At 39.7% G+C, this 263293-nt stretch overlaps 12 protein-coding genes and 1 pseudogene across 25 annotated transcripts; 4 read left to right on the forward strand and 9 right to left on the reverse strand.

Annotated features, from left to right (window-relative positions):
- Window positions 1-7531: 7531 nt before the first annotated feature.
- Window positions 7532-14535, reverse strand: ube2nb (ubiquitin-conjugating enzyme E2Nb). Its single transcript, XM_085137323.1, has 4 exons — window positions 14343-14535; window positions 12368-12614; window positions 10703-10843; window positions 7532-9565 (listed from the first exon to the last, which is right to left on the reverse strand). Exons 1-4 carry the CDS (start codon window positions 14370-14372, stop codon window positions 9522-9524), a joined length of 462 nt encoding a protein of 153 aa, XP_084993449.1. The 5' UTR covers window positions 14373-14535; the 3' UTR covers window positions 7532-9521.
- Window positions 14536-16306: 1771 nt separating this feature from the next.
- Window positions 16307-19475, reverse strand: mrpl42 (mitochondrial ribosomal protein L42). The gene is made up of 5 exons (XM_085137325.1): window positions 19339-19475; window positions 18830-18893; window positions 17453-17537; window positions 17090-17250; window positions 16307-16417 (listed from the first exon to the last, which is right to left on the reverse strand). The coding sequence occupies exons 1-5, from the start codon at window positions 19415-19417 to the stop codon at window positions 16372-16374; spliced, it is 435 nt and encodes a 144-aa protein (XP_084993451.1). The 5' UTR covers window positions 19418-19475; the 3' UTR covers window positions 16307-16371.
- Window positions 19476-20121: 646 nt separating this feature from the next.
- Window positions 20122-25440, reverse strand: pwp1 (PWP1 homolog, endonuclein). Its single transcript, XM_085137321.1, has 15 exons — window positions 25166-25440; window positions 24968-25026; window positions 24722-24879; window positions 24550-24635; window positions 24321-24417; window positions 24083-24193; window positions 23845-23975; window positions 23437-23507; window positions 22827-22923; window positions 22660-22721; window positions 22458-22569; window positions 21542-21632; window positions 21066-21187; window positions 20868-20973; window positions 20122-20728 (listed from the first exon to the last, which is right to left on the reverse strand). Exons 1-15 carry the CDS (start codon window positions 25229-25231, stop codon window positions 20634-20636), a joined length of 1464 nt encoding a protein of 487 aa, XP_084993447.1. The 5' UTR covers window positions 25232-25440; the 3' UTR covers window positions 20122-20633.
- Window positions 25441-26244: 804 nt separating this feature from the next.
- Window positions 26245-50010, reverse strand: ano6 (anoctamin 6). 2 transcript variants are annotated; one of them, XM_085137315.1, is made up of 20 exons: window positions 49747-50010; window positions 40648-40718; window positions 40209-40337; window positions 37453-37518; window positions 37084-37371; window positions 35083-35196; window positions 34865-34980; window positions 34634-34768; window positions 34435-34537; window positions 34177-34237; window positions 33873-34018; window positions 33655-33732; window positions 31405-31633; window positions 31151-31320; window positions 30969-31066; window positions 30395-30525; window positions 30041-30246; window positions 29589-29788; window positions 27986-28091; window positions 26245-27863 (listed from the first exon to the last, which is right to left on the reverse strand). In XM_085137315.1, the coding sequence occupies exons 1-20, from the start codon at window positions 49829-49831 to the stop codon at window positions 27696-27698; spliced, it is 2700 nt and encodes an 899-aa protein (XP_084993441.1). In that variant the 5' UTR covers window positions 49832-50010; the 3' UTR covers window positions 26245-27695. The 2 variants fall into 2 exon arrangements, with proteins under 2 accessions (XP_084993441.1, XP_084993442.1); XM_085137316.1 differs by lacking the exon at window positions 49747-50010 and adding an exon at window positions 48340-49667.
- A 2050-nt stretch (window positions 50011-52060) lies between these two features.
- Window positions 52061-64685, forward strand: ints13 (integrator complex subunit 13). 2 transcript variants are annotated; one of them, XM_085137318.1, is made up of 18 exons: window positions 52061-52527; window positions 53489-53722; window positions 53848-53922; window positions 54049-54251; window positions 55056-55136; window positions 55244-55334; window positions 55478-55606; window positions 55967-55990; window positions 56814-56898; window positions 57183-57275; window positions 58139-58228; window positions 58333-58511; window positions 58601-58765; window positions 58898-59052; window positions 59145-59375; window positions 59547-59677; window positions 59839-59974; window positions 60089-64685. In XM_085137318.1, the coding sequence occupies exons 1-18, from the start codon at window positions 52480-52482 to the stop codon at window positions 60123-60125; spliced, it is 2187 nt and encodes a 728-aa protein (XP_084993444.1). In that variant the 5' UTR covers window positions 52061-52479; the 3' UTR covers window positions 60126-64685. The 2 variants fall into 2 exon arrangements, with proteins under 2 accessions (XP_084993444.1, XP_084993446.1); XM_085137320.1 differs by lacking the exon at window positions 55967-55990 and having other exon boundaries at window positions 52062-52527.
- A 4391-nt stretch (window positions 64686-69076) lies between these two features.
- Window positions 69077-79723, reverse strand: LOC146499604 (uncharacterized). Of its 2 annotated transcripts, none has more exons than XM_085137270.1 (12): window positions 78618-79723; window positions 77827-78024; window positions 77368-77745; window positions 76791-77141; window positions 76325-76696; window positions 75590-75792; window positions 75379-75480; window positions 74319-74411; window positions 73797-73907; window positions 73509-73632; window positions 73069-73299; window positions 69077-72981 (listed from the first exon to the last, which is right to left on the reverse strand). In XM_085137270.1, exons 1-12 carry the CDS (start codon window positions 78982-78984, stop codon window positions 72134-72136), a joined length of 3378 nt encoding a protein of 1125 aa, XP_084993396.1. In that variant the 5' UTR covers window positions 78985-79723; the 3' UTR covers window positions 69077-72133. The 2 variants fall into 2 exon arrangements, with proteins under 2 accessions (XP_084993396.1, XP_084993395.1); XM_085137269.1 differs by having other exon boundaries at window positions 76325-76699; window positions 78618-79722.
- A 2498-nt stretch (window positions 79724-82221) lies between these two features.
- LOC146499605 (uncharacterized) lies at window positions 82222-87428 on the reverse strand. Of its 3 annotated transcripts, none has more exons than XM_085137272.1 (7): window positions 86973-87428; window positions 86096-86295; window positions 85802-85894; window positions 85611-85700; window positions 85360-85470; window positions 84598-84721; window positions 82222-84448 (listed from the first exon to the last, which is right to left on the reverse strand). In XM_085137272.1, the coding sequence occupies exons 1-7, from the start codon at window positions 86995-86997 to the stop codon at window positions 82758-82760; spliced, it is 2334 nt and encodes a 777-aa protein (XP_084993398.1). In that variant the 5' UTR covers window positions 86998-87428; the 3' UTR covers window positions 82222-82757. The 3 variants fall into 3 exon arrangements, with proteins under 3 accessions (XP_084993398.1, XP_084993397.1, XP_084993399.1); XM_085137271.1 differs by having other exon boundaries at window positions 85611-85703; window positions 86973-87427; XM_085137273.1 differs by having other exon boundaries at window positions 85611-85703; window positions 86877-86975.
- Window positions 87429-88004: 576 nt separating this feature from the next.
- On the reverse strand, window positions 88005-98901 carry LOC146499606 (uncharacterized). Of its 4 annotated transcripts, none has more exons than XM_085137285.1 (12): window positions 98742-98901; window positions 98091-98177; window positions 97793-97849; window positions 97470-97690; window positions 97262-97350; window positions 94488-95939; window positions 93369-93476; window positions 93152-93208; window positions 92905-93063; window positions 92363-92522; window positions 91909-92009; window positions 88005-91642 (listed from the first exon to the last, which is right to left on the reverse strand). In XM_085137285.1, the coding sequence occupies exons 6-12, from the start codon at window positions 94497-94499 to the stop codon at window positions 91478-91480; spliced, it is 762 nt and encodes a 253-aa protein (XP_084993411.1). In that variant the 5' UTR covers window positions 94500-95939; window positions 97262-97350; window positions 97470-97690; window positions 97793-97849; window positions 98091-98177; window positions 98742-98901; the 3' UTR covers window positions 88005-91477. The 4 variants fall into 4 exon arrangements, with proteins under 4 accessions (XP_084993411.1, XP_084993410.1, XP_084993412.1 ...); XM_085137284.1 differs by having other exon boundaries at window positions 94488-95944; window positions 98742-98896; XM_085137283.1 differs by lacking the exon at window positions 94488-95939 and having other exon boundaries at window positions 88014-91642; window positions 98742-98863.
- Window positions 98902-99662: 761 nt separating this feature from the next.
- Window positions 99663-108282, forward strand: asb15b (ankyrin repeat and SOCS box containing 15b). 4 transcript variants are annotated; one of them, XM_085137278.1, is made up of 14 exons: window positions 99673-99943; window positions 100217-100325; window positions 100972-101024; window positions 101171-101302; window positions 101432-101596; window positions 101686-101792; window positions 101911-102049; window positions 102133-102304; window positions 102649-102845; window positions 104187-104331; window positions 105148-105303; window positions 105406-105508; window positions 105593-105746; window positions 105876-108282. In XM_085137278.1, exons 2-14 carry the CDS (start codon window positions 100219-100221, stop codon window positions 106043-106045), a joined length of 1800 nt encoding a protein of 599 aa, XP_084993404.1. In that variant the 5' UTR covers window positions 99673-99943; window positions 100217-100218; the 3' UTR covers window positions 106046-108282. The 4 variants fall into 4 exon arrangements, with proteins under 4 accessions (XP_084993401.1, XP_084993402.1, XP_084993404.1 ...); XM_085137279.1 differs by having other exon boundaries at window positions 99678-99943; window positions 102649-102809; XM_085137275.1 differs by having other exon boundaries at window positions 99663-99943; window positions 105406-105746.
- Window positions 108283-109526: 1244 nt separating this feature from the next.
- Window positions 109527-120936, forward strand: lmod2b (leiomodin 2 (cardiac) b). Of its 2 annotated transcripts, none has more exons than XM_085137280.1 (6): window positions 109527-110403; window positions 110899-111366; window positions 112351-112611; window positions 112699-112914; window positions 113640-114095; window positions 115663-120936. In XM_085137280.1, the coding sequence occupies exons 1-6, from the start codon at window positions 110128-110130 to the stop codon at window positions 115687-115689; spliced, it is 1704 nt and encodes a 567-aa protein (XP_084993406.1). In that variant the 5' UTR covers window positions 109527-110127; the 3' UTR covers window positions 115690-120936. The 2 variants fall into 2 exon arrangements, with proteins under 2 accessions (XP_084993406.1, XP_084993407.1); XM_085137281.1 differs by having other exon boundaries at window positions 109529-110403; window positions 113643-114095.
- A 1566-nt stretch (window positions 120937-122502) lies between these two features.
- On the reverse strand, window positions 122503-145457 carry LOC146499609 (actin nucleation-promoting factor WASL-like; annotated as a pseudogene). The gene is made up of 12 exons (XR_014870102.1): window positions 144922-145457; window positions 136953-137087; window positions 136718-136804; window positions 135696-135792; window positions 134001-134024; window positions 128556-128742; window positions 127593-127635; window positions 126283-126436; window positions 126079-126096; window positions 124765-125307; window positions 124565-124673; window positions 122503-123536 (listed from the first exon to the last, which is right to left on the reverse strand). The product of XR_014870102.1 is annotated as an actin nucleation-promoting factor WASL-like (transcript).
- A 21329-nt stretch (window positions 145458-166786) lies between these two features.
- LOC146499610 (hyaluronidase PH-20-like) lies at window positions 166787-178170 on the forward strand. The gene is made up of 7 exons (XM_085137274.1): window positions 166787-169901; window positions 170035-170201; window positions 170289-170457; window positions 170570-170788; window positions 170867-171025; window positions 172025-172114; window positions 173675-178170. The coding sequence occupies exons 1-7, from the start codon at window positions 168930-168932 to the stop codon at window positions 174119-174121; spliced, it is 2223 nt and encodes a 740-aa protein (XP_084993400.1). The 5' UTR covers window positions 166787-168929; the 3' UTR covers window positions 174122-178170.
- Window positions 178171-179510: 1340 nt separating this feature from the next.
- On the reverse strand, window positions 179511-181449 carry tmem229a (transmembrane protein 229A). Its single transcript, XM_085137282.1, has one exon. It carries the CDS (start codon window positions 181026-181028, stop codon window positions 179766-179768), a length of 1263 nt encoding a protein of 420 aa, XP_084993408.1. The 5' UTR covers window positions 181029-181449; the 3' UTR covers window positions 179511-179765.
- Between the last annotated feature and the right edge of the window lie 81844 nt (window positions 181450-263293).

The raw sequence follows: 263293 nt of genomic DNA on the forward strand, positions 1-263293 counted from the left end.
TCTAAAAGTGACAAACACATTTTAATATCAGAGCTGAAATATTAACTTAAAAGGTGATTAGTTGAGAAAATGACAGAAAACATGTTTGATTATCAAATAGTTCTGCAATTTTCTTATTAGTGAAAACACCGCAGATTCTCACATTGAATATCTGGATTTTTTCTTCTATTTGGTTTTGATTTTTGTTTTTAGATATTTATTTCTGTTGAACCATTTATTGGATGGACTGAAATAGAATGCCATAAAGGCCAAGTACCTGTGGTTACCAATGTTATGCTAAAGTTATAAACATGGCAAACAATATAGCTGCTAAATTATTTGCATGTGTCTGTGCCTCACAGACACTAGCACTGCTGTAGACCATAGACTGATAATAAAACATAGATACGGCCACCAAGACATCACCCAGTGGTTTGTGGACTACTTATCAGAAACATCGAGTTGGCACTGAAACACTAGAGCAGTACAACTGCATGGTCATATGATAATAATTAGCCAGACATGAATCATACTGCATTTTTGTTGATTTTAATAAACATGGGGTCATAAATTAGAAAATTAAAATCATGTAAGGTTAAAGAATATTAGAAATTGAAGATCATGAACTCATTACCTTCACCAAAGAGGTTATGTGACCGATTCTGTTAGTCTGCCTGTTAACCAGATTACATAAAATGTTATGCAGCGAGCATGTTCCCAGACCATGGGACCGGCTCATTTTAAGAAGGGATCCAGGCTCAGGAATTTTTGAAACATAACTTCACAAATACATACTGAATTAAAATATGTAAAACTGGGAGACGTGCTCTTCTCAAGAAAATATCTAACGCATTCAGATCAAGCTACAATTCTGTATCCAGGCACTTGTTTCATTTTTTTGGCCAAGAGTTATGCATTCTTGGACTCGGAAGAATAACTCAGACGAATAAACCAGACGAGTGACAACTGGTAATTGATATTGAAGCAACAAGCCAGAACACAGGGGAATCCCTCAATGAGGGTCAGCAGCAGCTCCCAGACGATGACTAACAAAGAAAAGGGACCGGGAGCGTGGGGCATCGAAACAATATCAAATGGGTGTGTGCACCGATAGACGTATAATAGGAAGAAGAATGTTTGACATGTGGTTCAGCTCCTGATATTCACATATATTATTATATATTATTTGCAGTAGGACTTCTTCGTCTCAGATGTTGCATATTGAAGATACTTCAGCTTTATGGTTACTTTTACATCCATCTTTTATATACAGTCTATGCCGCAGTATCCCTTTTTAGTTCTTTGGTTAACATTTTACAGCTCAATCTGGAAGAAAAATCTGGATTAATCTGTACAGTAAAAATAGATTTTTAGGTTAGAAATTTAGAATATCACTCCTCTCTTCCTACAAGATGGTCAAAGGTCATAGGTCAGAATCTCGGGTATGCAGGAGCATACAGATAACTGATAAAATGCAGGCAGGTTGAACGTTTCGTCCACTGCCTGAGATTTGAGCAGTACAATGGGGACACGGAGGAGGATCAGTCTTATTGATCCTGAAAGGGTGAAACATGGAAAACCACTACAGCTCAATTTGTCAAAACAAACGTTGTGACTGCTAAAACCTCACTGTCAGCACTGTCTGGCAGGTTATCGATCAGCACTGTCACCACAAGGATGACTCCCTCTGATACAGTAACACATTATCTTTTAGCACACAGTTGTAGGTTTGTTTACCAGTCTGGGTGGAGGTTACCTTGCCCAGGCCCCATGAAGAAATTCAGTGAATGGAAGCTATTAATTATTTACATTTAGCACTGTTGAGTTGGACTACCAAGCCCCATTTGATTCTATCTATAGTCTATGAGTGGGTGTGCCTGTTTATTATCTGATGAGACAAAATTAAATGAACTGGCACAATTTCAGGGTTGAACTGTTTTGTTCCATTAACCTCAGCTCCAGCCGCAGGGATCTGTGTGTGTTGGAAATGATGAGAAGTTAAACAAGTTCAGGCTCATTTCTGAGCCATGCTCTCCTGTGCCAGTGTCCATGCTATCATAAAGGCTGGGATAAATGCTTTTACTATTAGTTAAAGTATAATGGTGTTACAGGTCACACAATATTTCACAGCCACTACTGCTAAGTCAAAGTGGCATCAATGCACTGGTATATTGGTTAAATTCAGCGCAAGGCTGTCTTACATTTTGGAGCCTCAGCAATCATTTCAAGACACACACACACACACTTCACTCTTTCTCTGCAGTAGCTGTTACAAATAGATATGTGGAAGGATGGCCTGCAACAGCCTTGTGAGTTATGGATGAAAAACCCACAGGAATAGAAAAGCAATCCGTGCCACTACCTCACACAAACACTCAAACACTCATTGCTGCAGATATGAGAACATGCACAAGCTCTTTTTTACTTGAGTCAGCCATTGAGATGATCTGTTTTATGGTGCGCTCTTTGCACCAGTACAGCTAAATGATGATACGAATGCATTTGGGTTAACAATTTCTTGAATGATGTGACAGAAAATGTGATGTACACTGTGACAAATGGTGGTTTAAAGGTAAAATTTGTTTTTATGATGCGTTGTCATAATTTAAGGAGGTCGATCTAGATTCAGAGTACATGAGCTCAGACATGAAGATGCAGCATGAGGACTGATGCTTAGGTATAAGTCTATAGTTCCTTAATACATTTTATTTTAATAAACTATTGGGACTGGAATGTACTGTAAAATTTATATTCATTGCATACAGTGGATACTGTAATATATTTTACTGTAACTGTTTAGATTACAGTGCGTAGACTTCCCAGCTGCAAGGACTTTGCCATAATTTATCCATAAAATAAATTACAGTAGCTGTTCATGTACTTTGTTAGGTACAGCCGTGCAACAGCTGATTACCACAAATGTCTAATCAACCAATCAAATGAGAGCAACTCGATGTTTTTAGGCATGCAGACATGGGCCATATGATGTGCGGAAATTCAAAGTGATCATCATCATGAAAATGAAAGGTGATTTAAGTGACTTTGAAGGTATAGAGGTTGTTGGTTCTAGACTAGTTGGATCGAATATTTCAGAAACTGCTGATCTTCTGAGATTTTCCCCCATAACCATCTCTAAGGTTTACAGAGAATAGCCTGAAAATAAGATAATATCCAGTGAGCAGCACTTCTTTGGCTGAAGATGCCTTGTTGATGCCAGTCAACAGTCAGAGGAGAATGGCCAGACTGCTTCGGCCTGAGGAAGGAAGGCAACTGTAACTCAAATAAACAACTCTCAATACATTGAAGCAAATGGGCTACAGCACATGACCATAGTGAGTACCACTACCATCAGCTAAGAATAGGAAACTTAGCTGCAATTTCCAATGAATCACCAACATTTTGATGGCAAAAGATTGGAAAAGACATCCTGGTCTGATGAGTCGTGATTTCTGTTGCAATATTTCAGTGGTAGAGCCAAAATTTTGTGTAAACAACATTGCCTTGTTTGAATGCTTCATGCTGGTGGTGGCAGTGTAATGGCATGGGGAAATCTGGGCACACCTTGGGTCTCTTAGTAACAACTGAGTGTTGTTTAAATGTCACAATGTACCCGAGTATTGTAGCTGACCATGTCCATGCCTTTAGGACCACAGGGAATCCATCATGTGATGGCTGCTTCCAGCAGGATAACACACTATGTCACAAAGCTCAAATTATCTGAAACTGGTTTATTAAACATGACGATGAGTTGACTTTACTCAAATGGCCTCCACAGTCGGATCTGGGATTTGGGAAGTGGTGGATCAGGGTATCCTAATTATGGCTGTGCAGCTGACAAATATGCAATCACGTCAATATGGATCAAAGTCAATGAGGAATGTTTCCACCACCTTTTTGAATCGATGCCATTAAGAATTCCGCCAATTCTGAAAGCAAAAGGTTTAACCAAAACAGTGTAGATATACAAGTCTACTAACTGTGGGAGAGATAATACTGACTTTTAAAGAACATATGCATTTCTAACTTGGTGGTCTCGTGTTTGTAAATGTCTAATCTGCATATCTTGTTCATGTGTGATATAAAGTAGCATTGTGTCATGTCATTACTTTGGACCCACTTATGCTAAATTATTCAGAGCAGCCCATCCTGTCCTGAAAATGAAAACCTGCTAACATGCCCAGCTGAAACGTGGGTTGATGTAAAAATGAAAAGAACCCACGAAGCTACTTCAGGTTCAAAAGGTTAAGGATTTATAAAATCCAATTATTCAAAAGTGTTTTTTAAAAAAAATGCCAAGTCCTAATTTGTATTCACAACAAGCTCCTCTAATCACTGCGTTCATTAATATTCCACTGCAGCTGTCTTGTATAACATCTCCTTTACCTAAAGCTCCTGGTTGGTTTTTGGGTACCTGCAGTGGCCGAAAGGAGGGATTCCCTTTTGGGTAGCTGACGTTTGTTTTTCACGCATGGAGGGTAACAAGAACAGTTATATAACTTCAGGAGGGTTCATGTTAGATGACTCTGACTGCAGTCTCCCTATACTTCATTTGCAGTGGGATAGAGAGGAGGCGTGGGGAATTGGGAAACAGAGGAGGGAAGATGTAGGATGAAATGGGGAAAAAAGGAAAAGGGAAGGAAGAGGAGGGGAAAAGATAGGGGCGGTGAAGAGGATAGGGAGAATTAAAGTGGAGAATGAGAGAAAGTTGGAGAAGAAGAAGAAGAAAAGTATAAAGGAGACAACATAAAGGGAAAGAAGGGAAAACTCGAGGACATGAAAGGGCAAAGAAAAAACAGGAAGGCATGCAGAAGGAGGATGAAATGCAAGTATTTACACAGTGTAGAAATATGAGGAAGAAATGGAAAAGTAAACAGAAAAAGTAAAAGAGTGGATGATTTCAAAGAAGACCAGCAAACTCACCACTTAGAAAACTGAACCATATCCTCTGAGTACTGACCGACACGGGGTTTGCGTTTCAAGTTAGCGGTGATTCCGATTACAAGCAACAGTCAAAACAGGATGTCTGCCATCACCTGTTGGTTCAACATCACCAGCATGTGACCGGAATGTTTTCACCTGCAGTCAGCAATCCCCGTGAGACATGATCCGGTGTGTCACAGGAGCAGAGCTATGTTTAGGATTTTGGCTCCATGTCCTCTAAAGCTGCAATCACTGTAGATGTAACTCAGTATTGTCACGTGCTTATATCTGTACACAGTACTTAGTGCCAGAATAATGGCCTTTTGTAGTATAGTTGTACAAACGATTGTAGCTCCAAAGTGCAAAACAACAAAACCAAAAACCAAACAAAAAACAGAAAACATGACATTTTGCACAACACAATATTAAAATACCCAACAAACATGTTTGCTGGGCTAATTTTCCCTCCCATAACAACAATTATTTGCGGCTTGGTTGGTCTTGGACTAAAAACACCATTATCTAAAGCCAAGAGCCCGCTGAAGTTTATGCTGCACTGATTTTTTAAATATTTTATCCATACATTATACTCACTACTAATTATGAGGTATCTGTGTGATGCACCTCCAGAATTTACAGATGCATCTTGCTAAGCAGACATGCTAGCATTGGCAGCTAACATAGCTTTCCATTGACAGCCCCAAAATGGCTTTGTTCGTCTTTAATAAACTCACCAGCCACTTCATTAGGTACACACATTTACCTATTCATCAACTCAAATATTTAATGAGCCAGTCACATTGTAGAAACTCCATGGCGTGTAGACATGGTCAAGACAGCCTGCTGAAGATCAAACTGAGGACTAGAATGTGGAAAAAGTAACTTTGAATGCTGTAAGGCTGCCGCTGCCAGACTGGCTTGAATGAATTTCATATTTTACTGCAAATCTTCCCGGGTTTTATCCACAAGATCATCTCTCTGGTTTACAGAAAAGGATTTAAAAAGAGAAAGGATCCGTGAGTCAAATAATCACTCCAAATCACACCAATATATTTAAAAATCTCATAAGTAGTAAAGTCTTTCAATATGCCCTATAAAGCTAGCTACAACAAACCATAAAATGTGGTTCAAGTAATACAAGGTCATATGTGAGGTGATGATTAACCATGTCTCAGAGCAGTAAACCGGAGAAAGACCCAGATTCTTAAAATCATAATCAACCAAAATTATATATATATTTATAAGAACACGTATGCTTTTGATGCCGGCATGTTTGAACTCATATGTAAATGTGAGGCATGTGACAAGTTATAATGATTAAGACTCTGAATCTGACCGCTGCAACAACAAACCCTTCCCTTTCCAGAGACAAATGCCTCTGTAACTGGTTAATGTTTTGCAGAAGCTACAGATAGCAAGAGGGGATCGTTTACTGCACATTCATTCAGAGAATGGCTACATACCCGCCTGAATGACTCACAGTTGTCATATAAACTAAGCCATGGAGTCATAAAACATTGTGAAACATTTTTCACAGGTGATGAAACATGAGGCCTTCAAGACAGGTGACTCCTGCAGGTAGTTAAGAAAACACACAAATCTTGAGGAAGAAGTCTCAGGCTCCAGGTACCTTTGCTTGTAGCGCCATCTGGTGACAATGGTGATAATATATGGCTGGCTAATACAGCCACAATAAATGATAATAATAAATTTAAAAGATTTTCTAGGCTTTATAAGATGCAATAACCTTTGGATTATGTATACAAACTCTATGCCCACCTATTTATCACAAATCAACCAATCACATGGCAGAAATTCAGTTAATTTAGACATGTAGACATAACTGCTAAAAATGCACATCAGAATGAGGAAGGTCATGTGTCCTGGTGTGAGAATTTCAGAAACCTGTTGTCTTAAACTTGGACGTTGCTCACAGGGTTTCTGACTCAGTATTTCTGGGTGTGGCCACAGCGAAAAGGTTTTGTGGATGTGCATACTCCCCCGCCCCGAGTTATGAGTAAGAGTAAAGAGTTCACTTTGTGTCACTCAGCATGGTTAAATCTGTGGTTGTCTCCCTCCGCTGGACATGAATGGCCCTACTGCTTGCAAAAAATACGAAATGTCTTAAGGATGGAGTATTTAATACGCTGTTCAAAAATTAGCACTCGGTCATCAGAGTATACCTCAAACTTAAAGGGCGTTCAGTTATGAAGCAAAAACCAGTGTGAATCAGTTTCACCTACTGTGGTCCAAAGGAAAGTGACAACATGTACAGTGGAGAGGCAAGAAAAGCCAGCTACCAGAAAGGGGATTGTTTTACAGGTGTTGGCCACAGATCATTGCTTTCCCTTAATCCTAATGAATTTTTTTCTAGTTTTGTTTTTTCTCAGTGTGCTTGTCACGTCAGATGCCATCCATGTGTGTTGTCACAAGGTTTGCTGTGTCTCCCGGCCGAAGGGCTGGTAACAAAGTTCCCACACGTGGGACTAATAAAGGTTATATTATTTTAACATGAAAGAAACTCATAAGCCGTGAGCTTGTTTTGTTTTTTTAAGAGTGTAGAATAAATCTTAGCTGTAAGCTTTCAGCTCTGGAAACATCCATCCATCCACACATTAAACAAAGACTCCTCTTACTTACTCAACTCAGTTTATTACCAGAGTGTTTGAAGAGCCATGTATGCAAATGCACTGAAATTACTGACAGAACTCTTTTTTTTTTTTTTTTAATTCATCACATGGGGAGTTGATTATTTTGTTTGAGCTCAGTATGTTGATCAATATATTTCAAAAATCCAGTGACTGTTTTTTTTTCCTTTAGATTACCATCAAGTCCCTCAGGGAAACAATAAATTAACCAGGTTTTAAGCCGTGCTCCATCTTCCAGGCTTCAGCAAATATAGCAGTTAGAGTTAATATTTCTGGACACCATCAAATCTAAGCAAAGCCTGTGATAATCCAAGAAAAAAAAAAAGAAAAGTTACAAACAGGTTTCGGTCAGTCCTCTCTCAGATGAGCCACAATGAAGCAACATGAAGGGTACAGGCAATTTAGCAGTGAGCCTTTAACGTTATTTGATCCCTTTTAAAAGGAAAGTTTCTATATTTTCTGAAGTGTTCATCAAATTGAATCACACCCTGTGGGATTATCGTACAGTGTGCGTGACATCCATTCTCTTTAGCCAATCAAAAATCCTTTTGAAGTTGAACACGTTTTATTTGTAACACCGCTCTTCCTGCTTCCACAGTGACCAAATTTACCCACGGGAACTGATTAAATGTAAAAGCAGAAAACTCTGAAAACAACCTTGTAATCAATGGCAAGAACTGCAACTTCCCCTTTAAAGAAACCACCCCCCTTCACCTCTGGCTTCTAGTTTGAACCGTCCTGTTATCAGCTTGGTTATGATACATGAAGTAACACTGAAAATAAAATCGAAAACAGGCAACAGATACAGCATGGACAGATAGTTAAAAATGAACATAAAACCAACAAGTTAACTTCCTACACTCTTAAAAAGCTGACGTCATTTTCAACACACGCTACTCTGCTATGATATTTACAGTTTCTTTCAACACTGACCATCATCTGCCTCCCTTAATGTGTTGGGAATGACTTTTTAAGGCTGTGGAAGTACTCCGCCCACCCTCCCCAAACTACACAGGTTCTGAAAACTGAGATGGGAAAAAATGAATAAAAGAAAGATTGAATCAAGTTTCTGAGACTTGTTGAAGCTTTCGGACAACAGGCTTACAACCAACCAGCAGCACTTTGATTACTGCAGGAATCCCCATTCAATGGATTCTAATCAGAACATTTCTATCATCTTGTCTACACATCTGACTCCAATGGTAAGGTGTGAATGAATACACAAACCCTGCAGGATACTAGGCACTGACTAAATTCTTTAAAACATGAGTTGTGGCTGTGAAGGAATATGTATTCCCCATTAGCAAACCCGGCACTTACATTAGGGGCAGCTTGTATAAAAGTTTGAGGAAGCATTTCCTGTGTGAAATCATTCAGATTCACCCCTGCTGTGCATTTAAACTGCTGTTTTTGCTTTTCCCCCCTTCCAATTGTTTTGGGCCCCCAAATCAAAGTTTTGGGAACCTACATTATTAATAGTTTATGTGTCATTTACTATTTCTACCGGTGCAGTGCTGAATTAACACATAAAGACATACAGATGTGTTGACAAATAATGCATGTGTTAAAAGAACGACAGCTTTAATGCATGTACACTTTGCAAACGTACCAGTATGTGCCTGGTTAAAGACAACACGTTGTATTGTGAGTTTTAAGACTGTAATGGGGAGGGTCTCATTCTCTGTCCATGCATTTAAATAGCAACACAGGGGAAAGAAAACAAACAATCAAAAAAAAAAAAAAAAAAAAAAAAAAAAAAAAGAAAAGAAAGAAAGAAAGAAAAAAGAAAAAAAGGCTAACACACATTTAACGCGTCTTAACATATGTCACCCAGAGGTCTGCTGCTCATGTCATTTCTTTCAGATAGATTTGGACTTATAATATTTTTTTTCTCTTTTTTGTGTCCGTTAAATTCAAATGACAGAATAGGAGTATATTTTGTGGATCACATTCAGACGCCTCGATTCTCTTCTTCTATACTTCACTGTTGCCTGCGTAGAGCCTGGTCCATGTTCGGGCTGGGGAGGAAACAAAACAAGAGGGTTTTGTTTGGTATGAGGGCCATCAGCTGAGTAAATAACAGTAAATAAGTAAAGTGCTGCGAGGTATACACACGAAGCGCTAATCCCAGAACAGGCAGCAAAAGCACCTGAGAGGTCACAGGACTTCCAAATACAAAATTTTAATATTTAGGCTTTTCATTTCTGTGTTGCTTGTTTTTGATGCTTTACATACTTTAAACTTTATTATGTTCAGAGTTTGGATTGTAGATAGAGGAAAACAAGATCATGTTGAGCCACGCGAAGCTGATTTCACACAAATAACTATTGATATCCTAAAACAAAACCAAAAAAAGGCTTCTGATCTCATTATGCTTTTACAGTCAAACCACAAGCAGAATATTTAAATGATGTATTGGTTTGGTTAGTCACAAAGATTTCCATGGAAACTGGCAGAGAAACCCTGTTTTTACAGCTCATTTCAGATTGCCTTTAACAACAAGTAAGAATTTGTTTCATGATTGACTGCTGCGCATACACGTATGCATTTTATTACCTCTCTTATTTAGCGGGTTTCAACTGATACCATCAAGTGAGTCACGATCGAGGAATTTCATTGTCATTGTACACTCAGAAGTGGCATATCAGCCGAGACAAACCAAACAAGTTCTTTTACTAGACTCTCCAACAAGATCATTAGGTGCAGACCTCCATAAGCATTAACTTATTTTCTTAAGCTGATAAAATATATGCTTCACAAAATGTTGGGAGAATAACAAATATATGCAGCTCTCACGTGCATCATCTGCCAAGCAAACTTGAGAACTGTTACTATCACCTGGCTTTATTTACAGTAGGTCAGCAAGCTGACCCCTCCCACAAAGTCACCAACAGGTTTGTTGTTTTGTTTTCTGGTTGCTATTCTTCTCCCCCCAGGAAATGAACCATAAAGAAAACCATCATCTCAGCGTTGGCTAATTTGCAGCTATTTGTAAAGTGGCTGGCAGTTAAGGTCAAGACCTGAGCTGTTGTTTGTTACCATCTGTCACAGCACTTCTCACACTGAAACCTGTGACCACCTGTGGCAGCAGAAATACAGTTTAACAAAACCCATCCCGAGTGATCTAATAGAAAAAAAATAAATCTTCTCCTCACCTGTCTCAATGGCTTGGCTTTCATTTTTCTTCCACTGCTCTGCAACATCATTTGCCAGTGGATCATCTGGATTGGGAGCACTTAATAATGCCTGGATAGATAGCAACACTGTACGGATCTGCAGGGCTGGAGACCACTTGTCTGTGGGAAGATCAGGAAAAAGAGGAACAGGCTGGTGGGTTTAATGGGAAAAGAAACAAATCTGATGGCAAACCTAGTGTCAACAACTTGCTAGTGGCAGAAAAGGAAAGCAGTCAATATCAGGGCTCAGCTGATCAGAAAGGCAAGGTAAAGAAAAAAAAAACATGAGGGAGTAGCAGTCCCTTAGTGCTGATCAGTTTGCTAAACAATCTCTTCTATTTTCCACATTCTCTTCTAAACATATATGCAAACACAGCTGCATGCTTTCCTGATACATTTTATATACCAATTTGCTTTCCATTACCACATAATATCAAGATAATAAAAATTAAATCCATGATTCTATCATTGTATAATAATGCTTATGTGCTCAAATAAATTATAAAAACATTTGTTTGCTCAACAGAAAATGCAGAGACTTTGGGATTGTCATCACCTACACTGCATATGATCATTAAAATAATTGAAAGAAATCAGTGAACACAAGGCACGAGAGAACTGAAACAGACTCGATTCTGCAGCAGAAATCAGTGCACGGCCTCAGGAACAACCACTGAACAAAGTTTGTCTCTGCACTCATAAAATAAAAAAGAGAAAACTCAGCTGCTTAAAGAAAAAGAATTTAGAAGCAAGCTGTCGAATGGCAGCTTGCTTCCTGTGGACCTGAATTGTGAAGTTTTATTTCATTTTTTTTTTAATCAAATACACCTCTAAAGAAGAAACACCTCGCTTGTCATCATAAAAGCTGATCCAAAACAAAGGCTTTGTCTCCAATTATTTAAAATGTGTTGCAGATATAAAACTTAAAATGAGCCTTAAAAAAGTCTGATATATTGTCTTTGCAACAATTTCACTTAAATAAAATAGTTTAATCATAATGAAATCATCACATAAAATATGGCTGTACAGTGTTCCAATCTAATGTTATCTATCCCATCCCCCCAAATCTTGATCTAGAACACATGTCATGAATTAATCTTCCTTTTTCTTACAAATACAATTTAAAAACACATATTTTGACGTTAACAATAAATCAGTTCAGTATAACATGAAAATGGTTCGTATTATTTCCACGGCCTACTGAAAGTAATCACCTAACTTCCTTCTTCTTTCAGACGATGAGTTCTTTATATAAAACTGAAGGCATACTTTTCTCTACAACAGGCTTTAACATGTCGGACGTTCACTGCCTGCTCATTGCAAAAACAGAACAATGCCAATGCAAGTAAGTGTTTTCCTAAAGCATTATTATTATCTCTCTTATTCAGTGGGTTTCCACACATTTGTACTTGGAATTGCAAGTAAATGAACCTGTGACTGCTATAAAGGCATAAAAGCCATAAGCTTTAACTGTTTGATGCTCCTCACTTTTACAAAGCAATAAGAAAAAAGCTGAAATCAAGTCCTGCAGAATGCTGTCAGAGTTGTTTCACACCAACATCAACCAGAAAAAGAAAACAGGATGTAAATATTTAAAAAAAAAAAACAATCATGTAGATTATTTTTATCTCACGGTTTTCTTACCTTTCAAAATGTCTAAACATATTCTTCCCAGTTTGTCAACATTGGGGTGATAGATTTTGGTCATGAATCGCACTTTGGGAGCTGCCATGGGATACTCTTCTGGAAGAAATAGTTCAAGTTTAAATGTGCCTCCTTCAAAGGGAGAATCTTGAGGCCCTGCAATGAACACATGGAAGTAGCGTGCATTCCCTTCATCAGGCGTAGCAGTGATCCCTGGAACAGGCTCTGCCATCAACCGCTGCGTTTCCTGAGCAAGGTCATAGTGAGAAACACAGTTGTTGACATTTTGAATTTAAAAAGGAAAAAAAAGTGTTGCATGAAGAACTGTAGGAGGGTGTCAACAACAGACTTTTAAGTGCATAATGGTTCATAATACACAATTTCACCCCGCTTAGTCACACAAATACTTTCCACTTTACCCTATATATAGACAAGAAAACATTTCCACAAGTTATTTAAAATGGAAACTAAAGGCAGTCAAGTGTTCGTGCAGTGCCTCGCACTGACAAATAATTCAGTGGCTCCAGTTTATTTTTAATCTAAAATTATTTTTGAAATTCAACCAATCATTTCCCAATACCTAAAACAAGCCTTCTCTCTCCATTGCCTCCTTAATTTCTTGTAGTCTTTTTTTCCTTCCTCACATTGTACTTCTGTTTGTGCTTTTGAGAAGTGGTTCTTATCTTTAATATGGAAATATTTTTGTGCTGAGTACAAACATTTTTAAGCAAAAAAATACAGTTGCAATAAAGAGTATATGAGCCAAAAACTGTGGTTTCAGACTGCTCTAAACAAAACTGCAGTTCAAACCTTCCATTTATGAGGGGCAGCCAATCAGAATCACATTAGCTTAAAGGGAGCTCTTCAAATAGCTTTTCTTGCCCAAACTCTGAGACATTAACAAACAAACAAATTAGCCAATAAATAATCGCTGTTTAAAGAAGCAACCAGTTATCAGATTGACTGCAGATTTTTTTTTTTTTGCTTGTCTGTCTGAATAAATTTGTCCAGATTACTTTTAGAAACTGTTTCAGTGCAATGATTGTTCCACTTTACTGGGTGTATTAACAGTGTATCTGCTAGAGTTTTACCGCAATGAACACTGTGCGAAAATGAACAAGGAGGAAGTAGAAATCTATTTAAGATTTCTGCATTCGCTTGAGCAGGTGCACCAAAACGTCTGCAATAAACAGGAAGGAAACTGATTCACTCTTAGAATAAGAAAAAACAAAAACGTTTCTTTGTTGTGAATGTAAAGCAAAATGCCATAGGTTTATAAACAGAAGCTGATTCCGGTTTTCCCACTTTGCCCACGGTCGTGTTACTGGTTGTGAAAACCTGTTAAACCTGAGGAAGAGCTGCTAGACGTAGCGGAAAAGGCTGATCGCGCCCAGGCCCGGCCCAACGAAGCTGCGGTGAGGCTAAGGGAGGAGACCGCAGCCCTGAAGGCCTTGCATTTCTGTTTTAGTTCCATATATTTGAATACTAAAACTAAACAAAAGATGACATGTTGACATGCTCGCGTAGTTGGGCTCGTACATATGTTTTGTGAGCACAAGGGCAGCGCTTCACATCAGCATCAGACATGTGTACGAATCGGCAACGCTAAAACTGCTAGCCTAGCTCACTTAGCAAATCCATTCATAGGGCGACTGGGACAAATTTCTACAATCACTCGATTCATACTGAAAATGTAAGAAAGCACTAACTTTAACATTGCAAATTAAGCGAGTTAAGAATTCCTCACGTATAAAAAATTCATCCACCGTCACAGCAGAATTCACTAAACGGAAGTGGCAAACAAAACACAGACAAGCGAGCTAGCTCGACAGGAGCTAAATGTGCTAGCCTTGCTAACGCCAGGCTACACGCGAGATGACTGCACGTCTATGTCCATATTGGCACTGAATAACCGCTATAAAATACACTCAACGGCTCATTATGATATATACATATTGTCCGATGACAGGAGTACCTTTACAATCCTACGAGGCAGACCGGCCATCTTGTGTTAGCTATTATATTTTTAGCCGTTGACTCGCCTTCTCTTCAGGTTGGATTGACTGAGCTGCTGGGGCGGGGACAGATAACTCACGCTTCCGGTGGCTTCAGATGACGTAGACAAGTATGCTGATGTCTAAAGACTTCCATGTAAAATATAAATGCTGCAATACTAAATAAATGAACAAATAAAACATATTATGAATCTGAAATTTTAGTTAAATGTTTTCAAAGGGTTCTGAATATATATATATCTTTTTAATGCTGTTATTATTATTTTAAGAAGACAAAATAAAAGGGCCATTCTACAATTGCAGGAAAATTTCTGTCACACCCCAGAATTTGAAAACAGTCTATGCACAAAATACTAAAACTTTAATTTGTTGTGTAAATCACAGCTGCTCTTGTTAAATAAGTGGTTCACACATATGGTTTAAAATACATAACAGCCTTGGAGAATTCCCCAAATCCCAATTTGTCCCATATCTTAACAGCCAAACTGGTTGTCAAGTATAAGATTTTTTTAAAAGTTATGAATCAGCTTTCTTTATTTTATGAACGACATAACAAAGAAAAAGTGACATATCAAGTCACATGCACACATCACGGGTAGACCAAAGGGCAGTCCACTTTATTATCTTTTCTGACTGGATTGCGTGTATTACCTTAACTAATGCAACCCTATTGCCATATTACCAAAGGAAGCTAAATGAATTTCAAAGATTTCTTCCTTTATTTGTATAACGACATTCATCTTTGACTTTCACAGTCCATTTCACTCCACAGCTTACATCTTTTTATGAGAAAACATTAATGCTAGCACAGATTTGCAACCTTGTTACTTATACTTGTTTCCACGCAAACTGCCATAGAGTTCATCTACCAACTGGAAGATAGATGGTTTGATTCTCAGCTCCTCTAGTCTGCGTGTCAAAGAATTTTAGGCACTAAATCCTGAGTTGCCTTGATGCATCTTTTGGAATCTAAGTGTGTGGACAGCAGGCTAAAAAAAAGGTGGAAAATTCAGCTCTGTGGAGTGGGCTTCTTCTATGTTACACTCAACAAGATTGCAAAACCAAGATGTTGTTAAAAAGCCTTAAAAATCAATAGAGACATTTTTCACCCTGGACACTATCTGTTTGACCTGTTGCCCAACAGACTGAAGAACGTTTTTTATCCAAGTGACACATCATAGCCACAGATCTACCAAATGTGGGTCAGATGTGAGGTGCATTATGACATTTGCGTTAAAACTGACAAACTCATCACTTGCCACAACCCGCTTCAAGCGGGTGACATTCAGGCCACAGTTCACCCACAAAATACATCCAAAAGAGAATGACCTTTTCCCCTCTTCTTCTGCTGCTGTGTTGTACAGGTAGTTAGCTGTGCTTTGAAAGTGATTCACTTTCCCCACACACGTTGTCCTTTATGCTAACAGTTAGGTAGCAGAAGTCGTGTCTCTTTAACGGGTTCCTATATTTTTCAGCATAGCTGTTCAGCATACCTCTTTAATGAGAACTAAATGTCTGCTGAGCACAAATATAGTCAATTTAATTTTCATTCATTATGTTTACATTGCTACAATACTGTTTGGTTGCTAGGCAACATGTTGACGTCATAAATCGTTATTCATAATTAAAGTTTCAGGGATATGAACTAGATGCTACCATCATGAAATGAAAATGATACAACACCTTTATAAAAGGTGTTTACATGTGCATAAAGGAGGTTGGTAGGTGGCTGCTAGCCAACATAATGACATCACAATATCTGATATGGATCTGTACACCTGCACACCTGGAAACTCTGAAGACACACGTGTGTGACTTGCCAGGCTACTTGAGAACCCCTGCTTTATATCATCAGTCTAAAGAAAATTCTACTGCAACTGTGAAGTCCGGTGTAGTGGCTGCATCAAAAAATGTAACTACTAACTTATTATTTAACAGTTTATTTAACATTATAGTGACAACAGAAGGATATCATTTGCTGTTTGGTAGCTATCTGTCCTTTGGTGGGTCCTTATTTATGCGTCGCCTTCGATACCTGTGAACAACAAAACAGAGGACGATCAATACAGAACAACAAGTACAGACGCATTTTTAAAGAGAGAGCACATTTTCTTTCAGCTCTTTTACACAGTTTCACAATCATCCAATGAATAAAAACAACAGAAGGAGCGACAGAGTCTCCTCATCGAAGTTGGCAACTCATCTAAATCTGCTGTGCTAACACTGTTAAATCAGCAAACCAGACGAAACAAGGTTGAGTAACCCACTTTCAAGGGAAATTTCTTCAGTATGTTATTTCTGACCTCCAGCTTGCCAGTAAATATGGTGATGAAAAGCTTAAGACCACTTGAAAAATTACAAACAAATATTTTTTGAGCATGCAAAAAAACAAAAGACCTGTAACCACCCCAAAACAGAAAACCCAAACTCAGTAATAAGTAGCTCCACCGTTATTGCTGATCACGTCAAACATTTTTCAAGTGGTCTTAAGCTTTGATCGGGACTGTGCAATACCAATAATACCTGTAACATCCAGATAAACAATTTTCTACACATAATTCATCTTGTTGATCCAAATGTAAACTTTGGAGGAATAAATCAACAATAAATTACTAAAGGGAGATCAGATGAAGAACATCTGGGCAAATCTCCCACCAACCTTTTCATCACAGACCTTTGCCTATGTGTGTGTTACTTGTGTACTTACTGTCCAATTGGATAAAAACGATGTTTTGTAGTGAAGAACATCTTGCTCAGCTCTTCTATTGTGGGGCCGTTGTCCTTGAGCACCTCCTTGCTGAGGTGGGCCTTTAAAACCTGGTCGTGCGTCTCGTCCTGATTGGCCATTGGGTCTGGTCTTTCTATAGGCTGCAAAGATTAATTTCCCATTTTGTAAATACACAGTGTTTTATTGCAATCCTGAAGCTTTTTCACTTGTTGTGCACAGAACAGTTACATCTTTTCTAATGGCTGTAAGTCTGATACTTCAAGTTTATTTGTTATAAAATAATAACAGGTCTAAAACTATATCCAGAATACTTTTGAAAAAACCTACACAGTAGTGCCTTACCTGGGTAAGCTCATAGGGAATGTCCACAGTGGGATGGTAGCACACTATGGTTTGTCCATCTGAGGTCACACCAATTTCCACATTACTAAAGCCAAAAAATTGAAAGATTAGTATCTATGTCAAACTTAAGTACTTAAGTAGTTGTTACATTTTTTTTAAACTTCATTAATTATTCCAACAACACAACTACCAAATGTTAAATATTTCTGCAGCTACAGTGCTTTGCAAAAGTCTTGAAGTAACAAATTCTTTATATTTTGCTAGTTAAATGGGAAATATGTACACCAGTTTTAGGTTTGTACAATTCTAATGAGCTTGAAAGTCATTATTTTGTATGAACATCTTTATTCTTCAACACAGCCTGAACTTAGGCAGCTTTCTTGTAATTTCTTTAAATATTCTTCAGGAATAGTTCTCCAGGCTTCTTGAAGGAAATTCAAAGCTCTTCTTTCGATATTGGCTGCTTTTCTTTCACTAGCTGTTAAAATGATCCCACACTGCTTCAATAATGTTGAGGTCTGGGCTCTGGGGAGGCCAATCCATGACTGATGGTGTTCCATTGTGTGTTTTGCCATACTTTTTCTGCATTGGCAGTGTTTGGGATCATTGTCATGCTGAAAAGTCAAGCCGTTGTCTATCAGACTCCTTCCTGATGGTATTATGTGGTAAGCCAAAACATTATGATGCTTTTCTGAGTTTGTTTGTTCTATTTTGAGAAGATCCCCAACACCCCCAAACAACGACAGACCCTCCACAGTGGCTGTTGTACCTCTCTCCTGACCTCCTCTGCACATATTGATGATGATTTGAACCAAAGATTTAAAATTTGAATTAATCATTCCATAAAACCTGATGCCACAAATCTTCAGTCCAGTTTTTTTGTAATTTGGCATACCTCAGCCTTTTCTCTTCCTTAAGAATGAACTGAACTTCCACTGAAATCAATTCTGATGAGGCACTGGTGAACAGTAGATGGATCGACCGAGGCATGCTGTGTCAAGTCTTTGCTGGATTTTTTCTCCACTTGTTCAGTTTCCTTCAATCTTTTAAGGATACACTTCATCCCTTGAGTTGGTTGTCTTTATAAGGAATTTATGTTTCCTTATGTCAAGCACAAGGAAGGGAGTGAATTTACTGTGAAAAAGGCGCCAATGACCAAAGAAAAACTTTCAAAGTCCTTCAGACAGAAGGAGAACTACCAATTGAGGCCTCTTTAAAAATTACAACAAAGTCTGGCTGCTTGGAGTCAAAATTTAAAGTAATGAATTGTTGCTCAAGACTTTTGGACAATACAACACGCAGTGCTAATTCTAATCCACAAGGTAAGCTAACTACTTTCGTATTTGTTCATCTCATCTTAATTGGACAAATACAAACCATTCAGGTCCATCAAGAAAAGTAGTACCAACACTGGACTTCTGGCGAGCTGGGACCAAACAAGCTGCAGCAGGAAAACAAACACAACCAACACAGATGTAACACAAGTCCAGACAACTAATGACACAAATGGACACGGTTCAACTTCTTAGCTATAAATTAAACTCTGAAAGCTTAGAGACCATAACACAAGGATGGAGGCAGCAGCAGGAACTATTAAACACAGATACTAGACATGATGCTGCTACTGTGCCCAAAATGTGTTACGTTTACAATCACTAGGAAACGTGTAGACTTGTAATATATTAAATTATTCGTAGCGAGTTTTTGTTTGTTTGTTTGTTTGTACAGACACACTGTGCTTTGGACAGTGAAGTCAGACTCGCCACCTAAACTGTCAAGGTTAGCCCGTTAGCTTTCACCGCTGCCATCGCTGTTAACCAATAAATCTGTAAACTCGCGTACACTCACATGACCGCCAACAATGACAAATAAAGCATAAAACTTACTTTGTACGCACGATAACCGAGTGCGACCGGAGAGTCGCGTTAGGAGACTGTTTAGTCTGCACAAACGACCCGACGCCATGCTTAATTATTTTGTATGTGCAACACTGTAATATTTCCGTCTCTGCTTTCTGACTCGGCTTCAACAGTTCCGCTGCTGCACCCATCTCCTTCAATATTTCTACTCTGGCTTTATTTGTAACTCCTGCATTTCACTTCAAATTTCTTTGACATCTAACATGTTTGGATTATTTCAAAATCTCCAAAATGAACTAAACTTCATGCTGTTACATAAAATATTTTTAAATATCTTAGAAATGTTTTGTTTAAAATACAATTGAACCCTGGGATCCCTACAAATACTCACAGTTCAAATTCCCAGTGCGCACATGCATCATGTAGTACTTGTGATATCTTTATTTTCTATGTTTTTCTTTAATATGATTTAAAAACATTGATTGCTCAGTCTGTTACTACTCAGCCCTGCTGGTGACTAACAGTAAACTGAAACATTTATGAATTCTTACGTTTCATACTTTACATTATAGGTGGTTATTTTTCCATATATTCTTAGTATTAGGTCCAGTTTTTAAATGCACTACATTTTAGCACAAAACCCAAAAGAAAGTCTTTTACTTTTTCTTTTTTTTTTTTTAAGATTATAGGCTAATAATGTAGAGTACAACCACATAAATATTTAAACAACGCACATCCATACACATCCTTAATACATCCATCTAGTGGTTCATAAGTGGTTTGAAAACCAAAGAACAAAATCAACATAAATCTAATGAACTGTGTTTATTTCTTGAATATATGAAAGTTGGATGAGTCCATTAATTATTTATTTTTACACTTGAGCCAAATCAAATAACTGTACAGACTTCCCCCCAAATTTTTTTTATCTATTAGCAGAAAAGGGTATAAAACCACTGTTCAGATCAGTGTGCATGGCTTTCTTGAGAAAGTAATCTAAGCAGCATATTACATTGGTAATGTACATAGAAAAAACTGCATTGATTTTAAATTTCACCCAGTCATTCAAAAATCCAAAGAAGTCCACTTATATTAATATAAAAGCAACTGTTCCTCGACTTTCCTGAACAAGTCTTTAAATGTTCTTGTCAGCGGCCTCATATGTGGAAAGAGAGAAGCTGAACTGAGCTCTTTGGTTCCTTTGGGCCTGGTTTTCAAAGGCTGGCCAGCTTCTCAGTGGAGCTTCCACAAAGAAACCTCAAGCATGGCAGCTTGATGTGTTCCCACATTAGCTCAGTTTATCCATTTTAACCAGACTGTCACTAGGAGACCTCCATGTCAGATGTGGCTGCAGCGCTGGATGCCTGTGATCCCGTACTTGCCACCAAGCGTTCTCGACTGCCAAAGACCTCGGCCACTAAAAGCAGTCACAACAACATTATAGCATCATTAACAGCATCAAAAATAAATGTTTGCCACTTTAGATAACCACAGAACAAGTCGTGCAGTTGCTTTTGGAACTAACTTCACATGATTTACAAATGATTTAACTTTACCTGCTGCAACATCACTTATATCCCAAACTCGCAGACCTTCCTTCTGTCCCCCAAAGGCATAGATGAAGGGCAGGTCGGGGCAACATGACGCGCAAAACAGCACACCCTGATCACAGGTTACAAAGTCAGGTTAAACATCTTTTAACAACCACTTTTTATACACATGGAAAAATAATCCACAACACACCACAAGCTTACCATTTTCATATCCCGCGAGTGCACCAGGTTGGGTTTGTTGCCCAAAATGTCCCAAATCTTAACATGTTTGTCAGCTGAAGAGGTGACCATGCATCCTTTAATCTGGCTGCTGAGGGTCAACCCTGCAGGAATTCAAAGGGGGTTAGGCATGGTTTCTATAGCACAGCCATTACTGTATCTTTTCAAGAACACAAGGAAAGGAAGGCTCCACTTGGTTGGGCTAAATCACAGAGCCTCAGTGTTACCCAACTGTCTTCATGACTTCCTCCAGAAAGGAAGTGGTTTTGAGATGATGATGAAAAAAAGCCAACCACAAGTTTTCCCACATTTCTCTGGTATGTATGAATAATGTCAAGGAATGCTTTCATATTTTCCCAAATGACTCATTTCCAAGAAAAAAAAAGCCACTTCCTCTTACAAAAGAAAAGCTTATCTAGAGTTTAAACTGAAAAAAGGGACTGAACACACACACACACCTGACACTTCTTCATCGTGTGCCCTCAGTGTGAACACCGGTTTATCTGAGCGTGCATCGAGGCAGTAGACAAAACCATCCTCTGTACTCGCCTGAAAAATAAGAAAAAAAAACCCACACGTAAAGCACACAGCTTATGAAGAACTGACAAAATCAACAGAATGAGATACGCAAAGTCATTTGCACAATGACCACACACCAGCTGGAGTCACAGCTGCTCAGCCGGGTTTTAAAAGGAATGTGATTTAATGCGGTTAAGCTTTGGTGCTTTTGTATGATTTTTTTTCATCCTCTGATGAAAAATCAAAAAACTGAGCAGAAAAAAAATCTTTAATTTATTGTCTGGTGAAAACAATGCGACTGAAACAAAAGTCGCATAAACCACATCTCCACATGTGATTATGTTGGTCGAGCTCTGAAAATGACCTGGACGTCAGCCAAAAACATCAATGTGAAGCACCAGTGCTGGGAGAAGGCGTAACAGATGGGTCATTCTGTGTCAGTTGAACAAATGCTTCCCCAATTTATCTCTCTACTGTTATGTTATGTTATGTTATGTTATAGCATAGCATAGCATAGCATAGCATAGCAATATTCCAAGTCAGCACCTTTTCAGGCTCAGGCAAAAGCTTCACCTTTGATGTGAGAGTCATTGTTACAGTTAAAAACAATTTGTATGTAAAGAAAATTTAAATAAACTGTCTTACAAACAGTGGCGATGACACTTTGCATATTCAGACATGCCCCCGAAAAATTTAAAAAATGACATTTAATATGAGCACCGGCACTTTTATGGGAGCTGAGAATAGCACTTGTTTCTTAGAAAACTTGGGATGCTCTGTAAATTGAAATGCATTTTACTGTGTTCTGCACAGCTTGTCTACTAAAAAATTCTGGAGGATGTTTTAAGGACTCACCAGGAAATTGCAGGGTGAAAAGTGGTTCCAGACCAAACGTTCCACTTGGCCACTGAACCTCCACGTCCGATAGCTGCTGTCTGGACTCCGACAATCATAAAGTACAGCTGTCCTGTAAAGAGAACATGTTAAGCCTCCAAACTTTTGTCAATCCAAAATTTTCCTATAAAATCTGGTGGTGAGGAGAACAAATGACACGAACTTGTCGTAAGATCCCGATAGCAAAGTCTGGGCTTCAAACGGGTGGAATGTTAACGTCTGGACCTGAAAGACAAACATGTTTGTTACCCAGCAGCTCAATGCTGTAATTTCTGGGAATGCAACACTCAATATAAACTGTGAATTGTATTTTTATTTCTCATTGAATACCTTATCAGTGTGTCTGTGCAGGGTTGTGGCTGGCTTGCCTTGAGACATATCCCACAAGATAACAGTTTCATCTGCAGAACCGCTAGCCAACACGTTCCTAAGAAAGAGGGGACTGTGTTTCAGGAAAGACCCACTGATGTACAGATACGTACAGTTATACCACATGCATCTAATATAAACAAAGTATATGCACATCTCTCAGCCTAAAGTAAACGAATTCAAGTATCTCTGGGACTTGTTTACAAGTGGAAGGAAGAGTGGATCGTGTGATTGAAAGATGAACTGATGCAGCATGTTTACGGTAAGTCTGTTGTGGTGAAGAGAGACCAAAGTGGGAAGGCAAAGCTGTCAGCTTACTGGTTGACTTGCTTTCCTACCCTCACCTATGATAAGAAGCAAGAGGTAGAGACTGAAATAATAAAAGCTCAGATACAAGCTGAGGAAATGAGCTTCATTTACAGGAAATCTGGGCTCTCCATTAGAGATGGGTCAATTTTCCGAGAGTAAAAGGAGGCCTGTTCATCTCTGTTTAGACTCCTGGCACCGCAACCCACACGAGAATAGGTGGTAGAAAATGGATGAATGCATATTAATGCAATCTGATACCGACCTGGCCAGCTGGTTCCAGGATAAATCCAGCACTGCATCTGTGTGCCCCTCAACAGGTTCTGCTGCTGCCCCCTGTTATTTTAAAAAGAACAGACAGAAAGCGTTAATTACTAACTCAGTCTCAGCCGATATTAAACCCATCAGACATCAGTCGGGTGAACGTCGGGATCCGCACTCTGTGTTTACATCTTTTTACCTGCTGTCATTTCCTTATTTAGTTGTTTGGCAGTTGTTGAAATAGTTTTGTGAGTTTTAACCTGAGATTCTGATATTTCTGGTAAAATACATTTATATTTAAAAATCAATTCAGGATTTAATGAAAGCAATAGAAATTCACACACTCTCACTGTGATGGGCATCTGAGGGTTCAATTTCTTGCTGAGAATAAAACCACTAATTAGGTTTTTACCTTTTTGCTCTTCTTTTTCTTCTTGGGGGCTTTTTTGCTCCCCAGAGAGAAGGCTGGCTCTAAACAGTCCACCACATCCAGATCCCACACGTCTATCTGAGGGGTCATGTTGCCCACAGCTGCATAGTTAGCTGCAGGGTAACACACACACAAACAGGAGACAGTGTTTGCTAAAAAGTCCTATACAACGAAACAAGAGACTTTATCTACATTGCATTTATCATTGATGTTTTCTTACATGTTCCTTCTGCAGGATTTGGGTCAAAATTTAGCCACTCCACACACAGTGGATAGGCTGGCAGCAGAATATCGTGATGAACATAAAGGGAGTCCTCCTCTGAGTTGTAAACTGCAAAGTAATACATTTCGCTTATTTTAAGCCACAGCAGCAGTATCTGATGAACAAAATTTCCTTCTATTTGCTGAAGAAAATCCTCTGTTATCTGTCCATTGGGTCAGTAAATGAAGGCATTTACCAAAGATTTCCAAATTGCAGCAATCCTTCTCTGCTTTGCCTGCCAGGATCAGGTTGTCAGTGGGTTTGATTTGAAAGTCCTCACGCTCATACTGGTCCTAGGAAGAAAGTTATCCAAAACAATTAACACAAATTTCTTGCACTGGAAAACAAATGGGGGTTTTTAAAGTTTATAGCAGCTCCTCAGGCACAACACCGAATGCATGCACTTATTTTTGGAGGCCACTCACTGTGTCTTTAATGGTGATGTAAGGATCCTCCTCATTAGAGCTGAACACTGTGAGTCCAGCCAGGCTGTCACCGAGATTAGCGGTCACTAAAACAGAGGCAGAGCACCAGAAGATATGGGATGAAGCGGCAAATCTACTCAAATAACCAAAGAGCACCTTGCCCCTTCCTCACCTGCGTCTTCTTCATCATATTTATCCAGGCCATACTCTGCTAGCTCATCCTCCTCCTCCTTTCCTTCTTCACTCTCATCCTGTGGCACTTCAGCAGTATCACGCTCTTCAACAGGTACACCCTCAGCATCTTCTTCTTCGTCCTCAGCTGCCAGCTCCCTGGGGGCATTCAAAGAAGTAAACAAAAAGTACATGACAGCAGGCACAGTGTGATGGGATACACGGGAGCAGTGAGCCTTTAACATACCCCAATTCTTCTTTCGCTTCAGTGATGATTCGCTGGAGCTCCTCCTGGCTCAACTCAACCTAGAGTTAAATTTTAAAAGTGGCTTTATTATTTTAAAATATATATGCCATTTGCTCGAGGTTCAATACGTGTAAAAGTTTGGGCACTGCCATGTTGACAGATTAGCCGCCGGTCGGCTAACATGCTAATGTTACTTACTTTATCCGGGGTTTCCTTGGCAACGCCTTGTTTTACCCACCCGATACAAGTAATCTGGGAGCTCATTGCGGACAATCTGTACGGTTTATGTACTCAAAACTTTATAAACTACACACTAAAAGACTATTTAACCTCAGGCACGCACACTGGGGGCGTACACGTGAGTTTCACTGGGTCCTGCGACGCGTCTTGATGGCGTTTGAGGAGCGTTGAAAAATCTGCCTGATCAAAAATGTAGCAGAGAAACTTGACACACAAAGACTTCTGAATTGAGATTCTAAAGAGGAATCCCTCAAAAGCAGAATGTTAAAGTAAGCCCACTTTGAAGAAGTTTAATTATACATGTAACGCCTGAGATTTATATAACAAAAATAGTGTAATTTCAACAGTATGTTTCAGTTTTACTATTTGTTGAAGAAATTCTGCTGTAGTACACGAAAGAAATCTGTCAGCACGACTTAAATAGCAAGAAATAAATAAGCTCTAGTAGCTTTTTTTTTTTAATTCACAAAAAGAGTTCTCTTAAAAAACCCCACAAAAACTCTGGACCCATTGCTAACACAATTTCCATAGCAGGTAGTGAAAATGGGAACTTTTCTGTCATTTGTTTATCAGTTACTTACTTTGGTGTAATACGAATCGCCACGTGGGAGCTATTTATCAGTAGGGAAAACTGTAAAACTTAAATAAAAAAGTAGTAAAAATTCTTAACATTTTCCAAAGCCGTCTAGTAGGCTGCATTGTCTTTGCAGGCCAGGTCAAGCCCCCCCGGCCTTATGTTTGACATCCCTGCTGGTTATAGAGTTTATTTGGTCAGGTGACCATTAAAATTAAGGATAATTTAGATTATCCTTAATTTTATTATTATTTTTTTTTAATTTAAGGTAGCTGCTTCTGCTAAGTATCACTGAGAAGTTTTTGCTGAGTCTTTGATTTGCCTTTCTGTTGTGATTTAAAGGTGCACCCCCCTCATCTCAGTATAATGGCCGTGTTTAATTTTACTAATGTGAGCACTACACTTGTATCCGTATCAGAGTTGAGGGCTAAATGAAATGTATGACGTAAGACACGAAATATGCTTTTTATAGATATATATAAAAAAAACCATTTAATGACCGTATAAAACAACAAGACAATAAAGATATTGATATATGATACTGTTACAGGTGATTATACTTACGTTCAGGACAAAGTGGATTAAAAGAGGTACTTTCACGACTGACACGGGATAACATAAAAAGGCCTGAACCATCATTTCAGAATAAAAAATGAAGTGCAGTGGTCATACACAAGACTTATATTCACCAAAGTTTTTTCATAGGATATATTATGTTTTCCCCACTTCAACATATTTTTTTCTATACAAAACATGTTGATTATTCTCCTTACTAGAACCCCCACCTCACAAAATAAACACATTTAAAGTTTAAAGGGGATAATCTCCTGCACATTTATGCCGTGCAACATTGTGAGTTCTTTGATAGACCTCTTTAACAGAGGTGACAAAAGCATTATACCAACACTGCATTCAAAAGTGGGGCAAATCTGCATTTTGCAATATTGGTGAGTATTAAATGTGTGTGAAAGCTGTGCACACCCATGTGGAGGAAGGTGGACAGAGTGAGATACTAAAGTGAGAACTGCTCTAGACTGATATACCCAAAACAAGCAAAGAGAATACCATAACTAATGCATAAAAATGCTTAAAATTAATGTATCCTTTGGTATGACTTGAAAGGTCATCTCTGTAACAGCCAAGAAAAATATGTGAAAGAGCTGAAAGAAGGGAAAAAAAACAAACGATTCACAGTTGAAAGCACTGATTTGACGTCCTAACCTGCCTTTCCCCCCTTTTGAATAAATCTGGTTGCAAAAGTCAATGCATAAAACATACAGCATGTCATTTAATTTAAAATTTACCAAAAAAAAAATTACCAATGTGCTAAATGTTACTTTTTTCTTAATTTTAGTATTGTGTTTTGGTCTTTAACATCAAGACAGATTTGTGGTTTTTTGTAATTAAAAAAAAGAAGATTACAATTCACATTTCTTGAGCCAAAAGTTCATATTCGGCATTCTGCTGCAGCCTTTTCCACCTGTGCTGTTATCTTTATATTTGAAGGGACAGCTAAATTTATTTCACTAGAAAAACAAGACTCTTAAAGTGCGTTTTCACCAGCAAACAGTGAAAGTCTACAGGGCAAGTCCAGGGCAAGAAAATAGTGGTTAGGGAAGACTACACATCAGTGTTTTTTCTGGTTTTTCCGTTCGCCGTCCTGCAGTTCCTCAAGGCTGGTGTTTCCTGTCAGGCAGTTCATGCTTTATTAACTTGGTAATTATAATATTATTGTAGGGTCTACATTACAATATAAAGCCCCTTGAGGTGACTGTTGTTGTGATTTGGTGCTGTATAAATAAAACTGAATTGAATACAGAGAAAAAGAACACTCTTCTTGTGACACACTTAAACAGTTCTGCTTTCGTGTCCCATCCGTTTTCATCCACCTCCAAGTCCTTCTTTTGTAAATGCTCAGCTTTCAGTTTCAGTTGCCTTTGCCCTTTTGGACACCAGCTTCAGGTTGGTCTCGTGGAGGATCACCTGGGTCAGGTATTTTTCCCGTTTGATTTGCTCTTTAACAGCATACGGGACGTCGGGGATTATGTAGGCCAGGATGAACTTGGTAAAATAAACGATGTGCTGCGAACACACACACACACACACACACACACACACAAAAAGAAGTGAACACCTCCATTGGCATGTTCTTAAATGATCCTTTTCTGACGTGATTGGTTTCTGTTTATTTAGTTTCTACTCACCTCCACAACAATTATAAAAGCCATTTTGGCAGCGATCACATGCCAGTAGAACATGTTGTGTTCGTACTGTTTGCGGTGCCCGGGGGGAAACCGATAATCTCGATACCTGTAAGAGAAAAGTTTTCAGTAGTTTTCTTCAAACCCGCACTGATTTGCCACACATTTGTTTCTGTATTTCTCAGCTTTAATTTTTTTTTATGACTGCAGAACATAATTTGTCTGTGCTTGATTATAGGAGTATAAGTCAGGCCACAGCTGCTCTTCATCCTTCTCCACTCTTTGGTTCGAGCTCAACAGTTTTTCAGTCGTTTCTGGAATGTTTTGAAGCTCATTTGTGTTCCCACGCTACTAAAGCCCGTCTCGTCAACCTCCAGCATTACTCGGTCCATTCCTCGGCTCTGATCTGGACTCTGTCTTTGCCCTGCTGAAACCAAGCCCTGCCCCCATGCCTAATACCAAAATAGCTTTGGTCTGCATTCCTCTCTTGTCCTTAGTCTTTACTCCCTCCCTCAGCTTAGTCATTCTCCTTGCATTTTTCAAGGCTACAGATAAAACTTATTTTCAGTGAATGTCATAACTGTGATTAAATCAGGTTGTCTTGCACATACTTGCAGGGACTGTTTGCTATTTACTTGCACTTAAACAAACACATATGCGTGTATAGGTTTCTGCATGTTTATGCATATATGATCTAACGAAGGTTAAATAAAAACTCACTTAATTGGAACCTTTTTTTCCCCAAGTTACATACATTCAAATACGCTCACTGGCCACTTCATTAAGTACATATTTTTCAGCTCCTAATTAAGGTAAATATCTGATCAGCCAATAACCTGGCAGTAACTTACTGTATTTAGGCATATACACAATATCAAAACGCCCTGCTGAAGTTCAAAGTGAACATCAGGATGGAGAAGAAAGGTAATTTAAGTGGCTTTGAGTGTAATAAAGTTTTTGGTGCCCAATGGGATCAGAAACTGCTGATCTACTGGGATTTTCCCACACAACCATCTCTAGCTAGTTTAGAAGATGGTGGGAAGAAAATAAAATATCCAGTGAGCTGGAGGTCTCTGGGGAAAAAGACACCTTTGATGTCAGAGGTGACCAGTCAGACTGCTTTAGAAACTCACGATACTGGAAAAACATTTCCTGGTCTGATGAGTCTCCATTTGGAGGGTACGATTAGAACTGAGCGTAAACAACATGAAGGTATTGCTCCATCCTGCCTTTAGATCAGTTTAGGGTGCTGGTGATGTCATGATGTCTTCTTGGGACACTGAGCGTCATTTAAATGTTACATCTTACCCAAATATTGTTGCTGTGGTCTTTTCTCATCATAACTAAAAATGTCACAAAGCTCAAGCAATCTCAAGCCTAAAAATGACAATAAATTCACTGTACTCAAATGGCCTCCACAGTTACCAGATCTAAATCCTATAATGCACCTTCATAGTGGAGTCGATCAAATCTGCTGTGTGATGTTCTTATGTCAAAATGGACTAACAAACAAAAAGTTTAAGCCCTTGCCCTTCCAGTCCACCTCGCACTGTCTAGAAAGTGTGGAAGCTATTTTTAAATGAAAATGATGATTCAGTCTTTGTACCTGCAAGTGGTTAGGTTGGGAGGCGTGTAGATATATTCATCATCAACTGGGTGAAAATCGTTGGTACTGAATATGGACAGCGAGCTGTTGATGTAGCCCTTCATGGTGTTTTCAGTATTAGTTCCGTAGGGGTACACTGAGAAAGACCAGTAGTAGACCAGCCGTGGGATCATGTCCGACGTGAAAGCAATGATCATGGCCTGTTGAAACAGACAAACATCAGGGCACAAAGTTAATGCAGAAAAAGCAGAAAACTGGTTGTAAAAGTTAAAATGTGAGACTTTTCTTTTTGCACAACATTTTTCTTGTTGTTTTGACAAACATATAGTCATTTTGGGCTGCAGATAATAACTGTGGTACAGTTATAGTAGTTAACTAAACTGAAGGGCTGAGATTGTAATTGCCTATAAAATAAGTTAAAAACTAGCGTCTGGGTGTAATTATCAGCTTACATTTGTTACCACAGCCAGGATAGTGATGCCTTGAAGAATGGGCTGCCAGGCTCCTATGTGCTGTGCCTTCTCTGGCACATCACGGCGAAACTGGGTGGTGATTTTCCAAGCATCAACCCGAATTTCTATTACATTGTTGAGCAGCGCCAGGGCCGGAGCCAGAGGGAAGGAGGCCACAAACAGGGTCACAAAGCCAAATTGGATGGCTGTAAGGAACAAGAGGTTTCCCAGTGCACCAGGTATTAATAAAATAATCAATTATTCTGTATATTCAGGTTCTGTTATCAACAACAGCATCTTACTTGCAGCTGCAAATATAACAGACAAAGTGCCAATAATGTATTGCCATCTCACCCATCTCAAGGTATTCATAGAACAGTCCTAGTTTTGAGCTGGGTTGGAGCTGGTAGTCCTGCTCCCAGCGAGGAATCGCTTTCTCCGATGTCACATGGACGCAGTGGCGATAAATTAAATTCTTCAACCACCTTGAAAGGATGAAAGAGATGGCGTAAAGTAACAGTAAGTAAGTATCGTTGCCTATTTATCTAGTCGATTTGAACACTGTTGTAAGCGACATATCGTGTTTACTGAGCTAAATCTTTCTGTGAAGTCACAACCTTTGAAAAGACATCCCTTTGTCTAAATTGAAAGAGATGCTCATGCCAATTAGCATTTTTCTGTTCATTAGAGGTTTGGCAGCTGTCCAAATGGTTGACTTTTTAGTTCAAGCTTAAAATACGTAACAGATAAAAATGTAGTTGACATATAGACCACATCAGCTCAAATGGACTGGATTTAATTGAAAAGTTCGAGGGTCCATTCACTTTTCAAGCAAATGTATACAGTAAAAGGACATCTTTTTAAAAGATGGCTAGTTAGCGTTCAACCTCATCTCAACAAAAACAGGTCCTAGATTCCGAGTCCTTACGGTATCAAGACCTCCTGGATGTTGTTCCAGATGGCTTTTCCACCCATGATGATTGCCAGCTGAGTCGTCAGCTCAATCAAACAACCACCCGGATCACACTGCAAATCGAAGACACACATTGAGAGCCATGGATATCTTAGCTATTTACTTGGCTATGTAAAAACTTTATGGACTAATAGTACCTCCTCATTTCTGTATTTCCCCAAAAGATAAACAGGCTTTCCTGGATAGCCAACTGCTTTCCCCTTTGCAAAGGCGATGTAGAAACATGAGGAGTAATAGTTGACGAATTGAAAGAGGAACATCTTCAGAGTCAAGCTGTTCTCATAGTCCGTCTTGGTTCGTGGAAGCTCTGTTATTGTGTTGGATATGAAAAGACTGTGGATTAGGTTATTTTCCAATGAGGAAAGAGAGTACAGTTGGATGTTTAACTCACCGAAGTCTGTGATCCAGATGGCGACCCGCTCATATAGAATATTGAGGATCATGATTACAACAAAGCTAATCAGTGATGCTGTGACAGAAGTGGCCATCTGAGGTGTCACATACTCCTTTATTGGCTCAGCAATTGTCAAGTTTGTATTCCTCAGTTCACGAGAAAAAGTAAAGAAGACAGCCAGGCGGTATACAGTGATGGCCACAACAGATGCCAGGATCAACATTATCTAAAGGACAAAATCAGTAAAAAATAAAATAAAATAAACAAAACAAAATTATTACAAATTATTTCTGACAGTCAAGAGATGTGGAGGAAGACAGCTGGAATAACAGGATGCTTGAAAACATGTGGAGTCAAAGAGGAAACTGTTCCATGTACCCTAACTACTTTTATAGATCAATACTTCCTGCTGAATATTACATGGGCATTTTATTTTAAAGCAAAATTTGGGGTTTTTTTGTGAACTGAAACCACATTATATAAATAATACTATATAATTATTGTAAAAAGGAAGTAGTAAGTGAAATAGTTCCGTACATATCTTGCTGCAGCAAGAGTCCTGACAGGGACTAGAAAGAGAGAGCATATTTCTCCTGTTTTGGCTTCCCTTCATTGGCTTCCTGTTAAATCCAGAATTGAATTCAAAATCCTGCTCCTCACATACAAGGTCTTAAATAATCAGGCCCCATCTTATCTTAATGACCTTGTAGTGCCATATCACCCTATTAGAGCACTTCGCTCTCGCACTGCAGGCCTACTTGTTGTTCCTAGAGTATTTAAAAGTAGAATGGGAGGGAGAGCCTTCAGTTTTCAGGCCCCTCTTCTGTGGAACCAGCTTCCAGTTTGGATTTGGGAGACAGACACTATCTCTACTTTTAAGATTAGGCTTAAAACTTTCCTTTTTGCTAAAGCATATAGTTAGGGCTGGACCAGGTGACCCTGCATCCTCCCTTAGTTATGCTGCAATAGATGTAGGCTGCCGGGGGATTCCCATGATGCATTGAGTTTTTCCTTTCCAGTCACCTTTCTCACTCACTATGTGTTAATAGACCTCTCTGCATTGAATCATATCTGTTATTAATCTCTGTCTCTCTTCCACAGCATGTCTTTCATCCTGTCTTCCTTCTCTCACCCCAACCGGTCGCAGCAGATGGCCGCCCCTCCCTGAGCCTGGTTCTGCCGGAGGTTTCTTCCTGTTAAAAGGGAGTTTTTCCTTCCCACTGTCACCAAAGTGCTTGCTCATAGGGGGTCATATGATTGTTGGGTTTTCTCTGAATCTAGTATTGTACGATCTACTGTAAAATATAAAGCGCCTTAAGGCGACTGTTGTTGTGATTTGGCGCTATATAAATAAAATTGAAATTGGCTTGTAGAACAAACTTTCACTACAATAATTGTTTTTTTTCTTTGTGACTTTATTAGTGTCTCACAGCACTGTGGAAGAATTTTGGCCTGCTCTTCTTTACAACATTGCTTGATTTCATTGAGTTATGAGGACATTTGCTTGTTCACAGTTCTGTTCAACTCCCACCACCGCATTTCAATGAGGTCTGGGACATTGTGACACCTTGATTCTTTGATCCTGTGGTTGCAAAACAAGCCCACATCATCACCCATCCACCGCCATGCTTCACAGTTGGTATGGGGTGTTTGTGTTGAGATGCTGTGTTTGGTTTTCTCCAAACAAGTACCTTGTGGATAATAGCCAAACATCTCCACTGTAGTCTCATCTTTACAAAAGGGATCGTTACAGAAATCATGTGGTTTGTTCAGATACAACTTTGCAAACCTAAGCTGTGCTGCCATGTTCTTCTTAGGAAGAAGATACTTTCTCCAGGCAACCTTTCCAAACAAGCCATACTCCTTTGGCTTTTCTTTGGCTTTTACTTTTATAGTAGCGCTGTCACTTGCTAATGAGCAGTTAATAGTGCATTTGACTAGCAGCACCTGGCTATATATTTAACCTCTTAATTCTTATAGAAACAATACGGTTGTACATAGTTTTTCAAATACTGTTTCTTTGTTTGGCTTACTTTCTGTTAAATAAATAATAATCATTTTAAGGCCTTCTAAGGATTAGACGTTTTTCTTTCCATGCTGTTATGTAAAATAATAAAATTAAAGGGTATACCTTAAAAGGAGTTTATATATTGTTCTTACTATTCCTGTTGTGTATTTCTTCTTCTTTGTAAAAAAAAAAAGTGTTTCCAAAATAGACACAAAAAAGACATTTAATTCGTGACTCACCCAGAAAAGGACTGTTGTCATTCCTATCGACACACGGACACATCGTCCACAGGCTGTGTATGGCACCTTTTCCTTCACCTAAATAGCAGACATAAATAAAATGAAATTATGAACCTCAGCAACAATATTTGAAGAGGTGAAACTCACTGATGCAATGTAAATGGAGAAAATCAAAACTCAAGCTGAGATTAGCTGGAGAAAAAGTATGTGGGATTTACCCCTGTAATGGGGTTTTTCCTCTCATAGATACATTTGGCTTCATATTCTGGGCGAGGTGGCTCTTCCTGTTCCAAGAACTCCACAGTGTCCCACTCGTACTCCAGCTCTGCCTGGTAGCGCTTCCAGAACTCTAGGAACAAAGTCACTGCACAAAGCGAAACAAACACAGGAAACAACAAGCCAGGGGTTATAAGAGAAGGAAGCGCAATATAAATAGGGTGTTCTATTAATAATACCAAAGATGATGCTAAAGCAAAGATAATAACAGAAGCTAAAATCTGGTAGAAACTGTATCAAACTTACCCCAGACTGACATGAAAACTGCAAACACTAACGTTCCAAAGTTATCAAATATGCAAAGATTCTAAAAAAAGAGAGAAAGAGATTAAATTTCAATGGCAGCTGCAGCTGTGTCTCAAAGTAAAACAGCAGCCACACATTTCACTATGCAAATCTGGCAACAGTACTACCTACTGTGAGGTGAGCGCTGTGCTGCAAAGTATACTGAGCAACATTAGAGACAGGTAAAGATGCATTCAAATACAATAAAACAGAACTCACTTTCGAAGTGTTACAGGTGCTGTTTAATGTCCAGTATTGGCACGTGTCACACTGTGGACACATGACTATTTTTCCCCCAATATCAGGGTCGCACACTTCTTTGCTGCAGCATTTCAAAGACACAAGACAGACCATTAAAGAGCTTTTTTTTAAAAAAAATATTTAAAATAATTAAACAGGAATAAATTGTTTGTAGTACCTCCAGGTGCTCGTGTCCCGGGTATAGTACCCGTAGATGAAACAGCCGATCCCAACAACAGCAGCCCAAGTGAGCATTCTCGTGTAGAAACCCAACCAGGCAAAGTAGATGCCAATCTTCTCCCCGTAGTAGTTCCTGTCGATAAAAATAATTAGAGTTATTAATAATTACTACTAATTTTTCTTGAACAAACAGCGAAGACAATTTTTTATGCACAGAAAAAAGATTTACCGTATGAGGTCCAGCGGTTGGATCTTGTAGAAGCTTTTGGGATGACCCCATTCTTCATAGAGCAGGTATCTTTCATTGGGACACTCTGGTTCTTGGGACTTGACATTGAACCGACACTGACATGACGAGCAGTGAAGCCATTAACTTAACATAGTACAGCTTGGCTAAACAAGACAATGCGCAGTATGCAAAATAAAGCAGAAAATATTATGGCTTACATCGTGGATGGGATAGGCCGCTTTGTAAACTCCACTGTCCAGCAGTTTGGTGATGCCAAACTTCTTTATGTTTCCTCGTATGTCATAGGGGGCTCGGCTCAGGATGTAATACGCCTAAGAAAAGAAAAAGAGTCAAAAAGTTATCATTCTACTATTTTATAATACATTCAGTTTGTCAATGATTTTTTTCTTCCATCTCTGTCAATCTAAAAGGAGTTATTGACTTTTTCAAATCAAATAAAAAACTATAAGATAATTATATAATTTCTAACAACGGAAACATCTAACATCGCCCAGCTAAGATTGCCATGACATGGCGTCCACGCACTGGCAAGCGAAAGCAAGGCCAACCAAAGACCACATGGCATCGAACATTCAAGGACGATCGGAGAACTGTCGACATTGCCTGGGATGAAGCTGAAGCAGTCGCTGCTGACCGACATTGATGGAGATCACTAGCTGCCCGATGCGCCGCCCGGCGTAGGAGGAACTAAGTGCTAACTGTAAGTGCTAACAACGGATATTTGTTATTTTATTTAAATGAGTGTCTCAAGTGTTCTAGGTTTGGAATCATCACTTTGGAAAAATAAACTAATGAGGAAATTGTCCAATTGCATGCAGTTCTTTCCGTACTGCAGTTGGGAAAAAAACTGGATTCGACAGAGCACCCTGCGTCTCTGACCTCTTTGCATTTAATCATTAGTTATTGCATATCTCTGGCTCTCATCCACAGTGTGTGTCTTTTGTCTTTTCTCCCTTCTCTAACCACCAACCAGCAGATGACTCCTCCTCCTTGAGCCTGGAGGTTTCTTCTTGTTAAAAGGGAGTTTTTCATTCCCACTGTCGTCAAGTGCTTGCTCAAAGGAGGTCATCTGATTGTTGGGGTTTCTCTGTATTATTGTAGGGTCTTTACCTTACAATATAAAGTGCCCTGAGGCAACTGCTGTTGTGATTTGGTGGAATATAAATTCAGTTTAATTGAATTAAAGTTCCTTTCACTGGTCACCAGAGCAGATCACCTTCCTCCACCTCTACTCCAACATCCTCCTCTGTCACACAAACCCTTCTTCTCTATGGTCTTGCTCTTTTCCTCCTGCCTCCCAGCTCCATCTTCAACTTTGAACAATGTGTCCACTATCCCTCCAAATGCAGAAACCACCTTCCTCTCTAGTTTTGTCTCCAAACTGTTAAACCTGAGTTGTCTATTTGACATACTCATTTCTAATCCTGACCATTCTGGTCACTCCAATGAAAATCTGAACATCTTTAACTCTGTTACCTCCAGCTCCACCTCCTGTATTTTTGGAAGTGCCATAGTCTTCAAACCATACATCATATCATCTTGTAAATCTTCCTTTTCACTCTTGCTGCTGTGCTTCTATCACAAATCACCCCTGACACTCTTCTTCACTTGCCTTGTGCACTGCCTGTTGCCTTGGATGCTTGAACCCAGGTATTTAAATTCATGTACATTTAATATCTGCACTCTTTAAACTTTAACATTTCCACCCGTCTCTTTCTCAGTCGCACATGTATTCAGTCTTGGCTCTACTGATATTTATCCCTCTTGTATCCGGTGCATACCTCCACCTCTCCAGAGTCTCTTACGCCTGTTTCCTTTCATGCCACTTCAAAATAAATTGTTATGACAGCAAACCATTACTAAATCATTCACCTAGGAGCATAAAAGTTTTTGTTCTTGGTCCAAACTTGTATTTTCCAGTCCTGCTAACTTTTTCTCCACTATTTTAATGTGCGATTTGTGAAAGTATACGTAATATGTTGTACATAAGACTTAAACCACAAATTGATGGAAAAAGTTAAGTTTTAAGATGACTATTATTTCAAATATAGTTCCTTTAAAATTAAGGCATTTTAAGGTTGTTTGTGAACCCTGACTTTAATGATTTTAACATGAAATCCATAAATCCATTGACATATTTGTGTGTAGGGAGAGTTGCAGGCAGCCTGAACTTATGGCAGCTACATGGAACAACCTACCATCCTGCTCCTCATCGATGGAGTGAAGAAGAGATCTTTGTCCTTGATACAGAAGAGATCTTGTCGATGCTTCTCAAAGGGGGCGGTGAAGAACTCGGACTCCTTACTGATCAGTTTCTCATCGGGATAGAAGTGCTTGGTGATGCAGGAGAAAAAGCGCAACGGGGAGGGGCGGGCTGGCATGTCGTTGGGCTGTATGGGAAGCTTGATATGCAGGACCTCGGCATAGGTGCACAGCACATCCCATGGCATGTGAACTTTCAAAAACATGAGTTTTTCATCTAAAACCTGCAAACAAAGAGAGAATTCAGTTAAAGTAAGAGATACGGGGACAGAAACAGTAACTTCCAGGCAAGGGCATCCACTTACAGACTGTGTGGCCTCCAACTCCATGCCCATCTTCATCAGGTTGGCCTCAAAGAATTCTCGCCGTCTCTAAAGAATAAGACAATAAAAAAATAAATATCCAATGCAAATTAATCGCTGGATACAGCAGATACTTTCATGGCCCCTTTAGTTGACTGATTTATGTATTTATTATTCAAAAAGATACTGCATCATGTTGCTCTCCTGGTGCAGGAACTGCGCTCTGTCTTCGGTGTGTTCATTTGGTGAATAATTTGAGATCGCTAAATTGTCACATTCAGCACCTCATGGACACTTTCAAGGAACTGTTAACGAGGCAAAGCTAAAAATAGCTTCAGTCTTTATTACTGCTAACTTTGTTAGCGGAAAGATTACTCATTGAGAAACAGGAAATACCACAATTGCATGCGATGTATATAGACAATCATAATAATTCCATTTAACCAACAACATGTGAAAGAACCACGCCTTCCCAGCAGTCAGAGCAGAATAAGGTTAAGCAACCTGTGTTTGACCGAAGTTATGCTCTGGAACAACAAAGTTAATCGAGTGACTTCTAGAGACTCTCCGCTTGCTGGATTTTTTATGAACATAATGTTTCCTCAGTTCTAACAGACTTAGGAAATTTGATTTCCTGTCATGTGCTAAACAAGGGATCAAAATAGGGAAGATATCAAGGGATGCTACAGATTCCAAACAGGAAAGCTCCCAGTAAGCTGCTACAGAGCTAGAGGGATGACTAGACAAATGTTAAAGGGGGACAATAAATGCAAGGAGTAATGTAGCAAGTGGAAACAAGGGAAGTATAACTAAATGTAAAGTGCAAGTGACAAGACTATCAAAATAAAAGAGGAAACAACTAAACACAGAGACAATGACCCTGACATCTGAACCTGACACAGAAGGGAAAGGCTAAAAAAACCCTCAAGACTAAACCAAACAACCTAAAGCAGAATAGTAACTGAAATCAGCATTAACGGAAACACAGAACTAAGACTCAAGATATTCAGGAACGAGTCAATCAAGAATAAACAGTCAAACTAAGAAACAAACATAACATTAACGAATAGAAAAGGAAATCAGAAGTCTGCAAACTGAGTCCAAAGCCCAGGACTGTGACACTTCCAGTAACTCTATAGGCAAATCTTTTCCAAGGAACTCAGTAAAACTGGCTGATCAGCTTTTACGGACGTGGAGCTGGGTTGCAGCTGTCTACACCCACTGCCTGTATTATTTACAGCTCTCATCTCAATCAAGTGGAACACATGTGGCACTTCTTTTCTAACAACAACATATTCATTTCCAAGCATTATATTTTATACAAACCTGACTGTAAACGTGTTGTGAAAGAGGACAAACAAGCCTGGATATGCCAGTTCATACTTCAGTCTAATACTAACAACAGAAACCAGACCAGGAAGTTGGAAGTTGGTCTCCTTTCTTTTTATTTTTCCTTTTCTTCAGTTACAAACCAACTGACTTTGTTTTGTGGCAGTTTAACATTTTTGCACCGCAAAATCTAAAAACATAAATTAAAAATTACTCATGACCAAACAGATCTGTTCTGATGATGAACTTTGAGCATCTAATTGAAAAAATGATGCTCTTCATTAGCTCTCTCAAGGAATATAGTCAGGAGCACCTCACAGTCAGAATCTAAAGCTTCATATCCTGGATAATGAATATTTACAGACAGAGGGAAATAATATTAAGCCACAGACTGACAGACTAATCCAAGTGCAAACAAAAACTCCATTTACAAATAAGAAACAGACTCTTGCCATTTGTATGAGTAATAAATCAAACACTGAGAAAATTTTGGCTATATACATTCACATGCATGCACTCTGTGTATACGTTATGATGTTAGATTATTCTATTAGAAGAATGTTGTTATATAACTCATTAGGACAAATAAAATGCAGTCAGATCTTAAAGTTAAAATGAAGGAATTCAGATAAAACCCACTGGGAATCGAACCAGAGAGTCACTGGTGAAAAGAATAGACGCTCAGAGATCAAATGTCAGTACTAACACTCTAAATCTAACATCATAACTACTCTCTATGGATTCTGAATGCTGGCTATAGCAGGCTGTTTGCAGTCCCCGAGCCTTTAACACCACTGATCACACCGGTCTTATATGACAGGTTGTTGCACTAGGTTGGCATCACTTTTCTTAAATGGCTTTCGTTATATTCTGATAGCTAAAAATCATTAATAGCTAAATATCTTCACTAGAAGCGCTTTCAACTCTCCAACTATCTGCTACTCTCCTGGCCATCTACTTAAGAGCTTTAAAGGCATCTCATATGTTACTATGTTGACGATGACAACCTTAACATTACCATTAACAGTTGGATATCTTTAAATGTCCTCCATTGCAATTCTTTTTCACCCTGACAGCTTCTTGAAGGTCAGTAATCACACTGACATAACAGCTAGGCTTGCCCGCACTCACACGTCACCTCTATTCTTGCTTCCCTTCACCAGCTTCCAGTGAAATTTAAAATTGATTTTATCATTATATTAATGGGATATAAAGACCCGTATATCCAGGCTCCCACATACATACCAGAAACCACCGTGTTTTACAAAGAACTATGCAAATTAAGCTTTTTATCACTATAATGTCATCTCTCTGCTATGCACTATTTACTCCACTTCGCACCGTTTGCAGTACACCCAGTACCTTTGGATTTAATGGCACGGTGCGTTTTACTAAAATGCTCAATAAGGTTAAAAGAAAAACAAGCTTACCTTGCGTCTCTCGAACACATGCCTCTTCTCATACTCCTTCTTGTCCTCATCTTCATACGCCAGGACAAAGTCGATCCTCCTTACACCATCATTGAAGAACAGGGAGTCTGGTTTGTCATTAAACTCTACCTGAGGGGAAAAACAAGGCTCACTGGGTAAATCTACAGGATGAAACTCATACTCCTCTTCCTCCATAATGTCATACTTGTTGAACATAATCACAAGTAAATGTCCAGCTTGGAGACAGTCGCAGCAGAAACAATGTTAACGCTGACCTGGGCCTGCCTATTCAACGTGTAACGTAGGTCAACAAACACTGTAACGCCCTGCTCTCCTCTCCCTCCCCCTCTCTCACCACACAGTCCGACCCACTAAGTTTCAGTAAAGCTCATAATATTATGTTAGGGGTTTAATGTTACTTCATTGTCTGTTGACTCACCTCTTGTGCTTTAACTACGTTTCCTCCTTCTTTGATAGAGTGATAAGTTGGTAAAAACTCCTCTGGGTATACTGCAAAAAAAAAGAAAGAAAGAAAGAAAGAAGAAGATTGCATATATAAATAGGAATGCAAATGCAACAATGAACAAAGAACAGACATGCAGTTTTGGACAGAGGTTTGCATAAACTTATCATGGGCATGAATATCAGGGAATTTGGGGCTTTTAATGATTTCTTTGGTTTGTTCTTTCTCCAGAGTGGAATGGTGATACAGCATTCATCTTTAAAAACAAGAGTGTGGTGCACAAGTTTGAGTTTCTTTTGGATTTTCTCACAGAGTAAAAATTATACATACAGACTCAAATATTCAGATACTCAAATTAGAGGTGGCACGATACCACTTTTTTATGTCCGATACTGATACCGATATCATAAATTTGGATATCTGCTGATACCGATATGAATCCGATATAGTGTGTTTTTTAATCAATAAAATGTTTTTTTTAATATATTGCTGCATTTTGTATAAGTTTATACTCAAGTTTAAATAAATAACAACACTAAAGCTATTCTGTTATACCTGTATGTAAAAAATACACTGCCCCCAAAATATTTCATAGTTCAGCAACACTGATCAATCTAATAAACTTAAACCTGCTCCATCCTCCCTATTCTTGTATTTTAAAGAGTACTTAGCAGAAATATTAAGCAACCTAACTAATAGGGTTGCAAACTCCCAGCAAAAAAAAAATAGGGAACCACCCTCCACCTCATGATGCTTAATCGATGTAATCAAATTTAATTTGATGCAGGGCGAAAATGCACAAAAATAAATTCTTTTTCAAGAATAATTAAATAGATTCAACATCTTTCTTCAACAGAATTGCAGACTGCACAGATGGTATCTTCCCAAAGGAAAAAGTACTATAGCTTACTAGGGTATATTAGACTTAACAGTTACTATATACAGTAATGGACTTCTATATATTTTACATCAGATTAAAACTTTGGGTGTAAGAGTCAGATAATTATTTATTAAAAGCTAGAAATTTTAAATGAGAATAAGAAAGAAAAGTATGTCTTTGTGCCCCCTTTTCCCTGTTCATGCCCTATCGGCCCCCCTGGCTAAACTTTGCTAGATCCGCCCCTGCACAATTACCAGCCGTCAGCTACGTAGAAAAGGATCCTGGTGTAGAAAGTAATATTAAATAAATTCTAACAACAGCTTATCAAGCTTAATAGTGCTGCTGTTGTTCAGCCGCTGGTTTCCTCTTTCTGGTGAGAAGTGGGCCAAAAACTAAGAAGAGAGACGGACTCGCGACAGAAAAGCCAATCAGCTGATCATTAAGCAGTTTCACGATTGAAGCAGCAGCAGCAGGAGAGAGAGAGAGAGAGAGGCAGTCCCTCCATATATCTGTTGTTAAGCTTAACGCTGGAATGCTTTACAGACATTCAGAGATGAACTTACACACTTGCTTTACTTCTCTCTGGGAAAACTTCCTCGGAGATGAAATGCTGGTTTGCTAGCAGCCGCTCTATCACGTGATGCATACTGCTGCTACGTGCTATGGTTATGAGCCGAGTTACGCCGTGTAGCAAGTTTTGTGAGGTGCTTTTTTTGATATTTAATGGATCGATTACATTTTTCATTTCTCGCCGATATCCGATCCAGTAATTTGGGTCAGTATCGGACCGATACCAATACGTAATATCGGATCGGTCCATCTCTAACTCAAATATATAAATGCGCTTCAATCTTTTAATAACTTGGCAGAGGTTATGTGATCGTGATTGACTAGAACTGGTAAATGGACTGGTTGGGTGAATGAGGATTCACCATTTATATAAGCACTTTTAACAATGGTTAATTGCTTTCTGTCTAACATTCACACTCCGATGGATGCATCATTGAGCAACTTGGGGTTAGTATCTTGCCCAAGGATATTTGGCACATAGACTGAAGCACCAACTGATTAGTGGATGACCTCGTCTACCTCCTGAGCTACAGCCACCCCAAAATGGTAGTTTCTCTTTGCTAGCACAAAAATAATTTGTTTTTGTCAGCAATCTTGGACCAATACTTAAAACAACAGGAAAATTGAAGGACTTCTGAAAATCTAAGTGTCACAGTCCTGGGTCGGTGACCCTGTGTTTTGAATTTAGTTTTTTCATTTTTGATTTCATCGTGGTTCATGACTATTAGGGGTTTGGTTTCTGTTTTGTATTTCTAGATCTTTAGTTCTTCTGGCTTTGTGATTTCTAGTTCTTCGGTTTAATTCTGCCCTCGTGTTTATTCTCTTGTTACCCTGTCGGTCGTGTCTCATGTCATTCCTGTCCCTGTACTCCGTGTTCCCTCTGTTCAGTATCAAGTCTGTGTCTCTGTGCCTGTCCTGGTCCCACGTCTCCTGTCTAGTCATCTCTGTCCTTATGTTCCCTCTGTACCGTATCAGTATTATCGTAGTGTTAAGCTTGTGTCTCTGAGTCCGTGTCTGTGCGTACATGGCGTATTTCCTGTTTTATATTGATAGTCTGACTCCTATGCCAGTGTATCTAGTTTTGCCTTCCCTCGTCTCATTACGTCTGATTTGTCCCAGCTGTGTTTCTTCCTGTTTCTTAATCCTCACTTCGTGCTGTGTTTTCAACCTCATTTTCCTGTAAATTTCCTCGCTCTTAGTTCTGGTTTGTTTCCTCGGGTTTTCTAGTTTTAGGTTTCAGTGCCCAGTTTAGTGTCTAGTCCCGTATTGGTGATTTGAGTTCCTTTGGTGATGTTATTTCTATGAAGAATTTTCCCAGCAATAAACCTGCACTCAGAGTTTAACTCGCTAGTCTTGACACTAAGGAGGAAAACTGTCATTGTCACTAATTGTGACAACTTTGGAAAGACATTTCAAATTAATTGCAGATTCCAAGATCATGCAAATGCTCCCTTCATTTCCCCAGATTTGAAGGATGGGTCGGGTGTATACTTCGTGGCCCAACCTATCCCAGAATTCATAGCGCGGCCCAGCGCAGCCCTGCTCAGTTTCCAGCTAGTTAGTTTTAATATTGCTCTTATTATTCTTTCTGGGTCACAAAATAAACGTTTAACATATTTTCAGGCGAGAATGTAGCTGTGTGAACTTCAAATATCTGCTCAGTTTATCAAGACACCACATATTTTCAAAAGCGCTCCGACGTTTTCGGAGCCGTTTGTTACTCACCAGCTCGATAGCTAGCCGGGGCTCAAGGCTCACTAGAGCCGGTGAGAACACCGGACTCCCGGCGTAGTGCCAAAAAGTGATTGCCTGCCAAAAAGTGATTTCCAATGTTTCCATGTGTTTTTTATGTGTAATATTGTTACGTATGTTGCTAAATAAACTTCGGTGAACAGGTATTACAAAGGAGTTATATATAAAATTAAAAAATTACCTGTTTCTCAAGTATCTTTGTAACTGTGTTATTGTACTTACATTATAATCAATCACCTTCCTTTTGTCCACTTAAAATATCTTTACAGTGTGGAGGTAGACACAGACGACACGAGAGCTCTCGATTGACACTGCTCGTTTATTACTCATCACCACACAACTGAACACTTTTCCCTCCAAAACACAGCAACAGCACTTTCTGAGAACTGGGTGTGAGTGGAGCCCTCCAGTGGTCCACCACAACAGAACTATTTTTGCATTTGTTGCAATTTCAACTGTCCTCTTGGCCAGATTACTCTTCAAAGAGACATTTTTAAAGTAAACAAGAATTTCTTTTAACTGCATAAATAAAGGATACATAAAAGTCACTGCCAAAAACTGATTGCAGCTTCTACTTTGTTACAGGAATGGTAAATGGCCTGTATTTGTATAGTGCTTTACTTAGTCCCTAAGGACCCAAAGGGCTTTACACTACATTCAGTCATCCACCCATTCACACACAGGTGATGGCAAGCTACATTGTAGCCACAGCCACCTTGGGGGGCACTGACAGAGGCGAGGCTGCCGGACACTGGCGCCACCGGGCCCTCTGACCACCACCAGTAGGCAACTGGTGAAGTGTCTTGCCCAAGGACACAACGACCGAGACTGTCGGAGCCGGGGCTCGAACCGGCAACCTTCCGATTACAAGACGAACTGCCAACTCTTGAGCCACAATTGCCAAATGTTGTTTGTTGCTCAAGATGACTTGATATAATTCATGAGGGATATATTTGACATATGTTTCACATATTATAGACCAACAAGTTTTTGGCAAATAACGGAAATCAGTTTTTGGCACAAAACCAGCAAATCATTTTCAAACCCACGGCCGTCTTTCGCTACTCAGGTTAAACATATATAAGTCACTTACATAACTTAAAAATGTTAGTGTTTGGCTTTTTTCAGTACATTATTTGTTCCTGGTTAAATCTTTTCGGCTGAGATTAAAGTTATAGTTTTTACACAGCTGAATAAACGTCAAGCAGACAACTGATTATCAGAAGTGTGAGATGCTCGAGAATATACTCCGGTGTCCTGTTATATTTTAGATAGCAAGGAGCAGACGGCTGAATTTATTAAACTCCACCGAGACAATCTGCAAATCTCATTAAAATTTAATAAACTATCATCTTGTCTTTAGTTTTAGTTAGCATATACCTTAAACACTTAAAGCTGTAAGCTAATGATAGTTATATAAGAGCAGATGCATGCTGGTGCAATAAGCTGTACGCTGTACGTCCAGTGGATGCATGATCTGATTAGTCGACTAATCGCAAAAATAATCGGTGACTAGTCGACTATCAAAATAATTGTTTGTGGCAGCCCTAGTTAGGATTTTCAGGAGAACATACAAACCAAGGCTAAACACTGCTTTGAACTGGAAACTGCTGGAACACCACAGTAAAGTCTGTTTTGCATTGCCGTTGATTGAGAGGAGGTGCAAGGTCAACTGAAATTTGCACCTGCCCACATAAACCAGATTACGCCTGGTGAAAGGTTTTATGGTCAGAAGGGGAAAATTTGTATAGCTATGACAGCAATGACAATAGGTGTGCTTGGAAGAGTAAAGGTGAGGCTTTCAAACCTAAGAACACTGAACATGCTCTGGGGGCTGTTATACTGCCAGCGGTACTGGTGAATTACAAAAAGTGGATGGAACAATGAAAAAGGAGGTCTAGCCCCAAATTCTTTAACTTTACCTCAAATCTGTGGCTGGATTATTGAAACAATCGGGCGTTCCAACAGGATAATGACTCCAAACAAATACAGTAGCCTGTTTTTGAAATGGATAGAGCAGGCTAACATCAAGCTTTCCATAGCTCTCAAACCTATTGAAAATTTGTGGGCTATGTTTAAAGGCTGGATACATGCCATGAAACCAACAATTTTAAATGAATTCTAGCAAATATGCCAAGAAGCGTAGTCAAATATATATATATATATATATATATATATATATATATATATATATGTATATGTGCGTGTGTAATTTTCACCATGTGTAACCAGTTCTTGTTTATTTTAAAGCCACTAAATATGCATGGTCCATGTTGCCTACTGGTGATGGTCAGAGGGCGCCAGTGTCCGGCAGCCTCGCCTCTGTCAGTGCGCCCCAGGGTGGCTGTGGCTACAATGTAGCTTGCCATCACCAGTGTGTGAATGTGTGTGTGAATGGGTGGATGACTAAGTGTGTAAAGCGCTTTGGGGTCCTTAGGGACTAGTAAAGCGCTATATAAATACAGGCCATTATGCATGCTGTAAAATCATTCCAGTCAGATAATTCACTGAAAGCCTGAAATTATCCATGTCCAGCCAAACATCCAAATGTCCATGATTAAGTGGATGCAAACTGAGTACTGCAGAAGATGCATTACTAGCAGATTATATAGATTTTATATTGTAGCTTTTTTTCCAGAAAAGATTTGTACAGAGAATGTATGAACTTCTGTTGCATTTGTAGCACAGAAGTTATGCTGCTACTATTTCTCTTTTATTTGCAGTTTGACCTGCATCTCATGTTTGTCCTAATACATATCTTTGTCAGCCACAACAGAGAGGATGAGTGTGTCTGTACGCCTGCTGGGGCATGCACACAAAAACAGACACGGATGTTCATATGCTGTTCTTTTATAGTGTTGTCATATGGTCATAAACCTGTTATGAAAGGACTGATGCTCATTTACAACTTTAGCAGAGTAGCGCTTTATGATTTACAGTTCAGAATGGTCCTCATATATCTCTATATCCGAACTCTCTGTCACTCTAGTGTCTGAAACAGTCCATTTAAGTTATTTAAGTTAGTGGGGACAGCCATGACTGTGTGAGGGGATTCCCCTTAAAGTAGAATTAAGCAAACATAAAAAACAGAATAAAAGTGTGTGCCCTAAGCTTTTGACTCATAGGGACTGGATGCACATATTCTGACCTCATTTTGTGAGACTTTTGGCCATGTTTAATGTGACTATCTCTTATAGTACAGCAAAAATGTGCCAGAGAAAAAGGAAAAGCATGTGTGCCCTTTAAACTAAATGTATCTAAAATATCAGTTTAGCCCATAAACTAGGTAAATTATGCTCTCTAATAGGTGTACATATATGTTTATGCATATACTACTGATTATAACAGTCCTGTATAGTTGTGTACAGTACAGTAACTTATAGTTACACTGAGTTAAGGTGCTACAGTACAAATGGTTTAGTCACCTAAGGCAAACAAAACAAAAGGTAAGATCCCATATATTATATTAAGACGGTATCTACTTATAGGAGCTTATTGTTGATGGAAATATGCATCAGTAGGCTGAAAGAGCAGTTATTCTTGAATGTTTTTTCTGGCATTCCCCACTTTAGAGCCCAGAAACAGCTCACATTCTCCACCCAACCACTTTTTCAGATGCTGTAGAAAACAACTGAGGTTCATTTTCAATTAAATCAGTAAACTCTTGTTTGTTTTGCCTACAAAATGACTCAACTGAGCTTCATTCCCTATTTCATTCCAGCTTTTTATTAGTCTACAGCATTCTTAAGGACTACTGACCCGCTTTTCTTTAACCTTTGTTTTCCACTGAGTTATAGCTAATGCTCTAGCTCTGCAGTGCTCACTGAAGCACCACAGACTGCTTTTCACTTCCTTTAACATCACACTCTCTCGCTGATTTATTGCTTGCACAAAACGTCCTACTCACCACAATTGTTCTATAAATCCCCTGATACAAAATAGAAATTCCGCTGCTTAACATACATACTTTCCCACCACAGACTACGTCAAAACAAGAAAATACATAATAAAAATAACACTGCAGCCTCTCCCATTTGCCTCATAAATCTTTTGTCCCTTATTTCGAAAAAAACAGATGACCTAAAAATCTAATATGGGAAGTCTTGCAGTGTTTCCATATAAAGCAGAAAAGAAAACTAACTGGAGACAGATGTTGTTTTCATAACACAGGCCATAGTAACATGGTGAGGAAGAAACACTGCTCTTAAAATCAACAATTTCTCCTTTGAAAGTCTTCAAGCAGGCTCACGGTCTGACTTCTATGCTACAGTCATCCCACAAAGTGCAGTAACATAACATACAGCCCGGGTTTTAAGCAGTTCAGACAGACACACATTCATCTGAAATCGTCAGTCTCTGAACACAAACTCTGTTACAGAACCTCTGCAACCATAACTGATTCAGAAAGTGTGAGTCATTTGAAAAGCATGCAACTGAAATCTTTTATTTTGTCAGAAACCACTAACCCAGTCGCAGGCTACTTCCTTCCTTAGAGTACATCCGACACATCAATGTACAAAAAAGAAAAAAGAAAAAAAAAGGCACATGTAACAATGAGAGGAAAATGGATTACTCCTTAAAAGAAAAAAAAAACAGCTTTTGAAGCATTGTGGTGCCTAGGTATGTGACCTTAAGGCGTACATAATAATATGGTTAAAAAAAAGTATCTTATGAAACGGCAGGAGTTGCTTTTCTGCATTGAGCTCAGGGGAGGTTTCACAACAGATAAGAATCGGGAACCAGCTCTATTACAAGTCAGGACACAAATATGGCTGTATATTTTACACGCAAAATAAATAAATAATTATTGATTTTCATGAAAAGTGCTTAAACCTGATTTTCTCATCTTCGTTCGATCGGTTCAGTAAAATGGGTACACCCAGTGCACCTTCAGCCACTGTGTCAAGCCTGGATTGAGATCAAGCTTCAGGCTTACTGAAGCATAAAAAAGAAAGCTGGGTAAGAAGCCAAAGTGACTGACACCACCTCAACCACAGCCAGTGTGACCATTTTACATTTGACGTTCATTAAGACTACTTTGTTGGTGAATGCACTGACAACCATGATTCTAATGAAACGAAGCCTCCATTAGACTAGAGTGCCTTTACAGTGAGATGCTCTTTATGATCTATTTTATGATCTTATCTTATGATCTATTATCTAAGATATCAGTGAACAAAGGGAGAAAAAAAACATGTCATCGACAGGTCTGCGTCACTTTAGATGAGACAGACATGATATAGATTTCATAGAAACACTGCAGCAGAATCTACTCTGGGTACAGAGATGAAGACGAGCCCAGGAGACATTCTGTTCAGCAGCGGAGTTATGGTTTCGGTTTGCAGAGTCAGGAATGTGAAAAATCCAAACAACAAAAGCTCGCTGAGAGGTGTATTTCTGTGTGGTAGCAAGGGAGATCTAGGAATACCGAGAAACTACAGTCATTTGGAATCTTAGGTTCTTGGAGATGCCCGAAGCTGTATTGTGCACCACACCTCCACTGGTGCTCAATTGTCTCTCTGCACATGCCCATTCCTGATCAATCTGTAACACTGCACACCGTCATCTATCCTTGAGCAACACTGTATTTGCGCCATACTGGGACTACATATTATAGAGTAAAAAGTAAATATCTTAACTATACCGGAGTGCAGAATACATAAGAGAAAGGGGGCTTTGTTTAAAGGAGTTACAATAGTAATAATTTCTCCACTACAGAGTAGCAAAAGATGAGTTCCCGGAGATAACGTGGCCTAAGAATATCGACAGCTGTCTCGATAAGGGCCCACAGCATCACGAGGATAAAACCCAGACCGAGTCCGCGCTCCGGAATAGCATGCAGACAACTGTTGCAAAAGACCATGTTCTCTCACCAACTTCCTCATCTATCATGCCCAGCTCTATATCCCCCAGATCATCATTGTCGGACTCCATCTCGAGGATGTCGTGGTCGCTCATAGTCCTGCCGACAGCTCCAGTGTCATCACTTCCCAAACAAAAAGTTTTTTTAAAAAAACCTATACACCCGGAAACCAACAAGCGTGCCGGTTCTCACTGTGATTTCAAGCCACAGCCTCCGCGTATTCTTGCTTCAGTTCACAGCGTTGGTTCAAGTTTTCATGCAGTGACTTGTACGAGTGTGAAACGGGTGGGGCTGGAGGGGGGCGGGGGAGGAGGAGGAGGAGGAGAGTGTTCAAATATAAGTCTGACCCTGTGTAGCTTTCTTCTGGTTTATACCCATCAACATTTTCATAATTAATAATTCTGCGCATGGACTTCAGCTCTCCAGGCCTTGACCAGATACTTGTTGATATAATTCACATTCAGTTTAAGAGAAAATCTTCTATCAGTTACAGAACTTTCTTTAAAAAAAAGTCTCCAGTGTTTTTTTTCCCCTCTAATGAAACCTTTTATTAGCAACTACAGTAAACAATGTCAGCAACTAATACAGGGACAGGGGACTAAATATGTAATCTAATCTTTTATCGTAATGCTCTGTTTCCTTTTGAAATGCTATAAACTGTTTGGAGTGACTGCATTTGGGTTTGCGGATATGATACATTGCTGCGAAGAAGTAATTCCAGAGCATCTCAACGTGATTTAAGTCCAGATTTTGATCAGATCACTTCAAAACACTTTATTTAACCTATTTATTTAACCTATTTAACCTACATAACCCAGGTGTGCTTGCGCTTCAGGGCACAAACTGATTTCAAAAAGTCATGAGCATCATCAGGATGTCTTCTGGCAAATGTTAGACAAGCCTCTGTGGTTTTATTCTTGGAACTCTTGCATGGATGCCATTCCTTCCCAGCCTCTTTCTAATTGTTGAATCATGAACTCTGACCTTAACTGAGGCAAGTGAGGCCTGCAGTTCTCTTGATAACGATTTTTGTTTTCTTTTTTCTTTTTGTTTTTAAGCCAGTTTGCCAAAAATAAAAAAGAGAGAGATTGCCGATATTTATATGGGCTTTTTTTGCCCATCCCCAGTGGCTCCCTGTGGCTTTGACTAAAACAAAAACAAAAATTAGCATCAAAATACGCCTATATCAAATTACAGAGGAATTTAAACAGGGAAAATTCAATTTAGGGACAGACGATTGTTAGAGAATTGTGGATCAAAATGGTTGTCATTGTGTAAGATGATTAGATCTTTAGCACCTCTGTTTTCTACACACACACACACTCACATTTCACTGATCACATCACATGCTCACAGACACATTCACTGTTGCAGACTACACATGTTCTAAACTATTATAGAGCAAAACAGGGCCCGGATGGCTTGGGGATAGAAGCTCCTCTTGAGTCTCTCTGTCCATGCCCGGATGATGTGAAACCTTCTACCGGATTGCAGAAGTTGGAACAGTTTGTTGCCAGGGTGGGACGGGTCCTTCAGTATCTGCGCTGCTCTAGTCCTGCATGTATGTATGAGCCAATCCTAACACTAAGTGCCTGCAGTGTTTTATGAGCATTGCAAGCAACAAGAAAGGAAACAACAAGCCGAACCAACAACCAGCTAATCTGCTGAAAGAGAAAGGGCAATTCTAATGAATATTAAACTGTCCAAACCTGATGGGGCAGTACTGGAATCAACAGACAGAAAAGAATATGCATGGCACCGTGTTGGTTAAGAAACAGAAAAAAGTAGGCCTTAAAAAGTTTATTGGAATTTGGTGACCTTGGGAACTGGGTTGTCAATGAGAATTTTAATATATCTTGAAATGCTGATTTACTCAGAAAAAACTCCAGATTTTAGGATACTTGGTCAGTTAGTCAACTTTTGAGAGCTATACAACTCTTAACCTTTGAGTTATGAAATTATATATCTTTATATATATATAGTATATATTCTTTAAGTTACATTTAAGTTTTTAACTTACTGATGACAAAAAAACTTTTTCTTCAGTGGCTTCCATAGAAGATAGAATGAAGAAGAAGAAGAAGAAAACCTATATACAGTGCACATAAAAGAAGTTTCAGAAGCTCTTAGTAATGACTTTCACGTATTAACACATTCCTTACGTTCACACAAGGGATTATAAACAAAACAATGTCAGACAAGCAAAAACAAAACAGACAAATAAGCGGGAAAAAAAACTATGCGTGTGACTAATAAATCCAGAAGATGGCAGTAATATAGCGCCACCTCTGTGAGCTGCTTTAGAACGTCAAAGAAGAAGAAGAGGCGGAACACCTCTCAACACATTTCCGCCAATAACAAACCTGCTAGCTTGTAGCAACTTGAACTGTATTGTTTGTGCTTTTTTTCCCCCAAGTGTCTGCAAAAAAATTGCTAGGCAACGGTTGTTTGGAAGTTGGTTAATTAGAAGACGTTTATCCTGGAATTACACAAATGCTACCATTAAATGTTTAAACCGCCGGTCATAAAGGTGAATCAGCAAATAAATGGTTGCGACTGGTGTTAGCTGACAGGCTAACGCGCTGCTCGGTGACATGCTCTTATTAGCAGGTCGTTGGACGTTCGCATATTAATTAACATGTCCTGAAACGCGTCAGGATCATCGCGCTGCAGACGGAGAGGGGGTTTAACAGTCAGAGTGTGACTTAGAAAAATACAGATACCAGGGCTTTTCAGACGATTCATGTTGTTTCCAGACCGGGAAGCGTTACCTTCCCAAGTTTTCCACCAGGTGAGTCAACATAAATGGCAGTAAAACAGAGGTGGAAATTGACCCAACCTGAATATGAACAGTCATAGAGATTGCTTGTAGTAATATATAATCTATGCTGCGTACTTGGTTTAGGTCATATGAGGTCATAAATGTATTCTTTGTAAGGTTAGTGCATAGGTTTATTTCACTCCAAAGACACCTGGGTTATTTTATCTAGGCTTCTTGGGATGTTTTAACCAGGTTTTGTTTATTAGAAAGCTTGAGGAAGTGTATGTACCAATTTAGAGATCATTTCCTGTCTTGTGTCTAAATAAGATACAAGACAGGACAAAACATAACAAAACAACTACTTCTTCTTCTGGGTGCTCATCTTCCATCTCACCCTATTGCTGGCATTCTCGTCTGTGTAACATCAACCCTCTGTATCGCTAATCCTGTCTATTGTTTTCAATCTCACTTAAAATCTTAGCACCTTCAGGTCTGCCACCTCCAGCTTGGCCTTCTGTCTTTTTGTTAGAACCACCATCTTTGAAAAATACATCATAGCAAGTCTCAATACCTGTGAACCTATCCTTCTCACCCGTGATACTCCATTCACTCCACCCTGTCTGCACACTATTCTTCACCTTCCTATTGCACTTTTAATTAAAGAAAGAAAAAAACAAGCAGGTTGTATTGGAAAGTGTTGGACTATGTAGAACCACAATAGAGGGGTGAGGCACACTGTCTAAATGTCAAGTGTAGGTGTTTTATACTGCTGAGATGTGGTAGTTGCAAAAGCCATAGCATAATGTCCGTGTTAAGGATAATAGTAGCCCCAGATCATGCCAGAAATAGACCCTTAGGTAGGTTCAGGTTGTTCCTTGAATGTGTCAGGGGCCTACATGTTTCCTAACAAAAATAAACAAACAACAAAATATATAGACAGCTAACATTCCTGTCTGGCTCTGTTTTTCTTATGGTTTATCTCACTCTGCAGATTTGCAAAATGAAGATGTTCTCTGTGGCACACAAGACTGTCTTCGTAGTGGATCACTGTCCCTACATGGCAGAGTCCAGTCGTCAGCAGGTGGAGTGTGATGTGCTGACAAAGAGCCGAGCTCAAGGGGTCATTCCTTTGGCCCCGGTGTCAAAGTCCCTGTGGACGTGTGCTGTGGAGTGCTCCATGGAGTACTGCCGGATCCTTTATGATGTTTATCCAAAGGACAAACTGGTTAGTGTCTGTTTTTTATTGTTTGTCCATCTAAGTGATATAATTATGAGACTGGACATGCTGGATGTCCACCTTTTGATGTCATCCATGCCACTGACATTTTCTGCCTCCTCTTTATTTTCCAGGTTAATTACATTGTGAGTGATTCAGAGTTTCACATACTGAATAGCTGGAGGAGGGAAGATCAGAGCACTCACGAGGTAATCCACTGCACATTTAAACGGAATAAGCTGCCTGAATTGAATTAGTTGCAATATCTAACATCAACTTTGTCACAATTTGGAGACATTTCCTTTGAACTCAGTGTCTCCCATCTTTCTTCACAGCTCATGTCAGCTCTGGCAGCTGTTGGGCCACCAAACCCTCGCGAGGACCCGGAGTGCTGCAGCATCTTGCATGGCCTGGTAGCTGCAGTGGAGTCATTATGTAAGATCACAGAGCTGCAGCATGAGAAGCGCATCGCTCTGATGGACACAGCTGACAGAGTTGCTAACAGAGGCCGTATTATCTGCCTAACTAATGCTAAAAGGTAAACAGAGGCCACGTGTTCAGTGCTTCAGCTCTTTATTTTGTTTGAGTCATAAGAATAACTTATACAACTGTATCACTGAAAACCTTGTGCAATGTGAGTTAAAGCCATAATAAAACTCTCATCTATACTTGGATGAAGGTTACCACACAGCTAATACAGTGATGGAAAGCCCATAACAGGCAGCTAGAAAAACAGTCCTTTTACACGCGGGATACTAAAACATATTGGCTTCACTTATCTGCTGAAGAAGCATGTTTTACCAAATGTGCAAGACATGTTGCACTTCTGGCAAAAAGCATTGTCTGCATCAACTCTAGTGAGGTGTAACCAGGCTTTCTAAACACTTTTTTTGTTTGTTTCCTCATTGTCGCTAAGAGAAGAGTATGTACTCGTCCGTCACAGGCTCAGAGAGAGAGAGAGGTTTGAATGCATCAAAACAGATGCTGAACAGTTTCTGAACTATCCTAAGTCTTTTTTTTTTTCAAACCAGTTTTGTCAGGTAATATTTATTTAAATTTTTTTAATGATAAGAATGTATCAACGAAATAATTTTGTTTATAAAAATAGAAATTGCATTGCTTTCTCTCTGAGGTAACGAGTCAATCTTAGAACCTTCATGTTCAAAAGCTGTCAGATTGATTGGAAGGAGTGCATGTCTGAGGGGGGCTTACATGGAACATGGGTCCTTTGTCAGCAGATTAACAAACAAGCACATGTGCCTCTTTGCAGCCATGTACTCTTGTTACACTTGTCATTTTACTTGTCCATAAATTCCTGCTCTTTTTGTTTTTTGTCGTGCAGCGACACACATGTGCGCATGCTGGAAGACTGCATCCAGGAAACTATTATAGAGCAAAACAAACTGGCAGCAGGCTCTGACAGGTCAGTACGCAGCAAAGAAAGAGTTGTCCAGATGATCCTGACTTGGTTATAAAAAGTGGAACTCTGGTATTGCTTGTAATATTAAAAGTCATTGTTGTGGATTTTAGGCTCATGGCCATCCAGCAGTGTGAGCTGGTTCTAGTTCACATCTACCCACAGGGTGAAGACACACTCGTGTCTGACCGGCCCAAGAAAGAGGTGGGTGAAAAGCTTGACGGTCAACATTTAATTAAAATCAACCATTATAGAAAGTGAAGACGTGTTAACACTGAATTTCACCCAAATCCCATTTAATCTATCACAATCCAGCTTTTCACTGTGTCCCTCTCTTTGTGTCTCAGATCTCTCCTCTGCTCACCAGTGAGGTGCACAGTGTTCGAGCTGGGAGGCACCTGGCCACCAAACTCAACATTTTGGTCCAGCAGCACTTTGACTTGGCCTCCACCACCATAACGAACATCCCCATGAAGGTAAAGGCCATCTTCGTCCTGCCTTTTATCTGCTCTTGCACATCTTTTGCCAAAATGTTGATTAAAATAACATGTTTGTCTTTCCATTCTGCTAGTATAGAAATCTTTTTTTTTTTTTTTAGAATACAGTGCACTTCTCACTTTTTTTTTATTGGACTGATTGGTTTTATGTTTTTTTTTTTATCCTCTTTTCTCACTCATATCCACATTTTGTTTCTTTGCTTGCTTATAAAGTGTGAACCCTCGCTTCACTAAAATAACCCAATGCACTCTAGTCGCATCTTTTGTTTGATCTCATCTGCATGTCGATGTGACTGTGAACCTGCTGCTGGTTTCATGCTGTATTTTCTGTTTTGCTAGCCCACATTAAATGTTTGCGAACAGGTTAGTACTCTGATCACACACACATCAAACTGAGGAAGGGGGCAGAGTTTGCATCATGTAGTGTGTATATTTTGAGCGTTAGGGTCATGAATTTATCCTGATGTGTCAGTTGGATCAAGTAAAGGACGGGCAACTCTGGTCTCATGTGGACTTACGAAGTTCAAATGTAGTTTTAAAGGCATTTGATTTGTGGGGAAATCTTTTTGGTCTGATTGTAGAGATTATTTTTATGACAAAAACTAAAAGAAAACTTCAGAATTTGTTGCATTCAAGTGTTCATAAGTGGAAACATCTGTGACCAGCGTTGCCTCTTCTGATTTATTAAATTCTGTCAATGTGTAGATGCCCTAAAAGTGTATCAGACTTCCCCTGCTCTCTATCCACCCCTTGAAAACGGTCTCTCTTCCCGAGATCTTCCATTTAGTGTCTCAGTGTGTTCCATTGTGCTTTTTTTTTTGTAACTAGTTTTTGAGCGCATCTATCCCTTTAATCTGGATTCCAGCTTTTCCAGCTATCCATGTACTGACTTTTTTTTTTTCAAATTGATAGTAGTGTTGCCCATATTCAAAAGTAAACAAGTCCTATTATCAAAACAAACCTTTTAAACACATCAAAGCATGTTTAAACTGAATAATAATCTCTGCTTTAAAACTTGGGTCATTGAATGAACCAACATTTTTCCTTTTACTTTGTTTATCGTTTTGCCCTTTGGGACATGAAATCAGCAGTGTCGATGTGTGTTTGTGCATTTGTGTGAGTTTGAACCTTTTAGGAGCTGACTTCACGCTGACCTTTGTTTGTTAATGTCTCTGTGGGTGGACAGGAAGAGCAGCATGCCAACACATCGGCTAATTATGACGTTGAGCTCTTGCATCACCGAGACGCCCACCTCGAGTTCTTTAAAAGTGGTGAGTGCCCACGTTACAGGTCTGCCTAGCTCTAAATGAGCCAGTTAAACAGGTCAGGAGGTTGAAACTGCTGTTTTCCCATTGTAAGAAATGCTGTTGAAACCCTGCTACACAAAATAAAGTATTTCAGAAATCTTGCAAGAATTAGGTGGAGCGTGTGCGTCCTAGCTTTAGTTGGGAGGCGAGGTACAAGCTGGACAGCTCAATGGGCTCCTTGTTGGTGTTTTGAGTTCTTAATCTTCGAAATAAATAAAATATGTCAATGTTGTGTTTGTGTTGTGTAGGAGACTTACACATGGCGGGGACCAGCACTAGAGAAAATGGACTCAAGGAGACGGTTACGTTAAAATGGTGTACTCCACGAACAAACAGCATAGGTGGGAAAAATTGCAACAAAGAATAACCTCACTTATTCTTCATTTAAAAGGTTTTACAACACCATGGTTTTACAACACCATGCATTGTTTTTTTGTTTGTTTTTTTAATCTCATAAATCTATAACTTATGTACAAAAGTACACAGAAAAAATACCACGTTTAAACTGAGACATGGTACTGTCTCTTCAAATGAATTAGCTCATTTTCAATTTGATGGCAGCAACACGTCAGTGATACTTAAAAGAACAAGCTGGTTTACAGCTATTTATTTTAACTGACTAACAGGTCAATTTTCAGAAAAATTGTGAAAACCTCCACAGTACGTAAGAACAAAAACATTCCAAAAATGTGGAGAAATCTCTGTGCACAAGAGACGAGGCCCTCAGGAACGCCACTGGTCTTAGGCCACGCTTTCTTGAGTTAGAATATTTATCCTCAAGTCTAATTTAAGCAGCGACATTTGTTCAGTTTATAGTTTTAATGTATTTGTTCTGTTAATTTGCAGACTAGGTATACACAGTATATTGGGATTGTGGACTGATATTAGCTATAAAAATATCTTTTAATGATGACAGCGGCTGGTCCTAATATGTTGTCTCAGTGATTTAGAGCTGGAGAAATCAATAAGAACAGAAACGTAAGAAACAAAGAAAAACAGAACAGTATCTGACCAAAATTGTACAACCTGTGCATCTCTGTTACAGTGTCCTTCTGGGATCTTGTTATAAAATAACAATAATGGTTGTAATAGACAAATAGTTACCATCTAGGGGGGAAAAATGAGTCATCAGTGAAGGAGGCATTGTTCATGTTTTATGTTGTAATTAATGGTGGTCAAAAGATCTGTTTTTTTTTCACTTCAGAGCTACATTACTGCACAGGAGCCTATCGCATCTCCCCCACAGATGTCAACAGTCGTCCCTCGTCATGCTTGACCAATTTTCTCCTTAACGGTAAACTGGATTCATCACAATTTGTTTATTTTTTGTGTTGAAGTCCTATTTTTTTGACTGTTCCTGCAAACCGCTGATTATTCGTGTTGATGTGCTGATAACAGGTCGGTCCGTGTTGCTGGAGCAGCCGAGGAAGTCGGGTTCAAAGGTAATCAGCCACATGCTCAGTAGCCACGGAGGCGAGATTTTCCTGCACGTACTCAACAGCAACCGCTCCACGCTAGAGGACCCGCCCTCCATCAGCGAGGGCTGCGGAGGCCGTGTGACAGACTACCGCATCACTGTATGTACAGCTCCCATCAGCTGTTCAGAAATATTCAGCAAAGTTGATCTGATCCTAAATGTTTTTGTTTTTTTACATTTTTTCCTCAGGATTTTGGTGAATTTATGAGGGAGAACCGGCTCACTCCTGTGTCAGAATCTTCCCACGATCCCTCAGGGAAGCTGCCAGCTGAGAGGGCCAAAGCTCAGCTGGAGCGGCACACTCGATACTGGCCAATGATCATCTCCCAGACGACCATCTTCAACATGCAGGCAGTGAGGGCACCATCCAGGAATACTAGTCTTCCTGATTATCAGTGTTCTTTCTTATTTCTACCAAAGATTTGTCTTTTTCCAGTTGCCCCACACCCCCTTTAGCACACGCCTGTGTCGTTTTTGCTCTATTAGGTGGTTCCTCTGGCTAACCTGATAGTAAAAGAGACTTTGACAGATGAGGATGTTCTCACCTGCCAGAAGACCGTTTACAACCTGGTAGATATGGAGAGAAAGAACGACCCACTCCCCATTTCCACTGTAGGATCTAGAGGCAAAGGCCCCAAGAGGTATTACCTCAGTTGTGATCATTTTACACTCCCCAGTCCTGGCTTACCAGCGGAAATCAGCATTAATATTTCCACATAATTATTATCTCCAGGGATGAGCAGTACCGCATAATGTGGAATGAGCTGGAAACATTAGTGAAGACTCACGCCGGGGCGACTGACAGGCACCAGCGAGTTCTGGATTGCATCATCGCCTGCCGCAGCAAACCTCCAGAGGAGGAGGACCGGAAGAAGAGAGGGAGGAAGAGAGAGGAGAGGGAGGACAGGACAGAGAAAAATGGCAGCAAGGAGACAGACGACAAAAGCTGGCAGGACTCGGAGAGGTCAGTAGTGCCCGAGAACCTTCGGTTTGTTTTAGCAAAAATAATTTAGTCTATCATTTTTCCATGTGGATTCACAGCTTATTTTTATTGAGCTTATTGGATACAACAGAGAAGAAAGAGATAAAAGAACCAAACTTTAATATTTCTGATGTATGCTCCTCTGTCTCAAAGACTAAAGGGTTTGATGGATAAAGATGAGCAGGAGTCAGAGGTCATCAAGGATTCCCCAGATTCCCCAGAGCCGCTCAACAAAAAGCCTCGCTTAACCTCAGAGGAGATTCAGCCTCCAGAAAGATCGAAAGGTACCAACAGTTGACACCTGATCTCCTTTCATAATACGATACAGAAGCGCGGATACAGTTTCACTAATTTATTGACATTTTATCACAGTATAAGGCACATTTTTAAAAGAAACTAACACCATACAAACTATTTGTATGTTTTTGATTCGCTGTCTTTGCAGGTCCTGTCTCACTCCTCACTATGTGGAGCAACCGAATCACTGCAGTCAATTCCAGGAAGCACCAAGAGTTTTTTGGAAGAGCCAGCTCTGTGAACAGCAAGTTCGAGTTGTACCAGCACCTCAAAGACGAGAACGGGTGTGTTCAGTCATCTGTGAAAGTGTCATTATGCTGAATGAATACCATTCTTGTTAGTGCGGTTTGTGTTCATACTCAGGATTTAAAAGAACTTGACATTGTCCTTGCTTACAGGATGGATGTTCATGAAAATGGGAAGGCCACCAGATGATGTTTCCACAGCTCCAGTGCGTCAGCCTTTCTGCAGATGAGATTTTGGACCACAGTGATTTTAAGACTGCCCAAAAAAGGACATCAAATTAAAATAGATGGTGAACTCTTAACAAGGAATTTCTAATTTTTTTACTCCTAATTTTGTAGTTATGCTGTTCACATGTTGCGTAACACAATAAAAACTGCCAGTAGAGAATGTTGCTGTTGGCTTTTGCACAAATCATGCTCAGTTTTATCTTGTCATTACTTCATTTGTCTATAGAGTATTTTGTTTTTCATTGAGGAAACATGTCTGCAGTGTTCAGTGTAAGACTCGAAGTAGGAATTCATAATTCATAAATGTGCGTAACCGTCTGTAAAAGACAAAATCAGAATAGAATTTGGCCATCTCATTTCTAGGTCATCTCCTTCAAAAAGCTCTGGATAATAATTTTAGATTTCTCTCTGGAAATCTCTGACCACTTACACTTTGCCAGAATACCGAACCAGCAACTTGAATTTAATCCAGAGGAAGAGCAGGAAAGTCACAATGAGACAAATCCTGAAAGAAGAATGGGTCCTGGGAGTGTTTTAGCTGTTGGATTTGCGCAAAAAAACAACAACCATTCATTCGAAACAACCTGCACATAAAGACTGCCAGGCATTAGGAAAAAGTGGAACACCACATAGAGGATTCGCGCAGAGGGATGGTGTCACAGATATGGTGACATGATCGGTTTAAAGAGGCTATTTAATCTTTTGTGATGGGGAACTCTGGGAGCATTGATTCTCGTAATTCATGGATTTATTTGTGGAACTCATTGCCAACCACACAGTCTTTTTATTTGATCAGTGTGGTTAGTCTGATTTGGCCCATTTCTCACAGGCTGTAATATCATAGAAATGAACTGTTAAAGAATCTAGGTTATTTATGCAGCAGTAATGTGGTGCAGATCCAAGATCAGAGGTGGCAAGGTGCTCAGGCCATGTCTGTCTTGGGCCACAAAGAGGAGATCCTGAGGTGCAACTTGGAGGTCCACTTTTAGAGAAGCACCATGTATCACCAAACCATACAAAACTAGCCAGGCAGCCACAGAGCATCCACCTTATCTACTTTTGGATCCAAAAAGGTTTCAGGGGGGATTGTGAAGTGAAAGGGGAAAAAGTGGTGATCAGAGCTGGAACCGACTGCAATACTGTCAGTGGGAGCATACGAGATTATGTTCTAGGTTTCATTAAACACAGAAAATAATATTTATGTGAATATGAAAATGTCTGTGGAGAACGTGAATATTTAATGGCCGCTTTAAAAGGCATGAGAAAGTGGGCATGTTTGGGTTTTGGACTGCTGTTGGACTAAAACTATCGAGGGGGAAAAAATCTGTCATTTTAAGCCTCAACAGTTGTGCTGACACGTCTTATATTTACCACAGCAGCATTTGTTCTTCATGTCGGAAAACTGAGACATTTCAGGCATGATTGGCTAGTTAAACTTCTTTACACTGACGGAAAAAAGAGTTTCACTGGACCAGCCGGCTGAAGGCCAAAGAGGCTGCACAACTTTGACGTCTCTCCTCTAGGCTCCGTGTCTGAATGCAGTGACCGGCTCCTGAGCAGTAGGGGGAGCCACTGAATCAAAACATCCTTCAGATATTGGCCTTCTACTCCAAATGATTGAAGCTGCACAAGTTGCACTCTGCACTGCTTATTTTGAAAGACTCGTCTCTGAACATTGATGAGACTCGAGCCATTTAAAGGAGGTTTGATGAAGTAACGCTAATTGTCAAGACCTATATTACAGTAATAGTGACCTGAAGCCCTGAATTTAACGTCTCTGTGCAACAACAGAGATGATAGTACTTTGAGAGGGGCCACAGCTAATACCACATTTGGAACAGCAGATGTCTCAGGCTGTTCACTAAAAACGCCAGGCTCTGGGGGTAAGTTGGTTTAATTGTCCTCTATCAGGATTTCCACTCTGTACATGGCTGATTTTGAGATTAAAGGCTCCAGCTCAGTTTGTCTAGACACGTTCAGCTGATCTAATAATGTGGGCAATGACGCATCCCGAACATCAAATCCTGATTTGTCCCAGATGAAACTGAGGATAGATTATGAATTGTATCAGATCTGGAAACAGCCGAGTAGGTGGTACATTGTTTGATGATGACAGTGCCTGTCATCCTCTTTTGAAAGTAGATGAGAAGCAGACAGGGTCTGTGAAGGGTGGATTTGGCAGTGTTTTAGTCTTTGGAGAGAAAATGCAACACTTCAGCTCAACCCCCTACAAACAGAAAGAGTGTAATATTACATTTAACCCTGGAATTGAGACTTTATAGAGTCAATGTTTTTACATAAATTAACACAGAGAAATTGCTTTTAATTCAACTCGAACACCTTGAGTGATTTTTGGAGCGTTCCAGCTTTTTGCTATTTCATCAACTGCTCTCATTTTTTCTTTGGAAAAAAACTAAAAAAAATTAGCTCAACTTATTCCAACATGATCGTACTGTTCATTCACTATTACAGGTTTCACAGCATAGGTTAACTATCATTTTATAGCTATTTATTTTATTATAAATCAACATTGAGAAAGACTGCCATCTGTTATTCACCAACAAAATGTTTGCTGGGAAGTGTCGGAAGATATTTTGTCACTCCTTTGTTTTTCTTCCCCCCTGGCAAATAATATAATAACTGTAGGCTGTTGGTCTGCTGACATTACCACAACGTGGGTTCAAGGTGGTCATCCACCCATCCATCCATCAAAATTCCCTAACTCTCATGCTGCCATTATAATTACTAGAATAACAACTCAGAGGTGCAATCGTAGCTTAAAAAGTGACTGTGTTAGTGTGGTGTTGTAATCAATCTTTATGTGATTCTCAATAAAAAGGCAAGACTCTAACACAGTGATCTGTTTTCCACGTGTCCTATGCTTGTCGTATTTTTCTGACTACATTAGGCCACATATGTCCCTCCATTCATTCATCCACTGAGCTCCATTCAGCTGTGGGGTCTCTTTCAAACAAGTTCAAGTCATTACAACATATGATCTGAATGACTAAGAACCCGGAACAATCCTACATAGTCATATAGAAGTCAACAGTAGCACACTTACCACGTGAACTCACTGTGGATTGGCTCTCTGAGTCAGTGCGGTTTGTTCTGTAAGATTCTGTCTAGAGGGGGGTTTCCATCTTATGAGGTCCCGGGGTCAGACAAGTGGTGAGCGGTTCTCCGCTGATCGCCCTCTGTGGCAGCTTGGAAGTAAGAGATTGAGGTCAGCGGCAGTGAGGGGTGAATACTGTGTGGTCTACAGGATGGAAACAGTGCTGAGAGAGCTTTGGTATTGCAACTTTCCCAGTCATTATGTGAGTCTTGGACTTTGAAATTGGAAACTTGAATTCCTGCCTTTTGGGGTACATTTAGGTACAAAAAAAGAAGAAGCAAATATCTTGGGTCTATAGTGTGACTGCAATTTCCTCTGTGCAATAAGCTGGCTGATTGAGAGTTCTTATATTTGCATGGACAGTGTATGTTGGCTTAGCTAAATCAGGCAGTCATTCCTCATCTTAGCAATGAGAAGGCCCCAGAAGCTGAGCAACCCAATCTCCCATGGCATCTTGCTTCTCAGCAAGCTCACCTTGCCTATAAACTCGAGGTTTCTCTTGTTTTAGTAAGTGAAAACAGGGAGACAAAACTGAGGAGCAAATGCAGGCATAATTCAAGAGTTGCAGAAGGTCGGCCCAGGCAATCCTCTCCCTCTCAAAGCAGGACAAAATGTCTCTATTAGAGACGGAGGCAAAACAAATTTATTTTTATTGACTTTAAATATCTCTGGCAATAAAGTGATGCTACTAAAAAGGATTTTATAATTTCCCACCCTCTTACCATGCTGAGCTCTTCTCAATCACTCTTTTGTTCAGCATTAGCTAATAAAAGTTGGCAGTGCACTTCTCTCCATTGCAAGACACTTTCATGTGGTATCCTGCAATCCTTTATCAAAGGCAGAGCAGATAGACTGTTGGTTTATTGACTGAATATCATCCAGTGGGTCAAAGTGTTACTTCCATCAGCCAGTGATAGCTGGAGGTCAAAGGTAAACTTGATGTTTAGCAGTCTGGTGCTGTGTCCCAATTCGGGGTATGCACGCTTGAAGTACGCACACTACGCGTACTACGTACGGTGCGTACTATAAGTACGAGAAGTGCGGAAGTGAGAGGCTTGTGAAATGGGACGGTATATGCTTCGTCGCGCTGTTCAGGTTGCCTAGCAACCATGATACTAACCGCGAGACACGCTACATACAGCTTTGTTTGACAGAAATGAAGAAGAAAATTGTTTTGTTGGTCAATCATTTTTGTCATGACATCACTTTGATTAGTTGAGTATCTGAGGCTGAGACCACAGGACTGTAAAACATGATTCAAGGGCTTCATTTCTGTACTGAACAGTCATTTAAGATTAGCTAGTAAATAATAATTAGTTAATGTTGTTCATGAGACTAAAGTCATCTCACTATGGTAATGTAAATATAATATGGCCAATATTATAGTATTGTCAGATTATTATGATATATATATATATATATATATATATATATATATATATATATATATATATATATATATATATATAATCTATATCACTGACTGTTATGGAACGCCAGGACTGCCATAATGAATTAATTAAATACACCATTAAATAATTAATTAAATGTGGCAATAATTAATTAAAATTGGAATTAATTAATTAAATAAATAGTTATGACACATGTAATTAATTAATTATTGACACATTTAATTAATTATTTATGTATTTCACATTTTAATTAATTATTGACACATTTAATTAATTATTGACACATTTAATTAATTATTTATTGACACATTTAATTAATTATCTATGTATTTCACATTTTAATTAATTATTGACACATTTAATTAATTATTTAATGATATATTTATTTATTTCATTTTGGCAGTCCTGGCGCCTGGCTCTCATCATGAAATAATTTTATCTGTCAACCTCACCCATCAAACTCAGGGGGCGGGGTTAACGCTGATCGACTCAAAACCATTGCTTTGGCCTGGTAGCCATTGTTTTTAGCACACAACAACCAGCATGTGGAAACTAACAGAACTGAACTTTGAAAAACCCTGTTTGTGTGTGTCACCAAATACAGTTTTAATATTTTTTTAGCCGAGAATGTAGTGGTTTAATCTTCATGTGTCTGGTCGGTTTCTCAAGATACAGCCTCTTTGTAAAAGTGCTTCGATGATTTCGGAGATGTCTGCCCAATCTCACGGCAAAGCGTGGATAGACCCGCTCGCCTCGCAAGCGATCGAGCTGTTATTACCACCGACAAAGCTCAGGCCCCGGTACACAGCTGTAATAACCCCCGCTGACACGGACTTCTTTTACTGAGGTTATATTTATCAGGGTTTTATTTCCTGATGTTCTTATGTGTCCTACGTGTTTCAGTCGCCAATTCTGAATTATAACTAACATTAAAAACATGTTTAAGGAGGAGAGAGAGCAAATAAATTCGATTAACAGCTGATCTTTGGGTTTTTGTTCAGTAATCAGCGTGACCTGTGTATAAACGCATAAAAGAGATAACGTTGGTGTTTCCTCATGTAGTAACTGCTTTAACTGTACAAAGGTTGTTCGAAACTATGACACACATACAGACTTCATGATGTTCGGCTAATATTTTTATTGTGAATATTAATCATGAGGGTAAACGGACCTGTACACCACAGAGCGAGGTCAGCATGTCCACGATATCTTCAGCTCTATGAGTTAACCCAGAGTTTCCCAGCTGACTAATCTAACTGTCATCTACAAATAATTCACGGGTCATATCAATATGATTTTACAGAAAAGCATCCTTAATACTGCCAACTATTCCAGAGACGTGAAAATCTACAGCATAAAGAACACAAAAATATAGCAGTCTAACGCAACACTGTAACAGAGATGAACCGTCAGTTTGTCAAAGTGGAATGAAAGCGATTGGTTGAACAGGTGTTCATGATCTGTGTTTTCTGCATTTTCATCAGCGTAAGAGACTCAGCAGTTATAACAGTTATACATTTAATAAATTACCAAATGAACGCAAGAAACGATCAAACCCGTTCCGACAATTTGAGTTTGTGTTCCCTCAGCTGCAGACTCGCTGCTGTTTAAATGTTTGAGAGGAAGATTAGATATAAAGCAAACGTCAAACATAGACTCAGTCTGCGTTCACATTTGATATGAGGCCAGGACGGATAATGGCTGTGTCCTGTTTTAAGATCATACATGTAAAATTGTTGTCTGACCTCCGTCGATCCAGCCGCTCAGAGTTAACTGAAGTTAACCTGGATAAATGATAGTTAAGGAGTATCACAGATAACACCCACGTGAGCTGTGTGACTGTTCACCACTACACTGAAATCAGTAGGCTATTACTGAAATACACGTGCTATTTCATAAACTATGATATAAATACTAAAGTCCTACTAACATGTTTAGTTTTAAAGGACACCTTCCTGCCTTTAGTCTCATTCATGAGCAGTATTAGTTTTCTTCTAACATCCAGAAGTCTGCACCATGTGTTTCATAGTTTGTAACAAACCTTTGACAGTTAAACATAACTTGACCGAAAAAGCAAAAAAATAAATAAATGAATAAAAAGAGAGAGAGAGAGAATAAATCACACAAATTATATGTTAACCTCATTTATTTTTAGTTAAGTAAACTCTAAAAATTCTAACAGATCGCTGGTGCCTAGAATACAGTTGAATAACTATTAAAAAACAGATGATATAATATTTCTGTCCAGGTTGCAGTCTGCATTATGAACATGTAGTTGGAAACTCTGCTCCTTTCGGTGGAAATGCGCCTTCTCTTTCCTCTTTGTATAAAAACATTTTAAAAGTCAGTTTAATCTCAAAATTCACTGTTAAATCCAAAACACACCAGATAAAGAAAAGCGAATGGTTCAGTCTAACACATGTGCCAGTGAACCATTAAACGTCTGTAAAACTGTGCAGTTATGAAACGTAACTTTAACCTCAGCCAAACCGATTTGCTCAGTTGTAAATAAAACAGCGAAGTAAACGTGACCGACAGACAGAACCTGAGTGAATTAAGTCCAGCGTTTAACCACTGAGAGCTAAAACTCAGGTGAGGTTTCAAAGCTGTGTGCCGATGATTGGACATCAGCCGCTGATGAAGTGGGTTCGCCTATAAAGTGCTCTGTTGGGAAACAAGCTCCAGCAGCTCTGCGCTCGGGAAAAACTATATTTACTTATCTTGTGCAGAAAAATGTGCTGACGTTGCATAATATCGAGCACCGGCTGCCCAGTTAAACTGTGACTATAACCAGGTAACGTGGGCGTGTTTCTTGAATTAGCAGCAGGTGTTAAACAGCTGACAGGTGAGGAGGAGGATGCATGCAGGTAAACTGAGGGCCTGTTGAGCTGATCGCTGGTTTCGTGAGAAAAATGTCAGCTCGTTCTTTATGTTACAGAAGCACAGAGACACAAGACCAGGCGGAAAGAGACGATCGTTCGGTGAAAATGAGAATCTGCGAATGCAACACGTGGAACACGGAGAGTGGAATATGTAAACAAACCGGTTAACGTAACCCCCTCGGTGCACTCTGCATGCTGACTGTTAGCAGAGCTACTGAAATCTCTGAAAACATCTGAGCACAAACATGTTCTATGTTGACAACCTGACCCGACATGTGAAGATTACAGCGCGACATTCGCAGCTAAAACACTGTTAAAAGTGTAGTTGGTGACAGAAAAACGGGCTATTTTAAAACTACACCACCAACATTGCTGCCTGTGATTTGAAATGCACTCTGGGATACCTGGCTGCCCCAAGTCTACACAAGTCGATTATCTAGGATCGACCTGTTTTGACTTACTTTGCACGGCAACCAATCAAATGTTAGAGAAGCTGCATGGGCTGCGTTAACCCCGCCCCCTGAGTTTGATGGGTGAGGTTGACAGATAAAATTATTTCATGATGAGAGCCAGGCGCCAGGACTGCCAAAATGAAATAAATAAATATATCATTAAATAATTAATTAAATGTGTCAATAATTAATTAAAATGTGAAATACATAAATAATTAATTAAATGTGTCAATAAATAATTAATTAAATGTGTCAATAATTAATTAAATGTGTCAATAATTAATTAAAATGTGAAATACATAAATAATTAATTAAATGTGTCAATAATTAATTAATTACATGTGTCATAACTATTTATTTAATTAATTATTTCCCATTTTAATTAATTATTGACACATTTAATTAATTATTTAATGGTGTATTTAATTAATTCATTATGGCAGTCCTGGCGTTCCATAGACTGTCAGCTTGTTGTGTTTGTGGATATATGACTGACTTTAATTATCCATAAAATCATCAGATTCTCTGTAAGATTAAGGTCGACTATATGTATATTTAGAAGTAGAGGCTTTAAAACCAAGTTAATGGTTTAAAGTACAAACATCACTAGTGTCACATAACTTTGCCGACATGTGGCCAACAGCAATGTTTTAATGTTCTTCGTTATTAAACATTCGCACATGAATAAGTGACGTCATATTCAGTACTTACTTTTGACAGTTCACTTTTCGGCCGCTCCCTTCTGCCGTATTTTGCGGCAAAATTATCCACACCCACCGCCGCGCTATGAATTGTGGGATATATGGGACCACGAAGCGTGCACCGGACCACGCTTGATATTTGGGGAAATCGACGGCGCATTTGGAGTATGCATTTCAAGTACACTTCGAATTGGGACAGCCGTCGTCGCGTGGCGGTGACGTAACAGCACTTAAAATGCGTACTTCAAGCGTGCATACCCCGAATTGGGACACAGCATGGGAGACCTGGGAAGACTGTGACATTGCATTTACAGACACCTGAGTGCCCCCTCCCCCCTAAAGTGGCCAACACTTGTGGTTTCAAACCTCCTGGTGATCAGTTAATCAATTAACAGCACTGGCTGCTACTTACCCTCTTAATTCCTGTGGAAGCAGTAAAGGCGTACCTATTAATTATTTATACTGCATTTAACGCCCATCTACTTGAAATTATATAAAGAAATATTAACATATAAGGCTGCTTTTTGGCTGGAAGTCTTGCATAAACAACATTGATCATACCAACTACACTTACCATGGTTATGTTAAGTATGACATGTATTTGTGTATCTGTCTTTATGTAATGGTCGTGTAGCCCAGTTTCTGGAAATAAGCAGAATGCGTAGGAGGTGCCAGGTGCTGTCAGGTGTCAATTTCACACCAAATTTCACACCCTGCTCAACATCTTCTAAAGACCACAAAGGTAAATAAAAATAAACAGTCTTATAAATCTGTAAGCAAAACAGTTCCTTCCAATATTTTTCATGAAAACATCATTTCTTTCAACTCCTGATAAAATCCTTTTTGGAGTTCATGGCTGCGACTGTAGATTCCACTGGCAAAAGATGAGACGAATCTGTCTCGTGTGAATGCTTCACCACATTTGTGATGGTATGAAGTTGCACATGGCAAGGCCAATTAGCACATCCATTAAGGCACCATTAATAATGAATGACATATGCTGTCATCCAGGTAACATCTTTGTTAGAGAAGCTGCTGCTTATTTTCAGCAGGAATGGGAAACACGGGAAACTCTAGCAGTTGGTCTTTTAAGTTTCTAAATCCTTGGAGTAGTTTGGAATTATATTATATTTAGAGGTACGCAATAAAACAATAAACTGACAAATTGAGTTTGAGCTTAACTTGGGACTTGCTGGTCAAAAACAGAATTTTGCAAATGAACCATTAATCTTAAAAATTAGTTTTTGAGATTAAATCTTGTTGGCTGCATTTCTAGTCGAAAATAAGGCAGTATATAAGATATAGAGAGAGTAAAAACAGACAGACAGCACTGTGATACGAGAGCATATGACAGCTTGCTCCTGTGCTGCCATGATTAGTGTCTTTCAGTCCAGCTTTGTCCAGCCATTGGTAGGATTTTTGGGTGTCAGCCACTTCCTCTATCTACCGGTGGTACATACTGTGTAGGGGCTTCCATGAAGGTTCTTGGGTTTCACTGAGTACACGGTCAGTTGGGGCCATCTTCCTGACGTATTCGTGGATGTTCGTTGTCTCATCCTGGACTTTGATACTGACATGAAGCCCTGGTCCCTCGACACCTGACACAGACCTTGTTGATCCGGGCGACGTCCATTCTTGGCATCCCATCGCTCATCATTGGGGCAGTGGCGGCATCTACCAATACCTACTCATTTCTTTCTTCTCATTGTCTTTAGCATCGCTGTCAGCCTGAGCAAGCTTAGTCAACAGTTACAGCTGTAAGCAGTTGAAATCAGTCTTGAACTCTTTAATTGTGTAGAAACAGAACACAGAAAATGGTGTTGAATAAATTAGATTACATTTATTTTAATCATATATGTTTTCAGATTGGAACCAGACCACGTATGGTTCACCCAGCTCATACGAAGAGGGCAAATCTGGCATGATCTTGCCAAATGCCCTTCGGCATCTTTGTCCCTTCTACATGTCACTGATTTGCATAGGAGCGCTTTGTGGTATGGTTTGGGGGTTTGGTAATTTTTCATAATGGACAAATTGAAAAATGTTGCAGCTCTGTTGTGTCAAATCAAGAGTCTTCATATGCATTGCTGCTACAGCTTCTATATCTATTCCCAATGTCACCCATAAACATCCATAAATCTAAATTTTAGGCATAAAAAAAAATGGATTGTTGTGGTGGTTAAGGTTTCAGTCATCCTGTGTGGACTGATGGGAGCAGACCTTGCTATGACAAGTTCCGTTCATCTGTTCTGGATCGTCAATGCAGACGTCTTGTATTCAATGGCAGGAAATAAGCACAAGTGGAAAATAGGCCCCTGAAATAAATCATTTGGAGACCTAAGAGTCACATATGTTTCACATTTTTCAAACTGCTAAAATTTATTAATGTTTTTATTATACAGATTAATGCTTCAGAACGACATTTGGTTGTGCATTGTGAATTTCTTTGTGTCTTGTTTTCCTTTGAAAACATTGTGTTGATGAGACAAAGAGAAGCAGCAGATCAGACGTTGAACCAGAGATCAAGAACATCTGTGGAGAATCTTGATTTAGATATTAGATATTTAGATAGTTGACTATTTAGAGATTTTGTTCTTATAATTTGACTGAACTTACCTTCTGATAACTATACACTTATGAACCCAAATACAATTGACATTTAAACTTTTGTTATTTGATTTTTACTCAAAGTAGCAACAGCTTTTATTCATTAACAAATAACTTCAGTTTGTAGCTCACACAAACTTTTAAAGTTACCTGTGTGCTAACCAGATTGTTTATGGGATATTAGCTTTACATAGTTTTCAAAAACATTTGCCTAAAACCCAACAGATCCCCAGTTTGAGACCAGGAGGAGACACAAAATGTGCCCTCGGTATTACAGAAGTAGCCGAAAGAAACACAGAGTTACATTGTTTCCAGCAATTAAGCTGGTTCTTTAAGCAATAGTGGAGTTACAATAAGTGAATGAGAACTTTTAAACTCGTGAATGAGAACTTTTAAACTCAACTGCTGAAACTAAAATATTTTACACTGCCATTTTTTTTAAAGGAGACCTATTATGCTCATTTTAAGCTCCATTTTTTTTTTTTTTATCTTATCACAGATACTGTTAGAGCAGCTTTGAATGACTTGTAGTTAAAAATATACGTTATATATCTCTGTGCAGCCTCTTAGTTTAGTCACTGTTAGCTCTCTGTTGGCTCCTCTGACTGTTTGCCCCTTGTGGGTTTGCTCTAAATGACATCATAAAGATCCAAGAGAGGTAAAAAACCCCATTGGCGCAAGCCAAGCATTTATAGCAGTCTAAAGCCTGAGGTTTTGGCTTCTTTGTCTGTTTGAACGCTGACCTCACAACTTGAAAATTTGGACAGAAAATAAGTGGTAGCATAATAGGTCCCCTTTAAATCATTTGTGAGTCTCAGCATGTGTTTTGAAAGTTTCCTCTTGCCGGAATATTTTACCACACTTCAAACACTGGAAAGACTTTTTGCTCGAGTGTATCACCAGGTGTCTTTTCTGTGCTCTCAAAGTGCGGAAGGACTTCGGACACAGCGAGCACCTATAAGGACTCTCCCCCGTGTGCTGGCGGGTGTGAACGGTCAGCAGGCACTTTGCGATGAAGCCTTTCCCGCAGTGTTTGCACGTGTATGGCCGCTCGCCTGTGTGAAATCTCATGTGAAGCCTCAGCTCCCCAGAGGACAGAAAAGCCTTCCCGCACTCTGTACACAGATAGTTCTTTTCCCCTCGGTGCATGCGCATGTGTCTCGACAGATGCTGGATTGATGTTTTTCCGCATATGGGACATTTGTATCGGCGGTCTCCTGTGTGTATACGGACGTGCAGAGCAAGGATATTTGAAGACCTAAAGCCTTGACCACAGTACGAACACAGATATGGAGTCTCGCCTGTGTGAATCCGACGGTGCACTGTCAGCGACCACTTGGAGGAGTACTTCTTGTCACACTTGTCACAGTGGAATGGAAGAGTGTGTGTTTTAATGTGGCTGGTTAGGGCTGATACATCCTTTAAGACTTTACCACAATACTCACAAGTGTCCGTTATCCTCCTCATCTTAGGAGTGAACGTTTGATCTTTGACTCTCTGAAAGACGCAGTCTTTCCCAGGATCTGTGATGGGATTAGATTCCTGGATCAGATGCTCTTCTCTGATGTGCCTGAGAAGTCCTGACACATGGCTGTCAGAGTAGGGACACAGAGAGCAGGTCTGCAGCTGCAAAGGTGCACAATTTAAATCTGAAAATGGGAAGATAATGAGGACTCATAAGAATGTGGAAATTCAATGGAAAACAGTTATTCTCAAAGGCGTCAGTGCTTGCATACCTGAGCAGTATGAAGATGCCATGCCATCGCTTTGTTCATGTTTTAACTTTAGGCCTTTAATTTCTTTCCCACAGTCCTTCACAGCTGGCTCTTCGGCCTCGCTGTAATCAAACTGTTTTTCATCTTTGCTGCTTGAAAGCTCATCCAGTTGTGCTGAAACATGCTGGAAGTTTCCTTTGGGATTAAACAACAGCTTTGGCAAAAACATATTCTCATCAGCTTGAGAACAGCCTACGAGAGACAGAAAAACACATTAAATACTGATGTGCAGCCTTCCTAATACAAGTTTTGTTGTATTCCAATAGATTTAACTTCTGAATAGTTTTATTTCCAGGCCGAAAATTTAAAACTTGAGTTAATTTTGAAGCTTATTTACTTATTAACAGTTTAGCAAGCCCAGTCAGCTGATCATATTTTAACCACGGTAGTAACCTATTCACATTTGTTTGCGTTTCCTGACTGTTGCTGATGGAAGTTCAGTAGCGCCTTCAGCTGATCAGGTTCCAGAATAAGCCGTGCACATTCTTCTGTGACAGAGGGAGCGGAGCTGAGCCACTGTGCAGTCTGTGAAAGGTTTGCAAAACACTTCATGAGAATGCGGTGCACAATCAACAGAATAAAGCATGCTGACACATCGCTGATCAATTTGTATTCAGTAGTTTGCTTAAGGTCATGGAGCACTACAGTGTGTGTGTATTGATATGAAAGGCCACACATTTAAACCTTACCTGTCTAATATCAGGGATTGGTAAGAGATTATCCAGCCTGGAGATGAATTTCCACACCAAAGTTTGCAATGTGACATCATACTGTTTGCCATAGTATATGGAGAAGACCTCCTAGAACAAACGGGAAAACGGTCATTTCATCTCACTTTACCAAATTTGAAACAACTCTCCAACTCAGATTTGTCCAGTGGATAGACACTTCTTCACAGGAATTTTGCAAAATGTCTGGATAATCCAGTTAATCAAGATAATCTAGTTTTCTAGTTAAAAAACATAATTCTCCCATAATGATAGCAAGGACTGAAAATTTTTGTGTAATTCCTATTAAGACGTGTATCTTTGTCCTGGATGTTTTTCATGAAAGTCTGAGATGGTAAAGTGGAAAGAACTGAACTAACAAACTGAAACATGAACTTGTTGCAAAAACTGAAATGGAAAAAATAGTTGAGCTCTTTCTTCTCTAATAAAGTTCACTCATTACATATTTTTCAATTATGATAACTGTGTTACCGTGCGTCTCACCTTATAAAACCTCTGTCTCTCCTCTGGGTCTTCCAGTATGGCATGAACAACCTCCACAAAGTTGGACTTTGAATTTTCCAGCTCGGTAGCATCCTGTCAAACAGTGTCAAAGACAAACATGTTTAACATGTATATGCTGGGTTCTTTAAACTTAAAAAAAACAAACATGTTTTTAATCATTTGATAATTGATAATAGAGTGTGAGAAATGTGCTGAGATCTGGTCAATGTGTATTATAGCTGAAGGACACAGCCCACAGTCTCAGGATTAAACATTTGGAGGCTACTTTTAATTTGTACAGAAATATTAAATAAACAGAGTTTTCAATTTGAATATGTGAAAGTAAACTAGGATTTTAAAAAACAAACAAACATCAAAAGAGTTTATTCAAAGCTCAAAAGCTCAGTGAAACATCAGTAATAAATATGCTATGAAAAAAGCAGGGAAAAAAATCAAAGAAGCTCAGTTATGAAGAACAAACATGGGACCAACGCTGAGCTTAAATGGGAAAGGCGTGTTCAGTGTCTCAGGCGGAGTATAGACTAGCCCTAATTTTTAAATGTTCAAGGGGGTTAAGGAAGGAATGTTACTTAATTTGAGCTGTGAAGAGTCGGTTGTTGACCTCAGACCTTCTTGCTCTAACAGCAACGCTTCAAATGATTTTGCATGTTGGGACTAATGAGCAGGCAAAGAGCAAAGGTGCAAAATAGGGGTGCAAAGACTGAATGAATGCATGTTATACACATGTTAATTTTCCATTTGATAACAACGGGGCATCCATTTAATGACCACTGTGTTTGCAAAATGGGAAATTGAAATAACTAATGCGACTACTTCTTTGTTGGTTGCTTATTTTCATATTTCACTAAGTTGAGAAACATGATCGTTTTTGATTTAAAAAACATGTTGCTCAAAGTTACTAAAAGCTCAAGGCTTTCAGCAAAGAGCTGAAGGCCAACCTAATTTCATCATTTGTGCTAAATTCTTTGGTAAAGACATTTTTAAAAGTCTGAAAGAACATAAAATGTATACAGAGTGAAACTGTACCTGAGAAACCTACCTCCTGTTCACAGCTTAAGGTTAGGTCTCGGATGACATTCAGGTGGGGCTGGATATTCAGCAGGTCAGTCGTGTTCTCGCTGAGACACAACTCCAGCACAAGCTGAAAGAGACATTTTCAAATGCTAATTAATGATCTACACTAGTAAAGTATTTTTCCCTTAGTTTGTTGTTGAATATTCATAAAATATACTCTAATGTGGGTCTCTCACCCTGGCTCTCAATCTGAGTAGGAGTTGCACTCTCTCTCTGGTTGTCAGCAGCTCTGGAGCCACCTCCGTCACTAACTTCACCAGCTCCTCCACCTTTCTGTACTGCGCCACATTACAACACTGAACCACGTGCCAGGCAAAGGCGCACATCAGTCGCAGAGTTGGAACCAGGAGGCACAACGAGGAGACGGACAAACGGCAACCTGCAGAGAGAATAAGAAAGACTGAAAAATCTAAATTAACAAGCTAACGAAATTGGCATATTTAATTATCAAGCTATTATTTTGTGTCTGTAAAGTCTAAAAAGAGCATGTTTTAAATTGCAGGAAGTGAAAGCGGCGTTAGTGGATTGAGAAAAGGTTAGTTGATGTGTATGAAAGCTTTGAGATTTGCTCCCTGGCTTGTTTTTAATTATTACCGTGTTACAACAAGGTTGTTTGGAATTCACAGGGTGAATGCTTTGCAGGAATGCAGCGTTGAGTTTCTATTCATGAATCCTGCATAGTTTAGGTGGAGCTGATCTTGCTTAAGAGGTGTCTTCAGTTGTGGAAGGTCATTTAATCCGTAAACAGTTAATTGTAAAAATAACACAATTATTTGATCGTACTGTAACTCACTCAGCTACAGCAAATTCAGTCATCTTGGCTGCGATAATCCCTTCCACACAGAGACCCACATCCCATCATGTTTACTGCAGCTGCCACTGTAAAGTGAATAAACAGGAGCTCATTTTACCCTCCGCTGTGTCAGGTAGGCTCTGCTGTGATGTCTGCAGAGATGCACGCTGTGAATCTCTGACTGGTTTAGTTTCAGTCTCTGTCTTGCTGCGACTGAGGACTTTATCCATGATGGCAAACCATCTGCTTTTTTGCTTTTCCGGGTCTTCCTGTGCCTTGATCCTTCTGTACTTTTGTGTCAGGAGTGCTATTTTTGACCTGCATTGACTCGTGGTCTTATCAAAACCCTGAGTGGCGAGCTCAGAGCTCAGCTGAGCGAAGGCTCTCTCGTTTCTCGGATTTGATAGAAGCTGCTCCTGGATGCTTTCCTCTGCCCATCGACTGAGCAGAACTCTGACTTCGTCTGGTGTCCAAACAGCCCGCAATTTATCTGCTGGAATAATAAAAAAAAAAAGAATATAGCAACAGATCACCAAATTTTTTTCTGCACAAAACCATTTATTATTAAGTTTTAAACAACTTACCATCCACGTGCTCATGTTGTGGTGATTTAGGCTTTTTCTGCACAGCGCATGAATTCACCTCTTTCAAAGTCGCTCCATCAGCATCAAAAACACTATCCAAAATAGCAAACCAGTCGCCTTTAACAACTCCATATGGCTCCGTGTGCTTAATTTTTTTGTACTCCTCTTTAAGCTCATTCACTTTGACGCTGCACTGACGTGGTGTCTTATTAAACCCCACCAGTGATAGCTCACTGCTGAGGTACATGAAAACCTGATCGCTCGCTGCAGTGAGAAGCTGTTTCTGAATGTTTGGTTGTGCCCAAAGTGTCACCAGCACTTGGACTTCATCAGGCAACCACAGCGTTTCATCTGAAAATGCACAGAAATTTAAGAATAAAAAAAGTGCATGAATTATGACTTATGTTTACCTAAGAAACACAAAAATATTATTTATTATAGAATTAAAAGTAATCAATTTGATGTGTGCTGAAGAGACTGAGATAACTTGTCAAAACCACAGTTATGAGGACACTGTTAGGTCAATAACTACTCTTAATGGTAGGAGTTATTTCATAGTAGTTTATTTCCAACTTACCATCTGTATCCACATCCAGGGCAACGGCCTGTACAGCTAGGGAGTGCACTGTAGAGGAATTCTGCACTGTCTGTGAACGCTTTGCTGTGAGAGCCTGGGAACTGAGGACTTCATCCATAATGGCAAACCACACACTGCTGCTTCCACCCCTGTATTGGCCGTTCTTGATCCTCTTGTACTCCTGCTTTAGCTTTTTGATCTTCTCCCTGCATTTCTTTGGTGCTTTGTTAAAACCGAGCAATGCCAGTTTGGAACTGAGGCAAGTGTAAACTTTATTATTTCTCACGTTGAGAAGAAGCTCCTGTTGAACCTCGGGGTTTGCCCAAAGCGTCAGCAATGCTTGGACCTCTTTACTCGACCAACAACACAAGGGGGTGTCTGTGAAAGTAACAGAAAATTATTTATTCAAGCCGTAAAGCAGCCTTACTTGTAAATATGTTTAGTTTGATAACTACTTGCCTTTGTTTGATGTTTGTACAGCAGTGGAGGTGACTGGATTGCTTGTAGAAGGACCATCAAATTCATGAAGCTGAACAGAATAGAAAGAAGATACTTGTGGGGTCCCTGCAGGACAAGCTTCTGGTCTGGGCAGAGTGAGTTGAAATGAATGGGTGGATGTCGTACAGCTTTCTGGAGTGTCTGTTACATCGGGTGGACCTTAAAGAGACAAATAACTAATTAAAATTGGCAAAGCTGGGAAGTTAATGTGTTATTCAGTACTGTCCAAAAGTCTTGAGCCACCCTCAATTTCTTTGTTTTTCTATGTAAGTTTACGCACATTCATAGTCCGATGGATGCATTGGAGAGCAACTTGGGGTTACTCCAAAGACATTTGGCATGCAGACTGAGGATTGATGATTAGAAATAGTAGATTAGTAGCTCTTCCTCGTGGGCTACAGCCACCCCATATAAGGCATAACAGAGTTTGTACAGTTCTAAGGTGCTTGAAAGTCAATATTTGATATGATCATCTTTATTCCGCAACACAAGCCTTCTTTTGGAAATTAAATGAAGAAAAAAACTTTTCCTCTGAAAATGGTCAGGTCTGGATTCAAAATAAGTGAAAAAGCAGCCAGTGCAGCTTGCATCAAGTTCAACAGCTCAGTAAACTAAAATACAATATAACATACAAAAACAAACTAAACAGACAGTAAAATAGAGAAGAAAAGCAAGAATCCTTATAAAATCTAACTGCTGTTAGTATTTGCTGTACTTTGCATCTGTATTTAATTTATTTCTCTCCAACTTACTTGCTTCCACATCAGGAACCATGACTTCCAGTACCACAGAAGACGGCCGCTCTCTGCTCTGTGTCTGGGCACTCTTGTCACCCATGATAGTGTCCATAGCATCATACCACCTGAAGGTCTTTGTGACTGCCTCACTCCTTTCACCGTGTCTCCTCGTGTTTCTGTATTCTTGTTTAAGTTTCTTTATCTTGGCTCTGCACTGTTTAGCAGAGCGGCTTATTCCCAGAGCAGCCAACCTGCCTGACATCTCCCTGTAAACGGTCTCGTTTCTGAAGGATTCCTCCAGGTCACGCTGGATTTTCTCCTCTGACCACACACCGATAAGCGCTCGGGTCTCTTCATGAGACCAGTGCACCAGCGGCTCCATGATCTCTCCTTCCTTGCAGTTCAGAAATCCAGAGCAACTAAGAGAAGCTGGAATGTTTTCACTTTTTTTTTTTCAACATGGCGCTCCCTCCTCCTGTCGCCTAAATGACGTCACCTCATTGGAGCCAGTAAAGTAGAGCGTTGCCTGGATACGGCTCGGCTGAGGGCGGAGATAGTGGTTGATTACGGTTTGGCTCGTATAGCGGACCAGAGGCGTGCCATCCTGGGCCAGTGGAAATGCGCGGTTAGGTGCCACATTGGTGACGGAAACCGCCCCGTAGTTATGGACTGAACTGAGACCAGTGTTGCCAACTTAGCGACTTTGTCGCTATATTTAGCGACTTTTTTCTAAAAAGCGACTAGCGACAAATCTGGCGACTTTTTCTGGTGTTATTGGAGACTTATTTATGACGACTTTTTGGCGTGAAAGCGCGTATCGCTTACTTTCAATAAGCAGCGGGTGCACCTCGCCCGTGCCAAAGCGCTCACAGGCCGAGGATAGTCCTCCCCCAGCTGCTATCAGGGCAGGAGATGTTCACACCTATGCGTCCAACCTGCAAATGACTCGCGCATGAGCGAAGCCCCTGCTCCCGCACTGACTGTAACACAGTCAGTTCTTCTTTTACTGTTATGTTGTTTTGTGGACCACAAGGTTTAAAACTACTTATAAACACACACAAAGTAACTCCACCAGAGTGCCTATTTCGGGTCACTTTTGCCGGTCCAAGCCCGGAAAAGGAGCAGGGTTGGAATTGTTACATTAAAAAAAACCCAATAATTGCTAAAAGAAATTTAATTTGTAGTTCCTTTTTTTTTTTACTGACTTTATGTCTCTTTAACGATGTTATTTCTCTCTCCAACAGCGTAGGTTACAATTATATTAGCATGACCAATTATATAAGCATGACCAATTATGCTAATTAGATGACGATGACGTCACTTAGCGAGTTCTACCGACTTTTAGGACAGCCAATAGTGATTTTGCTTACTGAGGAGTTGGCAACACTGGACGGCACTGGACGGCACCGCGACAGGGTGTTTCCATGAAGTGGAAGTGGCATCATTTTTACGATTTGGTTGGAAATGGCACACTTAAAATCCGACGGTTTCTGTAGTCATGGTTCCGGCGATATAAAGCCGGTGTTGTGCCAAAAAGTGATTGTCTGCCAAAAACTGATTTCCGGTATTTGCCAAAAACTGATTGCTCGTATTTAAATTGCTATAAGTAACTTGTTGGGCTATAATATGTGAAACATATGTCAAATGCATCCCTCATGGATGACATAAAGTCATATTGAGCTACAAACAACATTAGTGTAACAAGGTAGAAGCCGCAATCAGTCTTTGGCAGTGACTTTTATATAACCTTTATTTATGCCGTTAAAAAAAAGTCTAATTAACATTAAAAATGTCTTTTGTAAGAAGTAGTTGGACAGCAGAAATGGCTCAAATATTACAATAGTTCTGTAAAAATATTTAAAGTGGGGATAAAGGACCGGATTGGTTATAATACAAGTACAATAACAGAGTTGTAAAGATACTTGAAAAAACAGATAATTTTTTAATTCCATATATAGCCCCTTTGTAAACGCTGTTCACCGAAGTCTATTTACCAACATAGATATTACACATAAAAAATACACGCAAACATTGGAAATCAGTTTTTGGCAGGCGATCACTTTTTGGCACAACACCTGTAAGCGGTTTTACAGTGCTGTCGTACAAATGGTTACAAGAAAGCGAGCTAGCTGTTCCTGGACCACTGTCTTTAATAGAAGGCTTACTATACAGTCACATAAAACTAGGTTTAAAACATTTTAACATACACATAAAAACATTTGTCTCAGGATAAAAGAAAACAGAAAACTAAAAAAGGAGTGGCATTTCTTTACATTTTACTAGGTGAATGGGAAACAGTTGCAGCAATTTATTGCAACATATGCAAACATACTTGGTTATTTAATAATAATTTTTAAAAAAGAAAAAAAAAGACTTCAGACACAGTCTGAACGCTCATAGGCAAGCCTTGTAATTTCTTGAAGAAGTCTTCAGGAATAGTTCTTTAGGCTTACACATCCCAAGCGTTTGGTTATTACCTCTATTGGAATCACAGTTTTGGTGAACAAGTTTTGTTTGTGTAACAGTCTGCTAGAGTGTCTAAAATTCAGTTTAAAATTGTTTCTTTGCTAACGTGTCTGTTACGTGTAGATACAACACTGGTTCATCTCTTGAATTAGGTGCATTTTGATGCTTGAATGACTTGAATTGATGAAGTGGCTTAATGGAAGAACTCATTTGACAATGGTCAGACATGGTCAGGTCAGAGAATGGTGGAAAATGACTGAAAATGCAGCCAATATCCAAACTTTGAAAGTCACTTTAAAAAACTCAAGAAAGCCTGTTGGAAGCAATGAGGGGTACTCAAGCCTTTTGCACAGTACTGTTTAAAGAAAATGTAACTCTTATACTTGTTTGAATACTTGGCCAATTATTTTGAAGTGCTGTTTAAAGGAAATCCTTAAAATGCCCTTAAAAATAAAACTACTATAATGGTTACTAGGATATTAAAACTGCTTCTATGCATATGGAATCTCATTAGTTATACTTCTACCATTTTCCCTTACATTTAATAACATATTCTGCATCTCTTAAACCCCCCCCCCCCCCCAACTATATTACACTAAGAATATAAAACAATACTGAAACTAATAAAAAGATAATATATACTTAGTATAGTAGTTCAACACTACTAGTAAGAACTATAATAAATCTGCTGCCTGTATATTCAGATACGCTAACAGAGGCATATATTTCTTTATTATAGTTATTTTGGTTTTTTAAAGCATGTTATTTACATACTAAAGCTATCTAAATTCAAGACACTCAGAAGGCAGTATGGTGGGCATATTGTTGTCGTGAATTAAAATTTAACAAAATACACCAGTGAGAGATATTTGTCACACAAATATTTATTTTACTGAAAAACATCACAAAAAATACTGAGAGTAGGTATATTTCTTTGGGGGTTACATAAACAAAAATGGAATTCACAGAACAACCTCATCACATATTTGCATAAGGTTAAATGGTTGTGCACAGATGAAATAAAGGTTGTCTATGTTTCTTGATATTACGTGAACACACACACACACAAAACAACTATCAGTTTTAAATCACAAATACATGAATTATATCACTAAAACTATTTGAAAGGCTTACAGTTCATGTTTCATTAAAAAAAAAAAAGCATGTGGTGGAAGTCGTTTTAATTACTAAAATTTCCACAAGAATAGGACAAGTTAAAATGTTTTGTGGCAACACTACAGCATTTTATTACACAGCAGTTTATCTACAGTCACATGCGCTGAAATACTTTTGTTTATATGATACTCATCTCTTAAGTGTTTGCTATATTTAGATAGCCTCTTCAATAGCATGATGCTGGGAAAACATTTTTATCAATGAACATGACTTTTTTTCTACATAAAATGATTAACAACATTTTAATTCACAATCAGAAATGCTCTTGGCTACCTTAATTTCCAGATAATGTGACATTTTGGCTAACTTCATCACCTAAAGTCAATTTGTCTCATTGCCTTATTTTAAGAACATAAACAGTGGATGATTCTTCATTAAGATGCTCCAGCTAGTCAGGCACTGATTATAGCACGCTATAACTCTGGTCTGTAGAGTCAGTGATTCCTAACATCACTTTAATGACTCAGTGCCTCAACATTAAAAACACTTATTTAAATGTCAGCGTTTCTTCAGTTAATAATCATCGCTGACCTCCTCTTCCTCATCAAACTTCCTCTTGAGGGAGAGCTTCTTTTGCTTACCCCTGTGCCTCCGCTTACCGGAGAAATCAGGGTTGGCTTCCCTTGTGTGCAGCTGTTCGTGTTTCTTCAGAAGCCCGGGGACAGAGAATCCCTTCCCGCATGTGTCGCACGTCCAGGGCTTCTTGCACGTATGTGTCCTTTTGTGGACGTTCAGGTGGGATGCCAGCTTGTAAGTCTTCCCGCACACATCGCAGCTGAAGGGCCGCTCATTGGTGTGCAGCCTGATGTGGACCTTTAGATTTCCAACCTGAGTGAAGGTCTTTTCACATATAGTGCACCGGTAGGGTCTTTCTCTGGTGTGGATTCTCAGGTGAACCCTCAGGCAGTACTTGCTGGAGAACTTCTTTTGGCAGACAGGACATGGGATCTTTGCTTTGGGGACATGGTCCTGCTGGTGTCTCTTCAGGTCAGACAAATAGACAAAGGTCTTTCCACACTGGGAACAGAGATACTGGCGGTCGCCAATGTGGTAGCCCATGTGTCTCTTCAGCAGGCTGGGGACGAGGAATCTCTTCCCGCAGCGCTCACACATGTGAGGGCGATCTCTGGTGTGCCAGCGCTCGTGGTTCGACAGCTTGAAAGCCGTAGGAAAAACTTTATTGCAGTGTTTGCAAGGAAACGTCATCTGGCTTGTGTGGCACTCCATGTGTCTTTTGAAGTAAGTGGACTGCGTGAAACCCTTGTTGCAGATGTTACAAAAAAACGGCTTTTGCCCACTGTGGGCGAGAATGTGCTTCGTCAGGCTCTGGAGTTTTGTGAAACACTTCCCGCACTGCCCACAGGCGTAAGGACGAGATGCGTTGTGGGTCTTGAGGTGGTTGTTGAGGAAAGCCTGTGTTCGGAAACTTTTGTTGCATGCTGAGCAGAGGAAAGGCTTCTCTCCTGTATGAATTCGTTCGTGGTCCATCAGCTTGGACTGATAGGGGAAGCTCTTATCACACACACTGCAAGTAAACCTGTCGCCCAGAGGCCTAAATTGCTTTTTTCTTCTTATGCTTGGCCTTGCGTCATCTCCAGCACTCAGCCTGGGTGGAGGAAGAGGTGGCAGGGCAGGGAGTGACAGAGAGTTGGAGGCTATCTGTGACACCCACTGATGCAAAGTGACACGCTGAGTCTGGGGCTTCTGGCCATCTTTTGTTCCCGCACCATCTGCATTTGGTAAAGTGGGAGCAGTTTTGCACGGCACCGTAACTACCCTGAAAGGGATTGATTTCAAAGGCAGTGGCTGTGGTGCTGGTTTCTCTGCTTCTGATGGTGGCGGTTGGGGTGCATTATTCTCTTTGCTCTGCGGAGTTGGAGCAGGCTGTTCTTGTGCAGAACTCTCTTTCTGCACCAAATTCTCCTTTTGAGCTGCTGGTGTGACACTCCTTTCCTTTGATGCAGAGCTATAAAGTGTTTTAAAATCATACCGCCCCCTGAGCGGAGGACTGTAAATGTTGACTGCTGGGCTGTCAGGGTCATCTGAAATTACAGCCACGTCTTCGGTGTCACTGACCGAAGTTTGGTTTGTTTCTTTAGGTGTGACCTCTACTGTTTTTGGAGATTCTGGTGGTGGATCAACAGGTTTGGGCCGGAAGGCAAGTGAAGAGAGAACACAGTCGCCCACTGAAGACGAGATAGTGGCTGCACAAAAAGAAGTGCACATTTTTTAAATTGAACTGAACGAGTTATAATGCCAACAAGCTTAGACACCCATATATCTGTTGTTATATTTTGATAAGAAAGGAATAAAAAAAATAAAAAATTCAATCTTTACACAGCCTAAAGTATACCTTTAACACCAAGGAGTCCTTTGGCCTGCTGGTGTAGAAGGAGTGTCTTCAGATCCACTGGATCAGGGATAAAGCCTCCACATGCCTCAAGAACACTGGGCTCCGTTGAAATCATGGCACCAAGCTGAAGTTCAGGCATTAAAATTAATTAATGCTTCTTTCAGTTGCTTCCTTATAAGAAAAGACTCGGCACAGTGGATGGATGCACATATTTGATTTGGCACAGATTTTTATACCGGATGCCCTTTTTGACACAGCCCTTCCAGGGATTTGAGTCTCCTAAGAGTCTTAAACTGGGGGAGCTTTTGTGTATGCAGTGAATGTGTTAAACGTGACACTACACTTTAATTCTCAGACTAAATCACATGTGTCTACATTTTCACATTAGACAAATAAAAACCTTTAAATAGAGACTTTAAAATTTCTGTTATCAGTGTCAAACAGACAGACAATTAATTTTCTAACTCTGACCTACATTTATGATAAAAATAATTGGGTGCTCCATTATAGCATGGCGTAGAGACGTACAGCAGACACCCCAGCGTGTCTGGACACTTTAATGAGTGTTAAGATGAATAAGAATTACATTCTGCTTTAGTTGTGGCCAATTACGGCACCGGATAAACACTCTGAATGTCTGCAACAGCATGTTTTGCAACTGAATTTAGATCCTGAGAAAATACATGTCTGATCTCAAAACAGTAGCCCACCCTGCTGTGAGAACCCTGGGATAAATGTCATAAATGTATCACAAAGGCGTACCTGGGACAAATTGGGCATAGGAAGAAGTTGCTCCAGCTTGCACACTAAGCCTGCAATCAGAGTCTGCAGCGCTGTGTCAAACTTCGTGCCATACTGAACAGGGAACACTTCCTATTGAGGGAAAAAAAAAAAAAGTTCAACCATGTTGTAAACAGTAAATGGCATATCTCTAAACACTATACTGACAACAAAAGAGGAAATACAGGGGTTACAACCAGTGCCTGTATAATACCACATTAGCATATGTTTACCTTGAAGAAGCGCTTCCTCTCAGTAGGGTTTTTAAGCAGATTCTGGACTAGTACCATGAAATTTGTTTGCGATTTCTCCACTTCTGCATCCTTCTGCAGCAGAGGAAACACTTAAACTCAGATTTAATCCATGCATTAAAAAAAAAAATTGCAAATGAAACTTTCAAGCAGAATATTTTTTTCACACCTACCCCTGATAATGTGGAGACCTTTAATTTATTTATAAGACTCTGTATTGCCTTAGAATCTGGTGGACCGTCTTTACGAAGCAAATCCAAAATGATCTGCAGCACAAGAGCACATTAGTCACCATACAGATTGTATTAACTGCCCCCCGCCACCACCACCAACTGTAGTGTAAAGGAGGCATGTGGAGAAAAAAAAAAAAAAAAAAAAATCACTAATCTAGACTCATACAATTTATGGATTACTCTCAGCTTCATAATCATCAACTAGCATTTGATGCAGACACACAAACAGCTCACCCTTGCTCTCAGCCCCAAGATCAGCTGGGCAGTCTGTTTGAAACTCATGAGGTCAGGAACAGTCTGTACCACCATGGTCACAAACTCCTCCACTTTCCCATACTGCCTAACGTTTTTCTGCCGTACAACCTGCCAGATGTACGAATACGTCAGCTGCAGAGGAGATGCCATAAGGCGAAGGGAGGCCAAGGGAAGGGCACCTGAAAACGAGTTTGAAAACATTACGTTGCACAATGTGGCTCTTACTGTGCTGTTATGAGGCCAATATTAAAAAAAAAAAATCAAATCTCAGGCATCCACACCCACAAACTTAGCACAAATCCGCCCTGTGTCAGTGATAGCAAATTGGTGAGTTTTGGTCATAGAAAAACTTCAGAGGTTGTGCCATTTGTGGGGTTGTGCCATTGCTGCCTGTAGGGGGCGCTGTAGCGCAAGCGGGATGCTTTTGAAGGCTGCAGAGGAGCCGCAGAAGGTCTGAAAAAGTGCACGCCTGCGTGTGCGTGTGCAATGGTGTAGAGAATGAGCGCCAATTTTCTGCAGAGCTGGATTCAAACTTCAAGTAGATGTTGGGCTCATCTTACCGTTATTCGTGGGAGATAGCGTAAACGAAAATATACAAAGACAAACGAGTGCATCCGGAGGATGGATGTTTTAATTTAAAAGCTTTAGCCTCCTGAGCTAGTTAGCCATGTAACTACCTGTCAAACAGCGCTCAAAAATATCCTGAGAGATGCAACTGCATTTAGGGTGGCTATAGGTTTAGAGGAAAGTGTCTGCTTACTGCAACAGATGGATGGCGTTGCATCTTCTTTTCTCACCGCCTGTCTCGGTGGCGGATAGCGACAGATAGCTTACAAGCGTTAGCTTAGCAACTTACTTGTAGTATGAGAGCGTTTTTCCATACTGTGCTCAGGATGCGTCACCACTTCAAGAGACGGTCAACCGACAGCACCAGACAGACTGTAACAGTTTATCTCGAAATGTAACGTTTTTAAAGTAATAAACCGTCTTTAGCTTGAGCGTCAAGCCAGGAAGAATAATGGCGACCGCTTGGCAGCGGCTTTCCAAAACAAAAGTCCGGGTACATCCGGCGGATGTTCCTAAACAATATAAAAGCACCAAAATCTTCATTGTTCAGGAAGAGGAAGAAAAACTATGAAAAGTTTCTTTAAATTATTACATTAGTGAGTCAATTAACAAGGAGGCGAGCTTCGTATAATGAATCCAGTGCAGTGCAAACCAGCATTAGGAACAGGCTGTGTATAAATATTTAGTTGGAAATTTTTTTGTTTTTGACTGGAAAAAAAGAGAAACAAAACAAAACAACCTCCCCCCCTCCCCCCAAAAAACTAGCTGCTCATATACACTCATTTGCCCCTTTAGTAGGTACACCTTTTCAACTGCCCGTTAACCCAAATATCTAATCAGGCAATCACAACTTGCTGAAGTATAAACCAAGCATTATATTGAGAGTCAACAAAGCAACGTAATATAAGTAACTTTTGCATGGTTTTTGCTACCAGACAGGTTGTTCTGAGTATTGAAAACTGTTCTCAGTACAGAAACCGCTGATCTGTTGGGATTTCCCCACAAACATCTAAGGTTTATAGAGAATGGTGCAGAAAATAAGAGAAAATAACCAGTCAGCAGCAATTTTTTTTTTTTTTTTTTGCACTATTTGAACCTTGAAGCAGATGGGCAACAGCAGCAGACCACACCAGGTACCAATCCTGTCAGCTAAGGACAGGAAACTGAGGCTATAGTTCACACAGGTTCACCAAAATTGGCCCAAGATTGGCCAGTGATGAGTACAAATGCCTGGGTAATGTCACTGATGACTGTCATGTTGATGACAGTCATCAGTGACATTAATTAATTTTCATTAATTTTCAACATTTTAGATTTTAAATATTCTAAGCAAGCCTCTACCAATTCTTGCTAAATCATCATACCGTCCAGAGGCGAAGTTTGAGCTGCAGACACAAATTACCACGGTGCAGAACTAACAAGTTTTCCTTTGTCGTTGCTGCCATTAATGTTTTAAGTGACAAACTGGAGTCTTGTTGTTGTTTTTCTTGTTTGTGTCTGATATTTTTCATTGCGTGCTTGTTTGCCGCTAGTGTACCACAAACTGCCCTTTGGGGATAATAAAGTTGACCATTTTTGGTACTCGGATGATATAGGGTCAGACTTTGGCATAAACAACATAAAAACACAAATCCATCCAGCCTTTTATTAACAGTTCAGGCTGCTGGTGGCGGTGTAGTGCAGTCAACAAATCTGCAGTAACTGTGTGATGCTGTTATGTTAATATGAAGCAAAATCTGAGAAGAATGTGTCCAGCACCTGATGAATTATTGCCATGACGAATTAAAGCAGTTCTGAAGGCAAAAGGGGGTTGAATCCAACACTACCAAGGCATACCCAAGGAAGTGGTGATTTAGCATATACACTATTTGCCCTATAAACTGAAAGGCTGAATAGAATATTTACCTAAAGCTTTTCAATATAACCCGATTTCTGCTGGCCATGGTCTGCAAGTAAGGAAATTAAATGGTCAATTAAAAGTTAATTATTCTATATTATTAGATGTGTCTTAAAGACATGTAAACGTCAAGTAATTCATCTTGTCTACACCAAATCTTACAAGATCTTAGGTGCTTTGTCAAAATATGTAATCATTTATAGTCTAACAACATTTAGCCCAAATGCACTGTTTTGTTGAACATAACAACTTCATGAATTAGTTTTATTGCAACAGTCACAGACATTTTATGGGTGGCAGTGTCGCTTGTGAAGAAAAACAGAATGTGGAAAAATTCTCCAAATAAACCTCTGTCCCTTTGGAATAACACCATTCTCTCTGAATACAATACTTTGTTCAGAGGTCATGCATGTCGAAATATTCCCCGAAGAAGAAAAAAAAAAAAGAAAAGAAAAGAATGGAGGCCTTTTATCAAGCCCAGTGTTAAATAAACTTCACATGTCTGAACATGAAGGCTACCATTTCAATTACAAAGATTTCAGGAAGTCAACAAACTTGGTTCACTTTGATGACAAATCAGAATATATGCACAGTACTGGCAGAACATCTGCTTAGTAGCCATTTATATGGATTAGCAAAAATAAAGTTCCTTAAAAAAAATGTATTGCAATGAAAACGACAGTAAAAGGCGACAGTATCGTATACACTTTATGCTAATTACAGATGTTACATCCAGCTTTTCCCCACTTTTGTCTCCTCAACAACAGAATAACCAAAAAATGGGTGAATGACACGAGGGAGATGAAACAACATTTTCTGATTATTTCACTGCGGTCACCCTATAGACAACAAACACAGCCACACCTTTGCAGCAAGGTGCAGCATTGCCAGTTGGCCACTTTAACTATGTGCCTCTGGAGGAACATATGCACAGACATTCACAACACAGACAGAGAGCAGAGGAGAGAGACGGAGGCATGTAATGTTGTCACCACGTTTCCCCACCCTCAAAGCCAGAAAACTTTTATTGGCTGGGAGTTAAACACCCACTGCTGGGTGCCTCCTGAGCACAGCAAAATGTGGAGAAAATAAGAAACTACAAGCAGAGGAGAGTGGAAAGGCTCTCTGCAAATAATTACACTGTAACAGACAGTAGGTCCAATGTGGTGACTGACATCTTGTAAAATTTACTTTCATCTGGGTATAAACGATACTGAACAATGTTGGATGTGAATTATCAATATGAGGGGAAAAAAAACAGTTAAAATGCTCCTCCCAAGCTGCAGCCATGTCAGTCAGATGAACTGTATAGGTGAAAAACCTCAGGAAAAACAGAGGAAATCCAAGACAAACAATTTTCAAATATGGGGACAGTATCTAAATATAGTAATTTGTAAATGTGATCAGACCCCTGCAGTGCAAAATGATGGCTTTCTGAATTTGGTTAGAGTTATAACGCACTTTCCTTTCTGCGTTCACAGTATTTTGTCTAGCTCCTGTACATTCACAATATAATTGGGCGTGTTCATCATTTGCATCACCAAAACAGCTGGAAACATTTTTGTAAGTGAAACACGTAACCAAATAACTTAAATACTTCACACACAAATAACATGTTTTCACGAAATACAAATATGAAACCTTTACAAACGGTTCACTATAAAGACAACACTGTTTACATGAAGTCTACAACAGAAAGATATTTTACCAAAGATATATCCATATTTCATGGGTGTGTTTTGGAAGTTAATCATTCAAATACAGTCAACTGTTATTGAATACTAACCGGGCTCTGTAGGGTGCTTAGCCTGCGGTCTAGAAGGATTCTTAGCCTGTTGATTCATAGGGATCTGTGCACATCAGTCGCGTTTGTAACTGGCATTTCCTCCAGCCTACGGCCAGTTCTTTTGTGACGAGAACAAGCCCTCCTTATGCTTCTCACTGAGCTCATCCGTCCATCCATCTATCAGTCCCTATCTCCCTCACTTTCCCTCGTCCTGTCTGCACTGTCTCTCGCTCCGTCTGTGACACATGCACTACAAGAGCGCTCACACTCGGGGAGTCATGTTCTCATGACTGAACATGATTGACCCAGTGAATAAGGCATTAAAACCTCTAACACACTCACTGCGGCTGAGCAGCAGCTATAGATCACTGGGCAACGGCTTTGAAAATACAATGACTGGATTCAAAGTGCCTCTGGCGATGGCTATCTGCCATCTGGTCAGATCTTTGATACACAAAGTGGGACACTTGTTGAACTGCTCAGTGTGTTGTTTGTGAGTAGCAGGTTTGCAATTTGCGACAGATCGCAGATCATAATAATGTCAACAACAAGTACAGGACAGGCTGTGTGAGATAAAATGCAGCAACAGCATTTTAGCTGTTTCCTTTCCAGATAGCATTAATGTGACTGTACGTCTTTTTCTGCTTGTAGAAATCAGGTTGTCGCGAAGCAGTGAAAGGGCGGTCTTGGCAACCGCCCAGACAGAGTCAACAAGTGGATGACGTGTGATGATTACATGATTTTAAGCTCCAGCGATACTTTTTTTTGATTGCAGCTTCAAAGTGAAGCACAAACCCCTTAAAGATATTAGTCCAGAGTGTGAGGAAAAACAAACTGAATCTGGTTGTCACAAAATAGGCCAGCTGAACCCAAGGCAGGAAAATCTGTGCTTTGACAGCCATTATGAAAGATAACCAGCTACCAAAGAAGTGCCGATGTGGAATTTTGTAGCACACCTGCCTCCAGAACAGCTTGGGTTTGCTCTTGCAGAGTAGCTGTGGACCCTGCGCTCAGATGAGTGAAAGCAGAGGAGACCACTCATTTATCCAGCTGACTGGAGAGTGAGCTGGTATGCTGCTGTCCGAGTTTTTCCTTCTTTATTAAACGTCCTTCATCCACTTTCATGTTCAGCAATCGCTTCCCGCTCTGGCTGAGCGTCAGCAGCGTGGGTGAGTGTTTGAAGTGGGATGGAGATAGACACAGTTGGGATCATGTCAGAAGGTTCCATTTGGCTATTTTCAGTGTTGCATACTGGTAAACGCTTTCCAGACTTGACCTAAAAATTAAAAAAAACAAGGAAAAGAAGAAAAGCACCAACCCTGTGTTGGTCATACAGTTTCATATGACAGAAAGTAAATCTGAAAAGTGGGTTTTATTACGTTAACAGAGTCTCAGATTACTAATGAATTTTTGATGAGCTGTTAACCTTACAATTTCCTTCCTGGAAGTGCTCAATATAATGAGGGCACATTAACAGCCAGGCTTTTTTAGCCTAACCCACAAAGACCAGCAGACGGAAGCCTCAAGTCTAAATTCACTTACCAACCACACTATGAGAGCAACACAAGTGATGAAGGGGATGAGAACCAAAAGCAGGGGAGATCTTCTCGACCAAGCACCCCCACGATTCTCTTCATGAACCCCTGCAAGGAGGACGTTATTGACAATGTAACCAATCACACTTACACCTTAGAAATATGATAGAGGGCAGACCAATGCCCTTATTGAATGTGTGACAGAATACTCTGATGGAAATCAATCTTAGTTACAGCTAGGGACTGGTCATTTCAATACCTTTTGTTTTTGAGAGGTCATTACATTACTTTTTTTTTTTTTTTTTTTTTTAAATAAAAGCTTCTGCCTTAAGGCTGCATATCTGATTACTGTACACAGCTGGATTCCTAATCCTAAATGAATGCCTCCCCCTCCAATAATCGACTTTATTTTGGAAGCTTTCACAAAAAATTTGAACTTTAAATGCAAATGAGGACTGTACCTGGTGTTTGTTCAGTACTAAGGCATGGTGGTGGCTCACAGGAGAAGTCAGTTGGTCCTTGAGCAGCAGTGTGTAAGAAGTCTCTGATGTAGTCAAAGTAAGGACCAGTCAGTAAGCCATGTTCCTGATAGTGACACTGGAAGCTCTGCATCGCCATTTCCTGTGGGAAATCAGACAACAAGCCAACCTTAAATACCTTAGTTATTCAATTAAATGTTCCTTAAAACAGTCCCTCACTGTCTAGATTATTACATTAATATGGCCTAAAATTAAGCTGCAGGGCTCATTTGCAAAACTAGCATAATGTTAGTGTGTTTCCACATGCCCTGTAGGCCTGAACATTTCTAAGCGTTACCTGATGGAGATATACATACGAGTGTATGTATCACAGGTAACTCGTGCTACACGCACACCAACACACTGCCAAAAGGGCTTTCTACCTGATCACTGATACTTTAAATTTTACAATCAACAAAGGCACAAATTTAAGTACTGTTTGCAGAGAAGATGAGCAGCATACACCACAGTGTCTGATTACCTACCAGCCTCTCGTGGTCTAAGGTGAAGCGTAAACTCTTGAGCATTGCAATGAAGAGGAGTACGTTGTCTTTGTTGGTGGAGATGGTGCCAAACATGCTGGCCAGCTTCCGAAGACTTTGCTCCAGTGGATAGATATTTAACACCACCCAGCAGGTGCCAGCCTGAAGATGGAGAAACATAACTATGAGCAGCTTTGATTCAATTTAAACCAATTTTATATTTGATTCTCTCACGTTGCTTTATACATACCACTTCTTTGGGAATGTAACTAACAGGAATCTCATAATCATAGGGGATATTCTGCTTCTACAGAGGAATTAATGACAGGGAAGGATTTTTGTTTTTACTACAAATGATCAGGAATGGAAGCTCTTACAGAGATAATAATTTAACATGAAGCACAAAACAGAAGTTCATGTGTCAACGCACTATAAATATGATATGTATCAGTCTTGTAGTAACTCACCAATACTGGCAGCTTGTTCACATCATCAGTTATTGGGGACCCAAATTTTCCAGAGCAAAGATTCAAACTTGTTACCAGACTCAGGAGGAGACAAGGTGCTTTCAAGATCTGAGGGGGAAATGTATACCTTACATTACATAAGGTACAGCAATCGACATCTGCTGCGGTGTGGAGTTGTTACTGAGCATTGATTTACCACATCCCTGAAATGAAAGTTGACCAGTTCAACCTCAGTGTTTTGTTTAAGGGTAGTGTGGTTGTATTACAGGATAATCAATTTCCCCCCTTACTTAAAGGTGAGGATTCCAATGTCTTTGCCAGGCATAAAAGCCAATAAATAAAAGGCTGGGCAACATTTTGAGACTAGAAATGGAGCAAAATCTGTGGATCCAATTATTATTATTATTATTTAAATTTGATCTATAAACTGTTTTAATGATCTACTTTACCTAGTATAACCTTTTTCTCATTTTTGTCAATATTACAGTAAATTTACGATACATATATTTTAGACTGTCAGTGAAGTAAAGTGACACTCCCAGTTTAAAACTCACTGCTTCAAACGATAAACAATGAATTAATAAATGAATGCGCAAACTCGTTAGTGTCACATTTAATGCAAAATGCATTTTATCCTTTTAAAAAAAAAAATCAATTTTTTTTTACTCCTCTTAGCGTGTCACGTTACTGCCTCTTGAAGAGTGTTGCAGCAGCAGTACGTGCAGCATTTACTGTAGATCTCTTAATAACATTCAACTGCTTTTAAATGCAGCTCCAAAAGGAAGCATGCGTCATAACATGAACTTTTTGATGTAGTCCTGTAATGTTATTTGATTGTAATATTCCCCTAATCAGTTTATCACTTATCAAATAAAACGGTCAGCTTGAAGAAAACCACAAGGCTAAATTTCTTTATATAAAGCACACAGTGGCATTTCATAACAAGTAAGCAGCTGACAAAAAACAAAGAATGCAGGAAATATTAATATAAAATAATATTCCTGTTATTTAATGAGCATAGATAAGAAAAATCAATGCCAGTCTGGAAGCATTTACAGTTACACATATTACATATGTTAAAAACATAAAAAAAAGAAAGAAATTAAAGGACATACTTACTTTCTTCCTCATATGGAGAAAGAATCCCAAGTTTCTCAAATGCAGTGCATGAAATTCAGTTTTTTCAGTCCAAAGACAGAGCTCATCTCTGTGTGTCTGTGGGTGTAATGTCCAAGCGTGTAGTGAAACTTGAGGATGGGCCGGCAGTCTGCTTTCACTTCAGACAAACTGGCGGACTTCTGACGTGTTGGAGTGGCCGCCTACAGGCTGAGTCATTATGTCGCACACTGACGCTGTCTGAGACTTTTCCATAAACTCCCACATATCAATTTGTTCGTCAGGATAAAGTGGGTGCTTGTTCTCTCGAGAGAATATTTCCCTTAGAATATGTCAAGGTTATTCCTCAAGCTGTTGTTTGGAAAGTGAAAATCAGATGAGGTAGTTCAGACGTTCAGCGGTGCTCTTTGATGCAGTACTTTTTGCTGTAACCTATTACAGTATACATATTTTTTGATTATTTTGGACAAACCTGGGCTCAAAAATACACATTATTCCACGTATAGGTGTTGCATAACCCACTTGTGAAGTGCATTTTTATACATTGCATTTTAGAAAGTCAGAATTCCATGTGTGGACTTGCGTAAATATACTCCAGTTAAAGGCCGATCTCTAACCACAGGGAAACGGTCAGTTGATGACAGTGTAATGATATTTTGATTTGAGGTTTCAATGATATTTTTAACTGCGACTCCCAAACTGAATCACCACCTGAATGGCTCCAGTTCAGAATAGCAGATAAAGAAGCTGGTCTTTTCAGAAGCGTCAGACAAACTGATTTAAACAGCAGCCAGGATGAGAAGCAATTTTTGACAGCTATCCAGCCACTAATTTCTCCATTTGTGCCTTGTCCTGCCTCTGACCTGGAAATCATCTCAGCGCACAATCGTGACGAACAACGCTATGACTGTACGAATAAGTTAATTTGTATTTAAAAATATTTGTCATTCAAAGAGATCTATTCTCAGTTTGTTCATGACAAATAAATGTATGACATCCATATTCTGTCTTCTTGTGCCATACAAAATGCAAGAACTTTCATCAACTCCATTATGTGGCAGCAGTAAGCTAGTGGAGAGAAAGAGACATTATGCAGCTATGCATCATCTCATATTTAATTCACATTGGTTCAAACACATAACTAAAGAATTGAGAGGTAAAAAACATAAGATCGGATTCTTGTGGCGTTGTTTGCGAGATAGCACCAGTTGAATTCTGCAATCTCTCATACAGCAGCTTTAGTCTGTGCCTTGAAGCCATCATATCACTCATTTATCCAGCAGACTCGTGCCAACAACAGAACAACCTGGAGAGTGAGTCGTTCTATTGCCGTCCAGTTTTTTTTCCCTTCCCTCTTATTAATCACGCTTCAGAGAGGCAGTCGGAGTTTGGCTCATTTTAGTAGGTTGCACTTGAATATTTTCAGTGCTGCAAACATGTAAACGCCTTCGGGACCTGGACTGGAGAAAAGAAAAAAAGAGCACCCAAATAATGTTTATCATACAAAAACAGCCTCAAAGTACTGCTGAATTTTTGATGAGCTGTTGAACTTTAGAAGAATTGCCTTCCTGGAAGTGCCAACTAAAATGAAGACTCATTAGGAAATAAGCTTTATTAGACCATACAGGCCAAGAGTCGGTACAGCTGAGTTGAAGTTTTAACACTAAGGCCGATTCTCTTTAGAAGAGGTTCAAAATAGATACCCCAAATTAGGGTTTCTTTATCCAGAAAGAACCGTGCAGTCCTCTTTAAACTGTTAAAAAGCAGCAGCACAGCTGTGGTCCCATGCTTTCTCAGCTTGCATTACGGACCATTTCTGCACTAATGCAGTTATCTGCCTGAATAACTGAAAGCCAAGAGTGCACTTCTGGAGAGGTTGTACACAGGAAAAAGAGTTTTGAGCTTAATGCTTATGCCATTGTGCAACAAGCCATCCATCTTTCACTGCTTATCTGGGTTTGGGTTGCAAGGGCAGCAGTCTGAGCAGAGAAGACCAGACTCCCCACACCAGCTCGTCCATCCGGGGGTGACACCAAGAGATTCCCAAGCTAGCCGAGAGATGTAGTCTCTCCAGCGAGTGTTTGGTCTGTCCATCGGCCTCTTCCCGGTGGGACATGACCACAACAACATACCTAGGAGGCCTAGTCAGTAGCTTGAACAATCTCAACTGACCCCTTTCAATGTGTAGCAGCTCTACTCAGAGTTCCTCTCAAATGTCTGAGAGCCCATTCTTAGAAGGAAACTCATTTCTGCTGCTTGTATCCACGAACTCAAACTTTTGGTCACTACCAAAAGCTCATGACAATAGATGAGAATAAAAGTGTAGCTTGATCAGTAAATTTAGACAGCTTTGCTTTTATGCTTAGCCCTCTTATTACTGCAAACGCTACTCCCAACAGACCAGACTCGTGGAAGTAATGCTTCCTGTGAAGCTACATAGCACGTCTTAAAGGAGGTGTTACACCAACATGCACACAATTTTAATACCAAATAGGAATGTCTGGCAGGTTTGTTTAACATATTGATCATATTTTACTGATAAAAGCACACCACTATAAAGTGTTTTCTATTGGTATTAAACTCATACGTTTTGTTGACATTTATCCATAAGCCAGCATGGATGAATTAAATTGTTGACTCAACAGTACTTGCGGGAAAATTTTTTTTTTGATGAACTGTTACATTCTGTTAGAGATTTTACTCACTAATTTTTTGGGAATTTCAGGGCAAGGAAAGTTGATAAACTTACTGGGTTAGGGGTTTGATGGTTTACTCACCAGCCACAAAAACGCAAAAACAATGACACAAACTGCCATGGAGATGGTAGCAAAAATCAAAGGCGTCAAGTTTTCGTCCTCCAGAAACTCTGCAAATGACAAAAAAACAAAACAAACCAAACAAACACTGAGTACACTTTTCCTCCCATTATTTTCTAAGTTACATAAAGCATCCAAGTCTGGTGCATTAACTGCATTAACATTGTACCTGGTGTTTGTTGAGTTCTAAGGTTAGGTGGCGACTGGGATGTTTCTTGAGGAGTCGTAAATGTTTGTTGAGTACTTGGGCACGGTGGTGGTTCACATGAGGAATCAAATAGTCCTCGATCAGCTTTCGCTGTTGTTGGATTTGTCACCAAAATTGTTGGTCAATCTCTCAAGACTTCGCGCCATTGGATAGATATTTAGCACCACCCAACAAGTGCCAGCCTGGAGAGGCATGTACAAAAACCATGAACAACCTTTGTCAAACAAAAATAAAATTAAAAATAATAAAAGAAATTTGCTCATATTTCTTCATTTCATACATACCACCTCTTTGGTAACATAACTAATGGGAATCAAATAGTCACTGGGAAGATCCTGCTTCTATAGGGGAAATAGGGACCCATCAGAGAGGTTTTTGGGAAGAAAAAAAAAAAAAATCCAACAGAATTTTGATTAAAAATTAAAAATTTCTTTTATCCAAGCATAGCAGACCTCTTTGGTTATCAGATTGTCAGAAATAAGAAAATAAAGATGTTCTCACCTCCCCAGAGGTTAATTCTGGGCCAAGAAAGCCCCACAACATACAACAAATGTAACATACATCAAGCCTGTAGCAACTCACCAACAGTCTATAGAGATCAGTTATTGGTGACCCATATTCAAAGCAGAGAGTCAAATTTGTCAAGAGACTCAGGAGGAGACAAGGCACCTTTGGGATGAATACAAAAGTATGGCTACATCATACAGTGCATATGCTTTATATTATGTATAGTCATTTAGAGTTATAAAAATAAATTTGGGATTGGTGATGTTTGTGTGCAGCAGCAGAAATGAGATTTCCCCATAGTCTCACATTTAAATCTAACCGTCCCAGTATTGTTTAAGCTATATAAATGTGGCTATATATAATTTTTTAGGGTTTAAAACCAGTATAAAACTAGCTGATGACAATAAAATATTGCTCTAAGTGCCACCCCTTAAATTTACTGTCAAATATAGCATAAATAGTACAGTTTGACATAAGCATGGGCCACTGTTTTAAAAAAAAATAAATTATAAGGGAATTCACTTTTACAGAGCTACTGCCAAGTTAGCTGGGATTACTTGTAAGAGTTGCTATGATATTTTGTTAAAACCAAGATAGCTAGCTAAAGTTTACGTTGAACTTGCCAGCTGGCAAGCTAGCAGCCCATCCCAATTACAGTAGCATCGTTTTAAGTAAGATATGAGATCAAATCCCATCAAACAAGGTGTCACTGCCTGTTTTCCCTACCTTGACATCCATTACCAACACCTGCACCCTCTGACTGACAAAAGTGAGGGGGAGGAGCTGCAAACGACCTTTTATGGAAACCCTTGGACACAGGGAGGGAAACCCCATGAAATATACATTACTCTAGTTGCAAGATCTATGCATCAAAAAATAAAAAAATAAATATTATTTAATAACAATACTGTTTATAGCCACTTTATATTAAATGATTAACCATGTTTTTTTATTTTTGCTTTGTTAAAGCTCTCATTAAAGTCATTAAAATAATTTCATTGAATAAAAAAAATATTGAAAGGATTTAATTTCAGTATGCCGTTAACATAATTTGATATTTAATTACATTTTTGGTTATTTTGGATTTGATTAAAGCTATCTTAAATTGTTTGTTTCTTTGTAGTTAGTTAATTCGTTAATATCTATTTCCCTTGTGTATCTATTTTTCCAAAAAATCTCCTATGTCAGTTCCCCAGACTTTGTAGGTTACGGTTTTTAAACAGTTTGCTGTACCTGCTTTCCCTTTTATTCCTTTATGATCAAATTTTATTATGAATCATGATCATCAAATAATTAGGGGGCAAAATAAAACCCACTTTTTCAAAACTTCAAACAGGCCAAATCAGCTCAGTCCCTTTCTGCTAAATATGGGCATAAGTGTAATATACTTAAGGTTGAGAGACTGTTAATGTGGAGATCATTCTGGGCTTTGAGAAATTACCAGTGACATTTTCCACTATTTTTTTCCAACATTATACAGGAATGAATTATGCAAATCAATCAGAAATCAGCTGCAGCCATGTGTCCTTTCACTGTCTTTCCATGGAAGCAGCTTTGGAAGGGAATTATCCCTTCTTTTGCATACATCTTACCTACATCTACATTATATGCAGAACTTCTTCATCATTTTATTATTTTAAGCTAATGCAATGAATGCAGGTTTCCAAAAGTCAGGTCTCAACTTCTCACAAGCTTGCGTGTTTCAATTACACGGGAACAAATAACTTAATTAGACTGAACACACAGTGCAGAAGTACTTTGTCTGCTGCAGTTGTAAGAGAAGACGTGGAAGGCATAGTCTGAGCTGAGGCAGGTCATCTAAAGCAGGTCACATCTAAATATAACCCAAACAGCTTAACACAGTGCTAAACAAAAACACAACCAGGCTGTGAGCTGGAGACCTCAAGGGGACTTATTCAGATCAACCGGTGAGACCGACTAATATGACTAACATGAAATGAAAGTTAAGTTTGTTGTGTAATTTCCAATAGGACAGCTTTACATTAGCATGCTTATGTCCTGCATGAATAGTGGTGATACCGTGCCAGAAACACCTCACTAATAAGCAAGTTGCATGCTGTGCAGAAAGCACGATCTACAGACTGATAAGGTTTCAACATTGTATAATTCACCTTCATACTGTATGCAAAACTCCTATTTATGAAAAGAATTCTTTCTCTTGCTTTTGTCTCTACATACAGAAATGGATGACTTTGAACAGGAGGCCATAAATGAAGACTTGATTGAGTTTGCTATTCGAGAGAGCATTCAAGATGCCTACAAGCTGCCATGCTCAGTGCAAACAGATAGGTATGGAAACCCAAGAAGGGTCTTTAATGTTTATTATTAATGAAAATTGACAGTTAGGTCAATAAGTATTTGGACAATCATACAGATTTTGTAATTTTGTCCGCATACAATGTCACAGTGGTTTTAAATGAAACAATCCAGATGTGATTGAAATGCAGACTTTCAGCTTGAGTAGCGTTCCCAGTATGCTTCAGATCACGATCTGTTTTCATTGTGAAGCATCATCCAGTCACTTTTGCAGCATTTGGCTGAATCCGAGCAGAGAATAAAGCCCTATACACATAATTCATCCTGCATCTAACCAAGTCAGAACACTGTTGAGGAGGTAGGCGTACCATTGTCAAAGTCTACAATCAGCAGAATGTAAATACAGAAGGTTTACAACAAGGTGCAAACCACTGGTTATGCTCAAGAACAGGAAGGCCAGATTAAAGTTTGCCAGAAAACATTGAAAAGAGCCTGCACAATTGTGGAAAAAACCAAGATTATAGGAACTTTTACTATACTTAACCTGTACTTATGGACCTAACTGTATTGTTAGGAGTTGTTTATGTTCCAAATTAACGAAATTTTAAGGCAATCAGCCTCAAAAGTATAATGAAGCTCTATCATAGTGTTTCCAGAGTAAACACTTTCATTTTCATAGGAAAAACACAAATAGTGTGGAGTTTATGAAGATTATGGCAGCCATTCAAAAAGGTAACGTTCCCTTTAATCATGTTTGACTTTTGCATGCGGCATTAAGCAAAGACGTACAAGGCGGGCGCACCTACATTTAAACTCACTGTTGGTCATAAATATTAAAAATGTTTCCCTATGTGTGGCTCTTGTTTGTATCTTGGCAGGTGATGTGGATGCGCTGCAGGAGCTGTCAGGTTGTGCTTCTGCCTTCAGAGAGAGTGACAGCAGGGGCTGGCTGCCTCTGCATGCAGCAGCTGTGCAGCTGCAGCCAGATGTCCTAATCACGGTGCTGCAGGGTGAGAGTGAAAACCAGTGTGATTTCAGCTTGATCAAACTATTTAGTGGAATGTAAGCTACAATTACTGGAGCAGTGGGCTGAGTAGATTTCCACCTTTAACGCAGTCTTAATGGTGTTCTTATTGCAGTGTTGGAATCCACCGACCTGACCCTGGAGGAGCAGACGGAGGACGGTGATACAGCTCTGACTCTCGCAGCTGAGGCCGGGCAGGTGGAAAACATCAAGCTACTTCTGAAGCACGGAGCTTCACCGCACAACAACAACAGCAGGAATGAATCACCTCTGCTAATCGGTAGCACAACACACTCAGACAGCTGACGCAACACCTTCATTATTATGCTTTTTTTTAATGGAATCATTTTTTGTTTTCCATTTTTGCAGCAGTGAGACAACGCTCATACGACATGGCTATTTCCCTCATCATGGGCGGGGCCTTTGTAGAGCAGGTGTGTCTCACCAAGTGGAGGGCCATTCACGAGGCAGCAAAGGTGAATGGAGCTGAATCTAAACTCAAAGTTCAGGTTTAAGCACAAAATTTTCTTTTTCTCTAGTTTTTATTACCTTTGTTTCCTTCTGTGTTCATGTGTGTCCTATCCCTCACCCCAGGAGGGTTGTGCAGCTATTATGATGCTGTTACTCCGACATGGAGCCAAAATAACAAGCAGAGACGGTCATGGCGTGACACCGCTGGGGATCGCAGCTGAACATGGCAACTATGAAGTTTTAGACATACTCATACATCACGGTAAAACAGTATATGTTGTATCATGCCTCATAACAACTTCCTGAGGTGTCAGACATTGCTGTATTTTCTCTGAACTCCACTAGGTGGTGATGTGAATGCCCAGGCAAGCAATGGAGACACAGTCCTGTATGATGCAACTGGATCTGGAAACCTGGACTGTGTCAAGCTGCTTTTGGAGCATGGAGCCAACCCAAATGTTGCCAGCTACGCCTGCCAGCTGCCCATCCATAGAGCTGCGTATGAAGGATACATACTGTGAGTTCATGCAACTTGAAGCTCACTCTCAAACCCAATAACATCTGAATTCTAACTAATAATCCCCAAAATAAATACCTTGACCAAAACACTTTCCTCTAATTTTGCAGCCAATTTGAATGTAACGCATCTGTCTCCGCAGCTGCAGTGCTTTCTCTGTACTCATCGCCACAAAGAGCCCTCTGTTTATCACTGTTTTTCACTTCTGTCACTGAATAACAGTAGAGCTCACACCACGATCTAATGAACATTTTTGTCTCTGTTCTGTTTTGTGTTTTGCCCCGCTCTCTTCCTGTTTATCTCCCACTCACCCACCCGATCTCTCTCTCCTTCTTTCTCTTCAGAATCCTGAGGACTCTCATCCCTATCACCACAAGGAGAGCTATTCGCCTCTCAGGCCAGAGCCCTGTCCACTCTGCTGCAGACGGGGGGCAGGTTCAGTGTCTAGAGCTGCTTATCCAGAAGGGTTATGATGTCAATGCCCTGCTACATGCACACATCTCTGGTACGAATCAGCTGGATGCGCACGTTAGTTATCATAGTGAGTTTCTAAATTATGTAGGACTAAAGCGGTACACGCAAATACACACATTTGGTAAATGCAAAGATGCACGCACATGCAAAAAACAAGTGCAGATGAAAACATCTCTTCAGTGACTGTGAAGGGTGCTTCAGCCCCCATCACTGATAAAGTTGTGGTTCATATTTGCGACATTACACTGCAAAAAATGCAAATCAGTGTGAAGTTTATCCATCTGAACACAGAACTAAACATCTATACACTCGACTATATATGTACAGTGTTGGAAGGTTACTTTTAAAATGTATTCCATTACAGAATAAAGAATACATGACCCAAAATGTATTCTGTAACGTATTCCGTTACGTTACTCAATGAGAGTAACGTATTCTGAATACTTTGGATTACTTAATATATTATCATGCTGTTTATAACTACATGAATGTTCTATTGCTGTGATTTATTACTGTTACTGAAGGTCCGCGGCTCCGAACCGTAGTAAAGGGACCTCTGGCTAATACTGTGGGTTCTGTATTGGGCTCGTAGCCGAAAACTAGCTTTACTTTGTTGTCTGGGTCAACTTTGCTAGCGACAGACAGAGAGCAGCATTGAAAGACTGCTCCAACGGAACTTATTGTTTTTGGAGGAAAACACGAACACGATGTACAGTCGAGTCTTAATAGCTTACTTACAACTGGGCTCGTCAGGCACTCTTCTTGGCTGCAGTGGTTATTTTTATATTTACATGCTTCCAGCTCCCGTTTTTGCTCGATGACAGCTCATACTTTTCCTTTTTCTCCCTCCCTCGCTCACAGACACATAACGTGTATGGCAGTCCATTCTCCCAGCAGCACGGACTACACTGCCTATGATGCTACATTCTTTAGAGCTATACCTGTAGCATTCTGCCTATTAGCTTAGCACAACACAACAAAAAGGCCTCTCTCACCCAGGAAACACGCAGAGAGAGAGCGCGTCACCCTGTAACCATGGCAACCGTAACGCTGCCACCTGGAACAACAGAACGTAGCTGTCAAACAAAACCCAAACAGGCCTGACCCGCGACAATATGAAACAGGGAAGTACCGCCGTGTAATCCATTTATTTCAACAAAGTAACTGTATTCTAAATACCACCTTTTTAAACGGTAACTGTAACGGAATACAGTTACTCATGTTTTGTATTTTAAATACGTAACGGCGGTACATGTATTACTCCCCCTATACTCCCCAACACTGTATATGTAGAGCAATATGCAAAGTCAATGCTTGGTGATGTTGGGATTTTCTAAAGTGATGAAGTTTCCAGTCCTCTTAAAGAAGTCGTTTATATTTGTAAGCACAAGTACTGTAAATGCTGCAGAGAACTACGGGGACCTCAGGAAGACTCCTCTCTACTTCGCTGTGTCCAACGGTGATGTGACCTGTTCGGAGAGGTTGCTGGCGGCTGGCGCGAGAACTGACCTGGATCCACTGCGATGCATACTGGTTTCTATACGTGCTGAGAGGTAAATAGCGTATGTACTGTAAAAAAGTATTTGCCCCCTCCTGATTTCTTTATCACACTAGCGTGTTTCCTATCGTCACACATTTTAAAATTAGACAAAGCTAACCCGAGTAAATACAAAGTACAGTTATTTAACAATGATTTAATTTATTAAGGGAAAAAGCTGGTCCAACCAATTTGGCCCAGTGTGAAAAAGTAATTGCACCTGCTTGGTGCAATTTAACTGTAATTAACTATATTTTTATAGAAAGCTGAATTTAGTCACTATTCACTATTCAAACCCAGGCCTGATTATTACCTACTGAATGAGGAATTTGTGTGAAAAAGTAAAGGAGGCTAAAGGATCTCAAAAATCAGCTCATCGTTTTAAAATTTAAAGAAACTTAAGAACAGATGAGAAACAAAGTCATTGCTATATATCAGTCTGAAAAGGCTTACAAAGCCTTTGTAAAGCCAACATTTCCTGGAGTGCTTGGCCTACCAAAATTACTCCAATGATCATGTCATGTTTACCAAAATGTGGCCTAGTCAAAGCCAACCACTTATTAGATTTAGAGGACAATTGCTGTGTCAAATATTCAGTGTTAACACAGGTTACCTTTGTCTATTATCTGAAACATGCTCACAGGCAGTGTGACAAATATGCAAAACAGTAAGAAATCAGGAAGTACGATTAGGCAAATATTTTTTTAACATCACTATAAATGTAATTTGACTATACAGTACATGTAATTTCTGACTATTATCATTTCTGGTATTGGCAGCGCTATGTTACAGCAGAGGCATTAAAATCTTCCTTTTTTCTTTCTGTAACCAGGTTCGACTTGGTGGAGCTGTTGCTGTCCCATGGAGCAGAGGTTAACTGTTATTTCAGAGTGATCAGCAACACGGTGTTCCCCACAGCACTGCAGTACTGCTTCAGAGACCACGTCATGCTGCGATTGCTGCTCAACAGTGGATATCACGCTTACAAGCACGTATACCTGCTGTGAAATTAGTCGATATTCGATTTATTTACAGAGGATATGTAGTTCAGATTCATCAATTTCATGATCGGATTTCTGCAACCGTACAGGTGTTTCCAGTGCGGTCATGGTGACAGTGAAGAATTGGATAGTACCTGGACTGAGCTGCATAACCAAGCCTATCAGATTTACAGTCAACCTAAAGTCATCTCAGTAAGAGACACTACAGGCAGACACACAGAGCATCTGTTAGCTAACCTCTACAATATGTCACTTCCCTTTTCTTTTCTTTTTCAGTTCTGTGAGTTTGTGTCAGTATCATGCCTTGCTCACGTTGTTGGCAAAGTGGTAAGGATGCTACTGGACTACGTCAGCCATGTCAGCATTTGTTTTAAGCTCAGACAAATCCTGCAGAGGAGGCCGGAGTGGGATGAGATTTCTGACATACTGGGTAAAACTGCAGAGACAAGTCTGTACATAAGAAAAACGTGCAAAACATGCACTCTAAAGCAGGGAAAAACATGACATTTTGAAAAATGATTTAAATAGCTGGAGGTTATGTGTGTTTCTGTGTCCAAAGGGAAGCCACGGTCTCTGCAGCACTTGTGTCGACTGGTAATCAGAAGTCACATGAGCCTCAGGACCTTGAATGACCCTGAAACTATGGCTGCTGGTCCCTTCCCCCCAAGGCTGATGAACTACCTGACCTACAGAGAGTATGACCTGTATGGTGACCTGTTGTCTGTGTGAAACATGTTCTATTTATACATGTGACTAAAGTGTGAAAACAGCCAAAGTACTCATTTAATGCAATACCTTATTTCAGTTGTTTTTTTACAGACTGAATTAAAAACAAAAAATGAATGTCTAGTATATGAAATAGATGTCCCTCACACGTGTTTCAGTTCATGCACGAGGAGAGCTGAGCAAGTGTGACCTGGTCCTGGACCTTTGCAGGGTGACGCGTGTTAACCCTTGGATGCACGAGTGACTGGACCCAACATTCTTCCATAAGTGGGTCAAAAATGCCCTGTGTTAATTATGCCGTTTTTGTTATTGTGATTAAAAATAATCATTTGTGTTATATTTTATACTATATTTTGGTTCAGACAAGAATGATTTGATGTTTGAAATTTTTTTTTTCACATTTTGAAAATCGGAAATGAAAAAAAAAACATACAAACCAGCAACAGAACAATGTCAACATCAGTTTTGTTTGTGTGTCAGTATGAGAGATACTTCCTCTCTTTTTATTTTCTTTGTCCTCCTGTCTGTATGAAGTTTTGACCTATTTCTGGCTGTAATCCCTTCACACAGGTACATTGATTTTGTCGCACCGACTGCTGACTTTATGATCTTCGTTACTTGGATCTGAAATCTTGTGGTCTTTGATTGGCTTTTTTTTCCTGGGGCCCAGTTGTGGCTTTTGTCACTGTGATTGTGGTTTGCCGTTGGGAGCAACCTTCCAGCCGGCTTCTCATATGTGATGCAGCAAGCTCCTTTGAGAGCTCGGTGAGGATGACCCGTCTTGCAGTTGCGATACCAGATACCAATGTGAAGCTGCACCACAGCACCATGGGCCACCTCTGTGTTTTACACTGGCAGGTGTAGGTGCCAACAAACCGTAGAATGTGATTAATTGTGTTTTTTTTTTAATCCTTTCTGGTATTTTCCTCCATGCCGTACCGCTGAATGCAAACTCTGTGCTGTAAACCTCTTCAGAAGACACTGCACAGGAGGCAACATTATCTGTGGTGATGTTGCGTCTTGTCTTTTTGAACCTAGTGCAAAACTGCTGGACCGGGATTTCTCCCAGATTCTGAACTTCTTCCCCTGACTGTCTCCCAATATAAACCCATCCAGTTCTTGCATAGGGGATGCATGCATCACAGACTCAGAAGAACTTTTGGCTATGACAAGCTTGTTTGGCATCTACTGTAGAAATTTGAACCTCCGAACAGCACAAGCTGTTTGTCTACAGTGACACAAACACTCTAAATGGTAAATGTGTGCTGCCTGCTAGTTCTTGCTGTTTAAAATAATCTTCTTAACGTGTTACACTCTTTGCGTTCAATAAAATATATTTTCCTGACAGTCGCAGTTGACAATAATCAAAGGTTCCTATGAAATTCCATAGGAAATGATTACGGGTCATTTTTGGCCCACTTATGGAAGCTTGGGGTAGTAACACAAAAACTAAAACTTTGTACATGTATAAAAGGTAAGTTAAAAATGTCATTGGCATAATATCAAAAACACTTTTTTAAGGAATAGTTGGAACATGAAATTATAACAACTTTTCATTAATTAGATATTGCAAGGAAAAGACCACACCAGATCCTTTTTGACCCACTTATGTGTCTAAGGGTTAACAAAATCTCAAGCCCACATGGCCATTAAAGAGATGACGGGTAAACCTTCCATTTGTGTAAAAACACATAATTGTTTTATCCTTCTTTTTTAGTATCTTGACAATCTGGTGTCTTAAAATGTAAACATAAATGTCACAATATCAGTGAAATATAATAAACTGTGACATTTACAAAGTTGTGTAACCTCTGTGTCTTTATGATCTGATGACATCCAATTACCAAATAATTAATTTATTGTTTTCTATTTGAGTTAATAGTCAGGAGTCTGTGCACAACCAAAAGAAAAGAAATCAAAAGAAATAAATTCTTGCAACTGATATTTTTAAAACCAAAATTTTTAAACAAACAGAGGTTTAGTATTAGTGGACATTAGTGAATGAAGAGACAGAATCCGTGGTGAGCACTCTACTGAATTTAAAGCCTGATTTAATGACCAGTAATACCCACTGTTCACCCCCTAACACAGTTTAATTTTCCTCTAGGTTTGAATTATTGGTAGGTATTGAAAGGTGGGATCTGAGTATCTCAGATCCTGACCTGGTGGTTTAGCACTAACTGATGGGGTTATGTGTGAACTTTCACATTTCCCCCCCTTGCTTGTGTGGGCGTCTTCCCGCAGTTCACAATGTTGTAGTCTGTGTGTTTGATTGTAGTACTTTTGGATTTTTGTGAGATATTTTGACGTTTCTGGTGATTGCTATTTTGGGAGTCTTTTCTCCTTCTTATTAGTTTTATTAGTTGTTTGGTTTTGAATTCTCAGTTATTACTAGTGTTTTGAGTTTTCAGTCCTACTTATATTTAAGTGCCATTTGTATTTGTTCCCTAAGTGTTATCTGTCTCGTCATCCACTGTCATTTCCCCTAGTTTTAGTTATTCATGTGTCTGCATTTCCTTTCCTATCACCATTCTCACTTCCTGTTTTATTTTTATAGTCTTTTGTCTCTTGTATTCTTTTTCACTTCCTCCCCTGCCCTATAGTATTGATTGTATTGATCACTTGCTTGTTTGCCTTTCTTCCCTTCTTACATGGTATCTGTGTAAGTTTGCCTTTGTTGCATTTTACTGTTTCCCTGCCTGCCTCTTCCATTGTGCGTTTCAGTTTCAGTATCACCCAATGTTTCAAGCCTAAACTTAAATAAAAGTGTTTTTGAGATAGAGGGTGGGCATTATTACTCTTGAAATTGGAATTTAGTCCACAGAGGATCTTTTTTATTAACCACCTAGGTCTGGCATCCACATATGTGGACATCACATTTTGGGTTGTCTAGACCACAATACTAAATTTTGCTCTACAAGGGCCTGATATCCTCTTACGAGGACATTATACTGTCCCTGTTCTATCAAAATATAAAACAAATGTCCTCATATGTGGATATCAGGCCCTTGTAAAGCCAAATCAGGTAAAAAGATATTTCTTGGTTTTTACATTCATCAGGTCCCAATCAGCCCAAATAGCAAAGAGAAATTGATGATATACACCCATCATTTTTCCCCATTTATCCAGGGCCATGACTCTCTGAAACAGCTCACCAAGAAGGCACCCACTAGTCATAGCTAATTGTCCAAAGCACTTCAACTGGCTCCTATTGATGTCTAAGAACATCATCTTCCACATTGCAAGGGTCCTCCCCATGTCCCCAAGGGAGAGCCCAGCCACCTTTTGAAGGAATCTCAGTGGCCACTACCCAAAACTTGTGGCTAATAAAATATATGTAACATTTTAGGTCCCATTTCTTTGGTGGGTAAACCAACTAAAGTTGGCAGAATTCACTATAAATAAGGCTTTTGTCCCTCACTCAATATGTTTAACTACTATTTTATGTGTTTATAGAATCATCAAAACTGGCATAAAAGAGAAAGAGAACTTTTTGCTGAAGGATATGTAGCGGCCAAGCCTGTGCCATTTTTTCAACTATATGTCATGTGTCTTACTTCTTGTGTTGACTATATGCTGAGCCCAGTGAAATGAACAAAGGTGACAGACAACTGCATTGACAGGACACATGGTCTCTGAGCTCACAGGCTTTTTGTGTCTCTGCCTCTCAGAGCAGCACCTCCCAAAAAAAGATGCTGCATCATGGTGCCTACACTTTAGTACGTTCCCCTCTGATCCCTCTCTTAAGGCCTGAACAGCAGCTGTGGAGATTAGAGAGGAGAGGCCACGGACACACACGGAGGCTCTCTGTCACATAAACTCGGTTGGCCAGGACAGATCTGGTTCAGACTGGAGTGGGCTTCAGTGGCAGAAGACTGGATCCAGAATGTGCAGATAACTTTTGTTCTTTGTCATTAAAGACCTGAATTAACTTTGAATTTCTACTAGTTTCATAGTGGACCGTATCTTTTGTTGGAATTTCCAATCCCAAGCGTCTTCATTTTGGGGTCTACACCAGATCATAAGCAAATCAAGAACCGGTCTGCCTGCATTTCTGTCACTTCTGTGCTTATCACACTTTGGCCATGAGCTGTTTTGGGTATCGTCGAGAGCTGAGTAAGTATGAAGACCTTGATGAAGATGAGCTTTTGGCTTCTCTCAGCGCAGAGGAGCTGGCTGAGTTGGAAAAGGAGCTGTCGGACATCGATCCTGATGCCAATGTGCCCATAGGACTCAGACAGCGAGATCAGACAGATAAGACCCCGACAGGCACCTTCAGCAGAGAAGCCCTCATGAAGTACTGGGAGAACGAGACACGTAGACTGCTGGAGGATGAGTTAGGTGGAGCAAGTCCAAAACTGGTTAGTGTTAACATTTATTTTATTTTTATGTTTTTGTGCTGGTGTTCTATTAGTTTTGCCAAAGAACAGAGTAACTTAAAGTAACTTTATTACAAATTCTTCTAGTAAGACGCTGTCCATATCACATGATCCTGCTAGCATTTCAAGATTTTATTAACTGTATTAGTCTAAAGAGATTGGAAAGAAAAGCATCTGGACTTCTTTAAGTTGCTTGAAGACATTTCACCTCTCAAGAAGAAGCTTCTTCAGTTCTAACATCAAATGGTGGACAGTCCCAGATTTAAGTGCTAGGGGAGTGTCCCGCAAGAGGGTCATGAACCCCCTGTTGATCCTCTACCTAGATCTGACCTTAGAACTGAAGAAGTTTCTCGGATGAGAGGTGAAATGTCTTCGAGCAACTTAAAGAATCCAGACGCTTTTCTTTCCAAGCTCTTTAGACTACAATGGTCTGGATGACTGAGAACCTTCACAGTCATTAACTGTATTAAAATACAGGACGAAGAACAGGAGGACTGTGTGACAGAAGAAACCAGTGAAGGAGAAGAGGACAAAGATGATGAAAATGAGAAGGAGCAAAAAAAGAATGAAAAACAAAGTGAGGAAGAAGAGGAAGCCGAGAACAGTGATGAAGAAGAGGAAGAAGAGGAAGAAGAGACGGAGAGTGAAGAAGAACCTGTAACAGAAGAGGAGGAAGAAGAAGACGAGGAGGAAGAAGAACAAAATAATAAATCAAAACCTGAACCGTCAAAAAATTCAGGGCAGGTGACGTCGTGGGCCGAGAACCTAACCCTACTCAAGCCCCAGAGGGTGGAGCCTATTAGGCGGACTCCTCCTCCTCCACCACCTGCTGACCCGAACACCACTGGAAACCCAACTGTCGTCGATGACGCTCTGCAGCAAGTGCTTAGAAATGACTCTGAACTCATTGAGGTTAATCTCAATAATATAGATGACATCTCACAGGTACAAATAAAATTCTTTCATAACAAACTAATTTCACAAAATATCTTCACCAACATGTCACAGGAAATGTAGATAACTATGGTTATAATAACATTAATTACAATTAGCTGCTGACTAAGAATTGCATGAATCACCACATTACGTTCATTTAGGTTTTGATCCTTCTGTGTGTTGCTTCACTTGTGTTATCATAAGGCAATCAAACAAAACAGGTTAGCAATCAGCTCTATTGTGAGTTAAACAAATTTGTGACTTTGTGAAACTTAAATCTATAAGCTTTGTTTCCAAATCCAGCAGTTTTGTTTAACTTTTAGCTAAATTTCACAACCAGGCAGATGAAGATACAGGAAGTTCTTTACAGGAAACTTTGCAGGCCTTTTTTACCAAAAAGGAAAGAACTGAACAAAAGCTACATTTTAGTAGCTTTTTTAAATTTATCCACATTAGCATCCTAGAAACGAAGTCATGAGATGATCACGTTAGTTTCCAAATTATTTCCCATTGACTAAAATAGATGCTTGCAGCTGTCACCCTGGCTGAGGCTGGCAAATCCAAACCATCCATGAGATTCAGGGGTCGGCAATCGATTTTCCTAAGGAACCACATGAAAAACTGAATGTGTTGGAAGGCTTGGAGTGGTGGGGCTTTCCAAAACAGTCCCAGTTTCTCATGTGCTCTAAAATCTGTGTTTGATGCTAAAGCCATTCCGGTGGGTTGCATAATAGAAGCAGGAAAGTTACTCATACAAGTTGCGGCTAATTTTAGTATTGTTGTAACAGCAGCTTGGGACCAAGGCTTTGTGTCAGTGTGGTAAACACTGGCCTTTCTGAAGTGTCAGATGACTTCAGGAATGTCCTGGCATCTATGTGGTGGTGGCAGTGCTGAAGGGAACAGAATCATATTATCTTTCACTTTTTATAATGCTCTGTGCTTCAAGGTTCTGATATTTCTGAAAAATATAAATACTAATAATTTACTTCTCAGGAAACTCTCATCCGATTTGCTGAAGCATTGAGGTCAAACACACATGTGAGAACCTTCAGCCTCGCAAATACCCGAGCGGATGACCCCGTGGCTCTGGCCATTGCTAAGATGCTAAAGGAGAACTCCTCCATCATCAGCCTGAATATAGAGTCTAACTATGTGTCTGGAAAAGGCGTGATGGCTCTGGTTCAAGCACTACCAGGAAACAACACCTTGACGGAGCTCAGGTTTCATAACCAGAGGCACATGTGTGGAGGACAGGTTGGATTTCTTCCTTCTCATTCCTATTCTGTGTCTGTACTGTGCTAATGACATCATGACATCATCACGTGCAAACATGTCTCGCAGGTGGAAATGGAGATGGTGAAAATTCTGAGGGAAAACTACACCTTGATCAAACTGGGTTACCAGTTCAACCTACCTGGGCCGAGAATGAGCATGACAGGGATCCTCACCAGGAACCAAGACCGCCAGAGGCAGAAACGGCTGCAGGAGCAGAGGCAGCAGCAGCAGAACCAGCAGGGGGCACAAGAAGGAGCTGTTAACCCCAGAACCACTGCGCTGGTTTGCGGCTTTACTTTGTCTAGCTGGGCAGCATCCCGCACCCCACTTACACTAAAATTCATACTAGCATTACTGTTTTCAAAGTTCTTATTATAAATCATAAATTATATATCATAAATTATTAACTCCAGAGCTGACGATCACTTCAAGGTTATCGTTGACACTAAACTACAGAAGGAAAACTGGGGAAGCTAGAATAATAAGGAAATTTAAAAGGGAATGCAAAAATCTTCTGAAACCTCATTAAAATGTTCCCTGATGGGTTTATGATTTCAATCAGAAGTCATATTTAATAGGCCATGGTATTTATTTTGCAAATTATGTCCAATTTTAGAGTAAAATAAGCAATAAATCATGGTATGATTGAGGGTGTAGCTGCCTTGTTATTGATAAGTTGCTACCTCATTAGTCTGCAGTGATGTCACAGTCCGATACTACTCATTTTTGACACCTAGTTAAAAAAAACAAAAAAAACCCAACTCACTTTTAAAAGCTGGACGTCACTAACCCCTGGGTGAATGTCTTGTTGGCCATTTATTATATACGTATTTTTACTTTTCACAGTTCCTCTACTTTAACTTTAGTTTTGTAACTGCTAGCACTACTTGCATATAAATGAACACCTGCTCAAACTTTAATCCGCACCCTTTCACCTGCACAGCTTTTCCAGAAATATTACTTTTTCTGTTTATCCATTTATTTGTCTATGCGCCTTTCTCTGCCAGCAGAGAGGAACACCAAGTTCATCACCTTACAGCTCACCCAGGGCCTCTCCCTGGTCCTCACCTAAACTGCCCCGAAATGACCTGGCTAAAAAACAGACACCCCCTGCGCCACCTCCTCCCCCACCTCCACCCCCGCCTCCTCCGCCACCTCCTCCTCCACCTCCTCTCCCGCAGCAGGAGAAGAAAAAGCCCACGAGGATGATTGCAGAGGTTATCAAGGCGCATGAAGCGGGCAAGAAAAAGATGGTGAAAACAAAAGGGAAGAAGGGGAAGAAGGGGAAGGTGTCGGGCAATGATGAGACAAACAGCATCCTTAAAGAGCTCAAAAATGCCCTTAGGCCAGTGTCGGTAGAGAGAAGAGGGGAGGAGGGCAGCAGGCCATCAACGCCAATGAGGTCAGCCCATGATCAACTGATGGAGTCCATCCGCAATAGCAGCATGCGCAATCTGAAACGGGTAAGTGGTGTTAAATTGATGTTTTTCCAGACCCAAATCTGCTTCTAATTACTAATATTCACATTAAAAGTTGTATCAGACTGAAACTTGATTATTTAGAAGGGCACTCAGCCAAACATTGTGTGAGGTTAGAGTGCTTCGAGCTTCAGTGTGAGAAAAGTTCAAAATTCAACACTCAAGCAGAAACACAAGCAGACAAGCAGAGCTCTTGAAGCAAAATTGCAGAGTCTCTCGAAAGCAAACTGAACAAGCGGGGAGTTTAATTTAGATGTGTATGACACAGAGTCAGCGGTGTCTGAGTCATCTCTGTGGCTGACATGCTATGTTCTGTCTGTAGAGGGTAGGCAGGCAAAAGGCTACTTGCTGCCATCCAGCACTTTGGCGTGATCACAACGCTTTTACAGCCAGTAAATAATAATGACGGCCAAACAAGTCAAGTATTTTTATCTTGAAGAGGCAGATTAACTGATATGGAGGAAAATATAATAGGACAAACAAGAGGGAACTGCAAATGAACCCATCTGGACTTTGTTTTTCTGTTATTATTCTGAGAGCTAAACTATTTTTACCTCCGAGAAAAGAGATGCTTTTGAAGCTTTATTACAGCTCTTCACATTGTTAGAGTGGAAAATTAGCTCTGCCCTCAGATAGCAGGGTCTCCAAGTGTAGCTGTGAAATTCCAGCTACTTAATGCAGGTATTTATAGAAACTGTTGACTGAAACTTAGATAAAGACAGACACAACACCTTACCAGAACACAACACGGACCAACAACACACATTTAACACATCTACTGACACCAGCGAGGACATTACACACATCCCTGATGCAATGGTCCAATTTGTGTTAGTCAGAAATCATAATGACACAATGAAAATGCTGTATCCTGCTATTACAACTAGGAAAAGAGTTCATCACTGGTAGCCAATGCGTGTGGGTGATGAATCTAATAGATGTAGCTAGCTAGCTTAGCATTAGACTGGGGAAGGGAGAAAACATTAGCTAATGTACAATAACAAAAATTTCATAAATATGTGAACCGATAAAATTACTTGTCGTCATGAGTTGACCCCTAGATTGCTTTAGATGCTAGCAGGTTGCCGCCATAGCCTATAGAGTGCGTGAAAGACAGCAATTTGTCTGCAAACACTTGCTAACTACTTACCGGGTGGTGGCAAACCTTGAAAAAGTGCAGCGCAAACTGGAAACAGAGAACGTTCGCCTTCAAAGTAAAAGTTGTGCATCCAACAGATATAAAAGGTGGTTTACAGTTTGCGTGGGACTCTTCACAGTTTCACTACTGCTTATGGAGTATGGAGTAATTGGCAAGTGTTTGCAGACAAGGTGGCATCTGCCATGGAAAACGGGCAATCTGGTAGTGACCAAAACAACTGCAAGGAGGTTTTTGCCAAATGGTTGGGGAATAAACATTTTTGCCCAGGCATCCAACCACTGTGCTTTCTTGCTTGATTTGGGTCAAACAAAATGTCAGACAAATGAAAGTCATGTGGTGAGCAGTAATGTGTATTAATACCTCCTAGCTTGATTATATCATTGTCTTTTCCAGGTGGAAGTCCCTCGTCATCTACGATAAAAGTGTCATAAAAGACATCATCTTGTTATCATTTGGATACTGATGACGATGGACTGACCGACGGTGGTGAACAATGACAGGTGAAAACTTGGGTTTTCTAAGGAGGCCGACGTGAATTCTTATAAAAAATACACTGGAAATTTGCACTGCAATGACAGCTTTACATTTTAAAAATGTTGAATTTGTTTTGTTTTTTTAAGTATTCACAATAGGAATTAGGTATATGGCATTTGTATTTTAATTTGTGGAAGGAGTGAACTAATTTGTTTACTGACAAGTTTTCTAAATCGCTGTTTTCTTAACTGTAAATATGATTTGTTGTGGTTGAACTGATTTAATTTCTAAATATAGCCACCTGCTGTTTACAATACCACTTGTGGAAGGATGCAGACTCTTTTCTGACTCTTTGGTTTCTGGATGAGCTCCATTTGAAAGAAAGGGGTCAGGCTGTTAAAGGGAAGAATGCAGTCAGTCCCACGGAGCCAATTTTTGTGTTTATCAGTGAGTCAGCTTACTGGTCAAGTGCCACTGATGCATATTCCCACTTCAACACACTCACAATACACCCACTCAAGATAACACGCATTAAAGCAAGGCTTTTGCGCTCTTTGAACAATTCACAGTGCATGACAAGTGAAGAAACTACGCAAACAAGCGTGATTAAAAATTGTATAACATCAAATAAAAACCGATGAGCCCCATATTTGTTCAGCACAGTGAATGCCAGTGAATGGCACAGCCTATGACCAGTAACCTAGCTTGGGACGACTAATGACAACTAATGTTTGCTAATGTTTGCTAATGTTAGCCACCTTTAAATACCTTTTTGTAAGTACCAGCTGTTTTTTAGCAGTGTGTGCTGAAATGTATTTTTTGGATGTGTGTTACTCTAACAGTTGGTGTTTCTTTTAAGCTACACCGAGTTTCTCCAGAGGTTTTGCTTTTTGGATAGGCTGCCAGTGTAAACAAGAACATGCTCTTCATGACTTGCCTGGTTAAATAAAGGTTCAGTTGACTCACTACACCATTTTGTGGTACAAAGTGGTATTGCACAAATGTCCAGCCCTAGTTCAACTTCAGCTGATATCACTTCAACCCAACATGCAGATGTTTGAGATATAAAGTTATAGGGCAGCTTTAGTTAACTTTGGAAGGTTTTAATCCTCTGAGGTGTAAGTCATCATAACCTTAACCTTACCCAATAAACCCTGTTGAATAGATTTCTTTAAAAAAAACATTTGAACAAGAAACAGAATAGATTTGACGCATGTCTGTAATTCAATTCAATTCAATTTTATTTATATAGTGCCAAATCACAACAACAGTTGCCTCAAGGCGCTTTATATTGTAAGGTAGACCCTACAATAATACATACAGAGAAAAAAACACCCAAATCAAATGACCCCCTATGAGCAAGCACTTTGGTGACAGTGGGAAGGAAAAACTCCCTTTTAACAGGAAGAAAACTCCAGCAGAACCAGGCTCAGGGAGGGGCGGCCATCTGCTGCGACCGTAAAAAGGATGATTTCTGTTTATCTTGATTTGAAGATTCGGGAGAGCATTTTAATAAAAACAAGAGGTGGCATCATGAAAGTAACAATAAATATTTTTAAATGCAGGAATTTATTGTAATCCTCTGTAAATTTAAAAACCTGCTGGAAACATTCCTCAGAGATTTATAGTCCATATAGATAGTCCATATTAACTGTCAGCATCGTACAGCTGCAGGTACACAACCATGATGCGAATCTCCTCTACCAGACCCCAGAGGTGCTCTATTGGCTTCTATCTGACTGTGGGGGCCGTTTTAGTACATAAACTCATTGTCATGTTCAAGAAACCAGATTATCTGAGCTTTGTGACATGGCAACAGTATCCTGCTGGAAGCAGCCATCACAAGATTGGTAGACTGTGGTCATAAAGGGATGAACAAAGGGCAGAATGGATCCATTCTTTAATGTTGTTTACACCAGAGTCTGATCTTACCATCCGGATGGTGGAGCAGAAATTGAGATTCATGAGAGCAGCCAATGGGTTTCCAATATTCTATTATCAAATTTTGAGAGCATCAGTTTCCTGCTTTTAGCTGACAGGAATGGTACCTAGAGTGGCTTCTGCTGTTATAGCCAATGTACTCCAAGTTTCAGTTAAATGCATGCAGAGATGCTCTTTTGCATTTGGCTATAACAAGTGGCTTTTGAGTTACTGTTGCCTTCCTATGACCTCAAAGCAGTTTGACTATTCTCTTCTGACCTCTAACAAGAAGGTTCTCTCATCCAGAGAACTGCCACTCACTAGATGTTTTGACCTCTTTTGGGTTACTTATATTACCTCTCTTCCCCATTCTGATCCTCAGTTTGAACTTTATCAGGTTGTGATATGCCCTGTTAGAGCAGTCACACTGACATGATAGTCAGGTGCTAGTGAGATGACAAATCAGAGATGGAAAGAAGGAATGACGTGTCAAGAAGAAGATCATATGAGGTGGGGGATGAGAGTTGAGAGAGTGAAAGCAAGAGACTGAGAATTGTGATCTATTAGTGTCAGCCATCCTAATCCTGGTCTTGTGTTTGTTTATATGTCTTGGAAGAGTTCCCCAACTCCTAAATCCACAGAACAGCTGTTCAAAGACAGCAGTGTCAGGCCCTGAGAGGTGGCAACGGCCAGAAAACTACAGATTTGATCAGGACCGACAGTCTCCAAAGCACCAGTCACTTGATCATTGGGTTTATTGTGCATCAGACGGCTTAGGTTTCAACATTCAAGATTCAAATTTGCTGAAAAAATATGTTTTTTATTTCACATATAGCCACTGAGTCTGAAGACTTCTTCTCATTGGTGGAAGACTGGATGGAAGACATAAAACATATTTCAATAAGCTCACTACATTGCACAAATTTGCACATATGAAAGCTGCAGAAGTTGCAACAATAATCTAGATGTGAGAAGTCTGAATATAGTTAAACCCCCCCTATGGAGGGGCCCATTTATACTGGAAACCATTCTATCAGTGGTATCCGATGCACAGCAGCTCAGTATGCACAATACTAGCTAAGTGTCCTGCAGTTTAAAAAAAAAGAAACAACTTCCTCTACTCAAGCACAGTACTTTGTCATGTCTGTCAAGCTGTAAATAGAGGCATTCTTCCATAAAAATCATCGATAAAGAGCAGAGACTTCCTGCTTGTAGATGCACTCAGGGTGGTCACTACACTATCCCATATGGAATTCCTGCCATGATTTTAAGGATGTACACTGGGTTTAATGCTCTGCAGAGAATTTTAAAACCTTTTTCTGAACCACAAAAAATGTTAAGCAGGCAAGTTTTCATGTATCACATATTTTGCCAAAGCCACACATAACCCAGAGCTGTTAGGCCTCTGAGTCACAACATTCGGGTTGTTTGACTTATTAACATAGGCAGCTACTGCTGCTGCTGGAAGAGTACAGTTAACTATTACAATGATGAACTCCATTGATAAAATGTCAGTGGTGAGTCAGGGGTGAGCAACATTTTATTTTTCGTAGGGTCAAAAGCTGACACACGTAGTGCCGAATTATGTTAACATGGTAGATTATTTTACAATAGACTATTTACTATCTCAGAAAGGCTGACTGTTTAAGGAACACTTTTCAAAACACTTTTATGTGTTATGTGCCAATTCTGATATCCCCGTGTTGGTTTTGTTCTATATCATCATAACAGTGTTGCTCCAGGATTAACTTACCAAGAAATTAGCTAATGGTTTTAGCTTTTTCCACCAGATCTCAAACTTATGACATCACAAGAACGTGATTGGTCAGTGGCTTTTAATCTGGCTTTCAATGCTGAACCAACATTATTATGATATAGAAACAACACCAATACGGGGATATCAGAGACACTGCATTTAGCTGTGCTGTCACTGTGTACAACAATCTGTGGGTTGATGGACGGGAGTATCACATTTAATCTTTGATAAAGGAATCATATCGGCATAAATACATTTTTGAGTAATTTATCCAGTTTGTCTCATTGGCCAATGAACTTGCCCAACATCCTTTTTGTTTTTTCAATAAACTGGCTCAGGGTCATTGAAATATTAGTTACAGTGAAAGTGGTAAGGACATATTTAGTGGTCCTCTGCATTCACTAACTTAAAAATTTCATATTCAAAGGAAGAAAATGACATAATATGTTTGAAAGCATTCCCATTAAACACACAAAAACTTCACAGAAGTGCTTCTGCTTTTCAGCGTTTTCTCTCTTTGTGTGTGCTGGTCTCTGTGGAAGTAGTCTATCAAAGTAGGAACACACTGATGGAAAGTGCCATACCTGCCCTAATCCCTTTCATAAGCTCAGCAGAAGACAGGGAAGGTAACAGACCAGCTGATGTGGCTATTTACTAAAAATAAATGACCAAAGCACAGAGCTGTTGTGGTCATTAAAGTTGTCTATAAATAACATGGAAAGGCCAATTATTATTTCCTCAGTCTTTCTTTCTTGTGTTTGTGTCTGTCTTGTGTGCGTATATAGCTTTCTTCATTTACTTAGAGTATAATGCATTTTCATCAAATGGCACCAAATACAAAGAAATGCATGCTTAGATTTACAGACTCCTGTCAAATAAGGTAACACAGCCTCAATGGACTGGACTACTATTATCTTGTTACCTCACATAAGCTCATTCTGATCACAAGGGGGGAAAAAAAGTCCTATTTTTTTTTTTTTTTTTGTAAGAGTCAACAGCTGAAATTCACAGTCAGGACTGCACCCATGTTTTGCCCTTTATTTCTACCTGGGTCAGTAAAGGCTGTGATAATCCTCTGTCCAGCTGTTTCCAGATCTGTAGGTGATGGGACCTACATTCCTTGCTGGACTGACATGATTGTGAGCTCCTTTCATTTTACCTCTTCATTGTAGAAAAGGAATGTTACCATGTCTTGTGAGACCTACAACAAAAAATTTACCAGTGGTTTTGTACGAAAGGCAAAGATTGGAGGAGACATCCATTGTGACAAGATGTGAAGGTTAAAACAAACAACAAACATAACAACCAGCCCAAATAACAAAATACGTATATATCAACCTTTTATTGGAGTGTACATTGTAAGAGTCATTATTCGTCCAGCCTTTTTGGTAAGACTTGGCATTCACAATGTCTTATTAACCGAGTTACCTACAGAAGCTAACATCAGCAAAACATGGCTAGTTTTTCTCCCAAGAAGTATCTTAGTATTTGACAAAAGAAAAAACAAAAAAAGAAAAGAGGTCAGTTAGAAAATCAAGCAAGTGGCAATTTGTCTCTCAAAGACATAATTTGAAGGAAATATTTGTTTTCTTAAACAGCAAACAGAAGAAAAGAAATTATAGTTTGAAAAGCTTTAAATGTTTTCAATCACAGTATTTTTCAAGAAACTTCACGTTGTATTGGTCTTTTTTTTTTTTTAATTATCCAGAAACGTATTAGCAAAATTACCCAGACTGGAATGCTAATATGCTTTTTTTAAGGTTTAGTTACTAAACATAACAACTCATTAGCTTGATGACACAGCAACAGGTTTTAGATTTTTCCCCCTTTCTTGGGGAGCGATACTACTCACCCTTACTTAGTTCGGTTCACGGTTTTCTCTGCCACGTTTTTTGTTCTGGCATAAGCAGCTAGCATATGGTTAGCTAAAACTTGAAGCCTGAAACCATACCAATCAGTCTTCATGATGCTTCACTGATTAAGTACAGGTTGGAAGTCAGGTTATCTCTATTTTTGAGGCCAAGGGTTTAATGTGTGCTATAAACATATGCTAATGGCTAATGTTAGCCAACAATAACAGAAAATATATTACTTTATGATAAATGTTAACATTTTCCATTTATGGCTGCTGTTAGAGCTCATTTTATAACACAGGGTTTACCAATAACTGTCATTTGTCACCAATGCTCACTAGTAGAAGTGACTTGCCTTCTTTATTTTCTATTATCTGTCATGATTTTGTTTAGCTTTTAAAGCCATTTTCTGCCAATGCAAAAAAAACAAACTTGAAATTTTAAGATATATTTAAATCAAAATTTTGACAGACCCAACTTGAAACATTACAAAGTTGAAATATTAACTTGATTTGTAATTAAGACCTAAATTTGTAGGAAATAAGCAAGCTATTCCATACATTCAGGAAAAGATGGTTTGTGCTGACGGATAATTTTAACCATATTCTTGCAGAACCTTTCAGACAGAAAGCACTAAAGGAAAACTTATCAACTGCTGTTTAGCAAAAGTTGTTATACAATATCACTTTAGAGACAAATGGGTTAGAAGGAATTTGCACAACCATGGAAATTACAGTTCTCTAACAATTAAGCAGATTTTTAACTAGTTGTGACTGAAGTATTTTGTCCTATTTAACATTAAATAAAAAATGTTAAACTTGCTGATAACCATTTTCCTTTTTTTTTTTTTTAGTTCAGATCAAAGGACAGCTTGAATCTTTAGTCTTTGTAGAGAACTGTTAACCACAGAGTTCTTTATGGAAGTAATTCCTATGTTACACCTCATGACTTACAGTTAGCTAAAATAATGATACTTGTTAGAAGAATGCCATGAATGCATTTCTTCCTATAGCAGGAAGTACATGATGTTAGCCCTGGTGTTTCTGCACAGTAACTTTGCATATGGACCCATGATAAGCATCAGGTATGAAAACTAAAATGTCTTTATTCCACAAGTTTTACATGATGAATGACCTGATTTCAACAAACAGGCATTTATTAATACTCTGCTTGCTATTATAAAAAAAACAGAACAGATTCAACTGACTCTTTAGTGTTGTTGAAAGAAAGAAAGAAAGAAGAAAAAAACAACAACATAAAAACACACCCCAAAACCCTAAAAATCACAACAGATAGCCTGCCATAACACTGTGGGCTACCTCCATTCATGTACTCTATGTAGTGTTGTGTGTTTAAAAACAAATGAAATAAAAAAGCTTCATGTTCAGGTGTATTTCTGTCTCATTACCTAAAGCGTATGTAATTTCCATAATGAAGCAGACCTGAAAAATGTCCTGTATTCATGCAGCGAGTCTCCTCTTTTTAATCTGTGCAAAAATATAACAAGACTCAAACTCTGGAGAACATTTACAGTCCACAACAAATGAAGCGAAATATTCCAAAAATCCTCTTTGTTTTAAGAAAATATGAGTGCTAAACTAGGATCATTTGAATACGTAAAAATAAACTACAGAGCAGTAGGGTATGAAAATAGTTAATTCTTTTCCCTCCTAATGAACAACGATGATACGACTAATCAAAAGATCTCTGGCGACCTATTTTGTAAGTTACCACCCCGAAACTACATTTAACTCTGAAGTTTGAAAGACAAATTGATATAAAATTGCACGTTAAACTGAGGACTGGGAACGTGTGCAATGGGAGGCAGCAGATATTAAAGATGCCTGAGTGACAGATGAGGGAGTGATGTAGGGGGGCAAGGGACACTTAAAATGAGAGATGAGACATATTGCTATCAAGAGACAGATCCAGCCAATAAGGCGTAAAGGGAGAAGATGAAGGGCCGACGACCGAAGATGACAATGACAAACATTTACAGATTAAATGAGGTATTGCACAGATTAATAAAAAGGCATGAAGGCAACAAAAAATATACAGCAAATCAATAGAACATTTACATTAATAATTTTGAAATTAACGATTTCTTTTTCCAAATACAATTTTAGTGTTGTGATCATTTGGTTGGGGAATTGAGGAAGGGGGGTTTGGGAAGGGGAAAAAAAGAAAAAACACAAACAAACACTAGTCATCCCACTCATCCTCCTCCTCAAAGTCTTCATCATCTTCATCATCATCATCCTCATCTGTAGAAAGAAAAATCATGTTATCTAGGCTGAAAGAGATGAAAAGTGCTTAATGCAGGCAATAAAACAGCAATATTTATACAGAGGCTATGTATGGTGCATTATACTGTTGTTCAAATTTCTCTGAGGGTGACTTTCATGTTTTGTTTTTAAATGAGAAAGTGAAAAATAAAAAATCATGAGGATGTTCGACTGATGAGGAAGTGGTTCCACAATTTGGTTGTACGTGTACAATGACAATAAAGGGCTACTCTATTCCATTGTATTCTTTAAATGTCATCAGATTTAGAGTAAATGACGTTCAAATGACTGCAGTTGGTGTAAACTTGGTGGTGCTGACAAGCCTCTTCAGGGAACTCCTAAGGGAAAACGCTCCGAGACGATGACAAGCTTTTTTTCCCTTGTTGTATTTCAGTTTATAAAACAGTTTGATGACTGCGTAGCACAAGAATAGCTTAAGAAAAAAAAAAGTTGTTTCATTACTTTGCATTGACTTCATGTGAATTTTTTTTCTATATGTGGAGCTGTATTTGTGTGAATGCCAACTAAAAGTGGAAAAACACTAAGAGACTCAAGGCTGCCCTACCTTGTTCCATGTAAAACAGCCAATGAAATTAACTGATAAAGATCACTTCCATTCCTTTTTTGCAGGGTGATTTACATCAGTACTTATTAGAGGCTGCTAACAGTGTGTCAGGTAAGCTTGAATTTAAATGCTTTACTAATAAAATCATGTTCAATACGGGTGGAAAACTTGACCTCGAGATAGAAACTCATCTGAGATTTTTAGTAGATGCATCTAAGGTATCAGTTTGAAAATCCTACACTGCCTCATAGTAAGTCAGACAGGTTTTTTTCAGTCATCGCATTCACAAATGCCGGGGTCATACCCCATCGGCCTTTTCTGGCTGAGAGGTAAAAATTGGTATTCAACAGGAAACAAAGATTGTCCTAGTTTTAACTACAGATATAATATATCTTGTAGCGATAGCTGAGTAGGTGATAAAGACTGATATATTTGAAAGTACCTGAAGAGTGAATAGCCCTTTTCCTTTTCTCCATCACCTCCATCAGGGCCCCAACGATGCCTGATGATGGGGCTGGTGTGGCAGGTGCTGAGTCATTATTATCGTCCCTCTGTAAAGACAATACATAAACGTGGTGGTTAAAGCACGCAAAGAAAGCACAGCGGATGGAGAGATGCCATGTGGGATGGATGAATACTCACAGTTTTAAGTTGGATTCCTTGTCGGATTTGGTCCAGAAGCGCGTCTCTGCCCACGTTGGATGCTGGCCTCTCTTTCTGCTCCACCTTTTTGAGCTGGGTTCCTTCTCTGATCTGACTCAGCAGCGCCGACTTGTTTCCAGATGCCGGCAGGCTGCTGTCCCCTCCGTTAGCTTCTGTGGCGAGTGGAGGAGCTGGGGGTGGAGGGCCAGGAGGAGGTGGCGGGGGAGGAGGAGGAGGTGGTGCGCCAGCGCCGGATGAGGGGGGAGGTGGGGGTGGTGGGGGAGGTGCGGCGGGAAGGGATGCGTGGACCGGTGGAGGGGGAGGCGGGAGTGGGCCGCGGCTGGGAGGAGGCGGCGGTGGAGCAGATATGCCTGGCCGTGATGGAGGGGGAGGCGGGGGTGCAGAGACGGGAGCTCTGGAGGGGGGAGGAGGTGGAGGTGCACCTCGTCCCCGTGCGGGAGGTGGTGGTGGGGGAGGGGCGGAGCCGTGATGTGGGGGGGGGGGGAGGAGGGCCGCCTCTGGATGGAGGTGGAGGTGGAGGTGCTGAAGAAAAGGAGGAAGAAAAAAGTTAAAGCAGAAACTTGTGATTGAACCATTTGTAGTTCACACTGTATCCCCTACAGGTTTTTTTTCCTTTTTATTCTCTACATATAATTTTAATGAAGGGCAGAGGAAAATCTGGACAATTCCTAAAGATTTTAAGGAATCTCAGTCAAAAAGTGCTCGTCAGGTCCTCTTGCGCAAAGCCATGCAATTACAGAGTTGAGTGAAGGAGCAGCCTTCTTGCAAATAACTGGTGGGGTTTTTTTGTTCACAAAATCTGTATTGAGAAAAAAAATGTCCACAAACTTTCAAAGAAAGATGTTAATACTCCCAAACTGGACTTCATATCCCCATTCCAAGTATGTGAACACCGTTTAAAAACATGCTTTCCAAAGCTCAAAAAGCTAGTTTGGCTCTGCTTCACTGACGACTAAAGCCTGGTTAAACAAACGTAAATCCACGTGCAAAGTGTTTAAAACATGACGGGCCAAACATTTACAAGTGTGGCTGAAGTTCATGTGAGAGGTTAGATAGAAACAAAGTATTTAAAGTAGTGTCATTGCAGGACAATGTTTCCGTGAAACAAAGGAAACCTGTCTAACGTGACAAACAGCTGGTATGTCTCCAGAGAGTCGACAGCACATCCAACTCGAGAACAATCAGGTGCAAAACAGCAAACATCTTACTAAAAAGACTGAAGACCTGAAACAGCTCGGATTCATAGTTTGACTCTACATGCACAGTCACAGCAGGTCATGCATAGAAACCTACCACTCCACCTGGGCGGACCTGGGGATAAAACCACCACACTAGTTAGATTGTCTTTAATTGACAATCAACCCATTAAACACATTTTCAGAGGGTGAGTGTCCTGCACAAACACGCACATACATCAAATTTAACAGTATAGTTAAATTCCTATTTCTATATCAAGATATGAAAACTCGGGCTACATATTTGTTTCTGTGGCCGTACCTTGTTTCCGCAGCTCATCTTTGACAGCATCTACACCTCCGTTCTTCTCGATGAAATCATAGATGACCTTAGAGGTCTCTTTATCCTTTAGCTGAGCCTCAGAAATGCCACACATATCAAACAGGTTCTTCAGCTCTGGGTCCAAGTTATTCAGCTGAAGAATAAACAGAGATTTAAACATGACATTTAGCCTCTGCACCTACACTTTACGTTCAGGTTATCCCACAGGTAATCAGATTATGTGCAGCTGCAAATGTACAAACAGGAATTTCAGACAAACATCAACCAGAAAAATACCTTTATCGTTCACGGAAATAAGATTATAAGGAAATATTTTCAAGGAAATATCAAAGAATATCTTGACGTTTTAGGAGATGCACTCTGAGCCAAATCAAAAGCTGAATGTGAGGAGTAACTTTCTGTCAATGTCATGTTGTTTTGGGGAGATATTTCTAAATAAAAAGCTGAAATAAGAGTGGGCTCGAGAAAAGGCCAGAATATCAGCTCTTATGGCGCCACCTGGTGGTTTCAGTTCTGAGCTACCAAAGGTCTGCGTAGGGACTTGTTACAGGAGTAGTGGAATCTGGAAGCAGAAAATGCTCTGTTGCAAGTCGAGATCAAGATGCAAGAGATGAAGACCTCAATATGACATTTAATCTGGCTTTCTAATAATATGACAGGTTTGACAAGTTGATTCAAGCAGACTATTAAAAAAAGACCTTCCCTTTAAAGGGAAGTTCTTTACTTTGACTTTACTAAAAGTACCTGAAGAACAGATTATAAAATATATCCCTTACCCTTTTATGAATCCTCCAATTTGAGCCTAGGCTTTAAAGGATTTAAGAGGTGAGCAGGTTTTGTTTGACTGACGTCACTCATTAAAAAAATCTCCTTGAAAGCATTAACTTATGAAACCAAAATCATCTGAAATTCATTTTTTCATTTACAGGCAGACCGAGTCTCTTTGACCTGGATAATCTCATAGCTATCATCCAGAGTCCAACAGAATTACTGATGAAGCTTTTTGGGAACGAGTCCATGGATTATGCAGATGTGGGTTGATTCCCTACATCACCAAAAAAAAAAAAAAAGAAAACTCCTTGTGTAACACTCCCGATGGCTCAGCCACACAGCTCAGATTAATATTTGGGAGCCAGTATTAAAATTTAAACTATCTGTCAAGAAGAGGGATGCCTACTTGACATATGGATGAGCTACACACAAATGTCTAGAGGTCACATAGCTGACATGTGCAGACATACACAACAAACATGTACATATTAGTGTTAGGTTCTGTGGATGCTGCTTACATCAAAGCCTGTGTTTGGATCCCATCCTACATGTCCAATGTGCCTGTGAGAAAAGGAGAAGAGAGAGCATGTGAGACATGATATGTTCAGGAAGGGGGCAGAATACATAGACAGTACATGATGTTTCCTATATTCAAATAAAAAGCAGACACATAAAGATCCATTAGCTATTAACTGCAAAGCCAATCTGTGTTTGTCAGGTAAAAGCAAAGATATTTGTGTTTATTTATTCTGTAGGATGGCACTAAACGGATTAGTTCTGCCACCCCCTCACCTCTTCTTCAGATGCAGAAGTTCATCAGTGCAAATGTGTCAAACTTTTATATCAAAATTTAAGACATCTGAACTCGTAGCATAGCTTTAAATGCTACTTTTGACTTTCTCAGAGGACTACCTTGAATGTTAGCACTGCTTAAAATTCATTTAATTATTCCTGCTGTGTGTCTTAAAAACCACATTATAAAATACAACATGTGTAATTTCTCCAAGTGTTGCATAATTAACTAAATGTATTATTTATAAGGGTAATTGGGTGATTGACTAATGGCTATTAAAATTCTGGAAATGAAGTAATAGTGCAGCAGTTCATGCTGGCTGTGACGTGGGATTATTAGGCTTTGTAAAGAGCAAATTGTCAAAGTGGGAACCAGGATTACAGCTGACCTTTTAAGCTTTTTGTGCTGCTGTAGCGCCACCTAGTGCTGTCAAACTCTGCAGCGCTGCTCTGATTTAATTTATGCATGACAGTCTAATTTGTTGCACTTATGTGAACTCCAGGCATTTGTGTAGGAAAAATATGGCACTTCATATCTTATATGAAATTCATGGTAAGTGGTGAAAGCACGACCTACAAAAAAATACAATACTGGAAAAAGCACAAAGTCCAGGGAAAACAGTTGACCAAGGAGACCAAAGGTCAGCGTTTACCTCTGACCTTAAACAAACAACCCTGGGCTGACTCACTGGAAGTTGCTCGGTGTGCCGATGTCTGCCTTTGTCAACCTCTTCTTCTTCCCCCCTTTGACTTTTTTCTCCTTCTTAGGAAAGGAAGAGTGCACAATGTTGTTCATCTGAGAATTGTTGTGATAACGCTGAACACTGTTGATCTCTGGGTTTTTGATATCGACAGTCGCCATGGGCAATGCGGGTCCTGGAAAATGAAGAAGACAGTACTAAAGTTACAGCTCATAAAAAACCACAAAGGATTTTCCTCCTACATCTAAAGAAGTGTCTTTAAACGCCTAATGCATGAACCGTCTCCATATTAAAATGCCATAAAAGTGTTTAACAAGCCATAAAACATGACCTGTGACCCTGGCTCTGTATAGAAATAAGAGTTTGTGCTTTTACTTGGGTAAATCATCCTTTAATGACTATTATAGACTATGTGAAGATCTGCACATGTTATTTAAATCTGTTGGTGAGAAAACAATGTCAGAATATTCAGTATATGATAAATAATAGCATTTTTCATACTTCTCTGGGGTATTTAAACTAAATAATCACATTAGTTAAGACAGAGAGATGAAGCTAAACATCATTAAGACTAAAGACTTTGTACATTTTTGTCTAAAACGTGTTCAAAAACTTGTTCTCTTCAGTTTTGGTCCTCATCAATTGTCTACACAATGGGTCTCAAACACAGGGCCCGGGGCCAGAATAGGCCTGGGGAAGACCCCAATCTGGCCCACTGGATGACTTTAATAGACAGTTAATAGATTTGCTCTTATTATGGATTACATAACCAGGCAGGTCCAAGTGGAGAAGGCATACACAGAACAGAGAGCACACTTTATTTGACCACAAACAACGAAGAATGTTTGTTTACATACTAAGGTAATGAACAAGTTCATTTGTTTTTTTGTTTTCTAGCTATTAAAATGAAGCAGAATGGACACAGGCAATGCAAGATTACCAATATAATCAATAAGTCACATAATTTTATCTGCAAATCAGCAGTCACACAACAAGCAAGCACTACTACTGTCTCAACCACAGTGGTTCTCAGAATGGGGATTTGGGAACCCAAAGCTAAGAGGTGTGTAAAAACATTTACCGATTAATGCTAATATTGTGCTGTGTAACTGAAAGCTGCAAAAAACGGTTTCCATTACTCTCCCAGGTTAAAGTAGGGACAACACACTTTCTCTGATATGATGACACGTCATGTCATCAAATCACTCACTGCTCTTAGGCTGCAATAAACCACTCCTGCTGCTGTGTAGCTTGGACTGTTAATAGCTAACTGGCATTGAAAACCATTTGAATCACTGGTACAGTTAAGCCCAAGTCAGCTACATCAGTGGTGGATTTTTCAGGGGTTCCTTAGAAATCGCCTCTCCTTTAAAGGATCCTCCACCAAAGACACCACAACATACAGTCAGGACAATGCAAAATACCTACAATCGCTATTCCTAGCCCAGCAGTCAGCATCTCTGATCCCACCGTGCGAAACAACTCCAGCCTTTACAATAGAATTGTACAACTTTCTATTGGCACCTCAAATGAAAGACATACCTCCGACACGCTTGCTACAAGGACTGTTGGGCGTTTTGCTGGGTGAAGGCGATGCGGACCGACTGCGTCGCCTTCTCAGGTTATCCCAAATACACCTGCTGCTTCTTCCATCGCAGGTGGTCACACTGATGTCTACAAGCACTTTGTCCACCAAATTGCAAGCTCGGTCTTCAGAGCAGATGGAAAGTCGAGCAGTGGGGTCAGAAAGAGATGGGTACAGTTCATCCTGGGGGAGAACCAGGCAATGTAAGGAAGACAGGCAGCTACCTGGGCTCAGCCCTCCACCTCCCATAGTTGCTCCTCTTCCAGAAGCTTCACAATTAAGTTCCTCAGAAGGAGCAGAAAGAAAGGTGGTGCAGAACATCATCGTAGTTGTTGGCTTGGCATGAAAGATAAGGCGGGAAGGAGGTCGGATTTAAAGGCAGCAAAAAGATCTCAGGTCTTCTTTCTCAATTTAGAAAAAAGGGTGCAGAAATGTCTGGTGAACAAGGCATTGATTGATTTGATTGATCTGAGCAATCAATAAAAGACTATGCACTTGTTGCCTTGTGTCAGATGTGAATCCAGTTCAGAAGGATGTTTCTGCTTCCAAAACGATACAAGAAGATGTGATGGATCTGAGTCTTCATTTACTGAATAGATTTCCTGCATCTGGTGATGATTATATGGTTCCTTCCCCAGCTGAAAAAGCTAACATCCAACAATGCATTTGAAAAGGGGGAAAGAGCCAAAACTTTGCCAGCCAGCGGCTAAAGCTTATTCATCCTCCTCGACTCCCTACTGTCAAGATTGCAATGCCCGGATTGGCTGGCTGTGATCATTTCACCACCAGTCTGTCCACTACCTCCTCCCTTTTCCTGCAAAACATATCTAATCCCAGCAAGTTATTCTGGATTTTGTGCCTCTGTTTTACGTAACCATTAAAACCCATCCATGTCATAATCCCACAATAATCTCTGGGGTTTCTAAAACATGATGAATCAGTGGAGAGAAAGAAAGATGGAGAAGGGCAGGGCGATAGATAAAAACATGAGAGAGAAAACAGACTGATTAAATGAAGAGAGGGAGGGAAGATGAGGATAATTGATGAGCAGGCGAGTGCTCAACCAGGCTGCAGGAGTAGTGGAGAGGACAGCAAAAACCAGACTAGAGATGACAGTAACAGAGTGATGATGCAGTGATGGGAAATGAGAGAAAGACAGTTAGGAATGGAGAGGAAATTCCAAAGGGATGTCCTTTGGAAATTGACTAACTTACATATGCAAAAAGTACCTTTCCACAAAAAGAGACCATGCATGGCAAATCCAAGATAGAAATTGGCAGAACCATTTATAGGTGGCTGCTTTACTGGGCACAGGTATATAGAACAAGTTGCCTTTAGAAACCAGTTTTTGAATTGTCATTTCCAACTCTGACCTTGAAAAAGCTGCATATGAATACCAACTCAAAGTCCAAAATATGAATCCTGAGCTGATTTACATGATGTTTATGTATACAATCAGAATACCATCATGCCCAATTCCATTAACCTACCCCCAATCTAAGCATCAGCCAAATACTTGTCTAAGTTAATACCTCTTTATGCTGGCACACACACAAATATATGGGCGAAATCTTCCAGTCTAAAACTTCATCACTGCTGTCTCAAACTAGGCTGTGTGTCTTGTGACACATGTCCAGAACACAAGCGTCTGCACATCCACAAATGTATTCCATCTGTTTACTCAGACCATACTAAGCGGCAGAATGACGCTACACAGAGGGCATGACTCCACTACGGGGCAATGTCGTGTCATGTTATGGTTTTACAAAGCTGAAGTCTCTTTTGCTCTACATTCCAACACCGACCAGGATTAGAAATACCAAATCAGACATTTCTTAGAAGTTCTCAAGCCTTCATTCAAAGAAAATATTTATGAAACTTCCTTGAATCGCCTTACAAAATGTTGATGTTTCTCAGGCTGTTTTAAAGCTAATTTAAAAGGAGTAAGACAAATAATAGGAAACAGAGCATGTAGTTTCTTTGCTGTGTTTTTGATAACACCCAGCAATGTGTTGTGTACTGTTTATACAGTAAATCATTTATTATTCATTAAAAAACAAAAACAAACAAAAAACACCCCCAAATCAAAACAAATAGCAGACAACCATTGTTTATGAAAAAAAAAAAAAAAAGACACCCCAAAAAAACAAAACAGGCAACATCAAAAACCTTGAGATGATTCATGTCAAACACTTCACTTCTTCTTGAGCTGCACCTGGAGCTGTTTCACAACTAGTTTTTCCAGCTATAAGCAGCTTCTCCATTTACTTTGTACTTCACAAAGAGGTACAGCTCTACGCTGTCAAAATGTTCTCAGGATGCATACTGGCTGTTTTGACTGTATATTATTATCACTGTCATAATACAAGCAGCGAAGCCACTCAGTCTTAAAAGTATTAAGGATTACAAATGTGTTTCAAGGAACTTTGAGGGGTTTTGTAGGGGAGCTTTGGGTTTCTGGAATTTGTGCTTGTTGGGACTTTTGATAAAATTCTAGTGACATTTCAAGTTTTTAGTTTTCAGGTTTGTTTAGTTTTTTCCGTGCTATTTTCATTAAGTTAACTGTAGTATTACGCTTCTGTACATCCCTTTTAGGAAGGTCATCTGTTTGGGTAACCAGTGCATGATAAAGGTTTATTGTTTTTGTGTGGGAAGTAAGCAACTCTCCCTCATTGTCACAAGTGTTTGAGAACTAACGTAGCAAAGTATGAATCCATAGTGTCACACATTGCTAAGACAGCATTCCTCTTCACCTCTTTATCACAACAGAATTGGTACCAAGTGAATTCTGGTTCCCAGCTATGAGCTGGGCTAATTAAAGACACTTAAACCAAACTAAAACCAGATATCGCCCAACTATGGTTAGAAGCCATAGATCAGGAAAGGGGGAGGCTTGTTGAAAGTTTTGCCCTATGACTTGTCAACTGGCAGGTCATTCCAGCTGATAGCTTAGACCTCAGTCACATAGGCCCAGAGACCAGTTGACAACCTTCTGGCAACCTCTGGTTGCTAGGGAAAAAACCCCAGTATATCCCCTGAGTGGTTGCTGTGTGACATCGGTCGCAAAGAGGATGCTGCACCAAAAGCCTTCTAATGATTTCTTTTGCTGTTAGCAAACCTTCCACTCAGCTATAGTTTGGATGGAAGATGCTGAGTTGCTGGTGGACACAGTGGATTAAAGAACATTCATCTGCATCCAACAGGTTTATAAAATTAGATGGCGAGTCTTTAAAAACAAGTTGGAATTTTCCATGCAAACTACTGCCCACTCCGATCGTAATCACAAAGAGGTTTTTGGTGCGGCAGCCTATACCTCTTTGTGATCAGTTTTCACCTTGTGACTACTGGCAACCTCCAGTAGCCACTCATCAACTGGTAAGAGAATACACATTTTTCCCAAGCAACCACCAATTGCCAGAAGGTTGCCAATCAGTCTGTAGGCCTGATGTTTTCCTTGTCTGTTTCAGACCAAGTCGCCTCTTTTTGCATTTCTTGTCAGCATGAATTTTAGTAAAATAGACAGATGCTATGCTTAAGTCTTTCTATGTGACATATCGCACAGCTTATGTCTTAATAAACTATACAGGTGTATGTAGTTTGCATATGTAGTTAGTATTTTACATTTCATGTCGGTATTATCAGTTAAACTGCAATGTAGCTATGTAGTTTCCTCCACAGTATAAGAAGAAATGAACTATCGTTGAAACCATGAGCTACGCAGAAACCCTGCCAGTATGACACAGTGAGCAGACTGTCACAAATGTTTGCCAACACCATCAGACACAAGTCTGACTCTGGCTTTACACTTCTTTTCTGATCATTTCAGAAAGAAACAGTGGAAAACATACCATTTGCAGGGTCGCGTCTCTTCTCTGTGAACACACAGACAAATTAAGTCATTACACTCCTGTGCTAAGTAGTGGGCTGTGTTAATGTGAAGCGGATGAGTGTGAGCGCGTCAGAGTACAGACGTTAAAAAGAGAAGAGAGCTGATTTGTAGGTTTCGGCGAGATTGTGCGAGTATTGCACTGGATGGAGGGTTATTCAGAAAAAAATTAATTGCCAAGCAGAGTTCAGTTAGTGTGTTTAGAAGGAGTAAATCACACACACACACACAAGCTAGAGTCCACACTTAAACTATCAACAACTCAAGAGGGCTTTACAAGAGATGTTGCATCTCATATTAACACTAACACATTTAGTTTCTAGAAGTTCAAAGGTTGTTAATTAACATGGGACACACACACACACACGCACACGCACACAACTTGAGTTTTCCTGAGGTGGAAGATCAAAAAGAGGAAGCCTTGTTGATAAGATTAAGCACCGAATGCAGCGGGCTGAGGGGGAAATATGAAAGAGAACGATCGATTCAAAGGTCAGGAAATGACCCGCAGAACAAGCAGAGTGGAGACGGCTCGGTTTTAATCAAGCACAAGATAATCAAAGTTAAGAACTGAGTGCCAAGTCTGAGAAGGCATCTGGATGGCTGTGGATAAGAATCTCTTCAGTTTCATGTTCAGTCTGAGAGTCTGTGTGGATGACTTTGTCTTTAGGTGGAGAGTTTTAGAGTTGTTGGTGCGTGAAGAAATGAACTGAAGGAAAAACTGCCTGACCCTGTTTTGTTTTAATCGGGAGCTATTCAAGTGTTACTGTAAATACTGAAACAATAGTTTAGGGGTACAATATTTAAAAACTGGTTTCTCAAACCAATCGCCATATTCAGTAAATTACAAGAAAGCACTGGAAATGCTCTACTCCTGAGAGATGAAGCAGGAATCATTGATTGGTTCTGCACATTTCATTCTGAAACTGCAGTGCCCCCCTTGGGACAGTCAGCATATTTCTTCCCCAAAAGCCTGGGTGCAGTATTATGATGCATTTGTTTTGGTTGAAAAGTCATGTGATGGTATTTGTGTCAAAAGAAACATTTGGAAGAACCATTTGGAAATACGTGGGGAAAACCCCTAAAAGCTTTCAATTTCTGTTAACATGTTTGAAAGTTTTTTGGCAGCACCAACTTTATGAGGTTTCTATTAAGATGACTGAAGATCTGTTTTTTTTAAAATAAGACTACATCACAGTAGGGCAGTATTCTGATCGTACTCTCCCTGAACGTGTTACCAACAGCTGAAAACTTTATAAGATGAGGAGAAGAGCAGATGATAACAGCAGACAGACCCAGGCAAAAAAAGACAAAGGAAAAAATTAAAAACATAAGGAACAGCTAAATGTGGCCCCAAGGCACATCTTCCAGCAATTGACTACCTCTGATTAAGATTGCCTATGTATTGAAATTTAGACCTTTTTTTGCCCAGTTCTGCCATCCAACAGTTTCAAAAATGACAAGTTTAGAAATGTATTTGATCTTGTGCTCCCACTTAATGGTGAATGGTAATAATTTGGCTTGAAATATAATCAGACAAACCAGATTGTTGAGCATAAGACAAAACTTTGCTAATCATGTCATTTTTCTCTCCCCCCAGCAAGTTAGATCAGTAGTTAGGACCTAAGGTGAAGCAGTGACAGCAATAAATGGGTACCAGTTTTCCTCTGTTTTCTCCCCATTAGCTCTCCCGCAGTGATCCGGAAACGCTTGCACTCATCTTCACTGGAAAAGTTCAGACCCACTTGGCATGTCTGTGAACACACAAAACAGAAAAGAAATTAAAAAACTGTTATAAATAGAATTTTGGTACTTCTGTATATCTATGGATAGTCTATGGGTTTCCAAACACACTTCCATTATGCATATACTGCAACTGAACAACAGTGCCGTAAAGCTTACGGTCTGCTCAAGTCTAACCCACCGTGCTAACCAACAGCTTGTTTGCTCTTTAAATAAAGATGTCTTGTGACATGAAAAGCTTTAGAAGTGACACAAAGCTCAAATTTCTAGTTCGGTCACTTTAATGGTGGTGCCTTTTGGTAAGCACACCTGGAAGTTTGGTCACACATGCTTTCCATGGCAGGTTTCCATCAGAATTTCTGGACCGAATGAAGATTATGATGAAGGAAATATGCTCTGTGGTAAATTTTAACTGATGTAGACATGCTTTCAGGAACATTTGAACAAAAAATAAGGAACCAAAACATAGGCATGTGGTTTTCAATGCCACATACTGGCTACAGAAAGTACAATTTGTACCTACTAATTCCATTAAAATGTGAGACTGCATGGGTGTAATGTTTACTCAGCAGTACACAAAAACAGAGCCACACACAGCTGAACAATCCCCCCCAAAAAACAAACAAAAAACCAAAAACCCACATTAGTACATTACTGTGTTAAAGTCTTGAGCCAACCCCCCTACTCTGCATCAATACAGTGATTAGAAACAATACCAGTGTAGGTATCGCTAAAACCTTATCGATATCCTTTCTTGGTCACACACTGCAGAACAATCTAAATGCTGACTTTGCTGTGCAAGAGACAATATTTTTCAGCAACACTAACAGTTAACACAAAAGAAATTTAAAGCAAGGGTCTAAATATTATCAACTAACCTGAGGTTGAGAAAGATAAGTAAAAAGACAAATGTAACTGCCGAGGGAAAAAACTTACATCTCCAGCAAATGTGATGAAGTATGGTTTGGTGCCACTAATGCTAAAGTTGTTGTACAGCTCCTGTTCATACATCACCTTCCCATCCTGTGGAGAAACAGAAGCACGGCTGAATACACAATAAATAAACAACCAACTAATAAAGCAAGTAGAAAGTTGAAATTTATTATCACAATAACTCAATAAGAAGCCATCTTTTACACACAGAATTGCCCCTTGCTTCCCATATACCTACCCTGATGTCAAAGACCCTGATGAAGTAGGATCGTTGGGGGTTGTCTTTAACCAAACAGGCCACCCCGCAGCATTTCTTGTTCCAGCTGGAGCTCCTATCTGCTGTGAATACCTGGACCACGCCTGAAGACAATGTCTGGAAAAAAGGACAGAGGGAGGAGGAGAGTGAGAATCGCAAATATCTGTGTTAATGTACTATACAAAGCATGTTTTATATAGCCATGTGCCAGAGATTTACAAGCTGGATCCCAAAGGAATAAAGCAAAATTAGAAATGTAATATAGATAGAGAACAGAAACACCCCACTTGCCTTAAAATAAGTAAAAAAAAACAAAAAAACAACCCTGATAGTTTCACTGGTTTTTAATGATATGTACAATATAGACTCGAGGCATAATTACTCCAATTATGTATTATGAATATTGCATGCATTTCAGCATCTCCTCAAATTAAATATTCCAAAGAAATTCCAGCTATATTAATGCATAACCCATATACATGCCCAATAAAAGGCATAGAAAAAGGCAAAGAAGCCAACATTTGTTTAAGACAAAAAGGCATCATATTATGTGCAAACACACTAAAAACACACCTGTAGTGCACACAGAGACATGATCATAAGGCAGGGTTAGACACCTGCAGTTTTTACAGGTTGCTGCAGGGAGTTTCTAACACTGAGGGGGTCCACGTTCACAGCCATTAACACATACGTGAAAGCAATACCATCACGACAGGAAATGCCTGGTGAGCTTCTCATCTAAAATGAGTTCCAGGATGTACTGCAGGTATTAAGACAACATATGGAGGAGCCCTTAGATTATTCTTTGTAATTTAGTGGGAATGAGAGGTTTTGTTAAAAAACAAACAAACAAAAAAAACCCCTAAACAAACAAAACAAAACAGGGCAAGTAAATCACCCTTTTCTAATATACAAAAATTTGTTGTGGGGGGTTTTTGGGAGGGGGGTATTTTTCTGGCTTTTGTGGTTTTGTCCATCTCTTCTTTTTTTTTTTTTTTTTTTTAGACAGATCCTCAAAAGTCAGTCATAGTACAAGATCAGTATCATCAGAAGAATTCCTATTCTACATTCTACATTCTACATCTACCTCATTAGCTTCCACTTCCTTCTACCATTGAACTGAAACTAAAAGTTTGATTTTGCAGTCAAAATGCAGATAAATTTTCTTCTGCAGATGAAAAAAAGCCCACTGTGCTGGGTTTAGCTGCTAAAATAAAACACTGGGTACTATTGAGCATTGTTTATTGCCCTCATAATGCCAATTTTGATATCTCTGCAAGAAAAAGGTTTCCAGTCAGTGACTCCACACACCACACTCTTCCTACAAGCTGAGTTTAGCTAAACAAATGGCAGTCCTGGCCTTTCAGAGGAACTGCTGCGATACTGGGACAAACTGATCTCATGTTAGGATCTGATATTGATCCCATCCTGGTTAAAAAAAAAAAAAAAAAAATACAGATATCTGACAATCTATTCAATTTAATTCTATATTGGTCTGTCTTTATCATGTCACGGATCGGGAGCAGTGACTGGGTTAGTAGCGGGAGAGCCAACACAACATTGCAATAAAGCAACAACTTAAGTGCAATTTGTGTTGGAGCCTCTCTTTCTTGCTTATTCACTCTCACTCTGGTCACTCTTAGACACTTTCAAAATCTGTTGGAAAACCCACTTTTATATGAGAATGAGTTTGTACTACTTTTGTCTTACTTCTTACTGAAATCTCTTTTTATGCTTCTTTTCTTAATTTTGTCATGCACCAAGAAATATTTGTCAGCAAACCTTTACTGTACTATCATGGCAACATAATGTGGTGTCAATTTGATTGACATCATTTCCCTTCACCTGTCTCCCATTAGCTCAACTAATAGACTAACAGCAGGGAAAGGTAAGGCTATTGTTACACTCAGTTGCAACAGTAACACAGCAGTATGCAGTATTGTACTATGACTCAATCTTAGCTGAAATGAGCAAAGTGTAAATTATGAGATGTAACATTAAATTAGCTAAATAAATTCTTAATTTATCATAGCACTTGTTTTGAGCCTGTTGTAATTTATTGTTTTAGTGATGAATGCCAATTTAGTACATCTGTATTGCTGATTGCATTCATTTGATACAGTTTAACTTAAAATATAAATATCTCTATCTATCTATCTATATATAGAGGAAAGTAAGGATTGAGCCTGAGGTTTCCTTACACATAAAAGATGATTCACAGTTTCTTACTCAGAGTGAAGAACACAGCTTATTAAATTAAAGCTCCTCTCTAACTGGATACCTCTAGCTTAGCTTAGAAGTCTGTATTGTTCAAACTGGAAAAAGCTGCATCAGCCCATTCCTGAAGTGGCCACGATAGCCACACTAACTGCATGACTAAAACACAGCATTAAATGAGACAACAGAAAACAGGCAGTTTTTTTTCAGCTCGTCTGCAAAACATATTTTTTATCTGCATTTATGTAATCATTACATTTCTTAACACTACAACTCTTGGTGGTTTAGATTTTGATCAGAAATAGCCATGATTGAAAGAATCATTTAAATTCTGTTTTGTAATGCATTTTCACAGTAACAGGGCCTGTGTGGTATCCAAGGTCTGAGGCTCTATGGATTCATCCTCCCATAGAGCGCTGATTGCTCCTGACAGGGCCAAAGCCTGCAGGAAGTGGGGCTCTGACTATGGCGTCATCAAACCCCGGCCAAAAGGACCCTACACACCAAACCATTCTCTCGTGAATTAATTCCCTCTTCTTCTCTCTTATGCACTTATCCTCAAACACTTAGTTTCTACATGTGTACTGACCTCACCATGCAATTGCCCAGGCAGCACAAAATCTAATGCAATATAACTATAAACATGGGGTCGATTAAAAGGAAGAAACGAAAGCTAATATAAGCAAGTAATGACAACAAGTAAAAGATCAAGTAACATAGTGAACTATCTGCATTAGTAACACATTACAATTTTGCTTTCTATTTTCAATTCCTCAAGAAGCAATTTATGGTTAAAGAGCACTTCCACCCTTGGTGATTGCAGGAATCAAATGTAAAAATTTAACAGAAATTTAATAGAAAAATCAGACCACCGCTGACCGCTGAGATGAATCAACAGGAAAAGAGAAAGCATGTGTAATGTTTCAGAAGTTGGACATGGACGTTTTTTTCTTTCTTTTCTTTTCTGCAATTCTATCAGAACATATAGCTTAGCTATGTTCTTTTTGCTTTACACAGCATGTAACAGTCATCAGCATTTTACATAGCATGACATATGGCACAAATTATGGGAGGTTTGCACAGAAAAAGGATGGCACTGTTGTGGTAATCAGAGAAAAACTAAATTTCTATGAATTGAATTTCTGCTATTTGTAGCCTTGACAGTGAAAATAACTGCTAGTGATTCAAAACGAGCAGATAAGGAGTTAAACGTATCTCAGCTTTGAGATGAGGGATTACAACAACTCCCAAAGAGAGTTAAGGACACTGACAGGTATACACCAGAATGGTAAATACAACTGGAGCCTAGAATCTGCATTATAGTGACGAACAATCAGCTACGGAGCAATGAAAGCAACTGAATTGCTTTATATGTGAACTTGGCTTTAGGCAAAATTTTAAAGAAGATCCTATAGAGCCTATAGAGGAAACAAACAAGACCAAATATGTAGCTTAAGCAGAAAGTGCAGGCAATGCAGAAAAGGTGAGGAAGGGTTTAGCCCTTTTCAGGCATTGGATGTCTAATATTTCTGCCATTCAGACACAGGGCTGCTTTTACACCATTGTTAATTAATGTACCTTACAGTTTTATTTAGAATTTTCCACAACAGTAATGTAATAGGTGACAGTATTCAGGCACTATTATGTACTCTGAACCAGCTCTGACTGCACTTTAACATGTAATGCATAAAGTCAGACTTTAAAATTTATTTATTTTTTACAGCTTTGGTAGTCAGCTATAGCGATAATTAGAGAGGTCATGTCACAAACTATCCATATTAGTAAGATACCAACAGTGTATCAACTGTAACTGTATGACAGGTCACCTGTCGAAAGTAAATGCAGCGTATTCCTTTTAGACTGATCCGCCCTCAAAAGTGTGGAGTAATAATTACGTTGTTTTTGTGCCATGTGTGTAACACATGTACAACTACTACAAATTGATTCTGCTGCTGTGTGAGTCTGTACTAATGTAGACTAATAAAAACAACAGAAAGACTTCTAAAAACAGCAGGAAGCAACAACACTGAGACTCTGCTCCTGTAATTATTTTGTTAAAGCTTTTTCATTATTGTCATTACTAGATCTTCTTCCAGCTGGTAAAGATATGAAGGTAAAGTGCAAAAAAAAACCCCAAAAAAAACCCCAAAAAAACCTTAGACCACTGGGCTCGTGTTTATCTGTTAAACTTGGGACATTCAACACTATGTTTAACGGGGGAGTAGGAAGAATACAAGAAATACAAAATACAGCCAAGGAAAAGGGAAAGAAACAGATGACATAAGAGGTAAGGTGAGACTAAAAAGAAGGAAAGAAAAAAAAAAATCACAAAAGGTGGAGTGAAAAAGGAGTCACGTTCCCCTTCTCCAGCACAAATCACCAGAGGAGGCCGACCACAGGACTTCCTGTAGGACAGGACTGCTGATCAAGCAGTCTGTGCATGTGCACATGCACACACACACGCACATACACAGCGTGAATTGGACGCTTTCCACCTTTTGCCAAGTCAGTGTTGATGATGGTAAAACAGCACAAGGAATACCAATGAGTAAAACTAATGAGTGAGACCACTGTGTGGGAACCTGTAGGTGTCTCTTTTTCTCAATGCATGATTTTGGAGGATGAAATGTGTTTAATACACAAGGTTATGCTTCAGGTTATTTCACAGTTTTAAACCAGGGATTTCTACAGTTGATAATCAATATGTATGTGCACCACTTCCATTCTTATTTTGCAAGATTAAACCACTTAACACATATGGCATATTAGGGCTGGGCGATATGACCCAAAATTCATATCTCGATATTTTTTAGCTGGATGGCGATATATGATATATATCTCGATATTTTTTTAAAGCCATAAAGTAAAAACAAAAAGAGAGTTCTTAGTCAAAGCTGCGTCCCAGATGTCACACAGGCACTTTTATTAACATACAGCATGTTAATATAGAGCTAACCACGCTAACGGCATGGGTTGCATGGCGTTAGCGTGGTTAGCTTGTTAGTGTGGTTAGCTCGTTAACACGTTGACGCCGTCCAGCCCCACGCACGGGGCGATGCGCAGTAACTCGTTAACGGAGATTTGCTGTGTCCATCTTGTCTCTGCCTGCAGGTGAAGCGATGGGGGAGGAGGGGGAGTTGTGTTCACTGAAGGACAGAGGCGAGGCCGAGTAAGGTTGCGTAAAGACAAAAGTGGACGAAAGAGAGGCAAACTTGTGGCTCCACAACTATAATTATAACGTAACATAGACTATATCAATATAAAGGATATTGTCACATCTTATATCTCGTATAAAAATATATCGATTTTTTTTTTTTTTAAAAACCCTCAATATATCGCCCAGCCCTATGGCATATATTACATTTTAAATGTTCATAGAAGCAGGTAAATTCATATTTTTAAAAGGTGTTATTAGGGAACAAATCTGAGGGAAACTTGAAAATTTTCATCCTTTAGATATATTTTATATATAAAAAGGTCTGTTAGTTTGTAACAAGGAATAGTATACAAACAAGGCTGTTACAGATACAGCAACTCTGGTAGGTAAGAGCTGTCTCGATTAGAAAGATGATGGTGCTGAAAAAGGTTAAACAACAGTTATTGTGGTTTTTACATTTCCTGATTAACAATTGTGTTGCATGAGCGCCAACCATTCGGTCAGCCACTACATCACTTGGTGGATATTCTAATTAGATTGAGACACACACAATGTCTGTCTCTTCCAGCCTCCCTCTCCCCCGAGCCTCTCTAACACACACACACACACACACACTTTGTCTCTTCCAAACTCACTCTTCAATGAAAAGACGTGTAGAAACACACAAGAGCGTAGGACTGTGAGGAATGTTCCCCAGTGCACGTCTCTGTCACATGCTGTATGACACAACTGCCAGAAAGCCAGATGAAGGCTGTCACTGGGGTTTAAAACTGGTTACATAGTTGTCAGGCACACCTTAGAAACCTGTGTCTAAGGAGGAGGCGGGACATCCAACCGTGTGACCTCATACAGGCTTGATATACTGTGTCATGGGACAGGAAGTATGGCCTTTCCAAAGCAAACATGTGTGCATACGCACACACAAGCATCTCAAACAGCATGGTTGGTTTAGTGCAGCAAAGAGGAAGACACATTTGTGTGTCAATCAAGCACAACACCTTTACTATGCACAATTACAGGAAACAATGATTACTATGAGGAAGTAACCCAGGAACAGATTACATGCAAGTCACTAAGAAAGGGCAGTGGAGAATTTAATATCCCTGTTGTTGACCTCGCCTCCCGTAGAGCGCACAAAAACAGACCACTTTATTGAACTGGAAAACCTGGACTTTAAAACCACCCTCCTCTGCAACGGTAATCAATAACAGGTGAAGGTGTGCCATTCTTTCATGATGAAACTACGGGGTAACATTTGCAACATAGTGGGACCAAACTGCTCCACAGCAATACAAAAAAAAAGTATAAATCAAACAGTAAAACTGAAATTCAAAATAACCTGTCATATGCTTAATTTTCAACAATTTTGTTGATCTTAATTAGGAAGTAAACTAAATACTCTTTGCCAAGATTACCCAACTCTGGAGTGTGATAAGTGGTCTAATAGATTAATTTAACAGATAGCAATATGGGTGTGACACTATCGAACATTAACTAAATGTGGGCTGTGGTAAGCCACAGACTCTTTGGAAGGCAAATATCTACTGATCTAAGCCCCCAGTTTCTTTTATGGTCAGCTGATGGCCATTCTGTTGTGTCAGCCCACAAAGAAATGAGGAATCATAATGTCAATAGAATGAGACATGCAACTTTTAGAAGACATGCAGACATTGCTGTGGAGAAGTGAAGGTGCAGCTGCATATCTGTTACTTGAGATAACACTATGATCTACTGGATGTGGGTCGCTCCAAAACACGGTGCTTAATGAGGACATAAAAATGAATCAGCTGAATGCTAAACATGTTACGTAACATTAGGCTATTTTACGACACTGAGTCGTGACACTGCACTAGTGGTCTTGACTGCAGTCCCACCGGTACATCGGGCTACTCCCACAGATTCTCGTCAGATTTTTTGTGACTGACAAGTCCTGCATTACCAGAGGGCTTCTCGGCTCGTCAGCTTTGTCAAGAGCTCAGCCAAGCCTGCTCGGCACATTATTTTCGGGGGACACACTTCCCGAAAACAACCTAGGTTCAGCCACGTTATGCAATGCCAGTGCAAAAAAAAGAGAGAAGAAAAATCATTCCTTTGCCCCGTTTTCCGCTGATGGGTTTAACAGCTCCAATACCCCGACTATTAACTATACTCTGCCAGTGCTAAGCTCGATGCGGTTAGGCTAATGACAGCGGAATTTCAGGATTTCCTGAGTGATTTCAGGTGTGTCCAGCCTTCAAGATAAAAATCATACCGGCTCAGGCCGGAGGGTGAAATTAAACTTGTCGTTTCCCAAATGTCACCGTCGCAAACGGGACGTTTGACACAATCGCTACACCTACTTGCCCTCTCCGGCCGCCTGGACTGTCAAAACAAACCTTTTAAGTTAGAAATCCCAAATGTTTCTCAGTCAACACATACCCTAAAATCAAAACAAAAAACTGTAGGCCATAAACGCACTGTTACACCTAACAGCTAATCTTTATTTTTCTTCTCGGGACGGGATACACGGTGCAAGTTAGCTGCATTAGCCTTTTTTCTTAGCCCGCTATCACAGAACAAATTAATGGGAAAACTTACGATGCATTTCCTGCCGAGGTGGTTGAAAAGACATTCATTCTCCTGCGGAGACAGTAGTGTCGAGCCGACATTTGTTTGCCGCCGTGGCGGCGGATGTCCACTCATTATTGGCGATCAGTTTATAAAGTATATACGGACTCTAACTCTTTAAGAGATCCAAAAAGATACATAAACAATCCCTCGGTCATCCGTGGCCTGGCTCCGACCCCGCACACCGGTTCACTTTATCCCAGGGGTCGGCAAGACTGCAGAAACAAAAAAAATATGCCGCTCAGGAATGTAGTGCGAGGTCCCCCTCCTCCACAAATAAGGTCAAAACTGGAGCAACCGAGCGAACACGGAAAACGGCAAAAACTTTCCTGGGAAGTCCGGCCGCCAGAGAGCCCAGCGCCAGTTCCATCCAACATGGCAGTGTTAGGATGAGTCCACTATCCGGGAATGGGGTGCAAACGTATCCCAACTGTGTGCCGCATAACCACTAAAAGAAAACTTTAGAACAACAAACAGGTAAAAGCTTATTTATACATATCCAATTTTTTTTCATCACTCACATTTTGGTGAGAGCCCGGTTATCAAATTCTATTTAATGAAATCACAAGTCCAAGCCGTCTACATAGAGATGGTTTAGTCCAGTCCGCCCCTGGTTTTCATGACAGGAATGCGAGTGCAGAATGGGAGGAGATAAGAAACAAGGTACAAGTTTCACAAATAATATGACATAATGCTGTTTACCAGAGGAATTATTTAGTTCAGAATTAATACAAAGGTTTACCATACTCGTTAAACCGATACTGATAAGGCTAAATAGGTTTTTATTTTTTTTTAAAATGCATTCCGTCTAATGTATGTTTCTAAATTCTTGAAGTCAGAGACGTTAAACATCCAATGGGAGACGATGACCCCCCTTTGAACGGAAACTTTTTAAAGGCAATGCACGCTGGTTTCATCACACTACAAATGACCTATAAATAACACAGGGTAAAATTAAGACTGCTCCAGTTACTATATATACCCTCAGGGGTAATGCCCAAATTGTGCTTACATATGCTGTAAACTCAAAGTCTGTTCTCTCTCTTCATCCCATGCCAAGTGACTGCCATATGGCCCTTAATGTATGGCAGAGTATGGCACAATAAAAGAAGCCACACACCCAATAAGCAGGCGGTTTGAAACCACGTAACTAGCTCTGAACATTGACAGCATGCATGACTTGTTCATATTTTAATAATGCACCTAAGGGGATCTGTTATACTCGTGTTCAGCCAGGCTCATAAACAGGTCTGTCTGCAGTATGGCAGTCCTAGCGAGTGGATAAAAAAAGGGGGAACTACACTGTCATGCAGGAATGCACTCCTGACGCTACTTTGCATTTCTGACGCTTGTGCGAACATCATGTATTTACTTAAACAATTCACGACAGGCCTATAGTTGTGGTCAGACGTTTTCATACACTCATTGTGGGCATGAATATCATGGTCATTTTGACCTTTTAATGATTTCTTTGAATTTTTTTCAGGGTGGAATAAATGTACAGCTTTAATTACTAATTTTCTCTGGGTCACAATTATATATACAGGCCCAAATATGTATGCTCACTTTAATCTTTTAATAATTGGTGCTGGTTCTATAACGGCTTTTAGCTTGACAAGACCAAGGCCTATTAACTTCTCATTAGTGATCATGATTGTTCTACAACTGATTTCTCTTTGAGACCCAAACTTTCCTATGAGAGTAAATTGGTTAGGAAGTTCAGGAACAGCCCAAGAACCATGAAATGGAAATGGCTGGAACACCAGTGTCTCTATCCACAGTGAAGCCAGTTTTACATCGTCCCATCATGCAGACCAAGAAAGAAGCTGCTCTAATACTGACATCTTCAAGCTTGACTGAAATTTGCATGCGCCCACATGGGCAAGCTAACTGCTTTCTAGAGTAAAGGTTTATGGTCAGATGAGACAAATATGGAGTTACTTGCTACAATGACAAGGTGTGTGTTATTGTGATATTGATACATTGCACAAAATGGATGGAATAAAGAAGAAGGAGGACTTCTCCTTCATATCTACAGGTAGATGTTTGAAACTTGGATGCACTTAGGTATTCCAACAGGAAAATGATCTCAAACACACATCAAAACTGCTTTTGGAATGTATAAAGCAGGCTAACATTAATCTTCTGGAATGGCTTTCAAAAGTCCCAACCTCAACCCTATTTAAAATTTCTCAGTTATGCTTAAAAGCCAGGTCCATATGAGAACACCAACCAATTTAAATTAGCTTCCCCAGTGCTGCCAAGAAGATTGGTCAATTATCCAGCAGGAATTATCCCAGAAGCTTGGTCTAAGCTTCTCGGATGAGAGGTGAAATGTCTTCAAGTAACTTAAAGAAGTCCAGTTCAGTTCCAGCTTGTTCATGGATACCAAATCATCTGGCCAAGGTGCAACTTGTTAAGGTGCATAAAAACAAAGAGTAGTGTGGGTGTGTGTTTATCTTTGAGCCTGTATGTAAACCTTTATGTAAACTGTGTCAATGAGAGAAGAAAAACAACGCAAAATCCAAACTTGTACACCCTATTCTCGTTCTTCTATGTAATTATTCCACCCAGGGAAAAGCCCCAAATTACTATGACATTCACGGACATGATGAGGCAAGATTTAGGCAAGCTTCTGACTAGAGCTGTGCATATAAAATAATAGTTACATCACCACTACTGGTGATGTACACCACAAAGCCTACACTTTGAAAAGACTTCCTTTGGTTAAAATTTTCTCTGGTGTTTTCCATATAACTAATGAATAAAGTTGTTCCAATTTGCATTTTGATTCATATGCAAGTACTTCATATTCACTGGAAATAAAGATCATCCATAATCTCACTGACTCGGATTAGAAATCCTGTTTGACTCTGATATATGCGTAGGTGGCACAGAACTTTAACTCCTATCATCTTCATACTCGTGTCCTTGTCTAATTGTTGCATTTATTTAAATCACTGCAGATGCCTTCAGCTGTAGAATAATTTAAGCAATCTGCCTGAGTGGCATGAAATGTAACCTCACACTAAGTTCCTTAAGCATAAACCTTGACAAAACTGTATCTAACCTGGTACTCAGTTTGCAAAAGAGGCTTTTTCGTTTGGACACATTCTGCATGCCTATTCTTGTCATCAACATTACACAACACTTAGTTTTGTTCTTCTCTTCAAAGAAGAACGTTCTGGTTTTGCTCTGAGATTCCCGAACAGGAGTGTGTGTGTAAGTTATTGGTTTGTGTCTACTTGTTTTACTGCATACAAGAACATGTGATTCTTTGTGCGTACATGTGACTGTGTGTGTGTGTGCACAGGTGAACGAGTATGCCTTTCAGATCAATCATCTTCTGCCTGGGTCAATGACAGGCTCAATTATCACTGTTGACATCTGCAGTGTAAAGCAAAAAAACAAAAATTTGCCTTTGGCTTGCTGTCTGAGTTATGACTATATATTATAGAGTTAAAATAATATGTTTGGTCAATTATTTCACTTTGTAAATAAAGCGGAAGTGTTAGCGTCTCAGTAAACTGCGGTAATATAGTGCCACATAGATAAGAACAGTGAAGGAGCTGTTTCTCAGTATAAAACACACCCTCAGGTATAACTGCTTCTCCTGTTTTCCCACTCTCTGGTTTCCATTTCCCACCCTTCTTTCTCAATCACTGCTCCAAAATCCTTTTTTCCCCTCTATTTTTTAAAAACATGTCTGCATAAGTGACCTATCAACTGAGGGTGAATCACATATAACACCTCTATTGCGCATTAACCAGAGACAAAGTGGAGCAGTGCTGAGTTTCCTTAGGTGTTTCTGTGGCTGTCAGTCAGGTTTTTCAAGTTCAACAAGAGACTGGTGGAAAGCAAGGAGTTTGTTTTACCCATGTAGAAGCAAATGCAGGTCTGAGCCCATGCAGGACAGGTTGAGTGTGCTCAAGCTGAGGTTTTGAGAATGAATTCATACATTGAGTAAGAGGAATGTTATCTATGTGGCCACGCAGCAGACTTAAACAAACACCTTGTGTCTTCCTGGAAGACACAAGATGACTGATTACATTGCTATCTGGAATCCCTCTGAAGATGTGTGTGATGCTTTTGCCAATATGCCAATATGGTAATCTTCAATAGTATAAAAAGCAACCACAGTCTTCCTTACTTTATTGTTAATAAAAGAGAACTCAGAGTTCTTCGGTTCCTTTTGGTTTGTGAGACTTCTGCTTTTAAACTCGTGCTTTACACTTTCAGTCAAGTGCAAAAAAATCATCTAAAATCTAAATTCTAAAGACTGAGTAAGAGATAACATAAGTCAGTACAGTCAAGCATAAGGAAGTGCATTCTGCATCTATGAACACGTCAGAATGAATAGACATGCACTATCCAGTTAGTTTTACAGAAACTGACAGCTAATATTGGTTGGTATGAACTTGCTAAATAAGACAATTGAATTGGGCAGATCCTGCTGCTGCTTGTGTGAGACACCTTTGGGACATTTCTGAGCAATGCAAACAGGAATGTGTGAAACACAAGCATGAGCAATGCATAAGAAATCAGGTTTATATGCGGGTTTCACGTGGACATATTTAAATGTGTATTTTCTCCCATCACCCCCAACCGATTGTAGCAGATGGCTCCCTTTCCTGAGCCCGGTTCTGCCAAAGGTTCCTTCCTGTTTAAAGGGAGTTTTTCCTTCCCAGTGTTGCCAAGTGCTTGCTCAAAGGGGATGGTTTGATTATTGGGCTTTCACGTTATCATTTTAACGCGACTATTGTTGTGATTTGGCGCTATTTAAATTGAATTGAATTTAAAGAGAGAAACCCTTCATTACGTAGGTGCAGTTCTACTTTATTATGCTGAAAGTGCTCCATTTTGTTTATTTTGCTTTGGGGGTTTTTTGTTGAGGGGTATTTCTAGTACTGCTAGTAAACCTTCTAGGGCTGCCCTCCCAACATTTTTTGTGACCCACTTTTTACAGTAAGCTGGGAATCGAGGTTATGAGAGAAAGAGGGGGAGAGGACGGCATCAATATTATATTTTGGATTCTGGAGGAAGGCGTTCCCCACAGGCCTTTTTATGAATATTTAACAGAGATGGCCTTTCAACATCCCTACAGAATCTTTAAAATGCAGTTTTAGTTTGGAAATATCACAACGGGGTCAGCTAAACAAAAATATTTATTCAAACTGGCAGGTGTGTTCTGCCCAGGGCTCCGCAAATTAGGCATGGCAGCACACACACAAACTCATGCATGCACACACATATATACACACACTCTTAGAGCAGAGTTTTATGGGTCTGATATGACTCCAGGCCTATAAAAACTATTTAAATAAAACAATTATGTTAAAATGCTCACAGTTAATTGGCAGGCAGAGCTGTTATTCATCAGTACTCTGTGCTCAAAGTTAAGTGAGAACTCGTATGCAAACCAAGCACTCATCATACTTGGCCTTACCCATGTTTGTAGGTCCTATTAGTGACCTAATAAATGAATTATTTGCATATAAAATGTTAGAAAACTCTCTGCAGCTAAATTGTTGTTTTTTAATAAGTTAAAAAACAACAATTTGATAATTTAATTATTGCTAGATTAACAATAAAAAAAACCCCCAAAACAACAACTTTGTGTTTGGAAAATTGTTGTGGCATCTCTAGTTACCAGCCCTAACCATTAGTAAGGCTTATCTATTTTCTTCTACTTCTCCAATTCAGGGTAACGAGGGTGCCAGAGCCTATCCCTGCTGAAACAGGGCGTTAGGCAGGGTACACTATGGATGTGTCACCAATCTATGTCAAGCATGACTACTCGCGGAGCGTGCAGACTCCACACAGAAAGGCCCAGCCTGGCCAGTGAGTTCAAACCCAAGACCTTCTGCGAGGCAACACTGCTAACCATCCACCACCTTTTAGTAAATATTAGAATCATTAAGAATCAGACATTTATAGTTTATTAACCAAGTACACTGTGAGATTTTGGGTAAACCATGCACTTTTATTACAAAATACAACTGCACAAAACATGACCAATCAAAAGAATTTACTGTGTCAGTACTTTGTGTCATACATTTCTTATACTGGGCCAAACTCTGTCAAAGAAGTCCTTTAAAAACAAGCATCAAAGGAAACGCCATTCCATTCACACAGGTCTGGATGTGGGAATTAGGAAGTAATGAGTGCGTCATCTGTTGGAAGAATTTGGTAGATGCTGGTGTGGTGCCAAGCAAACGGACTAATGAGTCACTCAGAATCCAAACAATCCTATAAGGAGAAACTTGAATGTCAAACCGCAGGCAGCTTTGTTGGGCTGTGTGAAAGTGATATAGAGGTGGAGCTTCTTGTAAAGCCAAAGAATCTTTAAGCAGTAGCAGCAATGCTCTAAAAAAAACTACCAAATAGTTGCTGCCATCAGGATGCTCAAGATGATGCAAACAAGCTCTCAAACTGCTTTCATCTTTAAGTAATCAAAAGAAGAACTCATGCAGCTATACATTACTGGTGTTCCATAGACACTGATTTACAAGAATGACGCCATAAAGCCAGCCTGCTTTTAACAAAACGAAATCCACGTCAATGTAAAAGCAAAGACTCTATCGCATGGCAACTTAATTGAGTAGGAAATTTAATTAAAGAATAGAAATAAATGGAAGATCGTTTATTTTGCAGCCTGCATGGACCCCACTGTCCAGAGTTCTGGCATGAAATTGGATGCATAGCTTCATCACTTACAGACTGGGCAAGAAGAATGTAAACTGTTGCGTGTAAAGCCCATGTTACCTGTCTGAGACTCCATGTCTCTGCTGCTATGTATGCAAAAATCAATATGAAAAATGAAAACAAATACGCACTTAGTAAAGCTGTAGTCTCCTCAATGGCCCACCTCTACCGTGTCTGTTTTAACCCATATAGTGAGGACTGGTGCTCATCAATAATTACTGTTAACACTGTTAAGAGACAGATGAGAGCTTTTACAGCTACGCCACAAGATGGCAGCACTCAACTAGCTATTATGTTACTTAAGCTGCACATTGGTTATTGAATCATGACAGTACATTAACCAAACATGCATGTCAGGATGCATTCCATGCTATTCTGCATACATGCATCGTCATGGGAGGCTGACAAGTGGATGAGATGCAGTGATGCAGTTGCTTTGTCTGGAAGGAAACAATGCTGCTTATGCAACTGCTCAAAGCCTTTGGTAGACATGGATCTTACGGTTTGGAGCTCCTTTAAACTGGTGGGCTGTTCTTGACAATGACCAGCTGCACATACCTTGGAATAAGGAGCTCTCCTGTAGCTGCCATTGTGTAAACCTACTGCCCACGGCATCCACTTCAAGGATTACAGTGTGAAATAAAAATAGTGGTAAGCATGTACTCATGCTGTTGAACCTTTCTATAGACCAGCTGGTTTCTTATTGTGAAGAAATTCATGTAATGCCATTTTCCTTGATATAATTTATCAAGGAAAATGTTATGATGTAATGGGGATGTGAAAGTGGCCTGTGGGGCATAAAATAGCTTTCCTAAAGATCCTTTCTGGCCCACAGGATGGGTTTAAATGGTTTAAATGGTTTATTCCAGCTCGCCTCTCCCCTTGTCTGGCTCTAGCTCCCTTTCTGCCAGAGCGATGGTGGCTGAGCGGTGGTATGAGTGCCTGGTTTAAAACAGGACATATTAGCTGCATTTAACCTTCAGTTACTCTTTATATAGTTAGGTAGGAGTCAGACCATATTTCTTTTAGCTGAAAAACATTACACCCAGGTAACCTGCAGTGTGGGAAACGTGTTTTCCGACGATGTTTGTTACCCTGCAATTCGTCCTTGTGTAGTAAAATCAGCGACATTTGACCGTCCTGTTGCTCCCATTGAAATTTATACAGCCTATTTAAAATCTAGAACTTAAAATTGTCCGTAGCCTGCTGTTGTTACCACTGTCCTGTTTGAAATGGAATGAGAGAATCTGGTTATTTTGTCATATGTGCCGATATTAAACCCAGGAGCCACATTCAGGTAAAAGTGTAAGAAATGATCCGTCAATAAAGGATAATGTTGGATCAGTGTTTCAATATTTATATCTTTTATTAGATGTACATGTGGTTTGGTTATTTGCCTTTTGTTTGAAAGCACACTGAGAGAGGACTTTTTATTAGTGGTCTTAATAGTATTTTTTTTTTCATATTAATGTAATTTTTTCATCCAATTGAATACAATATATTTGTGTATGATTGTCAGTCCAAAGAGAGAGAGAGGAGGAAAGAGGGGAACGTGAGGAGAAAGTACAAGGTCAGGAAGAACCAGGTAAGGAAACAGACAGGGAATAGTGACAGGCAAAACCAAAACCGTTAAACTGCTTGAGAGAGTTGACCAGCAAAAGTGATTTGCCAATCTCAAGGTGAGGTGACATAGGTTAAAAAAAAAAAAAAAAATCTGCAGAGCCATAGTAGTATCTGCAGTAAAGATCTTTTCATACATTGTATACATTGTACCATAGGCAAAGTTGCCTCCATTTTATAGTGTTTTTATCAATATTTTGTACATTTGTACATTTCAAGGACTCTATTTTTGGAGCGTATTTTTATGTATCTGTATTATATTATGCATACATATTAAAAGTGAATCTCTGTCCAGTAAATGCACTCAGTTTACTTCTTACTCACTATGATCATCATTCATCATTTCCCCCCAGTAATTAAGGTTACCATATGTATTTTTTTTTTATTCCAATCCATTCTTCTTTTGCAGCATTTAAATAACCTTTATCAGATTTGATGGTTTTGTTACACACTTTAAAAAAAGTGCTTTTCTTTTCTTTCACAAATGTGGGGATTGTGTTAAAATGTACAAAACAATGCTGTCATGTTTTGTGACGAGGACTCAGGCAGAGAGAGACTTGATAAATTTAAGAATCTTATGATTTAATAAAGAAATTTGCAGACTTGCACAGAGATGGTAAAATTATGATGACTAATAACGGTCACTGTCGCCAAAGTGCTTGCTCATAGGGGGTCATATGATTGTTGGGTTTTTCTCTGTATCTATGAAGCGCCTTGAGGCGACTTTTGTTGTGATTTGGCGCTATATAAATAAAATTGAATTGAATTGAATAGATGAAGACAACAGACGACGAAGACAGGGAGGAGCAGGGGTTTAAATGCACCAAGGAGACAGTCAGAGGGAACTCGGGACAACTGGAGGCATTTAAGGATCCAGGGACTCACAGAGACAGGGAAGAAGTCTCATCGTGACGAGTAGAGTTTATCTTGCCTGGCTGGGCAGCTCTCTGGGTGCTCAGCACCCTCAAAGCTCTGATCCTAGAATCGCCCCTGCACCACACCAAAGAGAGATGGTCAGGCCAAGAAGGCAACAGCTTCCTTTGATTTACAGCAGCAGTTTTTCTTTGTGATGACAGAGAACTGACTCTGGAAAGTTGAAGACGTATTGTTAAAACTGTGCTTACGTTTCATGCTTTTCATGATCTGTAAATGTTTTGAGAATGTGATTTTCGATCTTTTCTTTATATATAGGGGTGCAACGATACACAAAATTCGATACTTTGGTGTCCCGGTTTGATATTTTTTCGATACAAAAAAATGTTCATGCCTTTTTAATTTGTCATTTATTAAAATTATAAATATATTTTAACTCATAAGTACAGTTTTTAAATTTAATGTTGCTGAAACAACAAAATAATAAAAAAAAATCTTTCTGATTGAGAAATCACTCATCTTTGGAAAAGAGTTTATTACAGAGAAATGGCTCTTTCCGAAATAAAAGCTATACTATACGCTTCTTCTGGGGTATACTCTCAGCAGCATATTAAACATATCAGGTCCCCATAAGGAGAATCATGTGCTAACGCAGACCTTCCCAAAGTGTGGGGCCTGCCCCCTAGGGGGGGGCGCCCACACAAACGCAAAGCAGGAGATGAAGCATAGCTGAATATGTTTCCAAACCAACTTCATTCTAAGCCAAAGACTAGAAAATATGGTGAAGCATATTTTCCCTTTGGTTTCACCTGCACAAGTGCCAAGGTAGGTCTCTCCTGCATAATTGGTTTTCCCTTAGTCGGGAGCATGCACTGGGGGACAAACAGTATCCCACATTCTTGATTTTTAGTTCACAAACACTTGTTGTAATGACTAATTACTCCTGACATTTTGGAGATGTTAGCTCTTTATACAGTAAAGTTACAGTGGGATACAAATAATATCAGGCTGATCCTGCCACAATTTGTTCCCCCTGTCAAAATCACGGACTAACAGTATCCCACAGTTGTTTATGTTTTTAAACCAATTTTGCACAGAGAGGCTGTTAGATTTGTGTTCTCACGAGTAAATATGTTAATTTATCTTATGTTGTAAAAGATGTTTTCTGATTGTCATTTTATTTTGGAAATGATTTTATTTTGGTGATTATAGGTGACTTCACTTCCTGTTCCGTATGTTGTGAAGCGCGAACTGCTAAAAATGAATGTATGGTTTTCTCTCAGGTGTTGCTGTCAATAAAAGAAACGGGAAAAGTAAGCAACAAACAAAGGGTGTGCATTATTGAGAGAACATGGCCGAAGAAGAAGAAAACTCTTCGAGCTCAACAGAGGCATTTTTTGAAAAATGTATTGCTAGCAATGTTGAATATTATTACACAGGAAAAAAACAACTACATATAATTACACCATGACGCCTCTGCCTTTCTAAATAGAGCGTGTAAAACCTGAAGATAGAGACAAAATACTGTTAATCTGCCATTCTGCAATTCATCTCATGTAAACAATAACATGGCGCACAGCGTGACGTTGCCTGACCAACTCTGTATTCCTCGTCCATACATAAACGCAAAAAAAGGAGTTTTTACAAAATCTCAGTTTTCGGTGATTCGAAACGCCGTTTACGTGTGGATGAAACAGCTGCGTTTTCAAAAATACCCATGTAGGGTAAAAGAGTTAGTAGTGTATTTCCTTACTACCTGTAATTTATTGCAGATTACTTATATTTGCTTAATTGTTTACTAAATGTTTGAGGTGTGAAATAAACCGCGATGGAGCAAAATATGGGTGTGTGTGGTTGGAGGATGTCTTTGTGCATGCGTGTGTGTGTGTGTGGGGGGGGGGGGGGGGGCGAACATTTTTTTTTGTAAAACAAATAGTGATGGGATTTCCGGCTCTTTTTAGAGAACCGGCTCTTTCGGTTAGGCATACTAAAAAGAGTCGGCTCTTTCAGCTCCGAACCGGCTCTTCAGGTTGTTTTGTTGCTTTAATTAATTTATTATTAACAATAATATAAAATTATGCACAAAAGGAATTACTAATGTAAAAAAAAAAGTGGTTTTATTTATATATGTTTATATATAAATATATGTGGTGGCCACTAGAGACAAAACACGTACAAACTCCAAAAAGCACATACTGTAAATGACCTTTAAATTTGGTAAATATTTTTACGTTTGTTTGAAAGGCACTTCGGTTTTATTTTGAAATCCATGCTTTTATTGTGAAACAGGAAACCGTTAAAGGGCTGTTAGTAACGTTTCTTTTAGGATATGATATATAGTGTGCCTTAAAGTGAAAAATATGTACGTTTCCTTTGCCAATTAGTACCTGGCTGACAGTGGCACAAGGTTTGTTAATGTTTCCTTTAACGGAATAAGTTACATGCAATCAAAATGTCGTTTAATAGAGTTTATGTTGTTAACCTTGACTTTGACCTTTATGTGTAGTTGTAAGTTAGTGAGGTGGGATAATGAATTGAGTGATGTAAATTTGATGTATATGCTATATGTGAGCAGGAGAATTTGTTTCCTTTGATGTTATTAATGTTAATGTATTAATATTGCTGGTTTTGTTTTGCTTCTAGCTCTTACGGTGTCTTCACTGAATGTTTCAATAAAAACCTTTCCAATAAAACCTCTGTGAAGCATCAGTATAAGAGACCATCATTCAGCCAGGGATGCTACACATACAAACTCCAAAACACATTTCTAGCATGAACTGAACTTCCAAAACAGAACTACCTAGATCACTTAAATTACACAATTGAAAGCATGAACGCATATGTGTATTGTTTGTGTATTTATACACAAGCATTCATATGTAGTCAAATAATTTAAAAAAAAGTTCATTTACCCTGTTATTACTACACACCAAATCCGGTCGTTACTTGCTGGCTTGTGTAGCCACTAGGTAACAAAAGCTCAACACTGCCCTTAGCATCCTGGAGCACTTCTGTTGTCTTTTGTAAGTGTTTTGAGTTTTTGTGGGCTTCTGAGTTTTTACGTGTTTTGGAGTTTGTACGTGCTTCGGAGTTTGTACGTGTTTTTACGTGTTTTGGAGTTTTTACGTGTTTTGGAGTTTGTACGTGTTTTAGTGATGGGTCGGTCAAGAACGAAATGGCTCTTAGAGCCGGGTCTTTGACGTGAACGACGCGAGCCGTGGGTTTTTTTTCTTTCTCTCACCCTCTCTCCAGTGTTGCCAACTCCTCAGTAAGGATAATCGCTATTGGCTGTCCTAAAAGTCGCTAGAAGTCGCTAAATGACGTCATCACCTAATTTGCATAATTGGTCATGCTAATGTAATTGTAACCTACGTTGTTGGAGAGAGAAATAACATCGTGGAAGAGACATAAAGTGAGTAAAAAAACGTCCTAAATGCAGTTAGAGTTTATTTAGAACTACAAATTAAATTTCTTTTAGCAATTATTGTTTTTTAATGTCACAATTTCAACCCTGCTTCTTTACCCGGGCTTGGACCGGCAAAAGTGACCCGAAATTGGCACTCTGGTGGAGTTACTTTGTGTGTGTGTGTTTATAAGTAGTTTTAAACCTGATCCACAAAACAGCATAACAGTAAAAGAAGAACTGACTGCGTTACAGTCAGTGCGGGAGCAGCGGCTTCGCTCATGCGCGATTCATTTGCCGTTTGGACACACAGGTGTGAACGTCTCCTGCCCTGATAGCAGCTGGGGGAAGACTATCCTCCACCCGTGAGCGCTTTGGCACGGGTGAGGCGCCCACGGCAGCACCGCTGCTTGTTGAGAGTAAGAGCGATATGCGTTTTCACGTCAAAAAGTCGTCATAAATAAGTCTCCAATAACACCAGAAAAAGTCGCCAGATTTGTCGCTAGTCGCTTTTTAGAAAAAAAGTCGCTAAGGGGGTCTGAAAACTCGCTAAATATAGCGACAAAGTCGCTAAGTTGGCAACACTGCCTCTCTCTTGCACTTTTTTTTCGCTTCACTCAGCATGCAACCTTGTGCTTTATGCTGGGAAGAGGGGGGGAGGGGCGGTAGTTACACTCAGTAGCACAGGAACAGAGCAGGAGGGAGAGACAGAAAGAGCCAGGGACAACAACGTCACATTAGAAAGTTATAGTAATCATCCACAACTATTTTCAGTTGCAGATGATAAAGGATTCAGAAAGTTTAATCATGCAGGTCCATATGACAGAGAATATGCGTCTTCTTTTTGTTTTCATATTATAATTTATATTTAATTGTGTTGTGGTTTGCAGTGTTTTGTGTTGTTTCACTTTAAATTTGTAAAAGGAAAAAGTTGAAAATTTAAATAGTTATAAGTTGATTTTTGTATTATATGATTTATTTATTACATTTTATATGGAGTGAATAAATAAAAGTATATTTACAGTGGCCCCTACAGACAAAGCACGTACTAACTCTGAAGCACGTACAAACTCCAAACCACGTAAAAACACGTAAAAACTCCAAACCACGTAAAAACACGTAAAAACTCCAAAACACGTAAAAACACGTAAAAACTCCGAAGCACATACAAACTCCAAAACACGTACAAATAGCAAAACACGTAAAAACACGTACAAACTCCAAAACACGTACAAACTCAGAAGCACATAAAAACTCAAAACACGTACAAAAGACAACAGAAGTGCTCCAGGATGCTAGGGGCAGTGTTGACTTTTGTTACCTAGTGGCTACACAAGCCAGCAAGTAACGACCGGATTTGGTGTGTGGTAATAACAGGGTAAATGAACTTTTTAAAATTATTTGACTATATATGAATGCTTGTGTATAAATACACAAACAATACACATATGCTTTCATGCTTTCAATTGTGTAATTTAAGTGATCTAGGTAGCTCTGTTTTGGAAGTTCAGTTCAAGCTAGAAATGTGTTTTGGAGTTTGTATGTGCTTTTTGGAGTTTGTACGTGTTTTGTCTCTAGGGGCCACCGCATATATTTATATATAAACATATATAAATAAACCACTTTTTTTTTTTACATTAGTAATTCCTTTTGTGCATAATTTTATATTATTGTTAATAATACATTAATTAAAGCAACAAAACAACCTGAAGAGCCGGTTCTCTAAAAAGAGCCGGAAATCCCATCACTAACGTGTTTGTACGTGTTTTGGAGTTTGTACGTGCTTCGGAGTTTGTACGTGTTTTGGAGTTTGTACGTGATTTGAAGTTTGTATGTGCTTTGTCTGTAGGGGCCACCATAAATATACTTTTATTTATTCACTCCACATAAAATGTAATAAATAAATCATATAGTACATATAAATACATATAATTTAACTGGACAGTTAAAGGATTTTTCTTTTTACATAAAAAAGAAAAAAATGTTTGATGATCTGAAATGTTTAAGTGTGACAAACATACATTGTCATATAAAAATTACTTCCTTCCTTCATTCTGTTTATTGACCCCATTGTGGACAACTAAAATTTTGTATACTATGTAGTATATACCTTATTTACTTTATTTATTAAATTTTGGGTTTGTTTCGTTTTTTGCACTACATTAGACAAATTCAAAATAGTGTTGTCAAAAATGACAATAGCGTTGGCATTTTTGTTATTTGTGTTTTGTAATCTTTATAAAAATCTAGAAAAAAACACCTCTTAATCTTTTGTATATGGCGAAGCGCTGTGGACATCCAAGTTTGTGATTGTGTAGATTTTTCAAATCAATACCATGGTTGCATCTACTGAAAATCTCTGTGAAGCTTAAATCTCAGTGACCTTGACTTCAAGGTCAGAGGTCAACTTTTCTGAAAATCAGAGGAGTTTCACATTTATAGCACAGGTACGTCTACTAGGAGGCTGAAGGGTAGCACTATATATTTATAAACAATCAAAAACAATTATTACGCAATTTATTTCCAATTTGTATAGAATTTATTTCTGTAAACATGGTGTTTTAGGTCTGATTGAAGGACTGATGTGATAGTAAGGTGTCTGCTGCTCTGCTTTGAATATTGGTAGGCTTTTTTTTCTTTTTCTTTTTAATTTTCACAAGAATTGGTAGTTCCCCTGGAGTTTTGGCCACCCCAACAATCAGACGATTCCCTATGAGCAAGCATTTAGCGACAGTGGGAAGGAAAAACTCCCTTTAAAAAGGAAGAAACCTTTGACAGAACCAGGCTCAGGAAGGGACAGCCATCTGCCGCGACTGGTTGGGGGGGGTGAAAAAAAAAAGCCAAAGTGATCATTACTGCAGCAGCTTAATTATCTTTTGCAGTGTAATTTGCTGTTGATATCCTTTTCCAACCCCAGTCTGTGTCTATATCACTTTTGTCCAGGGTGGAAGATGCAATGCTGGAGATTGACTCTGTATGGTTTTTCAATGTTGATACATGGGAACCTGTCCGAGAGAGCAGGGCTGAAAAAGGGATGCTGGAGAACCTCTGAGGGTGTTATCCGTTGTTGTGCATCCAAGGCCAACATCTCTTTAATTAGGCTGACAAATAAGCGTTGGCCATATTCTGGTCCTCATCTAAACATCATTATTTGTTCGAGGTCATCCAAACGTGTTTTATGTATCTTGTCTCCAAAGATTCATATCCTGTCTCGTATTTAAATTGTTGGGCGGTCTTAAATGTCCAGCGCTGTTGGCTGTAGTTGTAGTTGTCTTTTGTGAAATAGTCTTCAGTGTACACGCCAGAGTCTAGAACATGATCTGGTGGCTGACCCTGAGTCTCTATGATGAACTTCAAAACATCATAGTCTTCATTTCCAGGGTAGAGTGGCACCCCTGTAACAAGCTCAACAGCTGGTGGCCCCAGAGACCACATGTCACTTGCTTCATTGTAAGGAAGGCCAAGCATAACCTCAGGTGCACTATAACCAACTGTCCCCACACGGTCACCAGGCATCACTGCAGACGCAGGACATGCGAGGCCAAAGTCTATAAGTCTGACTTTGACTGGAGACTCATAGCGGTTTACAACCATGATGTTTCCAGGTTTGAGGTCAGCGTGCACTATTCCCACAGAACCCAGGTGGGACAAAGCATTTGTGAGTTGACCTAAAATTGGCCTGACTTCGCTTATGGGGAGATGCCGGTTATTCGGGTCCCGTATGTAGTCCCACAGGCATTGATCTAGGAGTTCAAACTTTAGGCAAACCCGCTCTCCGTCAAGGAAAAAGCCGTTCCATTGAACAATGTTGGCGGCATCTGGATCCAACCTTCGGAGCTGCTCCAGAATGAAAATATCTCTTTTTGCCTGTTGCAGAACATCAGTGCGGTTCTTATTCACTTTAATAGCCACAGCTTGGTTGGTATTGGTACCACGGCATTTGGCTACAATACCAAAGCCCCCTTCTCAGAGGAAAGCCTCTACCTTGTAGTGGTTTCCCAAAAATGCTCCCTTCAACTATTTCGAGCTCATCTGAGCTGAAGGATGGGCTGGCTGACGTGGGGACGAATACTTGCTGAGTAAATTCAACCGAGTCTTGGAAACTGCAGCTGATTTTCTGTGATCTTTTGCATTTCAAGTTTGAAGGGTGCTGAAAGACCACAGGGTTTTGTGATCTTTCAGCACTCATGTCAAAGCAAGGGGAACTCTTAGGGTTGAAAAAGGGATGCCGGAGAACCTCCGAGGATGTTATGCGCTGGTGTGCATCCAAGGCCAACATCTGTTTAATTAAGCTGACAAACAAACGTTGGCCATTTTCAGGTCCTCGTCTAAACATCATTACTTGTTCGAGGTCATCGAGACGCGTCAGTTTTATGTATCTTGTCTCCAGGGACTCATATCCTGTCTCATACTGAAATTGTTGGTCAGTCTTAAATGTCCAGCGCTGTTGGTTGTCGTTGTCTTCAATGAAATAGTCTTCAGTGTACACGCCAGAGTCTAGAACATGATCTGGTGGCTGACCCTGAGTCTCTATGATGAATTTCAAAACATCATAGTCTTCATTTCCAGGGTAGAGTGGCACGCCTGTACCAAGCTCCACAGCTACCAGCCCCAGAGACCACATGTCATCTTGTGCAAGATGGTGCCAGTGTGTTTGGCAGACCGTCTCCACTGCTCTCTGCTGCTTCTTACCTTTCTGCTAATATGCTATTCGGGTGGCTCTGCATTGCTAACCTATGACCGGCTTACTCTTCTAAGTCTCCGGCCACCCTATACTTATGGGTCATACTTCCATGGATCGGACCCGTGGTGGAATTTAGGAGATACCAGTCTGCCGTGGACGGATCACCTCTCAGGAACGTACCGCTGATCTCCGCTTCCTTCGCGCAGGAGACGCAACAGGAAAAGGGGTAAACGGAGTGATGTCCGTGTCCGCATTAAGGCTTACCTAAAGGCACGGTATGTGGCTGGCTTCGTCGTCGATGTGGATGCTCTCTGCCTTCCCCCGACTTTATGGGAGCACTTTACCTTTAGATTGTTTAGGCATCGATGGATTCGCTATGCTGAGTTCCAGGCCTGCCCTGCCGCCCCAGTGGTTTACTCGCCGGCTCGGTGTTGGATTAAGCCTCCGAAAGGGGGCGTGTGCTATGGCAACCTATGTCGCCCGAGACGTGCTTCCAACTGCGACTCGGCGTCTTCGACTCGGATGGCGCTATTAAATGTTAGGTCGCTGACTAATAAGACTTTTATTGTGAGTGATTTTTTTACTGCTACAGGACTGGACTTACTATTCATGACAAAAACTTGGATTCCCGGTGAGTCTTTCCCTTTCTCAGAGCTCCTTCCTCCGAATTGTGCCTTTTTTAGCTCACCGAGACCTTTGGGCAGGGGTGGAGGACTGGCAGTGGTCTTTAGGAATAAATTCTGAGTATGGCACCTGCCTTCCCCTATGTTCCCTAGCTTTGAAGCCTAGCTGCTGGAACTTGCTGTTCCCCCCTTGACTCTCTGTGTTGTGATTTACTGTCCCCCGAAATATAATAAGACTTTCATTAATGACTTTGGTGACTTTTTAGCATCATTTACCTAAATTATGATTGTGTTCTTATCACTGGCGATTTTAACATTCACATTTGTTGCAAAGATGATGTGTTTGCCAAGGATTTTCTAGCCTTAGTTGACTCTTTTAATCTTATCCAGTGGGTTAATGCACCTACCCACCTTAAAGGTCATACCCTTGATTTGATTTTTTCTTATGGACTGGACATTTGTATCAGGGACATCAGCAACATTGGAATTTCCGATCATTTCCCAGTCATCTTTCATGCTGAGCTATGCAAATTGGACCAGAGCTTTGAGGGTCCTCGATGTCTTGTGCGCATTATCAATCCTGGGACTGTGGCTGAATTTTCAGCTGCTTTCTCTAAATCTGTTCTCCCTGACATTGATCGTTCTACACCCTCTTCAGTTGATGATTTTGCCAACTCCTTTCTCTCTACCTGCTCCTCTTTGCTGGACGTTGTGGCTCCTATGAAAGTAAAAAGGCCTAGAAGCTGCGCTCAGCCGTTGCTAAATGACTCTTTACGCACTTTACGTGTTTGCCGCCAGGCTGAAAGGCGGTGGAAAAAAGATAGGCTCCAGGTGTCTTTTGATATCCTTTGTAGGACCCGCCTGGAATTTCAGAAATCTGCTAAGTTGGCTAAAGCGGCTTTTCTGTCGGGTGTCATTGCGGATAACAGTCATCACCCTCGTATTTTATTTAAGACTTTTAACTTATTGATCAATCCTTGTCCTGAAACGCCTAGATTGGCTTCCTTAGCCCTTTGTGAAAATTTTTTGAACTCATTTTACAGGCAGAATCTTATCTCTAAGAGTCTCACACCCCCCTGTGATGAGTCAGGCCCCAGCATTACGATGCTCTACTAACCTCAATCAGTTTGATCCAGTTTCGCTCCCTACTCTTAAGGGTATAATTGATCACCTAAAAAACTCAAACGCTGCTCATGACATCCTTCCATCTCGCATTATTAAAGATGGGTTTAACATTATCGGGCCCTGTATTTTATCATTAATTAACCTGTCATTGTTATCAGGTTGTGTTCCGGCTGCTTTTAAACACGCTGTAGTGCAACCTATACTCAAAAAGAGCTCCCTTGATCAGAATGACCTCGCTAACTTTAGACCTATTTCCAAACTCCCATTTCTGTCTAAAATCCTAGAGAAGATTGTTTTATTCCCAACTTCAAACCTATTTGGATGCAAATAATATCGGGGAAAAATTTCAGTCGGGGTTTGAGCCACGCCATAGCACGGAAACTGCATTACTGAGAGTCTTTAATGATCTTCTCTCAATTGCTGATTCAGGGCGCCCTGTGGTGTTAATTTTGCTTGATTTGTCCTCTGCTTTAGATTTGGTGGACCATAATGTCCTTTTAATGAGGCTTGAGCATCTGGTGGGCATCACAGGCAGTGCCCTTAGCTGGTTTAAATCCTATCTATCAGAAAGGTCCTTTTCTGTCACCATGGGTACCTATACCTCCTCCATTGCCCCTGTTACCTCTGGTGTCCCCCAGGGGTCTGTGCTGGGTCCCATGCTGTTCTCTTTATACTTGTTACCCTTGGGCCGAATCTTTGATAAATACAACTTTTCTTTTCACTTTTATGCGGATGACATTCAAATCTATTTTGAACTAGCTGAGAATGTCACGTCGTCATTGCAACACTTCTTTGATATTATGAATGAAGTTAAAAACTGGCTACTGAGCAATTCTCTCATTCTAAATGATAAGAAGACTGAAATTGTAATCTTTGATACTCCCTTCTCTCGGTCTGAACTAACTGGCATTTTTGGGCCCTCTGCTGACTCCCTTTCTGACACTGTGAGGAAACTGGGTGTTGTCTTGGACAGTTCCTTCAAGTTGGACAAACATGTGTCCTCCGTAGTTAAATCGAGTTTCAATCAACTACGTCTAATCTCTAAGGCCAAACCCTACATACCACATAAGGACCTGGAGAAACTTATCCATGCCTTTGTTACATCAAGGTTAGATTATTGTAATTCCCTTTATACTGGTCTCCAATCTGCCCTTTTTCACAAACTGCAACTCGTTCAAAATGCGGCTGCGCGTCTTTTAACTGGAACTGGCAGGTTTGAGTCTATTACTCCAGTTCTTTCCGACCTCCACTGGCTCCCTATTAAATTTCGTATTGATTTTAAAATCTTATTGCTCACTTTTAAAATCATAAATAACACCGCGCCCAGCTATCGTACGGATCTCCTCAGCTTTTATATCCCTGGGAGAGCGCTTAGATCAGCAGGCCAAATGCTCCTGGTGCGACCTAGATCTCGGCTCAAGACCAGAGGTGACCGCACATTCGCTGCTGTCGCACCCTACCTCTGGAATGACCTCCCCCTAGCTATTCGGGCGTCTGATTCAATTCAATCTTTTAAATCTCGATTAAAAACTTATTTGTGTAGCCTTGCTTTCCCCGCCTCCTAGAGCCCACATTTTTAGTGTACTGGAACTTATCTTTATCACTTTGTTAATGTTTATAATGTTTTAACCTTCAGCATTGTGTGTGGACTTCACTGGTGCCTACTATGCCTGGTGTATTATTGATTAGTTATGTCACCCGCCTGTCAGTATATTTTATTTGTATTTTGTGCTTTATATTTGTATTTATTATTGCTCTTAACTCATTCTGTGAAGGACTTTGGCATACCTGTGGTTTTTTAAATGTGCTATATAAATAAAATTGTATTGTATTGTATTGTATGTCAATTGCTTCATTGTAAGGAAGGCCAAGCATAACCTCAGGTGCACTATAACCAACTGTCCCCACACGGTCACCAGGCATCACTGCAGACGCAGGACATGCGAGGCCAAAGTCTATAAGTTTGACTTTGACTGGAGACTCATGGCGGTTCACAACCATGATGTTTCCAGGTTTGAGGTCAGCGTGCACTATTCCCACAGAACCCAGGTGGGACAAAGCATTTGTGAGTTGACCTAAAATTGGCCTGACTTCGCTTATGGAGAGACCCTGGTTTTTCCGGTCCCGTATGTAGTCCCACAGGCATTGATCAAGGAGTTCAAACTTTAGGCAAACCCGCTCTCCGTCGTGGAAAAAGCCGTTCCATTGAACAATGTTGGTAGCATCTGGATCCAACCTTCGCAGCTGCTCCAGAATGAAAATTTCCAGTTTTGCATGTTGCAGAATATCAGGGCGGGTCTTGTTGACTTTAATAGCCACAGCTCGGTTGGTCTTGGTATCACAACATTTGGCTACAATACCAAAGCCCCCTTCTCTGAGGAAAGCCTCTACCTTGTAGTGGTTTCCCAAAATGCTCCCTTCAACTATTTCAAGCTCATTTGAGCAGAAGGTTGGGTTAGCTGACATGGTGAAATGTGTCGGCTTGGTCTGTGAATTGCTGAGAAACGTGAAATTCTCTCAAAACTCTCCAAAAGGATTTGCTTGCTGTCAGGTCAAGGTCCGTTAAGCAGTAAAGTTTAACAGAGCAAAGCTCCTACTTAAGGGCTTTTTCTCTCAGCAAGATGATGACATCACAAAGGATCAAAGGCATTCTACTTTGGATCAAAGACATTCTATTTTTGATCAATGGCATTCTATTTTTTCAGTTGAAACACTGAAAAAAAATAGTGTTTCAACAGTGCAGGCTGGCGCCCTGTGGGAGGCAGAGGTGATAGGGTAAGGATGCAGAGGATAAGATCTCAATGTTATTCTTTATTTTTTCTCAGTGTCTTCTTGAGGGACTTCATGTGTATATGTGTATGTGATATTAAAATGACATTAACGCCATAAGGTGGCAAATCTCCGTTAACGAGTTACCGCGGATCGCCCCGTGTGTGGGGCTGCACGGCGTCAACACGTTAACAAGCTAACTGCGCTAACGCACTAGTTCCCACCAATTGAGCATTGTGTGGCACATCCAACATACTGTTTTAGTTTTGTCCATGATGCGCTTACCATCAGGGTCGTACTTCACATGAATACCAAAATAGTTCCAAACGCCAGATCTGAATGAGGGTGGGGGAGGTTCATTTTCGGGTAGCGTTGAGGCAGTTGCCATGTTGCAACGAGCTTAGCTTCTGCCTTGCTAGCTTGCACTGCTCTCAGTGGATCTGCACTCGACAGTGCAGCCTAGGTGGAGTAGTCGAACGCAGATCCACTGAGCGCTCACCACAGACAGCATCGTCAGAAGAAAAGTTGATAAAATAAATAAAACATTTTGTATTGTTCGATACATATGCATACCGAACCGAAAGCACTGTATTGAACGGTTCAATATCGATACGAGTATTGTTGCACCCCTAATATATATATAACATGACCAGGCCCACGTCATATCAAATTCAGCTCTACGTGGCTCTAAGGAAGTCACAGCTTTAACAAAAACACACATTGTGCGTGTATAGCATCTGTATGTGTGTCAAAGAAGTACCTGTGTTTACACTGTGCCACTAATGTGTGAAATAACTACCACCAAATGGTGTATTGCACATGTCTGTCTAGACACATAAATACATAGAGCACATACAGAGTAAACAGAGTTAACATTTTTAACATGGAGGCAAAACAGTGCAGGCGTCAGTTACATTTTTCGTTATTTGTTCCTGTAAACTTCAATGATTGTGCCCATATATTTATTTATTTATTTTTGCCTGTGTTTCCTATTAGGAGAAATGTGTCCTAATATTTATTTATTACTCTTCCCTTGGCACTTGGGTGTCAAACTTTTGTGTCTCCTCACTGCAGGGACAGAATGAGCTGCTGGTCATGATAGCATTAGTGTGTTATGCTTTTTTAGTTTTTTTTTTTTTTAACTAGCTTGCTTATATATTTACAAGTAAAAATAAAAGTAAAGCCAGTAAACACTTTTTTACTTTGCCTCAGTTCTGTTCTCAGCGTTGGATCAGTTTTTTACTGTATCTTTACAGTGTGCAACCAACAAAGCTCACACTGAAAAACACATGACGAAACCCCGAAATCAAACGAGATGACAGCGTATTTTCTTTTTTTTGTTTGTTTTAAATGTATATTTGAGTTATGTACCTTTGTTTCTGTTGTTTTAATTGTTTCATTATAACTAACTGAAGGTCATAAGCAGCCTAAGCTGTGCATTTAAACACTATGCGTGCACTATGAAACATGGCACGCTCCATGACCTCACACCCAGGTGTTCCCCCTTTCTGCTCCAGGTCAAACTTGACACTGGGCGATCAACACATTTTCTTGTCTTTCCTGAGTCTATCCCAGTACACAGTGATACTCATCATGTTACGCCACCTCCTTCATACTTCTGTTTATCTCTTCCACCTTCATAACATCGGTGCCCTTCTTGTAAGGACGTTCTCACTCTGTGAGACACATGCAAAGCTGGGACATTTGGATAAAGGCATGTCCAGGTACTGTGCTTTTTTTCTTTACATAGTCTAAGTCAGTCTTGAGCTTGTATTTTGTGATTACTAGTATATTTATATATGTAACAGAAATCATCATGCATAGAAGTAACATGCTTTGCAGCTTGAGGTTATTTTTAGCAAAGCAAGGGGATTAAAATCAGGCCAGGTTTGTCAGGTTGGATTAACATTTGGGAGACTTCTATGCTGGAGTTATTAGAGAAAAAATGTGATCCATGCTAGAACTGACACTGATAGATGTGCAGAATTAAAAACAGTCTTGACATATTCACGAATACAGTACAGTAACTAAAGAAAGTGTAGAAAAAAGTAGACATTATGCACAGAACTGTGCTCTGAGCATCTTAGTGGAATATGCACTATACTGATTATATATTAATATTGTGGGGTATGAGTGTTTCTTTTGTTTATGTTCTGTTTTTAAGGCAGGTTAAAGAATGGTTTCAGTTGCACAAAGCAGCAGAAGATGTGTGCTGCTGCTTCTCTTTTGTACCCGGTCAATCTTTCCCATCTCTTTCTTCACATTAGCGTTAGCAGCCCTGACAGCGCCAAAAAACGTGGCACTTCCTGCTGCTGACATTAACAAATCAATCTTAATCCTGCCTGCTACCATTTCCACTCTTTCAGTGGAAAAATCTTCCAGCGTATCACTGTCCTACTCAACCTTCTCTTCTCCTGCACGTACCCCACAAACTTTGTCAAAACTCCCATTCAAGACTGACTCAAATGCCAAGTCCTCTACCTTTGAAACATCAGTTCAACTCATCAACCCAGGACCCCACAGAGATGTTGCAAACTCACCTATAACTTCTAAAAATATCCATCTGTTTGGCAAAGAGGTCTCTCCTAGTCCTTATTCAGGCCATTGTCGCCATACATTTTTCTATCCTGTTCAACCCCTAAAACAAATTTCATGGTTGCCATCTAACCCCTGCAAACATCTGAATTTGTCCCACAAAGCTACAGCACCTTTTTCGCACAAACACTCTCAATCACCTCACACCAAGAGCTGCCTGTATCCTCTTTCTACTGGAAAAGTTCATCTTCAACTTGCGAAAACTTCTAAAACTCAATCTCCTTTGCCGCCAGCCTCACTGTCTCCCCTTTCCAACTCAACCTCACCTCAAAGTCTGTCTCCTCTTCCAGTGTCACCCCTTTCCGCAGCATTAACCAAAACAACACTGCCTGTCCTTTCTAAAACATCACCCCTCCTTCCCTACAACACCACGTCATCTTCTCTGGAAGCAACAACCCCTCGCCTTGCACCTGCCCATCTTCCCCACACCGTAGGCCCGCTGTTTGAACACCAGCCATTCATTGTTACTTGGAATATCCCTGATCTAGTGTGTAAGAGGTATAACGTCTCACTGGACACCTCAGCCTTTAAAGGAGTGGCCACACCTGCGAAGGTAAGAGTGAAAAGATGATGGATAATCAGCAGCTGTTGTGTTACAACCTTAAGGAGGTTATAAAACTGTCTTAAAAGGCAAACTTATTTATGAGTAGTGGAGATAAGTTTATTAGGTCTTGTTCCTGCTGCAGGTTCCTGGGCAGTTTCTGTCTCTGTTCTACACAGATCGACTGGGTCTTTATCCACACATAGACCTCAAAAGTAGGAAAGAATTCTACGGCGGCATCCCTCAGAGAGCTAACCTGAAAGCCAGCTTGGAAAAGGCCAGAGCAGATATTAACTACTACCTCCCATCCAGGTAAGTAGGCCAGAGTACACTGTCTTTGCCCCTAGTGACACATTAAATGCTGATATTGACCTCCATCACCCTCCTCATTCCTTCCAGGACAAACCGAGGCCTGGCTGTGATAGACTGGGAGGAATGGCGCCCCCTATGGGACAGAAATTGGGGAACCAAAAGAATCTACCAGACTTTGTCAGTGGCCCATGTAATGCAGGCTAATCTCTCCCTCCCAGTACAACAGGCCACAGTAAAAGCCAAACAGCAGTTTCAGGTCAGAGCACTTTGCTTGAGGCTTAATGATAAATTATATACAATACAGAGCTCAGAGTACCTATTAATTATTCATGCCATCGTTCCTTCACTCCTGGCTTCCTTCCTCTTAGGAGGCTGCAAGGAATCTTATGTCAGGGATGTTGGCCTTGGGCAGAGCTATGAGACCCAACTATCTTTGGGGCTTCTACTTGTTCCCCAACTGCTATAATTATGGCTGGAAGGACCAGCACTACACAGGCCAGTGCTCCAAGGAGGTGAGGAGGCAAAATGATGAGCTGCTCTGGCTATGGGAGTCAAGCACGGCCCTTTACCCCTCTGTTTACTTGCAGGTTGGTGATTCTCCTATATGGATGACATACTTCTAATATTATTATTTTAAGCGGTAATTTTCCCTGAATCTGTTTCAGACCTCTCTAGCAGACAATCCAAAAGCCGCTCTGATGGTGAGAAACCGCGTCCAGGAGGCTTTGAGGGTGTCTGCCCTTCCTGGATGGAGTGCTACTGCACCCGTGTTCGTTTACATGCGTCCTGTTTTTGTTGATGACAACAAACGCTTCCTCAGCCAGGTAACAAAGACTAATTTAAATGTGGATTTGTTTAACACTTTATCCATAGGCACATTACGTAATAGTCTGCAGCATGACTTTCTGACCTGGTTGGGATGTTCTTGGGAGGCATTTGCAAATGACAAGCACTAAGCATACAAATTAAATGACTTTGCAGCTTAAACAGATTGCATCTTTTCCAGTAACTCATTAGAGAGTAAATGCAAGCACACTTGACTAGATTACATCTTACATCTTAGGTTACTTAATACATCCCTAGAGTGGAGTGTTTCCAGCCAGGAGGTCCAGTTTTAAGGGGAGTTCAGTTTCTTTGGTGTAACAACATCCTTCTCAGGTGGTAACCGCCACACGATGTTGTAATCCTTATCTTCTGTCCTCATTTGTGTGAGCATGCTGCAAAAAAACTCAACTCAAAACCATGATGCAATGCTTTGCAAACCATTTTAGTTTAAAAAGTGCAGAGCAACAAGTCACATGTTGCAACTGAGAAAATATTCAGGAATGTTTGGACATGGACACGTTTCTGTCTGTCTTACATCACCTGTTCTTTAAGTTCTTTAAGAGAATATGAACTGCAGAGAAAGCAAAAATTCTCCAGCATTTTTCACCAACACTGGGCCGCTCAACAGTTTGGGCATCATTTGCCATATTTTTAATTTCATAATGTCCGAAATGCTTTCAGTGATTGCAAGTATAGGCCAGTTTAGCACCTGGACTGCTTTACTTACAATCAAGTACTATATAGAACACTAATTTGGTAATGGTAATTTTCATACCAGTAAAATCTTTTTTAGGGAAGTTTAAGGACATCTCTGTAAACGGCAAACAGTAAAATTCAATGTGTTTTTAAAACCTCTTTAAAAACTGAAAATGGAAAATTGCTTAACTTTGAAACAGCCCAACATTCATCAAATCTAATCTTACATTTTTAAATATTGGCTCAGTCTTTTTACATGTGTAACGAACAATTAGTGAAGATGATTAACTATTTGCGTCCAGGGGGATCTGATCAGCACCGTGGGGGAGAGTGTGGCAGTGGGGGCATCTGGTGCTGTGCTATGGGGGGCCAGCGGTGACTATGATGACCAGGTAACATCACACCACAGGCCTCCATTGGACTGCTGAAAGATATAACAATGTATTGATGTCAGTCAGACGGAACAAGACAAAGACTTTAATTAGACGATACAGGAAGCGGTTTATCTCTTCAGCAATGGACAATATCTGCTGAGTGATTGTGGCGGCTGGTTTAGCAGCCACGATAGTTAATCCACAACAGCAAAGCCTAAATTAAGCAATGATGGTACATTTAACTGGATGTTTAAATTGCTCTGACAGAGACCTCAGCATGTAATTAATATTCTTGTAGTTACATATCTTAATTGCCTTACATATTACATGCTGTTAAATAACTTTATTACATGTCCTTAGTGTCTGCTATTCAGTGCATTAGGCTTTTTATAGCTGCAAGATATTTTTTGTTAATTCTGCCTGTTCTGCAGTTAATGAACTTCTTACTCCACACATTACAAACCTATCAAAACAATACTCTCAGTCAGGAATAGCTGGTTTTCTAATATGTAAATATGCTAGTTTGTTTTCTGTTGATTATATCAAAAGGTAATACCACTGATACAGTTAGCAGCTGCTTAGCTTATCACAAATATTAGATTTGTAATATTACAGATCTATCAAAACAGTGCTCGCACACAGGAACAACTGTACATTTTATAATATGTATGCTAGTTTGCTTGCTCTTGAATGTATAAAACGGTGACACTGCTGCTACAGTTAGCAGCTGCTTAGCTTAATTCTCTGCAGAAACAAACTTGCCAGATCTAGCCTTGTGAAATGTTTGCATTAAGTCAACATAAAGTAAGAAAATCAATAACATCCTATGCCTCATTAGAATTAATCTGTCCATGTTATTGAACCACTCCAATAAACGTCAACCGATATAGTGTCTTCAGTCTGGTCTTAACAAAACTGAGCTAAGCAAAGCTAAGCTAGCTTTAGTCTTGTTCTTAAGGAATAGGTATGCAAGTGGTATTGATCAGGTTTTTTTTGTTTTTTTTTTCAAGTGGACATGTTAATACAATTCACGGTCACTGAATTATTGTGATGCTGTGCTCTGTTTTAGGCGACACAATTGTGGTCAGGAGTTTAAGGTACATGTACACATCACGGGCATGAATATCATTGTAATTTTGAACTTTTAATGGTCTCTCTGAACTGTTCTTTTTCCACGGTGGAAAGAGTGTACAGCATACATGTTCAGTGACGTTAAAAAACAAGAATTTGCGTACACAAGTTTACATTTATTTTGCCTAAAAGCTGGGCCAGGAAACCATCTAATTTAAATCAATTCTACCAATAATGCCAAGAAGAGTGGTCAAATAACCAGCAAGAATTATACCAGAAGCTTGTTGATCGCTACTGAAAGTATCTGGTTGAGGTGCAACTTGCTAAGGAATATTTTACCAAATATTACTGGGGATGTATCTATTGTACTCTGGAAAAAGAACAGTTGAAAGAAGCCATAAAAAGCCTGAACTTACCGTGACACTCATGCCCACGATGAGTGCATGTAAATTTGTGTCCACAACTATAGTGATCTTATTTATTCCTTTCTCTATTTCTCCTCTCCAGCTTTCTTGTGAAGCCCTCTCCTCCTACCTCACCTCCACCCTGAACCCTTACATCACCAATGTCACGACAGCTGCCCAGCTGTGCAGCGACTTCCTGTGCCGAGGAAATGGCCGCTGTGTCAGAAAAAACTACAAGTCCAGCCATTACCTCCACCTAAACCCTGAAAGTTTCAGGGTTGTGAATACTCAGAAACACTACTTTGTTCTAGGAAGTCCAAGCTTGGCAGACCTGAAGTCTTTAAGCAGGAAATTTAACTGTCAGTGCTACAAAGGACTGAAATGCACTCCTAGGACATACAAAGAGCTTGCCAAGGCCTTGATGTTCAGTGTTAAGCGAGGGCAGTACCAGAACTCCCACACTCTGAGTAAAGTTGGATTAGATGACACCGAGCAGGCCAGCACCGCTAAAGATAAAGTTAATAAGAACTTTAATGCAGCTGACAATTAAATTTGGTGGTTACAAACTAAATTGTTAGTCTGGTCTAGAACCCAGAATCAAACTTCTACTTGCATAGAAGATGAGCTTATAGTCAACGATTAACTCAATTAATATTTTTGAATAAATTTATATTATACATATATATATATATATACTGCTACTTTTTGCTGTGTCAGCAAAAAACGACTCAGTAAGCATAGGGCTACTTCATGTACTATGAATAAAACCACTGACAGAATCTATAAACGACAAACACAATACCAAATCACAGATGTGTCATCTGTGCCTGACAATATTACAGCCAGTGGGTATTTGAATATGATTTGACTGCATATGCAAATGGAAAAAAAAAAGAAAGGCTGCAGCAGTTTTTTATTTCTTTCTGTGCAATGACAAAGTACTGAATGAATGAAAACATTTTTCATTTTAAATTCTCAGTAATTTATTTAATTTTTAAAATTTGTCTGTGTATGCAAGTGTATAGCGAATATAATTTGTGTGAGAAAAATAAACATGAATCAGCAGACACACCGACCTTTATTCCAGTTTAGATCATTGTCAGTTGCTTTTGATTGCTTGAGAGAAAAGGTCTGACAAGCAGTGGATTATTTAAGTCTATTAATGACAAATGAGGAAAGTGCTGGAAACATTCCTCAGAGAAAGTTGCCTGTATTTCTATGACTGCATTACACATAGCATCACAGAGTTGCTGTAGATTTATCATTCGATCGCATTCCAGAGGTGCTGTTGGATTGAAATATGCTGGCTGTGAAGGCCATTTCAGTACAGCGAATTCACTGTCATGTTCAAGAAAACATTTTGAGATGATTTGAGCTTTGCGAAATAGCATGTTGTCTGGCTGGAAGAAGCCATCAAAAGATGGGTGGTCATAAAGGGTCTTTCTCGGCTCAAAAAAGCAGCAAGTACTTGGATCAGGATGCTTTTATATTAATTATGCCAGATTCTGAACTTACAATCAAATGTTGAAGCAGAAATCGAAGCTCATCAGAACAAGTAATGTTTTTCCAACCTTCTACTGTCTAATTTTGGTGAGTCCATGCAAAATGTAGCCTCAATTTCCTGTTCTTAGCTGAGGAGCGGTACAAAATGTGGTCTTCTGCTGCTGTAGCCCATCTTTAAGTTTGTTGACCGTTCAAGATGCTTTTCTGCATGGCTTGGTTGCATCAAGTGGTTATTTGAATTATTGTTGCCTTCCTATGAGCTCAAACCAGCCTTGCCATTTCCTCTGACCTCTGACATCAACAAGTCACTTTCACCCTGAGAATTGCCTCTAACGGGCACCAACAAACAACTTACATTTAAAGAGTCACTTTAATCATCTTTCTTCCCCATTCTGACGGTCAGTTTAAACTCGCTTTCACCATGTCTACTTGTCTGAATGTACTGAGCTGCTGCCATGTGATTGTCAGATTAGACATTTGGATTAATGAGGACATAAACAGATATGTAATGTGGCGACTATTAGAGAAATATCAATTAATGGAATTTCCCGCTGGTCTAGTAAAGTTTTAAGGACCATGTTATAATGTTTTATTATTCAGGTGTTGGAAAGGAAGTTGCCATAATAATCGAGCCAACTGTTCAGTTTCACTTCCTAGTATTAGATATCAAAAGATATGTTGAAAATGCATGTTCATTTTTATAAACAACAGTCACAGATTACTTCTGATTGAACGTGTTAATGAGGCTTGGTGTATATTGCTCCCATTGTGATTTACAGTAAATATTGTAGGTCACTGGTGTATTCACTCAGAATCCTCTGGGTGGTGTGTGATGTCTAAACGTTCGTATTTGCTTATGTCACAATGATCTCCATGGTGTCGCGGAGAGTAAGAGAGGGAGTGAGAAAGTGAACACAACCATACAAAAAAACCCAGCATCACATTACTAAAATTTTAAATGAATTACAAGGCTTTTTTGCAATTTTCTCTGTCTTATTTGATTCATATCAGTGCTAACTCAACCAGAAAGCAGTAATTACAGATAACACACATATTATCAGGTTGTGCCAGGAACTATTATCTTATGCACTAAAGAAAATGATTTGCAGCCATAAAACCAAGATTGCCTTGATTCTGTTGCTTGTGTGCTTGGACCTGCTGAGATTTGTTCAAGCTTGTGGTATGGAAAACTACAAGTATTTCCTATAGTCACCAGTGTCTGGCAGACCTTTTGTGTTCCTAGCCTTTTAGCAGAATGCAAACACCAAGTCAGTAAATAAAAAGAAACCGCACCCTCCACAGGGTAAAACCTCTGTATAAGGGTTTGATTTACACTTTCACTTTACGTCTGGACTGCTTTTAACTTTTAACCTTGACTCTCCAACAGGAAGTAAATATTTCCATAGATATGGTGTAATTGCGGCTCTAATGAATAATGCAAATGTTAAAGAAATGAAGGAATGCCAGCTGCGTCACAGGAAAATTGTATTTTTATTTAAAATTCTAAGTCATACAGTACATGCCATTGCAAGTTAGAGATTTTTTTTTTTAGTTATTGTGCAATTTCTTTCAAACTTTCTTTTTTTTATATACCTTTTTAAAAGTAGTTTGGTCATTTTTTTAAAATCTTCAAAAAGTGCACAGCCAAACACAAAAGTTAAGTATGATTAAAATACAGTTATTCTGTCATGGAAAAAAAACTGTAAGTTGTACAAAGTTATTCACGTGGGACAGAGTGTAAATGTTTAAGAACACCAGTGTAGCTGCCAGGTTAAACAAGGAAAAAAAAATTAGTAGCCAACATATTAGGCTGAGTAGGGTTCAGTTCAGCTCTCAGTGCTAATCATATCAGTACGAATTTCACGGGGCTTTAAAACTAAAAAAAACAATTAATATGAATATTTGTTAATAAACAAAATAATAAAAATAAAGCACCTGTGCAAAGTATGCTTCTAAATTTGTATAGACAAAAAATAATTTGTCCCCTAAATAATCAATCAATCCCAGAGAAGATCATCGTGTTTCTAATTCTAAGTGCAAAGTGACTGATTCTAATATTTTAATGGTGTTCAAAAAGGTCACAGAGCAGAATCATTTCTTTGCAGTTCATTGAAGCATATTACTTCTAATGAGGCAGCATAGGAGGTTAATATCTAGAGAATATAGATGATACAGGTGATACATATGGCCTATATTATATCAATATTATATTAACCCATATATCACTAAGTCACATATTTTGTATATCAATAAAAAAATCAGTATTGGCATTGGCCCCCAAAATCCATTTTCAGTCAGGCACTACCTGCGACCCACAATTGTAGCACTTGCAGATAAAAAGCTGAGTTTTGTTTGTGTCGCTTGGACTCAGTTTGCACAGGAAGGCACTCGAGCAAATCAGTGTTTGGGTCATGAAAAAGAAACTGCAACATCTTGTTTCCTCATAATCATTTAGCTACGGATTCCTTTGCTACATATACCACTGGGTTTATATCAACTCTAAGAATTGCCATGCATTGCCCTGTAATCATGTTAACAAGCTGAGTGGATGCAGTTTGTTTTGAAATGTTAAGGAGTAGAATAAAAAGGTAAAAAATTAACAGATGACTGTGTCTTAAAAATACTGACTTTGGAATATTAGTTGATACATGTGAGTTAGTGAATAAAAGAAAGCTTTACTGGTATTTTAGCATGCAGATAGGACACTTAAAGCATGCTGATGTATAGGTGAATAACGCAAGCAATCAAATCCAAAACACATCTGCTATATGTGAAGAACGGGAAATCAGTCACTGCAATCCATACAAAACTGAATCTTCACACTTTCAAAGTCATGAGGGCATGTAAAAGTTGTTCATGTTACAACTGTATTTTCCACTAAATGGGTAAAAATGGCAGTAATTGAATTTAAACAGTTGGGGTCCAAAGTTTTGAATTCCTTGCTGTACCCTAAAATATCAGGCAGAGCAGAATAAAAGCACAGGTAACGAGAGTCCACAGCCTTGTGAAATCTCGACTCATAACTTCCAGAAGTTATTACCTCCACAGAAAATCTTGTTGAACACACCCATCTTCACCTGCCTGAAGAAAATGAAACGTATTAAAAATCTGATAGCATTTTATAATACAGAGCGCAGCTTAGAGAGCAATAACTCTAGAATTAGAATTGGTATGCCCATGTATTTTATCTGAAATGACAATATTATTATATTAATCTAGATATAATTAGTAGTAGACTCATTAGAATTAGAATTCCCATGATGCATTGAGTTTTTCCTTTCCAGTCACCTTTCTCACTCACTATGTGTTAATAGACCTCTCTGTATTGAATCATATCTGTTATTAATCTCTGTCTCTCTTCCACAGCATGTCTTTTATCCTGTCTTCCTTCTCTCACCCCAACCGGTCGCAGCAGATGGCCGCCCCTCCCTGAGCCTGGTTCTGCCGGAGGTTTCTTCCTGTTAAAAGGGAGTTTTTCCTTCCCACTGTCGCCAAAGTGCTTCCTCATAGGGGGTCATATGATTGTTGGGCTTTTCTCTGTATCTATGAAGCGCCTTGAGGCGACATTTGTTGTGATTTGGCGCTATATAAATAAAATTGAATTGAATTGAATTGAATTAGGGGTAATAATTCAAGTTTTTACAGGGAAGAAGAAATAATTATACTGTATATAATTTTAGGTACTGCATGAATGATAGTGGTAAACGCATAAATGATAATACAAGTAATTTTAAGTAATGCACCACTTCCTTAACCTATTATACCTATTATTTACCTATAAGTACTTAGCAGTAGATAAACTAGAATTAGAGCTAAAAAGTCAAGTTTTTACAGGAAAGAAGAAATAATTATAATTTTAAGTAGTCTATTATGTCCAGGTATTTTCTTTTTCTCTGAGTTTAACCATCCTGTACTGTAAATATGCTGTACTTTTTACATTTTTTTCTGGATTATATTCAATTGTCCATTTATATTACCTATAAAAGTACCTTTCCCACTTAGATGAAAAAACTAAAAGTTGCAAATACTGCAGGCCACACAGGTGGCCCATGTGATCTTTTAACAATAGAGTAATCGGGCTGGTGTTTACTTTTCCTTGAGTCCAACCTAGAAACAAAATATCAATCCTATCACACTAGTATCAATCCAACACCAATACTAGCTTCGGTATTATATCTAACAGTATTTGGATCAACCCGCCCACTTATACTCTGAGGCACACCAATGCAATTCACAATATCAATATAAAAAGTAGAGCATAATTATAGAATAAAATTTGGATCTTTTTTTGTTCACTAAAATACATGGAAATAATACACTACTTAAAATGATTGATTTCTATCTCATTTCCTGTAAAATACCCAGATGTTGTGCACTACTTAAATTACAAATGCAGTACTTAAGAACATTTTTCTGCTTTCCTGTAAAAAAAAAAGTTGAATTATTACCCTCTTATTCAAGTTTGTCTACATGTAAATTCCATTTAAGTCTATTACACCCTTGATCGTGGACTGTATTATAAAGTGCTACCAGTATTTTGATATATGGACAAATGTTCATTTTTAGAAGGTGTAACGTAGACTCAGATTTTTGTTGTTTACTGCCTGATAATAAATAGATGTCCCTTATTAAATTAGAAGGTTTAATTTCTTCCTCACTTATATATTAGTTTGCAACCATCAAACTTAGAATTAAAGTTGCTTTTTGTTTGGCTCCAGTTGTCCATTGACGTCTCCATTCTCTTCACTTAAATCATGCACATCTTTGGTGCACTTGATTCTCAGCAGGAAATTGGACAGCACGTCCTGATAGAGACTCAAGCAGATCCACCCGGGCAGGTAGAGCAGGGTGATAAGTCCCATGAAGTTGTGAGGATAGTGGGAGTAATCCCACGAGCAAGCGTTAAACTGCCTCAGGACCAGACCCCACGAGAATTCCCACGTGTAGATGAAGCAGATGTAGATGGGGAGTCGTCGCCAGGTCCCCCAGCCCAGGCTGAAGTGCAGGTAAAGGTAGAGCTTCTCCACCACGAAGCTGCAACTTCCGTACATCAGGAAAGACCACAGGGACGTGTGACCGCTGAGGGTCCTGTCAGACTTCTCCACCAGGTTGAACAGAGAGGTGAAAATGACCTCGTCCAGAAAGCCGTGCATCCCGAAGAATAAGAAGCGCGCAAAGCCGGGAAGACCGTGCGGAGGTCTGCCTTCCAGCTGGAGGTCGGCGGAGAATGATGGGCGATACTGTAGATGTGACAGCTCTCTGTGAAACACCTGAGAGAAGTAGAGAGCCAGGATGTAATGCACTACCAGCTGAGTCCCAGAAACCACCCTCACTTGCTCGGCCAAAGTGTTAATGTTTCCGATCAGAATCTGCAGCCCGATGTAGATGGACGGGTAGAAAACAAGATGAAACACCACAGGCCGACCTCGGAAGCACCTCTTCTGTGAGTAGATCTTTTCCAGCGCAAAATGGGTCAGCGAATGCATGATGCAAAGATACGGAGAGGAAAAGCCCATCAGCTTAGGGTCCCGTGAGTGCAAAAGCCCCTGTAAGGATGACAGCAGTACATCCAGAGTCACGCCGTGCATCCCGTAGAAGTAAAGCCGCATCCATCGCGGCAGTCCCCGCGGCGGCTCCGTCGCGTCCCCTGTGTCTGAGCCCGGTTCTTGCTGCTGGCGGAGCTTTCGTGCCGGTTTGAGGCCACCGTCCTGCTCTCCCGAACACACGCGAGCACCGTCTCGCCACCGACCCGCCATGATCACTCTGTGTGGAGAGCTCCAGCTGTCCCCTTCCTGTGCATTGTTTTCTTTTATGTTGTGCTGCAGACGCGCAGTGAGCGAGCTGCGACTAAAAGCATCTCCCGCAAGAGTACGAAATGCTGCGTTCACGTGCTCCCCAGAAGAAACAGTTTTCTGAGTAGACTTTGACAGGCTTTTAGTTTTCCTGCGTACCATAAATGTGCTGTTTACGCTTACTGTTTCTCATCAAGACGCCCTTTCCGCGGGCTGTACTTGAGGTTTAACTAATTTGTTTTGCGGATTTCCTTCCCGATAAGGCATTTGCAAATCCAACTTTGAAATTGCATTGTTTATACATGTTAATTACCCGCCAGTCTTCTCCTTTCCTTTGTGGGCACAGTGATATTTTTCAGCATAGTACATAAATGACAGCTGAATTACAGACCAGAATGAAGCCAGTGGTGGGATGTATGTCCTCGATGTGTGTTCTTTCTGTTGTTACGGAACAAATAAGACATGTACCCACTTATGAAAATATGTCACAGTAGGCCTACATTTTAAAAGGAATGCATTGGTTGCTTTAATTTACAAACTGTTTAAAAGAGATGTGAAAAATGTACAGGTGTACATTCACATTCACTACAATGCAACACTGAAAATGTCATGAAGAACCCACATTTTCCAATATTTTGCAAGGAAAATAGGAAACGATTCCAGACATTTATTAGTACAAACATATATAGAAATACAGTCTATAAGGCAAAAAACAAACAAATAAAAAAACCCGAACAAAACAAAAATGGATTTTGTACAATTCTAATGAGCTTTAAAGTCACCCTGAACTCTCATAGGCAAGGTTCCTTGTAATTTAAGATGCCCCCATTTGTTATGTTTAGGCCTTGTTTTCCACTTGTTTCAGTTTCCTCATTTTTTTAAAGGCCAAAATACAAACAATGCCAAGAAATCAGAATCAGAATACTTTATTGATCCCTAGAGGAAATTATTTTTCGTTAGAGTGCTCCATTATAAACAAACATTAACAAAGACAGACAATACCCTAACTAAGAATAGCACAATATATACAGGCATATATATACATAAAAGTCACTTATTAATAAATAGCTGAAAAAGAACATGTGTAAGAAAAAGAACATGTGCAAGAAATGGCAGATTTGCAGCTTCTTGTTGGTTCAAAAATACTAATTTATGTCTGTAAAATGTGTCACTTTTCAAGGTTTATCTAAAGGAAATTGTAATAAATTACATGTTTCTGTGACAGACTCCCAGTAAGTTCCTACAGATACAGCTCAGTCATTTATGTCTAGATAAAACACTGTCTCATCGCTTGACTTTGTTGCTTAATAGCTGATCAATTCACACGTCAGTGTTTAGTGCCTTAAAAAAGCAGTGTCCAGATACAAACTTTGAAGGACCATTAGGCCAGGGGTAGGAAACGTTAGTCCTCGAGAGCCGGTGTCCTGCAGGTTTTCTATCTCACCCTGGGTCACCACACCTGAATCAAATAATTAGTTCATTACCAGGCCTCTGGAGAACTTCAAGACATGTTGAAGAGCTAATTTAGCCATTTAAATCAGCTGTGTTGGATCAAGGACACATCTAAAACCTGCAGAGCACCGGCTCTCGAGGCCTGGAGTTCCCTACCCCTGCCATTAGACTGTTGCTCAAGATCACTTTTAGAGAAATGAGGGGTGATCCAAGACTTTTGCACAGCACTCCATTTGAACAATAATAGAATAAAATATGAAACCAACTGTATATAACAAAAACGCTACAACCCACAGTCATGCTAGAAATTATAAATATGATGATCACGCAGTTTGATGCGCAGCCACTGATGTCAGTGAAGAAACACAGTGCTGATTTTGCAAATTTCCAATAGCAGCTGAACGCAACACGAGCTGATGGAGAAGGCAGCATGGCTGCAGACGTGGTTAGTAATTGAGCTCACGTCCCCCTGCGACGTCCTGACGCTGTATAATTACGACTCATTAATGATAATTACAGCCGATTACTCTGCTGTTATGCTAGGCTAACTAAACTCATTTGTAAAAGCCACACAGTAAAGCAGTGTATCGTGAAGATTGAGGGATAACCTTAATCCTAAATCACGTGTTCAAATTTTTTTTATGTATTTATTTATTCTTACATTAGAGTAAGAAAACGAAACAAAAATGCAGTCATTAGATTCAGGCTGCATGCAGACTAACCATGATGTTTCTCTGCTTCCTCTTGAGGCTTCCTTCACTGTTTCGTTACTGCTGCACTGTCGTGATCTTTAATCGATAAAAAGATGGTTTAAAAACGTCGTTCTCAGTCGTTCAGAGGAATAGATTAAATCTAATTATCAGCCACTAATCCAGCAACAGACTCACAACATAGCAAACGTGATAGTGACCACAATGATTTTATATCTGAACTTAGTGGAAATATGGGCTACGTGATAACCAGTAGACACAAAAATATACGCTCTCATCTTGCACTATGCTGTCGAAATGCCCACAGCCTTCGCAAGAGCTTCGCGCACAGTGAGAAAGCATTTTAGGCGTTCAACTTTTCGATCAGGAAGTGAAACTTGAGTTTATGAGTCGCATTTAACAACGCTGTACAGGCCAGAGGCAGGCTGCACTAATCCTACATGTAGCCAGCACCCACCACTGGTCTATATGCTGGCCAACATTACATTTGATGACATTTTTTTAATGCAGGAAAAGATCCTTTGGTGATTTAAAAATGGTGTGATCACATAGTGTGTCCAGCAGAGAGCCTTCAATTCTCAGAGACTTGTGTAAAATGTTAACGAGACAACTTTAAATCTCAATCCCTTGCAAAGCCTTCAGTCTTGTACAATTTTGGTCTTATGGTCATATACAATGCAAGAATGTGCTCGGTGTCCCTGTATGACCACACGGGGGCACTGCTGAGCATGTTACTGTGGAGCTCATGTTCACTAAAGAGAACTGAGTGCATTTTCATCGCAGGCTTTGATGTGAATCCAGGCGGTGTGGGTGACACGGTGCAACAATTGTTGAGGCAACTACAAAAAGTCTCTCGTGAAAGATGCCGCGGCTCGCTTATCTCTTCTCGAGATGTGTTTTTTCATTTGAGCCCTGACTGTTTCTGCCTGGGGTGCTTTACTCAGAGGACGTCTGTGTGTGTGTGTGTGTGTGTGTGTCTGCCTGCTGAGACAGGATGAATATGCCACTGTTTATATTCCACCTATTTCAGCAGTCATGGTTTCACAAACAGAAAATGAAAAAAAAAAAAAAAAATTCAGCGTAAGTTGTTTGTGCTGAGTGATTTCTGGGAGTGTCGGCATACATCTGTAGGTTGCACTTTTGGGAAAGAAGTGTATCTGTTTATGCGTGTGTGTGTATTTGTGTGCACGCACCCGCACAGGAAATAGAGATATCAGTGGTCTTTTTGGGGCACGGAGATAACGGCGCTCCTCTGCTGGCTTAGTATTATCTCAGTCACAGAATAGTGACAGCAGATTTAGAGGCGAGAAAGCAGAACACATTTCAAATAGTCTGGGTCAAATATATATGCCAGCAGACAGATATCACTCCCTCTACTGCATACCTCACTCCATTACCTATTCTTTAACAGTAACACACCCTCCTAACTTTATGTGTAGAATGGGAGCCGCCAGCTTTCAGACCCTTCTTCTATGGAGCTAGCTCTCAGTTTGGATTCAGGAGACAGACGCCCACTCTACTTTTAAGATTAGGCTTAAATCTTTCCTTTTTAATAAAGCATATAGTCAGGGCTGGATCAGGTGACCTCAAACCCTCCTTAGTTATGCTGCAATAGGTCTAGGCTGCTGCGGGGTTCCCATGATGGTCTTAGTTTTTCGTCTCCACTCACCTTTTTTTCCATTCACTATTTGCTTACACAACACTCTGCATTTAATCATTAGTTATTAGTATTAACCGCTTGTGCTCCTTCTGGTGCTTGATACTTCTCGAGCTTCTCTTGTTCCTTCTTCCACGTTGCTGTCACTTGCTATAGCTACATCTATCACTACGGCCGTCTCCCACATAGCAAAATTGCTATGGCCTGGATCTGGCCCACACAATGTGCTTACACATGGCCCACAAAGAATGACGGCCCTTTAGTGGCCCAGATCTGGTTTGCCAGATGTGGCCCACACATGGGCCAGCACAAGGCCAGTTGCAGACACACTGCTGGCCCTGTGCTGACCCAGAACAGTTTCAGCTCTGGCCCCAGATGTCAGCCTAATGTGTACCTTAATCAAGCCATGTAATAACAACATGCGCCAGAACATAATAGTGCAAAAGTAACATGATGAAACTCTGTTCAGACACTGAATGGACTGATTCTTATATAGCACTTTTCTACTCTCCCAGATTACTCAAAGTGCTCTATACAACATGCCACATTTATACACTTTCTCTAAATTGACTGTAAACCGTCACTAGGTTTTGGATAAAGTGCACACTCACAAACCTGTCAAATCTGCATTTGAAAGGGTTGGCTACCATAGCAGTATAGTATTGCAACATGGCATTTGGGTCTTCTAACTAAAATAGGAAAATAGGAACATAAACAGTGGAAACATTGCCAGACCTGGCCCACATCTGGTTGACATACACTCTGTCATGACACCAGTTAGTCAGAAGTGCCAGCTTGATGCCAGATCTGGGCCAGACCTGTTTTCTATGGGCCTGGGCCACATAAACCAAACCACAATCGGGCCAGATATGGCATGCCAGTGCCATCTATACCAGGCCTGGCCCATATCTGGATGACATACCACTTACCATGCCAGAAGTCAGCCAGCAGTTCCGGCTTGATACCAGATCTGGGCCAGACCAGCTTGCTATGTGGGCTTCCTCTGCTTGTCCACCACTTATCTGAAGTCCACAGGATCTTAGCTTGGTCATTCTCCATCACCCTAGTCGGTGTTTCCCATTTTGACCTCAGGACTTCCAGGTCATACTCAGCACAGATTTTTCTCTTACCTATTATCTGCTGGATTGTCATTCAATCCAGCTTTGTCCAGCCACTGGTAAGATTTCTTGACATCAGCCACTTCTTCTATCTGTTGGTGGTACATACCTTGTAGGGCCTTGTCCTTCCATGATGGCGCCTCTTCTTGCTCTTCATCCTTCTCAGGTTATATTTATATGGGGAAACCTCAACCCGTTCCCAGGCCAGCCAATGAATGTAATATCTCCAGCATGCCCTGGCTCTACGCTAGGGCCTCCTCACAGTAGGACATACTCAGCTGGAACACTTTAACCAATAGGCAACACCTTTAGCCGTCTCCTTTCAATGTAGAGGACTAGCTGCTCAAATCTGGACTCCTCCATAATTACTGAACTCCTCACCCTATGGCTAGGGAGAGCCCAATCACCTTTTGGAGGAAGTTAATTACATTTAGGACACAATAATTTACCAGCCCTGGGCATCAATTAAAATTCTAACAATTAGATTAAATGCCTAGCAAGTCCAGTACCGACTAGTGACAGCAACAACGATTAGTCGGCTAGTCAGCTAGTCATGCACATCCCGACAGACAGAATAAGTAGAAAGAGTGCAGTGCGCCTTCAGTGCATGAAGAAAATTAGAGATATTTATTGATTAAATAGGCACTTGCATTGATCTCTGCTCTGAATCTTGATGCTAAATTTAACTAACTTGGTAGGTGCAGCTCAGTAACAGATTGCTGTATAAACTTAGCGACTATGTAAAAAAAGAAAAGAAAAAAAAAGACTCAAAATCCATTCTGATTTTCACTAGTCGTTAAGAAGTCTTGGCATTTGACAGACTGAAAAGTTTTTTATTCAGTAGACTTTGTGTTTGCAGGCAGTATATTACAAATATACGGACCATTCTTTAATTAACAAGGTTATATATAAGCCAAAGGCTCAGCATGATACTGTATTATATTGTAAACCTCAGTGAGAAGGATCCTGGTAATAGAAATCAAACTGAAAACGATTTTCTTCATATCATTTCTGGATTTTCGAATATTATTCTGTGTAGTGAAGCTTCCATTTGATCTCATCTGAGTCCACAAAAGAGATAGAAAACGCAAGCGCTGCCTCCTATATTGGATTTCTTTGTATTCCTCCATGCTCTCACTCATATTTTACAGTTTAATTTCATTTATCAAAGAACACAGAAAAACAAATATTTGTTCTATCATGAGAAGAAAAAAAATAGATGAAAGTTCATTACTAATCCAGAAAAAAATGTTTTTGTGGGGTTGTAAATGATCTCAGGGTGTTGCAAAATTATTTTGAGTAATCCTCATTTATTACAGCTCCAGCTCATTTGACGTTTCACAATGCCTTGGTTATTATAATCATGCACATAAACTATTCAGTGCCATACTTCACTGAGGAGTCGAACAATAAAGCTGGCTTCTTTCCCCCACGAGCAGTTGTCATTTAAAATCAGTCCAGCAAAACAAATTCCTGCAGATTTATGAGACTTAAAAGAAGTGAGTGAAGTGCCTTTGATCTGGATGCTTCATGCAACCATTACCACACTTCGGCCTGTCCTTCAGTGAACTATCAGCGTGTCTGATGTCCAGCGTGTCCGTGTTTAAAACTCTGTAGACCTTGAGCTTATGTCCTACAGTCTGTCAGTCTTGTCTCTTTTGTAAATGTGGTGCATTTTAATGCTTTTTCAGGAGAATCCTAGTAAGATAATAATAATAAAATAAAAAGGAAGACAGAGGAAATGATGTAGAAAGTATAATGAATATGATTATAAAAGGGTGTGTCAGCACAAGACATAAATATAGCCTGTCATGCTGACTCTAGAATCTGACACAAGTTTTGTGGTTTTTTTGCCTGTTTACTGAAACATATTTCAGTTATAGATGTATGATGGACACGGACATAATGTGTATGCTCTCAGCTTTCATTTGAGGGTATCCATATTTAAATTAAATGAAGGGTTTAGGAATTTTACCTCCTTAACATGTGCCATCCTCTTTTTAAAGGGACCAAAAATAATTGGACAATTGACTCAATGCTATATTATGAGCAGTTATGGGTAATTCCTTTGTTATGTCATTAATCAATTAAGCCTGGAGTTGATCTGAGGTGTGGTGCTTGCATTTGGAAGATTTTGCTTTGAACAGACAACATGCGGCTAAAGAATGAAACAGCCATCCTTCAGCTGCAAAAACAGAAAACTCAAATCTGAGAAGTTGCTACAATATTATGAGTGGCAAAAACTACAGCTTGGTACATCGTGAGAAAGAAAGCAAGCACTGGTGAATTCAGCAATGCAAAAGACCTGGACGTCCACAGAAGAAAACAGTGGCTGGTGATCACAGAATCATTTCCATGGTGAAGGGAAAGCCTTCCACAAAAGCCAACCAAATAAAAAACACTCCAGGAAGTAGGCGTATCTATATCCAAGTCTACCAAGACTGAAAATAAATACAGAGGGTTCACTGAAAGTTGTAAACCATTCATAAGCCTCAAGAATAGAAAGGCTAGATTGGACTAAGCTAAAAAAAACAAACATCTAAAAATGCCAGCAGAGTTCTGGAAAAACATTCTTTGGACAGATAAAAATGGTAAATTGCCTGTATTTGTATAGCGCTTTACTAGTCCCTAAGGACCCCAAAGCGCTTTACACATCCAGTCATCCACCCATTCACACACTGGTGATGGTAAGCTACATTGTAGCTGAAAACAAGATCAACCTCTATCAGAATGATGGCAAGAAGAAAGTATGGAGAAGGCGTGAAACATCTCATGATCCAAAGCAACCGCATCATCTGTAAAACAGGGTGGAGGCAGTGTGATGGTTTGGGTGTGCATGGCTGCTGGTGACACTGGGACACTAGTGTTTGCTGATGATGTGACACAGGACAGAAGCAGCCAGATGAATTCTGCGGTGTTCAGCGACATACTCAAATCCAGCTAAATGCAGTCAAATTGATTTGGCGGTGTTCCATAATACAGATGCACAATGACCCAAAACGTTTAGTCAAAACAACCCAGGACTTTAGTAAAGCAAAGACGAGGAATATTCTTGAATGGCCAAGTCAGTCACTTAATCTTAACAGAACTGAGCAATTCACTTGTTAAAGAGTAAACCTTTGGACAGAAAGGCCCACAAAAAACAGCAACGGAAAGCTGCTGCAGTAAAGGCCTGGCAGAGCATTAAAAAGAAGGAAGCGCAGAATCTGGGGCTGTCCATAAGTTCAAGACTTCAGGCTGTCATTACCAGCAAAGGGTTTTCAACCAAGTATTAGAAATTAACATTTTATTTTCAGTTATGCAAAGCACTTTGAGTGCTCAGAGTAGAAAAGTGCCACAGAACCAGTCTATTTATCACTGATTTAATTAACTTTTACTTTTGAGCCCCTGAAATGAAGGAATTGTGTTAAAAACAATTTATTTCCTCATATTTTTATGCAAACTTTTTGCTCAGCCCGCTGAATTAAACTGAAAGTCTGCGCTTCAAATACGTCTGAGTTGTTTGATTTAAAATTCACTGTGGTAATGTACAGAACCACAAACAGAAAAAGCTGTCCCTGTCCCAATTTAAGGGCCCTAACTGTATCTTAATTTCAGAATGCATTTCCTCTCTCTTAATGCCACATGAGATCCTTCGCTCTACTGCTGTTTTCCATCACACCTTACCTTTTAAAGTGCATATTTATTGTGGATTTAGTGACTGTTATGTGTAATATATAACTTTGGCTTAACTTTGACTTGACTTGACTTTACTAATGTTCGGAGATTTCAAGTATATAAATGACACACAAGCAACAACATGCATGCATATCATGAACAATAACTTGTCTATTATTATAACCAATATAATACCAAAATGCAGCAGCACCAATGCAGTTCCTGTACATATATATGTATATATCTCTATCCTCTTTGTGCTGCTTCAAAATATTGTCTCTTTGGAATTACACACTAGATGGCAGCAGTGTGACACAGACTCCCATGGCTTGGGTGGGCCCCTCTGACACTTTTTCTTTTCTTTTAACCCCCCCTCCCCCAAAAAACAAAAACATGATGTTCACCCTCCTGGGTACGTATGGCTCAAATAATGGCCAAACGCTCACCGCACTGTGCTGGCTGGAATCATTCTGCTCCTGCTGTCATCGTACAGGACGTCACTCCATTTGAGGCACACAATCCAAATACGTTCAGTCACTCACAGGACATTTCTAGCACACTCGCTTCACATGAAAAAGGCGCTTGTAAATGAACAAAATGGACACACCAGGTGTTTGATAGCCTCTCTTCAATTGGGCAGGAAAAAAAAAAACATTTTCTCGTCGCGTTAAGCTCGTTACAGGTTGTGAATGGCTGTAAGATGAAACTGCGCTACGCCTGATTGATGTGACGCTTGACCCCACCTCCTACCCACACCTCCGCCTCTGTCCCACAGGAAATGAATGCGAATCTCCAGTCATGCACTTAAAATGAGAACCTGAAAATGTAATTTCAGAACCCATTTCCTCCAATTTGAGCTGTTATTGAATGGACTGCTGGCCCTATGTTCTCATATTGTTTCACATGGTCAGGTTGGGTATAGTGATGTGTTTGTGTATCTAGCCTGCGCGTGCTTTTTTCATTTTATGCTTTTCTCATCTCGAGATTTCAAAAGCAGGCCTGTGCCTGTCGCTTAAATGTGGAAATCTGCATGAGTACATGGGAATTAGTAGTGCTCCTTACGGAGTTGGGAGAAGGGGGAGAAAGGTGATAAAGATCGTCTAACTGATTGGAGGTTTGCACCGTTCCCGAGTGTCATGGCAGCTTTTGTTTGCAGTTTCTTCCTCATTGGAAATTCTGTGCAACCCTGAGACCCTCCGGGCCTCACCTGGTCACACAGCAACATAACAACCTGACTCACCCTGTGTCACCTTGCTTTATACCTCTCTGCTCTCGCTGCGTCTGCCTCTGAATGCTCGCTCCTCTCCTCTGCTTTTGATATTCTAATTCATTTGTGACTGACTCACACTCGCCCAACTGGTATTCACTGATTGCTTCTCCTCCGCTACAATTTTATGAACCACATCTTCTCCAAGGATGATGGGCAATATTATTTAAATATACATTTAACACTTGCTACATAATTCTATTGTTGGAGACTTTCAGCTTTCCTCACCTTTCTCTTCCAAGCTTCCTTTATTTTTGCCTTCTCTTCTCTTCTCTTCTCTTCTCTTCTCTTCTCTTCTCTTCTCTTCTCTTCTGAGTAACTCCGAGTAGATTTCCTGCTCACCCTCTCCTCCTCTCTCTGCCCCGCCTCTCCCCCTGCTGTAACCTTAGTGACCCCTCCTTTACCCTTGTCTTAAATAGCCTCCCTCCACCCTTTTCCACCCTTAACCTCATCCTAACCTTTGTTTTCCTTTTTTTTTTTTTGCTACCTGTGCATAGCTTTTGCATTTCGCATCGCTCTTTTCTTCTTTCATGTTTCTTAGACTGATATTCTACTGACTGTGGCAGTGCTTGTTACCTCTTCTCCTCATCATCCTTCCCAGGATTTTTCTTCCCTTGCTGTCATAGACAGAGCGCAAACAAGTGCTCCTCGCTGTCAGGATAACGCTGTAAATTGTGGCTCTCTACTTACATTATATATATTTTTCATATCTTTCTATTCATCAAAGAAGTAAAGAAAAGACAAAGAAAGACGTAAAAGCAGCACTGCTACAAGGTAAATCTTTTTAGTTAGGCAAAAGCTGATAAAGATGTGAGACATCAGCAGGACGAACAACACAACTGTGACAATCCTGATCCTGTTATGTCCACATTTGTAGGTTTTAGGCTAATTACCCACCACTTCATTAGTTGCACCTTCATAGTACTAGTTTGGATCCCTTTTGGGCTTCAGAGCTGTTTTAATTCCTCTTGTCCCCTTACCCTCAACCAGTTGTGGCAGATGGTTTCGCCTTCCTCCTGGTTTGCCAGAAGTTTCTTCCTGTTAAAAGGGAGTTTTTCCTTTCCACTGTTACCAAAATGGTTAATATAACTGTTGCTTTTTCCTGTTTTCTTTGTATGATTGTAGGGTCTTTGCCTTAAAATAAAAACAAACAAATTGAATTGAAAGCATACTTCTTAGCACAGATTCAATAAAGCAATGGAAACATTACACAGAGATTTTGTTCCATATACTGACATGACGGCATCATGCAGTTGCAACAGATTTGCCGGCTGTACATTGATGAGGCAAATCTGCCACATCCCAAAGGTGCTCTACTGAGTTGAGATCTGTTAAGCTTTTGAAAGATTTACTCAGAGATTAAGGAAATTCAGAGTTTGCTTTTCTTCTGTTTACAACTTCCTACGATAACTACTGTAGCTTGCTAACACATACAAAGTGCGGTCAAAAATTTCTGGGCTTCTACAAATACAAAAACCTTACCTTATTTATATCATATTTGTGCTCCCTGACCCATTTCTACTAATATTATGGGGGCAACTATTTTCTCCTCCAGTGTGCACAGCTTTCAGAGTATAAAGCTGTTATTACTGTCATTGTGAGCTTGCCGGTATTAGCATTTAGCTTAGAGCTCTACTGTGACAATATACTGAATTTGCAGTGTGTGATTTGAAAAACATGAACATACGTCTGTCTCTTTGTGTTAGCCCTGCGATAGACTGGTGATCTGTGTGGGGTTTACCCCACCTCTCGCTCTATGAAAGCTGGGATAAACTCCAGCCATGCACGACCCTGAATTGGATTTAACGAAATGGTTGGATGGATGAAACACAAACACTTCTTTCTTTACAAGCATTATAGCCTAAGATTCTCTTTTGTCAACCCGACTGCTGCATGTTTTTTGTCTCCCATTTTTTTCTTTTTTTGGGTGACATTTCAAAAGTCCCTTCAAAAACTCGCTCAGCACTCATAGTAACATTTTCAACCTTGAGTGCTTTGCTTTGAAATCAATAAACATGTTATGGCCTACGTGAAGTGGGTTGTTTCCCCCCCTCTTCCTCTGTCTTTCTCTCTTGTGTCTCATGGTGGTTCAGGTCCAGCTGACTCCACTCAGCCATCAGCTCAGCAGAGAGGGGGCACGGCTGATGTCAGTGGACCATTGTTTTTGCCAGAGTTTAAGCTGCCCACTCCTTTCTGTGGAAAGGAGCGCTTGCTTGTTTGGCTTACTCCTTCTGTTGACCTGCAGACCAGGTTTTGCGTATGTGTGTGTATGTGTGTGTTTTTCCTACAGCCACACTTATGTAAGCTGTTTTAAAATGTTGATAAACCTCTTGCTTCTTTGTCTCGTTCTCTTTCCAAAACACTGCAGTTGTTTTTCCCCCTCATCCCAGTTGAACCTTGACTTTGCCGTAACCCTTATGTATTGTTGCAGATTCAGTTTCTTTTAGTCTGAAACTTTAATACTTTTCTTATAGTGACCCAAAAAAGCCCACAAAAATCTAAATATTTTAAGGTTTTAAACAGTTGTACAGGCTGTTCTGGGTCAAATTTGATTCACAAGTATTGAATTTTAGATGCACCAGCATGAGTCAATTCAAAGGAAATTGTGTTTTTAGGAAATGTCTGTGTGTATTTTCTATGAGACAGTGGTGGCAGGATTCAAGGGGGACCTTGATTCAATCACGAAAACTGTCTGTGCTTCCACCACATTTGCTCAGGTTCCTACAGATGTGGTCGCCTGATGGTATCTGGAGGATCATGGGATCATGGGCAAAATCTCCAAACAGTGAAATAGTAGAAAAGCGTAGAAGTGATCATATGTGGTGCACATAAGGAACAGATGCCATACAGAGTATCTGGAGTGGGTTTCCTCCAAGTACTCCAGCTTCCTCCTGCAATCCAAACACACATATTATGGTAATTGGGGATTCAAAATTTGGATAAAGTGTTGAATGCACGAATGTATGGATAAAATGTGACTTGTCATTACAAGCTCTTTCAGTGGTCAGTAATACAAACAACATACAAGGACTACAAGCATATCTGTTGGTACGTGTGTTTGCACAAATACTTTTTAAAAAAAAATTTTACATCAATTTTTCTGTGATTTTTTTCACGTCTTGGGTAAAACAGGTTTTTTCTCTAAAGATAAGTGCTGTAAAACCTAAAAGAAAAGAAAAAAAAAACCCTAGGCTATTAATACATTCTTTTGTTCTCAGCACCTATTGTCCCATACCATGAAGTTACCACAATATTAACATAGAATATGAACAGTGTCATAGGGTTAAATATGAAAGACAAAAACAGCCTCTCTAAAGTGCAGTATGCACCTTTCATAGCATAGCAACAGCAACCTCTCATACTTCGTCCCCAAGCTAACTTAAAAATGTAAACATCATTTCTTATTGCCCAAACTCTATTTCAGAATTTGACTTCTCCTCTTGTGTCTGATAATTTTAAATTTCTCCCAACTTTTGTGGGATTTCTGTTCATGTAGCTCTTCGGTTGCAGTGGGCATTTTTCATTATTTCTAACTTTTGGCTTTATTTAATAAAAAAGAGACTTTTTTTTAAAATAATATGACTTCTCATATATTGTTGGCAGAGGCTAAGCTAAAGGATAACTAACATCATACACACAAACAAGAGTAGCCCACATTACCTGCTCTTACGCATATTTTTCACACTGCTATATCTCTTTTTTCCTACCTGCTCTTTGCATATCTGTTGACTCACTCTGACAGTTACAAGTCTTTTTATCCTTCCTTTGACCTTTGCTCATCCTCATTATTACTTATACTGAGTACCAAACTGTCTCTGCTCTACGTTCCTCTGGGTTTTTTTATCCAGACTTCTCCAACTCTTTCTGTGTTTCTCTTTCTTTGTCTAGACAGCCAGGGCAGAATCAGATGGCATGATTTAATTTTAGCTGCCCGGGGAAAGCGCTCAGGCTGTTGGTGGGACTACTTCTGTGGTTATTTTCAAGGATGGAACAAAAGAAGGAGGATGGATAGTAATGGACAGACAGACTCTGTTATGTGTTACGTATTGTAAGCCTGTGTGAATCCTGTCAATTTTGTTTACCATCCTCTGTAAGCCACAGGGGAGGTCTGGAAAATTGCAGCCATGGGATACTGAGACTCTATGAATGTATGTCATGCTCTGATTGGTTCAGCCTTCCACCAGCTGAGGCATGTATTAGACCCGCAGTAGAATAGATATGGATCATTTATGAAGCTCCTTTTGTGTCACTCTCCAAGTCCTTTGGTTTTGCCTTTGTCTGAATCCTCAGCCAAGCCTGCTTCTCAGCTGTGTTTACAGACAGCGCTATCCCTGCCTGTGCTGTTATCCACATACAGACAGACAGAGTGAGACAGGCAGAGACTGAGTGATCACATGAGAGAGAATAAATAAAGACATAAGAGCGCTAGAGTACAAGAGGGAGCTGTCGGGTCAGTGCTTGTGTGTGGATGTGCAGTGAAAAAGCAGAGTGTAGGATGTTGTTTATTAGCTATGGCACCAGAAGGTAAACAGGAGAAAGCCGCAGGTGGCTTGCCTGCCAGGACATAGATGACCTCTGGCCTATATGACCTAATTCAGCATGAGCTGTTCTTTATGGAGTTTCCATGTTCTTTGACCTGCTGATGGAGCTAAGAGATGATAACAGGTGACTAGGGTTGTCCTTGGCCACCTCAGACTAAAACCTTGCTAAAGCCTGATTGGAGGTTATGAACATACTCCGTATACTGTATAGCTGGTGTTAACGCTGGTAACAGGTTTTTTTGGGAGTACTTACTCATCCATCCATCCATCCATCCATCCATCCATCCACCCATCCATCATCTTCCTCTTAAACCAGAGTCAGGTCACAGTGGCAGCAGGCTAAGGAGGTTACTCCAGGTGTCCTATTCAGCCAATTTCCAGTTCTTCCTGGGGGATTCCTAAGTGCTCCAGATATACAGATAGATATAGAGCATAATCTCTCCATTGTATTTTGAATCTACTCCCAGTTGGGCGTGCCCAGCAAACCTTCAAAAGTTAGGAGGCATCGTAACCAATACGCATGAGCAGCAGCTCAGACTCTGAGAGGTATCTCAGAGTCTGAGCTCCTCACCCTAACCCTGGCTGAGCCCAGTCAACCTACGAAACAAACTCATTTTAGCCACTTGTACCTACAACATTACTTTTTCAGTCATAACTAAGATTTCATGTGGCAGTTTTTTGACTCAGCACCAATCCGTTGGCCCCACTCACATCTCCATCTTCCCATCACTCGTGAATAAGTACTTGAACTTTGCTTGAGGCAGACTCTCCGCCCCAGCCTAGAGGAAGCATTCCATTGTTTTCCAGAAGAGAACAATGACCTCATACTTGGAGGTAGGGACTCTCATCCCGCTCCAGTGAGTGCTGAAGCGCAAACTCTAAAGAAACCAAGAGAACTACCGTAAAACACAAGGATGCTATTCTCAAGTTCCCAAAGTGGAGACCCTTCTTACCCTTGCTATGCCTATCCACAAAGATCAAAAACAAGTTTGGTGACAAAGATTCTCAAAGATTTTTGTGCTCATTTGGGGAGCCAGCTTGTGATTGAAGTTGGTGGCAGACCTGCAGGTGCTGCTGGATGTGCATCATTCCAAATGAGCCTCACCTTTCCTGTGTTGTTCTAAACACACCTTTAGTAACACAAAGCTTTTGTTGGAATAAACCGAAGGCTCAGATGTCAATGAGGCCATCCTTGACTGCAGAACAAAAACATTCAGCATCATCTGCAGCAAGCACGTCAGTCTGAGCTCTTAAGAGCAAAGATGTCACTTCTGCAGATGACCTCAACTTTTATATCTCTGTAGAAGCTGATGAAAGGAGGAGAGCCAGTGAGTGTAGCATTATCAATTTCCATTTATAGCAGTGTGAGGTCTTTCAATAAAAAATGCCACAAAATGAATATGAATGAATTGTTATGATTTGGCACAATATATTACAAAAAATGTAACTTTACCGAATTACGAATTATGTCGTACTAATGCGCTTTTTTTCTTGACAGAACTAATTTAGCACCTACACAGGATGCCACAGGATACAGTCACAGTCTAGTGAAAGATAAAGCCATTTTATCATTAAGAATCACTTTTCAAGAGAAAGCTCTCTCTATTGTTGCTCTGTAAAGCCTATTCTTGGCGTCTTTGATAAGCATAACAAAAGCTCGGATATGGAAATAAGACACCGTGCTCAACTCCACGATGTCAAAATCCCTCCAAAAATAAAGATGTTAAACTTAAATGAAGGTGGTTGTCAAGATGCTTCCTTGCTGTTGATGGAAAAAAATTCAATGAGGGGAAAAACAAAAACAAAACCTTTCCCCCTTAATGAGGTCCCATGGTGGCCTGCCTACATGGGTTAACAAAAGAAAGTCTCCAGTGGGTTTTCTTGAATGTTTCACCCTGAAACTTGAATGCTTTACACTTCATTTGTTTAACAGGAGCAGCCATAAAGGGGGTTAGAAAGAGGTCATATTCCTATAGACCTCTATACCTTAATATACTAGTTATTTACTATGATTACTAAATGATATGATCATACATTGATATTTTAGGTCAATTAAAAAACGGGGAAGAAAATCTTTTGATTTACTTTAACATAAATAAATCAGTACACCGGAAAACTCTTTATAGTATATTTCTATTGGCTTCCCATTCATTTAAATTGACTTCTTGTCTGATTAAAAGCAATGAGCAGCTGCAGGCAAGGCTCCAACAGCGCCTCATTGTAGTAATATTATTCACAAATGACCAAGCTTTTTCAGATGAATTGCTGGGGCCAATCATTACTTCTGGTATAACAAAATGATTGTCATTAAAATGATTGCTTCAAAGTGAATGTAAATCACGCAAGCTGCACTCTAATGTGTTTCCTTACAGGTGATTTCCTGAAGGAGTCTGCCACTTTACAGATAATCGGCGTGACGTGTCTTGAGCGTTCCCTGTCCCCAAGGAGCTAATGTTTATGCCATGTATCTGCCTGTGAGAAGCACACTCATTTCCTCATCTGTCTTTCTTTCCCTCTGCCTCCAGTCACCCTTCTTTCTTCTGTCAGATACCAACAACTCCTCAATCACCACCCCCACCACTCCCACTGTGACTGTTTTTCTCTTTATTCTCCTTATTGCTCTGTCGCTCGCTCCCTCTCTTGCTCCTGAGGGTCAGCTGTAAAATTCAGCCTCCCCTTAGTTACTGTTTCCTCCAGAGAAGAGGAATTTTTAAGAGGATGCAAATGCTGCATGACTATATTTGCATACAATTTGTATGGACGTCATCAATTTAAAAAAAATCTCTTTTTTATTTCTTTTGCCTTGTGATGTTGCTTTTTTTAATTAAATGTCCATCCATCTATCCATTCTCTTCTGCTTATCCAAATTTAGATTAGAGTTGCAGAAAGAGAAGACGAAAAGGTAACAAATCAACACATCACACTCCAATTTTTTCTTCCTTTTTTCAGGTCAAACTTTTATCTGTGATAGACACAGCTGGTCGTACACTCACAAGCCGCTTTATTAAGTCCACCTGTTCGACTGTCTGTTAACGCAAATGTGTAATCTGCTAATTACTTGGTAGCAATTCAGTTAGGCACATGGACATGACCAACACTTCTGACAGAAGTTCAAAGCGAACATCAGAATAGGGAAGAAAAATGATTTATGTGACTTTGAATGGACCATAGTTATCGGTGCTCAAAGCCAAGCCTGTATATTTCAGAAACCGCTGATCTGCTGGGATTTTACCATGCAATCATCTCTAGGCTTTGCAGAGATTGGAAAAAAGAGAAAATATCCAGTGAGTAGTAGTTCTCAGGTAAAAATTCCTTCTTGATGTTTAGGAGAGAATGGCCCGGCCATCACTCACAGTCACTCAAATAACCACTCATTAATGTTGCCTGAAAAACATTACTTCAGTCTGATGAGTTTCGATTTTTCTTGCGACATTCAGATGGCCTTTGGTATAAAATTTGGTATAAACAGCTGCTGGCAGCGTAATAATGTGAGTTTCTTGGCATACTTTGGGCACATTAGTACCCAATGATAATTTAAATGCCACAGTGTACCTGAGCATTATTGCTGGTCATCTTCTTCCTGCTTCCAGCTGGATACAGACCATTTCACAAATGTGAATCTAATTTCTTGAACATGATATTGAGTTCGCTGGACTCAAATCGCCTCCAACAGTGACGAGACCTCAATCCAAACGAGCACCTTTGGATTGTGGAGAAACAGGAGCCTCTGTATGGATGCACGGTGTACGAATCTGCAGCCACTGTGCAATGCTATCATGTTAATATGGACCAAAATGAATAAATGCTTCCAGCACCTTGTTGAATGTAAGCCATGAAGAATTAAGGAAATTCTTAAGGCAAAAGGGCATCCAGCCTGACTGCAAAGTCTACATCAGAAGGTAGTTATACTACAGGGCCTTCTACATGTATCTCCTTAAAGGGGACCGCTTGACATTTCAAACAATATAATATGTTACATTGTTTTTCATTAGTATTACATTTGAAACATACTGAGTTATAGTTAGATCAGTACAAGATCAGATTACTTTGTGACTAATGAGGAATGCTGTTGCAACGCCACCAGGTAGTAATGTAGCAAATCACCAAAATATAACCAAATGCTCTGATTGGAGGGTGACTGCAGGCTACACTTGAGGAGCCTGCGGTCCTCAAGTGTAGCCTGCGGCATGTTTAATGCTCATGAATGAGATTAAACATGTGGTGAGCAGCTCATAATGCACAATATCCAAACATCTTATGTTGATGATGATAAAATGATAACAGACCCATTAACTTGATTGCTTCATTAAACACAACAGCACAGCACTAAGCTCCCAGCTTAGTGCTGTTCCACTGGTTTCCTTGTCTGCGAAGGAAACCAGTGGAACAGCTTGATCTATCAAATCTACAGTAAGTGCCCCAAGTGTGTTTTCAGATGATATAAGTGGATTGCCAATCACAGCCGACCCACAGGCAACTGACCCTCATTATTCTTATATTTCTGAAAGCATACTGAATGCAGGAAAAATCCCTGTTAATGTGGCGTGTGAAAATATGTGAAAAGTTTTCTTAACCAGAAAGATGAACTTATGGCCTCTCCACTGACAGCAAGGGCACTGACATGTTGCTCTGCTACAGTACTGATATAAAAAATATGTTGCTGAACTCATTGACCAGCCTTCTGTGAAAAACGTCCCCAGATGGTTACTTGACCTCTGGCCGCAGTCTCAGCCTGCGGCCACTCCAGCTGAGGCAAAACAGTAATTAGCACACTTTTCCATATGACATCCTCATTTGTTGAAGTTTGACAGGCTGGATAAAATGTTTAGGCTAAGAGAAAAGTTCAGGAAATACTTAAAGGCAGGCTTAGCTATCTCTTTGTTAGCTGTTTTTATCAATGGGGAAAAAAACACATCTGTAGTCTAAGCACAAAAAAAGCACCCACAGTAAATCACAATCCAAAAATCCAAAACTCTGGTATCCCTGGCAGTTTTTTCCTCCTTTGTTTTTCTTTTATCCTTTTTTCTTTCCCTCTGAATCCTATCACAGAGTTTCAGGTGAAGTCGTGGATTGGCATTTTCTCACTGATCTGCCCGTGGGCAGAGCTTCTCCTTCTCAGGATTTCCTTCCAGTACCTACTCTGATTAACTTTCCAGGCTCATGATTTTTAAAAGCTGGCTTGTGCTACTGCTCTCTGCCAGATTGTTAGTGCCAATATGGTGGTAATCAGGACCACTTTGAAACCAGCAAGTTTTTGTGCTTTTCGTTCTGTAACTCTCTTTCTCCATCTGCTTTCCTTTTTACCCATCTGAAGCCAGTTTGACAAGCCTGTTTGCTTGGATCCAGTTTCTCTAAGGAGTTTTACATTAACCAGCTACTCTTACCTGAGCCTAACCGCTGATCTCCATACCTGCAAAGGAGAATGCTTACCTGAAACGTATCCTCCTGCCCACTCTCCACCGTTGCACTTCCAGCCATTTTGAAATTCCACCTGACTGCTAATAACTCCTATGGAGACTCCGCCCAAAAAGACAAGTAAAGCCTTTGAATCAAGTTGCAAATTCAGCATTATTTCTTCATACTCACCAAGGTCAACTCCTAACATATTCACTCTTCTCTGGCAGAGCTCCTGCTGAGAAATTTTCCTCTTGAGGCTATTACCTCTTCCGAGAAAACTCACCCTTGCTTTACAACAATTGAGAATGTTTTTGAATCCAATTTGAGGAAAAACGTGACAAGCCTTTCTCCAGGGGCCATAGAGTGTGGCAAAAACATTTGAAGAAAAGTGCTTGAACAAGCAAAATCCATATATAGGAAGGTACAATTTCTCAACAACTGGAGATAAACATACTCATGGAAGATCTTTGGCTGCATATATTTCGTTTCCCATTTTATTATTTTTTTCAGTAATTTCCCAACTTTCACCATAAATAAATATCTTTATTATTTAATTAAAATATACTTTATCTATCTTTGTCTTAAAACACAAGAAATGACTGAGAGGTGAGTATAGATGGCTGTCCCTCCCTGAGCCTGGTGTCTTCCTGTCAAAAGAGAGGTCTTCCTTCCCACTGTTGCCACTGCTTGCTCACAAGGGACTCCCGGATTACTGGCTTTTCTCCCCATCTTTATACTTTATCTTGAGGTGACTGCTGTGGAATAAAACAACAACAACAAACAAAAAAATTAAATATAGCAACTGGCTGACTGATATCAAAATAGCAGGAGCACAGCGTAAAGACTGAAACAGGGTTTCAAAATAAAACAAGAAACAATGGAAATATAGGAATGATACGGTTGGGATTTACACTGAATACGCTGATTGATTGGCACCCACTATCGATGCAGGCCAGTGATGCAGTGGCTGCATGGTGTTGTGCCTCTAGCACAAAATGACACAAGCGACCCAAAGGAGAAAAAAATATAATTCTTATATCAATCAATTACCTTCAGGTAAGTGGAACGTGTCTTAATAGGAAAAGTCATCAGCCTGCTCAGCTGCTCTGCACAAAGCCCTGACCCCTGTGAAGAACACCGACAAGGTTGTGATGTTTTTTGTTGACATAATGAATTAGAAATGTTCTCATTCCAAATTCTAAAGAAGTGGGAAGCTTTCATTATCATAATCATTCCTGTCATTATTGTGAGAATTTAAAGAAGTGCAGTAGAGGTCTGCAAGTGCATTTAAGCCATAATGGCCCTGTTATCATGCTGCACGAGTCAACTGTGAGGACAGCACTACCCATGATTGTTGCTGGGGAGGGGGGAGGGGGGGGGGGGGTTGGTAGGAATCATATAGATTCTAGCATGCATACAGTATATTGATACACCAACCCCCTCCACCCCCATCCCACCCAAAGCACCACGCTCACTACAATCTCAGTGACTAAGTGGGTTAGGGGTGGGTACAGGGCATTTCAATGTGTATCCCTGACCCGCATTAAGTTCCATCCTTTTCCCCTGAGAGAGGATATGATCCTCTGTGTCACTGGAAAATGAAGGGTGAAAGGAAGTAGTGGGGGGAGGAGGAGAAACAGCAGATATGTTAGAGTGGAGAAAGAGGGAGCTTCCATGTGAGGTATGACAAATGCAGGGAGTCCTAGACAGTGACAGAACGAGCTTCAGAAAATATACATAAATCCCCCGAGAAGAAAACTGGCACACTTTTTGCACAGATTGTTGCGTCTTTTAAAAAAAAAAAAACGCTTTATACGTCTGATCTCAGTCTCAGTCACATTTGCTTTTAATTAACATGCATTTTGAAAATCTGGCTTTTTACATCAGCCCTTTTCCTGCCATGCTGGACTGTTATAGCAATTTCATGTATGTGTTAATTACCTCGTGGTGATGTCCTAGTGTTTTATATGGCCTGCCATGCATAGGAATATATGATGGTACCTAACAGGCCAATCATAATCGATGGTAGCTGCGTCGATGTGATGTGTAATTCCATTTCTAAGAATGCGAACATCAGCTTTTACTGTAAGAATTCAGATGAGTTTGCTGGTTTCTCATGGTATCAGTTTAACACAGAGCAATAAATCCCCTTTAAAAAGTAGGATGAGTAGGATGGTCTCTGGATGTCTGGAGCCGGATCTCCTCCGTACCTGCTTCATGCCCTGGAGGAAGGGGCTGTGGCTCCTCACACCTTCTAGCAGATCATTACATGAAGGAACCTTTTGAATACGAGCACGCTCATGCTCACAGGTGTACACACGGGTGCTCACACACACAAACTACACCCTTTTTGGCTCCTACCTCAGAGCACGCTGTGTGCTGTCGATCCTACGTGCTGCACAATAATATTCAATATTTAGTATTTACTGTTATATTAACATAGATTATTGCGATGATGTTGTTTATTATATTGCTCTTTTCTTGCTTGTTTTCTCTTTTTTCCTTTCACAACAGGTGATCCAGGTGATTGATATATGTATTTTTTGTCTGTTTGTTTTGTTTGTTTTTGTTTTTTGCCCTTTATCACCGTTCCTCTTCCCTGCTGTTTTTCTTTCCTTACCTTTCTTTCTTTCTCCCTTTTTTCTTTCCCCCAGTCATGTCTGTCCCGTGTGTAGCAAGTGAAAATAAAATAAAATAAACAATAAAAACAAAGGTCAATCAAATGGACTAATACGGCAAGGCCGGGATGGCATTTGGTAAAGTAAATCCATTGGGCATCTTTCTTGGCCTTTAGACAATAATTCTGATCGCAAAAGAACCAAAACGGGTAAGGCCAAAAAAAAAAAAAGAAAAAAAGAAGAAAATTAGGATGAAAGGATATATAGTGGTCCTACGAGGTCAAATGCACTGCAACATAAGAAAACATCAGTATCTGGGATCATAAACTTCAAAAGTAGGAGTATTTTAAGCACAGTTCTAAAGATAAAAGAAATGGATTCTTCTTTTATGTTGCCAATGGCAGTAAGAAACAAAGTTTTGATAAGCTCTCTAGACGATTATTATCATTTTGACCTTCAGATCAATCTATTGACGTTAAAGGAGGGGTCAGAGGTCAAAAGTGACATGATATACATGTGTACAAAATTTTTATATGGTACTTTCTATATGTTGACAATACACACCACATTTGTAAATGCCAGAGTTTCTAAGTTGTAAGGCTTTTTGTCAGTTTTGAGGAAAATTTCATTAAGTTGACTCTAAAGACCTTGGAGGGTGTTAGCCAAATTTTATTGGATTTTTAACAAGAAGATTTTGCCAGACTTTTCCCCAAACATTTTGAGCTGTTGAGTTTACAAGCAGAAAAAAATGACACACACACACACACACACACACACACACACACACACACACACACACACACACCTACACACACACACACACACACACACACACACACACACGCAATCACTACTAAAAACATAACCTCTTTGGCAGAGGTAAAAATCCTCCCAAAACACAACAGAAGTGTTATTAGGGAGACAATGTCAGCTGTGACTTGTGCGCTTTTGCAACATATTTCTGATTGTTGGTGTTTTCTTAAACTGCAGTGTGTGTCTGTTTGACCTCTTACGGTCATTGTCATTGGTTTCAGGGCATCAAATACACTTTAACTCAGTGAAGCCTGGAGCTTCTGACAAACACAAGCTGTAGTTTGACAATGCCACCTTGACACACCAGTCACAGCATTCTTGTATGTTTAAAACCCACGGTCCATTTTCTAACAGTGTCCAAATCCTTAGCCGGAGTCAGCCAACAGACTCCCCTCATGCCCCATATGGAAACTTTTGTTTTTCCATTTCTTTTTACTTTTGCTTTCACGTGCTGTTTGGTTAGATTTAGCCTAACCAAATTGCAACAGGTAGTTGAATGTTATTGTGAAAGTCTGCGTGGAGCTACACAGTGGGTTTACTGCTGTCGCTAGCCCGTCCCTGCTGTGGTTATTTTAATCATAGGCTAAAATAAGAACTGTTATTAAGATGGCCACTGCAGCTTCCAAAGGACACCCTGTGAATCTCTGTCTGATATCAGCAGGTTTAAAAAAAAAAAAGCCAGTATTTTAAAATCAGAGCCAAGTTAACTTATAGAGCAAAGTCTAAACAAAATCACCAATACTGGAACCTACATTTTAATGAGATACACAACTTGGCTACAAAGGAGAATCAATGAATATTTAAGACATGCGAAGGCAACTGGATTACATTCCATTCATCCTGGCTGATGAAGAAGCCTTTGGCTTATCCAGTTAGAGCTGGGGGGCTTCTGCTGGGAGAATAACGTTAGGTACTTCTTTATGTCTGTGTCCAATTTCCTCTTTCCTTCCACGACTTCTACCTTTGCTCTCTATGGTTCTTTGTTTTGCTGTCGGCCTGTAACTCTCCCTCTTTCTCTCCTCCTCTTGGCGTCTCCAGCTCTGCCGCCTCTACTGCATTGCTTCGACCTCTCCCACACACCACCCACACCCACTGCTGTCTGCCTGTCTGTTCAGGCCCTGTGAGCACTCGCACATATTCACACATAGACACACGCACACTCACGCTTTCAGCAGCTGAAGCTCTTTTTCAGTGAAATATCAGGGGACTGCTAAGCTAATGCCAACCATTAGATTCTACCAGCATTCAGAAACTGGCAGACCATATGAGTGTGCACATAAGCTAAAATATGATAAGGATGCATGTGTGTGTGTGTGTGTTTGTGCCTGTGAGAAAATGCCCATGGGTGTGTGGATGTATGAATGTATTATGTGTATATTAATATCTGCCATCCATCATCTATCATATTTGTCATGGAGGTCAGAGGCAGAAGGACGCAATGTTGGATGAAGAGATGAGAAACAAAAGATGTGTTGAGTCCCTGAACTCATCTTTTTCTTTTTTTTCTTTTCCTCCTTTCAAATGGTCAGAATGATTCTTTATTTCAGTATTTCCCCAGGTGATGCCCTGCTTCAAAGAAAAGAAAAGAATGAGCTGAGAAATCTGCATTCTTGTTTGATATACCAAAATTACCAGAGTGGTGTCGTCATGTTGCCCTCTGTGCAATCAGTAGATCGTAAAACTTCAAAATGTAGGGACAGATCCACAGAGTTATTTTAGTTTTTCATGCGACAGAGATAAAACATCTGTGTGTAGCACAACCATTTTATAAGGTGGGAATGCACACATACTGTATCCACTAAAGTATTTCCAGATGTTATGTTATTTGACGTTCATACTATATAAATTTCAAGTTGGTAGACAATGAAATCTTATTATTGATTAAAAAAAATCAAATCTTATGGCAGCAATAAAAACACATTTAAATATTAAGCAGGAATGCGTATAAGCACTGTCATGAATAAAGTGTGCTAAGTGTCTTCTGATCTCCATCTGCCTTGGCTCTTGCTTCTTGACATGTGACAGCCGATAAACTGGAAATGATCCAATGCATGTCACAGGTGTAAAATAAATCTGATTGCTCTAAGGTTTCACTGCCGGTAAACCTTTTTACTGGTGAGGATCTGTCTTCTTGGGAAATTAGTCATAAAGATCATTTAGATTCTGGAATTAATTTGTCAAAGATATTTGCATCATAGCAGGATGGGAAGTGTTCTTCTATTGCTAATGCAATCACAATGAAGGCAGGCGGATGGCACATTTCTTACACAATGCTATCCATCCGAAGAAGGATAATATTGTGTAAGAAATCGGTTGAGCTCTGCCATTTCAAATGATGCTCAGTTTGTACTAAAGGGTCCAAAGTTCCATTCATCCATCCACTTCCGCTTATCCTTTTCAGGGTTGCGGGGGGCGCTGGAGCCTATCCCAGCTGTCATAGGGCGAGAGGCGGGGTACGCCCTGGACAGGTCGCCAGTCTGTCGCAGGGCCAACACACAGGGCAATGCCACACCTAGTGGCAATTTGGATTATCCAATTAACCTATCCCCACAAGCTGCATGTCTTTGGACGGTGGGGGGAAGCCGGAGTACCCGGAGGGAACCCACGCAAACCCGGGGAGAACATGCAAACTCCACACAGAAAGACCCCGGCCTGATGGTGGAATTGAACTCAGGACCCTCTTGCTGTGCGGCAACAGTGCTAACCACCGTGCCACCGTGCTGCCAGGGGGGTCCAAAGTTTGCTAAGAAAATATCCCCCACACCATTACACCACCAGCAGCCTGAATGGCTGATCCAAGGTGAAATTGATTCATGCCAAGTTCTGACCCTACCATTTGAAGCAAAAATACAAACTCATCAGACCAGGCAACGTTTTTCCAAACTTCTGTTGTCCAATTTTGGCAAGCCTATATGAGGTGTAGCCTCAGTTTCCTGTTCTTAGCTGATAGGAATGAAACCTGCTGTGGTCTTCTACTGCTGTAGCCCATCTTCTTCACGGTTCAGAGATGCTCTTCCTCCAGATGTTTTTGCAACAAGCTGATATTTGAGTTACTATTGCCCTACAATCAACTCTAAGCCATCTGGCCATTCTCCTCTGACTTCTGACATCAACAAGACATTTTTCTTCATAGAGAATTGCGACTGGCTGGGTAGTTTATCTTTTTCAGACTATTCTCTGTAAACTCTGCAGTTGGGTTGGCAAAAAAGTACCAACAGACCAGAAGTGACTGAAATACTCACACCAACAGCTATGCCACCTTCAAAGTCACTTAACTCACCTTTCTTCCCCCTTCTGATGCTTGGTTTGAACTTCAGTAGCATATGTTGACTATATCTATATGCCACACATTAATTCCTGCAATGTTATTGCCCCCTTTTCCTTGAGCCTCTTATATCAGCAGGTTTCACCTTCAGCCGCTTCGTCTGCCAAACCACAAAGAACTGGAGCAACAGCCAGGTAAGTCAGACAGGGAAAAAACGAATGCTAAAAATACTGCAGCTGAGATAACTGCCGCAGGGAGTGAATGTTGAGGCAGCAAACAAGAGAACAGGTAGATAGGAAGATGTGCTGAAGCCAGAATCAGGCCACTGGTGATTCTGCAGGATTTATTCCAAGTGTAAAAATTTGCAAATACGTATGAGCTTTTTATAGATGCATTACACAACTGCATAGTGACTTGCCAGATTTCAGTTGAAAACTACTGTGAAAAACACAATAGCTGAAGCACCAGGAGATGACCATGAAATACAGCGCAAACTTTGGAAAATGGGAATTCTGGCAGATATTTAACAAACATCTGTAATACCTAGATGTATGTTACTTTAAGCTAGAAATCCCTCATTAAATGATTTAAGGTTTGAGTCTGGGTTTCTGGAACAGGAGCTCCACTCCAACAAAGAAAAGTAGACTCAGCAGTCACAGCTGGAGAAGCCAGTGGCCTGTGCATGAATGCATCTGTTTGTGGGTGGTAATTTAGGACAGCTCTAATGACTAAATTATAATTCAGCTCATGCACACAGGCAGGAGAGGCACATGGTCTCAGAAGCGTACGCACACTCAGATATAACTGTGCGACTCAGTGTTCGCCCATGTTTGTGAGTGTGCGTGTGTGCACATGCATTAGTATGAGTACGGGAGCGCATAACGCACGTCGATCTGTCTGCATACCCCTTCCCTGCCTGCTCGAGATGACGAGGTCACTGGGCCGAGCCTCTTAACTTCACAGTTCAATTTGGATTTGCATAATCCTGCCGTTAATTTCCACGGGGTGCATTCATCCAGTATATCTCGACAGGTGACGGGGGGTTAGACAGCTATCCCATGTTCCGCTGCTCCACCGACAGAGCGGAGCAAACAAACATGCAGGAGAAGAAGAATGCAAGAAACGAGGGATAAAGAAGCGCTAATGATTGATCCTTGGAGTCAAACGAATTCTGGAAGGAAACCTCGAGCTGTGAGGTGAACGATTAAATTGAGATCATGTAAAATTAAAAGACAAACAGGGGAAGGAACAAAAATAATTATTACAGGATAATACATTGCAAACATTGCAAATAAATCAAAATGTTAATTCTGGTATAAAATCTTGAGTCACTACTCAAGCTGACAAGTTATCTTTTTCTTTTTCAGCATTTGTATGTGTGTCATTCTGTCTGTCTGTAAATATGATATTGATACAGATAAAGTACCGTATTAAGACTTAAAATGTCATGTCACATTTGACCTTTGACCTCTCCTTCAAGGTCAATAGACTGATCTGAAGGTCAAAGTGATAAGCATATGAAATGACACTGTTATATAAAGATTATAAACATCACATGATAGTTTACATCCAAATATGATGTCACAATTGAGCTCTGACCTCACTTTTACCTACCACTGCATTTCTTTCCCCAAAAATGTGTTTTATCTTTATAAAGAAAGTATTGTCAAGAGAACAAGAATGAGCTGCCTAGCTATTTGATTTTTTTTTACTGCACTAAAAACTCTAAAAAAGTATTTTTAAAAGAATAAAGAAACAGGACTATATGCAAAATACAATACTATCCCCCTAAACCTTCACCAAGGCAGTGTGAGCTGCCTCGCTGAAGGTTTGCACTCTCAGAGTGCTTTCTTTTTTGCTAGAAAAATGGGAAATAGGTGAATGCATTTATCGAAACATCTGCAAATGTAAATGGACATACAATATGTAGGCAAAAAAAGAGTCTATAAACCTTTTGGGAACATTGTCATGGTGAACATGGTATGACATGATGTTTGAGTCTGTGTTCATAAATTCTATCACTACTGACTGACAGCTTCAAACCTCCATCGAGCCTCCATCGTGCTTTACAGATGTCTGTAGACACTCCCTGTTGTACCTCTCTCTTGAGCTTCTCTGTTGATTTCAGATCTGAATTCATCACTCCATGAGACCTGTTAAGTCTGATCTTCAGTCTGGTTCTTGTGTAATTTTGCATACTTCAGCCTTTTCTCTCTGTTTCCCTGACTTCTTGACCCCCTTCCACCGATTTCTGATGCAGTTTCGGTGAACAGTAGATGACTCGACTGGAGGGCCAGCTGCATCGCTCAAGTCCTGTTTTCAGGTCTTTGTCGCATTTGTTCTCATCATCTGCTGTAGATAGTTTTTTTTAGGCCACTTTTCCAGTTTCCTCAAATTTTATAAGACACACTATGTCATGGGGTGTAGTAGGACTCAGGCGCAGAGCAGAGTTCAGGAGAAAGCAACGTTTATTTACACAACCATCAGGTGCAGATATATACAGTGAGGGGAACGGGGGTCCTAGGTCCGAAAGGGAGGTCCGGGATTGGAGTCACAAACACGCTGGCTCTTCTTCTTTACAGCAGTAGAAATAACAGGTTAGTTACAGGTCCGGGGAAAAACTGTGCACAGGAGAAAATAAAGTTACACGGAGATCGCAGCAAGTCTACAAAGCTTTAAAGATTCGAGGCAGAGGTTCACTAACGTGTCTAGCATAATCATCCAGCGGTGAGGCTGTCTGCATCCCGGCCTTAAGAGTCCAACCTGTAATCAGAGCCTGACGAGATGCAGGTGTGTGCCAAGGGCGGGAGCCTGCAGTGAGCTCCGCCCTGGCAGGGGAGAATGTACACAAAACACATGTGGCCTTGTGGAGCTGGCCGGGCAGACACGGGGACCATGACACACTACACACCAAGGTTCCAAGTTTTCACCTTCTTGATCCAAAATTATTATTATATCCCTGCCAACTGTGTTTTCTTTCTTTTTTTCTTTTTTTTTTTTTTTTTACATTTTTCATAGGTTCAATTAAAGAAACTAAATATGTGTTTTTGGGACACTATACTAGTAGCAAACCACCCAAATATACAATTTAAAATTGCCTCATTGCTAAGTTGTCTGATATGTGTAGACTCAACCGTGGATCTGTGGATTTAGGCACTTTTATTTTTTTAATCATTAACAAGCAAGTTTTAAGTGGTTAACAAAGAACCAAATAAACAAACATTCCTCGGAAAATGGTCAACGAAAAATGCACTCCGCTGTCGGCGACAGTGTTCGTTTTTTGCTGCACTCATGCACGAAGGAAGAATTAGAGCATGTATTAAGGCTTTGTTTAAAACTCTCACTCTCATCCCTGTAAACTGCTCATTTGGCCAAATCTTGGCTCAACACACAATGAAATTCATGAACATAAACATATTGAGACCCAACTTCAACAAGGAAGTGTCATCGAGAACCTCTATAGCAAACGCCAGTTCATGGATTGGGAGTCATTATGAAACATATTGCAGACCATGTTTTTAAGATGAATCATGTATGTAATAGGTTTTTAGTGCATAAATGCATTAGTCGAGTAATAAAATAGTTTTTATCCTTCATGCTCTCTCGAAGTCAAAAAAGTTTGGACATGGTTCTAAAAATGAAAGAAATTAATTAGCCCCCACGCACTGATTGTCAATTGCCAGTTCTCCACACCCTGATTATTTGGGCTCACATTTTTCTTAAAAGAACAATTTACCACTAAGGCAAAAATGTATTCGGTACAAAGTTCCTTAAATACACCTTGCAGTCACTTTAAAACTCGCTAATTAAGTTGTTATGTCTCATTTCCCTAATCCCAAACAGAAACGTGAAAATTATTTGTTGCATTAGAGAAGCGTATATTTCCTAGTGAAAGCAGCAAAGACTTCCAAGGGTCACAATGTGGTTGCACCGCACAAAAACATAAACTGTAAAACTGCCAACTCACTCTCAAACCACAAATTGCTGTTTTTTTCTCTCTTTTTTTTTAAACCAAATGTGATAAAGAAATTAATTAGTGTGCTTTAGAGACATTGGAGTGGAGTGCAAGGCTGGTTGTCTTTACTCTAAAGTAATTTTTCCTCCTGGCACTGGCTTTACGTGTGATGTGCAGAGAATTGGTTTTGAATCTTCTCATCTAAATCTCAGCAAATAAACCACCAGGTGTATTTTCTGTAACGCTGAACAATTCCTTTGGTAAAAGTCATTATTAATAGGCTGTGAAGAACAGTACACCATGTCCCTAATTAGCCTCACATTGCCAAGTAAAGTAGAGGAGGGCACATTTATTAGTTTTGCTTCTTCGTTCAAAATCCGTATATGTCTTGTTGACTTCGCCCTCATAACTCTGAAAGTCGGTTCAAATTCAAGCCAGTAAATCCTCTCCACATCAATAGCGATCGCTCTTGATGGCAAGTGCTGATCTCGATTAAACACGCTTCATCAGATTCCGTTTGTCATCACTTCATCACAAATGCAGGAGAACTGGAAGCCTCCCATTTGTTCCAAGATGGCCACCCGCAACAGTCTTGAGGTTGACCCAGTGACACACTTCCCATCCCATCTGTCTGCATGACCCAGAGGAGGGGAGGTTCTCACTGAAAACGAGCAGGAGTTTGTGTGCTCATCTGCGTTTCTATGTCGGCTTAATGTTTGCTCAGTGAATAATTCAGTCTGGTTCATGCACACACACACATACATAAATTTGCCTTCCCAGTGGCGCCGAGTGTGTGCTGACAAACCATGTTGATAATTTGTACCAGACATGCCAAAAAGAAAGAAAAAAACTGCAGATATCTTGGCTGCCCTTCTTGTTTTGTACTTCTTTTTCTCCTGCTGTCTCTTTGACCCCCCCTATCTGTTCTCTTTTATCTTACTCTCTTTTTCATCTTCTTCTACATCTCTTTTCCTCTGTTTTGCGTTCATGCCTCCACCTGACTTTTCCCGTCTCCCTCTCTCATGCATAAATGAGAAGCAAGGAAACACTTTTCTCTACTCGAAAGTTCTTCATTGAGGCTTTAAAGATGCATAATTGAGTGGTCTGGAAAGTGAGCCGCAAAGAAAGGAGACCTGGCTGTGTGACACGCATGTCACAGAAGACTGACAAAGGTGGAGAGGATAGGAAAAATGATGCTATTTAAAGATGCTGTGCAGTCACAACAGTGTCAATCATCGGTGGGAATGAGAGTAACGCACGACGCGATACAATGTTATCACGATTAGCTGTGTGTGCTCATGACAACCAAACTGACAGTTTGATAAGACAATCCAAAAAAGCAGCATCTAAACACAAGTAAAGGGTTAGGAGAGACAATCAGAATTTATGGGAAACAAGTAATTTTCAAAATAAAATGGGAAGCGGGAAAAAGGGAAGATAAGAAATCTAATGCAGATAAACCAGAAGGATACTAGAAAACACAGAGGGAACACCAGAATTAATATCAATTCAATCAAAAGAGGTCACAAAACTTTAATACTGGATAGGAAACCACGGCTGTTTCCAAAGTCAGTATGTGTTTTATAGCATTTTTTTTTTTTCCCATTTTCATGATGAGTTCCTTTAATTCAATAACACTTTGATTTACTCTGCTGTTTATGCTGTCTTGTCTGCCATTTTCCTTCTTTAGGTTTCTTCTTCTTTGGCACAAATGAGTTAACTTCTGGTATCCTTAACCCTATTCATTTGATTAGAGCCAGAAATAAGTTATGTGTTTTTTCTAGTAATTAGCAGAAGAATTAATTTAGAGGGCTATCTTTTCATATTTAGCATTGGTGTCCATATATATTGTTATATAAATGCTTTTTCTTCTTCTAGTTTACACTCAACATCTGATAATGTGTTATTTTAATCTGACCTTTATGTCATTCAGTGTTTGGAGTTTGTGTTATTTCAGTCACACAGGCCTAAAGTTTGGCAACCACTGGCTGTGAGGAAAGAATGTGTGGGCCTTATTCCCCCTTCCCTTTGGTGATTGGTAGCAGAGAGGTGCAGTCATAAAGAAGGCGCTAGACCTAAAACCACCTGGTCATTGGTTTGGTCGATTGGATTGTCATGGTCACCCATACTTGGAAGTATGGGTGACCATGACCAAGCTCAATTATCTGTAAACAGTTACTAACCAAGCACTGTGTGGTAGTGATACTTGAAAAAAGTGTGACGAAAATCGGGAACTGAGAGCATTTGCCTTCAAAGTAAGAGTTGCACCTTTTGAAATGTATTGGTTTAAAAGCGGTAAAAGACAATTTTCATTTTTAATGGCAATTACTTTCTACTTTGACTTTACTCTTCAAAGTTTTATTACCACTTGCAAGTGCTTGCAGAAAAGTTGGCATAGTTTTTTTTTTTTTGTTTTTTTTTTACAAAATACACGTGACTGTAACAACTTTCTAGCAACCAAAGCAATCACAAGACGTTTTTCAGCACTATATACCATCTACTGGTCATTTCTTCTAATGACTGGCAGCTAACGTTTGCCCACTCAGGTCAGGGAATTTATATTTGTCGCTAGCAACCGATGGTTAACCAGTTCAACTGTGTGACTGGAGCCTTAGCAAAGCAAGCTATCTTCTTGAAATAAAGGCGGCTGTAGTTACAGGTCATTATTTGTCACATTGTCATAACAATTTTGAATATTGTTATCAAATATCGCAAAGCAGGCCTGTATGATATAATGAAAATGTACTAACTAATTGTTATAGAGGTCTGTTGACATAATAGCAAAGCTACTCACAGCTAAGCTAACGCTAATATGCCACAACTGCTTCCATAGGCTTTCTTTGTTATCTTTTTACTTTTCTTTCTTTTTCATTTCATAAAGAAACGTTTGCACTTCATTTGTTTACCTCACCTGCTTTTAGGGTTTAAATAGAGCATTGGTAATGTTCACATTAATATTACATTATATCACATTATAAATAACTTATTCAGTCTGTTCACAGAAACACGGGTATCTAAATTCTGTTGAAGTTCTATTGTTTTAGAAAAAATCTTATTTAACTCTAACTGCAATAAATATTATTTCTCGCCTCAAAGAATATTATTGTGCTCTGAATTGATTATCAATGCTATGTCTGGATGGAAGGAGACAAAGGAGAAGTAAGAGAGAAAAACAGGATGAAGAATGTAAGAAAAAAATTCAGACAAGACAGAAAAAAGGGTGATCCCAGTTTCAATGTCTCTCCAGCAGCCATGCTTATAATCTTACAAGCCTCAGAAATCTGATAAATCAAAGTATCATTCTCTCATCTCCTGTTTGTTACCTGGAGATGAAATCAAGGCTTAAGCGTGAGTCTGTGTGCATGCGTGTGCGCCCACTCTCGTTTCTCTCTCCTTCCAACCCTCCACCTACTTCTTCAGTCCATGATACAGCAAAAAATGCAAAATGCCTCAAACCATTCCCTTCATCCCCCATTTATTCCTCATTTCTCTTCTGCTTTCTGCTCTGTAGCTCTCTACAGTCCGTCCAAACCTCTATTTTGCACCCAGCAACAGAGGAAAAAATCGAGACTGAGCAGTTTACTCAGCTTCACAATGCTATACTCTATTTATAGCCACCTTCACTTACTGTACTGTAAATCGAAGTGCCTAGATATGTTCTGCATGTGTGCTGGCCCTCTCCATTGTGTGTGCACACGTGGTCATAATCGATGTGAGTACCTTTGTATGCATGAGAGGCTTTCTGTGTGCCACACTTGGTCATGCATAATGAAAATCCCTCGGTCTTGTCTGGACTTTCCCGTTGTGATTGGGTGTAATTGATTAAATGGTTACTTTATGATGATCTACGATTATACATGCTGTCTATACAGCCATGCTTTGGTGTGTGTGTTTGTGTGAATGTGTGTTTGCTCTGCATCTATACGCAAATATAATACGTTTTAACAGATATGGGTCTGTGAACAGTAAGTGTGTGTGTGTGATGTATTCCTGTCCAATTAGCCGGTGACCCAATTTTTTGAGTGCGTCTCCGAGTCATTCTGTGGTTGTAATGGATTCCCTCTGTCATCATATCTCATCTTCCTGTCTGCATTTCAGTGGAACGCCACTCAATTGAACGTGCACACGGCGTTCTTCTTACCAAGGACAGTTCAATCAATGACTGTGGCTGTGACACCTCCCATCAGAAGGAGCTACGACTTAAGGCCTTTACACCCCGGATGATCTGTGCAAATGTTTTGTGTGTTAGAAACATTTTTTCATATTCACCCACTCTTAATGTGGTGCTTCACATCGACTGTGTATTTTCTTATGGCAAATTTAATGCTGCCACAGCTCAAGCTCAATTTTTCTGATTTTTCACATTGAATAAACAGATCTGACCAATCAGACTCCTCCATTACTATTATAGCGAAATAATACTATTTTGCTTCAGACACACAGCTAGATGCCTCTCCAGGTCAGTCAGCTCTGACTTCTCAGACATAGTCCCAAATTTGCCTAAAAGACATCAAACTGCACCACTGACATTGTGCGTTTTTTGCCCTTGGTGTGTACATATATACAGTATATATGTGAAAAGTAAAAAATTCAGAATTTAGTGTTGTTGTTGTTTTTTGCAACATGCTTCAGAATTATGTTTCATGCATCCACAGTTACAAATGTGCCAACACATCCATCACCATGACTAGCAAATACTTCCACAAGGCTTTATTTTAAACAGATGCTTAATGTAATGTCCAAGCAGTACATGAATACCTTATTCATGCAGTGCCAACACTTAACATCCATTTGCCCCCGACAGCAACGTGACCAAACAGTATTTTCTGTTTCTTCCTCAATCATATTTACTACAGGTTCCATTAATTTAAGCTTATCTTGTATTACTGTTAATACCTCAGGGATAATAAATTCTCAAGTGAACGCTCTCCTCTGAGGAGTGTTCCTTAATAGAAAGAGAATTGGAAAACACAACTAGGTACTTTATATTAGTGAACTTATTTTCTTCTGAACTTCCAGCTGTGGTGAGAAAAAATAATGCCACTAACATGGATTCATACTCTTTACTTAAGTGACTGCAGGAAAAATCCTACCACAAAGGAGCTGAAGTCAGCATCATTTCCTTGGCAGCTCTCACAGACTAACCCTTTACAATGAACCATAATTTTCTTGAACTATTTAAAGCACGTGCATTTATTCCATTCTTCTGTGTGCAAAATGACAGCATCCAACACAAGAGTATGGAACAGTAAAAAAAAAAAATCATATTCCCCGTTTTAAATGATGTAAATTTGACTTTCAGACTGCTCCTTTTATCTTCACTGAGCTCTCCCTCACATACGAAACAAATAATCTTCCATGATTTTGACAGATGGCTTCAGAGTGACAGCATAATCGGTTCAGTATGGATGATTTTGGATGCAAGCCAAAATCATACACAGCTCTGCTAGATATCTGTGTTGTGGGACATTTATAGCTCACAGGCTCCTGATTGGCAGCGCACACTCATGAACAGAAGCTTTATGGCTGTAATGTATTTTTAGTAAAAACTTGCTCACTGCATGTGGCAGACATGCTTATTTGGGCCATATATCTGCGTCTCAGAACAAGCCATTTTGATGATTTTAACCATAGACTGTATATAAAAGATGTGCCTAGCCAATAGGACATCAATTGTTGTTTTACATTCTCGACACCACTGTGCTGTTTAGAACCAGACGTGCCCACATTATCCAAAGGATAAATGGAAGCAGATGGATGGACCAAACAAGTAATATCTCAGAAATTTAACATCTTCTTGGGCGCTTGTTAGCAAAATCAACAGCACAGTAAACCACATTATTTGTTAGGTAAATGCATTCAAATGCTCCAAAAAGCACCAGTCATGGATATGAGATTGGGAAAGGTACTTAAATAACCTGCGTGAGCACAGTTGAAGCTTAGAATCTACCTGGTAATCAAAGCAGCAGTGCACTCAATTAAAAGCATTAGTAAAGTATAAAAAACCACCACTTACGTGCAGTTTTTATGAAGATGGAAATTAACTATAGTGATGATGACCGTGCTCGGTACCAGGCTGTCAACTTGTTTTCTTTCTGCTCTAAAGCTGAATGTTTAAACTTAGACGATTCACTTTTGTCCCAGCCTCAAGTGGCCACTTGAGGAACAGGCTTTGGCACTTCTATTTTTGGCCTTATTTTTCAGCCTAAGGGGTGGCCACTTGGTTGTAACTCAGAATAAAACAAACAAAAAAGCATTAAAAAAAAAAAAGGCTTTTGCTGTTCAGATACTGGGAGCTGATGCTGCAGCTGGGAGTTAATACCTCTCATGAAGCTTGTGTATTTGTGAATATGCATTTCATGTGCATTTATGTGTGTGTATGTACATGCACTTGTTATCTGTTCACACACCTGTGTCAGCCACAGACTCCATGCTGCTGCCCCACTCTCCTGTTGCCATGGTGAACTCCTTTGGCCTACAGCAAGTGCACAGTATGTGTGTCTTTCTATGTGTGCAACTTCCTGCTCTGCTTTTTTTAAAAAAAAACATGTTTATATGCAAGCACGTGTGTCTTTACATGTAAATGCATGCTGATATATCAGGATATCATGTAGCTCTTTGTGTGGCCATTACTGCATGTGTATGTGGACACATTATAGGTGTGCGTGTATGTGTGCACAGCATGAGAGTCTGTGTTTTATTGGGTGCACGTGTCCTCTGAGATTAAGCATTGAGACAGATGTGGGAGGAGGGGTACGATGACTCACAGAGATGGTGGGAGGAAGAGGTCCTTGTCCTCTTTTAGTCAAGCGCTTTGTCGTCCAGATGCTTCTCCCTGTCTCTCCAACCTTCTTCCGGACACTTTTCAAATAATATCTCTTCACAGGCTCTTATGAAAAGCATAAAGCAGTAAAGCAAAACCTGTATGTTCTACCATGTGACCAATTACAGCTGTTATCAGGAAATGAGCTTGAAGAAGTGGCTGGTTAAATAGTTTCTCACCAAAGTGCGGCACAATCAGTCAATCATGATGATTTTTCACTAATTCATCATTTCAGAGAGCCATCATCTCACTTCAGATCAATATTTCAGTACTCACAAGCTACTATTGACTGCCAATTATTTTCTTTAAAAAAAGAAAATTTTGATGCACGACTTTCAAATTAGCACATCTGGCGTATCTAATCAGCCAATCACACAACAGCAACCAAATGCATGTAGGCATGTAGACAGGTCAAGACGACACACTGAGGTTCAAACTGAGCATCAGAATGGGGCAGAAAGGTGATTTAAGAGGCTTTAAGTGTGGCATGGTTGTCGGTACAAGGCAGGTTGGTCTGAGTATTTCAGAAACTGCTAATCTACTGGGATTATCCCACACAACAATGTCTAGGGTTTACAGAGAATGGTCTGAAAAAGAGCAAATATCTAGTGAGCCGCAGTTCTCTGGGCGAAAATGCCTTGTTGCTGCCAGAGGTCAGAGGAGAATGCCCAGACTTCTTTCAGCTAGGAAGGCAGAAGTAATTCAAATAACCACTTGTTACAACTAAGGTATGCCTAAGAGTATCTCTGAATATGCAACACATGGAAACAAAGCAGATGGGCTACAGCAGCAGACCATGCTGGGTGCCACTCCAGAGTCCAGAGAAGACTGGAAAAATGTTTCCTGGTCTAATGATTCTGGATTTTTGCTGTGAAATATATGTGTCAGAATTTTGAATAAACAACATAAAACAAATTCATCTATCCTGCCTAGCATCAGTGGTTCAAGCTGGTGGTGTTATAATGGTTTGGGGATATTTATCGGCATACTTTGGGCTGCTTATTCCCAAGTGAGCATTGTTTAAACACCACAACCTAGCTAAGTATTGTCACTGACCTTGTTTATCCCTTTATGCTAATAAAGTACCCATCTTCTAATGACCTAACAGTGAGTTCACTGTGTTCAAATGGCCTCCACAGTCACCAGATTTGCATCATGGATGTACAGCAGGTAAATGTCTCATGCTATCATATTAATATGAACCAAAATCTCTGAGGAATGTTTCCAGCTCCTTGTTCAATTCACATCACAAAGAGGTAATTATCATAAATTAAAAATAGCCCATAAGTGTATATAATTTTAGAGTAAATATTTTATTATTAACCGAGTCAGCGAGTTATGATTTCTGCATTCAGACAAACATAAAAATAAAGATACCTTTAAGGTAAATACTTGATATAAACGATAAGAAACGAGAACAAACACGTGAAGCAGGTATGGGCATCCCTGTTCTGAAGGTTATGGATTTTCTTTACACGCCTGTCCTGCATCTGTTCTTCTGTTCAGATAAGAGAACACAGTGAGCTTATGCACTATCAACAAACACCCAGAATTACTTTGAGGTGCTTAGGAAAAGCATAACCAAAGATATCAAGCAGAGGCTGGCCATGCCTGACCATTTTAAGGATGCCTAAAATAATAAAACTCACCAAATACAAGAGGTCAGTAATAACTGGAAAATAAAAAAAAAGCTCAAGTAATGGGTTGTACATGTTCAGATTTAATCAAATGCATCGAGAATTAAAACTGTTTTTTCACACAAAATTCACTATTACTCCAACTCAGATGTGGTAGGTAACTTATCTAAAATGAAATGGTTAGCACAAATACATAAATATGTTTAAAAGTGCGAAGAAAAATAATTGAATGAATCTGAAAATGAGTTAATATGTTCCAATTCAGGAGCTGCATCCTTCAGATGCTGCATTTGAAGGCTGATTACGTCACAGCTAGGCGACAAAGGCTGTCCCAATTTGATGACTGCTCCAAATGTGGCCAACAAATGCGTCCTTCATTTCCCCAGATTTGAGAGATGGGTCAGGAGTATCCTTTGTGGCCCAACCTATCTTTCTTAGAATTCATAGCACGGCCCAGCCAATTCCAGTTTCCAACAAGGGTGGCAGCTACTTAGTGTTAATATTACTGTTATTACTCTGGGACACAAAATAAACTTTTAACATATTTTCAGGCGAGAATGTAGCTGTGTAAACTTCAAATATCTGCTCGGTTTATCAAGACATATTTACAAAAGTGTTTTGACGTTTTCAGAGATGTCTTTTACCCCACTAGCTCAATAGCGGCTCACTAGAGCCGGCAAGAACAGCGAACTCCCGGCACATCAGACTAAGACTGCGGCACCCCCCGCCCCCCGCAGTCATAGTCTCAGATTTAAAAAGATATGTAAGTCACTTACATAACTTAAAAAATGTTATTGTTTAGCTTTTTTCAGTGTTTTATTTGTTCCTGAGTAAATCGGCTCAATAAACGTCAAACAGAAAACTGATGGTAGAGAATTCACTCCAATGTCCTGTCATATTTTAGGGAACAAGGAGCAGGATGAGTTTATTAAACTCCACCGAGAACAGCTGGTGACGCAAATCTGAAGGCTAGACTGTCCCATTTCAGAGCCTCGCACTTCCGGCCTTCTCGGTCTTCGAGGGACGTAGGCCACGAAGGCTGGGTCCTCCGAAGTATGCAGCCCCTGAATTCGGACATAGCTAAAGACTAGTTGGCCTAGCTTGTTTGCTAACAGTCCATAGCAGCTCTTCCAAAGAATGCATGAGGCACAAGGACAGCCATGGATGTGGTGTCCATGCTCTTTGACAAAGGGTTAAACATCTTGTTGGTATCCCTGTTCTGACCAGCAGTAAAACAGTTGGGTGTTGACCCTGTGTTTCCCACCAGTGCCATGCAAATGTTAGCGTGTATAGCTGCAAATTCAATTTTATGTGTCTCTACTTCCTTGCTATAATGGAGTGAGAGCAGCTGTACAGTGGCGCTGCTACTGAACCCATTCATCTCCCTTTACTCTGTTAATCTCATTTTAGTCTTTTGTTCCCCAGTACTTTTTTCTTTTGCCTGTTTTTTGTCCATCTCCTAGCATGCTCCCTCTATTTCTATCTTTGCCCCAAATCAACTAACATGGCTTGTCTACTTTAACATAATCTTTCTATCTATGCTTATTGTTGCCTTCTAGCATTTTATTGGCTCTGTTGCTCAGTCTCTATCTATTTTTCCAAACCTCATCTCATGTTCTGGTATTATGTGTCTCTCTACATGAGCTCTAACTTCCACAAGCCAGTGTGTATTTGTGTTATTTAGTTTTAAGAATGCAGTGGCAGTGAGTGTATGGAAAAGTGTGTTTTCCTGGGATTTTTTTTCATGTTGTGCACATTTTTGCGCATTTGCAAGAGAGATTTTTTAAGTGCAGTCAAAAACATCTCTGCTTCAAAGCACCAGCCCTGCTCCACCTAGCAACAGCATTGCACTCTTGCACAGTATGCTCTCTCTCACTCTTTTTTTCTTCTTCTCTCAAATCTGCCCCCTCTCCTCTCTCATTGCCTGTCTCTCTTCCAACTCCCCCACCCATGCTGTGACCGGGTATACTGGAGATTAATTTACATGCACACATGCAGGTATACTGGCACTGGCGTACACAGTCACTCCCTTTCTGGTCTATAAGGAGATCTGATGACGTTGGTTTCGTCACCGTGGAATCATTTGAAGAATAATGTTCGAAAAGAGGCTTTTTGGTTACTATGGCAATGACGGCTAAATGAATGTGATAAGTTCCTGATAAATGCAGCCAGATTGAGCACGTCTCCATGTAATTATACCTGGGCTGAGAGCTCATCAACTCTACACAGACACACACACATACGCTTAGCTGTGCCCTGTCAGACTGTGTCTTTGTTACTGTTACACTGCTTTGGGACATACACACACCACCAGCCTACGACTAAATATTGTAAGTGGAGCCTGTTGTGAACACCTCTGAAAATTGTGGATTTGTGACCTTTAATTTTAACATGTTGTATTGGTTTGTCCTTTCTCTGTCACACAAATACACATGCACGAACACAAATTCCATCTTGAAATAATATACATGCATTATGAAATTACTTTTATCTCATGAGCACACACACTGTTTTTGCAAAAATCGAGACAGAATCTGCACCCAATCAGACTGCAATAACACAGGGTCATATATTTAAAATATATTTAAAAGTGAGGCATACATCGCTCCATGCTATTCTTTTTTTTTTTTTTTTCCGAGGTAAGTTTATAAGGTGGAGAATGAACGTTTTTCGCATGATATTGTGGCCACATTGCACATGATACAACAATCAGTTGCAAGGCAAAAATTTGTAAGCCGTCAATGGCTGGCGAGTGGTTTATTGAGCTTGGTGGCTGTCAGTGTGTAAGATCTGTGACAATGATGGTTTTACACCAAAACCCTCCCTGCGATTGCTTTGGTTAATCGTATTCACTTGACCTTACATTGTTGCACATCTAATCTGGTGGACAAGTTAACGTCGAGTGGTTAGTGGTCACGTGACTGGGTAAATTTCAGTGCAATCTAGCGTGATTTTAATCGCATTTAAATACAACAACAAGGTATGCTACATATCCTGTCCTACTCATAGCCAGCCTTTGTAAGCTGACAGTAGTATGATATTCACCAGCCTGTGGCCCGCTATTTTTTCCCTGGCTGTTGCAGAGGAAGCAGACACTTACCACCTGCAATAAGACGTCCACTTATTCTGAGGTGAGCTGGTTTTGGAGGCACTTTGCCTACTTTGTGCAGCCTGCTACGTTTGATCTAACACGTAAATTTAATTTCTAGGTCTCTGCTTGCCGTTACGCCACGCCTCAGTCGGCGGTCAGTGTTTCATTCATGCCTTCAGGCTTGTGGTTGCACTCATCCAAGGTTGTAGAACTCTTCACTGGCCATTATACTTGCGGCTTGACTTCCCCAAAGATCTGCTGTCTTGCCTCACGTGGGTTTGCCAGCCATTGTCTTGTCTGACGTAGAGTGCCTGCTACTGTCTGGCCTGAAACTGTCCCGTGTGGTGAATATACCTGGCGTTTTAATGGTGGACTTGAACTGGGTTATTGTTTCACCTGCCCCTCTGTAGCGCAGTCGGCCATTTCTCCAGCGGGGTGGTTTGCTTTAACAGATAAGTGTTGGTTTAGCTGGCATCATCTTTAGCTTTGGCAATGATACACATTTTGACATTTTATTGTGGCCACTGCTGTGCAGATATGTACCTTTCTCTCCTGTGTTATGAGGGCTATTTTTTATTATTATCTGTCATGCATGAAATCATAAACCACTGAATTCAGCTGATAACTAATCATGTTTTTTCCCTGTTGCTGGATGGGACTGGGGTAAACAACCAGTTGTAGTGCTACCGTCTTGGTGGTGGTTGTTTTTCACAATCCTCCTTATTTTACAGCACCTTGGGTGGAAAATTTGGTGTGCAGTGTGTGTGTGTCCTTATCCCCCCCCCTCCTTTCACAGTCTCTGCACTGCTGGTAAGTCCGATTGCCTTTTTGGTCTTCAGGGCAGCATTTAGACCTATAGATAATGTGCCACATTGTTTTTTTTTTCTTCCCATTTGTTTTTGACAATTAAGATGTTTTTTTAAAATAAAGTTATGATTATATTTGAACCCATGTCTCTTATTAAGGTGTATTTCTAAACCCGTGAAGGCTTTCTTTTACTACTATGGTGTTAAACTAGTAGATTTCAAAACACAGATACCGAAATATAGCTTTGTGGTACTTTGCAGTGAGGACTGCGGACATGTAAGACTTATGCTAGCCTGTTCAAAAAGGGGTATAAAATGGCAAAACAGTTCAGATTCAGTGTTAAAACACTCTCTTAATACTGTTCAGCCTCCCAAGGTGTCTCTGAAATGTGTTTGGAAGGACAAAGGACCTCCGGGTGTGTGCCGAGGTGTGTGTCATCTGGGTTATGGTGTGCAGCTCCATGGATCAAGCTTGCTGCTGCAGTTGTGTGGTACATTCCAAACTAATATATACCAGATTGCCAGCTCCCAAGTTTTTCTTTAATTAGTAGACTGCACTGTAACAAAATGATCTGCGTTATTTATGTCACCTGACAGTGGTTTATATCTATATATCTACATTTAATCTGATGCAAAACAGTGTTATAGCCAATCTGTAAATCTTAAAATTGGTTAATTTTAAAATGAATATATATTTTCGAGTCTTAATGTTGTCAGTGTTTCTGACACCAGCATTTATTACAGATTATGTTTTGGTAGCATTCTGTCTTTAAACATGGACATAAACCATGAATTCTGATAAAATTCTGTAGGGGTGTAGCGTGGGGTCATGTAAACAATCCATTAAATTCAACTTGATTATTTATTGGTTTAAAATGGATGAAAACAAGTGTGGTGTTTATTGTCAACATATAGAAAGTACAGTATAATATTTAAAATATGTAATATTTGACATCATGTCTGATCTTTCCTTCAAGGTCAATAGATTGATGTAAATGTTAAAATGATAATAATGCTTTATAGAGCTTTACAAAACAGTTTCTTACTGCCATTGTTTGCACTGACAGCTAGAAGGCATATAGAATTTGGACCTTTGACCTCTTCTTCAAGGTCAAACTTTCCTAACATGTATTATTTTTAAAATGATCCTTATAATTCTACTGGCTTTGAATTGGCAACACAAATTTTTATCATGACTTCATTACACGAACAGTGTATAAATAATTAAATACATAACAATTTGAATAGATGCTGCTGAATTATTTTTTGGAAAACAAAATAAACTTGTGATCAAAAATGTTTTTTCACTTGATACTAAACACTGAAACGGATTTTACTAAGCAATGAATTGAATGCAACATATGTACTTTTTTCATGTAACTGTCAGATTTGTTTTTAGCATGTAAGGTTCAGGCACTGCGAAGAAATTATACATCTTCATGTAAACTTCAAAGGTAAACTGCTCTATCCACTGTGTGTCACATTTTTAAAAAAAGATAGTTGTGCATGTGTAGAAGTCTTTTCTTTTTCTTTTTCCTAAAGGAGATTCTGTGTTATTAAAAGACTGAAGATGACTCACTTTGTCTGTTGCCTAGGTGGGATGTAAGACAAAAGGGCACATATCAGACAGTCAAACCTTTACAGCCAGGCTTTCAGGCTTCTGGAAATTTTGTGAACATGACCTAAATGAGACATGCTACAGTCTTTAACCTGTCAATGCAGAGAGGGCTCTGTCCTATCTGCTGAAGGACGGAGACAATTCTCAACCAGAAACTTAAATGTTTAGTTGTCAAAAACAAAATGAGCCTCTCTTCTGCTCTGTTCCCTGTACTCCTCCACTACCATCATGAAATGACTCATGAATTCAAAAGGAAGCTTGTGATTTACTTCACTTTTATTCCAGATATCTTCAGTGAGAATTGAGCTTTAATGTTTAAAGTGCTCCAAATTTGAAGCTTCACTCTGGAACAAAACCATTTATAGTACATCCAGGCCATATGCTTATCAGAAACTACTTGAAATCCAACATCAACCAACTTGAAAATCATCCCTGCAGATGACTTTGGCAGTGTTCTTATGGATACATGCACAGATTGACAGCAAATAGAAATTTTGAAGTGATAAAGGATTTTTTGAAAAGCTAAGGTCTATTGATTTCAAATTTCATAGAATTTCAACATGATTAATCTCTTAATCATAATGACATATGATTAAGAATTCAAGCACAAAATGCCATGGCTATCCATATTTTTTGGGATATTTCAGCTGCACCAAAGTACTAAATTCACTCAGACATTCCCACTTGGGTCGAGTCTTCAGAAATCAAAGGGAGATACCAGTGTATTATCAGCATAACAGCAAAATAATACTTTTTTTTTTGTAAAATAAACCCTCAAAAGATTATATACAAAGCAAATAATAAATGCCCTAACACTGAAGCTAGTGGTGCTTGAAAAGTGTTTAGAGGATAGCATGATGAGAAGCTCCTAATCATAATAGAAAAGCACTTTTTGAAACACAGATTCTCTGCTTTGGTGAGCTATTGCTAAAATAGGATAGAAACGAACCCAATGGATCAACATCAGGTATCTAATGTTTGCTGATTAGCACTTACTTTTCCCATAATACGGGGCGATCGTGGCTCAAGAGTTGGCAGTTCGTCTTGTAATCGGAAGGTTGCCAGTTCGAGCGTCGGCTCCGACAGTCTCGGTCGTTGTGTCCTTGGGCAAGACACTTCACCCGTTGCCTACTGGTGGCACCAGTGTCCGACAGCCTCGCCTTTGTCAGTGTGCCCCAGGGCAGCTGTGGCTACAATGTAGCTTGCCATCACCAGTGTGTGAATGGGTGGATGTCTGAATGTAGTGTAAAGCGCTTTGGGGTCCATAGGGACTAAGTAAAGTGCTATACAAATACAGGCCATTTACCATAATTGAGGCCTTCTTCATCCGCATCTCCCAAATGGCAGAAAAATATGGGTAGCTATTGTGGTGGCAGATTTCTTTTCTCATGTATTAATCGCATATTTAATCATATCACATTAGTTATAGTAATATCACTTTCTCACTTTACAATAGTAAGAGCACTCCTGTCACTAGTTTACATGCATGTGGAAAGTTAACACAGTGAGGCCATTGTAATGAGAGACGTTAAACAGATAGTGAGGCTCCTTCTGCTTATCAGGGATGTAAATCCTTAGGTGATGGCTAAGCAGAAAACAAGGCCATAATTCTCTCGGTGAGGGAGGAGGTATAGCCCCCCCCCCCTCCCCAATGAGAGGGGCCAACATGTAAGAGTTTGAGGAATGTTCTTTGTCTGTGTCTCTGTATATAAGATGTAAGGGCGGTGGCCACAATTCAGAGATGGTCCTGGTGTTTCACTGGGATGCTCTCTCCACATTGCAATGTGTTTATTAAACCCACTTCAAATCAAGCTCACTGGGTGTGTTGCAGGTTATTGTTAACATTTCCATAACACTATCCTTAACCCTTTAAGACCTACCATAGAACCAAGTCCGCCAGAGCTTACTTGATATTTTTACATGCCGTGGAGCCATTTTTGGGAGCATTTCAAGTTGCTATACATCAATACAACTGTTATAGCCCATATTTTAATAATATGTCTGCATTAAGTCCATAAATTACAAAAAAGTGCAATAAACTACAAAAAAATTGAAAATCGCTTTTGGGTTTTTTTACATATATTTCTACTTGGAGAAATTTAAGAGGTTTATCCCTCAAAACTTTAAATGCAAAAAAGTTGCAAAAAATAGTTTCCTACCACAGGAAATTTATTTTGAGTGTCTTCATAGTTTTATTTTTGAGATACACCAATTTTTATACACTGCAGGAAAAACGAAAAACAATCCTATGATGCGAATTTGCAAAGAAAACAGCATGTACATCAAAATAAATATTTCCAGCAGTGCAATTCGAGTTCTAAGCATCCCAGAAACTATTCAGAAAAGTATAAAGTCAAACATGACTTATAAAAACACCAGTATAGGCTTTCAAGGCCTACAAGTAAAAAAAACTACATTTTCTGAAAAAATGATGTCACTTCCGGTTTTGGGCAGGAAATGGCACACATGCAATCGTTTGCGCTGCCGTCTGTTTCAATGTGGGAAGTGTTATGAACAGCTGATCGGATCGGCAAAGCGTGTTTCTGGAATATTATGTTTTTGTTGCTGCAAGTGCTTTTTATGCAATTTTTGCAAAGCTATATGTAGAAGGAAACTGTGACCGAGGACAAGCTGATGGCATAAGATGTAAGTACAACTCCTCCGGTTTCATATGCAAAAAAATTTATTGCACTAGCTTATGTGGTTGTTGTGCTACCGGGATTTAAAAATAGTTACGCAAAAGAGAGCGTGCCGCTCTGACCAGCTTTAAAGGGTTAATTTGCATGCTGTGATAGTCCTTTAGTGTTTTTAGTACTATATTAATACTATAGCTGGTTTCTTAAAGTGAAATTGCAAGTTTCCAATACTCAGTCACATATCTTTGTTTTTCTTCTTTTGTGTGTAGGGATGAGTATCGTTTAGGTTTTATCCGATACCGGTGCCAAACCGGTACTTTTGAAACGGTGCCGGTACTTAAACGGTGCTCAAACCGGTGCTTAAAGAATGGAGAACACAAAATTGGTCCAAAAACCTCTCATGTTCAGCTGTTTTTTTTGTAAAAAGATAACAATGTTAGCCTTTTCTGCAGCTATAGGGCATATATGGTATCACTCTTGGCTGGAAGCAGTGCTTAAACAATGGAAAAAAACACAAACTTTGTCCAAAAACCTCTCATGTTTAGCTGTTTTCCACTTTTTCTTTGGTCATTTAAGCCTTTTTGTCCAGGGTGAAGGGAGTATCTGCCATCAAACAAGAAGACAGCTGCATGTAGCTATGATGGTGTTTGCTGTTCACCTTACATGCATTAATGTAATAACGTGGTTAGCCTACTCAACGTAAATTACACACGAACAACATTAATTACTTTATTACATTATTACTCACGCAGAGAAGAACGGCTGCTGCTGCATCATCATCCTCATCATTTCTGCTCCACTGGCAGGGCTAGGGGCCAGGACTCTCCTCTTCAGGTTTTTGGGGGATGTTGCTAATTCCGGGTCCGATAACAGGCAACCCACAAGCAGTAGATGTGCACAGTGTGAGGTCTCGCAGCAAGCTATCAAATACGGCGCATTTCTCGGCTTTAAAAGAACCCGCTATGCGTCGCCAGGTGTTTCATCAGATTTGAGGAGTTACTTCCTTTGACAGTATCACAGTATCACCTTAAAGCACTTGTTGCAGCTGCTGAGTTTGCATCTTTTGCTGTGAAGTACAGCCAGACCTTTGACCGCTTCGCCTTGGGCATTTTTAATCTGTAGCTCTGCTCTAAAAGAACTTACGTACCTGGACCCGCCTACTAGCCTCAGAAACTTAAAATGATTGGCTAGAATCTAAAGTGTATCATTCCATACCAGTTGGTGGCGGTAATGCACCTTTCAGTTGTTTGCCAACCGCCAATACAAATTTAAGGAAGAAGAAAGTGTATCACAGTTCAGGAAAAAAAGCACCGAAATAAAGCACCGAAATGTGCGCTGCTTTTCGGTCTGGTTACTACCGTTTATGTCAGAACCGGTGCCATCATGGCACCGGATACCGGTACCCATCCCTATTTGTGTGGTAAATTTTCAAGCCGTGCAACAGAGAAAATAATGACCAACCTGTTCTGTAGTTTGATGGAGTGTCCATTGTTGGCTAGCATGTTGAAGGCCTCCAGTATTGGTCATGTGGCATGAAACTATGAATAGAGACAATATTAGAAGAAGCTTCTTTTGGCAGCTTTCTTATTCACAAGGGCTCGCCACAGCATGTAGCTCTGCATATTTGATTTGACAGATTTTTACGCCGGATGCCCCTTCTCATGCAACCCCCAAGGGGTTTTTGTCACCTTCTGGTCTTGAACTGGGGAGCAGCATTAACCGTGTTCAGTTAATGTTTAAACCACTATATTAGCATTGCTAAAAATACAGTATTAGATCCAGCTTTAGAACTTCAAATATATGCAGCTGTAGAATAGATAAACTGCCAAGTGGCATTCAGAAATATGATAATAATGTATTTAATGGCTGAGCTATGCCATGCATGGTTCCCCCGTTGCTTTCTAAGAAATAAAGTTGGCTGATTAATTTTTAACAAAATGAATATTTACCAGAAATTATGTTTAAGAAAGAATAATGAACTTGCCTGGCCACATAAATCTTAAATCTGTCTTTCACCTTGAAGAGTAAAACTGAGGGACCATCTGGGGAGACCATATGTCTTCACACTTTCATGACGTTAATGAGGGAGGGAACTAAAGGTACTAAAGTGTGTCCGTGTGCTTGGATATGCTGTTTAATATTAGTTTGCTTTAATATGGCCAGCCTTGCTCAGCTACATCTGGATCTGGTGCTTTAGGAGCTTTGAATGTAAGCTTTTTAATTTGGGTGGGGTTTCCTTTTTAAAGAAGGTTCACTGTTTAATTAGTGGATTTCTAAATAATCTATTGTGTTTTCAAGTGGCACCTGGCCTCATTCTGAAGCTTTTTCCTCACAGCCACCAATTGATGCTCTGATGAACAAAGCCAATATGTAGAATGCAAAAAAAAAAAAAAGAATGCAAATAATCACACACCAATTCACAGTCTATCATTTACTCATTTTCTCAGCAGCAATTTATACAAACTTCATTACAATATAATTGTATAATATAAATATTCTTGATTTACGATTTTACACTGAATAAAATTCCTTGTTGGCAAATCCTGGCTGTATAATTTATTTAGGCATAGTAGGGGATTTTACATAATAGGGAGTTCACATCTTATGTCACCACCTCCAGTTTTACAGATCAGAATTGCTCACTAACATGCACTCCAGCATTTATGGATATTTTTAGCTAATTATTCATCCCTGCATGAAACTAGAAACTACAGAACACCCTACACAGTTCCAGGCACAGCCTGTTGTGTGTGTGTCTGCTGGCGGCGCTCGCACGCTCCAGGCATTTCTTTGATTGGCTGGTGGCTGCTGGAATAAGACTTTGTCCATTTGTAGCCCCAGTGGGAGTAGAAATAATGACTGAAGCAGCGTGACCACTGAGCTTTCTGGAAAAAAAGACAGCAAGAACAAAAAGGGGGAACTGTGAATGAATAAACAGACGAAATAAAGACACAAAATACAGAGATGAAAGCCAGAAATGTGAATGCACGATAATAAAAGGTGACAGACAGAGTGAGAGGATAATGATACAAAAAAAAAGAAGACAGAGAGCAAGGCTGTTGTGTGTCCAGTGCCGCCCACTTTGTCCTTGGTCGCAGCACCTCCCCTATTCATCCATTCACGCTGACGTACGTGCAGGACACAAGGCACCACACACACACACACACACACACGGGACAATGCATGCCACAAAGTGAAAACCACTAAAGAGAAACTGTTGTAGGGGGTCCAAGCTTAAACTGAATGCTCCAACTTTCCTTACTTCCTTCCTGTTTTGTCTTTTGTGCGTGTGTGTCTGTGGTGGGGGTTGAGTGAACAAGACTGACTTTGATTAACAGATTGTTCATGTGTGCATTTTTCTCTTCCTTTGTCTTTATTGTGTGTGTGTGTGTGTGGATGCTAGAATGTGTAGGTGGTTGACTTTCTTGGACAGACATGCTTTTAGCATTGGTTCATTCGGATCCCCCCTACTCAAACACACACACACAAACCGACATTCACCATCACACCACACAAACACACACAGCAACTTTTGTTCCAACTTGCCCATGTGACTGTGGAAATGACACTTTTTTTTCTGCCACCTTAAGAAATGGCTGCAGCTGAGTGTGAATTCACACTGTGAGACATATAAAGCATGTCTCAGAAATCTGACAGCCATTTCTACATGTTGCTCACACACTATAATATTCTAATGTTATAGAATATCTAATACATTTACAATGAGAATTAGCGGTTCGTGTCACGCGTGTGGGACTTTTTAAAAACTTTTTTTTTTTTTGATGATTATGTTCTTCACATCAAGTGCCAGGAAATCAAACTTTTGAAGTGCACGCTCCATACAAGTTGGGAAAAGATGTAATATTTGTCTATTAATCCGATAACATCTGATTCTGCTTCCCTTCCAGGCTCTGTTCTCCATCTGCCAGTGTGCTCAGAAACATTGCACAGGCCAGTATCACAGAGTCTTTACACAATGTGCCTCTAGAAATGGCCAATAAGAAATTTCCTTTTTATTTTCACCTGTAGCATAATAACCCAGGAAGATGCTAGTTTAAAAGTACAAATATTCTCCAAAGGCCTAAGCCTCATGCAAACTGTATGAGTGATTTAAGTAAAATGCCTTGGTGACGATTCAATGTTTGCAACAGACGCTATATGAATAAATTAGAATGAATTAACCAAAGTTCCTTAAGAAGAATGTCCTGCTTTTCAGAGGTCATCTTGGCAATGCCTGAGCAGTTATTGTGGGTTTCCAAGACCATTCCTCTATCAAAATGAACAATGAGAGAGGCATAACTTTACTTTCAATAGTCTGTGGAACCTGAAAAAACCCATGTGGTGAATCACCAATCAAATCTGATTAAAAATGCCTAAAAAGTTTGCTGAATTTGCCACAAAAGAAGTTTGTGCATGTTATATGTATCGCACCAGAGCATTAAATACTCCACGGGGAAGATTGATCCAAATACCGATAGTATCGATTTCAATTGACATCATATTGATGCAGCTGTGTTTCTATCCTCTAAAATCAAAATGCAGCTCAGCGATATGTGTAAAATACAAGTTTTTTAATGAAAAACACAAAAAAACACCTCAAACATGCACTATGAACAATGCCGGAACCTTTTTGTGTTGACTGTCACATCTAGTTTATGTGTAGCCTGTAGCACACATGTATTTAGACAACAGAATTTGAATGAAAGTACTTTAGAGACAGGCCCATTTACATTCCAGCTCTCTAAAAGACTCAGTTTTAAAATATGTGAAAAGCTGAACGCTGTGTTTTATTGTATTAATTGCAGAAAGTAAAAATCCCAGTGATTTTTGTGTTTGTTAAAATGTATTCCGAATTTGCAAGTAGATGATGAGTCATCTGTGTGAATGCAGGCACAGAGCTTTCTGCCCAATATAAGCTGGCCTTATTGGTTAAAAGCATCAGTATCAGTATTGGTATCAACAGTACTCGCCCTGTATTTATTGGCATCAGATTGATCCATCATTACTAAACACCTACCATGCTAATGGTACACGTTATTGGAAAGCAAGCCAACAAAAATGCTCTTACCTACATCAGTGGATGCGCCGGCCACCACACAGCTGAAACTGTCATGACATCTCTGCAACAATCGATTAGCTCATGTTTTTACTGGTTTGGTTGCTATAAAGCAGATGGCTGGCTCTTTGAGTGCTGTGTCTGAGCCTTATAACGTCTTTGCCCTAACCCTTTCCTCCAGCTGCGTCCTTTTCCAAGTGCATTAAAGAAAGTTTGACATTCCCATTAGCTCCATGCTGCATGGTGAGAATGGTAAACACTATACTTGCTACACTTCAGCATATTCGCAGTAATAACATAAGCCTCCCAAACCAAGTAGAGTGGATTTAAATAAACAAAGGATCTCTATGCACGTTACATTTCAGCCCTCGCTGAAGTCATCCTAAGGTTTTTAGATCCTTTGGGCATTGTTTTGCCTGGAAGAGTGATCCATAGGCTTATAGAAAATGTGAAAATGTAATCAGTTCTGATTCCAATTGTTTTAATCACACAATATCACTTTGCTGTCACACCTAATATTCTATTTTTTTCAAATTCAGACATTAAGTTTTATCTTTCATGTACCATTCATAGCAATCAGTTTCATTTTACATAGTCTGTTAGCATCTGTATGCTTTATTACCAGTTTGGCTTTTCATTTGACTTAATGGGAAAGCTGTAATGTCAAGGCTGTGTAGATACCACTGTGTTGAATACAATCAGCTTCGGTTTATCTCTAACAACTATCATTGCTGCGGAGAGGCTTTTGTACGGCTGCAGGCGAATGGTCGCCTGTTACACTGAGTTAAAGTACTTTACATCTAGCAGGAACACGAACGATGACACCCAGGGTGACCCCTCCCTTCTGACCAGTGGGCACACACAAACCACGGCCACACACTTTCCAGCAGCCTATTCACACAACCAGCTCAACCGTCATGTAGTAGTGTGAGCACACACACACTTTCTCCTTTTTGTCCTCCCCTCCATCCCCTTCTCTTTCCTCAGTTAGTTTTCTACCACAAACACTTCACACAGAGCAGCACAATGAGCAGTCTGTGACGGAGGGAAGCCTATGTCTGCATTGTACTGCAGCGCTTTGTCTCTAACCATCATCGCACATCTTTCTCTCTCTCCGTCTTTGTGTGGCTCTGTCCTTCCTGCTATGGTGTGGGCTGCAGACGAGAAATGTGTTGCTCCTCTGAGGCCTATATCCATAGAATTGTGATGCTGAAACACACTACTTTGGCTGAAATTGTACAATAAAGACTGAGAGGAGTTAAAGAAGCACATGTTTCCCAGAATAGTGTCCAGAAACAGTTGTGAAATGTCAGAATGTTTTGCAGCGCTCTACATATTCATGTCACTCTTTCCTACAATGGATACTCTGTCTGCCTCTTGTCCTTATTATTCCATTGTAATCCACCTCTCCTTCTCTGTATCTATGTTCACATCAAAGCAGCTAACAATAAACTCTTTCTTTTCCTCCATCTTTGTTCTTTTTTCCCCTCTGTCTATCACTCCGAATCAATGTCGACACTAAATCACATGGCTGCCCAAGCGCTCTGTGGCCTCCCAATTTGTCCCTCTCGTCTGTTTCTATTTGTGTTTAATTAGAGGGGGGAAAAGATGGATAACTGGAAGATGTGTTCTGCTGTAGGGTAATGTGATTGAAATGGTTTTGACTAGCTATTTAAGATATCAAAATCCATATGCTGTATATCAAATCACATACTTCCATACTTATTCTCGCTATTTTAAATATATACGTGTTGTTTATAGTGTCAAGTATGGCTACAAGTACCTGTGTGTTGTACTCAAATGGTTGAAAAGTCTCCGTGGCTGCTATCTTGGCTTTGGAGGCCAACAAACAATTGGCACCATTAATACAAACAGAACTAGAATAGAGACATGGTGATAGAATATACCAAATGTTTTAATATGTGAGACTAATAACTATTTTAAAACATTAATTAAAAGGCCAAAGGTTTATAAAATAAGGTTTAATAATTATTTCTTTTTGACAGAAAATGAATTAGGCATTTTCAACTCATCCATTAGCACCTAGGTCTACTGAGATTATTTGATGGGAAGCCATTGGTCCATCCACCTACAGTCCATGAGAATTGCTACTCAAGAACTTACAGTTAGATCCAATGATCACTTAATCTTCACTCTAACCATCCTGATGGTCATATGTATCATTCAATGGGCACTTTTGCCCTTTTATGAATATGGCTACTGCTCTTTCAGTATTAGGCAGATTGTAGTTGTTCAGGATGCAGGTGAGCAACTACAGTAAGTCATTGACAAACTTTTTCTTTATCGAAATGATAATGCAGTTCATCTGTTATTTTTGGTCTTTTATAGCAGCGGTCCCCAACCATTCGGACGGGTATGTCCGACAATATTTTCATGGACCAGCCTTTAAGGTGTTGCGGATAAATAAAACAATATAAAACCAGTACCAGTACCAAAAAAAATGAAGATTTATTTCACACCCGAGTCCAACTCTTGTGGACCAACCAAACTACCCACGGACCGATACCGGTTGGGGACCGCTGTTTTATAGGATAATGAAATATACTCCTCATACACCAGAGGGATCATTATAGACCTTTTCATTTATATAAGGGACTGTAAAGCACCACTAAAGTGGAATTACTGTGGATATTCTGCAGTGCCTTTGACTGGCAGCCCAGACTAATGAGGTAACTGGTTCCTCCACTCTGCATGGGAGTTTTTATGAAGTGTCATGCTAAGGAAATTATTTTTTTAATTACTGTGAACTATGCTGTGTTCATACATGCGGGTGAGACATGAAAGGGGAAACAGAAGAGATGTCTGGATGGTCTCGCATGCGCCTGCGCATATTAGCTTGGTTTGTTTAGTTTCTGGTGAGTGCATCTGTGCCTGTGATCTCAGCACTGTTATTCCAAATAACCGGGTACAGATTCTCAGCGTGTGTCGATGTGAGCGAGTGTGTTTACAGGGCTGTGAATATTCTCTCTTTAAATTCATATTTGCTTTTTTCTTTCCAAATTGATGTTATTCATTTACATGTGTGTGCACATTTACCTTGCTACAGCAGCGTGTGGGGATTTATAGGCGCTACAGTTTCATTAATGTACTCGATTCAAGTTGTGCATTACTGCACGCATGTGTCTGATGTGTGTGTTTTACATGGTTCAGTAAATCTCTCCTCAGTCTCATTGCTCTTCTTTCCCCATGACAACAGTGAGTCATATTTTTCTGAGGCTTACACACAGACACATGCACGCACAGTCAATCTGTGTGGAAATAACGTGTCCGTCTCCTTTTTCTGGGTAAACCAGGAGGCCGAACAGTCAGATAACTTTGTGCTCTGCACACAACAGTTTCATCCTCATACACGGTTGTGATCTAGATTAAATGTACAAATTTGTTAGTCTTTGTGTGTTTAATGGTTGTGAATATATTCTGAACTTTCTCCATTCATTCAGATGACATGCACATGAAAAGGGAGCCCATTCAAAATAAAATTTATTCATCTAATTATTTGGGAACGTTATCAGAAAAGCTTAAATAGCCAGTACTGCTACATTAAATTTATCTAATGAAAACTGAAAGTTTAAAGGTTCCACTGCTACTAGTTTTTGTTTCATGTCTAATAACTACCACTATAAATACTGCAGGAACGCGTGTGCGTTTCATATTTAAATTATGATGTCTGATTGTGTTAGGGCTTCGGTTTGCTCAAATAGCACACACATTGGTGTTGCACAATGAAAACAATAAGAAACAATAAATTAAAAATACCCCAGAGACAATATATGCTGCAATAGATGACTCATTGTTTAACTGGGAGAACTGAAGAAAAAAGATTAGAAGACAATACTGTGCTTAGTCCCGGACTGCTGACAATAAATGTACACATGTAATGAGTAATTATAGTGAATTAAAAATTTGTAAGTCTTTTTTTCTATGGGTGACCTTTCTGTCACACTCACAGAGAGAGTCTGAGACAGATGAATGCTGATCCAGAGGGAGGATAGAAGCCAAGGTCACACCGAGGGCACGGAGAGAAAAATATGTGGTGAGAGTGCATGGTTGAATGACTAATACTGCTGTATAAGTGCATACACAACTGTCTAGGTGTGTTTCAAGCACCTTTCCACTGTACTCTGCTCCGGTTGTTATTTTTTTAAAGTCTATCTTAAGCTTATATTAAGCATAAAACATACACCTAACAAAAGGGATGAACCACTGTTATCGCTACACAGACAACAAACAACTTAGGGAAAAAAACTGTTTGAAATTGAATCTTTAGGCACTTTGTTACCAGCAACCTGCTCCAAAAACATATAATTTATATAGTTTAATTTATATAGAAGCAATTCACAGCAACAGTTGTCTCAAGGCGCTCAATATTATATGGTAAAGGCCCAATAGTATTAGTGAGAAAAACTCAACAAATGCACTCAGAGAGCGCAACTCCCCCCCCAAAGAGTGAGGCCTATAATAAACCTTTGATGCTTTATTATGTAATTATTACCACATGCTGACATCAGCCTGGTTTAATTTCAGTATGAAGTTCCACAAGGTCTAGTATATTGTTGTGATGTTTGAAGACAATTCATGAAAAATTGTGTTTAAAATAAATTTTTTACTGATTTTCAAATCTGGTGTGAATTTGACCTTGGCCCCAATTTTCACTCGAGTTGTCATTGGTATCTACCATCACACAAAATTTGAAAATGATATCTTAAAAACTGTGGATGCTAGATTGATAACAAACAGACAGGGAGGGAAATATGCACAGGTGAGATTATTAAGTTGGACACCATCCATGTTTCTGACCTGTGTGGTGTGACTGATTGCATGTGGGTGAAGTGATTAACATTTTGTAATGTTTTGCAAAATATATTTAACGTGCACACACGAAAATGATTTTGCAGGACTAGACATCCACACACACTAGTTTGTTCCCAGCCTGCCTCTGCCTCTACAAAACACCACACACACCGACCCCGGAGACAGAGCTCAGCAATACTAGGTCAAGCTGTCCATATGTCATTAAAAATGGATAACCATTTGACTCACTGAGCCGTGTGTGTGTGGGCGTATGTGTCTATTGCTGTGAAGTGTTTTTTATTGGACGGACATTGAGGAAATAAGAAAGTCCCTCATTCCCTGATCCATTTTCAGTGAGTCATATTGGCAGGTACAAACAGGAGATTAGACTAATGCGTGGGGGGGAGTAGAAGCGTGTGTTTGTGCGTATGCGTGTGAGTGTGTGTGTGGATTACATGGACCTGTGGCTACTTAAAGTTAGAGGAAGAGAACCTGAGAAAACAAACAGAAGGAGGTTGAGCCGTTAAATGGAGTTTTGAATATGTGCCCAGGGGGAAAAAAACAGAAAATACAGATGGGCTGCAGAGAAGATAACTCAGATGAGGAGCAGCCATTAAAGGATGTTAAACTCATATGTACGTGTTTGAGTGTTGTTGGATGCCAATAAGCATTATTAGGATGTAAAACTCTAAGCCCTTTACAGTGTCCAGCAAGGGTTCTAATGATATGAATGTCTTGTTAATTGTTACTGTGCAGCCAAAAAGCATTTCCTTTATCTTAAGACTAGCATAAAAACGCTTATGTATTATATTATTGTGGAAAGCAGTTGCTGCTGAGGTGGCTAACATACTGCTTGTCATTTGCATAAATTAGTTGTATATGAAGCACTTTTACATGCGCTCAAGGTCCAAATCCCCTAAAAGCCAAAATACAGGTATAAATTCAAATTCAAATTAAAAGTGTTTTTAGTTTGGTTTTACTTAACCGTAAGAGCCTTAGATGGTACATTACAGTGGGTTTAGAGTGTTGTGGTGGAAATTATACACACACAAACAAACTGGCAATTTTGAAATGGCCAACAGAAAATGAACCATTGACTTTCTCCACTGTTTGTTTCCTTTGCTCACTGTTAAATTTAATGAACATCCTCTGGGAAGTTTGGGCTGCACTTTTGTTTCAGGCTACGTTCCAGAGGGATCAGCTAGCTACCAGGTCTGCTGCTCTGACACTTTCATTGCATTGATATTGTCCGAGACTTTCAATAATATAACACAGTTTTTTTGTGATTCAGTCAAAAACATATGCGGAAAGAAAATGCAAAATATACAATAAAATATGTAAAATAGCACTTACCTTCATAAACCTTCATATATGTCAGTTGTTATGGATGAGCCTGGTTTGGAAGAATGCATCAGGCGACTCAGATTTACAGGTCAGATTACTTCATATACTTCAGATAGTTTATGTATATCCCTCTACTCTGTTGCCCACAGTTCAGCTTTAACCTTCATTTATCAGCATAAAAAAGTAAACATAAGAGAGGCAATGCTGGAAAAAGCCTCAGAGGCCACCACTAGAGTACACTCATCACATAGAGGATAGATCCTAGGCTTGGACCTTTGGGACCTTTCCAGAAAAAAAAAGAACCTAAAAATCCTTGTCACGTACCTGCTTGTAAGCCCAGAATATTGTGGATTTTGTTAGTATTCTACTCACACATTGACCCTCCAAAACCCTTAGGGTTAATTTATTTTGGTGCCAACACTGCAAAAGATGGTATGTTTTTTCCAAGCTACAGTGGTAATTGTCTTTTGTGTCTGTTACTGAATAGAGGGGATGTGGCTGATTTTCCAAATAATTTCAGTGGACTGTGACAAAACAACAACAAAAAAAAGAGTCCACGGTTTTGTAGCTGGCATCAAAATTATAATCAGACTTTTAATTGGACCTTCATGGTGTTTTTTAATGCGCACTGTTTATATTTCTTGACACGTTAATTAATCGTTGCCCACACGGGACCTGAAAGGAAGATTGTGTTTGCTTGCCCTCATTCTGCTCCGTATTATCTTTTCTACTTTCTAAAACATTAGCAATAGCACAATAACATGATAACAAGGTGGAAAAACTAAGCAAAGTGAGAAATGAAAGGGGCAACGGCAGAGTAGCAAGACGGAGACAGTGAAAACAAGAAGCCTGTACAATCACCGTCTGGAACACACAGCGTCTGCAGGCAGCGCAGCAGGGTCATGCATCTCTCAGCTAAATTTAAATCAAACAGAGTTGTATTCGAGTTGAAATCAGTGTCTACTGCAAACACTGCAAAGGAACTTAGGTCTTAAGAAAGAATATTAAAAAAAAATACAGCCTACCTCTTCATTCCTCTAGAACTACGCAAGCTTATGTCTGTTCTCAGAACAAAAATAACCATTCATTATAATGATGTGAGGGGAAAATCAATCAAATGGATTATGCAACCACCGCTCATGATTTTTATGCAGGATTATGGGAAGCCTTATTTTTCTTCCCAATATGAAGAAAAATATCAAATCTTATGTAATAAAGATAAAACAGCTGACAACACAAAGCTGATCAGTTGGGAGCTTTGTTTCTTTTATCTCAGTCGCAACAATGAAAGTCCACCAACTAGAAGCATTGTTAGTTTGAGCACAAATACACAAATTAGAAATCAAATACACTAAATGACCTGACCTGACCTTTTTACAGTATATATTTTGATTAATCATAGCAAGGAAAATGTATGTTCCCCAACCAGTGAATGGTTGCTTGCACTTGCAAGGTGAAATAGTTTGGAAGTAGGCTTCCACTGTATGTTGCAAACTAATTTATCAAATCAGGGTGGGATAGAACAAAGATCCAAACTTTCTTTTTGAAATTTTATTACAGCATACTATATGTATTTAAATATAAAGATAACCAGACAATACGTATAATCAATAAACTATTTTTTGCACCTTTAAAGTTGGTATTTTTATGGTCTTAAAAAATATACATCAGTGAGTTTCATTTAAAAGTTTTGATCAAAAAATCGGAAATTTTTGGCATCCATCAAAACTGAAAAATACTACATAGCAACATAGTTCAAAGCTGTTTTGTGAAATACAGCAGTCACGATCTGTAATCTACTCATTTGTCTTTGATTTGGGACAAATACGATCTTTCTCTCAGTATTTAGGTATGAACCAGCACAAAAAGACTTTCAAATGATTGCCACAGTAATTCTACTGTAGAAACATGAACCGGTAAAAACGGAGGCTCAACCTGACTGCTTGTCAGTTTGTTACCTGTTGAAGTTTGTGGTCTGGCTGCTGGGCTGGGGTTGGCATTCACTCTGCTTTAACATCCCTCTGGGTTCTTGGCTAGCTTAACGTTAGCATCCTGTCTGTGCAAATGCTTGCAAAGAGCCAAAGTCGTTTCCACTTTAACATCGCACTCTTGTCATTTTGTGCAATAAAAATAAAAGTAATGACCATAGCCTCGCTGTAGACTGCGCCACTGATTTCATCTTCCAGCACACGAAGTGAAATCAGCTTATAGCACGAGTACAAGCAGAACCAATAAGTAGGATCAATAGTCAATAATCAATAGCACACTAAAAATTCCAGCGAATTGAACTACTGGCAACTGATTCTTGATTTCCATCCCTACTTGAAATAGAATGCACCTTTATTCTGAAATCTGTTACTACTATGGATTTAGTACATTTTAAGGGCTCACGTTAGGGCACACGTTATGAAACTACAAAGTGCTGTTTATATTTTATGACTTTCATGCCATAGTGAACTTCTAACCTTTTGTGACACACCTTTGAAATATTCAGTTTGTCCTGTGACCCCCGAGCATATGAAATGTCAGGCAATGATAACAGATTTAGATGGGAAGCACAAAGGCAGAAAGCCAGTGAGGTAGGGGAAACCAGAAAGGCAGACAAGCTTTGTCCAAGGCACTGACATTTTAGGGAAGAGAATGTGAAATATTGGCTGACATTTGTGGTAGGGCGAGTGTGTGCACATGTGTGTGCTTGTGTCCTTGTGGGTGTGCACATACGAAGACAGGAAGCCTGGAAGCAAAGAGAAAGAAAGAGCAATGAGGGAGAAGATACAGCAGACTCGATTGGAGGCAAAAGCATCCTGTTCCTACATGTATGCTGTCTGAAAAATGCAGCTATCGCCCCACTTTGTGCACATATTTTGGACAATTTAAGAGATTCCTTGTCATGTTCATGGTCCACTGAGTTGTTTGGAAGCTCAAGCAATGTTTGTGGGGATTACAGCTCAGCAGTAAAGCAGAGTACTTCAGTAAGCAGTGCTTTTTAGCTTGTGATATTTTGACATAAAGTTATATTTGCTTTTTACTCTTCTCTTTAAGATACCATCTTGGTAATGTGTAACATTGAGTTACTGTATATTAAGTCCACACTATTATTAAGATAATGACAAGAATCAGTACATTATTTATCAAGAATAAACAGCTGATCAACCTGAACTGTATCTAACTTTTAGTTAGTTATAAATATAGTTTGTAGATTGTTTACAAAGGTAGTTACTTAGAGTTATCCCAATGCCTCGTTTACACAGGCCTAAAGATCAACCTGGTTGACCCTCTGACAACCACATGTTGCGAGGGAAAAATGTATACACCCTAACTGATTGGGGAGTGGTTGCTGGAGGGTTTTTGGCAGTTGCAAGGTGTTGCAAATTTTGGTTGGTAGCAGATTAACACAGTCATCTGTAGATTGCACAGAACACACCCACATGTCTGCAAACACTTTGAGCTGTAAAAAGTGTAAAAAAAAAAAAAAAAAAAAAAGAAAGATTTTTTTTTTAAAGTGACACAAACTGAACATGGAGACCGTTAACTTCCAAAGTAAAATGCACACTGTTTAGAACATGTTATTGATTAGATTAGATAGATAAAAACTTTATTAATCCCTCGGGTAGGTTCCTCTGGGAAATTTGTTTTTCCAAAAAGCACAGCACCGACAGAAGTTACAGAGTTAAGAATATATATATATATATATATATATATATATATATATATATATATATATATATATATATACACACATATATAAATACAAAGACATATATAGATAAAATATACAAAGGGGATAAATAGAATAAATAGGAATAAAAATAAAAATAAAAATAAAAATACAAGTGAATTGCACATTTCAAGTATGGAGTCTATTGCACCGCTGATTATTAACAAAAAGTATTGCACAAAAGGTATTGCACAGTGAAGAGAAGAGGCACTACAGCTTATTGGCAGCTGCAAGGGACAGCATTTACTTTGAAGGCAAGGATATCCCCATCTTTGAGGACTTATCATGCATTTATATATTTACTCTGTATAAAATTAGTTTTTAAGTTAATTTCATCTGTGGTGTTTTATACCCTTTTGTGAATAAAAATAGTACTTCAAAGATAGGAGATGAATGTTAACATTTCAGCTATTCAGGACGGCTATTAAAACTAGCTTCTAATATCAGCTTTCCATAAAATCTAGAAGTATAACAAGATAACACAGAGGACATTGATATTGCTTTGAAGTCAATATCCCTATGGCATGATAAATGTAAGAAAACATCCTGACAGGAGAGAAAAAGATGGTCACTGTCACCTTAATAATGGGACACAACAGCCTGCTCACCTTCTTATAGAAATTACATGCATACAAAATGCCAAACTCTTCCAGGTGCCAAAAGAACAGCTCAAAAAATTGAGTTTTATGATTCATTTTGATGTGTAAGTGGATTAAAAAGCACTTATCCAAATTGAAGTTGAGTGTCGCTTCATGTTCTGCGATGCATGACACTGCATATAACACATTACAATGCAGGAAAGTGCTGCAGGGGTGCTGCAAGGCTTTGTGGGATGTGTGAGAAAACTAGACAGGCTTTTTCTCAAATACCTACAATCTGAAAGCCCTCAAGGTAAGATTTTGATAGAACCTGACCAAATATATTAATATGTGAATAAACAAAATTGGTGAGCAGCTGTAATAACTGATTGCTAATACAGGAAACAAGTTAAAATAAACAAGCTTTGTGGTTAATTAAAAACTGTTGAAGCCCTGCAGGCTGTGCTGGAATCGAAAATGGGGACAGTTGAGCAGGACAGTCAAGGGCAATCCGGTGTAGTCCTCAAACCACGACTGCAATACAAACCGACAGTGGAAAAGAAACAGCCCAGTGCAGTGCAGCATAGCACTGCAGTGAGAAACAGTGAGTCTGTCAAGTGCATTGGCGGTGTTTTGGGAATTTTTTCTTCCTACCTACTGGCAGGTTTGCCTTTCTTTAGGAAATTCTGTATGCCGGCAAGAACAACAAGAAAGTATCTTTGTCTGACAGGGAAGGCAGGGATGGGAAGAGAGAGGGAAAAAAAGGGAGGGAGATATGGAAGAACAACAGAGAGGAAATCTTATGGGGAGGAGAGGAAAGCAAGGAAGAGAGATGCCAAGGTACCCTGCTGTTTTCTTTCTGACTAGAGGGCACCTGCATTTCCTCTCTATATGCTTCTGTTTTATTACACACACATACACACAGCTTTGAATAGTGGTTCAGTGGAAGCTACTGTAACCTGAATTATTGACTGTAGATGAACACACAATTCTCTATGTCCGAAAGCACACACAAGTTCGGAGCCAATGATCGCGTTGTTTGATTTCAGTTTTGTGTTTGTACAGGTGAACCTCATTGACAATTCTGATAAGCAAAGGAGTCCTTATTACAGTCTTGAGATGCCCCAGTATGCTACTTGGAAGAAAAAAGGGTAAAAATTAAGATAAGAACCAGAAAAACACTGGCTCTTGTCTTATCTTACCCTAACCCTCCATATATTGCATTATCACTGCATAGAGCTGATATGGAATACTTGTTAGCAAACAGTTTCCTGTTGTATCATCCTGCAGACACTGCAAAATTTCAAATTGCATGGATAGTGACTAAACATACAGTAATGTGCAAAACTATTGAGTCACCTTATGTATTTATATTTTAGTGCAAATGGACCCGACTTTCTTGTAAATTTTAAAGGGATCTTGAGCAATAGTTCTTCAGAGTTTTTGAAAGTCAAAATTCAAAATTTTTGTTAGGACATTAGCTCATTTTTAACTTATTTTCAGTCTAGTCCTTGTACCTGAGCATATTCAGAGGAATGTTTGTTAAGCCACTTTTTACTGTGCATAGAAAATGTCTTGATGCATCCTCAATCATCCAGGTAAGCAAATCCCATAAGGTTGATTCTGTTCATCTGGACGTAGCATTTTTTTTTACCATTGAAAACACTACATCCAGATGACAAGAATCAACCTTTTGGGATATGAATAGAAAAGGAAATTGTAAAATTGTATCTTTCGGCACTTTTGTTACAAGTACCCTGCAGCAAAAACACACCATTTTTCTTTAGTTGAATCTATTGAAAATGCTAACTGTCATGTATGTTTCCGTGTAATTTTGTATATTTCAATAAATAGTTTCACCCATTTCCCATTTGTCTTGAAAAATAAAAAACTTATATAGAATTACACTCTAGTTTTTCCTTACTCTGCTCAGTCTCCCTAAGTGAAATATGTACCTCTTTATCTGGTAAATACTTCTAGCCGGCTAATTGTCCTTTTGAGATTGTACTACACAGTCGATTTTAGAAGACGCAGTATAAAAAAAGAAGAAAAAAAACAAACAAACAAACGGGTTTTCTTACAATATTTGTTCAGCCTTTACCATCATAGCCTCTTAATGGAGATTTTCTTGGTGCACCCAAAAAGAGAAACACTGTTTTTTCAGAAATGCTTTCATGGGTTGTTTAAGACATTGGGAACAAACAACCAATAGGATCATCGTGTTTGTGGTGATAATCGAAATCAGCTGCCTCTTGTAAGAGGAGATGATACTGATGAGAAATTTAATTGAAATAGCAAAGCTGAGCTGTGAAACCAGAACAACAAGAAAGGAGCTGAAAGCTGAAAGGAAGAACTAAAAGGAACTGTAGAGTTTAATGTGTTTGCCATGTGTGACCATTTACTGCTGTTAACATGCCATTGTGGTTAAAGTATGTTATGACCAGCATACAACAGGAGAACATAAGCTTTTCAACCTAAACCTGACATTTTATCATTAACATGTTTCCACATGGGGTTTTGGAGCAACCATTTGGAGCAACTTGTAAGCTATAAGCCATACGTGTTCCTGTTTTCAACTATTAGTTAGTCCAAAGTACATTCTGTTCACCTGGACGTAGCGTTTTCAGTGGGAGAAACGTTTCGTCACTTATCCAAGTGACTTCTTCAGTCTCAGCTGACTGCAGGTTTCCCCAATCTTATAAACAGTACATTTGCATAACTGAAACTAGCACCACTGAAGGAATGGGCTGGGAGATCAGTTCCTTGTTCCTTATGCAAATTCTCATGATCATTGATCAACAACCACTGATCAAAGACCACCGATCAACGGCCCTGATATATCTATATTTACACCTACAGGCCATTGGACACTCTTTCAGTGATGAGGATGTACACATCCTGGACAGGGAGGAACGCTGGTTTGAACGGGGAGTCAAGCAGGCCATTTACGTGAAAAGGGAAAGACCATCTCTGAATCAAGGAGGGGGCCTAAGGGTACATCTTTCGCCATCTTACAATGCTGCGATTGCAGCCATTCCCCAAGTCCCTGTGAATGGTACTCATGGCCATTGATCGGTGGCCTTTGATCAGTGGTTGTGTAAAAGTGGTCATGAGAATTTGCATAATTATGATAAAAAAACCCGACATCCCAGCCCATTGTTCCTTCAATAGTGCTAACTTCAGTCGTTATGCAAATGTACTGTTTATAAGATTGGGGACGCCTGCAGTCAGCTGAGACTGAAGAAGTCCCTTGGATGAGTGAGGAAACGTTTCTCCCACTGAAAACGCTACGTCCAGGTGAACAGAATCAACTTTTGGGGAACTATCATAATAATTTTACACATTTATCATGTAGTTTCAATGATCTGGCCCACTTAAGATCAAAGTGGGCTGTATCCGGCCCAAAATGAGTCCGTGCTATAAGGTATAAAAAATGACATCACAAATCCTGAGTTTTGCCCCTTTCTTTCTATGGTCCTTCCCTCGTCCTCTCCTTCTGGGGCAACGGTGCCATTCAGTTTGTCCCTCCATCAGCCGCTATCTATCACTGAGGTCTCTGGCTGCCACAGCTTGCAGTCGAGTGGAACAATCATGAAGTCACACCTCAGGAACAGAATGGGCCCCCTCCCGCTCGGCGGTGTCCTTGTGACGCAGCAGGTTAAAGCACAGAATGAATTTTCAGGAGGTTGAGGATTGGAAGCTGGCTTTGTTTGATCCCTTCTTCTCATGCACTATAAACTCACTTGTTAGAGCAATTAAGCTAAACCCAACCAGCCTATCTAAAAGGATGGTGCTAATTGATGATCAGAACTAGGGACATAAATGTTCCAGTGATGGCAGGAATGACAAGTTCTTGTTTGTTCTCTGAAATAAAGGGGGTAAATTACCCGTTTTCAGATTTGGATCTAAGACTCATCATTAAGTTTACCTGCATTATTTGTGAGTGTTGGAATGATGGTTTTATTAGATGCTGTCTCTGTTTCAGAAAGGTTTTCAAAACCCATACTTTTCACGTCTGTGGGCTCTGATTAGCCGTCCGTCAGACTGTTTATTTCCTTCTCTTCACGTCTTTCTGTCTCAGCTGCAGTAAAATTCTCATCATCCTATTCTCAGCTGCTTTTACCTGCAGATTTGCAGCCTCATTCCTTTCTTTCCCTACCTCGTCTTTTCGGCAGCCGCATCTGTCCAAACAACTCAGCTTCCCCCTTATTCTTGATTTGCCTCGCTTTTGTCATTGTGAATTTTGTTTTGGTTCAATCACCTCTCTCCCCCTCGCCTCTCTTCCCTCTCCTCTTTTATCACCAGCGAGTATGTCTGCATGTTAGTGTATATATGTGTGTGTATGTGTGCAGGGAGATGGGAGGGGGTGACAATGTGTTCAGCCTTTCAGCCAGTCTGAAGCCAATCAATGGGAGCTTATCAGGGTGCGCTCTGCTCTGCGGCTGTCTGCAGCCAAATCCAGAGGCAGATAGGACTGAGCTGGGTCTGTCTGGGCTGGACTCAACAGGGGGCGAAGGAAGAGGAGAGGCTTAATAAGTGTTTGTGTGTATGTGCGCGTCAGACGAGGCAGTTCATTCGAATGCATGTGCTGCCGGATGTCACCAAGAAGAGTAGAGGAAAGTGTTTGTGTCAATCAGGCAGAATATGGGTTTGATCTACAGTCTGTTTATTCTAGACTCAGGTAGATGCAGTGTGCATTACAACACACTGAACGCTGGTGCTGCTAAGCCTGACAAGCTTCATATTGTCCCACAGCACACTTTCAGTGCATGGATGAAAAAAGAAGTCCTTCTGCTTTGACATGTGAAACAAAAAAATGAAAGCTAGCCATACGTAGCTTTCATTGGATTTAGAGTAAAATGTGCTTAAATTGTTCTTTTTATGTGAGGGAGTTATTTGGAAGTATCAGTTATTTCCAGGAGACCTGACATCATCATGAGAATTCTCAAATGGAGGGAAAAAAGGATCTTCTTTCTTTTTACTTCTGTTGAGTTTCTTTTCCAAAATTGGCACTTAAATCAAATGCTACACAATCAACTGTACAATATTTATCAGTTCACCAATACCTACTTCTTCACAGCAAGCAAGAAAATATTAGATTTCTGTCATTAGATGCAGTAATTCATCAGGTTAACCACCACTGTCCTATACAGCTGACTATGGTGAGAATAGAAGGATGAAATAATATAAAGCACTCCTCCTTAACTTCCCAAATCCAAGCAGCATTACTGACCAATTTGAATTGAAAATACAAACAAGCTGTCTGCACTTGTATGAACTATAAAACATATCTGACTGGAATAAATGCTGTCATTGGTGCAGTACGTGGATCAGACATGTCCAGTGCCTGGAGTTTGTTTAAAAATCTTTGTTCTTCTTCCTTTTGAAAGTTGATATAAATGTCTTTGGCTTTAAATAAATGGAAAAGTTGGCTTGCTTTGCTTCTTCTGCAGTTACATGGAGTGACCATTGCAAAAAAGATGGGTGATAGTTTTTTAGGCTATCAAAAGTTAAGCCAGTATGGAAGTGCTTAAGCCTGTATTCTTTTACCAGGGGGTAACACTTGCGGTTTCATAAAGATTTGTAGTCCTATCAATCAATTCAATTCAATTCATATTGCACCAGTTCACAACATTAACCTCAAGACTCTTTATATAGTAAGGTAAAGAACCTGCACACATTGAAAAGAAACCCCAACAATCAAATGATCTCCTGTGAGCAGTTGGTGACAGTGGGAAGGAAAATCTCCCTTTTAACAGGAAGAAACATCTGGGCAGCCATCCACTCTAACCAGCTGGGAAAACAGCTTTCTGAACTTTTGTAATCACTTTCATAGTATGTTGATGAACTCAACCCCTCAGTTTAGGTCATACTGAATAAAATATTGAGTCTTTTTTTTATTTTTATTTTTTTTTTTATTTCTAAGGTCATATGTTTCACAAAGGAAGATTATTCACATTTCATTAGCCAATGAGTCTGTCTGGTCAAAAAAAACTACAGTGCTTAAAAACAAAACAAAACAATGGTGTTTTGAAAAGGCTCATCTGAAGGTATCAAAACAGGACATCTCGCTAAAATTGCTGATGTCGTGGTAACTATGTCCATCTTTTTCATGGTCTATGGTCCCAATAGTGTTTTGCCCTTCAAAGCTTCACGTAGATATTGTGGCTAAAATGTTAAATGCAAAAAGGGCCAGTAGTTATTGTGCGATGAATGAATGTATGCATGTGTGTGTGTTTCTTTGACTTTGGGGCTGAGACAAGCAGCTAATTGTAAATCTTAGCCATACTGATGGGACAGGGTGAGGCTGAGGTTCTTAGAAACACATAAACACACACAAAGCACTTTCACTCCCTGAATTTGTAACACACTTCCCTCCTTCTCCATGCAGAGTGACTCCGCCATCATTGTGGTAATCACCAAGGCAACAAGTTGCCTTAGCGACTTTTTGTTGTTTTGATTGTGTTTTCCTATTGCCACAGCTTCCTGCTGTTAATTTCCAAAGCAGACTGAGGCAGATTGCTTGAGTCAATTATAAACGTTTGCAATAACAGGCTGTTCCTTGTCTGCACTTTTGATTTACCACCCTGAAACGTTTTATTAAAAGCCAAAGTAATCACTTCAGAAAAAATAACCTTGAGATGAAAATGTGATTTTTGCAAGACTGGCTGCTCCCTCGGCATACTGACGTCCACAGGAGACTAATTGGAGTTTCAATTAAAGGTCTACCGCACCAAATGGCTCCTCCTCCCTTTCTAATTAAAACCTCCAACTGGGTAGTAATTGGATGAGATGGAATGGCGGAGGGGTGGAAGGAGGGGAAAGGAGGCAGATGAAGGGATGGATGGGTTGAGTATAGGCTGGGAATGAAGGGACGCTGTGGCAGGAATTGAGAGAGCCATGGATGGATGACGGGGGAAGATAATAAAAACTGATATGAGGTCTAGAGGTATAAGATAAAATGGAGAGTGGGAGGGAGGGAGAACTATTACAGGCAAAAAGGGTGGCTGATGAAGGGAGAAAGAAGATGTAGGGAGAGGCAGAGAGGAAGGGCGTGATAAAGGGATGGGTGCAATTTGCTTGGATCTCAAAGGAAGGGTGATGGGGGTAGAAGAGGACACAGAGGAGAAAGATCACTAGACTCTAATGATCACTCTGCAGGCTTCAGTGTGTATATGCGTATGTGTGCGGAAGGGTGTTGGGCAGTTTCCATGGCGATAAGTGCCGCTCGTTAGAAACGGTCCATCAAGTAGTCAAGCAGCAGGTGTCCATCTGTGGCCCAGCCCCAGACACAAATATATATCAGTCAATCTGTAATTGGTCACTAGCGCATTATTAGTGTTACCTGTGCCATGTCTATTTTTAAGAGACCAGTAACTGTGAAAGGAAAGAGGTGGAATAAAAAAAAAAGAGAAGCTGGTGAACACGCTCCTTCCAAGTCATCTGGGCTCTCATTACATAAAGCCCTTTAAGAGAAAAGGGGACACTGAGAGTGTGTGTGTGTCTTTGTGCCTAAGTGTGCTAGTTTATAAAGTACAACACTGCATTGCTTGTACACTACTTTTTAGATTCAGGGGATTTAAAACTTCCAATCGTTTTTAGCTGCCATAAAATCTCTCAATCTAAGCTCCCTTCAGCTTACTGTGTATCAGTTATGCTTAGCAACTTGTCTCAACTGTGTAGCCATAACCAATAATCAGCATAATGGTTATAGATACACATTCTTACCAATATTAAAACCTTAAAAATTAGAGAAACATAAAAAATAAAGAGCTAAATTGGTCACTAAAGATAATGACTGTTTGTTCATTCAAACTTCTGGCTACAAATTTCAACTGTATATAAATTTTAATCTCTTATGCATTCCTTCTCGTTGCCTATATTGTTACTATTTATCACTTTTTTTGTGGTTAACTGTTAACTTTCTACTCAGACCTATTCAGGTTCACTTCACTTTTGTAATTATATACATATATATTTTTTTTTATCCACCCCAATATTAAAGTGTCAGTGCCTGTATTTTAGTAGGGGTGTACCCTGCTTCATGCAAATGACAACTGGGATAAGCGATTGACCCTGAGTTGGATTGGAATAACATAGATGGAAGGACTATAAGAGTGTCATGATTCCTAGATTGGATCTTTGTTTCTTTTTTACTTTCTTAATATATATTATTTTTGGCTTTTCTGCTTTCTAGTGTTTGAAGTTTTGATTTGAAAGATTTGTAGACTGAGTGTTGATTCTTGCCCTGAGGTATTACTATAGCGCTTTTCTCCTCTGACTGAGAATGACTGAGTGCTTTTTATTACAAGCCTCATTCATCTGATCATAGATAAAAGCATTTATACAAGCACAGTCTGCGCAAGCATTCATACAAGTTTATTTTTCTATACCTGAACACCTTGTGCAACATTTACATGCAGACTAGAGAAGCCACCAGACCACCAACCTTCAGAATTGCAGACAAAGCCGCTTCTTTCATTCTCATAATGCTGAGATTTTAGCGGCGTACATATTGCAAGTGATTTGCTCATTGCACATCACTTTCCCGGCTTGTTGTTTGCAACGTTCCAGGCTCCGGTTGCCTAGGTGACCGTCTAATGTATTTACTACCAGATCATATGCCAATCACTCTCATTGGCAGTCGCTTCAAACGCTTGTCTGAAAGTTGAGAAAAGTTAATCTTGTGTCCCACCCACTTCCTGTTGTCAGCATTTTTTATTTTTTATTTATTTTATTTTATTTTACACACAGTCGCTTGAATTTATACCGAACTTGAACTGCACTGCATGAGTTCTTGGTACTATTTAGTATTTATGCAGTTTAGAGGGTTTAATAACTAGCTTTGAGTTTTTGGTCCATATTTAGCTTTATCTTACATTTTGAGTTGGTTATATCAATAGTGTTTAATTCCCTGTGTATTTCCCTGACTTTTCCCTCCTATGTCATTTTTCTGTGTTCATGCCGTCAGCCTCCAGTGCTCCCTTTCATTTCAGTCTTTTTCTTTTCACACTCTGTATTTGAGTCCTCTCTTCGCCATTGACTGTGACAAAAGCAAATAAACGTTTAATAGAAGTATTTATTTATTTATTTTTTTGTTTTGTTTTAATGCTCATTTTGACAAATGCCAGCAGTCCAAATTTGAAGTCGTGTTGAGCGTAATGCCAGCTTCGATCTGGCTTGCGTTCCACGAAACAAACACTCCAGAACTTACACAATACAGAAGTCTTTGCCAAGAGCACAATATTTGTCAATGCCGAGAACATTCCAAATATGATTCACTTTCGAGGACTGACAAACTGACAAAAATGTAACATTTAACATGCCATCATGTCTTCAGCTTCTCTGTCTTTAACAGCAGGGGAATTCTTGTGATTTTGTATGCAATCCACATTGACCAACTTGATTTGAAACAAGGACAAAAAAGAAAAAAAAAAGAGACAAATACAGATTGACACAAGAATACCCATTTCTTCTTACAACCATGTCCTATTATCTTGGCAGTTCCTGAGTGGGTGGACTAGTTATAGTCTGAACTGTCCCCTTTCAAACGAGATCAGGACGACCTTGTTATTTGATCCAGCTCAGTAGTATAACAAACAAGAAATCCCAAACATGTTATTTTGCAGTGAGTTGTCGACTCTATTAAAATAAGTGCTTTTGTGCTGCTATTTGAAGCAGCCTGTTTCCCTACCTTAGTCTTTGTGAAGCCGTGGTTTAAGAAATCATATTCTTAGAAAAGACCTCGGACAATACTAAATATCTGGTGAAACTTGTTAAAAAACTAGAGTAAATGCAGTTCATATATCTGTTTTAATGTATAATTTACTTGTGTACACAACAAGTGCAATTAAAGATGCTCCAAATATTACATTATACTGTATTAGACTCATAAACGCTACTTGCACAGCACCCAAAGAAACTAACAAGCTCTATCTTCAGTTCATACAACACATTCGGTCCAGTAAACAGCAGTAGCTGTTCTTGCCATGCTCCACACAAAACTACAAATCCTTCTTCCAATCAGAGAACAGTGAACACAGGAAAGATGTTCGGAACACAGCTTTGTTGTTTCTGTACCTTCTAAGTATAGAGGATGAAGGATGATTTTTCAAGACTAGTAACAACAATAACACTGTACTGCTGTGCTGATGCAGTGGTGAGAGAACAGCTGAATGCCGTAAACGCATGTCTTTAGGGATGATAAAGTATCTACAATGAGTTGATTTTCTACAACACGATATGATTCCCACTAACTGAGCGTAATTTCAAGCCGTATATTCCAGTTCCAGAGCTCCATACTGAAGGACTAAGGTGGTGTGCCTCAAACAATAAATGCAGCAGTTTGTCTTAGTGTGAAGATTTATATTAGGGATCAAAGGGTAAGATGACTGAAGAAAACAAAGTAATTACCTTTCAGAGATATGAGTGTGCTTTCTAAACAATGTTGGTAATTATAGCTGCACGTATTTCGGATTTGCGCTTTGCAATCTCAGTGTTCTTTCATGCATGAATGTCTGCTTTAGTTGTTCATGCCTGTGAGAATACTTACTTCTTAGAGGCACAGTGGATGCTGCAGAAGGAAGCCAAACATAGGCATGCCATAAGACAGCTGGACAGAAGAAGACATCAGTACTGATTACAAGACACTGTGAAAACTGCTAAGTCAGCGAGACAGAGCTGTGTGTATACCTGCTGCTTAAGAGGTAGTGAAGCCAGTAAAATCTAATCCTGTGGGCCTTGTGTGAGAAAGTGCTTTTTTCCCCCCTCCAAATGTTTTCAATTCAGTGCAACCCAATGATGCGGCAATGTGGATAGAGTCCGTGTTTGATGTGCTGACAATTTTAATACAGCATCCCTTCTACCTATTGTATGTAAGCCTCGCTTTATCTTTAAGTCTGGTTAATACATTCAGCGATTTCCCCCGAGAAGTCTAACTGTGAATCAAACAAGGAGTCTGACGGCTTCTGAAGGCAGCATATTATGACTGTGACAAAAGATAATGAGGTAAACACTTAACTTTTGTAACGACACTGGCATCTTTTGCTTATAGGGCATGTTTTTTTTGAGCAGTAATTTTGGTCTTTTAAGCAATTTACATCTTTTGCTGAACGCCTGCTGTATCTCACTGTGCTAGGCTCACATTGCTAGGTTGAGATGGCTCATTAAAACTTGATCAGAAGTTACAAAGCAGAGAGTGCAACTTTTTTTGTCCTGTCAGCTGGCATCGTTCTGCCAACAGCTAACTGCTAATGACTCCATCTCAGCTCTCGCCTCGGTGGAGGTTGGTTTTAAATGCTGTGGTGATTCAGTACAATTTGACGCGGTATTCAATTCACTTAGCGCTGTTCACCTGGCAGTTATGCTAATTGCTAATTAGTAAGCTTGCCTGGGTGTGTGCCGTTCTGTACACAGGAGGACAGAGGAGCAACAAGGGAGGAGAAAGAGTTTATTTTCATTTTTTCACATTTCAGCATCAAGAGAAAGTAACTCGTGCATGTAGGCCTGGAGAGCACTGAATCATAGCTGACATTAATAACAAACAGTGAAGACTTCAGCCTACCATTACTCGTGGGAATATGTGGATGGATATTAGCTGAACAGTACTAAATCGTAAGATTTGGCATTTATTGCATTTTTATTTTTAACCTTTTTAGAATTCTGTTTTTCCAAATATAGTAGCATTTGCCCAATTCCTGATTTCTCAGTTTTTTGCATATTTATCATTCTTCAAATCCTCAAACAAATTTTAACATTAGACAAATATAACCCGAGTAAACACGAAACACAATGATGATTGAATGTATTAAGGGTAAAAACCTAATTTACATTGCCAGACTCTGACTAGGCCTTTCTAAAACCCTCAGAGGTTCCATGAGTTGTGGCAAGTCATCCAGGTCCTTTACACCAGATATAATTAGATGCAAAGCTTCCAAAACGTTAAATTTTTGTCTTGTACATTGTTGAGACAACGCCGGTCTCTGCGATTCTTTCGGTCCTGGTAGAGATCACGCTGAGATGTTTCCATGTTTTACACAATCCTTTCATTGCCCATTATTCTTACAGATGCATCTGGAGATCAGCACACTGCATTCCTATGCAGTCCCATGCTAAAGGCTGATCTAAAGAACTCCACACAACAGTTACAGTTATAACCTATGGTCTCCTCCCCTCTACAGTAAACACCCCCACAATGGAAATACACTAGTACAGTGGCCAAAGGGTGCTGACACCCTGACCCCCATCTCGTTTTAAGGTAGTGTCCGTTTGCCCTTTGTCTGCCCCTCACCCTCAGTAACGCTTGCTTCATGCCCTGGGGGTGGGGGTTGATTGTCCTTCTGCCCTGCACCCCAGTTCTTTGTTCCCATTCCAGGCCTATTTTCTATTTTGTATACTTACACCCATTAACTGCAATATTATAATGTTGCAAGCAATCACAAACGATATTCTTGTTAACTCTGATGTATATTAAGGAATCTATTCTCAACAACGTCCACAGAATATTTCTTAAATATTTTTTTTGGATCATCAAGATTTGTGTTTTAGCAAATGTGAGATGACCCTAAATGTTATTTTTGGTCAGCAGTGGGTTTTACCTCAGAACTCTCCCATGGATGCCTTTTTTGTCCAGGCCCTTTCTTATTGCTGAATCATAAAAACTGACCTTAACTGCGGCAAGTGAGGCTTGCAGTTCTTTAGATGTTGTTCTGGTGTTCTTTGAGTCATTGATGTACTCTTGGAGTAATTTTGATAGGTCAGAAACTCCTGGGAAGGGTCAACGCCGTTTCGTTTGTGGACAATGGATCTCACTCTGGTTTCCTGAAGTCTCAAAGCCTTTGGAATTGCTTTGTAACTCTTTCCATGCTGATAGATGTCAAAGACTTTGTTTCTTATCTTTCTGTGAGTTTCTTTAGATGGCTTTGAGATCTTGTAGCCTACTTGACTTTGTGAGATAGGTTCTGTTTAAGTGAGTTCTTGGTCTGGCAGTAATTAGGCCTGGGTGTGGATAAGAAAACTGAATGCAGATTTCCAAAAACTGTTGTTAATTCATGATTTAAATACAAAACTGCATGTTGTATTTACTTTGGTTGTCTTTCACTGTTAATTTGTTTAATAATTTGAAACATGTTAGTATAGCAAATATGCAAAACAAACAAAACAACAACTTTAGCAGAGAACTGTAAATATTCACAAGTTTAACAGTTTACATTAGTTAACAAGCTAACCTACCACCTAAGACCTGTGGGAGGAGGTCAGTTAAGGCCCAACAGGCCACCAGACTGGTAGTATACTGGCAAAAACCCTGGCTTTAGATTAATACTGGGTCAGTTAACTTTGTGGAAAGGTAAGCAAAAAAACAACAACAAACTTTTAAATAACTGATTGTTCTGGCAGGAAGCACTCCCTGCAATTACTTAAAGGGCACTCATTCTTTTTACTACATAGATTAAGTAGTTACCAGCCTGCGAGTAACTAGATTATCAAACAGTGGCAGCTGGTGTGCTGTCGACTCACCAGGTGGAGTCATGCTGCCAAAAGGCATCTCTCACAGCACTGTGAGTCATCGCAGGTGTAATTCATGATATTAATGAGCATGAAACTGGAAAAACAAATCAAGCAATTCCGTTTGTAGAACTCGCAGTTCTTCTAAAAATGGTCTATTGAGTCCACCAGATAAACATTTATTACTTCAGCGTTTCTCCAGGCAGAAAACCCCTCGACTGTCACTTACTTCTAAGAGGATTTCCAGAATCTTCTCTTTTTGTCTTGAGACACTTAATGTACAACCTGGAGTCTCTGACATAAACCTGGGGGATATTGGAGGAGTTTTGCCTCTGATCTCTTAATCTTGACTAGGACAGCCTAATTGGCGCTAAATCCAGACAAAGCTCTCATAGTGCCTGCCCCTCTGAACTAACTAAAGATAATGTGCCAAAGGAATGAACATTTCAAGGTAATTTACTTTAGTCCAGCTTGGAAAAAAAAACTCTGTCTGGCCTAAGTAACAAAAACACCCCCAAAGTTTGAGGATCTTGGGCTTTTGTTTATGACTGAGGGTACATTGTAGCATGAGACTGACAGAAATCAGCACTAAGGTGAGCCGTTGTGGTTAACTTTATCCAAATTCATGGATTGAGTTATGTCCAAAAGACTGATGAGGTAAATACAAGTGGTCAAAATGAGTTTTCCCCACAGAAGAACATTAGAGACTAGACAAGGAGTTTAGAGCACAGTGTTAGACCGTCATGTAGACTGGGAACTGACTCAAGAGAAAATACACTTACTATGCTCTCCCCCACTCTAACTTGAGTCTGAAGTGACAATCAGTTGTCTTATTTTCTAATCACTGATAATCAAATATCACAAATATTACATTTTTTATCACCTGTGAGCATCTCTGATGCACACGCAGCACCACATTTGGTTTCATAGTTGTATCTCCACTTTCTACGACTGGATGAATTTTATGAGCACTGCAGAGGAAACATTTCCCGCAAGGGCAGGAATAGCATGTTTTAAATTGTTTTGTTTTGCACAAGATGTGAAATCAAGTCATAATTGACTCTCCTTGATTTGTGATTTTGGAGTGACTTTTTTTTTTTTTTATCAAATGATGTCATAAGATGATTTGCCTTGATTTGGTTTATGTTTTGTAGTGACAGTCACCTTGAAATAGTTTATTTTTCAGTAAACACCAAATTTTGAATTGAGGCTTTCATGGTTTGAAACGACTCTGTAACAATCCATCAAATCTTGGATCGGAGTAAAAATTCAGGTATCTCATTGTTTGCTGTGAGCCAAGCCATTATAAACTGCTGATTTAACATGATTTAACAGCTTTGCTTTGATGGAGCACTGAGGCACAATTAAACATTTTACACCGCATTAAGCAAATGTTCATCACACAAGTAATGGAAGGCAACACATCACTATTTGATTTTAACTCTTCATTAAGAGTTAAGTTCTTTATATTGTTTTGTTTCCCCCCCCCAAAAAAAATATGTACTTAGGATATCGGTCCTTTGTGTGCCACATCAAAATCGTAGACTCTGTAATACCAGATCATGCAACAGTCAGGTGTTAGTTGCATTAGCAGCAGATCATTTAAGGCCTGTAGCGACCATAGATCAGACTTATTCAAGCTCATTCCCGAAAACCTTTACTGCTTTATAGTTTCTTCCTCCTTGGACCACAGCCAACAAGAAACAACCCTTGCACTTTTGGAGATCCTTTTGACTAAATCAAATGTTGCTGCTGCTGAAAGCTTTACACCTATCCATTTCTCCTACATTTAGTATGAAAACCAACACCTCAAACATGTGCTATTTTTTATCTATAAGCAGATATTATGTTTAGGCACAATGCTGTATGTGCCATTACACATACAGCATTGTGCCATTGCAATTAATTATTGTTGTCTTATTGTTGCTAAGACACACCATCTATCTTTGGCTAAATAAATTGATGCCACTTCAGACAGCTGAAATTGGCCCATATTCCCACTAGATGTTAACATTTCTTGATGTTGTTTCCATACTGTGATTCACTTCCAGCTCTAACTGTAGTGTGATTGCCCTGCACTTACAGTGAAGTGAAGCAAAATCCTAGCTATCATTTCAGAATTGTCACTCTTAATGCATCAAGTTGCGCTTATGGCAAATGGCCAGACAATGACAGCTCAATAATAGGTTGTTGCCGTAACCACAGCTCTCTATATGTTGCTTGATCATTTGACTCATGGCACGTGTGACGTGTGCAGAGTCATATGGTGACACAGAGATGAGATCTTTTTCTCAAGCACTACGATATGCTGAATGCTGAAATTGAATGTTGGGAGTTGCTTTGAATAAGCTATTAGGAAATGTAGTGCCTAAACACACAGAACCCTTCTGAACAATTCTTAACCCTGTAGTGCCAAGTGCATCATATTTGATACATGACTTTTTGAGACCTCTGGCTCAGGCATGCCGAATATAAAGCCCGGGGTCCTGAATCAGTCCAGCAAAAACTGGATAGCTTTGCTAAATGTGTAAAACCTGGTGTGTACAGTTAGACACATGCAGTGCTACTGTGAGGAATAAATTGCACAAAAATGCCAGATGTAGCAAAACTTATAAAAATTTAAATTCATGCACGCAAATTGATGTTTTGTTTCTTTATTTTTTTTTTAAATTTGTCAGAAGGTTTAATAAACACTCCAGTTTTTAAAAAATTGAATTTTCTAGCAATGATTTTATGATTCAGGCATTATAGGGTTAATGTGCTGACCAACAGTTCAGACTCAGCCCTGGAGGAGGTGAAAAGAGAGAAATGTTTGAAGTAAAAAAGATGCCGTTCAGCTTCAGAGCGTAAACAAAATATTGTCGCAGCTCAAAAGCTTTGAGTTTTGAACAGGTAAAGAAAGGCTGCTTTTGTGCTGAGCTTGAGACGTGGAAACTGAAAAAGCTGAACGAGTAGTGCAGAAATTTCCGTGCATATGTGCGCAGGTGTGTGTCTCTTTTGAGTTTTGGGGCAAAGGTGCTGCTTCAATGCACACGCATGCATGCACACATACCTCACACACACATGGGAAACAGCGATGCAGAGATCCTTCAATGAGCACGTCTCAAGCTCAGCCAAGCATTCGCTTCTCCCAGTGACCTAGAAATGAATGGCAAGACAAACAAAAGCCACCTCGCCAGGTTTATAAATCCTATCATCGGTCAGAAAGTGTGTATCGATAAGAAACAGGTATTTGAAGTTTAAGGAAAACATTCAGAAAGGACGCACTTACCGTGCCACTTTTTGAAAAACTCTAATGAGTCATGGGTCCACTTTTTAGTCAAAAGAGAATATCTGCACTTCATTTCAGTTAATTTATCTAGTGCATGCATGTTCAAATATTTATACTCCTACAGTTAAATTTCAGTGTAGGCTTGAAATATTGTAACGCAATGTCATACATCCAGCCATCAAACAAACGCATATTGCATCTTTTTAACTTTATATGCAATCTTTACATGTTTTTCAAAGACTGTAGCGTCAGTGGGTAAATACTGATGGAGGTAGTCAAGTGTAAATACACAGTATACCTTGATGAAGCTTTTTACATGTGGCAACTACGCCATAGATTGTTATATGAAACTGTTGGGACAATGACATGGCGAAAAAGAGAAATCTATGTGAATGTGTTGAACAAATCTAAGGTTTTAGTGATTAAAGGGAAATATACAAGTGGGTTATCTATGAATGAGACAGACAAAAATCAGCTGCAGAATGATGGATGAGGGTGCAGTCTTGTTAGCATGTTGTCGTCTGCAAACATTTGTGCCATTCTGCACGTTGTACTAATGAGCCGAAGACAAACTGTTTTCACATACCGTCCTTTTTTATACCTTTATGTACAAATTAATAAATGCTGACAATCAATAATTAAATTCAATGGGAAAAATACAAACTTTTTACCTAAAAGGTGTAAGTTGAAGCTTAAGTTTATCACACCTACACTTTTTATTATACATGAAAACACCAAAGACAATACGATATTAAGAATAAACACTATATAAAAAATTCATATGGTAATTATACTATACCCATTTTTTTTTGTTTACAACCTCTTTTTTTGATCATTTTGCAAACATTATATAGTGGACAACACAATCTTAATTACAGTGTTATAACATTTAGAAAGCAAATGACTGAGACTTTTTAAAAAGTGAGTCTTTTAAAAAATGTTCTCAGTCAGACCCAGAAAAAAATATCTTTAGCTGAGCAAAGAAGACGATCAAAAGTCAGAGAAACAGAGCGACATAGCATGCCCTGCCTCTCACCCGTGTTAACTTACATCCAGTTGACGTGTCGAGTCACAGAGACTGGAAATGGCTCGGAGATGAGGTTTCGACCCACTGAGTCACATCTTGACTGGTTCTGTCTTATGCATAAACATGATCAACCACAAGTATGTGTGTGATCTAATCTGTCTTTGTCTGTGATCGTCTGAGAGAGGGCCTTGCTTTTTCATGAGCATATTAAATGCTTTCCGTGACATAGAAGAGGGTTTTCTTTTTCAAAATGTGATAGTTTATATTTTCACTTTGCAATGTGATATTTTTCTTTAAGAGAAAACTATGCAGCACTTACCTAAAAGAATAGAAAGAAGAATGAAAACCTCATTTTCTCTCTGATCACTGATTAAAATGTCAGTCTATTAGATCTGACACATCATCATATAGCATCACTGTACTTTTTACTCACATTTTTAGAGATTGTAGTGATAATAAAGTAATAACTTTATCTTCAGCACATCGCCTTGGTACTGACTAAGCTTTACTATTAGCATATTTATTAAAAATAAGTTTGCCAGCCAGGAAACTGCAGCTCATCAGCAATCCACTTTCGTTAGTTTTCCTCGCTGATGAGTTTCTTATGCCCCTGCTTTTTTAATGAGCCTTTAACTGGATTTGGTTTAGGAAAAGATTTTTGGGGGATTTAAATCCAGCCCTCCACATTAACCTTGCATGCTGAAAAATTCACATCAAGTGCATCCGTATACGTGACGATTTGGGAATGAGAAACCACCACTCTGTGCATCAAGGCACAGGTGCCAAAGGACTCAGGTAATGAGAATCGGTTGCTGCTTTCCTTCTTGTTGACTCCCTCACCAAGAGAAATGACTTTCCCTATTAATATGTAACTCTGTTTCAAATAAACAAACGTATGACATTGCAAGTAAGTGTCATCACACTTACGTGGAGAAAAGATTAAGCTTTGCTCTCTTTAGAAATCTAAACATGTCCTTTGAGTTAAAAGCTAATGCAATCTTGCCCCTGTGCCTATATTAACAATTATATCACACATCAAGCATCTCATCATGCTAATAATATTTGTTAATTTGCAATTAGGATGATAAGTAGCAACCAGGTGCTGCTAATCCAATGCAACTGATTAGCTGATCATCAGCAAGTGTGAGCACCTCTGCTTTGAGGTAATCAGACTGAAGAACTATGGCTTGTTTGGAAGTCTTGCTAGGAGAAAGCTGCTGAAAGAATATAGCAGCACGACTTAGATTTCCAAAGTTACATGTAAACAAACCACATCAAGACTTCTAGAACAAATGAGACCACAAATGGGGATCTTTGGCCATAATGCAGAGCATGCCGCTGTGCATTATGGCCAAAGATCATGTGGATGGTCAATGGATGGCCAAGATATATGGATGGTTGTAAAGGTGACAAAATCCACATATCAACAGAAACGCCTCATACCAACTGTCCAGCAGGTGTTTTTATGGGGTGATGATTTGGGCCACAGGATCTGGGCACCTTGCAGTCACTGAGTCAACCATGAACTGCTCTTTATAAATTTTTCTGCGGTTAGATTTGAGGCTGTTAAAGCTTGACTGAAACTGGGTCATGCAACAATGATCCCCAGCAAATCGACAACAGAATGGCTGAAAAGCAAAAGAACTAAAATGTCATAATGACCAGAAAGTCCATACCTAGTCCATACCTCCTTGCCCCTCATGGCAAAGTCATAGGACACTTTTTTTTTTTTTAAATTATAATTTGACTGTATCCCATCTGGCATGGGAGTGCCATGGGAACCCCTAGCATCAGGTGAAGGACATGAGTGTGGACAAGAATAAAAAAATGTCTGCAATTCCCTTCTATCAGCATTAAGCTAACCAGCTCTTTTTTGTTCCTAAGGTTCATCCTTTTTTTTCATATTTATTGTGTGGTTACTGAATGAACAGCATCATTTTAATCCTCTAAATACCCAATGTTTTTTCAAGCAGCTTCCTTGTGCCAACTAAGCAAATGTGACCTGTGATGAATAGCCATGCAGCTATTTCTCCAGTGAATAAAAATGACTGACGAGC

This window comes from Neolamprologus multifasciatus, chromosome 17, assembly GCF_963576455.1.
Source record: "Neolamprologus multifasciatus chromosome 17, fNeoMul1.2, whole genome shotgun sequence".
In the NCBI taxonomy this organism is placed as follows: domain Eukaryota; kingdom Metazoa; phylum Chordata; class Actinopteri; order Cichliformes; family Cichlidae; genus Neolamprologus; species Neolamprologus multifasciatus.

Excerpts from the sequence above, each read along its gene's own strand:
- mrpl42 (XM_085137325.1), bottom strand. The coding sequence starts at position 19,417 with ATGGCGTCGGGTCGTTTGTGCAGACTAAACAGTCTCCTAACGCGACTC. Across the intron at positions 18,894-19,338 it reads TCGGTTATCGTGCGTACAAA|CTTGTTTGGTCCCAGCTCGC; the intron begins GTAAGTTTTATG and ends TTCCTGCTGCAG. Across the intron at positions 17,251-17,452 it reads TTCCCTATGAGCTTACCCAG|CCTATAGAAAGACCAGACCC; the intron begins GTAAGGCACTAC and ends TAATCTTTGCAG.
- pwp1 (XM_085137321.1), bottom strand. The coding sequence starts at position 25,231 with ATGAGCTCCCAGATTACTTGTATCGGGTGGGTAAAACAAGGCGTTGCC. Across the intron at positions 24,194-24,320 it reads CTGCAATTTGGAAATCTTTG|TTTACAACTCAGAGGAGGAC; the intron begins GTAAATGCCTTC and ends ATTACTTTGCAG. Across the intron at positions 23,976-24,082 it reads AAATCCTGCAGAAGGAACAT|CTAACTATGCAGCTGTGGGC; the intron begins GTAAGAAAACAT and ends GTTACCCTGCAG.
- lmod2b (XM_085137280.1), top strand. The coding sequence starts at position 110,128 with ATGAGCTGTTTTGGGTATCGTCGAGAGCTGAGTAAGTATGAAGACCTT. Across the intron at positions 112,612-112,698 it reads GGCACATGTGTGGAGGACAG|GTGGAAATGGAGATGGTGAA; the intron begins GTTGGATTTCTT and ends CATGTCTCGCAG. Across the intron at positions 112,915-113,639 it reads ACCCCAGAACCACTGCGCTG|CAGAGAGGAACACCAAGTTC; the intron begins GTTTGCGGCTTT and ends TTTCTCTGCCAG.
- asb15b (XM_085137275.1), top strand. The coding sequence starts at position 100,219 with ATGGATGACTTTGAACAGGAGGCCATAAATGAAGACTTGATTGAGTTT. Across the intron at positions 102,305-102,648 it reads GCGTATGAAGGATACATACT|AATCCTGAGGACTCTCATCC; the intron begins GTGAGTTCATGC and ends CTTTCTCTTCAG. Across the intron at positions 104,332-105,147 it reads GTTTCTATACGTGCTGAGAG|GTTCGACTTGGTGGAGCTGT; the intron begins GTAAATAGCGTA and ends TTCTGTAACCAG.
- LOC146499610 (XM_085137274.1), top strand. The coding sequence starts at position 168,930 with ATGGTTTCAGTTGCACAAAGCAGCAGAAGATGTGTGCTGCTGCTTCTC. Across the intron at positions 170,202-170,288 it reads AACTACTACCTCCCATCCAG|GACAAACCGAGGCCTGGCTG; the intron begins GTAAGTAGGCCA and ends CATTCCTTCCAG. Across the intron at positions 171,026-172,024 it reads ACAAACGCTTCCTCAGCCAG|GGGGATCTGATCAGCACCGT; the intron begins GTAACAAAGACT and ends ATTTGCGTCCAG.
- LOC146499604 (XM_085137269.1), bottom strand. The coding sequence starts at position 78,984 with ATGGAGCCGCTGGTGCACTGGTCTCATGAAGAGACCCGAGCGCTTATC. Across the intron at positions 75,793-76,324 it reads CCTACCTGACACAGCGGAGG|GTTGCCGTTTGTCCGTCTCC; the intron begins GTAAAATGAGCT and ends TTCTCTCTGCAG. Across the intron at positions 73,633-73,796 it reads CAATCCCTGATATTAGACAG|ACTGCACAGTGGCTCAGCTC; the intron begins GTAAGGTTTAAA and ends AACCTTTCACAG.
- tmem229a (XM_085137282.1), bottom strand. The coding sequence starts at position 181,028 with ATGGTACGCAGGAAAACTAAAAGCCTGTCAAAGTCTACTCAGAAAACT.
- ano6 (XM_085137315.1), bottom strand. The coding sequence starts at position 49,831 with ATGAGCGACCACGACATCCTCGAGATGGAGTCCGACAATGATGATCTG. Across the intron at positions 34,019-34,176 it reads AGTTTTCATGTCAGTCTGGG|TGACTTTGTTCCTAGAGTTC; the intron begins GTAAGTTTGATA and ends CGCTTTGTGCAG. Across the intron at positions 30,247-30,394 it reads CTATGAATACCTTGAGATGG|CCATCCAATTTGGCTTTGTG; the intron begins GTGAGATGGCAA and ends TGTTCCTTACAG.
- LOC146499605 (XM_085137271.1), bottom strand. The coding sequence starts at position 86,997 with ATGGAAAAACGCTCTCATACTACAA. Across the intron at positions 85,895-86,095 it reads TCTTGGGGCTGAGAGCAAGG|ATCATTTTGGATTTGCTTCG; the intron begins GTGAGCTGTTTG and ends CTTGTGCTGCAG. Across the intron at positions 85,471-85,610 it reads AGAGGAAGCGCTTCTTCAAG|GAAGTGTTCCCTGTTCAGTA; the intron begins GTAAACATATGC and ends TTCCCTCAATAG.
- ints13 (XM_085137318.1), top strand. The coding sequence starts at position 52,480 with ATGTTGTTTCCAGACCGGGAAGCGTTACCTTCCCAAGTTTTCCACCAG. Across the intron at positions 53,923-54,048 it reads AAGATCAGAGCACTCACGAG|CTCATGTCAGCTCTGGCAGC; the intron begins GTAATCCACTGC and ends CTTTCTTCACAG. Across the intron at positions 55,607-55,966 it reads TAACGAACATCCCCATGAAG|CCCACATTAAATGTTTGCGA; the intron begins GTAAAGGCCATC and ends CTGTTTTGCTAG.
- LOC146499606 (XM_085137283.1), bottom strand. The coding sequence starts at position 97,300 with ATGGCAGTTTGTGTCATTGTTTTTGCGTTTTTGTGGCTG. Across the intron at positions 93,477-97,261 it reads TTTTTGCGTTTTTGTGGCTG|ATCTTGAAAGCACCTTGTCT; the intron begins GTGAGTAAACCA and ends TTTCCCCCTCAG. Across the intron at positions 93,209-93,368 it reads TGAACAAGCTGCCAGTATTG|AAGCAGAATATCCCCTATGA; the intron begins GTGAGTTACTAC and ends ATTCCTCTGTAG.
- ube2nb (XM_085137323.1), bottom strand. The coding sequence starts at position 14,372 with ATGGCCGGTCTGCCTCGTAGGATTGTAAAG. Across the intron at positions 12,615-14,342 it reads TGCCTCGTAGGATTGTAAAG|GAAACGCAGCGGTTGATGGC; the intron begins GTACTCCTGTCA and ends GACCTTGCTCAG. Across the intron at positions 10,844-12,367 it reads ATGTTTAGACATTTTGAAAG|ACAAGTGGTCTCCAGCCCTG; the intron begins GTAAGAAAACCG and ends ATCTTCCCACAG.